This window comes from Mustelus asterias, chromosome 16, assembly GCF_964213995.1.
Source record: "Mustelus asterias chromosome 16, sMusAst1.hap1.1, whole genome shotgun sequence".
Classification (NCBI taxonomy): domain Eukaryota; kingdom Metazoa; phylum Chordata; class Chondrichthyes; order Carcharhiniformes; family Triakidae; genus Mustelus; species Mustelus asterias.
Window position 1 is genome coordinate 49,532,188 of NC_135816.1, and position 288,358 is coordinate 49,820,545.

At 42.6% G+C, this 288,358-nt stretch overlaps 3 protein-coding genes across 12 annotated transcripts; 1 reads left to right on the plus strand and 2 right to left on the minus strand.

Moving 5' to 3' along the window:
• Nucleotides 1-18,351: 18,351 nt before the first annotated feature.
• Nucleotides 18,352-69,110, minus strand: csnk1a1 (casein kinase 1, alpha 1). Of its 3 annotated transcripts, XM_078231076.1 has the most exons (11): nt 68,668-69,098; nt 68,326-68,432; nt 61,567-61,693; nt 55,314-55,412; nt 50,057-50,140; nt 40,338-40,477; nt 32,994-33,072; nt 30,718-30,792; nt 29,423-29,529; nt 26,840-26,988; nt 19,839-21,311 (listed from the first exon to the last, which is right to left on the minus strand). In XM_078231076.1, the coding sequence occupies exons 1-11, from the start codon at nt 68,788-68,790 to the stop codon at nt 21,304-21,306; spliced, it is 1,098 nt and encodes a 365-aa protein (XP_078087202.1). In that variant the 5' UTR covers nt 68,791-69,098; the 3' UTR covers nt 19,839-21,303. The 3 variants fall into 3 exon arrangements, with proteins under 3 accessions (XP_078087204.1, XP_078087202.1, XP_078087203.1); XM_078231078.1 differs by lacking the exon at nt 50,057-50,140 and having other exon boundaries at nt 18,352-21,311; nt 68,668-69,110; XM_078231077.1 differs by lacking the exon at nt 19,839-21,311 and having other exon boundaries at nt 26,835-26,988.
• Nucleotides 69,111-69,400: 290 nt separating this feature from the next.
• On the plus strand, nt 69,401-233,391 carry arhgef37 (Rho guanine nucleotide exchange factor (GEF) 37). Of its 8 annotated transcripts, none has more exons than XM_078231085.1 (14): nt 69,401-69,500; nt 100,540-100,617; nt 140,518-140,696; nt 154,009-154,132; nt 172,523-172,670; nt 186,273-186,472; nt 190,368-190,498; nt 195,093-195,197; nt 199,990-200,103; nt 200,195-200,524; nt 208,665-208,787; nt 210,038-210,224; nt 223,910-224,088; nt 226,188-233,391. In XM_078231085.1, exons 3-14 carry the CDS (start codon nt 140,529-140,531, stop codon nt 226,392-226,394), a joined length of 2,016 nt encoding a protein of 671 aa, XP_078087211.1. In that variant the 5' UTR covers nt 69,401-69,500; nt 100,540-100,617; nt 140,518-140,528; the 3' UTR covers nt 226,395-233,391. The 8 variants fall into 8 exon arrangements, with proteins under 8 accessions (XP_078087211.1, XP_078087208.1, XP_078087213.1 ...); XM_078231081.1 differs by lacking the exons at nt 69,401-69,500; nt 100,540-100,617 and adding exons at nt 129,251-129,400; nt 135,574-135,761; XM_078231082.1 differs by lacking the exons at nt 69,401-69,500; nt 100,540-100,617 and adding an exon at nt 129,120-129,400.
• On the minus strand, nt 104,558-110,576 carry tlr22 (toll-like receptor 22). Its single transcript, XM_078231079.1, has one exon. It carries the CDS (start codon nt 110,361-110,363, stop codon nt 107,478-107,480), a length of 2,886 nt encoding a protein of 961 aa, XP_078087205.1. The 5' UTR covers nt 110,364-110,576; the 3' UTR covers nt 104,558-107,477.
• Nucleotides 233,392-288,358: the final 54,967 nt, after the last annotated feature.

A 288,358-nucleotide genomic window follows, 5' to 3' on the forward strand; every position in this document is an offset into this window, starting at 1 on the left:
CCCTAGTCGCCATGGTCCCGTGCCAGTTCGAGTCAATGCACCTAACCACGTCTTTTAGACTGTGGGAGGAAACCGGATGATACACCATTGATTCACGCAAAGACTAGATGTTGTGAAACAACAGGCTTTTATTAACAAGAACAGAAGCACTCCCAAACCGATGGCTAACCCGAACTGAGGCAAAAGGGGCAGAGAGCAGCCACCTTTAGACCCCGAGGAGGGCGGAGCCCCAGATTGAGGCAGCAGGGGCGTGCCCAGGCATATCCCATATACAGACAGTATTACAGTGGTTCACCACATTCACGCCCTGTTTCAATAAAAAGAGTTCGGCGGGGGAGAGGTGGTGGAACGACAGTCACAAGTTATTGATTCAAGTTACAAGTTCAGTCTCTCCGGGGACTTGATCTGCCGCTGCAACTGCTGCAATGTCAGCCGTGGCGCTGGTTCAGGAGGCCGCGGTGATGGGTCAGACGCCAGTCCATAACCGGTGAAGCCGTCTGTAGCGCCTTCTGACTGCCGGGTGTGTGGAGGCTGCTCCTGGGGCTCAGGCGTGCCGTACACGGGGGCTAAATGAGTGTGCTGCGACTCTGATGCATCATGGACGACGTTGGGAGCTGGGGGTGAGGGGCCGTGGGACGTAGTACCTGCGGGGGCCAGATCGCGAATGGAGACCGTGTCCTCCCGCCTGTCGTGATACGCCACATAGGCATATTGGGAGTTGGCGTGGAGGAATTTTTGGAGGTTGGCATTGTCGTCCTGCTGATCGTGGCCGCAGATGGTGACATTATCCAGGTACGGGAAGGTGGCCCGCAACCCGTTCTGGTCCACCATTCGGTCCATCTCACACTGGACAACTGACGCCGAAGGAAGTGATAGAGACGGCCATCCGCCTCGAAGATGGTGTATTGGCGGGTCTTCCGGGCGGATAGGGAGCTGGTGGTATGCAGACTTCAAATCAATGGTGGAGAACACCCGATATTGTGCAATCTGATTGACCATGTCAGATATGTGGGGAAGGGGATACACGTCCAGCTGTGTATCGGTTGATGGTCTGACTGTAGTCAATGACCATGCAAAGTTTCTCCCCAGTCTTGACAACCACCACTTGGGCCCTCCAGGGACTGGTACTGGCCTCAAATGATCCCTCCCCCAGGAGGCGTCGCACCTCGGACTTGATGAACGCTCTATCTCCAGCGCTGTACCATCTGCTTTGGGTGGCAATGGGCTTGCAGTCGGGGGTGAGGTGCTCAAAGAGCGAGGGAGGGGCGACTTTGAGGGTCGAGAGACCACAGGTGGTGCGCGGTGGCTGGTCTGTTAGCTGTGGATTTTGGACGGCGATTGGGGGAAAAGGCCCATTATACACCATAGTGACACATGAAATCTAGCCCCAATAGTACAGCAGCGCAGAGCAGTGGCAGCACGAGGAGCCTGCACTTGTCGTACACCGTGCCCCGTACAGTCAGAGTTGCTACACAGTACCCGAGGACATTCACTGACCGGGACGTCGAAGCCATAGAGATTGATTGCTGCATTGGCAGTACTGGCAGTGCGTAGCACCTCACCGTGTTAGGGTGGATGAAACTCTCCGCACTCCCACTGTCAAATAAGCAGTTAGTAGTGTGGCCGTTTACCTTGATGTCCATCATCGACCAGGCGAGCTGGTGAGGCCTGGACTGGTCCAACGCGATCAGGTTAGGCGATGCGGTGGACGGTTCCCAAAATGGCAGCCCCTGTGACTCGGCTGACGTTACCCAAGATGGCGGCTCCCGTGGGTCACGCATGGCTGATGGCAGCCTCCGTGGGTCACACGCGGCCGCTGGCATCCAAAATGGCGGCACTCACGGATCGCACCCGGTCGATGGCGTCGAAGGCAGTCCCTCCCACGGATCGCACGCGGCGCTGCTGGGCCTGGGGGCCGATTTTGCTCTGCAATCTTTCAGGTAATGACCCATCTTACCACAGCCGGAGCAGATTGTGTCTTTCGCCGGGCAGCATCGTCGTGGGTGCTTCTCCAGGCCGCAGAAGTAGCACCTCAGGCCTCCGGAGACTGCCGCAGTGGTCAGTTCAGCTTTGGGAGGGGGCGTGGTGTAGGTTTGCGGCTCTCCCGAGAACAGCGATGGCTGCGGTCACGGTGTCCACCGTGCACCCTCGTGGTCGGGGGTGTCGGCCTCAAGGTTCTGAAACACTCCCTCCAGTGAGCCAGCAAGTTCCACAGTTTTCTGCAGGTCCAGCCCACCTTGTTCCAGCAGGCGCTGCCGGATATAGGTCGACCTGATGCCCGTGACAAAGGCATCTCTGATCAGGTCATCGGCGTTTTGGGCGGCTGAAACGGCCTTGCAGTTGCAGGCTCTGCCGAGTGCACGCAGTTCGCGCAGGAATTGCTCAGTCGATTCCCCGGGCTGCTGTCTGAGAGTGGCCAGCAGGTGTCTGGCGTAGACCTTGTTCGGCTGCCGGTTGTACTGGCTCTTGAGGAGATAGATTGCCTCCTGGTAAGTCACTGTGTCTCGGATCAGCGCGAAGACGTGAGCGCTGACGTGGGCGTGGAGCACGTGCAGTTTGTCGATGTCGGTTACGACGACAGAGGAGGCGGAGGCGATGAAGGTCTCAAAACAGCGCAGCCAGTGATCAAAAGAGTTTGAGGCGCCAACTGCCTGCGGATCCAAATCCAATTTGTCAGGTTTCAGGAGTTGCTCCATTTCAAAAATTGTGCTAATAAAATTGATGCACCATTGATTCACACAAAGACTAGAGGTTGCGAAACAACAGGCTTTTATTAACAAGAACAGAAGCACTCCCAAACTGATGGCTAACCCAAACTGAGGCAAAAGGGGGGGGGGGAGAGCAGCCACCTTTATACCCCGAGGAGGGCGGAGCCCCAGACTGAGGCAGCAGGGGCGTGCCCAGGCATATCCCATATACAGACAGTATTACAGGTGGCTCACCACACCGGAGCACCTGGAGGAAAGCCACGCAGACATGGGGAGAATATGCAGACTCCACACAGACAATGAGCCAAGCCAAGAATTGAAGCCGGGTCCCTGGCGCTGAGGCGCAGCAGTACTAACCGCTATGCCACCGTCCCCATCATCTCTCGCCTAGTTCTTAACAGTGGGTCTTGCACGTCCACTGCAAGCGTGCTAGATTTGTTCATTGTCCAAGACTACTCAGGTAAAAACAGTCCGGGCTCTGTTGCTATTTTGACAGCTTTAGGCAACAACCTCGGTAAGGGAGACAGATTGGAAACCATTTGTTTCTGAAAAACACAACGGTCATTGATTCCTTATACAAGAAAACTTACCTATTCTGCCACATTCAACATGGCAGCAGAATGCCACTCCACCCTGAAAGGTTTATTAAGATGGTAGGTTATGATAAATACTGCATTACAACTGCTGAGAACACTAAGCACTTGCATCAAAATGAATCATGTGACAAAGATGTGATGCAGTTCTTCTCTCTCCATGTCAAAATACAGGCCCTTTAAACAATACACTCTGCAGTCAGAATTTCTTCTCTTGCATACAGAAATAATTCATTACAAAATATGCTATGTTTGCCCCTGAACCATATTATCATTAACAGCAGCCTAAAATCACTCACCCACCTCTTCTGTTGGAAGTTTCCTTTCACTTTATTGGTCACCAAATAATAAAATATAAATATAACATTTTCTACACTATCATATTTTATGGAAAAAATTAAGCGGCCATAAAATAAAAACTTGATTGCTAAATGTGCTAGCTACAGCTCGAAAATTCTGCTCACTGACTAACCAGAGGCATGTTATACCTTTAACTGCAAATGGAACCTGAACTAACATTTGGTTCCTGTTGTAATAAACATTGAAAAATCAGAGTTTCCAAAGAGGTAGAGAGTTCAGTTGAAGTGTTCTGTAAAAACTCGCAGCAAAATTGATGAGAAGGATTGACAAAGCCCCAGCTGTCATGTCCAAGCTAAGAATTTGTGGAACAGCAACCTGACTAAACACCAACATGTGAAATCAACCAAGCCTGCGTCCTCCGTGTACTTCTGTACCGTGATGAGACCTGGACAACATGTGCTGGGGCAGGAGAAAACGCCGGACAGTTTCTACCGTCACTGTCTCAGACATATCCTCAGCATCTCTTGGCAGGACAAGGTTATGAACACAGAGGTCCTGGAGCATGCTAATCCCATTAGCATACGTTCATTGCTAACGGAATGGTGTGTACACTTGCTTGGCCACATTCATCAGATGGACAATGGTCGTATACCCAAAGACCTTCCAAATGGTGAATTGGCCACTGAGTCACAATTTCCTGGGTGAAACATATCTCTGTAACAAGGACACCCACTAGTGGGATATGAAAATGATGGACATTGATAACAGAGACCGTCACCGACAGTGGTGAGTTCTGGAGGCTGACTGTTCAGAAGGTCATTGGAGCCACGAGTAGAAATGAAAAGCTCAGCTGACAAAGAAGGCCCACAAAAAAAAAAAGAGGCCAGTGAATCATACACCTTCTCAACCCCAGTCTTCGTCTGCAACAAATGTAGCAGAGACTGCCACGGCCAGGTGGGGCTCAAATCTTACCAGGCGCAGCTTTGATCAACACAGCACATACAAACCTATGAATTAGGAGTAGGCTGTTCAGCCGCTTGAGCCTGCTCTACCATTCAATAAGATCATGACTGATCCGGCTGCAACCTCGATGCCACAAAACCATTGTCTTATGAGATGGAAAGGGAACAAGCCTGAAGGCACAGTAAGAAAAGCCTTCATTGCTGTAATTATAGTCAGGAACAGGGCAAAAAAGTCCTCCAGCTATGATTGAAGCAGATTTCTGTATGGCCTAATACTAATTGATAATCATGTGCGAGTTTAATTTTGTTAGTCTATCTACACAACACAAAAAGTATGAAAATAGCATAATCAACTTGACTGTTAAAAAATGTACTTTGGATTGTGAAGCAAATCTGTGTAGTGATGCATATTGATTTGGAGAAAGGATCAGACAGTTCACTTTCCATAATACCATATAGCTTCCATACATGACACTAATTCTTGCTCTTCAAACATTTGATATGCAAGCCAAACATTCAAATAAATAAAGTTAAACACTAACTACTCTCATCAAAACTGAAAATTCTGAAAAGACTCAAGTCTGGCAGCATCTGTGGAGAGAGAAACAGAGCTAACGTCTTGAGTCTGTGTGACTATTCTTCAAAGACCAACTACTTGAACTATTTTTAAAGAATTGTATAGCACAGAGGGCCATTCAGTCCATTGTGCTTATACTAGCTCTTTGAAAAAAATAACCAATTAATTTCACTTGCATTTACCCTGCAAACCTTTGCTTTACAAATAAAGATGCAATTTTCTTTTCTTACGACTGAATCAACTTCCCTCATCCTTTCAGGTAGTGCTTTCCAGTTCATAATCCCTCTACAAGAAAGAGGAAAAGAAAAATCCATTCATCTCCCCTTTGATTCTTTGGTCACTTGCATTAAATTGGTGATCTGGTTTCCAAACCACCCACGTTTCTCCAAATTTACTCTATAATAATCATTTAATTTGGACCTCTAGTAGGATCCAAATAGTTCTTTAAAACCAGTTTTCTCCTTTAAAAACTGAGTCTTTCCCCATAGAAGAGAGTTAGGTTGGAAGCAAAAGAAGTGGGGGGGGAGGAAGGTAGGTCTTTTACAAGTATACAATTTTTGAACGGCATGTTTAAGTAGACAAGCAACCAATTTGGGCTTGGCAAGGTCCAAACAGCAAGAGCCAAACAATCATCAGTTTTTTATAATAATGGTCGAAGAAAGAACACCATTCAAGACATTCAAAACATCTTGCTTTGTGATGCGCGATTAATTCACTCGGGAGGCTAGGACGTACCCGGGAATAAAGGCTTTTATTCACAACAAGAATAGAGCATACTGCTTAACAATACTATCCCAGACTAAGGGCCGCTAGGAAGTAGCAGTGACCTTCATACTCCTGTAAGAAGGCAGAGCCAAACGGAGTGTACCACAGAACAATGCTAACAGGTGGAACACCCCAACCCTAACCCCAACAGTAACAAGAGTAACATATGTACAAGTACCCATAGTGGTAACCATCTATGGTTCACCACATTCACCCCTCCTTTAAAAACAAAGGCCGGTGGGGTAAGGAGACAATACGAACTGTCCATATGTTCACAAGTTCAGCCGTATCGGAGGGCCGCACCGTCTCTGTGATCTCCACAGCACTGGCTCCAGTGCCGGTTCTGGTGACCGTGGTGACGACCCTCTCTCCGAGGTGGTGTCCAGTGACTCCTCCAGTTCCTCATACACCTGTGGACCTCGAGGTGGCGACAATCTCCTGGACTCAGGCAAGCTGTACACGGGAGTAAGAGGATTAAGTTGAGGTCCCGATGCTGCCCGCGCTGTGTCAGGAGGGGAGAGAATGGGCAAAGGAATCCTAACCAGGGGTGTGGGAGTGACGGGGGTTTCCAGGTCCCCTGCAGGCGCCAGATCTCTGATAGAGACCGTGTCCTCTCGCCCGTCAGGATATGCCACATAGGCATATTGAGGGTTGGCGTGGAGGAGATGGACCTGTTCAACCAAAGGGTCGGACTTGCAGGCCGCCGCAGGAGGACAGGTCCCGAGTACGTCAACCAAGACGGTAGTGAGGTCCCAGAGGAAGACTTCCTAGGAAAGGTAAACATCCGCTCATGTGGGGTAGCGTTGGTTGCCGTACACAGGAGGGACCGGATTGAATGGAGCGCATCAGAAAGTACCTCTTGCCAACGGGAGACTGGAAGACCCCTAGACCTTAACGCCAGTAAAACAGCCTTCCAGACTGTAGCGTTTTCTCTCGACCTGTCCGTTACCCCTGGGGTTGTAACGCGTAGTCCTACTTGAGGCAATTCGCTTAGACAGAGGTATTGCCTCAAGGCGTCGCTCATAAACGACGAACCCCTATCACTGTGGATATAACTGGGGTAGCCAAACAGGGTAAAAAGACTCCGCAGGGCTTTGATGACCGTGGCAGAGGACATGTCAGAACAGGGGATGGCAAAGGGGAATCGGGAGTATTCGTCAACCACGTTGAGGAAATACACATTCCGATCTGTCGAAGGAAGGGGGCCCTTGAAGTCGACACTCAGTCATTCAAAAGGGCGAGTGGCCTTAATGAGGTGTCGAGCATGAATTTTGTTCGGCTGTTTATGGTACAGCTTCTTGAGTAATTCGATGGCCCCTTTGTAATTTTGGGAATCACGGATTGTTGCATACACAGTGTCGATCACCCATGGGTGGAGGACCCGCAATCTGTCGGCATCGGACTGGACTGCTGTCGAGGCATCGATGTAATCCTCGAAACACTTCAACCAATGGTCGAAAATATTCGACGCTCCAGCGGCACGTGGATCCAAGGTTAGCCGATCGGGTTTCAGCATCTGCTCCATTTTTCTTCGAACAAAATTTTCGGTATTTTGTTGTGAATAAAATTGATGCGCGATTAATTCACTCGGGAGGCTAGGACGTACCCGAGAATAAAGGCTTTTATTCACAACAAGAGTAGAGCACACTGCTTAACAATACTATCCCAGACTAAGGGCTACTAGGAAGTAGCAGTGACCTTTATACTCCTGTAAGGCGGCGGAGCCAAACGGAGTGTACCACAGAACAATGCTAACAGGTGGAACACCCCAACCCTAACCCCAACAGTAACAAGAGTAACATATGTACAAGTACCCATAGAGGTAACCATCTATGGTTCACCACACTTTGCAAATGAAGAGAGGGAGGTGAAGTTGACATTTGAAAATATCAATTATGTTCTTTCAAATTGGAATCAACCCACACCAAAGGTCGGTCTTTATTGCTATTGCACTAAGAGGTTATCCACATTATCAAAAGCAAGCATGGAGTGTGAAAAGAAAGCAGGACGCATGCAAATAAAGAAATTTCCTAACAACCATTAGCCACCCAGAATTTTACTCATTAGGAAATCAAGAACAAACTGCTGGAAATAAGCAAAACAATACCTCTGGGGACAAGTTTTAACATTTGTTGTGAATCCTTCAAGACTAAAAAGAGTAAGAGATAGGCAAGATGGGCTGTGCAAAAGTGTAACAGATAATTAATTTGCAGATATGTACACAGTTCATCTGCCTGTAATGAGAACAGAGTCCAGGAATAGTGGTGACACCTGAACTTCTCCTTGCTCCCATGAACAGGCGGAAGGGTTTTCCCATCTCTGATTGGAGTCAGAGGATTATGGGCTTAACTTCGCTGCAGGCATCAGTACATAATCTAGGCTGATAATTTAGTGCCATATTAAGGAACTGCTGTATTTTCAAAAGTGCTGCATTTCAGAAGACATTAAACGGAGACTCCTTTGTGTTTTGTCACCAGGAAAGATTAGATGACCTTTTAGAAAACCTCTCTTTTTCCACTCCAATCTCTCCACTATGATGCAAGCAGTTAACACCTCAAAGCATTTTGGTACATGTGTTTCAAGGGATAATGTGGGAAGAACATCTGTTGGCTCAAGGGTGTCCTACCAGTAGTGATTGTCACAGTGATCTAAATTTGTCAAAAACTTCCTCTCAAATCTTGCTGTGTTCAACTCCGATCCCATGTTTTTGGCCTCAGCAAGAAAGAGCTGCCCCTTGGACATATTACCTCCCTCCACTTAAAATAATACTTCAAGCTAGCCACAAAATAGGCAGGAGGAGCCGCCCGCAAAGACTGAAGGAAACTAGAGACTAATCCCTATTCATAGAACAAGAGATTCAGCTCAAAATTCTCCAATGCAAATAACTCATACTCTCTTCCACTTTCTTCCCTCGGGAAAAGGATACAAAAGTCACGTAACTGACTCAAGAATAACTTCTTCCCTGCTGCCAGCTTTTTGAATGGACCTACCTCGCATTAAGTTGATCTTTCTCTACACCCTAACTATGACTGTAACACTACATTCTGCACACACTCGTTTCCTTCTCTATGAATGGTATGCTTTGTCTGTATGGCACGCAAGGAACAATACTTTTCACTGTACACTAATACATGTGACAGTAATAAATTAAATAATAAATAATAGATCCTCTTACCTTCTCCTGGAGCAGGGGCCAGGAATTCAAAGTCCTGACAGTCATGGGAATTTTGTGCATGTACAAGCCAGAAGCAAGTTGTGGACATGCAATCCAACATTTGTACTTCTTTGGGCTGAGGACCGGCCCAGGATGCCTGTGTATAGAGAAAAAAAAATGTGTAAAGCCCAGTTGTGTAACCGGGAGCAGAACACCGTAGTCGAAAGATCCCAGGCTGGAGAAGGGGGAGGTTCCAAAGGAAATCCAAACAGGGACGGCGACACAGATTGGGAGGGGTCCCAGTTAAGGAGGGGGAAAGAACAGAGAAAAAGAGGCTCTAAGTAGAAAAAGGACTACACTTGTGGTGAGGGTTCAAGAGAAACCCTGGTGATCTGAGATAGCAGAAAGCTGGTGACTCATGCTGTGGGCCGTTGAGCTGAAGATACCCCATCCCCTTTGGATCAGTAACGTTCTGCAAGACATGGCTAAAGAGCTAAACATTTGCTTAAGTACATACTCAAAACCTGGGGAACAAGATTAAAATCCTGTGAGATGGACCATTATTGAGGTCTTCCAAGTTGGAGCGACAGAGAATTTCAAGGTGAGATCTTTGAAGGTGAAGATTGGAATACTTGAGACAATTTCAGTGAAATTGATTGACTTGGGGCTTACTGACAACTGGGTGGACTGCTGAGAAATCCGTGTAATCTATCTTGGTCGCTTTTGCTATTTAGTGTGTAGTGTGTTCAACTAGTTCACATGTACCTCTTATTCACCCTGAATGTTTGGATATTGTAAATTGTTTTATCTTGGAGTTTGTAAAGTTTTTGATCAAAGCCTATAAAGTATGTGCCAGCCTTTGGAACAAATAGGCACGGTGGAACAGTGGTTGCCTCACAGTGCCAGGGACTTGGGATAGATTGCCAGCTTGTGTCACTGTCTGTGCATTCTCCCCACGTCCGCGTGGGTTTCTTCCGGGTGCTGCGGTTTCCTCCCACAGTCTGAAAGACGGTCTGGTTAGGTGTATTGACTATGCTAAATTCTCCCTCTGTACCCAGACATGCGCCATTGCGACTAGGGGATTTTCACAGTAACTTCATTGAAGTTTACTTGTGATTAATAACTAAACAAAGCCTATGAAATATCCGCCAGTCTTTGGGATGAACAGACCTACATACCTAGCATCACACTGACACTGAAATTCACACCCTGCATTACTCATTTGTGTGATAGGCAGAACGCCTTTTTTGGCTTGACAGCAGCATCCTGTTAGTGGTGAATACCACTTGTGTTCCTATTGCTTAACCAGCATGAAATTCTTGTTTTCCTCTTGTATCGGTATTCCTCAGGTGTTCTGATGCATGCAAGATGAAAAGCTTCGACATCTTTCTTCAGCAACAGAAAAGTAGAAATCCACCTTATTCAACATTATAAAGTCAACAAATAAACATTCCACTAAGCTGCGATAAATCGTAAAATCCATTGCTCTAGTAGTACAAATTCAATATTGAGATAAATGTTGAATGTGAACAAAGTATAATTATTATTCTCAAAACATGGACACGGAGAGAATTTATCTCTGATTGAGAGCAAGCCATTTTGGATATGTTTTGACTATTATGATTCCCATGCAGTTAGATCACAGTCTCAGGCAAGTTTCAACTGCCATGCCTTTGACAATATCTTTATTAGATTGGAAAAAAATGATGCCCTAAAGAAAAAATATTTTCCTTTAATTCTTCAAACCACTGGAATTATCCAACATCTTCATAGGACCTCGTCATCATTTTCAATCAGTGAAGCATCATATTTGACTTCATGTGACTTGTTCTGGCACGGCATATTAAATTTAAACATTAACATTCAAGAAACAAAATATTTAAAAGCAAGAATACCTTTACATAGTTAAAAGTATTTCCAACAAATGTTTCCCAAATGATTTTGGCTTAAATAAACTCAAAACTAAAACCCCTTGTGATGGCAGCAGTCCTCAGATTTTTAATCTATAAAAAGAATTCCAGTATTACTGTACAATACCCTGCTGCTTTAAGGGAAATCATACACAGGCTTCTCTTGAGGGTGACAGCAGCTGGTGTTCACAGGTCTGGCTTCAGCACACACTGTCAAGATCTCACATTCACCCCAAAACAGTTTTCAGTTCCTCTTGAAATATGGTTTTTCCTTTAGACCTTCCGCTCTATTGTTTCCACAGTCACTTATAGAATATAGAACAGTACAGCACAGAACAGGCCCTTCGGCCCACGATGTTGTGCCGAGCTTTATCTGAAACCAGAAGTTCCTCTTCCCAGAATTTATCAACCTTTTACTTTATGGCTACAGTATTTATGAAAATAAACTTACTACTTTGCCTCACCCATTTACAATCTCCCAATCGTATACGTTCCCTTTCAAATACAAGTTGATTTTAAATCACTTCCCTTATCTACCTAAAATAATGCGTATTCAGAGTGCCCCTAGGAATCTGCTCATTTCCACTTGCATTCACACCGACTCCCTCTTGATATTTTGGCCCTTGTAGTCTGTCTTCAATTTAACTGGATCAGTCATATCCAAACTTACATACAAGCCCGTTTACAGTTCATGTCAACAATTTTAAAGAGAGAGAAGTCTCATTTTTCCTCACTTGGAATTAAATGAATTGCGAATTTGGTTTACAAGTTAACAAGTGAATACATTTTCTATGGTAAAAATCTTCTTAAAAGTAGTTTAAATGTAAATGCTATGAGAGTGGCGTGTAACAACAGTGCTCCATCTCCTGTATTTCATATTCCAAACAAGTTGTAGTGCTCTGGGCTAATTTAAATTGAATGGTTTCCCAAATATACCCCCAAAACACTTAATAAAATGTTCTGAATTTGATTAACTTGAACAGATTCAAAAATAACCAATCTTTCTGCTCACCTGGTTCATTACTGTATTTTAGTGAAGCAAATGTGCCATCTTTACCTGGTCCAAACACTATTCCAGACCCAAAGCAAGGTGGTTAAGTTTAAAGTGTTCTGAAATGGCCTAGCAAGCCACTCAGTTGTATCAAACTCACTACAGAAAAGTTCAATAAAATAACGTAGATCGCCTGACAGTGACTTATGTACTGATCACAAAGACATAGCTTTCCCAGTTGGCCCTGCAAAGATCGCCTCACTAATATCGAGGGACTTGCACCAGATTTGGGAAAGCTGTTCCACAGGCTTCAGCCAATGTCCCAGCTCTTCCACCACCATCCCCAATTACATCCTGTCCCACCTATTGGACACATCTACCAGTGGTATACAATCAGGGCGGCGTATGCCAGAGTTCTCAACATTGTCAGATCTCAAAGCTTGTGGTATTAGGGTAAGCAAACCTCCAACTCTCTTGCAACTGATGAATTCGTACTGCTCAAATGTGGAGTATCACTTGTTTAAAAAAAGCACCAAGGTAGTAAGGACACAGGTTATACTCTGGGTAGGGGATTTCAACGTCCATCACCAAGATTGGTGAGCACCAGTTAGCATCATTATTGACCAAGCTGATCAAGTCCTGAAGGACACATCTGCCAGACACGAGGCAAGATTGATCACGGCACAGTTCTTCTGGAGTTGCCTCTTCACATTGAGACCACCACCCAGTGTGCTGTGTGGCACTACCATTGTGCTAGAACAGATCCAAATTGAAATCACATGAGGTACTATGGACCATCAGTAGTAACACTATATTCCACCATTATCTGTAACCTTACAGCATATTCCTCAATCCATTATCAGTGTATAGGCCAGGTTCAACACTGGGTATAATTAAAAGATGAAATGGCAAACCTGTGAATCCACAAAGGACTGCTTCAACATTAGCAGCTGGAGCAACATTTTTCACAGGATGAGTCATTGGCTAGAGCAGCATTTATTGCTTTGAGATGATGGTGAGCCACCTTCTTGAACTGCTGCAGTCCATGTGATGTAGGTACACTGTTAGGAAGGGAATTCCAGGATTGTAGTCCAGCAGTGAAGGAATGGTGATACAGTTCTAAGTCAGACTGGGGTGTGGCATTCAGGGTAGCTTGCAGGTAGTGAGGTCATCGTGCATCTTGTTGCCCTTGACTTTCCTGGTGGTAGGTCACAGGTTTAGAAGGTGCTGTTGAAGGAGCCTGGGAAAGTTGTTGCAGTGCATCTTGTAGATTGCACACACATTGCTGCTACTGTGCATCAAAGGCAAAAGGACTGAATGTTGAAAGTGGTGAATGGGGTGTTAATCAAATGGGCTGCTTTGTCCTGGATGGTATCAAGATTCTTGGGTGTTGTTGGAGCTGCACTCATCCAGGCAGGGGAGAGTATTTCATCACACTTCTGACTTTTGCCTTGAAGATGGTGGACAGGTTTGGGAAGTGAGTTACTCACCACAGAATTCTGCATGGGCCTTCTCTTGTAGCCATAGTATTTGCATGTCTGCTTCTGTTTATGGCCAATTGTAACCCCCAGGATGTTGATAGTGATGATTTAATGATGCCATTGAACGTCATGGCGAGATGGTTCGATTTTCTCTTGTTGGAGATGGTCGTTGCCTGGCACTTGTGGCACAAATGTTGCTTGCCACTATCAGTCCAAGCCTGAATAGTGTCCAGGAATTGCAGCATATGGACATGGACTGCTTCAGTACTGGAGGAGTTGTCATGGTTAAACACCATGCAATCATTCGCAAACTTCCCTACTTCTCACCTGATGGAGGGAAGGTCATCCACAAAGTAGCTGTAGACAGTTTGGCCCAAGTTATTACCCCGAGGAACTGCTGCAATGATATGCTGGGATTGAAATGATCAACTAATTGCCATTACCATCTTCCTTTGTGCTCGGCATGACTCCAGCCAGTGTAGTCTCAGTGTAGAAAAACAAGGATGCAGTTACACGGGAATGCCACCTGCAAGCTCTCTGCAAACCACACACAACCTTCACTGTTCCTTCAGTCATTGGGTCAAAATGCTGAAACTTACCCAATATTGGGGGGTATACCTATGAGAGACTGCAGCAGTTCAACAATGCAACTCATCACATCCCTCTTGATAGTAATTTAAGGATGAGTAAAAAATGTTGGCCATGTCAGTGATATCTGCATGCCATGAAAAAAATAATGAAAATACAAGTCACACTTTGAAACAGGTTTATTTCTTCCCTTAACTGTGCAGATGAACAATTTGCATCATTTCAGTCAAGCTTGAATCAAGACCCTGAAAGCGTCTAGTCTCTCTTTAATCATTTTTGTTTCAGATAGAAGAGAACAAGGTTTTCCAACAGTAATTTTGAAATTCAAAACAACTCCTGGAAGGTATAATTGATTCCTGAAAATTAGAAATGTCCTAATTTAGCCATTTAACACCACGTAATTGACTCAAGTACAGCTCTGCAGTTGCACAGAAACTGTGGCTCTATGCACATTTTAAATGCAATTATAAGATTAGAGATCAAAAAGCAAAAATCCAATAAAGTTAAATGGAATTCCAAAGCACTCTGAACGTCACAAGTTAGTACTTACACAACCCATTCAATACAAATATGGTCTACTTGCAACACAAGGCTACTCTGACAGTTGCGGCAGAAGACTTTTGGCTCCAAGATATCCGATATGGTTAACAAAATGTTTAGATCTTTGCAGTTAGTTATTTCTAATACAATTATAGCAAAAAGCTACTGATTACATACTGAATAAAGAGCTATTTAACACTTGTGTCCTTTCACTCCTCCCTTCCTTCTCAATTGTCCTTAATTTTTGTTGCATACATTATTGTGCATCAATTGTGAATCAGTTGGTAGCCACTTGCCTCTGAATCACAAAGTTCTGGGATCAAGTTGGAAGTCCAGGTTTGAGCATAAAAATCAAGGCTGACACTCGGGTGCAGGTGGAATTGCACCATCAGAGGTATTGTTTTTCAGACGAGACACTAGACCAGGGTCCCATCAGCCTGTCTGCGTGGCACTGTTTTGAACAGCAGCAGGGGAGTTCTCCCTGGGGTCCTGGCCAATATGTATTCCTCGATAAATATCACAAAAATTGTTACCTTGTCATTCATTACATTGTGGTTTGAGTTTGCTGAGCACAAATTAGTTGTTGTCCTTCCTACATTATAACAGTGACCCAATTCAAAAAGTATTTCATTTCTGTTAAGTGCTTCGAGACATCCAGTGGTCATAAAAGGCACTATATAAATGCAAAAGTTTTTTTAAAAAACTACATGAATTATGCTTACACATTTTCAGTTAGCAAACATGTGACATCCAATGTTTAAAGTTGCATAAGAACTTGAAAGACACTTTGGATAAGGTATATATTAATATGCACAAACACATGCAGCTCTTATGACTAAGTAATCGTCAAAAAACTTCACAAAAGCAGTTAAATAAAAATGTTTTCTCTGCTGCAGAACCATATTGTAATAAACGTTACAAAAATGTCTTCATTTAAATGTCTTGCATTTAATTTTGCTCAAGTCGCTGTGGAGAGAAGTGCGCCAGTTAAGCATTACATTTCTGCCATTTGTTAGCTTTGTAATTCCAACGTCGGCATCTCCACATCATTTGTTAGCTACCCATTGTTTTTCCCTGTTTTGCAAAGATACACAAATTTATCCAGTTTATCCAAATTGACAATATCAACTGAATCCCACAAGGAGATGTGCATACCAAGGTTCTGCAACTGACATCAAATTGTAAACTGAACATTCTGTTCTGCATCACGAATATACTTTAAAAATCAAAATCTGGCTGCAAGAATGAAATATGTCAGTAAGTAATTTTAGGTCATAATTTGTCAAGGATGCACACTTTGCTCTCTCCATTTTTGGGAGGACCATTTGGAATGTAGCAAAGCACTAGAACCACCTTAAATCTACCCTTTTTTCTGGAAAAAGAACGAATCAGAACCCCTCAGCTTTCTTGCCTGCTTTTCCAGTGGGAAATTTTGTGCAGGAGAAACCTTAAAAGTGCTGGATCAGATACATTGTTAAATGACTGCCAGATGGATATCTAGGCTGAAAAGCAGTTATGTTTTGCCACTTTTCCATTGGTTTTATATTCCAGATCATGGAAGAAATTGAGTCTTCCATCCTACCACCCCCTCAACCCAATTAAATAGAGGTGTCAAGTCTAGATTTCTTGGTCCATTTACATCATTAATTCTTTATTAGAGAACCGATGAGTTGCATTCAGAATTTAAAAATCCCAGAACTGTGTAACAGAAAATTAATCTATATCAACAAGAACTGGTCATTGTAATGTGCTCCCTTGTGTATTTTTAAACTTGTGGTCTTCCTCCTCTGCCCTTCCAAGGGCTGCCTCCAAGTATCACTGCTCTAATTTATCTTGCCCATTAAGGCAGATGCCTCTGATTGCCTGAACATGTAATCAATTCCTGTCACTTTCGGCATGATTGATGGGGAAATTACAAACCACCTCCACTCTGACTACGAAAAGGGGCTTCATTACATAGACCCATATGTGTAGACCACTAAACCCAGGGAAGCAACTCACTACAATTTGGATCAGGACAACAGTTTTGGTCTGTCTCACTTTAGTAATGGAAGACTCCCAGAATTGTGGTCCTCAGTGAAAAAAGTAAACAAGAGTTCAACAAAATCATTAGATACAGTGGCTATTTTCCTCAATGTAGGATTTCAGATGCGCAATTTCTCACTTTGGATAGCAGTTTAACACTACTGGTACTTTGGTGCCAAAAGTTAAGGGCAAAAGGTTTGGTCAATTAATGTTTCACACATCAGCGGTTTGCTTGCTCCAAAGCCTACTCCCAGTAGTTACTGAGAGCCATAAGTCATGAATTCTCGGTGTTCAGATTGCTTTTCCCTTAACCTACAAAACAGATTCCAACCTGTATCTTACATAATTCAAGTCACAAAAGCATTTAACAGATTCAAACTGGTCTCTTTGATGTGAAAAAAATCCAGACAGCTTCCAAAGAATTTGCATTAAAAGGTAATAGTTGAAGACAAATTCAGTCTTGCCAGCTGCAAAATGAAAAATAATTTAGCTCTCAATATCAAAATGGTTTAATAAATTGTGGGTTAATTTTTAAAATGAGTCACTTGGCATTTCAAGATGTGTTAACTCCACAAATAAAAAACCCACGAGGAAAAATGGCCTGCAGTTGTATCAAAGCCATTATATGATAAAAATTTGAAAGGAAACTGAACGAGCATACTTCAACAATGGGGCACCTGATGCAGTAAATATTGACACTCATGAAATACCTTTTAATTTTGGGAAACAATGTCAACTACTAACAATTGAATAAAGCATCAGTATACAGATAAGAATAACATTCAAGTCAATGACTAGAGAAAAGTATGCAGAAATGCAACATACAATTTGAGAGACCATGCAAGGTATGCTTGATGCGAGGTGGAAAGTAGTCTGATGACCTTAAAGGCGCTATGGAATTATGATGTAGATCCTTAAGATGTCAAGCCAATTAGAGAACCTTTGCCCTTCATAAACTTCTACTTATAATTTAAAGAATATCTATCCAAATATATATTACACCTCACCTGAAAGATCAGATGCATTCTTAAACATTTCTTTCAATTATATCAATTTTTTTGTTTTTACACAAAATTATCAGGTAAATATTTATCATGCAGAAAACCTAAGAAAGCACAATCCAAGAATTTACATTTTACAATGTAATGCCTTCAGCAACAATAATTTTAATTATCACAAGCAACTCAGCAATTACGTAGTTAATACCGCAAAACTGTTGGAATGACAGATAAAGGCTTCCGTTACTACAAATTCCTTGAATTACAGGACTGAATATAACCAAATATTCTGCTTCTTTAACAAACCCAACAGGCATCTTGAAGATAGTTTTGTGTAACTTCTGGATTACTAAAACTTGTGAACAATGTTTCTAATTTGCTGGACAGCTACTTCCTATAGTCCAATTTCATTTCAGTATGGATCAGTATTTCTCATCCTGGGACCATTTCCAGTCAATTACAGATGTATTCATAAAAATATTGCAACCTGTCAGCATAATTTCCAAACAAAAGTGGTCACCAAGTGGTCATTTTTCACAGCAGTAATAAACCAGATACTTCAATAACACCAGCACAAGATCAACAAGCACACTTAGGAAAACAATGCAAATGTCATCTTGAATCAGACTTTTGTGTAGTCAGGTGATCCTTCAAACATTCACCCGGTGCACGTTGCCAGCAACAAGCAACTGGATTTTGCCCTTGGCTTCAAGTTAATACTCACTGGCCCACCAACAATTTGCACAGGTTTGCATCTGATTAATTCAAAATGTGTATTTTATTTCAGACTTTCAAATAGATGCAACAGAAGTAATACAGCTGTACACTTCAAAAATTGAAAGCTGATTGGCAAACACATTACTCTCACTTAGATGTCACAATATCCCAGTATATACAGATATTTGATATACAAAACCCATAATTGCACACTCATTCTGAAAAACAAATGATAAAAATTAACTAGAGTAGATGAAAAAGAAATGATTAAACAGCAGCTCAGTCTCAACAGGGACAAGATAAATTGCTATTTGGCAGTATTACTATTTGATATTCAGTATCTTTGACAATTCAGTGCATTGTCAAAGAAGAAATCACCACCTCTATTTAGCTATCACTGTGCACATGACTCAAGGTTATTTTTAAAAATTCTTCAATTAGCAATTGCCAGTTTTCCCTCAATGCTTACGCATTGCGCCTTCGAATTTTTGTTGCAGAAATGAAGGTGTAAGAGAAGAAAAGAGATGCAAGGAGCAACACACCTACATTAAAATGTACCTTAGCAAACACAAGATTACCTTAGCAAACATAAGATTTACCATTATTTCCATACTTTACAATGACAAACTAATGGATCCAACAGTTTGCATCAGTATTCAGTATGTCAAATACCTCCTGATCTCAAGAGCCAACCTGCAATCAAACTCAAGATATACATTTCATTGTAGCCAAATCTCAAAAGTTAAGAGGTATGTTTTAAATAAGTCACTAGACTCCAGCTTGAACTGAATTTGAAAATTTGTCAGGATCGAAAATAAACAGAACTCCAGAATGTGAATGCGCATCCAGAACAATTTGAATATACAAATTAAAATAGTCCAGTTCAAAAGGCCAATAAGTTGCAAATTGCTTAATGAAGGAAAGGCTCAGGGTAGTACTTTCCCATTAACAGTACCCTTCCTATTTAAGTAGGAAACATCCATCAAGTTTCTTTAACATTTCAATAGATGCACAAATTTGGTCAGCAGAGACCATTGAGAAAGACAACCCTACCCTGATAAGCCATGCTAGTCATGTCATCAAGCAGTAACATGCTGGGGTTACAACCTACAAAACATAGGAGATGCTGTTTCAAACTAGATGGAACTACATTGTGCTGATTCTGGAGGCTGTTATGAAGTCAAATTATCAAGCAGTTACATTTAGGGTTAATAACATAAGACTGCACTGAAGCAGGGCAGCAGGAATAAAGTATACTCAAAGATCTCCATGCTACCAATAACTAAATTCAGAAAGAATATTTTTTACTTGTGCTTTCAAAGGACAGAGCAAATAAACATACTCCATCTTTCCTTCCAAAATCTGTTCCAAAGATTTAATGAGCGAGAGGAGGGGAGGTATACCACGTAATAAATCAAAAAAAATTCAAATTAATTTGATCATATGCATAAAATTTTGTTAGAAATATGAATATTACATCTGACAGTACTTGCATGATGAATTGGCAAAAACTAAGACTGGTCAGGTGGTTCCGACAAGTAATTTTTAATTTATTCTTACATGCTAAAAAGAAATAAATTACACTGTTAAAGTACTTCCAGCAATAAAAGGTTTCAGCTGGGCCAGAATCACAGCCAGCAACAGTTGCCATTTCTGCACTGTACATCTTGACTGCAAAACATCAGTTAATTTTCATTCATTTTACAAGATCAAAAGAAAAGTAAAAAAAACCTCCAACACGCTTTTAAATTTCAAAGAAACTCCAAAGTTCAGCCATTGAATATACAATGGTATTTGCTTAGTAGCTGCAGAGGCTCCATCTTGGATACATATTCTTTCTATAACCAATCAATTCACTGCAGCAACAAAGCTAACGCTGCCCCCAAAAAATTACAAAATAACCACCGTATTAAAAAAGGAGAAAGGTACATCCGTCTACAAATCTAAAGCTATCTGTGAAGAAATGCAACATTTTTAAATGAACTGGCATTTGAAAGTTTGATTTTTTTCTTAAAAAAGTGAAAGTTGAGGGGAGTTGCATTGCAAACAGGGAAATTCAGCACAGCAATATAAAATAACCCTATTCTTTTACAAGAACTGTGTTTTCTTATTCAATTAACATGTAAACAAAAAGCTGACGTCCAAAAACACCGTAAATCTCAGGTCAGAGTAGATGTATACAGTGATTACAATGCTATCTAAGCAATTTACATACAAGGTCAGTCTTAAGTTGTTAGCTAAGCTTGCGATGACTAAGCTTTTCTTTTAACCAAGTACAATATACTTAATGCAGAGTTCTAGATTTATCTAGTAGTCACTACTTTTGTCATTTCTTCACATTAGATGCCACTCTAGCAAAAGACAGCAGGCAGAGTCCTTCCAACAGAAAACATGGATTCTTTGGTTGCTATCAGTTTACTACTGGTTGCAGGTGCTTTAATAGAGAAATCCCAGCCTTAAGATATTTACCATTTTCCATCAGACAACAGGAAATTTGGAACACAATACAAGGGAAAGATAAGTAATGCAGTGCACTTTTCAAGTACAAGTTTGGGCCGAAATTCAGAGACTGCTTTCGAAACAGCTTCCATGTGCAACTTAAGAAACATCCTTTAACTTCCAAGCAGTGTGGAAACAAGAAAAAAATTGGCAAATGCACAATGTTAATTTTCTCTCCATGTGTCAACCACTTTCTTACATCCCATTTATTGAATAAAGAAAACTGAACACCAGCAAGTCTGCTTCAGTTGCTCTATTTCGAAAGATGAAAATGCGCTTTTCCAGGAATTAGTTTGATTAAAGGCTGCTACAGTTGCAGGTACAGTTTTTATATGCTCTTCCCAGAGTCTGCTGTATCCAGTAGATTCAGTTAATTCATCAGTTAAATGGTTGTCCACTGAACGCCATGTACATGTGAAACAAAAATCAGAAGGGGAGTGACAAAAGGCAACCTGCTCTCACATGCTGCTTTGCTCCTTCGTTTCAACCTCGAGATCAGAAACCTGTAGAAAATAGAGGATGAAGTTATTTAATGAGATGCATATTTCATTTGCTGCACCCTTTAACTGCAGGTACATTTCAGCAAAAATATTTCTATACATTAACTATAGTTCAGTATATATGAGAAAATTCAGCGACATTACTTCCCACCACATTCATACAAAGTATACCAGTTCTCATTCATTAAGACCATAAGACATAGGAGCAGAAGTAGGCCACTTGGCCCATCGAGACTGCTCCGCGATTCAATCATGGCGGCACGGTAGCACAGTGGTTAGCACTGCTGCTTCACAGCTCCAGGGACCTGGGTTCGATTCCCGGCTTGGGTCACTGTCTGTGTGGAGTTTGCACATTCTCCTCGTGTCTGCGTGGGTTTCCTCCGGGTGCTCCGGTTTCCTCCCACAGTCCAAAGATGTGCGGGTTAGGTTGATTGGCCATGCTAAAATTGCCCCTTAGTGTCCTGGGATGCGTAGGTTAGAGGGATTAGTGGGTAAATATCTAGGGATAGGGCTTGGGTGGGATTGTGGTCAGTGCAGACTCGATGGGCCGAATGGCCTCTTTCTGCACTGTAGGGTTTCTAAGATTTCTTCTAAGAATAGCTGATATTTTTCTCATTCCCCATTCTCCTGCCATTGTTCCCATTAGGGAACAAACAAGTAAAGACTAATGGTCAAGGGAGTGCAAGCGTTAGAAAGAGGAACAAACACCTAAAATGATGTCAGAGGGAGGGCACAAGAATTTGAGTAGCCAGAGAATATTTTTCTGCTAGATAAGAGACAAGAAAGTTTACTTCTGGTAAGATTACATGTGACAGCATTATTTATTAGCATCTTTAATGTAACAAAACATTTCAAGGGGCTTCACAGGTACATTTAAAAAGAAAAAATGACAATAAGTCACACAAGGGGACATTAGGTAACCAAAAGCTTGATCAAAGTGGTAGGCTTTAAAAGTGCCTTAATAGGAAGAAAGTGAGGTAGAGGGACAAAAGTGTAGAAAGGATATTTCAGAGTTTGAGGCCAAGGCAACTGAAGGTGAGGCCACCAGTTTTGGGTCAAAAAGAGTGTTTTCAGTCAAACACATATGGCAAGCTACCTCAGTTGTGACAAATGCACATCTGGTAACTCCAGAACAGTGTCCTAGACATCCAAATACAGCTACAAGAATTGTCCTCTTTTTTTTTAGGTCAAACCAAACCAAGTAAACAAACTCAGATTAAATCAGGACAAAGTAAAAGGGGCAGCTCCCCAAAAAGGAGGGGTGCAAGCTAGAGAGGCCTGAACTGCAGTTTTCAGGGATTTAACAGCTGCAATATTGCAGCGCATCCACAAGGTTATGAACACGTGAATGATATGTTTCAGGAGATGGTCACCTGCAGCTTAGGAGAGAGCAGGCAGAGAGGAAATGGGCGTTTCAACAAAGGAGAATAGGGAGGCATTTCTACAGTTGCAGGAATAACTCTAGAATGCAATGTTACATCCTTAGGGTGTCAGGGTCATGATGTTACTAAGTGGCTGCAGAACATTCTAGTGAGTGGGGAAGCGGGTGTGGAGAGGGTGAATGGACAGAAGTCAAGGCTCCAACCAGCACCAATGACACGGGAATAAAGGGCAAGGACTTTCAGATAGATTTTGGGGAGCAAAGTAGCCAAGATTACCTCCACTGATGTACACATTATGGCATGGAGCCCAGTGAATAAGGCAGATGAGTTGAGAGCACAGATAGATACGAAGTAAATGATACTGAAACATGCTTAAAGGGCAGGACTGGTAGCTCAACAATCTTGTTTACAGGATTTGTAGACAAGGTAGAGCAGAGGATGATTGCAATGTTTTTTTTAAAGGAGAAATCATAGCTGTGAGGTAAATCAAATAAGAGACCAATCACTGCTGTGTGTTCTACAGGCCCCTAATCAAGGGGAGAAAGAACAAATATGTTGGCAAGTTCTGGAGAAATACAAAAACAACGTGGCAATAATTAATTGGGATAGAATTAATGTAAAATGAATGGTGGCCACAGAAGTCTTGAAATGCATTCAGCTGTTTTTTTTTTAAACTGGAGTATGTACAATAGAAGGGACAAATATGGAATTAGATTTAAGAAATTAAGCTGAGCAGATGGTAAGGGTATCAGTGGGAGAGCAGTTTGATGGTAGTGATCATACTTCAAGTTAAATTTAGCTTGGCATGGAAGAGGACAAAGATAGACCAGGAATTAAAGTCTTACATTGGGGAAAAGGCCAAATTTACAATGCTGAGGTGTGATTTAGGAACGGTAAAGGGAAACAAGAGTTCAAAGATAATTCAGTTAAAGGAAGAGATGGAGAATTCAGAATAAATATGTCCTCAAAGAAAAAGAGCAAATCCAAAAGGGCCAAAAAATGAGTTTTTACATCAGGCACTGAAAGCCTAGAAAGCCTGAAGGAGTAAAGATAGTGTAGGGTTGAAATAAAAATAAAAATTAGGAGAGCAAAGAAAGAGAGGGAATGAAAATACATTGGCAAGTTAAGTCAAGGAAAACCAAAAAATGTTTTATAAATGCATAAGAGGATAACCAAAGGAAAAGTAGGGACTATTAGAGGCCAAGAGTGAACTTTGTGGAGGCAGAGGACGTGGGCATAATTCTCAAGATACATTTTGTGTTTGTTTTCACAAGAAGGATGATGCAGAATTAAAGTGGTAGAAATACTTGATAAAATAAACATAGTGAAAGAGGAATATTCAAAGACATCTTACAATAAGTAAATTGCCAGGCCCAGATGGAATATATCCCAGCTATTATGGGAAGGAAGGAAATCATAGAATCTCAGAATCTACAGTGCAGGAGGCAGCCATTTGGCCCATCGAGCCTGCATGGACAACAATCCCACCCAGGTCCTATCTCCGTAATCCCACATACTTACCCTCCCAATCCCCCGACACTAAGGGGCAATTTAACATGGCCAATCAATCTAACCAGCACATCTTTGGACTGTGGGAGGAAACTGGAGCACCTGGTGGAAACCCACACAGACACGGGGAGAACCCACACAGAGTCACCTGAGGCCAGAATTGAACCTGGGTCTCTCGCGCTGTGAAGCAGGAGTACTAACCACTGCCACCAAATGGGAGGTGTTCTATCATTTTCCAATCATCTCAGAGTTGCGCAGTGTCAGAGGCTTGGAAAATACCCAACATTGGGAGAAAGAGACAGACCAAATAATTACAGGCAGCCAGCCATATTTCAGTGGCAGGCAATGTTTTGGAAAAATTGAGGGACAGCATTAATCATAAACGCATGATTAATCAATGTCCATCAGCATGGACTTGTTACAGGAAGGCTGTGTTATGAGGAGTTAACGAGGGTCACTGAGTCACACACGATGTGGACTACATAGATTTTAGCAACCGTTTTGACAAGGCCTCACAGGTACTGGTAAGAAAAGTAGAAACTCAAGGTATCTAAGGAAAAGTGGCAAGTAGGATCCAAATGTGACTTAAATGGGGAGAGTGAAGAATCCATGGGTGTTCATGACTGGAAGGCCAATGACAGTGAGATTGTGCAGGGTGCAGTATTATGTCTGTTTCTTTGCACGTTGCATACCAATCATTTATCCAATAGAAAACTATGCACTATCCACAATTATCCATAGTCTTACCTGAGCAAACTGGTAACCCTGCACTTGATTGTTGCCCCCTTTGACTTTAGCTCCCAACCCACACTACCCAAATTTTCCAAATGTTGTGGTGAACTGGGGATATCTATAATTTGCAGAAGGGAAATCCACTGTGTCTTTATAGTGAAGTGGTTTCTTAGCTATCCTTGTGGCTATAAAGAATTTGTAAAATGAGGAAAAAACAATCTTCAAATCTTTTATCATGCAAATAAAAATAGCCTTGAAGCAATGTTTCCTTGAAAATTTTGTGATATCTGGGTTTAGATATTTACGGTCCAGTTCTAGATTTGTGTCATGATGTGAAGATGTCAGCCTTGAACTAAGGTGGGCACAGTATGAAGTCTCACAACACCAGGTTAAAAGTCCAACAGGTTTATTTGGTAGCATGAGCTTTTCGGAGCACTGCCCCTTCATCAGGAGAGTGTCCTGTGATTCGTGTCCTGTGTAGCCACCTGAAGCTGGAATATTCCTGGCTCATCTGCTTGGGGGAGGGGGGGGTGCATTTCTGCACAAAGGCACTCCTTCATGCCAATACTAAATTAAGTGTTGAGAGTATATTGCCAAAAAGAGTGCAGGTCACCAGGTACACTGGCTTGCACAACCACAACAACATCGTTGGGGTCTTATATAGCCAATCCTTCAAGGCTAAGTGAGCTAAAAATCCAGTCTTCAAGTTTATTAAATGCACTGAGTTCACTGGTTCTTGGTTGATTTTTATTTCCTATCAGTCTTAAAGACTTGATCCAAGTAACAACAACACTTGGTAGGAAATGATTTGCAACATACAAGCGTGCATCTCATTGGAGAAAAGTAGGATTTTTTTCAAGCCCAGTCGTAATTTCTCAGTTTCAGGTGGGTTTCTTATCTTTGATTTTACTAAGTGCCTGGCTTACTGCCACAGAAGCCAGTTCACATTTTGGAGTTAAAACACTGCAGGAAAGCTAAGAAAACTACCAATTCACCTTTTTTACATTGGTTTGAAATGATTGTTGATATACTTGATCAATAAAAGACAAAATTAAATTTTCTTATGCAAATTATGTATATCCCTAGTTAACTACAAGGCTGTTACTTACAAAGAACAACGTCTTAGCATCATTCTTTCAACAACTCAACAACATCCACTGCCAGTCATTATGTTCCATTAGGATGTCAACATCCATTAACCTGGAATTTTTGAACACACTCCTGTCCTCTTGGGTATAAATCCAGTTAATAAGCAAAGCACTCAAAATGCACTCAGCATTGCAACTTATGGACCACTATGATACTGAATACTGCAGTAACCAAGTTCTAGACAGGAAACCATTTCCAAATATAAAAACAGCATTCCATTCTAAAGTAGATTCAAATGCAATTGTCTCGCTCCAAACAGTTAATATCACCCATTAAAGCAGTGGGCCAATTGGTGTGTTCTTTAGTTTAACAGTGCAACAATGGAAAACACTGTTCAACTGTTGGATTATGGTTAATTCTGTGGTAAAGCTGGAGTAAAGGTTTCCTGCACTCAGTTCATTCACTTTTTTCTGTCTGTTCCATCTTTTTAAAGATGCTATTACTACCTAAATCATTTGTTTGCTATTGCTTCATTACCATCAAGTTGACATGGAAATGTGCGCTTTTCCCACTGAAGAAACGTTTAGATACATCAGGGCAGATACCAAGTCTAAAGTAACAATTTGGAGAGGGGATTTCATACCAGGTGGTGAAGTTTAATTAGCCATTATCCCTCTTCAAACAATAGTGTACGGAATAGTTTAGCTGAATAGATTCGGATTTATTTGCCTGATTTAATACTAAAATTGGCATGTCACCAACTATCTACATTGAAAAATGAAATTGTAAATTTTGAAGCAAAGTCATGTAGCTACTAACCTTTCATGTTGCTCTTGGATTTCTCAGTTTGCTTGCCTGTAGGGGTTTGGGCTTGCTGCCCTTGCCCACTTGAAGAAGCTGCCTGTTGTGCTGCCTTTTGCTTCAACATTGTCCAGTCAAAGGTATAGTCATACTGATGATTTAAGGTTCTAAACAAAAAAGTACATATTAAATACTTTATGATCAAATCTAAAAATATTGAGAATCTTGCCAGCAATTTTCTGGGCCACTGTTTTACTTTTAAATCATGCACAGTTTTTTTTAAAGAGCTAGTCAAAACCCCAGGAACACCGATAGAAAAATATTCAAAATAGTCTGACTTCATGGAAAAGGATGTCACAGTAAAAGGATGGGATATTGGAGATAGAGTTATTTTAAAAAAAGACACACTTAAAAGGCTGGCAAGCACTCCAAGTCGAAAAGCCATCTTGGATGGAATGCATCCTAGGTTACTTAGAGAAGGAATGAGAAAACTGAAGTAGTTCAGGTCACAATCTTCCAACCCTCATTAAATATCAAGAGGTGCCAGAGGACTGCAAATTTTACGCCATGTTCAAAGGGGAGGAGATGAACCCGACAACTAGAGGGAAGTCAGCCTCATGAATGTGGCATGGGAACATTGAGACAAGAACTTGGGATAAAGTTATCACTTGGAAAGGTACAAGTTAATAAACAAACGGTCAGCATAGATTCAAATGTAAATCATAGTGCAAATTACTTTGAATTCTCTGATGAAATAATGGAGGGGGTTTATTTAGATAATGCAGTTGATATTGTGTATATGATAGTCAAAAGATATCTGATGGAGTGCCACATAATAAATTTATTAGAAAGATTGAAGCCCATGGAATTAAAGGGAGAATGGCAAGGTGCACACAAAATTGGCCTGGGTGGGATTGTTGTTGGTGCAGGCTCGATGGGCTGATTGTTCTTTACTAAAGAGGCCAATCATCAACTATTATTTTTACAGACTGGAGCAGAACCACTGTTCTTTTGATGCATTAGCAGCTTGGACATAATTTCCAAATGTGAATGAAATAAAAGTCAAAACTAGTAAGCAGAGGATAGTATTAGACTTTGAGAGGATAAAGAGGCGGAAATACGGCAGTGAAATTAATGCAGAGAATTGTGGTGTGATACAGTTTGGTAGGAATATACTAAATGGTGTAACTGTAAATGGTGTGCAAGAACACAAATCTTTAAAAAAGGTGGGAACACAAGTTGTGGAGGCTGTTTAAAAAAAGAAGGAACTTTAGTTTTATAAACCAAAGTTAGATAGTAATGCTAAACCCAGAAAGCACTGGTTAGGCTCCAGCTGGAGTATTCCAGCTGATTTGTTTAGAAAGGACAAAAAGACCTGAAGGGGTACAGTAAATTTCATGAGATAGTACCAAGGATGAGGAACTTCAGTTATATTGAGATGGAAAAGCTGGGGTTGTTCTTCTTTGAGTCGAGGTTATGAGGCGATTTGACTGATGTTCAGAATAATAATGTAAATAAGGAGAAATGGTTTCCAAGTGACAGAAGAGTTGGTAACCAGAGGGTGCAGATTTAAAATAAATGGCGGAGCCAGAGGCAATGAGGGAAAAAACACAGCCGAGTTATGATCTGAAATGTACTGCTTGAAAAAGTGTGATAAACAGATCAGATAGCCTTCAAATGGAATTGAATAAATAGAATCCCTAGTGTAGAAAGACGCCAATCAGCCCATCGAGCCTGCACCAACAACCCCACCCAGAACCTATCCCTGCAAACACATATTTACAATGCCCCCTGACATTAAGGGTGAATTTAGCATAGCCAATCAACCTAATCCATACCTAGAACCACAGAATCCCTACAGTGCAGAAGGAAGCCATTCGGCAAATCGAGGCTGCACAGACAATTCCACCAAACCTTATCCCTGCCAGCCCACATATTTACCCCACTAATACCTCTAATCTACACATCTTGGGACACTAAGGGGCAATTTAGCATGGCCAATACACCTAACCTGCACATCTTTGGACTGTGGGAGGAAACCAGAGCACCCGGAGGAAACCCATGCAGACACGGTGAGAATGTGTGAATTCCATACGGACAGTGATCCAAGCCAGGAATCGAACCCAGGTCCCTGGAGCTGAGAGGCCGCAATGCTAACCACTGTGCCACACTCTTTGGACTGTGGGAGGAAACCAGAGCCCCCAGAGGAAACCCACACAGACAAGCGGAGGACGTGCAAACTCCATACAGTCACCAAAGGCCCGAGTTGAACAAGGGCCCTTGGTGCTGAAGCGGCAGTGCTAACCACGGTACCGCCTGTGAATATAGTTGAAGGGAACAGATTTTCAGGGCAAAGGTCAAAATGCAGTGGTGTGGAACTAATTGGGACACAAGCCAAATGGCTTCTTTTCCTGCATCATTCTACGATTCTAAGTCCTTTCCAATATGTGGAAGATGAGGTGATATCAATTTACCCAGTTATACATCAAGACAAATTGTAGAGCACATTAGTAGCAAGATACGAAAGCAATCTTTTGGTCAATTCCCAAATCCTCCATTTTATGATATATCCAAAAAGTGCATCGAGGCTTCACAAGTCACCTGAAAAGAATGCGGAAAAGCTGTCGAAGATACATGTAATCTGGTGCTTCTTCAAAACGTAGTCCACGACAGTAGTTCAGGTACATTGCAAACTCAGCAGGGAACCCCTAATATGGAGAGGTGAAAGAGTTAACTTTCTATTCACATGGCACTTTTCTACTTAACAGGAAAGGATCACAATCCGCTTGCTAAAACGTTCGACAAATTTCAATTTTCAACATTATCTTCCTATGCCAGCTCCATCCTATAGTCATTTAACACTGCAAGTTACTTAATGTTGCGATGCAAAGGTTAATCCCCTTTACCTCACTTCGTAATCTGGTAAAGGTGTTTGGGAAAGTGTCAACTGTTCTACATTAACATTTAGAGGTTCATTAATATAAAGACCTGACACTCGCTTTAAGTGAATAATTATCAAGTTATTTTATTTAACCAAACAGGAACTTTAACTAAACTATTAACATATCAATTAAAGGAAGATTTGACAATAATGTTGTTCAAATAAATACAAGGAACTTTCATTTACCAAATCAGGAATAGCAGAATTTTAGTCACTCAAAGACAATATACAACCAGGCTTGATGACTTTCGGAAAAGATTTGGAGTTCTTCTATAGTTGCCCGCTGTCTGATTTGGTACTTTTCACTGGTTAAATGGTGAGTTCTCTTAAGACATATCTGAAGCTGGCAGAGAGTTAACTAACTGTTTCAGTTGATCTAACTGCCCTCAACTGCCTTTAACTGCTTCAGTTGATCTGGCCCTGGCTCGAGAGATGCTCTTCTGAGATGGATGTTGCTCTGGCCTTTAGACTTGCGATGACCTCGCAAGTTTCTTACACGACGATTGGTCTGAGGTTGTCAACAACAGCAAATTCAAATATGATAGGCTATTAAAATGCAAAAGCCTGTTACCAAGGCAACCCTGATGCTTGGTCCTCGAAACAAATGTTGCAACTTTGAGTGTGTGCGCACTCTGCACCCTGGCACTGAACGCCAAACCAGCTTTTAAAGGCACCATGCAATGTTTTCTTTCCCTCTAGCATTTTTACAATTCTTTACAAACATTCTTTACAAACTCAATTTCACAGCACTTAGAAAGTACAAGCTTGGAAGATCTGTTAACATATGCAATATAAGACTTCAATCCCTCATTTCCAGGATCACCACTGTCCAAAATGCCAGTTGATCTCAATTCAAACATTCAGTTGGAAGATTTAAAAAGGCAGTCAAGTATAATCAACATTTTAAAAGGACAATATTAATACCAGATTCAACAAACTTAGAAACAAAACATACCTTACACAAAACCTCAACTGGTGTAGACATCTTCTTCTCACTAATCTTCTCATATTTTTGCTTCTTTGTGGCTGCCTGTGGAATAAACATTTTAGAATGGCTCGAAGTGTACAAAGGAGTTGAACAAAGTTAAGAAATCAAGCATTAAACATTTTATAAACCAAGTAGAGAAGTACCTGTTGATTAGTTCTGAAGGTCAATCAATCATGCAACACTAATATCAAGTGCAATATTTACTTTGTTAAAAAAATCCAAATTTATATGCCGAACAAGTCAGGGTCTGCCCATTAATATTAATCATTTGGGCTTAGTCAGTTTGCATATATTTAAGCTTTTGTTGCATTCTTATTGTTTAACCATCTAGGAAAGACCCGAAAGACAGCGCAAGTAAAAAAAAACTACAGTCAAAGTTGATGATAGAAATATAAATACTTCTAACCCCCACGTGAAAATGGATGAGCTGCATTTTCAGAACATTTTAGTGAAGGAAGACTGGGGCAAAGCAAATATTTCAAGATGGCAACTGGCTCACCTAGGACCCTGTGGGTGCCAAGTCGCAAATCTACACAGAAGTCAAAGGAAAATAAACAAGGGCAGAAAGTGGTTGTCTGGATGGTGTCAATTACTTCGTTAGATGAGCAATGACGACTTCAAAATATATGAACGGTGTAGTGGCAGTGGCACATAAAACCATTATTACCTGGTTCAAATTATGTCCAGAATATTACTGCATGCAGTTACAATAGTTGTAATATGTGATAAAAAAAGCTTACACCAAAGATTCATAATTATGATAATATAAAAAAGTAAGCACCATTTGCAGAAATTTTATGCCATATACTTGAAAGCAACGCTTCCAATTTCTCTCATGGAATATATCAGCTATTGCAACTACTTAGACCGGTATCTTCAATTAAATACTTTAAAAAGTAGATGTGTTTTTGCAAAATGTTAGTATCTTTAATTTATTTAGCAGTAACATTGCCTTTTTTTAAAGGAAGAACTGCATGATTTGATTGGTTTAGTCAAAACCTTCCGAACCAAATGTTTACATAGGCTTTCTTTAAATAAATGCTGGAAATATGCTTATACAAATGTAGTCTATATTGAAATACTTGCAAACCACAACTTTACCTTCCCTTAAACCTATTGATATCGGAAAAACCAAGCAACTTCTTTTGCATTTAAATTGTAAACAGCAATTTGTCCTAGAGCAAGATGTATTTACCTGTGCTTAAACAAGACGAGATGCTTTTGGTATTCACCAAATGCACATGGTATTCCAATCCCATATTATATGGAAGTGCATAGAAAGGCAGGGCAACTGAACTGGAAATTGTTTGAGGGGTGTGGGGGAGGGGAAATGATGTGAAAGTAGGATAATGTGGCTTAGTGGATCATGGTTGAGGTTGAAAGAAATGAAATCTAGTGAGGGACAAATTGTAGGCCTAGTGGTCACACCTGCACCTGGTCCATATTCCATTATGATTCCAAAGATGCTGGTGACTTGTTCATTACTCGATGATCAGTAAATACTAAATACGCGACAATTGATAAGCACCTTCTTACAGACTTGATCTGCTGCAAGTGTCAAGGACCTCTTGTCTTAGAGGCAGTAAGCCAAATGCAACGGATTCTGAAAGAAATGTTTCCACCTTTGACTGCACAAGAACAAACAAACCGTACTACAATTGTACAGATTTTGATGAGGCTATACCTAGAGCACTGTGCATGGGTTTGGTTCCATATTCCAAGAAAGTTATACTTGCCTTAGAGGCTTCCTAGCAAAGGATCACTAGATTGGTTCCTGGGATTGTCCTATGGTGAGAAGTTGAACAGACTGTGCTATGTTCTCTGGCAGCATGAAAAATGAGAGCAGATCTCATCAAAACATTGAAGATACCAGGGAGCTTGGAATGGCAGGCACTAAGGGGGCTGCTCCAGTCATTGGTGTTCCTGAGCATGGGGCCATAGCAGTACATCATTTAGGGAGAGATATTTATTCATTCAAAGCACCGTAAATCTTTGCAATTCTCTGTCCAGAGGTTTGTGGGTTCTCCATTATTGAGTATAGCTAAGGCCAAGAGATATTTTTGGTCTCAGGGAATCAAGGGGGATAGAAAGGAGACAGGAATATTGAGTGAAGATCAGCCATAAACCTACTGAATAGCAGCAGGCTCACAGGGACATGGTCCACTCCTGTTACTAATTCTTATGTTAATTTCTTCAGCGGACTGATTTGAAAATGCTGCAATGCAAGTCTCTTCTGGATTTACCTTTAGTCCTTGCCAAGGAAGACTCGTTCTGTTGAAGTACATCAGTACATATCCTAGAGATTCCATATCATCACGACGACTGGTGGAAAAAAGTTAAACGCCTTAGGAAGTTGCAAAACAAGAGGCTAGTAATTAACTGTTTCACTTTGAAAATACTTGATTTTGCTCTCAATAACATCCACATTAAATGCAGTACCATATAGCAAGCTCCATTCTTTTGCACTCAAGAGCTGCCTTAATGATTCAGAGGCATGCAATCCATCTTGGATTCTGACCCAGATACCCAAGCCAAGGAGAAGTTATCAGCTGGCATTTCACAACCCACATCGCAGGAGCAACGTCCGGGCCAAAGAGGAAACACAAAAGTCGTAAATGAACAGTATCTTTGAACTTTGGAAGGGTTTACAGACATTTAGTCGACCCGATTACAAAAAAGAGCATCTGTGCTCCTTTCCATTCTAATTAAGCAACAGCTAGCTTGTGCCAATCTACTGACAAGTCTCACTTGATTATCCCATTGCTTTTTCAACTCCTAATAAGGTCTAATATCAGTTCATTTTTTTGACCCTTTATTTTTGTGACTTGTTAGCTTTTCCAACATCAATTTCATCTTTACCTCAAGTAATACCCACTTTGGCATTATAAAATCACACTATTTTCAAGTTGAAAAATAACTGCTATAGTCAATTATTGCTCAAGTCAGCAGACACATTGACCACACTCTGATCCTGCGGTAATCTTAAAGATAAATCTCCACTGTTTTCAATGAACCATGAAACACCACCCTCATGCAACCCACCATCTCTCAGTTTTGGCTAGGAAAGCAATGAAACCAAGAACAATAATTGTGTCCTATATACCAATTTTATCTGTTCCCTGCATTTTAACCAAAGGACAAAATGAAAAGAATTGTCAAATAAAAATGATACAAATTTAAAGATGTCATTCACTAATTCCAATCATTTTAAAACTAGATTTAAAAAAGTGACCCCCAATACTAACATGGACTATAACATCTGTACCAACCCAGTGCACGCAATGCACTTTTCAGATGATATGCAGAACATCCTGTGCTGCCTCGACTACTTGAGACAGTTTAGATGCAGTGCAATTGGGTATTTTATTCTTAAAATTAAATCAATTCGGCATAAACAAATACAGCTAAAAATCAAACATCTCCATAGAATACTTTATTACATTCTTCAACTGACAAGCCTACATACAGCCTGAAGTTAGTAAGCCATTTACAAAAAGAATTTCTGAGGTTTATGCAACCAAGGAATCTTTGTTGATATGTTGGGTATAGTTAAAATATAAAAAAGAGCCTGCATCTCTACCTTCAGTCAAAAAAACAACCTTCACATCTCTCAATGAATCTTAAATGTCTTTACCAGATTGTTGGGATAAATTGACTATAATCTATTCCATCGGCAAACCCCAATAAGAGGAAGAATGCAATTAAAAAGTAGTTTGCTTTTTTCCCAAACCCCATACCCAAACAAAATGAAAATTAAATGCCAATGCTAATCAGTAACTGGTTATGCCTCCACATACTATTACACTCTTTGGTTTAAAAGGAATGAAATAACATCCACTAAACTGTGATTTTAATCTGCAAAGGAATAAGTTCTGCCAAAATTGTTCAAGGGATTTTTAAAAAAATGTTTGAGCACACAAAGAAACGTTGCAATTAGTCAATATACCAAAAATCAGATGCCAGACTGATGTAGCTACAACATGTGTATGCTAAATGGTGGAAGCAACATGTAATGGTTAGAGCTAAACAATCCCATAACCAATGGATCAGATCACGTCTCTGCAGTCCTGTCACAATCAAGAATGGTGGCTGACACTAAAGCAGACTGTGTTTACATGAATATCCCATCCACAATGATGGTGGAGCCAAGCACAGCAGTACAAAAGACAAGGTGGTAACATTTGGAATGATTTTCGGCTGAAACTGCTGAGTGTATGACCCATTTTAGTTCACAGCACTCAATTCACTCCACAGGATAAAGAAATAGCTGACTGCATTAGACACAGGAAGGCTATGGAAGCTAGCAACATGTCAGCTGCAATGAAGATTAATGCTCCAGGATTAGCTCTTCCCTTAAACATGACATTCCAGGTCAGCTGCAGCATTGGGATCTACTTGATCAAGTGGAAAAGTACACGTTGCTCAAAAAAAAGACAAATCCTATCCCACCAATTACTGCTTCAATCTACTCTCATTCAGCAACTGATGGAAGATATTTCTGACAGTGCTATCAAATGGCGCTTAACATTGTACCAGTTCAGCAGCATTTAGGTTCTGCCAAATACACTACTTCAGGCCTCATTACATTGCTGGCTCAAACATGGGAAAACATTGTGAAGGGAGATTGAGTGTCTTAGTCATCAAGATAGCAGTTGGCTGTGTAAAACTAAAATTAATAGAAATCTGGAGGATTCTCTTCAACTGGCTGCAGTCATATCAACAGAGAGCAGGCCAACCATCTCAGGCCTACTGCAGGAGCTCACAGGTGGTGTCCCAGAGTCAACCACCTTCAGTTGCTTCCACAATGATCTTCTCCCCATCATAAAGATTAGTGGGCATCTTTGCTAATAACTGCAGTGTTCAGTTCCACTCAGACTCTTGAGATACTGAAGCTGTGTGCAAATCTGTAGCAAGATCTGGACAACATTCAAGCTTAGGCTGTGCCACACGAGTGCCAGGCAAAGACCATCTCTCCAAAAAAGAATCTAACAATCTCCCCATGGCATCCTAGGATGACCGGGGCAAGAAACTGAACAGGACCAGCCATACAAATACTGTGGCTACAAAAGGTCAAAGACTGAGAATTCTGTGGAGGCTGATTCACTACTTGACTTGCTAAAGCCTTTCCATAATCCACAAGGGACATTCAGAAATGTAATGGAAATTTTTCCACTTGCCTGGATGAATGCAACTCCAACAACACAATGCATACTAAACAGCATACAACAGACAGAGCTAATCAATCCCACAGTGAATGGATCAGACTGAAGCTCTGAAGTCCTGCCATATCCAGTCCTAAATGGTGAACAATTAACAAAATGGAAGAGACAACACACCAAATAGCCTTACTGATGGGAGAGACCAGCAAATCAGTACAAAACACTGAAGCATTTGCAATAAACTGCAGCCAGAAGTGTCAAGTGGATGATCCATCTTGTTTGCCTCCTGAGATCTTGAGCATCACAGCTGCCAGTTTTTAGCCAATTCCATTCTCTCCAAATTATATCAAGGAATGGCTGAAGGCACTGGATATGCCCAGGTATACTTTGTCCACAAAGGCAGGACAAATCCAACTCCACCAGTCTCTGCCCAAATGCAGCAATCCTGAACACCATTTAGACATGAGCCGATAAGTGGCAAGTAACTTGTGGCCACACAAGTCACAGGCAATGACCATCTCCAACAAGAGAGAATCCAACCATCTCCCCATGACGATCCATGGTAATACCATTAAATCTCAACAATTAAGATCCAGGGGTTCCTGTGGACCAGAAAATAAACTGAACTAACAATATACATAACATGGCCATAAAAGCAGAGGCTGGGAATTTATCAAGTAACTCACTGACTCATTAAAGCCTGTTCACCATCTGCAAAACAAGGGTGGCACAGTGGTCAGCACTGCTGCCTCAGCGCCGGGGACCCAGGTTCAATTCTGATCTTGGGGTTACTGTATGGTGTTTGCACATTATCCATGTCTGTGTGGGTTTCCTCCCACAGTCCAAAGATGGGTAGGTTAGGTGGATTAGCCATGTAAATACACAGGATTATGGAATAGGGTGTGAAGTGGACCTGGGTAAGATGCTCTTCGGAGAGTCGGTGCAGACTTGATGGGCCAAATGGCCTCTCTCTGCACTGTAGGGATTCTATGATTCTATGTCAGGAGCATGATTGACTTTTCACTTGCCTTTGAGTGCAGCTCCTAACAATTCAAGCACCTTGATGCCATGAAGAACAAAGCAGGCAGCTTGAATGGCACTCCCTCTGCCACCATCAAAATCTACTTCTTCCACCATTGACGCACTGTGGCAGCTTTGCTTACTATCTATAAGATACACTGCAGGAACTCACCAAGGCTTATTTGACAGCTTCTTCCAAACTCGCAACCTCTACTACCTAGAAGGAGAAGAGCAGCAGATGCATGGGAACATCAATCACCACCAAGTTCTCCTCCAAGCCTCACACCATCCAGACTAAGAACTATATTGCCATTCCTTCACTATTGCTGGGTCAAAATCCTGAAACTTCCTCCCCAACAGTACAGTGGGAATAATTTACCACTACCATCTAGAGGGCAATTGGAAGGGGGCAATAAATGCTGGCCTAGTCACCCCTTAAAAGAATGAAGTAACAATGCAGAACAAATTATCCTGTGTGATTTGCACTCTATCCATTCAGTCCCTCCATCATCAATGCAGCATGGGTACCGTGTACTGCAACAGTCTTTCCAATTGGAACCTCCATCTTAGAAGTAAAAAGAGCAGGTGGCATGGAAACTCAGCACCACCAAATTCACTCCCAAGTATCAAAGAACAAAGAAAAGTACGTTTGGCCCTCCTGTGCCATTCATGATGCCCAAACTAAAAAAACCTTCTGCCCTTACTCGGTCCGTATCCCTCTATTCCCTCCCTATTCACGTACCCATCCGAATGCTTCTTAAATGTTGCTATTGTGCCTGCTTCCACCATGTCCTCTAGCAGCGCGTTAGAGGCATCCACCACACTCTGCGTGAAAAACTTCCCCCTCTCACCTTGAACCTGTGCCCCTTTGTAATTGACACTTCCAACCTGGAAAAAGGCCTCTGACTATCCACCCTATCTATGCCTCAATTTTGTAGACCTCTATTGGGTCTCTCCCCTCAACCTCCGTCTTTCCAGTGAAAATAATCCTAGTTTATTCAACCTCTCCTCATAGCCAACACCCTTGAGACAAGGCAACATCCTGGTGAACCTTCTTTGCACTCTCTCTCCAAAGCATTCACGTCCTTTTGGTAGTGTGACCAGAAACGCACGCAATACTCCAAATGTGGCCGAACCAAGGTTTTATAGCTACAAACGATTTCCCAACTCTTGTACTCAATGTCCTGGCAGATGAAGACGAGCATGCCATATGCCTTAATTACCTTGGCCACCTATATTGCCACTTCTAGCAAACTGTGGACCTGCACATCCAGATCCTTCTGTATGTTAATGTTCCTAATGGTTCTGCCATTTACAATTTAATGCACACCTAAGTTCGATCCTCCAAAATGCATCACCTCGCATTTGCCCTGATTAAATGCCATCTGCCATTTCTGTGCCTATGTCTCCAATCTATCCATATATCCTATTGTATCCTCTGACAAACCCCAACATTATCAAAAACTCCACCAAACTGTGTCATCCACAAACTTATTAATCAGACTCGCCACATTTTCCTCCAGATCATTTATATATACTACAAACCGAGGCCCAGCACTGATTTCTGCGGAACACCACTAGATACTTATCCCCATTCTGAAAAACATCCTATAACCAAGCCAGTTCTGTATCCATCTGGCCAGCCCACCCCAAATCCTATGCGATTTTAGTTTTTGTACCATGTGGGGCCTTGTCAAACACCTTAAAAGTCCATATAAACTACATCCATAGCCCTTCCCTCAATATCTGTCACCTCTTCAAAAAACTCAACCAAGTTGGATATATGACCTTCCCTGTACAAAACCATGCTGTCCGTCACTAACTAGTCCATTTTCTTCCAAATGTGCTTATATCCTGTCCCTCAGTATCTTCTCCAATAGCTTTCCCACCACTGACATCAGGTTCACTGGCCTATAATTTCCTGGATTATCCCTGCTTCCTTTGTTAAGGAAGGGAATGACATTGGCTATTCTGCAATCCTCTGGAACCTTGCCTGTGGTCAAAGATGATATGACTATATCTGTTAAGGCTCCAGCTACTTTTTCCCTTGCCTCCCACAGTAACCTGGGATAGATCCCATCCGGCTCTGGGGACTTGTCTACCTTAATGCAATTTAGGATAATCAACACTTCCTCCTTCGATATATTGACATTCTCTAGAGCATTCACGTACATATCCGTGACCTCAACATCCTTCATGTCCTCCTTCTTGGTGAATATTGATACAAAGTACTAAGGATCTCACCCACTTCCTATGGCTCCACACTTGACTTCCTCCATTGTCCTCGAATGGGTCTACTTTCTCTTGTTACTAATATATGCATAACAAGCCTTGGGATTCTCCTTGACCTTGTTTGCTAAAGGCACATCATGGCCCCTTTAGGTCTCCTAATTCCACATTTAAATTCCTTCCTACTTTCATTGTATTCCTCAAGGGCTTTGTCAGTTTTTAGATGCCTAGACCATTGTATGCTTCTTCTTTCCTTTTGACTAAGCTTACAATTTCCCTGGTCATCCATGGTTCCCGAATCCTGCCATTTCTATCTTTCATTTTTGCGGAGATATGCCTGTCCTGCATTTCAACCAACTGGCCATCTTGATTTGGTATTATATTACCATTCCTTCACTGACACCAAACTCCCTCCCAGTTGAAGTATTTAAACCACTGACAACAGTGGTTTGAGAAGACAGCTCACCACCAGCTTTTCTGAAGGGATGGGTAATAAATGCTGGCTGTGCCACAACATATCCAATGAATGAGAAAAAGTTGGGGACAGTTTCTCTACCAGCTACAACAAATATCTAACACTTACAGCCACTTTGAACTCAATATTGCTGTCATTACTTCATTATCTTATAATGCCTTCCATCTCCTCAATCACTGCAAGATCCTTCTGCATCCAATCCCATAAAAACTCCAAGATTACATTTACATTTCAAATTTCCCACTTCCTAGCTTTTGCTCTGTATTTATTATAATACCACTGCAGTTGCTGATTTGCTCAGTCATTTATTCTCTCGTCCTCAAAACATTCACTTCCCCCATCTAAGTCACTAAGGCGTATATCTTCATTTCCTCAAGTTGGAGGAGTAAACTTGAGTATTTCCAGCACACGACTGGTTCAGCCATCTGTCACTGGTAAAAGCTAAACTCCACAAGCCCCACTGCCTTGACAAAACTGCTCCAAGAATGTCTTGATGAAAAATCAAACTGAATTTTCTCAGAACTGTACCCTTATATCTCTCACCTAGTCTCTACCGCATTCCAACAAAAGCAAGGAATTAACAGATTAATTTGTCACCAGGATAGGGACCATCCATTCAACTGCTGCTCCCATTGCCCTGAACATCCATCCCTTACAACCAAAAATAATAGTTTTAATATTAAAGATATCATTGAATATCTTACCTCTGTTCAATACCTAGATGTGCATTGATGCTGGCGTAACGTGCTGTTCCTGTAAGATTTTTGTCTTCCCTGTATGGTATGTGTTGTCTTGTCCTGTTGTCACGATATTTTTTGGCCAAACCAAAGTCAATCAGAAACAGCTGTAATATGAAGTACGGGACAATATAAAGTGAAAGCCAATATTAGCTTCAATTTTGCAATTGATGATTAATTTGCCCAATTAAATTGCAAAATTACAATACTGCAAAACTAGGCTACAGTGGAGTTTGTCAACAGACAGAGGAGTGCAAAATAGGAAATTCTAATTAGACTTAGCTTTATTTAAAATATGACTATTCTCACTCATGCAAGTAACCATTCCCACTGTTGGCACTCAATTGGTGTCCTAAACCATCACCCCCACTCCCCCCAAAAAAACTTCACCTCAAAATATTATTTTCTTTGGGAAAGACATTATGCATACATTATGACAAATCTAAAAAATACTGAAGTCGAGAGAGATGGGCCTAATTTAGTGATCAAGGTGTTTCAATTTTCAGGAACAAATATTTTCCTCCAAACCTTTTAAGTCCTTTGTCTATATGATTTCCAATTTGAATAAAAACATATTTACTAATAGAGAGGTTGTAAACTAAAGCTGCATAGTAGTTGAAAGTAGCCATGTGCTCTAAAATTGAAAAATTGGCACATAAGAATTTTGTCTTCAAAAAGTGTTTTGAAAAATTAACACCAATAAAACAAAACTTGCATTGAATACTCCTCCTCTTTAAGGGGTGTTGACTCATGCTGGTCACTTGACAAAGAGGAGGGATGGGGTCATCTGGACTGTGAGAAGGCCAAAGGCTGCCTTCAGTGGCCTAGGGGCTACATCAAAAATTCTCCCGTTAGGAGATAATCTCTTTCCCTGCCTCAATATCCAAAATACTCAGCAGTAACAAAAAAAAAATCAATCAGATAATGGCGAAAGCTTAACTGTTTCATTTTTGCTTGTGCAGTTTGCTTACATATTCAGAAATTATAAAAAAAGAGAACCATAAAATTACATGGAGGTCATTCGCATTTTATATGATTAATGCGTATTGACTCTTAACATTAATCAAACCAAGGAATTACATCAAGTGGATTACAATGGTCTTTCCCTCGCATTCATCCAGGTAATATCTCCACGTCAAGCTCAACTGGCCTATAGTTTCAATATGCATTCATGCCACCTAGATTTAGTATTTCTGTCCACGGTTAGCCACTGAAGCCCCAAGGTCACTTTCCTAATTCTGTGATGGCCAAACAGATGAAACATGTCACCCATTCAGCACAAAGCTGTACACACCAGGGAACTGGAGATTGGAATTTGAGATTAAAATGATCTGTTGTTGGCATCCAGGAAAACAGCTAAGGTTTCTAACCACTGAGCAGTGATTCCTGTTGTCCTCTTTTTAGGTCAAACCAAAGAAACAAACTCAGATTAAGTCAGGACAAAGTAAAAGGGGCAGCTCCACAAAAAGGAGGGGGAACAGCCCGAACAGAAATCAAAGTGCAAAGGAAACTTAAAAACATCAAATTAAAATGTGATTGTCAGGGTCGATAATGTATGAGCAGGTTTCTAACCACTGAGCAGTGACTCCTATTGCATGTATGAGAACTAAGGAATAGAACTAGGCTCAGTTCCAATTCCATGTTCAAATAATCTACCAATTATCACGGTTTAGATTTGCACCAAGATCAGATACTTGGCTAAACAAAGTGAATGACAACACTAGAATTGATTTTATGCCAACAGGTACAATCTGCACAATATTCAGCTCTAACAATTTTGTTACAAAACTATCATTCTTCAGCTCAATTACTTTTTTCTCAAAAATGCAACACTAGTCTTGATCAATTGCGTATACACAAGGATTTAGTTAAGATCAATAATATTTAATTGGGCAACCAATATTTTAACCCAATATTTCTGTTAATATCCTAGGACACATATTATACCACTCAAGTTGTAGATTCACATCCTGGCAATTGGGCAGCAACATTAATGTACATAAACAAGTCCAAAACTGAGGCTGCAGACTCTTCCATTCCAACATGCACTACTGCAATAGTAAAACCAATCTTTATTTTGAATGATACGAGTACTGCTTGTTGATACGCTAGAAAGTTCCAATGGCCTCATTAATCTTCACTATCCATATCTATTGAAAACAATCTACCGCTCATTTGTTCTATGGATCTGAAGTAGAATTTCTCCATGGGTGGAAAGGATAGGAATCCAATATGGTCATTAATCCTCAACTCGTAAGAATGGATATAAAGAGTTCAGGAATATGGTTTGTTTCATCAAGGCATAAACATCTCCCAAGAACCACAGTTGCTTCAACTGTGACTGAGACTGCACTGCATCAGATAGTCTGAATGTTGCTCGAGACCATTGATACACAAACTTCAGTTTGTCATGGGTGTATTAAATCCAAATGACAAATTTTGCACAATGTACAGATTGTTATTAACCGACCCAAATTATGAAAGATCGGTCCAGACTCACCAACGCCCAAGAAAAAACTGTTGCATATGTATCTTTAATAATTAATAAGCTGAAACCAATTCCAGTCTAAAAGTTCATTTAGCTATTTTAAAAAGCTCTTTTACTGTGTGAAAGACTTGTCTGGTGCTGTACTGAGTGATTGTGTTCGCTAGACTTTCAGCAATAGCACATTCATCTGAGTCCAAAGAATCATATAAATCATAGAAACCCTACAGTGCAGAAAGAGGCCATTTGGCCCATCGAGTCTGCACCGACCACAATCCCACCCAGGCCCTACCCCCACATCCCTACATATTTACCCACTAATCCCTCTAACCTATGCATCTCAGGACACTAAGGGGCAATTTTAGCATGGCCAATCAATCTAACTAGCGCATCTTTGGACTGTGTGAGGAAACTGGAGCACCTGGAGGAAACCCACGCAGACACGAGGAGAATGTGCAAACTCCACACAGACAGTGACCCAAGCCGGTTGTGGGTTGAAGTGCCAGTTCAAAGACTTGAGTACCAAACCTAGTGAACCAAAATAATGACACTCGAATGGATGGTGCCATTTTTCAAGGTGAGATTTTAAACGGAAGTCCCATCTGCCCTTTCAGATAAATGTCAAAGATCCTATAGCATATTTCAGAGCTAGCAATTAAAATCATAGAATACCTACAGAGCAGAAGGCCATCTGGCCCATTGTCTCTTCACTGACTCTCCAACAGAGCATCTTACCCAGGCCCACCTGCCTGCCCTATCCCTGTAACACCACACATTTACCCCTCTAATCTCCCCAAGCTACACATCTTGGCACACTATAGGACAATTCAGCATGGCCAATCCACCTAACCTGCACATCGTTGGACTATGGGAGAAAACCCACACACACAGTTACCCAAGGCTGAAATCAAATCCAAGTCCGTGGCACTGAGGCAGCAGTTCTAACCTCTGTGCCACCAGGCCACCCCACAATGATTTCATGGTCATTTGACTTAATTCTAGATTTGAACCTGGGGCCCCAGAGCATTACTCTGGGTCTCTGGATTATTAGTCCAGTGACAATATCACTATGCCATCACCTCTGGTCAATACTCATCCTATAATCTAATTCAGTAAAAAAAATCTAGTCATTAACATTGTTTGTTTTGTGCAAGTCAGCTGCCAGGTTTCCTATATTACAATAGTAATCACACTTCAAAGTATTTAATTGGCTGCAAGAGGCTTTGGGATGTCCTAAGATTGCGATAGGAGCTATATCAGTGCAAGTGTTTTTTTCTTAAGGATGGAAGTTATTATTTTATGTTGCTAATATTACCGTACCAAGAATGATTGACCAATTCTGGACATAACACTCTCCACATAAATTATGCAGACATGTCTAAATGCCACTCTTCCCTATTTTTACATTAATATAATGACAATGTTACAATTTTTCATGCAAAGTATTCAGTAATGCTAATTTTACTAGGGAGCTACAATGTATCCTAATTTTTTAAAAGGGTACAACATTAGCTAAAATGATTTCCTGCAATTTGCCGTTCTAATTAAATTAATTCAAATGAAAGTTTACATGCACACAACTTATTTTTTCAAGCGTCATCTTTGGTTCAGTGGTAACATTTTTGCCAGAGCTAGACAGTTATGGGGTCAAGCCTCTTTCCAGGGTGAATGATTCAAGAGCACAGAGGTAGTGTCATCATTTGGATGAGATGTTAAATTGAGGTTCTCTCAACGAAGGCAAATGATCCCATTTGCACTGTTCCAACTGAATTTGACTGGCCTTCAGGTCAACATTTATCTCTTAATCAAATATCACTAAAAAAGATGTTGTGTCATTCAATAGTTGATCTGTGACTTAATGCGACTTACCAACCATTAACACATACCTTTGGCTAATAGAGCAAAGTCAGTTTTTAAATTAATAATTGATCTTCCATCAATTGCTATTTTCAGAAGACAGCTCAAGAAGTGTTTCCTAATTTCACTCCAAATAGATCCGGCTCTAAATTTGAGTACACCCCTAAATTCTAGTCTTCCCGAATAGTGGAAATAAGTTCTTATGTACCCTGCTTCCTATAATAACTTGAAAACTTCGATCAAATCATTTTGAAGACTTAAATTCCAGGGAATGCAACCTTAGTTTAATTTCTTCCCAATTTAACCCTTCGAGTTCAGGTATCACACTGCAATCCCTCCAAGGTCAATATATCCTTCCTACGGTGCAGTGCCCAGAACTGTTCACAGTTCTCCAGGTGTGGCCTCTACCCTCTTGTCTTCAATTCCTCTAGATATTCACTTGATCAGTATTGTGATTTTATGCTTCCATCTAAATTGCTTGCAATGCCTATCTTTATATAATCGGTCAATAAGTTATTTTTATCTTGATACTTGACAATTGAGAAATTTAAAAAGGCAATAAACAGGCCCATTTCTACTTAATCATCCCTTTCACATTTACCTTGTTATTAACACAAGGTGACAAGCAAGGAGAATTAAAAAGTTGGAACAGAGAACAAATTGTTAACTACTTTGCAGGTCTCTGCAAAGGCCACAACTTTCCAAAGTACTTGGGGTATATTAAAAACTTCTGAAAATTCAACTGGTTTGTGATCTGATAACATGGAGTGTGATAAGTCAGGCTAGTCTTTTACCTTCCTGTTGACTAAATAATCTCAGTTCTATTATTCCCTTATAAAGGTTACTCAAGTAAACTCACACTGTGCTTAGTCACCCTAAAAACAAACACTTACACATTTTGGCTTCAGCAAGCATACATTTCAAAGTTTTACCTTGGAATTTGTATCTCAAGATAGCTTTATATAGTTATTTAAAATAAAACCATTCACCCATGGAGTGCCAGTTCAGTTCGAAAGCAAAATCATAGTTTGTCAGTTAAATTTATTTCTAAAACCACAATTTCAGAAAATGTGCAGGTTAAGGTTAATATGAGTAGTCAAATTAGTCGCTCAACTGGGATCACTGACAAAACACTTGGCATCAAAAGATATGCAATTATTGAGAAGGCTTTCTTTCAAAAATCATGTAGCTAAAAGCTTACATACAGTAATGTCGAAGGATCCAATATTGCAAGTAAAGAGCAAAAGTTGCAAATTTAAGCATGCAAAAAACTAATTATAATTTTGTTCATTTACCCACAATCTACAGCAGTCGTTCCCAATCTTTTCAGTAACAGCACACGAGACAAAATTCCATGATACACCCACATTTTTCTAGCTGAATCAATTGCTCAGAAGCCTCACATTTACTATGATTCCATCTTCCTAGAGGTTTGCAAACTAAGTAAGGATCAAATGTGTTGTTTCAAATCCACCACAGAATACACCATCTTTGACAGTGAGCACAGCCACATTTTCAAAATCTGATCAACTCAGCTATTCATAGCCAGAATTGGTTCCACACACATCACTCTGTTCAGGCCTCTGAATTTCACCTTGTGAACCAAGTGCAAGAATCAAATTTATCCATTTCTTCCTAGGTCACGGAATATAAAATAAATCCAGCAAAGAAATGTGGATACAGTAAATTTTCTGCACCTGCTAGCTTATTTTACTATCAGTAAAAGAGCACGTGAATACAGTTGCTAGGTTTCTAGTGAAAACTATCGCATCATCTCAATTTCACCTATTCAGCCACCTGCAATTAGAACGTTCATGTTTTGGAATCGAAAGACCGATAACTCACTTGCATGGTATTTGATGATTAATTTTATGAGTTGCAAGTTTAGTTGGATTGAATATTTTAAGATGAGACTATGTTTGTTTTACATTGATTTTCATTACTGTTGTACAATTTTTTACGGCACACTTGAACAGTTCTCATGGCACACGGATCTACAGAAACCCCTTAATTGCAAATCTGCAGTCAAAAATGAACAGTGATTTAACTAATGTTTCACAAGTTAGGAATACAATGCTAGAATTCCATTAGCTGCATCAATCATACATATTTTTAATTTGCAAGAGCATAAATTAATTATTTCAGAAACCAATCAGAAATGGAACTATTGGTAGGGTGAAATATGATAAAGACAAACTAATTTAAATAAAGTCGACTTCAAATCAAGATTGCACCACTGCAAACCTGTGTTCGTCTTGCTAACAAGTATTGAAATGAGGGGCTGGAAGGAGAGGACTAAACCTAGATCCTTCCAGATAATATAGTTGCAGCAAAACACATTAATTCCGATGGCTTTGGCAAAATGAAGACAATACACCAAAGCTGCACATTAAATTGATAGCGCCATTAGGAAATCGAAAATAAATTAATCCTAGTTAAACACAAACAATCGTGAGGTAATGGCTAGTTTGAAAGGTGCATTAGTTAGGTAACCAAGCCGTCAAAGTACACCAAATTTAAACAAACAAATCTGTAATTTATTTCAAATAATAGGAACAGCAATTCAGATGGTCAAAGCTGCTAGCTCACTACATTATAGGTCTTAATGTCTGCATTTGCTTTAAAATTTGCTCAATTTATTGCATACTCATTTATCCAATAAATACTAGAGCTAATAACAAAGGAACTACATATTGCTATTTGATAAAGCTTCAATAGGATTAACGATAGAAGTACTAAAAAGGTGGATATTCAACATTCAAGATCATCAACTGGGTATCATTTTAATGAAAACAGTTGAGAGTCTGTTTTGGGAAAGTCAGGATTTAATGTGATAGAAGTTGATAAGCTGAAATTAAATTGGTTACTGGACTTTACCTTGTGAAGGGCCTTGTAAAGTCCCTTTACCAAGGGACTTTAAGAGCAGTTGTGACTATTAATCATTTCACAGGTGAGGGCATCGTTGGCAAGGCCAGCATTTGTTGTCCACCCCCAATTCCTTGTGAATGGAATAGCTTGCTGGGCCATTTCAATGTGCAGTCAAGAGTCAACCACATTATGGAAGGATGGAATCATATGCAAGCCAGACTGGATAAGGATGGCACATTTTCTACCCTCAAGGACATTGTGAATCAGATGGGTTTTTATAACAATCGATGATAGCTTCATTGTCACCATTACCGAGACTAGCTTTCATTTCCTAATTTTAGTAATGGAATTTAAATTTCACCAGCTGTCATACTGGCATTTGAACCCATGTCCCCAGAGCATTAGCCAGAACCTCTGCATTACTAGTCCAGTGACATCACGCCATCATCTACTCTCCATGATTAATCATGAATAAATTACTCATCAACAAGGAATTATATACCCAAGCTACGCAATTCACCAGTTAATTTTCTTATCCCCTCACATCCCTGTACTTACAAGCTCAAACACCACTGAAATTAAATAGCTTACTTCTGCAAGTACCACAAGGCCCCATTTGCACAGACAAAATACCTGCTACAAATTGTTTGAGAATGCTACAAATAATTTCTAAGAATGGCTTTGAGATCAAATGCTGGACAACTGCAATTCAAGCCTTAGTTGAACTTGTCACTGAGTCAAAATCTTGGAATTCTCCAGCAATAATGTAGGTGTACTTACACTACATGGACTGCAGCATTTCAAGGCAGCAGCTCACCACCACCTTTGAGGGTAATTAAGGATGGGCAATAAATGGACTTAGTCAGAGAAACTCACATTCCATGAATAAATAAAAGAACGAGCAAGTTCAGATAGCCTCTGTGTGGTACGTAAACTTCATTGCTATTGAAACAGCTCACTTATCAGTGGCAAACCTATAGCACAAATACACTATTAAACAATGTGATTTCCTTTCCAAGATTCCTCCATTATCAGTACGTCCCTATGATTTTGCCACAGGCAGTGGGAAAAAGTGTAGCAGCAAACTTTGCTCACATCCCAATTTGTCTTTTTGTAGGAATCCCCAGGGGAGATAAAATAGATGGTGTAAACAAGGTCAATAGAAGTATTTGACCAGACAAATTAAAGTAAATGTCTAATATTTAAGGACAGAATTAAGTTCTTGAAGTTATTTATTGTCACAGGTGGGCTTACATTAACACTGCAATTAAGTTACTGTGGAATTCCCTTTTGTGCTACATACTGCATTTTATTGTAATGTTTTTATCCACAGTTCAAATGTAGGACACACCCAAACATCACAAATTAGAAAACTATTATTTCATCAGTCACCAAATAAATGGGCTCAATTAAGCACAAATGGAGAAAAAAGCAGCAATACTTCAAACTTGGAAGTTTACAAACATGCTGACTCCAGTACGCAGTTAGCTTAATATTCAGCACATGAACACTGCTTGACCCTGACTGCTTTCTTCCTAGCATTAGGTAAAGCTCACCTGTTCTTTCCAATTTTGCATATTCTTTAGAACTTCCCTGACAGAACATCCACTTACTTAATATGAAATACTTCATATGCTTTAAAGAGATCATACACCCTAAATTTTCCAAACACAATGAAGCAAGATTTAAAACTTCCACACCCATTTGGTAAATGGCTAAAATAATGCTAGATGACATTGCTACAATTCATCCAAACATCCACACAAATCCCTCAGATTCTGACAGGAAAATAAGATACCAAAGACTAATCATTCGATAAGCTATTTCATTGGTCTAGGGGAGAAAACATTCAATTCTAAACGTTTCTCTTCAACTGTTTTTGTTGAACACCCTTTCACACTGCAAAATATAACCCCAATTTATATGCCAGTTTTACTCGCAATTCAAGTATTACCAGAGGTACAAAGGAATGTAAAGTCACTATAGTCAACATGGTGACTAAGTAGCACTCACCCAACACCTCCATGGTGGCTGGTCTGAGTCCCAGTGAAGGCCAACACTCCAACCTGCCCCCATTGCCAGTTCTCACTGTGGGAAGCTAACAAATCCAGACTTCAAAGGTGGACACACCTCCTACCTAGCTGGTTCACAAAGCACCAGTGCCAAAGGGGGTCGAACAAACGTGTTTGTTTTCTCCCAGCCAGAATTCAGTCAAAGGGAGGAAGGCTAAAATAAAATGAGTGCAGATACAAAGAAATATAAAAGGTTATACATAAATGGTCAAACTTTAGCCCAATTCTAATAGCACACCATAGCCAGAAAAGAATCAAGTGAACAGAACTAGAAATTTATTTCCAAGCAAGAAAACAAACACGTTTACCATGTATGTCTGAATAATGCCAACACAGATAGTGGCCTTAAATCTGATTGGAAAAAATGAATTTTGGGTTGGCTCGAGTAGGAGACAGTTTCAGACCTGATTTAATCCTGAGAAAGCTGGATCGTGAGAAGGACTAACAGTCATGCTTCTTTTCCTCTTCCCCACTGGAGATTCTAAACACTGAACAAATGAAGATTGTGGCAGTGCATGAACATTATTGCTGACATAGAAAGGCCAGCGCAGACAGGCAACACGGAGGCTTTTAAGAAGGGGCAGCCAAATGCCATCCATCTTCCCAACATCAGCTCTATCAATTTTGTGTTCTAAATTAAACAATAAAAGTAAAACCACCACAGTGCTTTCGAAATGAATGAAAAAAACCATTAAAAGTTTGGAAAAACAATTATGCCCAGGATTGGAATAAAATATCACCAATTCAATCTACAGCTAAAGTGCAGGGGAACACAATTACATAAGTGCATCTGCAAAGTTGCATGGAGGTACAGCACAAGTGGCAGTTCAGGAAAAATACAGAGCACTTTGCCTGTATTAGTACATTAGCTGACATTTGGCAAGCTTAGACAAGTACATCCCGTGGCCTTAAAATTAAGTTATGTACAAAGGACCCAGGCAATGTCAGAAGATAGATGATCAATATCATGCACCTATCAACCCTGCAGGTACGTCTGACAATTCTGAATGATCTTAAAATTGTGCTATCCTGCTGTTCTGGTTTTAACTATTTTGTTGCATCTCCAAATTCAGAAAGGAAGATTACGAAAAGGAGAAATAGATTACTGTTAATGCAACATCATATTGATATTGTTAATGACATTGCAAACACAGTAAACAGCTACCACACATGTGTTTCAATCTTATGGAATTTACAATTTCCAAGGGTTACAATGGTATAAGTTCAAGGTCACAATAGCATTACAAATGTTATTGAAATGAAAATTTTTCATGTATCATGTAATGAATGTCAAGACCTTCAGTAAGGAAGAGGTAGAAGGCATTTCGGCAAAATATTTGGATCAAATATTCAGAATGGTTAATATTAGGCAATAGGCATGCTAAATTAGTTTCTTTAAAAATGAGCATTTCACTGGATCACAGGCACAATTACCCCTCAATTAGATACAGATTTGATGGCATTATTTACAAAGTTACACCTACAGAACGGTGTCTGCTTTTCCCTAAATACAATTATTTCAATACATTTCAAGTTATTGATTAGCAGTAACAATATGTTACACAATACTTAGACTACAGTGCTTTCTGCTTATTGTAGTAAGATTTCCAATTTTTTTGCTATAATTTTGTCACCCAAATCCTCCTTTTTAAATGCAAAAAACCTGTTGACAATGAAGGCTTTTGTTACCTCTGCATTTCTCCTGAAATAAGCTGTTCAAAATAAGAGACAAACATGTCTCGTTACAATACTGTCTCATTGTCAGAAATGATCAAAAGCATTCAGCGCAAACTATGACCAACATATGGCCTTGTCTTAAATTCAAAGTCAATATTGGACATGTATCATTTACTGTTTATATATATTGAAAAGAATGCAAGCAGCTTTCTTCCAGAGTTTGAAAATGCATACCCCCCCTCCCCCGTCCCTTCAAAGAGTTTGATTTCAGTTGCAGTACTGCTCCAAAGGCAGTCACTCTGCAATAACACTTGAACACTGAAAGGGAAGATGAGACAATTAAGCCTCAACCAAGCCCGCAGATGCAGATTTCACTGAGGGGTCAAGGTGGGAATCATGGTTGATAACCACCTTTCAAATCACGACTGTTGAGACCAACTGTAGCTTCTTAGATGCTGCCTAGCTCATATTAGCTAATGTAGTACCAAGTTAACCTGGAACCCAGCTTCTGTATGGTTAAACTACCTGTAGGTCAAGGTAGAGAAGTCATTTTGAACATGCTGAATAGTAAGAAATAATTACTTAACATTATGGCTGCCCAAATAATTAGATTTTACAAGAAAGTCCAAGTTAGGCCAAGGCCACACCGAGACAAAAATAGTTACCAAGAAAGAAAGCTCTCAGAAACCAAAACTGGTCTAAAAATACCAAAGGATACCTCAAATTTGAATAGCAGCAGTATATGAAATATACAAAATGAGGGAACCGAAGACAGGATTTGAATACAGAATCAGTTTGCGTTATATTGTAAAGGTTTTTAGGTTGACAGTAATAAGGAATGCACTGTAATCTATGTAGTCCATACTGTATTATGCCAGTTTACTGGTACTTATTAATAAAAGCGTGGTCTTTATTAAAGGAAGTGTGTCTGCTGAAGCATATGAACTTGAGCACTTTCCTGAGCTGCTGCTTAAGATGTATTGCAATTTTACTCGTATTGTTGTTAATAGGGCGAATTTCAACACTATGCGCAGTTGTACTACAAAAACAAACTGAACTAAAATGTTGCTCAAATGCCAGCTCTGGTTAAGCAAACAATTGGGATCAATACTTTGTCAAGCCTAGCAACTGTTCACACCACAAATGACATTTAATCTTTGACATAATTTTGAGATACAAAATATAAATTGCTGACAAAAAACTTACAATACACAGACATGAGTAAAGCTTCAATTAAACAATCCAAAAAGAGCTCATCTTGCCTCCCTCATCCAAGTTCAATTCTTCTAGAACAGGTGGCGCAGCCACCCAGTCCCACAGTGGCGAATTAGCCCCTGCAGTTTCCAGGCAGAACTAGCTTCACCTGCACTTCCCAAAAGCAGGAAGAAAACAAAAAAAGTCAATGCATCTTTCTCTCAGCCCTTCCTATCCACAAGAAACTGTGCAGAAACATGCTTGGATCTTTGAGCAGCAAGATGAATAATCACAGAAATTAATGGCAGCCATTAAGCTGACAATTGCATTTCTGTCAAGTAGGGTACCAAGACAAAAAAAGCTATGAAAATTCCAGGTTCACTCACAGGTCGTAGTTAATTTGACCAAAAAAGGACAACCAAACTAATCCAAGGGCCTTATGGAAGGTAAAATGCCTGTTCCTGCTTATTATCCAGCAATTTCTTCTGATAAATGCAGGAGAATATTGGAAGATGATAAAGTTGGGGTTATGACGATAAATTCCACAAGTAAATGCAAGCCTGTTGACATTCTGCTGAGGCTCACACAAAAATCGTAATTCCATGTGCTAGCAACTTCTACAGAACTGTACCCTTGACAAGTTACCCCTTTGTTGAAAGAGTGTCTTGGGGGAAAAGACAATGAAATACTTCCATAAATTAAAAACCTAAAATATTTTTAATGTCACCTGTACATACAGGAAAAAAGTCCCAAAAGCAGCTTGTGTAACAAAATAGCATATAGTCACTCTGGCATGACTAAAATTTAAAAAAATTGCCTAGAGGGGAAAATGATTTCTTTGCAGACAATCTTCCTTTAAGATTAAAATTAAATAGGCCCTAAGTTGGCATTCGTACAGGCAGACTCTGGTAAACACTTTATGGGGAATGCAGCACCTAAATGGGAAAAACATGCTTTGCTAATGTACATCAATGTGACTAGTAAAAACAACTTGATTTTTTAAAATATAAAGTTGATTGGTGCTCCAAAAGTTTTCTGTCACTATAAACAGATCAAATATACCATCAAATGCAGCATGCGTAATGTTGCCAATGCTGCCTGTCTGCTCAAGCTCAAAAATGACAAACTTCAATCAAGCACACAAACATACAAAGCTCAACTTCATTCCTTATGAAATGAAAGTGGGATTAACATCTCTAATTCCAGTATATTATACAAATTTTTCAAGAATGACAAGAATTTACACATTAACCCCTTGAATTTTACATAATATAATTTTAGGCACATATCCTCTATCTAGAGGAAAGCCAGCACAATCATGTGAAATAAATGAACAGTTTTGTTTGCTTAACTATTCAGATTTTGTATGGTCTCAATCTGTAGGATAGAAGGGAATGCACTAAAGTGAGTTGACAGGTGGTTGGGAACAGTCACAAGTTTCAATGACAGGCCGCGATTTATAGTTTTTAATAAAGGATTTCAGGGAGGAAGTAATGAACACCACTGCTCACAAACAAAGAGGATCTCCACTGCGGATGAGAATTAATTCAGGAAATGCAAGGTCATGAGAATTGGCAAATGGAAGGTTAATGCAGATCACGTGCTAATTGGAAACAGTGAGGCATTGGGGCAAGTGTGTTCTGGGACTTCAACAAATAGGTCACAACAGTCGATGTTTCCACACTGCTAAATACAAATGGAATATTGGGTATACAAGAGTATAATAAATTCAGACAAGCCATATTATGTGACCCTGCCCAATGTACTGGATACAGTTTTGATTGTTACTTAATCATGGATATGGAATGCGAGAGGGATGCAAGAATGGCCACATTGTTGATTCTACATCTTGAGAAATTATAGATTATTCTGGGTTTTCCTCCAAAGAGAAGAGAAACTAGAGAATATAACAAACATTTAAAATTAGGAAATGTTTTGGTAAATTCGATTGAAGTAAATTTCTCTGATTTGTACTGATCAGCAGCACAAGCAGTCATATTTACAAAGTTTACTTGCAAGATGAGGGACTATCTTTGCTATTAAAAGGATGGCTCTAGTATGAAGAACTGGATGGGTTTCTGTTAGCAAATGGAATTCCAAAAGACCTTTGAGATTTTTTAATGCAACAACTCCACTACAGATACTCAAGTTCAGCCACAGCTCCATGTGTCACATGAGCCATCCAACGGGTAGACTTTAACTCTCCAAGGTGGCCCAATGCTATTATGTGAATATCTTTAGACCAGTACTATTTATTGGGGAGAGGAAAGCAGTGAAAGATCTGTTCATTTATTTTACATGCTGTATTTTATGTTGATAATGTAAAATTAAAATCAGTAAACAGACCTCATTTTAAGGACATTCAAGTAACTGCCTAATGCTTTATGTCTCCATTTAATTGGTTAACAATTTAATTAACCTGGTGTTGTTAAGACTCCTTACTCCATTTAATTGGTCAGGACAGGAATAATATGATACATTGTGTCTTATTTTTGAAGTGCACACCTCCATCTATTGCAATTTTCATGATTAGGATTTAAATTAGAATATACAAAATTAAATGGAGTCATAATAAAATGAACAGGCTAATTTACCATCCCCAAAATAAGTATCCAAGGTATTATTGAAAACAAATTCATTCTAAACAGTGAAGGCATTTATAATAAAAGGCTTGAAGTATTTACTTTGCTGGAGGAAAATGTCAACTGTTCAAACTTGGCTGTCTTTTCCATTAAATTAGATTTCTACCAAACTCCCTGATATATTAAATACATTAGTGTGAATACCAACCTTATTACAATGACGTCCAATACCCATTAGAAAGTTGTCCGGTTTGATATCTCTGTGAATAAAATTCTTTGTATGCACATACTCAATTCTGCTGATCATCTGAAAAACAGAAAACAAAATGTAAGAAAACGCAGTTATAAACAAAAAGGTACATTTACATTCATAACTTTCAGACAAACTATTCCATACTTAAAAATATCACAAAATAATGAACTAAAAATTGTACATAGACAAATCAATGCAGAAAGCTGAAAAATGCTTTCACATCTATTGTCAAAAAGAATTTAATACTGCAATCCAATTTAGAGAATGAATTTCCATTTTGTACTTTGCCAATCTAAATCACATGCATTTATTTAGCAGCAAGCCATGTTAATCATAGAATCCCTGCAGTGCAGGAAGCAGCCATTCGGCCCATCAAGTCTGAACCGACAACAATCCCACCCAAGCCCTAAGCCCCACGTATTTATCAAAAACATCCCGTGACACTAAGGAGCAATTTAGCATGGCCAGTCAACCTAACCTGCACATCTTTGGACTGTGGGAGGAAACCGGGGGGAAACCCACGCAGACATAGGGAGAATGTGCAAACCCCACATAGACGGTGACCCGAGCCGGGAATCGAACCCAGGTCCCTGCAGCTGAGGTAGCAGTGCTAACCACTGTGCCACCGTGCCAATATATTTAATGCTTAACTGTTTAACATTAAAACTTCAAATGTAGTAATTATGATTTGCATAGTGATATTGTCGTTTATGCAAAAAAGTGGGCCAATCAAATGGATCAATTCTTCATTGCTATACTATACAGTGCAGAACACCTCGACTGCAATGTCTATTAACATGTTTCAAAATAACCTACATGAAAAAGCACAGACTTTCATTTTTCCAATGCAGTTTAACAACATGCAAACATACACCCAAATCATAATATTGTTTATTTCCACAAAGAAGGTGCAAACAAGCCATAATCTCGGCCAAAATAGTTTGTGCATGCATCTTTTCTGCAATCTGATAATACTATCAAATAAGGACATAACATTTGAAAGTCTACAGTTTTAACATTGGTTATTCCCGAAAGGAAATGATGATTAAGAATTTATCTGAAAGCATACAATTTGACTCTCAACAAACACTGCACAATCCTACTGAGTTCAACAGTACCAACTACAGTAAAGTTAATTTAGAAGTAAAGAGAAAACATCTAGCAGAACAATGGCCAATACAAATGTATAAATAAAGAGGGCACTACACATTTCAAATCCCTCCAACCTCATAACTCTGCACTCCTATAATTATGGCCTCTGCATTTTCCCGCACTAAAACACTTCAAAACCTGCCTTATTGACATCAGCTTTTGGTTATCTGATCTTGTATCTCCTTTTGTGGCTCGATGTCATGCTTTGTTATATAATAACCGTTAAAATATCTTGGGACTTTCCATTAGATTAAAGGCACATAAATATTTTACACCTTAGCAAATTTTGAAATGGCGTGAGGAAACAGAAGTCTCATACACTTAAGTTGGATGAGAAAATGTAAACTTACATCTGTTTTGTTTATTTAAAAATATACAAAATACAGAAAAGACAGACGAAAAAGCTTTGAATGTTGGCTACTATGGCTGTCAAAGAGTGGGGGCATATGCATATGGGATTCCTTTGCATTAACCCACAAGTGACAAAATAGTCATTCCAACTGATAGTATGCCTACTGTTGATCATATACTTTGGGAAACTATAGCAAATAAAGTCATCCATAAATCTAATGACCAATTGACTTCTAAAGCAAAATCCGTCAACTCTCGAACAGGGTGCAGAAGCTTGAATGACATAAATGATAGCTTTTGACATTTGAAGAATCTTAGATTTTTTAACATTTCCTTTGCTGAACCAATCAATTCAAAAGCAGCCAATTTTCAATTAGGAAAGTACGTTAGCCTCCATTGCAAGGGGCTTGGAATTTTAACTAACGCTTGCTACAATTATATAAAACTATGGTGAGGCTACACCCAAAGCCAACTATCATTTTGCCCTCCTTAACTGAGGATGAATATATTTGCCAAGAGGGCAAACAACAGAGGTTCATTAGATTGATTTTTGGAAAGAGAATTGTCTTGAGGAGAGTCAGTAGAATGGGCCTCTCAGTGGAGTCAAAAGAGTTGATCGGTTTGATACAAACTAGGTTTGAAAGGGTAAATGCTGAGTCCTCCCTCTTGGTTGGACAGCCTGGAACTAAAGATCAGTGTCTCAGGTTATGGAGTCAATCATTCAGATCTCTGGAGGAGAAATTTGTTTACAAGGCTGTGATCCTTTGGAATTCTGTATCCCAGAAGGCCATTGATAGTCAGCCTTCAAGTACATTCAGAACAGATTTATAGATTCTTGGGCACAGCAAAATCAAAGAATATGGGGATGGAGTTATGTACAAGTTCAGCAACGATCATTTTGAAGAGTGAAGCAGGCTCAAGGCGATGTACAATCAACTACTGATCATTTTACCAGTTATTAAATTAGCTGTCTTACATATGGTTCATTATCCCACCCAAATTCTTTCCCCACTTTCAAGAGCTCACCCCATCTTCAATGAAGTGAAGCACACAATTATTACAAAACAGAAGACAGCCATTTGGCTCATTTTGTCTGCACCAGCTCTCAGTGAGCCCCATTCTCCATCCTCACAGCCCTGAAAATGTTTTGACTAATTAGCCAATTCCTATTTAAAAGCCATGATTGAATCTGCCACCACTACACAGTCAGTGTAGGGTGCAGGGTGACGGAGGTTAACACTGCTACTTCACAACGGATTTGATTCTGGCTTTGGGTGACTGTGTGGAATTTGCACATTCTTCCCGTGTCTGCGTGGGTTTCCTCTGGATGTTCCAGTTTCCTCCCACAGTCCAAAGATGTGCAGGTTAAGTGGATTGCCATGGTAAATGCATGGGGTTACAGGGATGAGGAAGGCCTGGTAAGATGCTCTTTTGGAGAGTTAGTGCCTACCTAATGTGTGGAATAGCCTCCTTCTGCACTGTAGGGATTCTACTCCAGATTTCAATGTCATGAAAAAATTCCTTTTATCAATCACTTTAAGTCAACGTCCTCTGTTTTTCCACCTTGCCTCCAACAAGAAAAATCCTAGGATCGAAGTATTTCATCCCTGGAAACATTCTCAAATCTTCTCTCCCCCTCCTGTCACATCAATCCTAAAGTGCAGTCTCCAAAATTGGACACATTACTCCAGTTCAAGCAGAAGCGGTGTTTTACAGAAGTTCACCATAACTTTCTTGCTTCCAAACCCTATGCTTTTTATAAACCACAAGATCCTGTATGGCTCATTTCTCAACCTGCCCTGCTACCTTCAAAATTTCTGTACGTAGTAGGTCCCACTGTTCCTTTATTTTATATTGTCTATCCTCATTCTTACTACCCAAATGTGTCACTCTGTGCTTCTTGGTATTAAATTTAATCCACCAAGCATCCATCCATTCAACCAGTCTTTTTAATTTCTTATAAAAATCTATCACTATCCTCCTCAGTTCACAATAATTCCAAGTACTGTCATCAGAAAAAGTCAAAATTGCACTCTGCGTCCCCAAGTCTAGGTTAACATTTATCATGAAAAGCTATGATCTGATACTGAGGAACCCTATTTATGTCCTCCAGTCTGAAAATATTCACCATTACTGTTCACTCAACCCGTTCTGCACCAATGTTATCATTGTTAACCATTTTACTTCTTTGGACTTTAACTTTAAAGAACCTGTTACATGGCACTTGATTCAAAAACATCTTTTGGAGTTTCAAAAGCAACACATCAACTGCATTTTTCTATTTGTAACCTCACTGAAAAACTTAAATTAGTTAAATGATTTGCCCACAATAAATCAGTGCTGGTTTTCCTCTACCTGCATCCCTCCAAGTTTTGACCCTCATTAGTGACACAGCCCATAACAGAGCATCCAAGTTATCACCAGAAGGATAAACATTAACAAAACCACTCCAAGCAGTATAGAGAAAAACTCCCAACCATAACTAGTCAATAAATCAAAACATATAATCAAACTTCTACACTTCTCTACACAGTTAGAAGTCTCACTTCTAACTGAACCAGAGCCGAAATCATTTCCCATCTACATTGGAATGGACAAGTATAGACAGCCTGATCAACCTAAAATCTACACAGGAACTTTGCTCTTTTCTCATGATTGTATTGGAATTCTAGATGATGATGTAACTGGTCTCCACTTGTTACATAGTAATAGGCCACTAGGGCAACACAAATCTTACATGCCCATTAGTAATGCAGTGTAAAGTTCTTTGCACACCAATTAGCACCGCCAGATATCGGATCAATGGTGACCCGCCAAAGACGTTGATGGTGGTGGGACTGTCAACGATTGTAATGTCACTAAATGGCATTGGAAGAAGCTACATTCTCAGAGATGGTCATTGCCTAACACCACATAGCACAATGTACTTATCATCAGCCCAAGCCTGAATATTGGCCAGATCTGCTGCATTCAGGCACAGGTTGATTTAATATGAGAATTCACAAATAGTACTGAAGCAGCTGAACATGACTGAGTCTAGAACACAACCCTGAGGAATGTCTGCAGTGATACCTGGGCCTGAGATGATTGGCCAACAATTGCAACCATCTTCCTTTGCATAGGTAACAATAGAGAATATTCCTTCCGATTCCCATTGACCAAATTTTTCTAGCTTCTTTGATGCCATACTATCAAATACAGCTTTGACGTTAAAGTCGGTCACCATTTCCTCATCTCTGGAGTTCAGGTCTTATGCCCATATTTGGACCATGGTCATAATGAAATTAGGAACAGTGGCTCTTGCGGAATTCAAACTGAGTCAACGAGCAGGCCATTGCTGAGTCAGTGCCACATGATAGCAATGTTGATGATACCTTCCATCACCCTAACGACAAGGGTAATGAATCGAACTGCCTGAAGACTGACATATGGGGGCCTCAGGAGAAGGCCAAGATAGACCTTTCACTCAGCACTCGTGCATCAGCTTTATCTTTTTCACTGATTTGCTGGCTCTGTCATCATTGAGGATGATATTTTTGAAGCCACCTTCTCCAGTTAGTTGCTTAATTGACCTCCACCATTCATGGCTTGACATGGCAGGATTGCAGAGCTTTGATCTGTTGCTTTGATTGAGGGAGCACTATCGTATGCTTCTAATGTTTAGCGTGTGTGGGGTCCTATTTTGTAGTTTCACCAGTTATGCAACACATTATTAGGTATGCCAGGTGCTGCTCTCCCGGCATGCACTCCCACAATGATTGATTCACCATTGATCCCTTGGCTTCTTGGTAATAGTAAAGGGGGGAAAATGTCAGGTCACAAGGTTACAGGTAGTTTTGAGCTACAAGATCTGTCGAGTATATCCTTTAGAACTGTGGTTGTGCTACACATCACAATGGAGAGTGCTCTCAATGCAAAGTCGAGACATTGACTTTACAAGGACTGCAGAGTCCCACCAACACCATGTGTTGATCTCATCTTCGCCTATCTACACGTTACAAATGCATCAGACATGGGTGTTGGTAGGGCTGCACAGTCCTTACAGAAACAAAGTCCTGTCTTTGCATTGACAGTACACTCCATTACGATGTGTGGTACAACCACTGTGCTAAAGGAATAGACTCAACAGCTGTCATAGCTCAAAACAATCTGTAATCTCATGGCCTGGCACTATCATTTCCTCTATTACCATGAAGCTATGGGACCAACCCTGATTCAGTGATCAGTGCAGCAGAGCATGTCAGGAGCAGACCCAAGATATGTTTCACATCCGCTTTATCCCCATGCATTAGTTCACTCACTGGCCTGTAAGATATGCTCTTTATAACTCAGGTAGTCGAGATGCGACTGAGCCTATCCTCATGATGGACACTGAACTACAGTGAACTTTAGTTTCTGCCAGCTGAATGAAAATATACCAACTGCCTTCATGTTTCTTTCAGGTGGTGTCCAGGTCTCAAAATGACCATTCATTAGAGATATGAGAAACTATTCATTCCAAGCATAATATTATATATACACCTTAATATTAAATGGTTCAGGTACTTTCTCCAAAACTGCGATACAGCAATCACAATACTACTTTGGCTCGCAGGTGCCAGTTGAAAGGCTCAGCCTCCCAAATGCCACATTCTTTTGTTAAATAGCAGCTTTACATAAGACATGAACTAATCCAATTGTGATTTGTTGTAAATTTATTACATACCTGGTCAGCTAACATCAGAACAGTTTTCATCGTGAACCTGCGAGAACAGAAGTTAAAAAGATCTTCGAGACTTGGTCCGAGCAAGTCCATAACTAGGACATTGTAATCCTTTTCTTGTCCATACCACCTGTAAGTAAACAATTCGCAAATCCTTAGCTTGTATATTTTGCTACATTTGGAGACAGAACATTTACGCACATCAATTTAAAATGCTTGAATCAAAAATAAAGCCTGCTGAAATTACAGATGGTCAAGAAAAATGTTACTCGAGAATATGCATCCAATGAAGTTAACCAAACAATCTTGAATTATAAGAAATGGCAGAACACCCAAAACTAATTGGGCATTAGGATTTTCAAAATACCTAGAATCCAAAAATAACCAATGAAAAATAGTACTTTCAATGAAACTTATATTTTATGAAACTAAAATTCCACATAGCATTCGTCAGTGTGCTGAATAGAAATTTGCTTCTTGCAAGACTAAGCTAGTCAGTCTTTATTCCACTCTGCTGAAAAGCAATTTGAGGTATAAATCAAAATTAGCAACTCAGTACAATTGGTATCATTATGCCAAAATAAATTGACCCACTTTAAAATGGAAATGAAAATAAATCAAAACAGAGCAGCTACTACAGATAGTTCTCACTCAAAGATCAACACATTTGAAACTAGACAACAGCATCAAGTAATTTCATGTACCAATCCTTAAAGAACAGCAATATTGACAAGGTATTGTATTGTGTGGTGCAACATGCTTTTACCTATGTGATTGGAGCAGAATTCCAGCTCAGACTGAGAAATAAAGTCCCTTCAATTAAAAACAAGGGACCAATGTGAACTATGGCTGGCATGAAAATTCAGTTTTCAATGGGCACTTGCACTCAGGACAACTATCATCTCTAACTTTAATGCTGACATTAGATATGCATGTAGTAACAAGCAAATGGTTTAAATGGGGGATTTTAACTTCCACATAGACTTTGGTAGGCTGCTAACTGCATTCAGATACTCAAACCAAGATGGCAGCCATATTAGATTGAATAATAAGCAATCAGCCAGATTTAGTAAACAGCTTTAAAGCATAAGCATATATCTAACACTGACCACAATATGAACAATGTTGTGAAATGGGGAGGTGCAAAACAGCAAAGATTCCAGTTTGAGGTAAGCCTGGTCTTGAACAGGGTGAGACATACTTTTCACAGTAAACTGGGCATACATGTCAATAGGTAAAAATAAAAAAGGTGGTGCAGACATAATACCTGGACTTCAAGGGTTAGAGAGAGTGTGCATGAGAAATACAAACCTGGCATTTCCTGGAATTTAAAAAATTAAAGGATAATAAGCCAGGCCTTTTTAGAAATAACGTGTTTGATAATACTTCAACAAAAAGTCTTTAGAAGTCTCTTGGGCAGATTTATAAGATTCTCATTACCCAAGGGTGACTAGAGATATGGGGTAATGATAGGCAAATCAAGTTAGGCCATGGATCATGGAATGGCTACTATACAAGATGTGGCCATTTGGCCTGTCAAGCCTGTGCCAGCTCTCTGCAAGAATAGCCCCACTCATCTATCCTTTGTGTAGCCTTGCAACATTTTCCTCCAAGTGCTTAACCAATTCTTTTGAAAGCCAATATCATCCTTTCACTGTGTATTTTGGATCACAACTCACTGCGCAGTTCCCTCGTGTCACTTTTGACACTTTTAAAATCAGTGCCCTCTGCTCTCGACCCTTTTGCCAGTGCAGTTTCTCTCCATTTATACCTCTTAACATTGCTATCCAATTTCCTCTCAGGTGAACAACCCTAACATCTTCAATCTATCCATGTAACTGATTAACCAAAGTCTCAGGTAATCCCTCTCAATCTTCTTGGCAACTCCTCTCAACGCTTCAACGTCTTTCCCAGAAGGTGGTGCCCAGAATGGGCATGAGTTGAGACCAAGCTAGTGTTTATTAAAAGGTTTATCAAAACTTCAACCATTACCTCACTCAATGGCAAAACTGGCTTAAGGGGATAAATGACCATCTCAAATTCTTATCTTCCTTATTTGGAGATTATATGCAAAACAGCAATAACCACATTGGTGTTCAAGGGGTTTAAGGTTGAAGCAGGTTTGGCTCTATACTTAACCCATCCGATATCTGACTAGAGTCCTTCATCGCCCATGACAAAATATACGCTTCCCTACTATCGTCTCCGATCTTACACGTCCCTTGCCTCCCCCCACCCCCCATAGAAAGCCAAATTTTGACCGTAGTATGAAAATGCCAATTTAAAGTTGAGATAACATTTGCAAATTAACTGCTCACAAAAACAATGCAACAGGACAATTGTGGGATTACAAAAACAATTTAAGCTCCAGGCTTCTAATATTTCTTAAACAATTTCCTCTGGAAGAAATTTTAAGGCATTGAAGCAATTCAGGGCAATGAATAATACAGACAAGATAGAATTCAAAGAAAATGTGTTTCCAAAGTCCCAACAGTACAGTAACATGATTTTGTTCCAAAGCAATATGGGCTTTACCAACATAACCTTGCGTAAAGTCAATCTAGAATCAAGATATGTATAAACACAAAATTGGAGCAAGAATTCTTCAAGCACTCTCACCCACATCAATCTGATAACAACTCAAGTCCAGGGACTGGATTCAGATTATTGCTCCAGTAATTGTCTTACTGTGAATCAAATAACACTTTGCTTTGGCTTTTTGGCTGCAGCTGGACATCCATTCATTTGTATATAATCCTATCAAAAGACATCGCTTTCCGCATTAAAATCACACGTCATACAGCTCCAATCTTTATATGATGTACTCTTACATTATATCTAATTTGATCATTTGTTTGCGTGCAAGCACCACATTACAGTCACTACCCTACCTACAAAGAAGTGCATTCAAATGTTTAGCACCAACATTTAGCAGCGTTGTGCAAGTTATCTGGGTGGGGCTCAAATTCTGAACAGACTTGTTGTCTAGCACTCATGATATCTAATCAGCAACTCAAAATGCTACACAAGTAATACAGTAGTTCCATGCATTTTTACAGAAAAAGATCTGCAAGTAAGTAATAAAGCCAAGCCAATGTTTTAGAAACTGAGCTCTGGATATGGTTAAATAATGATACTGGTCTACTCAAATTAATTTTTAAACCTAGGTTAAATTCAGATTTTGCTGTACAGTACAATTCCACAAATTGAAAATGTGTTCAGTGAGAGTACTTCTGACCAGAGATATCCCTTAACTACATTCCCTTGGTCCACCAAGTAACAAGGTTGCACAACAGGATTAGAATAGTACCAAAGTGCAAGAGCTCCACATACTGCATTATACAATCGTAACCCACAATATGATCTTATTTCAGTTAGTTGTGCAAAGTACGCCCTCTCGAACAATATGAAGACAATTTGTGCTTAAATTTACAGAAAGAATTTTATTGGCCATAGAGATGTGGTTTGGGTTCACTAAGTAATATGCCAGAAAAAGTTGATTTGCCAACCCATCTCCTTTTATGGTTTTGACCTCTGAAGACTGTTAATCCATACTGCAAGGTCTCTAAGCAACACCAGGCCATAAACCTAAAAGGCAAAATATCAAATTCCATCAGAACAATTAAAAAGCACAGATTAATCCAAAACCAGGCCCTTAACACATCAAATGTCATTAACATTTTCCTTCAATTTCCCAAAATCACTGCATAAAAATGCTTTGGCCATTTCTTGCAAATATTAACAGTTCCGCAAAGGTTATGGAACATCATGTTTTCTATCAAATACAGATTTTAAAAAATCATTGGCATTACACTGTAGCATTTAGGCCAACATAAATAAAACAAAACTAGCAGACTAAATTGTAAAACTTGAGCTCTTGCGTAACATGATGTCCAACATACACAGGCTACAAATGTGACACCCAGCAGTTTAGATACAATTCAAGCTGTTTCAACAAGGGACAGCACTTGTTATGCAGTTTACACAAAAATAACTGGTTGGCTCAAGGGAGCAATGGCAACTAAAGGCTTGGTTAAGAAATGCATGTTAAGGAGGTACGAAAACAAGCTAAATGTTTAGAACAGCCGAAGATTCTGTTGTCAATCTACTGGGGGGAGGTGGGGCAGAGGAGAGCTTTAGGAGTGCAACGTTCTTTAAGAACAGACATCCTGATTCATTTATCCCCTTTCCCTACTCAAATGACAAATTGTTCCAAAACTGCAATTCGTACCAATTAATAAATTTCTATTTTCTGTCTTAGATATGGCAAATTTATTTTAAAATTATAGCAGGTATGTGTGAATGAATGCTGTGCCAATCATAGATAGGTCCACACAGTATCTTCTGTATGTGGCCTGGTCCCAGACTGAAAAGCAGCATGCTATACAACCTGCACCCAAGTCTCTTCCCCCCCCCTTCCCATCAAGGCAGGATTTTGACAAAAATGTATACCCCAAATATGGTAGACAACAGCCTCCAGGGAAGCTCGTTAGGTCTAATAATGGCATTACTAATAAAGACAGAATGACTACACGAGTCTGTACCCCCTATTCAATTAGATGATGGTCAATCTCTGCCTCAGCTTCCTCCCCTTGATATTCCTATTCATCAATCTGTCTGGAAAATCTTTAACTCAGCTGAGATCCAGTGACCTTTTTGGCCACAGAAGGGAATTTTAGTTTTCTGCTATCTGTGAGCAAATGTGCGCCCTGGCTTCACTGGAACTGTCTACCTCCACTTTTAAAATTTTATTCTCTTTTCCACCGGGGTAAGATTTTATACAGTCCAGAAAACTTAAAACCAAGCTCCAGTGATTTTTTTGTACTGCACCTCTGTAGCGTCTAATACAAGACTCCAGAAGGGGTCTGACCAACTGAAACATCGCATCCTTACTTTTCTTCCAACACCCTTGAAACAAAAGCTAAAATTTGGTTCAAACTTGTCATCACATTCTGCATGTATGCAAACTTAATTGCCTCCAGAAACCTTAAATCTCTTTGCTTCTCCATAACCTTTAATCAAGAAAATGTTCCAATTTGATCTCACATTGTAACCAAATTACCGTATACTATCTTATATTGAATACGTACATATCTGCCATAGTTTTAACCACATATCAATTTGTACCTGTGCAGCCTAAATTTGTGTATTCTGACAATCTGAATGACCAACTCCATTCCTTCGAAGATACAAATCGCTGGACATCACCACTTTAAATCCAATCACAAAATGTTCCCGTTAAAATTGTCAACTGCTTCTTGCCCCACAGGTGCTGTCTGACCTGCTGTGTATTTTCATTACTGCCAGTTCTGTGCATTGTTTGTAGATCAACAAATCTTCTAAAAGCCCCAATAGATAATCACCATCAACCTCAATTTATCCATCGCAAATCCATATCCATTCTGTGCTGTTCATATTTCTCCAATTGCTGAGTCATTATTTCAAAGACTCAAGTAACTATCCAACTGATGTTAAACGGACAGGCCTTGTTACACGGCTTTTGTACACGATGGAGTAAATTTCCCAACACTTGAACAGAACTCCTAAATCCAATGTTTTGGAACCTTTTTTATTCCTTACTAAAGGGTAGAAACCATCTTAATGCAAATATATTTCCATTTTTAAATAAAATTGTATTAGAAAAAAGATCCCCCTGGTGAATTTTAGAATTTACTGCACTTTTGATCCTCTTCCTCAACTGCGAAGTACAAAGTACTTATTTAATAAGTGTTCCATTTCCTTATTACCTAACTTGGAATTCTTGCATGTAATGGGTCTATTATTTATTAAATATCTATGAAAACCTTTGTTTTGATAGCAAAGTACTTTTATTTATGCTTCTTTTCAAAACAAACTCTGCTTTTATTCTTACAACTATTCCAATCTGCAGGATTTCCACTTTTCCCTGCAATCTTGATTTTTTTTTTCCCTTCTGCTCGTTTCAGTCTTTCGTCACTTATTGCCCAAACATTGCACAGCAAATTCAGGGTCCTGAGTGAAGAGAGACATCAAACTGCCTTTAAACTTGGTCAAAAAGTTGCAGAGCACAAAAACTCCGCCGTTGCGAATCGACCTCCTGTCTTTTTTTTGAAGCCTCGAGCTGATACGGATTATAAAGCAAAAGGACCCCAACTGTCGGAAATAACACGGAATAACCGGGACGATTATGTCGAAATATATAAATCCTGTAGGATGAAACTTGCTCCTAATCACGTCGATCCGCCATTTTATGACATGTCCGTACAAAACACAACAAAAGAGCAGCCATTCCACGCAGCCATCCGCACTGTACATGTCAGAACATAATTCACCAAATATAAAGAGCACCAAGAAATACAATTTTTCAAAGGCTGCTGTGCAATGGACTGATTTTCAAAAGGCGAAGGAGGGTGCTGGCTGGAAGGGGGGGGGGGGGGGTGAGGAATGGTCAGATGAGAAAAAAGGGAGACCACAAGGTAGGCCACAAAAGTGATCGCTTCAACTATTATTTGGAAATAATCTCACTTGAACCACCCCCAATTGCGGGGTCCCGTTTAATGAAAAGCGAGATTAAAACACAATTATGTAACACAATTATGTTGGCCTCACGTTTTCTCACCAGCCTTTTGACTGAGTTGGGGGAGGGGAGGGGAGGACGACGCCTACCGCACAAACACTTGGGGGGGAAAAAAGAGGCAATTGTTACATAAAAAACATAGACGCACACACATAAAAGACCAAACAAAACCCCAACATAAGAAAAAGTTTATCAATCGAACATACCGGATGTGAGGGATGCCGACTCCTCCCTGTAAGATCTTGTACAGTTTGCTCTCATAGAGAAGCTGAGGATGCCTAGCTTTCTGTGATTCCAATTTCACTGCCACCTCCTAAGAAAGGTTAGGGAGTTTGGGGGGGGGGGTGGAGAAGGGTAGAAGAGAATTAATAATAAATTAAAATAAACTCTGGTCTGTCAGTGGGTGATAGAAACAAACACCAGCAGTTACATTGGGGGTGGGATTGTTGGGGGGTGGGAGGCAAGGAGGAGGAGGAGGAGGAGGAGGGGGGGGCAATCACTCTCCCTTCCCACCCACCCTCCCTCACAAGCGGCCCACACTCACTCACCTCCCCGTTGGTGATGTTAATCGCCAAGTAGATATCGCCAAACGAGCCGCTGCCGATTTTCCGGACCAGTTTGTATTTTCCACCGACGATAAATTCCGCTTTCGAACCACTGGCGCTGGCCATCCTCGTCGTTATTAATTTTTTTCTCTCTCCCCCCCGCCACCACACTCACTCTCACTCACTCTCTCTTCAGCACGACGACGAATACGGGCGGGACGCGGACATATAGAAAGCCACTCTGGTTACGTCGCTTTCCCCCCCACCACCCCCTCCTCCCACGCCGCCGCCTCCTCTCTTCAATTATTCGGATCCGTTTCCTGCTGCTTGTCCTAATCCTTTGCCTTCTTTCCCCCCCCCCGATCGATCGATCGACCGCCGCCGCCGACTATCCCTAATGCTCCATCTTCTCAGCGTCAAGTTCTTTCTTCTTTGCAAAGGCTTGTGGGGGCTGAGAGGGGGGTGGGGGGGAAGGGGAGGGGTGACTGACGTCATCGGTTTTTTTACAATCAACCTCCCGTTCTCGCGCTCATCGCCATGGTGATGCGGCCCCGCCTCTCCTTCCCCTCCCTGCCACCGCCGGGGGCCATGGTGACGCATCTTCACTGCGAGGGAGGGGGAGGGAGTAAGGGTGGGGCTGGGGAGAGATCGCATTGCATTCTGGGATTTGTAGTCCAATACAGGAGGAGGCGCTGGCGACTACAACTTCCATCATGCCGCGGGGTTATCTGTCGTTTTTGGTGCTTCAAAGCTGGCAGGATGGGGGCCCTGGTGTTGGGGTGGGAATGCTGACTGATGCTTCCTGTTCCCCTGAACAAGATATGTGTTTCTTCTGAGTAAGTGTTATCCAGGCTCGAAATGTTGGCTCTATTCTCTTTGTAAGAGTTTTAACAACACCAGGTTAAAGTCCAACAGGTTTATTTGGTAGCAAATGCCATTAGCTTTCGGAGCGCTGCTCCTTCGTCAGATGGAGTGGATATCTGCTCGCAAACAAGGCACACAGAGACACAAAATCAAGTTACAGAATACTGATTAGAATGCGAATCCTTACAACCAACCATTCGCATTCTAATCAGTATTCTGTAACTTGATTTTGTGTCTCTGTGTGCCCTGTTTGAGAACAGATATCCACTCCATCTGACGAAGGGGCAGCGCTCCGAAAGCTAATGGCATTTGCTACCAAATAAACCTGTTGGACTTTAACCTGGTGTTGTTAAAACTCGTACTGTGTTTACCCCAGTCCAACGCCGGCATCTCCACATCTATTCTCTCTTCACAGATGCTGTCAGGCTTGCTGAGATTTTCCAGCATTTTATGTTTTTGCTTCAGATGCCAGCATCCGCGGTATTTTGCTTTCATATTTTTGTTTCCCCCTCTGTCTAATGTCTCTGGAGGAATTAAGTCAGTGAGATTTAATTTAGTCAGAAAAAAGTTGCTGCAGTAAAATGCTGGAAGTACCCAGCTGCAGGTTAGGGGGAGAGAAACCTTTTGCATCTCATCAGAACAAGGAAAAGCCAGCGATACAATATGTTTTAAGTAAGTCACGGTGGGTGGGTGGGTGGGGTGGGAGGGAGGGGGGGGGGGGAGGAGAACAAAAGGAAATAGGGGTTGGCAGGTTGGCACAGTGGTTAGCACTGCTGCTGCTGCTGAACAGCGCCAGGGACCTGGGTTTGATTCCCAACTTGGGTCACTGTGTGGAGTCTGCACGTTCTCCCTGTGTCTGCATGGGGTTTCCTCCGGGTGTTCTGGTTTCATCCCACAGTCCAAAAGGCGTGCTGGTTAGGTGCATTGGCCATGCCAAATTCTCATTCAGTATACCTGAACAGGTGCTGGAGTGTGGTGACTAGGGGATTTTCACAGTAACTTCATTTTGTTAATGTGAGCCTACTTGTGACACTAATAAATAAACTAAACTAAGGGTCGACCGGTGGTTAATGCTGCTAACTCACAGCGCCAGGGAACCGCGTTCAATTCTGACCTCAGGTGACTGCCAATGTGGTACAGTGGAGCCCCGTTGTAACGCGATGGTTGGGGTCCATAAAATGTTATCGCGAATGTTATCGGGGTCGCGCTAAATCACTAAACCAGAAATAGTAAAAAAAAGCATCCAATGATTCATCGCGTCATATCCAATTTCGCGCTACAACGGGTCTCCACTGTATTTGCATGTTCTCCCTGTGTCTGCGTGGGTTTCCTCCGGGTGCTCTGGTTTCCTCCCACAGTCCAAAGATGTCTGAGTTAGGTTGATTGGCCATGACAAATTGTCCCTTAGTGTCAGGGGGATTAACAGGGTAAATATGGGGGTCATGGGGATGTGACTGTTGTTAGTGTAGGCTCATTGGGCCAAATGATGTCCTTCTGCATAGAAGGGATTCTATGAAAAGTATTTGATCAGGTGGCAGACTGATTGGGTGGTGCAAGACCAAGGGACATGTGAAGAAACAAAGGATGCGTGAGAGGTAGTGTGAATTGCGGAATGAAATATCAGCAAAGAAAAAAGGAAACAAAATGGAAGCTGAGGTTAAAGTCTGATGTTATTGAATGCAATTTTGGGTCGAGAAAGCTGTAAAATGCCTAATCAAAAAATAAAGTGCTGTTCCTCAAGCTTGCATTGAACTTCATTGGAGAACTGTAGGAGGCAAAGGTCAATGTGAGAGCAAAGCGAAGAATTAAAATGGTGGGTGATTGGAAGCCCAGAGTCCACAGAGGTGTTCTTAAAATTGGTCGTCCAATCTGCATTTGGTCTCCTCAATGTAGAGCAGACTGCATTTGTGGGAAGCATATACAGTATACTGAAATGCAAGGGGTACGCATTAATTGTTGCTTCACCTGGAAGGAATATTGGAGGCCTTGGAAAGTGAGGAGAGAGGAAATATAAGGGCAGGTGTTGCATTTCCTGCACTTTCATGAAAAGGTGCCATGTGAAGGTGAGTGGATGTTATGGATGATTGAGGAGTACACTAACATCTCTGGAATGCTGAAAGGGGAAAGGAAGAGAAGATGTGTTTGGTGATGATGTCTGCTGGAGGTGGCAGAAATGGCAAAGGATGATTTTTTTGAATACAGAAGCTGGTGGGCTGGAAGGTGAGATCTAGGGGAATTCTATCATGGTTTGGGCAGGGAGGGGAAGGAGTGGGAGCAAAAGTGCAGGAAATAGGACAAACACAGTTGACCACCTTGTCAACCACAGTGGTTGGGGTGTGGGGGAAAAGTGGGAGGCGGTGAGTGGAGTGGTAGAATCCTTGGTTGAGGAAAAAGAAAGATGTATCAAAAGTGCTGATACAAAACATAACAATCAAAACAGATGTCAAAGAGAAATTAGGGGACCTGAATGAAATCCTTGCAGGAAGCAGGGAATGAGGCAGTGTAGTAGAGGTAAGTTTAAGTGTTCAGGGGGAACTGTAGAAAAAGGACTAATCAGCCATGGATATCTAAGGAAATCATAGAAACCCTACAGTGCAGGAAGAGGCCATTCGGCCCATGGAGTCTGCACCGACCACAATCCCACCCAGGCCTTACCCTCCTATCCCTACATATTTTACCCGCTAATCCCTCTAACCTACACATCTCAGGACACTAAGGGGCAATTTTAGCATGGCCAATCAACCTAACCCGCACATCTTTGGACTGTGGGAGGAAACTGGAGCACCCGGAGGAAACCCACGCAGACACGAGGAGAATGTGCAAACTCCACACAGACAGTGACCCGAGCCGGGAATCGAACCCAGGTCCCTGGAGCTGTGAAGCAGCAGTGCTAACCACTGTGCTACTGTGCCGCCTTAATAAAGGAGGGTATCAAATGAAGGAGGGTATCAAATTGAAAGAAAATGCATACAAAGTGGCAATGATTAATGGGAAGCTAGAGGATTGGGAAATCTTTAAAGGTCAACAGAAAGCCACGAAAAAAGCTATAAAGAAACATAAGATGGATTATGCGAGCAAATTAGCTGAGAATATAAAAACAGATAGCAAAAGTTTCTCCAAATATATAAAAAGAAATAGAGTGGCTAAGGTAAACATTGGTCCTTTAGAGGATGAGAAGGGAGATTTAATAATGGGAAATGAGGAAATGGCTGAGGCATTGAACAGGTATTTTGCATCGATCTTCACAGGGAAGACACGAATAACATGTCAAAAATTGATGACAAGAAGGCTATGCTAGGTGAGGACCTAAAAACGATCATTATCAATAAAGAGGTAGTGTTGGGCAAGCTAATAGGGCTAAAGGTAGACAAGTCTCCTGGCCCTGATGGAATACATTTCAGGGTACTAAAAGAGATGGCGGGGGAAATAGCAAATGCACTAGTGGTAATTTACCAAAATTCGCTGGACTCTGGGGCGGTTCCAGCAGATTGGAAAACAGCAAATGTGAGGCCACTGTTTAAAAAAGGAAGTAGACAAAAGGCAGGTAACTATAGGCCAGTTAGCTTAACTTTTGTAGTAGGGAAAATACTTGAATCTATCACCAAGGAAGAAATAGTGAGACATCGGGATAGAAATTGTCCCATTGGGAAGACACAGCATGGGTTCATGAAAGGCAGGTCATGTGTAACTAATTTAGTGGAATTCTTTGAGGACATTACGAGCGCGATGGACAACGGGGAACCAGTGGATGTGGTGTATCTGGATTTCCAGAAGGCATTCGACAAGTTGCGCACAAAAGACAGCTGCATAAAATAAAGGTGCACGGCATTACGGGTAATGTATTAGCATGGGTAGAGGATTGGTTAACTAACAGAAAGCAAAGAAGGGGGATAAATGGGTATTTTTCCATTAGTGATTAGTGGCTAGCGGTATGCCTCAGGGATCAGTGTTGGGCCTGCAGTTGTTTACAATTTACATAGATGATTTGGAGTTGGGGATCAAGTGTAGTGTGTCAAAGTTCACAGAGGACACTAAGTTGAATGGCAAAGCAAAGTGTGCAGAGGACACTGAACGTGTGCAAAGGACTATAGATAGTTTAAATGAGTGGGCAAGGGTCTGGCAGATGGAGTACAATGTTGGTAAATGTGAGGTCATCCATTTTGGTAGGAATAACAGCAAAATGGACTATTATTTAAATGATAAAAAATTGCAGCATGTTGCTGTGTAGAGGGACCTGGGTGTCCTTGTGTATGAATCACAAAAAGTTGGTTGGCAGGTGCAGCAGGTAATTAAGAAGGCAAATGGAATTTTGCCCTTCATTGCTAGAGGGATGGAGCTTAAAAACAGTGAGGTTATGTTGTAGTTGCATAAGATGCTGGTGAGACCACACCTAGAGTACTGTGTACAGTTTTGGTCTCCTTACTTGAGAAAGGATATACTGGCACTGGAGGGGGTGCAGAGGAGATTCACTAGGTTGATTCCAGAGTTGAAAAGGTTGGCTTATGAGGAGAGACTGAGTAGACTGGGACTATACTCATTGGAACTTAGAAGAATGACAGGGGATCTTATAGAAACATATAAAATTATGAAGGGATTAGAAAAAATAGGGAGGTTGTTTGCACTGGCGGGTGAAATCAGAACTAGGGGGGCATAGCTTCAAAATAAGTGGGAGCAGATTTAGGATTGAGTTGAGGAGGAACTTCTTCACCCAAAGGGTTGTGAATCTGTGGAATTCCCTGCCCAATGAAGCAGTTGAGGCTACCTCATTGAATGTTTTTAAGGCAAAGATAGGTAGATTTTTGAACAGTAAAGGAATTAAGGATTATGGTGAGTGGGCGGTTAAGTGGAGTTGAGTCCATGACAAGGCTAGCCACGATCTTATTGTATGGCGGAGCAGGCTCGAGGGACCAAATGGCCTACTCCTGCTCCTAATTCTTATATTCTAAGTTTATTTATTAGTGTCATAACTAGGCTTACGTTAACACTGCAGTGAAGATACTGTGAAAATCCCCCAGTCGCCGCACTCCCAACACCTGTTCGGGTACACTGAGGGAGAATTTAGCATGGCCAATGCACTTTACCAGCACATCTTACGGACTGTGGGAGGAACCCAAATCCGTGTGCTGTAAGGCAGCAGTACTAACCACTGTGCCACAGTGCTGCTCATAGGATAGCTGTGGGAATCAGTAACATATAGATAATGTTAGATTAAATTAATTAAGATAGCTGATATCAAGAAGGCAGAGACAGGTTTCCAGGCAGAGGGAGAACATTGGAGATGGGTAAGGGAGTGTGCTGTGTGGGAAGAAGATTCCTCATCAGACCCAGGGTCTGAAATTATAAGGTTGGGGGATATTGTGAATATACATTAAGGGTTAAGATGAGAAGATGGAATGGGGTCAGAATTTTGTGTTTCTCAGACAGCACAATGGCACAGTGCTTAGCATTGTTGCCTCACAGTGCCAGGGACCCGGGTTCAATTCCTGGCTTGGGTCACTGTCTGTGTGGAGTTTGCACATTCTCCCCATGTCTGCGTGGGTTTCCTCCGGGTGCTCTGGTTGCCTCCCACAGTCCAAAAATGTGTAGGTTAGGTGAATTGGCCATGTTATATTCTCGCCTGTTCAGGTACACTGTTCAGTGTACCTGAACAGGCGCTGGAGTGTGACAACTAGAGGATTTTCACAGTAACTTCATTGCAGTGTTAATATAAGCCTGCATGTGACTAATAAATAAACTTTAAACTTTTTACTGGACTCAAGTGCATCTCCTTCTGCCATCTAATTTCTAAGCACTGGAATTATTTCCATCACTCCACCTCCCATTTAAAACCCTCCTTAAAACTTTCTTCTGAACAAAATTTTGGTAACCAATCATAATATTTTTCTCATTGAAATGTTCATTTTTATCCCATTGGCAACACCTCTGATTCTAATTCTGGCTTCTTGAGCATCTCTGCTTTTAATTGCTGCACAGTAAGAAGTCTCAATGCCAGGTTAAAGTCCTGATGTGGAGATGCCGGCGTTGGACTGGGGTAAACACAGTAAGAAGTTTAACAACACCAGGTTAAAGTCCAACAGGTTTATTTGGTAGCAAAAGCCACACAAGCTTTCGGAGCTCTTAGCCCCTTCTTCAGGTGAGTGGGAATTCTGTTCACAAACAGAGCTTATAAAGACACAGACTCAATTTACATGAATAATGGTTGGAATGCAAATACTTACAACTAATCAAGTCTTTAAGAGACGAAACAATGTGAGTGGAGAGAGCATCAAGACAGGCTAAAAAGATGTGTATTGTCTCCAGACAAGACAGCCAGTGAAACTCTGCAGGTCCACGCAACTGTGGGAGTTACAAATAGTGTGACATGAACCCAATATCCCGGTTGAGGCCGTCCTCGTGTGTGCGGAACTTGGCTATCAGTTTCTGCTCAGCGACTCTGCGCTGTCGTGTGTCGCGAAGGCCGCCTTGGAGAACGCTTACCCGAATATCAGAGGCCGAATGCCCGTGACCGCTGAAGTGCTCCCCAACAGGAAGAGAACAGTCTTGCCTGGTGATTGTCGAGCGGTGTTCATTCATCCGTTGTCGCAGCGTCTGCATAGTTTCCCCAATGTACCATTGTTTCGTCTCTTAAAGACTTGATTAGTTGTAAGTATTTGCATTCCAACCATTATTCATGTAAATTGAGTCTGTGTCTTTATAAGCTCTGTTTGTGAACAGAATTCCCACTCACCTGAAGAAGAGGCTAAGAGCTCCGAAAGCTTGTGTGGCTTTTGCTACCAAATAAACCTGTTGGACTTTAACCTGGTGTTGTTAAACTTCTTACTGAGGTTAAAGTCCAACAGGTTTATTTGAAATCATGAGCTTTCGGAGTGCTGGTCCTTCATCAGGTGAGTTAATTGCTGCACCATTGGTGACTATAACTTTGGCTGCCTTGCCCTATCTTCATTGCCTCTCAACCTCTACCTCGCTTTCTTTCTTTGACCAAACTTTAGGTAATTTGACCTAAGATTTCCTTATGTAGCTCGCAGTCACATATCGTTTTATAATGCTCCTGTGATGTGTCCTTCGTTATGTGAAAGGTGCTATATAAATATAAGTTGTTGTTGATTCTCATCTTTCCTGTTAAACTGTGACCAGAACATGTATACAGTATTCTAGCTGTGGTCTGTATAAAACTAGTGTGTTTTATACAATTCCAGCATAATTGCCCTAGACCTCAGACTGGAAAGGAAAATATCGCATGTGCCTTCTGGACATCTTATCTACCTGTCCTACTTTCAGGGACTTATAGACATGCATTCTAAGGCCCCCTTGTTCCTCCACACTTCTCAGAACCCCACTATTTATTGTGTATTCCTTTGCCTTATTTGCCTTCCCTGAACACATTATCTACCCATTCTCCAGATTGAACATCATTTGTTGCTTGTTTGCCCACTTGATATCAATTGAATTCCAGGCTGATTCCTGGGATGGCAGGTCTATCATATAAGGAGAGACTAAGTTGCTTAGGTTTATATTCACTGGAGTTTGGAAGAGTGAGAGGAGATCTCATAGAAACTTATAAAACTCTAACAGGGTTAGACTGGGTAGATTCAGTAAGAATGTTCCCAATGGTGGGGGAGTCTAGAGCTAGGGGTCATAGTTTGAGGATAAGGGGTAAACCTTTTAGAACTGAGGTGAGGAGAAATTTCTTCACCCAGAGTGTGGTGAATGTGTGGGACTCACTACCAAAGAATGAAGTTGAGACCAAAACTTTGTCTTATTTCAAGAAGAAATTAGATATAGCTCTTTGGCCAAAAGGGATCAAGGGATATGGTTGGAAAGGGGGAACAGAATATTGAATTCGCTGATCAGCTATGATCAAGGTGAATGGTGGAGCAGGCTCGAAGGGCCGAATGGCCTATTCCTGGCTCTAGTTTCTATGTTTGATATCAGTTGATGTCTTCCTGCAGTTTACAATTTCTTCCTCACTATCAACCACACAGCCAATTTTTGTTTTCTTTTGTGGCCAAGGGAGAATAGCACTGGCATCCACCAACTCAGGAGAGGCTATTACAATGAGATTTACTGAATTCTGTTGCATTTTTAACAAAGGGTTAAAAATATTCCATGAAGACAGTATTCCTTTAACAAGTACCCTCCTATTCCTACCTCATGGTTGGAACAATGATTGTTTTATGTTGTGTTATTTATTTAGTTAATGGACTTTTTCCCTTTTTCCTATTTTGGGTTCCCTGCACTGTATCATTAGAAAGAATGCCTGAACATCTGTCTGTGACCGTAGGTGAATCTGGAGCATAGTACGTGGGCCTGTGTTTTATTATTAGAACATAGAACAGTACAGCACAGTACAGGCCCTTCAGCCCACGATGTTGTGCCGAACCTTTTCCGAAACCAAGATCAAGCTATCCCACTCCCTATCATTCTAGTGTGCTCCATGTGCCTATCCAATAACCGCTTGAAAGTTCCTAAAGTGTCCGACTCCACTATCACAGCAGGCAGTCCATTCCACACCCCAACCACTCTCTGAGTAAAGAACCTACCTCGTACATCCCTCCTATATCTTCCACCACGAACCTTATAGTTATGCCCCCCTAGTAACAGCTACATCCACCCGAGGAAATGGTCTCTGAACGCCCATTCTATCTATCCCCCTCATCATCTTATAAACCTCTATTAAGTCGCCTCTCAACCTCCTCCACTCTAAAGAGAAAAGCCCTAGCTCCCTCAACCTTTCCTCATAAGACCTACCCTCCAAACCAGGCAGCATCCTGGTAAATCTCCTTTGCACTCTTTTCAGTGCTTTCACATCCTTCTTATAGTGAGGTGGCCAGAACTGCACACAATATTCCAAAAGTGGTCTCACCAAGGTCTTGTACAGTTGCAGCATAACCCCACGGCTCTTAAGCTCAAACCCCCTGTTAATAAACGCTAACACACTATAGGCCTTCTTCACGGCTCTATCCACTTGAGTGGCAACCTTCAGAGTTGTGTGGATATGAACCCCAAGATCTCTCTGTTCCTCCACATTCTTCAGAACCCTACCTTTGACCCTATAATCCGCATTCAAATTTGTTCTACCAAAATGAATCACCTCGCACTTATCAGGGTTAAACTCCATCTACCATTTTTTGGCCCAGCTCTGCATCCTATCAATGTCTCTTTGCACTACAACAGCCCTCCACCTCATCCACTACTCCACCAATCTTGGTGTCATCCGCAAATTTACTGATCCACCCTTCAGCCTCCTCCTCCAAGTCATTTATAAAAATCACAAATAGCAGAGGACCCAGCACTGATCCTTGTGGTACACCGCTGGTAACTGGTCTCCAGTCTGAAAATTTTCCATCCGTCTTCTATGAGATAGCCAGTTACTTATCGAATCAGCCAAATTTCTCTCTATCCCACACCTCCTTACTTTCTTCATGAGCCGACCATGGGGGACCTTATCAAATGCCTTACTAAAATCCATGTATATGACATCAACTGCTCTACCTTCATCGACACACTTAGTTACCTCCTCAAAAAATTCAATCAAATTTGTGACGCAAGACTTACCCTTCACGAATCCGTGTTGACTATCCCGGATTAAGCTGCATCTTTCTAAATGGTTGTAAATCCTATCCCTCAGGACCTTTTCCATTAACTTACCAACCACCGAAGTAAGACTATTCAAAGCCAGTGCTTCAGATTTCCTAAATATTGCATCACTACAGCGCCTTAAAGTTGAGAGATATTAATATAATTGAATGAAATGGACAAACAACGCTACTCAGTGGTCCATAATAATGAAGAAGTAGTTCATACCATCAATTCTGAATTTGCTCATGAATCTTTTATGGATGTAAAGAGTAGCCATTCGGCATATATAAAAATAGAGACATGCACTTATACGATGTTCTCAGGAAGTTCCAAACTTTTCAAAGTAAATTAATTCTTTTTTTGAAATATTAATCATCGTTACATAAGTAAGGTTCCACAAAACACTGTGATGAATGACTACTTAGTCTGTTCTTGGTTGTGTTGTTTAAGGGATAACTGTTGACCAGGGCACCAGGAGTACTCCTTTTCCTTTAAAAAATTGCCATGCGATATTTTAAATTCACTGATTATGCAGAAGACTTGTTTTAACTTTTCTTTCAAAAGACAGCAGGATGTTTAGAACGAATGTGAGGAAAATCTTTTTCATCCAAAGGGTGGTGGAAGTCTAGAACTCACTGCCTGAGGCCATCCAAAACTCTAAAGATTTTCAAGTTTGCTGACGACACCACCGTAGTGGGTCAGATCTCAAACAATGATGAGACAGAGTACAGGATTGAGATAGAAAATCTGGTGAACTGGTGCGGCAACAATAATCTCTGCCTCAATGTCAACAAAACGAAGGAGATTGTCATCGACTTCAGGAAACGTAAAGGAGAACATGCCCCTGTCTACATCAATGGGGATGAAGTAGAAAGGGTCGAGAGCTTCAGGTTTTTAGGTGTCCAGATCACCAACAACCTGTCTTGGTCCCCCCATGTCAACAATATAATTAAGAAAGCCCACCAACGCCTCTACTTTTTCAGAAGACTAAGGAAATTTGGCATGTCAGCTACGACTCTCACCAACTTTTACAATTGCACCATAGAAAGCATTCTTTCTGGTTGTATCACAGCTTGGTATGGCTCCTGCTCTGCCCAAGACCGCAAGGAACTACAAAAGGTTGTGAATGTAGCCCAATCCGTCACGCAAACCAGCCTTCCATCCATTGACTCTGTCTATACTTCCCGCTGCCTCAGCAAAGCAGCCAGCATAATTAAGGACCCCACCCACACCAGAAATTCTCTCTTCCACGTTTTTCCTTCGGGAAAATGAGACAAAAGTCTGAGGTCATGTACCAACCGACTCAGGAACAACTTCTTCCCTGCTGCTGTCAGACTTTTGAATGGACTTACCTTGCATTAAGTTGATTTTTCTCTACACCCTAGCTATGTCTGCAACACTACATTCTGCTCTCTCTCATTTCCTTCTCTATGAACAGTATATTTTGTCACTGTATGTTAATACATGTGACACTAATACATCAAATCAAATCAAAATAAAGCTGCTGGCACCTTTCCTCCGATCAAGTCTCATTGATCAACCATTTATTTACTGAGCAATGCCTCCATTTTAAAATAGAATCATAGTATTCCTACAGTGCAGAAGGAGGCCATTCAGCCCAACTCCTCTGACTCAGCATCTGATCCAGGCCCAGCCTCCTGCCATATCTCCATTACCCCGTGCTTTTATTATGGCTAATCCACCTAACCTACACATCCTGAGACACCAAGGGACAATTTAGCATGGCCAATCCATCTAACCTGCATATCTTTGGATTGTGGGAGGAAACTGGAGCACCTGAAGGAAACCCACGCAGACACAGGGAGAATATGCAAACTCCACACAGTCACCCAAGGTCGGAAATGAATCCGGGTTGCTGGCGCTGTGAGGCAGCAGTGTTAACCACTATGCTGCCCATGATCATGAAAATGATCTTCCTTGCTTTCCAGTCTCTCAGTAGCTCCCCCTCTCTATCTCTGTAATCTTCTTCAATCTCACAATCTTCTGAAAGATCTGCAGTTCTCTAATTCTGCCTTCTTGGACATTCCCAATTTTAATCATCCCATCTCTCTCTCTTCTCTAAAATGGTCAGTAAACCTTGCCTCCTTGATCCAGCTTTTGTTCATCTGCCCTAATATCTGTCAATGGCTCGGTGTCGTATCTTGTTTTATAATGCACCTTTAAAGTGCTTTGGGATATTTTAATGGCTTATAACTCCGACCTCAAAGACATATGACCCCCACTCCCCAGAAGTCCTTGTGTAAGGATTGTATGCCAATTGTACGGAAAGTTCAAACTTCCATTGGGCAATTACCCTGCACTGGGAACCATCTGCTATTCCAACTTAAATTGGAGTGTTTGGATTGTTCAACTACCTCACAGAATTTGTTACCCAGGAAAAGTTCTAATTCCTGGGTAACTAAGGTGCTGAGCAACACCCAACCAAACAACCCCCAACCACCCCCCCGCCTCGCCGAACAAAGAACAAAGAACAGTACAGCACAGGAAACAGGCCCTTCGGCCCTCCAAGCCTGTGCCGCTCCTTGGTCCAACGACCAATCGTTTGTATCCCTCCATTCCCAGGCTGCTCATGTGACTATCCAGGTAAGTCTTAAACGATGTCAGCGTGCCTGCCTCCACCACCCTACTTGGCAGCGCATTCCCGGCCCCCACCACCCTCTGTGTAAAAAACGTCCCTCTGATATCTGAGTTATACTTCGCCCCTCTCACCTTGAGCCCGTGACCCCTCGTGATCGTCACCTCCGACCTGGGAAAAAGCTTCCCACTGTTCACCCTATCTATACCCTTCATAATCTTGTACACCTCTATTAGATCTCCCCTCATTCTCCGTCTTTCCAAGGAGAACAACCCCAGTCTACCCAATCTCTCCTCATAGCTAAGACCCTCCATACCAGGCAACATCCTGGTAAACCTTCTCTGCACTCTCTCTAACGCCTCCACGTCCCTCTGGTAGTGCGGCGACCAGAACTGGACGCAGTACTCCAAATGTGGCCTAACCAGTGTTCTATACAGCTGCGTCATCAGACTCCAGCTTCTATACTCTATACCCCGTCCTATAAAGGCAAGCATACCATATGCCTTCTTCACCACCTTCTCCACCTGTGTTGCCACCTTCAAGGATTTGTGGACTTGCACACCTAGGTCCCTCTGTGTTTCTATACTCCTGATGACTCTGCCATTTATTGTATAACTCCTCCCTCCATTATTTCTTCCAAAATGCATCACTTCGCATTTATCCGGATTAAACTCCACCTGCCACCTCTCCGCCCAATTTTCCAGCCTATTTATATCCTGCTGTATTGCCCGACAATGCTCTTCGCTATCCGCAAGTCCAGCCATCTTCGTGTCATCCGCAAACTTGCTGATTACACCAGTTACACCTTCTTCCAAATCATTTATATATATCACAAATAGCAGAGGTCCCAGTACAGAGCCCTGCGGAACACCACTGGTCACAGACCTCCAGCCGGAAAAAGACCCTTCGACCACTACCCTCTGTCTCCTATGGCCAAGCCAGTTCTCCACCCATCTAGCCACTTCTCCTTGTATCCCATGAACCTTAACCTTCTTAACCAACCTGCCATGTGGGACTTTGTCAAATGCCTTACTGAAATCCATATAGACGACATCCACGGCCCTTCCTTCATCAACCGTTTTTGTCACTTCCTCAAAAAACTCCACCAAATTTGTAAGGCACGACCTCCCTCTTACAAAACCATGCTGTCTGTCACTAATGAGATTGTTCCGTTCTAAATGCACATACATCCTGTCTCTAAGAATCCTCTCCAACAACTTCCCTACCACGGATGTCAAGCTCACCGGCCTATAATTTCCTGGGTTATCCCTGCTACCCTTCTTAAACAACGGGACCACATTCGCTATCCTCCAATCCTCAGGGACCTCACCCGTGTCCAAAGAAGCGACAAAGATTTCCGTCAGAGGCCCCAGCAATTTCATCTCTCGTCTCCCTGAGCAGTCGAGGATAGATGCCATCAGGCCCTGGGGCTTTGTCAGTTTTAATGTTCCCTAAAAAACCTAACACTTCCTCTCTTGTAATGGAGATTTTCTCTAACGGGTCAACACCTCCCTCCGAGACACTCCCGGTTAACATGCCCCTCTCCTTCGTGAATACCGATGCAAAGTATTCATTTAGGATCTCCCCTATTCCCTTGGGTTCTAAGCATAATTCCCCTCCTTTGTCCCTGAGAGGTCCGATTTTCTCCCTGACAACTCTTTTGTTCCTAACGTATGAATAGAATGCCTTAGGATTCTCCTTAATCCTGCCTGCCAAGAACATCTCGTGACCTCTTTTTGCCCTTCTAACTCCCCGTTTGAGTTCTTTCCTACTCTCTCTGTATTCCTCCAGGAGGACAGGAAAGGTGAATGGCAGAACAATTCCAATGCCACACTCTGACCTTCCCTACAGTCTTTTGTACAGCACTCCTCAGACCAACACATCCTTGAGCTGCATTCATTCCTCTCTGTCGAGGCAGACACTTCCTCATATTCCAATCTGAACAGCCAACATTCACATTTTCCCTCATCTTTGTGCCATGTACAACCATGTATCAGTCACCCTCTATAAATCTTATTGTTCCATCCTCTTCACACAATACATTTCTCTCCCTTTGCATTGGAAGACAGTGCATAACTCCAGAGAGTGGCAGACAACCAGGGATGGGAGAGCAGGATGATTGGTGGGCTCTCTGATAAGAGCCACTTTGGCCATTGACAATGTCTGCCTAACAAGGCAGCAGGTCTTGTTCCAGGAGGCTGCAGATGTAGGCAATGACCTACTGTGAAACCCTGAGCCTCATGAAGCACTAGTGCTCACACATATTGATAGTGATGATCTTTTGCTTGTTGGCCTTGTGTTGGGGGTTTTGTCTCCTCGAGTTGGATTTTTATTTCTATCCCCTCTGTCCTATGTTGTGGGAGGTGGCTAAGGAAAACATAGCTGGTGTTACCACTTTGCCACCCTAGTGTTGCTGGTGTAGGTCTTAGCTGCTGCCATGCTGCAGTGAAGGTTTATATGATGTGGAGATGCCGGTTCTGTGAGAACTCCCACTCACCTGGTGAAGGAGCAGTGCTCTGAAAGCTTGTGGCTTGTGCTACCAAATAAACCTGTTGGACTTTTTGTGAGACTTTGTTCTGTGAAGGTTTACAGCAGGGAAGTGGGGAGGCAATGGCCTCCTGGTATTATCACTAGACTATTAATTCAGAAACTCAGCTAATGTTCTGGGAACCCAATCACCTGTCTAGCAATGAGGTGAAGTGCTCACACCAACCTCTCATCTAGGCATGGCTACAATTATTCAGTTTCACTCTTAAGGCTTTGCAGCCTGCCAGTTTCACTGAAGAATCTCTCTGCTGTACTCTTGTCTGATTGACCCTCCTGTGTCACTCACAATCTGGGAAACCTGAGGCTGGCTGTTAAATCCAGGATATTTTGTTAATCCTCTATTAACTGGGGATTTGAATATCAAAACTACTTTATTCACACCTCTTTGTTCACCTGCAAATCTGCCTGGGTTAAATCCAGAAGTGAACACGACACATTGCGTCCCCAACTCAATGCCACCTTTCAGGTCTTAACCCCCAACCCCCCATGTGTAATTGAACCTGCCTTCCAGTGGCAATTAAAATTCGGCCCTATACATCAAATCTTTGAGTCCACTCCCATTTCCCATCAGTACAATACTGCTTATTATCGATTTTCTGTTTTATAACCATCTTTCAATCCATTCTGCTACCTGACTCCTGACTCCTAACTCCACATTCACTAAGTTTTGTCACATATCTCTTATGTGTGACATTTTATTGAATGCCTTCTACAAGTCCACGTACACAACATCAACTGCATTGCCTTGTCTAATCATGGTTATTTCTTCAAAAAACCAGCAAGTTTAAACTTTGGAGAGCTTTACACAGTGATGAGAATGTTGAATTTATAAGCTGCATACTTTATTGAATGCCTTCTATTGTCCATGTATACAACATTAACTGCGTTGCCTTGTCTAATCGTGGTTATTTCTTCAAAGAATCCAGTAAGTTTAATCTTTAGAGAGCTTTACACAGTGATGTGAATGTCAAATTTACAAGTTGCAATGATTGAAGCAGTCATGTGGAAGTTTTTTGCTTACAAATGGGAGAAGGAAGTAAAGAAATGGGGTAAAATATCAGCTGTGTAAGGGGATTTGAAGTCAAGCGGAGGAACTTAGTGAATTTAATATGTTAGAAAAAGTGTTAATGGAGAAAATTAATGCGATTTAGAATAATTAAATCTCTAAAATCTGATGGTTTCCACCCTGGGATTGTTGAAAGAAACAGGATATTCGAATTTAAGAACATTTAACAAGCAAAGATGGTGTTGCTAGTGTAGGTTTGCAGCGGGGAAGAAGAAACGATGTGCAGGTTCGGTGGATTGGCCATGCTAAATTGTACCTTAGTGTCCCAAGATGTGTAGGTTAGGTGGACTGGCCACGTGAGTGCACAGGGTTGCAGGGATAGGGCGGAGGGGAGGGTCTAAGTGGGATGCTCTTATGGATGGTAGGTACAGACTCGATGGGCCTGGTGGCCTCTTTGTGCATTGTAGGGATTCTATGATACTGTGATTTAGATGAGTACTTGATATGCTATAGCATACAAGGCTACGGACCAAGTGCTGGAAAATGGGATTAGAATAGATAGGTGCTTGATGGCCAGTGCAGACGCAATGGGCTGAAGGATCTCTTTCTGTGCTGTAAAGCTCTCTTGCTCTGTCAATGATTCTATGTTTATCATTATCTTCCTGATAGTTATGAATAGAGACGTTGAAAAATTGCAGATACTTTGGAGTGAAATCAGGAAGCTCTTTTTTCTCACACTAAGACAATTGGAAATCTGGAATTTGCTCCACAAAAGGTTGAGGGTGCTTGGCCAACTGAAATTTTGGAGGCCAAAGTCGATAGGCTTTTAAAGAAGGAATATAATGGTTATGGATAAAAACTGAATAAGTGGCGTTAATGTATAAATTAATCATGATCCAATAAAATAGTGGAACACACTTGAAGGGCTGAATGGCCTACTTCAGTTCCCATCATATGGGGGAAGGGTGATAAGTAATTACGAATAGGTGGAAACCCGATGGAGTATAAACATTGTCAAGATCAGGTAGCCTGAATAGCCTTTTCGTTTGTCGATTCTAAATAATTAAGACATTTGATTTACCAGTGCTTAGCCAAATTTGCAGTTGCTCACAGAGTGAAGCTACTTTCAGAGCAGCTCATTTCAGTTACAGGTTAAAAATCGATCAGTGCTGCTTGCTTTTTACGTTTATGAACTGTGAAACAGCTCTATAGATTAAACAATGAACCAATGTGAGGTCTGGATGGACGCCAGCAGGATGAATCAGGTACAACTCACAGCACCCATTTGGCAGCTGTAGCCAGGCAACTTCTGTGTCTGTCATCAGAATTACTGGCTACAGATTAAGGGAGTATTTATGCAACTACTCCTTTGAAATCTTGTGGTATGAAGGCCAACCCTGAAAAGATGAGTCTTAGTACTAGCATAGCTCTGTTCTGAGGTCAATTTATTTGTATGCAAATTATTGTTCATATGATTGAACACACAATTGTACAAAATGCCCAGCCTAAACAGGATAACATTACATTTTGTTTAATGTGCCAACCAACAGCCCCTTAGGCAACAGGATTTGGTGCTTGGTGCATCAAATATTTTGTGTTACAAGTATGATTCATTTATAAGATCACAATTTCTCACCCACACATGAAGTTCCATTTTTTTATAGGATGTACTGAAATGTGGCTTATTATTTTCCAAACAGCGTTGTGCAACATCTGAGTTCATTCTGATTAAAAAGGGAACAAATTGTACTTGTCGGCTCTTGTATTCATACACTTGTCATTTTAGCATCCCAATGAATATATTTTGTTCCTTTGGATAATAAGATAGCAGGTAACCTGTAACTTAAACTGGAATTCATGTTATTAACATTTAATCGTAGGTAAAGCAAGAACGTTTTTGTACTTTGCATTTGAACTTTAACTTCGGTTTGATTACTTTATAGACTTGTACAAGTCTGCCCTCATGTGGCATTTACCCTTGTTGCAGATACACTTATCTATACTGTCCTTTAACTCACAGAGTATGTGTGCATGTGTTAGATATGCTGTTACAGCATATTGACATTGCACTGGTTTACCAAATTGTTTATGAAAACTCATAACAAATTTCTGGACAGCATTTACTGTAGTTATGGTTATTAGCTGACTGTAGGATAGAAGTTTCTAGCCATGATTCCTCATGGACTCGATCAGTTTATTATCTCGACCTACTTGCGGAGGTGATAAGTAGAGATCTGTTGCCATGGAGGAAGTGAGGGACAGTGGGAAGGCTAAGTTCCATCTTCCGTCACCCATTTTGCTGTGGCTGTTTACAAAATGGCATTGAGAGACCCGGGAATGGGTTTGTTGTCCGACTATTCTGGACTTCTCAAAAAATATTTTAAGCACTAGACACACGCTATGAAGTACCAGTCATAACCATTGATGGTACATGGTTGTAGAAAAATTCTGATACCTTGGCAGTGTCTGATTCCATGATCATGTATGGAAGCAGCATAGAATCATAGAATAGAATTACTACAGTGCAGAAGGAGGCCATTTGGCCCATCAAGCCTGCACCAACAACAATCCCACACAGGCCCTATATATCCCCGTAACCCAACGTATTTACCCTGCTAATCCCACCAACACGAAGGGGCAATTTAGTATGGCCAATCAACCTGATCCATGCATCTTTGGAGTGTGGGAGGAAACCGGAGGACCCGGAGCACCCATGCAGACAAGGGGAGAACATGGAAATTTCACACAGTCATCCAAGGTTGGAATTGAACCCGGATCTCTGGCACAGTGAGGTCATAATGCCAACCATTATGTCACTGTGCCATCCTTAATAGCATTAAGCTGAAATCTAAAATCAAGTTTTACCAGGCCATGTGCTTAACTACCCTGCTGTATGGTGAGGAATCCTGGGTCAGCTATGAAATCATAGAAACCCTACAGTATTGAAAGAGACCATTCGGCCCATCGAGTCTGCTACCGATCACAATCCCACCCAGGCCCTACCCCCATATCCCTACATATTTTACCCACTAATCCCTCTAACCTACGCATCTCAGGACACTAAGGGGCAATTTTAGCATGGCCAATCAACCTAACCTGCACATCTTTGGACTGTGGGAGGAAACCGGAGTACCCGGAGGAAACCCACGCAGACACGAGGAGAATGTGCAAACTCCACACAGTGACCCAAGCTGGGAATCGAACCCAGGTCCCTGGAGCTATGAAGCAACAGTGCTAACCACTGTGCTACTGTGCCGCCCGAGGAGCTACATCAAAGTTCTGGAATCAACAGACTGAAAGAGAGCCAAAGCCAATGATGCACCAACATTTTTAAAAAGGAGAAGAAGAATGCGGTTTTGTAAAATCAGAAGTAACTTGAAGTGGAATCTTCTAAAAACAAATTTACACGAAGGCAAGGAAACAACTGCCAACATTTAAGAAGAAGCATTTTATTACTGTATACATAGCAATTCCATTTACTTTGAGGCCTTATGAGAAAACAAGATTTTCTTAATTTCCATTTGTTATGAACCAACACATTTTTTGCATCAATAGATACAATTCTGAACTTATCACTTAAATTATGGGTGGCACAGTGACACAGTGGTTAGCACTGCTGCCTCACAACGCCAGGGACCTGGGTTCAATTTCTGACTTGGGTCACTGTCTGCGTGGAGTCTGCACATTCTCCCCATGTCTGTATGGGTTTCCTCCAAGTGCTCCGGTTGCCTCCCACAGTCCGAAAGACGTGCTGGTTAGGTGCACTGGCCGTGCTGAATTCTGCCTCAGTGTACCTGAACCGGCCCCAGAGTGTGGCGACTAGGGGACTTTCAAGGGAACTTCATTGCTGTGTTAATGTAAGCCTACTTGTGACACCAATAAATAAATTTTAAGTTAGTAAAGTGACTCATTATCTGCCTAAAGATTGGTGAAACAATATTACAGGTGCACGCTCTCTCTTTTGACAGCATGTCATAATTAAAGATTTCACAAGTGTTAATATCTATTTTTGAACAACTTAAGTTTATTTATTAGACACAAATAGGCTTACATTAACACTGCAATGAAGTTACTAGTCGCCACACTCTGGCACCTGTTCGGGAACATTGAGGGAGAATTTAGCATGGCCAATACACCTAATCAGCACGTGTTTCGGACTGTGGGAGGAAACCAGAGCACCTGGAGGAAACACATGCAGACATGGGGAGAAGGTGTAGATCCGCACAGACAGTGACCCAAGCTGGGAATCGAACCTGGGTCCCTGGCAATGTGAGGCAACAGAGTTAACCACTGTGCCACCCATGCTGCCCAACAAAGAGGAAAATACAATCCAATATTTCACATATAGCCTTATAGGATTGAAATAATTAAATGTAATAGTGAAAGCTTGAAGAATTTGCAATTATAAAGCATAAATTACTACTCTTCATAGTGGGGAGACTGCTGAATCAAGTTTAAGGATTGCTGAACATTTTATTATCCTCTGGGGCAGAATGTGTGCTCAGCTGATTTAAAGTAACATTTAATGAACATTGAATAAAACCATTCAATGCTTATCAACAACAGTCGCTCCGGGCTATTGCTAATATTGCCTGGTTGATCGCCACAGAATACAGGCTGTTTTACCAAGACTTTCAAATATACAGTTAGCTGCTGTTTGCGTGGAAGACTGAAGTCTCCTGGCCAGCTATTAACCTATGTCTGGATGACATCCCCATAATCTCGAAAGCAATTCAGAAGCGATAAAAATAGTAAATCCTGCAGATTTTTGAATTCAATTGATTTCCCATCCAGCACTTTAAAAAATGTCAAGTTTTTAGTTATTAGTCACGAGTAGGCTTACATTAACACTGCAATTAAGTTACTATGAAAATCCCTTAATTGCCACAATCTGGTGCCTGTTCGGATACACTGAGGGAGAATTTAGCATGGCCAGTGCACCTAACCAGCACATCTTTCAGATTGTGGGAGGAAACCAGAGCACTGGAAGGACACCCACGCAGACATGGGGAGAACGCGCCAACTCTGCACAGACAGTCACCCAAGCTTTGAATCAAACCCAGGTCCCTGGCGCTGAGAGGTAGCAGTGCTAACCATTGTGCTACTGTGCAGCATAAATGTGTTTATGCGATCTGAGCTTTGCCGTCTAAGCTAACATTTATTGCCCATACCTAACTGCCATTTTGATGGTGGCGAGCTGCCTTCTTGAACGCTGCAGACCATGTGGTGCAGGCACACCCACAGCGCTGTTAGGGAGGGAGTTCCAGGATTTTGACCGTGTGATAGTGAAGGAACGGTGATATATTTCCAAGTCAGGATGGCGAGTGGCTTGAAGCAGAACTTCCAGACTTTGTGATCTTGTGGCCTTCTTCATATACTGACACATTATGGGAGGTCACCCATATTATTTATAATATATATATCATTTGAAGAGCAAATTTAAGATTTTGGCTGATTGAACTCCATTTTTCATCAATATAACTCCAGACAATTTATGCAAAATTTATAAAGAACACTTATCAAGTGACAATGGGAGATAATTTTGAACGTACGACATCAATTTTACAATATGAATATAAATAGTTTGGACTACTTTTCCCGAATGTGGAAAGAACATTTAATCAGATAGAACAGAGATTTCTCATTGAATATCATTATGGAAAGTTGGAGGAATTCTATTAAGGCACTTGCTTTGCATTTCTTAGCAATGACTATGATAATTTATTTCTACTTTGATCTCTACTGTGGAAACATAAGATAATTTCCATTTCTTCCACTGTGAAAGGGCTGCTGCCCTGCATTAGCGTGCAGTAGTTGTGGGTCGCAAAAGAAGGAAATTTAATTTCATTACAACTTGGAAATTTTATTAGCAAATGTATACTTAACATATTTGTATGGCATTGTTCTGTCTTCTACTTTAATACAGGATTTAATGAATTTGCCTTAAATGGATTAATGCCTCCTTGCAAGTAGCAGAAATAATGTCATACATGTTAAGCGTTCAACCATTATTATTTTTAACAGCAATTTCTGAGCTTTTATGTTGATTTATTATCTGTAAATGTTATTCTGGGTAGATTGCAGTAACTGCTTCCATTGCTTGAAAAAGCTAATTTTCAAAGTATTAATGGCTACCTTTTTTATTGCCATGACTCACCAACAACACCCCACTTCACCCCCCAAAATTTGGGATCCTCTGTAAACTTTGACACATTACTTCCAATTCCAAGTCTTGATCATTCAGATACCCAGCTTCCCCCCCTCTCCCAGGAGAATACACAGCTGTGGAGGAGTGGGTGGTGGGAAGTACAAAATGTCAAGTCCTGACGCTCCAGCCATAATGAGTGTGGGACAGGCTTGACGAATTTACTGGTCTTGACCTGCTTGTCATTTCCAAATGTTTGTAATAGTGACTCCACTTAAAGTACTTAATCAGTGGTAAAGTGCTTTGGAACATCCTCAAGTTATGAGAGATGTTACATAAACGCTAATCCTTTATTTTACCTTTATAAGGATGTTTGCTTTTCTCCAGGAAATTAACCGCCATGGTGATGAATATTAGGCACTGCAGTTAGAATTATCATAAAGGGCTTGAGTTCAATTCATGACACTCAAGGCCATAAACATATAATCATGGCATCATTTACAGATGCAATACTATTACTTGTTGAGCTTTCTCACCATTTTTAATATATAATAGATATACAGTAATCAGCATCTTAAGCTTGAACTAGTTTTGAAAAATAACTTCACCGAATGAAACTCTGCCATTTACCCTTAAAGAAATATCCTGAATAATTTATAACTCTACAAAATTTGTGTATTATATTCGTGAAAATGTGATTTTTTTTAATGACATCAACTTCTTTAACAAACAAGGTTTAAAAATTATTCCTCTTGCGGGCTGTTAAAACCCAGTTTGGGTATATTTTAATCTCTATTTCTTGAATTTAAAAAGAAATTACTCTTCAGTCGGTATCCTGCATTATGGGTCTAGGCCCTTCATCTGAACTCTATAATTTAAAAAACGACAAACACATCAGGGAAAGTAAATCGTGTACAGATCTTGTATCACTATAATTAAACTCTTAGGTTTCACTGAACTTTATCAGGTGAGATGCTTTTCATTTCATGATGACATATTCCCACAGAAATGAGAAAGAAACAGATTCCCTGAAGCCCTTGAAAATCCAAAGGGACTTATCAGATAGAATTAGAAATAGCAAGAAAAAGTGCAAGTATAGCAGCACTGAAGGGAGGCAGCAGGTCTTTAACCACTTTATCCTGGTCCATTTGTGATATGCGTACATGAAGCAGAATCTTCCCAGCCCCATGGAGGTTCGAAGGTGGGAATGAAAGGAAACTTAGGAATCAGTGTGGTGTGTTGTCTTCTGTATGTTTTCCCACCTCTGAGCAGTCTTGCCACATGCAAGGTGATACTGACATCAGCTACTGGGTGGCAACGACAGGTAGCTATTTATTGAATTGTTGACGGCATTGGGTTCTTACCAGCCAAGGAAAGGCCTCCCACTGAGGTCAAAGCCCGCCAACGGGCTAGAAGCTGGCGGTTGGGGTGGTGGGTGACCCAAAGTGGTGTTTTTTAAATTCCATGCCCCATTCAGGGAAGCGGATGCCAGAGGGACTACAGTCGCAGTCACAGGCCATCCTGTGGAAGGGCTCCCCATCTACACTGATGGTCTGACAGCTGTGACCAGCCTAATATTTAAAAATTCATAATTCTCCAGAGGGTGCCTTCTTATTGAGGTACCCTTGTGGTTTTCTCTCCCATTGGGACTCTCGGTTGGACTTTGTTGTGGGCCCTCCTATTGGGTCTGGCAGTTCACTGGTTGCCTCGCATTCTTAATTGGTCATGCTCCTGAAGGTGGCTTATTTGGCTGCATCCAGGAAGTTCTCAATACCATTCAGGCAGCTGCCACCATCAGGCTGGGATCTGCATTTGTCCCTGATAGCAAATCCTGTCCATAGAGTGGCTAACATTTCTGTTGAATGAATAAAAAATGGATTTTTTTCAAATGCTGGAAATAATCTATTCCTCTGATGTTTGAAGACGAGAAACGCAGGCTGTACCTGTCGTAGATTATACAGTTAATAAGTAAAATTTATTGTTTGCACATATGTCCTATTAGATTAATTGTCCATAATTACCCTGTGATACAAACTATTGGGAGAAATGATTGGATCTTATTCAGTAAACCTACAGTAAACAATAGGTAAAGTGTGTATTGAAATAACTAACTCTGGCTGAAAGTTGGGTATATTTCAATATTGGGACTACATCTGGCTACATTCCTGATGTTCCTCACCCAATTGAATAGCTTTTCAGGTTGAGACAAAGAGTGGCTTCAAGCATAGTGCTAGCTTCAACAGTTTGAACTTCAGGAAAAAGATCTGGGAGGAAAGCAAGAACTAATTTATTTTCTAAATCAATACAAGTTTTACTGTAGTAGCATAAAATGAAAGCATTTCTGTACTTTATCTTAATTTTTCTGTAGAGGAAGAGGAAGTAAAGAAATTAAAAAGTATTCACTGTTTAGATTCTATCTATCTACATAGTTTATCTAATTTGTGGGAGATTGCCACAAGTACAGACCATAAAAAGGGAAAATGAATTGCAGGGACAATGTACATGGTGCTTAGTGTACCACAGTTCTGTAATGTGTGTCGTTATTCTTTGGACCAAATGATGCATTTATTTGCTCAATTGCTTTTGAGCTGGATTAATAATTAATATGTAATATCTTATGGGCAGTATCAATGTACCTGCAGGTGGCATCTGTGGAGAGAAACCGAATTAACAATAAGAATTTAAGATTTTGGGTAAGAGATGCAGGGGGAATGTGAGGAAGACTTTTTTTGTATGCAGCAAGTCTCAATGACCTGGAACTTGCTGCCTAAAACGAGGGTGGCAGAAGTGGAAATTAGCAGTGATTTTAAAAAGAAGTTTGATGGTCACTTGAAGGAAATAAACTTGGGGGACTATGGGAATCAAGTGAAAGATTGGGACTGACTGGATTGCTCAGCAGCAGCCTGGCATGGACTCGATGGGCTCAATAGTCACCTCCTGTGCCATAAATAACTCTGACTCAATGTGTGCAATGAAGGTCCATTGAATTATTTGAACCAGTGGGAATCCCAGATCGCTTCTCTCCGGGAGGTCTGTCACAGTTATCATGCAATCATATACTTACTTGAACAGCATTGGACATCCCACAAAAGGGGGAGGCAATGGCCTAGTGGTATTATCACTGGACTATCAATCCAGAAACTCAGCTAATGTTCTCGGAGATCTGGATTCAATTCCCACCATGACAGATGGTGGAATTTGAATTCAATAAAAAAATCTGGAATTAAGAATCTACCGATGACCATGAAATCATTGTCGATTATCAGAAAAACATATCTGGTTCACTAATGTCCCTTTAGGGAAGGAAATCTGCCATCCTTGCCCGGTCTGGCCTACACGTGACTCCAGAGCCACAGAAATGTGGTTGACTCTCAACTACCCTCTGAAATGGCCAAGCGAGCCACTCAGTTCAAGGGCAATTAGGGATGGACAACAAATGCTAGCCCAGCCAGCGACGCCTGTGTCCCATGAACGAATAAAAAGAAAATCTAGCCCTCAGTCGGTTTGAGCCCCAAGAACTGCCACTCCAAGAGCTGCCAGCCACTCTAATGCCTACAGTTCTCCAGTTCTGCCTTTGAGAGCAGTGGCCACTGCCAGTATAACACTTCGGCCTACCTTGAGGATCGCCGATGAAGTTCCAGATAGAAGTAGGTGGGATAGGGGTCACAGGGAGTGGGGATCACTGTGTCAGGCTGCAGGTGGGGGGGTAAGATGGGGTTTGGAAGCATGGATAGGGGTGCCTTACATTGGACGCATCCCTCTCCCCAATGCAGTATTCCTCAGTCAAACATAGAGTGCTTGTGAACGAGAGGACCTTGCCTGCTCACCCTCCCGACCCACTAGCCTGCAGGCAAACCCAACATACGAGTTTGCTATGCGGTCTCTCCACATAGCAACTCCCTCACATGCCGCTGGTTGAATACCAGTTATGATGGAATGAGCCTTTTGTGGCTACAAAAGAGTCTAAGTTGTCCTCCAAGTGAGAAGGCTCTCATCCAGACCTTGATCAGGGTGAGGCAGGAAGTGGGGGATGGGTAGGGTCTCCACCCGACAACTTTCTGCCTGATCAAATGGAAACCTATGCCATACCTCCAGAAGGGATGAGGTGGAAATGTTAAATCCTGCCCAACATTGCAGACCAATGACCCACCAATTAAGATGTTCAGTGTGAATAATAGCATGTAGATAATGGCCTGGTTGTACCACATATTTTATGCTTTTGGCTTTGTATTGATGTGAACAATGTGGTGCAATTTGGGCGTGAAACCAGCTGAATCACACTTAGATAAGTAAAGCAAGATAACCTTCAATAGGTAATCCAAAAATGCTTCAGGTTTACATTGACTGTGGTTTAACTACAGCTGGTGCAAAGCCAACTTGAAACAGTCCAGAAACAATCAGTGATTCATGTACTGACAGTAAATTTAACTAGTTTTGTACGCCAGTGAATAGAGTTTTGTACAGGTTTATAAATTTGCATCTGGTTTTCTATTGTCAAAGAGCAGCTTGAAACGGTCAAGATAATTTGAACCTACCTGCAGGTCACACTCTGCAGGTACCGTCTCACATATGTACCTGTAATATTATATAAAACACATTCAAATTGCAGGCAAAAATATTGAGTTGCCAGTGTTATAACCTGGAATAGGTGAAATTCCTGTTCACTAATTTCAGGAAATTGGTTGGTATGAATTTTTAGTTGGGACCACAACTTTATATTCATATGGACTTTTTTGGTAATGTTAGCGAAGGCAGGATAATCACTCCCTTAGCAAATGGCGGGGGTATAATTTGTTCAGTGCTTTCAAACATAAGTTTAAGTTTATTCATTAATGTCACACGTAGGCTTACATTAACACTGCAACAAAGTTGTAAAAATAACCTGGTCACCACACTCCGGCGCCTGCTCGAGTACACTGAGGGAGAACTTAGCACAGCCAATACACCTAACCAGCATGTCTTTCGGACTGTGGGTGGAAACTGGAGCACCCGGAGGAAACCCACACAAATACGGGGAGAACATACAGACTCCACACAGACAGCAACCAAGCCGGAAACTGAATCCGGGTCCCTGGTGCTGTGAGACAACAGTGCTAAACACTGTGCTACCATGCCACCATTTGTTTGATTTTGGTAATCATATAATGCCATTCTATAATAGAATATGGAAACAAGTGTATAATATTGTAATAAGTGTATTAATAAATTAAGATCCTTTGAATAAGTAGAGAAATGTGCAAAAGCAAGATTGCGCAAAAATGCCTTAGCTGATGCATTCAATCTTGTAAAGGTAATTAAATTCCAATTATTTACATACTTTTAGAAAAGACAAACTTTACATTTATAACAATGTCTCTGTTCACCTTTGTTTCATCGTAGGTTTTTGTACATACAAAATTAGAAGCAACAAGTTTCATAGGTTTGTAAGATTACAGAGAACACAAAGATTTGGAGAAATTGTGCTGGATTCTGGTGTTAAAAGGTCAAGATACAGATTATCTTTCCATGGCTTAATGCAAAATTGTAAATTTGGTTCAGCAAGTCAAATTTGAATCTATTTTTGAACTTCTGTCTTCCAAGCGGTGGATGATTTGGCCTTTGCCATTAAGCCTTTGTATACCAAGAATGACAGAAGTTACATGATGATGATAAGCCACATTGCACACAGGCACTTCTCCGAACATCCTCCTTTTCATAAAAAGAAAAAAGCCCTGCGTACACTATCATTTGTAGTTGTAAATCAAGCACATACATGATCTATAATGAAAATCGTGATCTATGTACAGAAAACTATTTGGTCTGACACATGTTTGTCTGTCCCTACAAACTCATTGTACACATAATCTTAATGTTCGGATCTCCTAATCGTACACGCTTGGGTTTTTATTGGCTGTTCATCTGGTGTCTGCTTGTTCCTGGAATGATGTTTCATCTGCGGAGAATTTCACACTATTGGCAAGTGTTGCTGCTGTGGTAATTGTTGCTGCTGATCCATTGCCTTTTGTTGGTTGAGCTCTAGGATTAATGGTCATTCAGTTCCTTGTGTGATTGGTGACCTCATTCTTCTCATCAGCTGTCTGCTGTAAAGGAGCAACTTTTTCATTTTTACGTACATGTCTGTGGTTACGACAATGCACCTGGTTATTCATTTTCACCGTGTACAATTGAGGTGACAACTTCTCTGCACACGTCCCGACTTGCAAACTGGGCTGAACGTTTGTTGAGAACGTTAAATGTCTGACTAGCTCTCAAATTCTCAACTCTAGCAATGATTTGGCTGCTTTGTCAAAGTGAACTTTGGCTGTTGTTTCTCTTTGATATTGTTATTCACTCCTGTTACTATTTCTGGCTTCGGTAGTTTCTTAGCTTTTGGAAGAGTAGTGTGGGTGCAGCATGACTTTGATTAATGAACTGGACCACTTTCCATGCCTTCAGTAGCTGTGTTTCTCCATTCTGGGGTTGCCTTGTACACATCTGTGCTGAATCTACTTGATTTTTGACTTTCCCTTTGGCAATTTTCACTGCTGCTTCAACCTTTCCATTTGACTGGCGATAGTATGGAGATATGTGGTGCTGAATTTTTCAATCATTTATGAAGCATCTGAATTCTTCACTCATGAACTGAAGGCCATTGTCACTCATCACAATGTCTATAATGCAAAGTGACTAAAGTGTGGTCTTAGGCATTCTGTGAACTTGCTGGTTGTTGTTGATGTCACCTTGTGTAACTCTCAGTATTCTGAATAATTTCATGGTGATAAGATAGTCAGTTACAAAGAGAATGAAGCAGTCTACTCGAAACTTTAGCCATGGTCTGTCTGGGATGTCATGAGCAGCTCTTTAGCTTGATGTTCATTATGAGTTCTGCACTGACTACTATGGTCCTTGATCTCATTGCTCACATTTGGCCAGTAGAGTACCTCTTGTCTTTCTCAGACTAGACGTGATTCCTTGATGGCTTCAATGAATTCACTATAGCAACTCTTTCCTCATTCCCTTAGGATTGATGACTCTAGTTTCTTTGTACAAGGTGCCATCTTGGGCAATCACTTCCTCCCTGTATGCCCAGTACACTCTTTCATAGGAGTGTCTTTGATGGTTTTTGTATTTTCATCATTACTTCACGCAGCATCAGGAGAGTTGTTACTTGTCACTTGCTTTGATTGAATTGAGCAAGACACTTGTCTATCAGGTTTAGTGTCTGCTGGGTTGATGGCTTTCAGAGCATGGTATGCTGTTGCTTCCCATTGAATCTGGAAGATTTCACATTCTGTATCAGCATCATCAACTTTCTTCAAAGGGAGTGTAGCTCTTGAAAATATGTCAGCAATGTTAATCCACTTGCTCTTTTTGTACTTACTTTGTTTGAAGAGATATAATTTGGAAGCTAACATCCTTTGCAGATGCTTTGGAGCAGATAGAAGTGGTTTGAGAAAGATGCCATGAAATAGTTTGTCATCAGATTCCGTCACTTTGACCCTCTCAAACAGATCCTGATTAAAATGCTCACAAGCAAAGACGACCTGGGCATAGCATTATTCAGTTACAAAATACAAAAGATACAAAAGTCTGAAAACACGTGCGAACAGATTCAAGAATAGCTTCTTTCCTGCAGTCATCAGACTTTTGAATGGTCTTATATATTAAGATGATCTTTCTCTTTGCCCCATCTGTAACTGCAACACTATATTCTGCATCATTTCCTTTTCCCCTATGTACTTTATGAACGGTATGTTTTGCCTGTATAGTACACAAGAAATAATACCTTTCACTGTATTTCAGTACATGTGACAATAATAAATCAAATCAGTTTAATGCTTTGGTTACAAGTGCAACTGGTTGTCCTTGTTGCAAGATGGTTTCTCTGAGTCTTGTATTGCTGGCAACACATTGCAGGGTGATCTAATCATTATCATTGTAGTATCTCAGCAATGGCAATATTGTCACTTAGTGTTTGATGTAAGTGAAAGCTGCTTCATGCTCTGGGTGAAGTTCATGATGTTGCTCAAAGCACACAGGTTTGTACTTCTGCCATCATGCCTATGGATGTCAGCGTTCAAAGGAGATTTCAGGGACTGACAGCAGTTCAGCAGTGTGTCCTGCAGGAGATAACCAGGAATGCTGAGGTATCACTCTGGTGGCAATGACTCCATGGTGCATGAACCAGTTGTTCTCTCTCAGGAGCACAGCATTCATGTGGAATGTTTTGTTTGCAGTGTGTTTTATTTCAAGATTTTGAACAAGTGGACACTGAAATAGTTGGCCATAGAGGGATAGAAAGATGTGGAACAAAGATGGTGATTGATTCTGACTGCAAAAGAAGTCATCAGATGTGAACCCTGTTAAGATACCAGATCAGAAACCCCAAGGTACATTATGAAGTCAGACTAGACTTCAACAATTTGCTATTTTGGCATTAATGTGAGGATATGATGTTTCAATCCAGGCATGATTCTGCTGACACACTGAGAAGCTTTTAACAAAGCAAATTTTATTTAACAACACAGTTTAACTATAACAAATGAATTAGTTTAACATTTAACAATTGAACAATACTTAAACATGAAAAGATACAATTCTTATTTGCTAACATGTCACTGAGTTCCAATTCAAGCACTATTTCTCTTATAGGTTTAAACCTCCCTTTATGATTAGTTAGCAAAACATAGGCTTCCTTGCTTTTCTCAGGTTAACAGTCCTAGAACTTTCAGAACACCTCTGGAGAGATAGAGGGAGATACCTGTTTCTTCTGACAGTCCAAATAGCAACTGCTTGTATTTTTAAAAATGAAACTAAAACAATGTTTTTTCGCTACAAGTTAGCTCCTCCAATTGAACACATGACTCTGTCCATGTCAATCAATTTAATCAAAAATCTACACTGAAACCACACTGAAACCCCCAAAGGAGACCCTGGTAAACACAAATGTATTAGCTTAGCTTAAAAGAAACACACCATACCTAATATGAGTACTTGTCCTGTGCTCCCAGCCATCAATTTAAATATTTTGCAAGACAAATAGGCATCTTGCAAAACAGATCTGAATTCTAAACATACCCCTTACAAGAAACAGGATGTACATATATTTCTTAAAGGCACAATATCATCAAAACTCAACACCACTTTCTTTCTTTCCAGGCTCCGGTACCTTTGAAACCAGCAGCACTACAGAGCTGGATTTTGCAGCTATGTCTTTAAACTGATCTTGGCCCAAAGGTAAGAGATGGATTTTTGCTGAATTTTGAAATTACAATAATATTTTCTTGTGAGGAATACCTAATAGAATTTTTTTTCAATAGGCCTTTTGGATTCCTAAGTTCTGGACTAAATAGCCACAGAAGTAAAACATAAAACTGAGTTGTTACAGGATGACTAGAAATTCCAGATTTCCCCTTGCTTTTCAGGGGAAGCAAGAATATTTGAAAAATAGGAACTAGTGGAACCAGCGGAACCAGCTTCACTAACATTTCAATAGCGAGTTGTTCTTGCGGATATAATTACCACAGACAAAATAGTTTTCATACTTCACTCATGTATAACCAAAGGGCAAAGAAAAGTTTGAGAAATATGTTACCTAGTAGGCACCACTAGATAAAGTTGTACTGGCAGACTACATTTCTGGAAATTCATCTATCTTGTTACCTTGCTTCGCGGCCTTCCCTTCTTTTAATCTTTGAGGCTCTTTCTTTCCAGGTGCAGTTTCTAACTGCAGTCTGAATTATAATGGAAGCAATTGTTAGAACATATGTCACTGTGACAGAAATAGAAGCTATGGATCCTAATCACATTTGCATTTGTCACCTATCAAGTGTATTCCTCAGAGTGTTTATCATCATGTGAATTGTCAATAATGAAAAGATGGGTAAACACTGGCCCCATTGGTAGAATTGCATTAGGATGTAATATTTATTGTGAGAGATTTTTACTGGACTATTTTTGCAGACAGCTGCTGTTGGAAGTTCCAGAAATTGAGATGAACATCATTTCCTACCACTTCTTGGCCAATACCTTTTCCTCAGGCATTAAAATTGTGACGGTTTACGAAGAAGTGAAAATCATAACAGCAGAAGTTTAATTTTCAGCATGTTATTCAGGCACCAGTCTTACCTCAGTCATAGCACTCTTACAATAGAGTCAAAAGTTTGTCTCCAAGCCCCGCTTTGAAATAAAAGTGAAAAATTCCAAATGCATTCTTTATCTCACCATATCTCATGTTATTTAGGAATTACACATTACACAAATGAAAGACTTTTACAGACAACCTTTTCTTTCCAAGTATGTTTTGAATTCATTCACAGGGTGTTGGTGTCACTGGCAAGCACAGCACTTATTGTCTCTAATTACCCTTGAAATGGTGGTGAGCTGCCATCTTGAACTACTGCAGCCTGTATGGTGAAGGTACTCCCACATTGCTGTTAGGTTAGGAGTTCCAGGATTTTGAGCAAATGGTAATGAAGGAACAATGAGAATTTTCCAAATCAGAATGGTGTGTGACTTGAAGGGGAGCTTGCAGGCACTATGTTCCCAAACCTCCGCAGCCTTTATCCTCGGTGGTTACTACAAAACATGAAAGATTTTTAAAAACTGTGCAGGAAACAAATGGAAGGTGAGAGAAAATTTACATAAAGGTAAAGTGAACAATATCAGAGAATCAGGAAACAGAAATCGTGAAGAAAGCATAAAGAAAGACAAAATAATATTTTTTTGTTTTCTTCATTGATCTGCACAATTTATGCAGTTTATGCCTAGAACTATCAAAGATATTTTTGATAAACCTGGCTTATTGCACTTCGATTTTTTATTTGAATTTTGATATTGTACAATATAGATTTATTTTATTTGAATTGATATTGTACAATATAGTGCCAAAATATCAGAGGATAATTATGATGACAAAGGTGATTCTGTCCACTTTAGGTTATTCATCCTGAAAGCCTCCAAGTCTTTCCACTCCAGCATAATTTAAAAATGTTTCACCTCCATTACTCTACCTGAAATACCAAATCAGGGCCCCCCCACCAATTGCCCCCCGCCTCCCCTTCATTCTGGTGGGGTCTCCTGCTAGTTACCCGAATGTGGGGAGCTAGACTGAACCCTGCCGGAATGAAGTACTCCTGGCGGGGTGGGAGATTCAATCAGGACCTGAAAGTTCCCGATAATGACCTGCTAAACATATTTAAAATACATTTTGAAAAGATTCAGATTACTTACCTGCCTTCCCGCTGGTTTCCTGTGGTCTGACCGGCGACTGTTCACCGGCTCTGGGTGATGCACATGTATTTCCGGTGCATGCGCAATTCCCGGTACAAGGCTGGCGACGCGCATCTCCCACCTCGACCCGCCAGAAAAGTTGCGGGCCGCGATTCTCCCGAAAGTGCCGAATTGGCGGAAAAACTGTTCGAAATCCCAACTGTTTTGTCAGTTCAGCTTCTCACCTGAATCTCCGCACTCGGTTCACTGCAGAGGTCCCAGTCCGGAATCTCATTAAAAACCCGAGGGGGGGGTGAGGCCTATTCGTGCCGGAGTTTGACAGTTCTGGAACTCTGCGCATGCACTGTGGTCCTGATCTGTCAGACCCCCGTTTGCTGGCCAGCCCGATTGCTGGTCAGCCCGGGACTCCCACAGTGCTGCCCCTCCAGCACCCCCCTACGGCCCGATCGCGCCACCCACAGCAATTCCCAGGCCAGCCCTGAACACCCCCCTTCCCCCCCCCCCCAGCAGTGGCAATTCCCCCCACCCCCCTCACACCGGCAGACCCCCGCCTGCTGACCACCCCCAGGGTCAGAGTCCCTCCCGGAGGCAGCCCCGCCTCACCTCCCGGCAGACCACCCCCCACTACCCCCCCCTCCCCCCCCCCCCCCCCAAGCCCGCCCTCCCATCCCAGACCGATCCTGTCTGCAGAGTGTCAGCTGGAACCCCCACCCCCACCGATTGTCCCAGGCCCCGCCCACAATAGGCCCCAACCCCTTGGTACTGCCCTATGCTTCTTGAGCAGTGCCAGGGGGCACAGGCTGGCACTGCCAGGGTGCCTATGCCCCGGGGCCACAACCCCCCCGCCGCCCGACCTCCTGGGGGGACCCCGATTGCCTCCCCTTCATTCCGGCGGGTTCTCCCGCTAGTTCCCCGAACGTGGGGAGCTACTCTAAACCCCGCCGGAATGAAGTACTCCTGGCAGCATGGGAGATTCAAATCGGGACCTCAAAGTTCCCAATAATGACTTACTAAACAAATTTAAAATACATTTTTAAAAAATTCACATTACTTACCTGCCTTCCCACTGGTTTCCAGCGTGGTCTGACCGGCGACTGTTCACTAGCTCTGGGAGATGCACATGCGTTCCCGGCGCATGCACAAATCCCGGTATAAGGCCGGCAATGAGCACCTCCCACCTCGACCTGAAAAAAAAGTTGTGGGCCACGATTCTCCCAAAAGTGCTGAATTGACGGGAAAACTGTTCTAAATCCTGACTGTTTTGTCAGTTCAGCTTCTCACCTGAATCTCCCGACTCTGTGCACTGCAGAGGTCCCAGTCGTGAATATCATTAAAAACCCAGGGCGGTGGGGCCTATTTGCGCCGGAGTTTGACATTTGCTGGCCAGCCTGGGACCCCCGCAGTGCTGCCCCTCCAGCACCCCCCCCAAACGGCCTGATCGCGGCCCCCAAAACAATTCCCAGGCCAGACCTGACCACCTCTCCCCCCTGTCCCGGAGCACCCCGATGCACAGTCCATCCCCGCAGCAGTGGTGATCCACCCACCCCCCCAAGCCTGCCCCAATCGCTGACCTCCCTCCATCCCAGACTGATCCTGTCTGCAGAGTGACAGCGGGATCCCCCACTCCCACTGATTGCCCCGAGGCCCTGCCCACAATAGGCCCCGTCCCCTTGGCACTGCCCGATGGGCAGTGCCAAGGTGCTCCCTGGGCATGGGTACTTTGCCCCTTGGGCTGTGCCAGGGAGCATAAGCTGGCACTGCCAGAGTGCCCATGCCCAGAGGGAACCATCCCTGCTGTCCGACCCCCTAGGGGGCCCTGATTGCCCCCCCTTCATTCTGGCGGGTTCTCCCGCTAGTTCCCCAAACGTCTGAGCCCTGTCGGAATGAAGTACTGGCGGGGTGGGAGATTCAGTCGGGATCTGAAAGTTCCCGATAATGACCTGCTAAACGTATTTCAAATACATTTTTTAAAGATTCAAATTACTTACCTGCCTTCCCGCTGGTTTCCAGCATGGTCTGACCGGCGACTGTTCGCCGGCTCTGGGAGATGGGCATGCATTCCCGGTGCATGCACAAATCCCGGTACAAGGCCGGTGACACGTATCTCGCACCTCGACCCGCCAGAAAAGTTGCGGATCGCGATGGGAGAATCGTGGCTCTTATTTCCAATTTTTGAAACAGTAGTATTCTGTTGGGGACTGTTGGTCGGGTTTCCAAGGTGGGCTGTATTGCCTAAACTCCAAATAATGCAAGACTCACAAAGCCAGTGTCTTAGTTTAAAGACGTAACTTTTATTTAGACGAGTGGCTGCGGGAGACCACCAAAGGGTCAGGGCAGCTCTGAAATAGAGCAGCTAGACCTCGCCGATGAAAATCTGACATATACAATTCAAAACAAATCAATTATACATTTTTCTTATCAATTAGTCCTGCCTTTCATTAACTTTAAATCCACAATAATACCTGTCATACATCTTAGCCAATCGAATCTTACCCTCTGGCATAATGGCATTTTATTAGTCCGTCGAATCCGGAAGCTAACTCCGGTCTTGGCTGACTACACTTCCCATGTTGCCTAGTAACCTTAGATCCTAGCTCAAAGTTCAAATAAATGTTCCCATGAGTTCCTCTGTAGGTCAGTGCCAAACCAGATTAACATATGACTCCACGTCTGGACATGCATCCATCTTATCTGGACAGTGAATAAACCCTATTCATGAAATATGTTCTAAATGTGTACTCCATCCAAAACTTTACTGATAAATCTTGCATATTGTTAAGGTCTAAACATTCTCTTAGAATATAACTTGCCCCATGATGCTTCACAGCAAATTGCACTTGGCTAAAATGAACAATATACCTTAAAAAATATCTTAATACATTTAAAATATCAGCATGTGTTTTAAAATCATAATCACTTGTTTAAATCACTTACGGCATCTCATATGTATAAACTGCTTTCTTGTTAGCTCATAAGCCTGTATCATAGAATCATAGAACCCTACAGTGCAGAAAGAGGCCATTCGGCCCATCGAGTCTGCACCGACCACAATCCTACCCAGGCCCTACCCCCCATATCCCTACATATTTTACACACGAATCCCTCTAACCTATGCATCTCAGGACACTAAGGGGCAATTTTAGCATGGCCAATCAACCTAACCCGCACATCTTTGGACTGGAGGAGGAAACCGGAGCACCTGGAGGAAACCCACGCAGACACGAGGAGAATGTGCAAACTCCACACAGACAGTGACCTGAGGCCAGGAATCGAACCCAGATCCCTGGAGCTGTGAAGCAGCAGTGCTAACCACTGTGCTACCATGCCGCCCATTATTAAAAGTCATTTAACCTAATGCTGGTAGTTCTATCAGTGCCTTAATGTCTAATGGTTTAAAAATCTTACTAACCTATTGGGGTTCTCCCACTTACAGGGACTGAGTACCTGTGCTTCATGTAGAAATTTGGACACGCATGTCAATTCATGATAAAGGAATACTGAGAAGAGAGTTGGAAAACCTGGAGCTGAATCCTTGCTAAAATAGTTGAAAGAAAGCCTTTTTCGAAAGGATAATTGGAAAACATGGAGGTGGATCCTTGCTAAACAGCTGAGGGAAAACATTGTATGAAAGAAGGTTGTAAAATTTGTTTTTTGGAGTGGAGTTTGAAATCACCCATGTAACAATCATAGAATCATACAATAGAATAGACGGGGAATTAGAGGAGAAATCCATAGAAGATCAACTGAGTGGCATCTGCCACTGGATTTCAGAGTGGGATGTTGTCTGACAACAATTAGTCCTTTGGGTTACAGGGACTATGACCGGAATTCTACTGGCCCGCTCACCACGGGAATTGGGGCGGAGCATGGGAAGGTCCGTTGACCTCGAGCGGGATTTTATGGTTTCAGAATGAGCGAGGCCGTAAAATCCTACCCTGTTTATTGAGAACATTATAGCACAAGATGTATTTTGTAATGTGTTATCCTTTAAACCTACATTTGTGAAGATAAGTGGGAGTGAAGGAGTATTGTGGCCAAATTTTTAATGTTTAATAAATGTTTTTTGTTGTCAAAAGCTAACTGGTAGCCCTGTGACTCTATTCATCCACGTTTTCTAAAAAAGCTTATGGTGTTTTAAGCCAGTGTTCCATTCTGGGATCTTCCCGTTCAGTTATGACATCAACTGGGATTGTAACACCTATTACAATTGAATTAATGAATACATGCCACCTATTTTTCCTTTATGTGCAACTGGTCTGAATTAAATTTAATCTGCCATTATTTGTCTGTCAATTTAGATATTGCATCCAAATTATTTGTAATTTCCGAGCAGCCTACTTTGATTAATTTGAGTTTCACAGTCCAAACCATTGATATAAATTAAAGAAAAAAGAACCAGATTTGTTTGCAACTGAAATCGGGATAGCCAGAATGGAAATTATTTGAAAAAGAGAAATTGGCATTTTGCAAATATTTACTTTTATGTTCTGTGTTGGCTTTGGGTACATCAAAAACTAATTGTAAATACATCCAACATTAAGATTAACAAACATTCCCTAGTAGTACACAAATCTTCAGATATCTCAATAGCAATGTTAAATTTTTCTACCTTCTATTAGTTGTTTTTTTAAAAAAAAACATTCTCAGGATATGGCTGGTGCTGGTGAGGCCAAAATTCATTGCCTACCTCTGATGACAACAGTCCTTTTTGAACTACTGCAGCCCACATGGTGAGGCAGGCATTTTGGCCAAAGTTAACAACAACTTTAGCTAATAAAGTTTGATAGAACTTGCATCTGATTCTATACCATTTTCTTTGCTGTGTTAAACAACTGCAGAGGTTAAATGTTTCAGACTGACTAACACTATGAATCAATCCCCGGAAGGAGCGGGCTTTCTTCATTATACTCGGCTGTTTTCAATGCAGTACGAAGTTTGTGCCAGAACAAGGCTGTCTTCTCTTGATGTTGAGGCCACTGCAAATACGTTGTCTTTTTCACCAGTTTCCTCATCCTGTGATATGGGGAAAGTTGGTCTGGTGGTATGTCCTCCAAAAAAACCAAAATCAGTACATCTAGCCTTTCATCAAAAAGCCGAAAGCTTGCCACCTGGATTTCTCTGGAACACCATTCACTCTCCAAATAGTGGCGACTGATTACACAGATCGTTTTCCTACTCTGATAAATGTTGTCCACAATATTATCGATGATCGGTCTCCCGGGTTCGAAATCTCGATGGTGGAGACATAAGGTCCATTCATTGTTGCATTCTAGATTTGGCAACAGTTGGCTCAATACCCAATGTTCATCTTGCGTGTTATAGGAAATAAAAGCGTCGTATTTGTAGCGTTCCTTTCGGCCTCTCTTACGATTATCATAAATTAATGCCAATAAGAGGTAATATGCATATATAATATGCCACCTCCAAAAATGATAGGTAAAGCTTACTAATATTGTCATTATTATGACCGTGGATGATGAAATGTAGAGCAAAAACTCAAAATGGATAACGCAAGAGTTCGAATTAAAATCAACCAGTTTCATCCCTTTAAGATTGGGTGGGTAAGAACAGGTGAACCGATCGAAGTAGATAACTTGAGTTTTATTGCCAGATAGAGACCAGTTTTGGAACCAAGAATTATCACACGCACACATGAAAGGGTTATCTCGGAGGTCCAAAAATGTGAGTGATGGCATTGCTTCGATATGCGTTAAATTTACAAGACCAATTTGATTACCCGTAGCCCTGAGGAGTTTCAAATTGACCAACCTCGCATGCTTCAGAAAGTCCAGATTCTGCAATCCGACTTTATTGAAATGAAGTTCGATTAAGGCAGGTAAATGCAGAAACAAACTGAAATTAATGGACTTGAAAGCGTTGCTGCTCAAGTCCAGGAAAGAAATATTTGGCGCATAGTAAAAAGTATCAGAATCAATGTAACTAATGACAACATTTCCTGCGTGCAACTCTTCCAAAGCATTTAACCCTTCCAGGAGGTTTAGAGGGAAATGCTGGAGGCCATTGTGAGCCTGGCTATTTAAGGAAAGGTAGCGCAGGAACTTGAGCGAAGTAAACGGTGCCCTGTCTAGCTTCTTTGAAGACGGATATGTGAGATGGTTGTCAAACAGTTGAAGTTCTTCCAAGGACTCAACTGGTGAAAATAGATGGCCTTTCAGAATATCAGCCGTCAGTCTGTTGGATCCCAAGAGCAAGTGTTTTAGATTTGAAAGGCCATCAAAACTCCCTTCATGCAGATAGGATATCTGATTGTCAATCAAATTAAGGTAGCACAGGTTCTGCAGATGGAGGAACGTGTGCTTCTCAATAAAATTCAGCTTGTTGCATCTAAGACTGAGAACTCTGAGCCTCTTCAGGCTGGACGAGAAGCTGGCTATTTCCAGCAGGTAATTCTCACCCAGCTGCAACTCTGTCAATTGAAAAAGCCCGGAAAATGAAGTCGATTCGATTCGAGTGATTTTATTTCCGACTAGAAGCAGCTTTTTGAGTTTACCGAGGGTGGCGAAATCGTGAGAATGGATATGGCCGATTTGATTGAAACTGAGGTCCAGCCTTTCCAAATTGCTGGCACGCGAAATGGCATTAGGGACCACCGTTAGTTCATTGCTAGCAAGGAACAACCGTCTGAGAGCAAGCGAATGGCTGAATGAAGAACTCGAGATATTGCTCAACTTATTCACTGATAAGTCTAAGGTTTCTAAATGCACACATGATCTAAATATGCCATCGCTATTTAAAGGTTCGAGGCTATTTTTGCTCAGGTTTAAAACTCTTAAGTTTTGGTGCAAAATGCAGATTTCCAACAGGAGGGGATTTGTCGCCTTCAATTGCAGATTGTTTAGTTGAATGTTCTCCAGTGACACATTCCTTATGCTTGCAAGGAGCGCCCGTATCTCAGATGGAGGCATGTGGATTCCTCCTAAAGCTAATTTCTTCATGTCTTTTAAATATGATCCGTCTGCAACGTGCAGCACGACCGACTGATTGCCCCCCACAGACGAGAGATCCAGAGAGAGGAGACCGCCCAGCACATCAGTTGTGACATTGCAGAGAACCAAAGGATTCTTTGACACATCCAATTCTATGAGGGTTTTCGGCACAGAAGAAATGTCCTGGGTCGAGAAGTTAACTAACCCATTGTCTCCTAAGTGCAATTTCTCTGCAGCAACGGCGTTAAACGCGCCCCTCGCTTTCTCCAAACGATTTAACTTGTTAGAGTTTAAATTGATGGTTTGCACATTCACCAATCCGGCGAAGGCATCGGGGTCAATCCTGTGAATGGTGTTGTTGTTCAGTATCAATGTAGTGAGATTCCCCAGGCCGTTCAGCGTGTTTTTTGTTAATGCGGTCAATCTATTGTCACTCAGATCCAGGTAAGATAGACTCTTGAGCGGGCCGAAAGTCTCCTCCGCAATATCACCAATTCTGTTCTTGGAGATGTTCAACACTCGCAGTTGCAGCAAGTGATCGAAGGTAGACTTCTGGAGCCTCGCGATTCTGTTTTCAGACAAGTCCAGGTTTTTTGTGGTGGCCGGAATGTAGCGTGGAACCCTGTCCAATTTCATCCTGTAACATAACACTTTCAGGTTTGTGCCAACAAGTAAGGAGCCATGCACTTGGCAATCGTGCAACGAGAAACCCAAAACCTGTAGCCCTAGATCCCGATTAAAGGAAACCAACACCAGTATAAGTTTAGTGATATACATGGTTAGCTCGGCGATCTGTGAGTACATTCGGTTGAATTTACTTACTGCGTAAGGAACTTCCGCAATGAAACGGAACCACTCCCCAAATCCCTGCACTCATTGTTCAAGATCCTTACGGCCATTTCTTCCGCATTTGAGGAGTGAGACAGATCTGATTGTTTTAATGGCGCGCCTTCACCATTCCAACAGTTCTTCTGAAGACTCATGATTACCCCAATAGGATATTCCTTTTGAAGAAACGGAATCCCACTGTGTATACCATGTCATTTAGAAAATAATAGAATCCCTACAGTGCAGAAGGAGGCCATTCAGCCCATCAAGCCTGCATGGACAACAATCCCCACCCAGGCCCTATCCCCCTAACCCCAAGTATTGACCCTATAGATTTACCCTGAAACTAAGTGGCAATTTAGCATAGCCGGTCAACCTAACCCGCAAATCTTTGGCCTATGGGAGGAAACCGGAGCATCCGACAGAAACCCACACAGACACGGGGAAAGTGTGCAAATTCCACACAGTGACACGAGGCTGGAATTGAACCCGGGCCTTGGTGCTGTGAGGCAGCAGTGCTTGCCACTGTGGTGCTGTGATTTATGTATAGTGTGATGGGGGAGGGGGGGAACTCAATTATGACTTGGGCCAAAGTTATTCATAAAGTTGAATGTGAGGGGAACAAAGCTAATACATTTCAGGGCATCTGCAGCATCCTGAGCAATACTGCTGTTTTTGCACTGATCGCACTGAAAACCAATGGGAATATTTGTTCTCGGAATGTGGATAACATTAATTTATTTACCATCTCTAACAACACTGAGTATGAACCACGAAGAGAGCGATTGGAATTCTATTTAGATTAAACTGGATGTGGGCAGTGGGCGGGGGGGCGGGGGGTGGGGGGGGGGGTCATTACACACCTATTAATAACCTAATTCCTTTCATGGACATTTGTCTGACTGCTAGCCCACAAATTACAAGTATGAATAACCAAGCAGTGGGGACAATACGGGTACAACTAAGGAACAGTGAAGGATTCCGCATTCTTGGGAGCTTTCCACAGACCAACTAACAGTATTGATGTTGTGGGATGTATAAAAAAGATCTGGAATGCATGTAATAGAAACAATGCAATTACAACGGGTAACTTTAATTTTCAGAGGCTTAATTTCCAAATAGTAAAGACAATGAATTTGTGGCATCTGTTATGGACAGGAGGGGAAGTAATTTTAACTGTCCTGATTTCTTCTCTTGCTATCCATCGAGAAACACAAAGGTGCTTTGATTTTGATTTTCCTCTTTATATGTCGTGGCATATTGTCCCCGAACCTTAAATTTAAAATGTTCCAGTCCTCTATGAATAATTGCACATCAAACTCTAGGTAAGATAAAACAAAATGAGTTAGTTTCTTCCACACACACAAAAAGGGAGAGATTTCACAACAACTGTCCCTTCTTGCACTCACACAATATAAAAAAGGATAAGGGAAAGGAAGGAGGTTCAGGTCCCAAGCACAATAAAATAGAAGTTTGGAATTTATGGCCAGGATTCTCCCAAAAAAATTCAAAGTGCCAAATTTGTGTAAAAACTGAAGTAAATCCTGCTGGCTTTTTTAGCAGGATTTTCAAAATGTATCTGCTACACTCTGTGCATCACAGAGCGTGAATCATGATGTAAATCAGTGGGCAGAGACTGTTCCCGCTGGAGAGGCCGGCAACATAACACTGAGCGGACCACTGTGCACGCACCGATCTGTCAGAGCGGAGATCTGCACATGCGCTGTAGCCCCCGCACAGTTGGCCTCCCGATCGCTGGCCAGCCCTGTGACCCCGCATCTCTGGCCCTCTGAACCCCCCATGCCCCACTTGCTGACCTCCCAGATGGCACCGGGCCAGTCCCAACTCCCCTACCCATCTCGATCTCCCACTACCCCCAGGCAGTCCCGACCCCCTCTTCCCCCCCACCCCCCCCCCCCCCCCCCCCTACCCCAGATGGCCAGCCCTGATCATTCCTTCCCTCCCTCTGTCACCGATCCCGACTGCAGAGTGGCAGCGGGACTCCCACCCCCCCACCCCCACTGATCTCCCCCCCCCACAGGCCCTGCCCCCTCCAGCCCCACTCCCTGGCATTGTCCCTTGGGCAGTGCCAGGGAGCAAGGCTAGCGCTGCCAAGTTGGCAAAGCCCAGGGGGCACCCTCCCCAAACGCCCAACCTCCGGGGGGTGCCTCCATGGCCCATTAGCGGGAAGCTGTTGCAAACCCTGCTGAAGTGAAACATTCCTGGGGGGGGAAGGGAGCGGTGGGGGGAGAGGCTAGCTGGCCTGGAGACTTCAGTCTTGGGTCCACTAATGACATTTAGATTTGAATTTAAATATTTTAATCAGCTCCATACCAATTTCCGGTGCGGAGCTGATGATGCTGGAATTCTGGCGACCGGAGATGCACGGTGGTGCCCAGCGGGGAGCCCACTACACGGCCTTCGTTTTTGTCTCCTGGCCGTAGCACAGCGCAGTGGGCCAGGAGAATTGCCCGCTCTGTGTGTCCAGAGTTTAGAATCAAAAGCCCAATGGAATGTTTCTTCAGAGGGGAGGTTGACTGTTGCAGGATGATCTGTCTTTCCAGAAATGAGACTTCCACCTGCTAAGACACGTTGAGTTGGTCTTGAAGTTACAAGTTCAAATGTTCCAGTAGTTTGCAATTTTGATGAGGGCCAGAGTTCTTTCTGCTGCCACCTGCTTGATGGTAAGATGATAGACAATGCAGTCTGCTTGCCTGGAGCTACTGTTTCTCTTACAAGGTCAAGCAGTGACTGCCTATAACTTCCAACAGCTTGAAATTCAGACAGCTCAAGTCTCAGCCATGTGACACTAGTTTCAGGTTGTTAAACAAGGCCCTTGGTTGACAACCATTGTGTTGGAACAGGTAATGCTTAGGTTATTAGCACAAGATTGGATATTAGGAGTTGCAAACAGCTGCCTTTGTTCATAGTTAGCTGGAGCAGACATCTCAAATATGAAACCATTATGTTGGCTTGACTGGAATATTTATAGATGCAATGAGTGTTATATTTCAGGTCATTTGAGGTGTTAGTCTTTGCTTTCAAACTGCTCAGAAACGTCCAGAAGCCAGCATGTGATGAGCTGGAGCCATTTTATCGGCCCATCGTAGCTGCACCAACTCTCCGAAAGAGCATGTTACCCAGGCCGTCTCCCCACCCTACACATTTACCGTGGCCAATCCACCTAACCTGCACAAGATTGGACTGTGGATGGGAACCAGAGCACCTGGAGAAAACCAACGCAGACACAGGGAGAATGTGCAAACTCCACAGTCACCCAAGGCTGGAATTGAACCCAGCTCCCTGGCGCTGTGAGGCAGCGGTGCTAACAACTGTGCCACCGCTTCAATTGTCCATCTTGAAGAACAAAGAATTTTTAAAATATAAAGTAGTCAAGCTGACAGAGACATGCATTTATTTTCCGTCCCATTTCAACCTGGACACACATTCTGACCAATTTTCAGCCATTAATGGATCAAGCCATACATAATATAGTGATTATTCAAGTTAACAATCTGACATTAAGGTGCTTGATAGGTTAAATGCTGGGAGGATGTTTACCCCTCATGGGGGAGCCGAGGACCAGAGGGCATAGTCTCAGAGGGGCACTAATTTAAGACAGGGATGAGGAGGAGTTTCTTCTCACGGAGGGTTGTGAGTCTTTGGAACTCCTTGCCACAAAGAGCTGTGTCCTTGTATATATGTTAAAGGCTGAGATAAATAGAATTTTGATCAGTATGGAAATTAAGGGTTACAAGGGAAAGGGCAGGAAAGGGGACATGAGAAATGTTGGATCAGCCATGAATGGCAGAGCAGGCTCGAGGGGCCGAACAGCCTACTGCTCCTATTTCTTAAGGTCTTACGAAGGATTTTTCTGTAGTTAGTGTCCATAATGTTCGAAATAAGAGAAGAAGTCAACATTTGACCCCTCAAGCCTGCCGCTAGTCAAGAAGATCAAGGCTGATCTTCTGTTGAGTTTCACATTCCCCATCTATGCTTGATAACTTTTGGTTCCCTTGCCGAACAAGAATCTATCTACCCCGCCTGAAAGATATTCAGTGACCCTGCTCCCACTGCCTTCTGAGGCAGAGAGTTCCATAGGCACTCAATCCTCTGAGAGAAGAGATTTTTCCTCATCTCTGTCTTATGATGGCAACCGTCTAATTTTAAAACAGTGTCCCGAGTTCTGGACCTACCCACAAGAGGAAACATCCTTTTAACATCCACCTTGTCAATACCGTTCAGGGTCTTACAAGCTTCAATCACTCTTCTATACTCTAGTGGAAACAAGCCCAGCCTTTCTAACCTATCCTCAAAAGACAACCCATTCATTCTACGTATCAATGTAGTAAACCTCCTTTGATCTACCTCCAATAAATTTACATCCTTCATTAAATAAGGAGGCCAAAACTGCACACACTGTTCGAGATGTGGTCTTACCAATGCTTTGTATAACTGAAATATAACATCCTCACTTTTATGTTCAATTTCTCTCATAAACAACGATGGCATTCCATTAGTCTTCTTGATTATGTGCTGTACCTGCATGCTAACTTTTTCTGACTCATGCAGGGGAAGACCTAAATTCCTCTCAAGAATCTATTCTGCAGTTGTTGTCCATTTAAATAATGTTCAGCTTCTTTATTCTTCCTTCCAAAGTGACTAACTTACACTTTCCCACATTATATTTCATTTTCCAGATGTTTGCCCATTCGGTCAATCTATCTATTACCCGTCTGCAAAATCTGTATTTCTTCCTTACAACAGACTTTCCTAACTATCTTTGTGTCATCTATAAATTTAGCCACCATGCCTTCACTCCTCTCATCTAAATCTTTGATGTACATTATAAATGTTGAGTCCCCAGCACAGGCTCCAATGAGACTCCACTCATCACACCCTGCCAGTCAGACAGACACATTTATGCACATTCTCTGTTTTCTGCCAGCCAGTTGATCTTCTTTCCAGGCTAGTATGTTACCCCCTACACCATGAGCTTTTATTTTTTGTAATAACCTTCTATATGGCACCTTATCAAATGCTTTCTGGAAACCCGAGTACGGTAGATGGGATTTTCTATGCCTCCCCCACCCCTCAAGTAATCATTAAAAAGTACTGGTACAAAAGATGGACAAACAATCTGAATGATCAATGGATTCACTATTGTTTGGATGATAACACCAAAGCCATGGAGCAATTAGAGAGATAATTGAAGATCCTAGACATGGAAGGCAAAAGTTTACAACAGAAAAAATGATCCAGCCTTCAAGTAAAAGGCAAAGGCAGTCATGGAATTATGTGAAGAATCCTCAGGCAATTGCAAAGTCTCTAGAAGTGCTCTGGAGAGCTTTTAGAGGGAAGGAGGTGATGCATGGAGTTGGTAGAGAGTGTTGCTGCATCTTCACAAGGAGGGCAGAGGATTTAACGACCTTTTCACACAAGAGGCTGAAACGGGCATCAGACCAGAACCAGCAATGAAATGTGTCTAGGTTATCAGCGCACAGAGAGAATCAGCAGTTGCTGCAAAGAGGGTAAATTCTATGTGATACCCTCTGCCAAGCTGGAATCAGAATCCATCATAATCCTTGACAATGATGGAAGGCTGCCTGGTAGGCCAGCCAATGCACCTAGTCTGCATACTCATCAGTGGGCTCCTGCATGAGACATTGAGGTCCTCCTCTGATTCCATTGCAGGAGAACTCATCTCTGATCACACCCTCCCCCAGTGAGCTGTAAACCGTCATTTCACTAATGGTTTGGCTGCATCCCACTCATGCCTGGGGACTTGACATGGACTGCCAGTATCTGAGCTGGTAGCTGCAAATTTCATATCAAGTGATGGTAGTTTCTTTATTAGTGCTGTGTTGTTGTCCCTTCTCCTCTGCCTGAGGCTATTCAGGCTGAGTAGTGTTTAAGTGGATGAAATCAGAAGTGAGTTGCGATGAAGAAAGAGACAATGGTTGTTAAGCATGAGGTCAATAGTCACACCATTTGAATCTTGCTCACCATTCCAGGTAACAGACTGAGGGCAATCTGGGAGTTTAGAAATGGGCACAAGATAGGAACAAAACCACCATCCTCAAAGCTCTCAGCAGTGTTGATACCATGAGCTCTGTCCCCTGATGCAGGGAATTATCTCCTCTGAAGGGGTCAGGGGACACGGATGTCCTCTGGTCCATTCTGTGATTTGCCGCTTGGTCTTGCAGCAGAGAGGCAGAATGTCAGTGATTGTGTTGCATATTGAGCATTATGAGAGGTTGGCGTTGTGGTGGATGGGAGATGTCATGTGAAGATGCCTTCACTGCCCTTGAGCACGTGCATGAGGTAATTAGGCTTTGTGGAACTGTTGCTGGGTCCTCGGGTCCAGTTTCAGGGAAATTACCAACTTGATCACCTGCTGCAATCCTTTCTGTGGGTAGTTCTTGAGGCCCTCTTGAAATCAGTGTGTTAAAAACGTGATGGAGAAGATAGAATGTTAGGGTTAGAAATTGTTCTGCGTTGCTATGGATGCAGGAATCATGACTTGTGACCTGTATGCATCCTTTGAGGTACAGGTGAGCAGCACACAAATTTGTTGTTCCTTGCTCAATACGCGACACAATCACTGACATTCTGCCTCTCTCCTGGAAGACAAGGCGGCAAATAACATAATGGACCAGAGGACATCCATGCCCCCTGACCCCTTCAGAGGAGATAGTTCCCTGCACCGGGTTCAGAGCTCTTGGTATCCAACACTGCCGAGAGCTTTGAGGATGATGGTTTTCTTCCTGTCTTGTGCCCATTTCTCAGCTCCCAGATCGTTCTCATTCTGTTGACTGGAATGGTGAGCAAGATTCAAATGGTGTGACCACTAACCTCTTGATTAACAACCATTGTCTCTTTCTTCACCCCAACTCACTTCTGATTTTCTGATTTCAGCCACTTAAACACTACTCAGCCTAAATAGCCTCAGGCAGAGGTGAAGGAACAACAACACAACACTAATGAAGAGGCTACCATCACTTGATATGAAATTTGCAGCCACCAGCTCAGGTACTGGCAGTACATGTCAAGTCCCCAGGCATGAGTGGGATGCAGCCAAACCATGGTGAAATGATGGTTCACAGCTCACTGGGGGAGGGTATGATCACAGATAAGTTCTCCTTTAATGGAATCAGAGGAGGACCTCAATGGTCTCATGCAGGAACCTCCTCCTGGGCTCCATAGACCTGGGCGTTTCTCCTGTCTATTTCCACCACTAAGGTCTCCAGCATCCTTAATGGGACCCTCTCTCTTACCTTATGCTCCATTTTCCTTGTTTAGCATTCATCAACAACAAACTCCTGTATTTGAAGTTATTTCCCTTTTAGACACACAGACTTCCTTTAAGAACTTGCTCTTAGCGTACACACCGTTCAGCCATCTGCAGGCTTCACTCAGCCCAACACTACAATCATTTCAATCAGGAGGCAGCAGCAATTTTTCATCCTAAAATTTTATCTGCTCCACCAAGATCCTGACACACAGCTTTTCAGATAAACAACAATAGTGTTGATTTAGTCAACCAACCAATGATTTATATTTGTATTAATACATTTACATTTACTGAGGATGCAAGTTCTTCATTTTTGGAATCATTCTACTGTGTTAATTTAACAATGTGCTTGTGATGCTGTTGCCTGCAGGTAGCAAGATTAGATTTTAGATAAACTTCTGTGCCCTCATGAATAGAGTTTGGAAATTGTCCATAAATTGACGATTAAAAATGAGTTGGAGATCTATTTAAACTGAAATTTATTTGATAGAAATCATATGCACTTGATTGCATAAATCATACCTCTGTCTTCAAAGATCATGCAAAATTAAACTTTGTTTGTCCAGACGACTCAGTAATTAAATGGCTCGTTGTTCCCTGAATCCCCCATAAAGTTTGCTTTCATTACCCTTTTGTTTAGCTGCACTGTGCCTGGTATTTATTTCCATTGCAGTCAATAAAAAATGGCAGCAATGAAAGACATTCTGATCTGTGAATTTAGGTTATTTGATAAACTTCATTATGAAAGGATATCACTGAAAATGAAACTAAAATTGCCGATTCATTGGAAAATGAGGATGTGGTTAAGAAATTGGTTGAAGGAAAGGAAGCAGCAGGGCTTGATGTCAGGATGTGAGGTAAGTGAGTGCTGACCGAAATATCCCAGGGATTAGTGTTGGGTTCCCTACTGTAAATGAACAAGTTGATTGGGAAACCCAATGCAAATTGGTCAAAGTTATAGGCAAGATTAAAAAGTGGGAAAGTAGGGTATTGAAGTGGTGTCTGATGCAGTAACATAGAAACTGGAAGCCCTTCGAGCCTGCTCCACCATTCATTTTGGTCATGGCTGATCATCAAATTCAATATCCTGATGCCCCTTCCGCCCATTTCTCTTGATCCCTTTAGACCCAAGAGCCATATCTAATTTCTTCTTGAAATCACACAACGTTTTGGCCTCAACTACATTCTGTGGTAGTGAATTCCAGACATTCATCACCCTTGGGTGAAGAAATTTCTCCTCACCTCAGTTCTAAAAGGTTTGCACCTTATCCTCAAACTATGACCCCAAGTTCTGGACACCCCCACCATTGGAAACATTCTTTCTGAATCTCCCCTGTCTAACCCTGTTAGAATTTTATAAGTTTCTATGAGATCCCCTCTCACTCTTCTAAACTCCAGTGAACATAATCCTAACCGACTTAGTTTCTTCTCATATGACAGACGTGCCATCCCAGGAATCGTCCTAGTCAACCTTTGCTGTACTCCCTCTATAGCAAGGACATCCTTCCTCAGATAAGTACACCAAAACTGCACACAACACTCCCGGTGTGGCCTCACCAGTGCCCTATACAATTGCAGTAAAAGTTGGTCCACATAGACCGACAAAAGAAATTGTATAAAATCTGTAAAGGGTCAGAACAGTGGAAGGGACAGAAAACTGGAGTATGAATAGGTGTCAGGCGTATATTAAGGATGGTGTAGAAATAGCTAAGGGTAAAATCAAAAGAGATCTGGGGGTGATAGTTTTACTACATTCCAAATAGATTTTCCCGTTGATATTATTCTAACGTGGGGTAAATCACTATTGAGCAGCAATTTTTAAAAAGGAACATGTTTAATTATATTGTTGTGTCAGTAAAAAATAAGTCCAGAAAATATTTTGCTACAACTGTCGAGGGTACCAGTCATACAGAACCTGGAGAACTGACTTCAGCTTTGTGTATCAAGTGATATGTTGTGGAACTAATGTACAAAAGAACCGTGAGGGTGACCTGGTGAAAAAGAATAAATCATAAAAATGTGAGGTAAACTTTGGCTCCATAGCTTTGGAAGGGGAACTTATATAAGTATGCAAGATATCAAATGGTACTGACAAGGTAAACTGGAACGAGGTAAATCAAGATAAAGACCAAAGGGGCAAAATTCAAACTAATGCAAGGACAATTTATGGCCCATATCAGAACTTCATAAAGCAAGGAGTGATTAACACTTGGAATGGGCAGTGGAATGGAGTGGAAACTGGATCCCCAGATTAATTCAAAGCACAGGTTTATTTCTGATTAATGAATTATGGTGAGACAAATGGTCCCACTCATTTTAACTTCCTTTGTGATTTTGTGAAAGCAGTAAGCACAAAGGACGGGAAATTGAATCATGCACCACCTGTTTCTGAAGTGCAAAATGGAAGCTGAAGGGTTGAATATGGAATGTGGTGTGCTTAATATGGAATGTGGTGTATTTAATATGGAACGTAGTGTTGTATGCACTCACTCCACACCTGCCAGCAACATGCATTAAGCAAAATAATTTTATAAGTTTCTATGAGATCCCCTCTCACTCTTCTAAACTCCAGTGAATATAATCCTAACTGACTTAGTCTCTCCTCATATGACAGCCCTGCCATCCCAGGAATCAGCCTGGTAAACCTTCGCTGCACCCCCTCTATAGCAAGGACATCCTTCCTCAGATAAGAACACCAAAACTGGACACAATAATCCAGGTGTGGCCTCACCAATGTCTATTTCAGGTGCCTTCCTGAAACTAGCTGGTGCCTGAGGGCCACTCAGATTGTGCATGTTGTTGTTAGCTTTCTCAAGCAAATAACTGCAAAATCAACAGTCTTTAAAGGTTGCCACCAACATTTTAATTTTTTTTTAACTTGTCCTGACGTGAAGCCAGAAAGAGCATTGGTGCTCTTTGAGATCCAGATTAATATTATGGGCTGCTGCCACCTCAAACCTCCACTTCCTCTACCTTCTCTGCCCTTGACTTCTCCTCCCTCCGCATTTATGTGCATAAATGCAATGAATTTCATACACGTCACTAAATACTTGCAAAGGTGTTCACTTACGAGAGCAACAGATGCCATTGAACTCAAGTAGATATCAACAACGGATCTAAATTTGTACCAGTTCCATTCTACAAAGGGGTGGGTAGCCAATTTTATGAAAACAACACTAAACCGCAACATCAAGACATGCTTTATTTAGATATTACACACAGTAGATCAGAATACATTCCTAAGAATGTTTATGATAATTACTTCTGGTGTATCTTGTGCAATACAGGAATGCCAAAGTTCAATAATGGAAGTAGTAGGCAAATTAAGACATGGGCCCAGATTTTGTAGTAAAGGTGTTGGTGAGTTGATCTGTACTCATTCTTATTAAAGTGTAAATTGAACAGCAACTTCCAGTGACTGCACATGTGCAGTTAACTGCAAAAATTAGGAAGCTGCTGTCCAAGATGCCCTACTCCACCAAAAGATTTGCTATGCTGATATCTTGCCCCAAGGATTGGCATTCAAATACACAGTATGGCATGAAGGTCTGGTTGCAAAGGCTGTGGGCCCGGACAATATTCTGGCAATAAAACTGTGGACTTGTGCTCCGGAACGTGCTGTGCCCATAGCCAAGCTGTTCCAGTACAGCTACAAACACTGACATCTATCCAGCAATGTGGAAAATTGCCCAAGAGTCCAACCTGGCCAATTACTGCCTCATCAGTCAACTCTCAATCATCAGTAAAGTGATGGAAGAGGTTATCAACAGTGCTGTCAAGTAGCACTTACTCAGGAACAACCTGCTCAAGGACGCTCAGTTTGGGTTCCACCAGGGCCACTCAGCTTCTGACCTCATGACAGACTTGATTCAAACATGGACAAACAAACAGAACTCCAGAGGTGAGGTGAGAGCAACTGCTCTTGGCATTAAGGCAGTATTTGACTGAGTATGGCATCAAAAATCCCCAGCAAAACTGGAGTCAATGGGAATTGGTGGAAGACCCTCCACTGGTTGGAGCCATACCCGGTACAAAGGGGGATGATCATGGTGGTTGGAGGTCAATCATCTCAGCATCACTGCAGAAGTTCTTGGAGTAATGTCCTAGGCCAATCACCTTCAGCGGCTTTATCAATAATTTTCCTTCCATTGTAAGGTCAGAAGGGGGGCTGTTCTGGGATGACTACATGACGTTTAGCATCATTCATAATTCCTCAAAGACTGAAACATTCCATGTCCAAATGCAGCAAGACCTGGACAATATCCAGGCTTGGGCTGACAAGTGGCAAGTAACATTTGTACCATTTAAGTGAGTGGGCAAGGGTCTGGCAGATGGTGTACAATGTTGCCAATTGTGAGGTCATCCAGTTTGATAGGAATAATGGACTATTATGGACTATTACTTAATGGACTATTACTTAAATGGTAAAAAATTGCAGCATGCTGCTGTGCAGAGGGACCTGGGTGTCCTTGTACATGAATCACAAAAAGTTGGTTTGCAGGTACAGCAGGTAATTAAGAAGGCAAATGGAATTTTGTCCTTCATTGCTAGAGGGGTGGAGTTTAAAAACAGGGAGGTTATGTTGCAGCTGTATAAGATGCTGGTGAGGCCACACCTGGAGTACTGTGTACAGTTTTTGTCTCCTTACTTGAGAAAGGATCTACTGGCACTGGAGGGGTGCGGAGGAGATTCACTAGGTTGATTCCGGAGTTGAGAGGGCTGGTTCATGAGGAGAGACTGAGTAGACTGGGACTATACTCATTGGAATTTCAAACACTGAGGGGGGATCTTATAGAAACATATAAAATTATGAAGGGAATAGATAAGATAGAAGCCGAGAGGTTGTTTCCACTGGTGGGTGAAACCAGAACTAGGAGGCATAGCCTCAAAATAAGGGGAAGCAGATTTAGGACTCAGTTGAGGAGGAACTTCTTCACCCAAAGGTTGTGAATCTATGGAATTCCCTGCCCATTGAAACATTTGAGGCTACCTCATTGAATGTTTTTAAGGCAAAGGTAGATTTTTGAACAGTAAAGGAATAAAGAGTTATGGTGAGCAGGCAGGTAAGTGGAGCTGAGTCCACAAAGAAAATCAGCCGTGATCTCATTGAATGCGGAGCAGGCTCGAGGGGCCAATTGGCCTACTTCTGCTCCTAGTTCCTCTGTTCTTATGTTCACACAATTACCAGGCAATGATCATCTCCAACATGAGAGGATCTAACCATCATCCCTTGACATTTAATAGCATTTTCATTGCTGAAACCCCCACTATCAACATCCTGGGGGTTACCGCTGACTAGAAACTGAACTGGACTAGCCATATGTAAACACTGTGGTGAGAACAGCAGGTTAAAGGCTGGGGATCCTGCGGTGAGCGACTCACCCCCTGACTCTCCGAAGCCTGTCCACCATAAAATTAAAAATGTGATGGAATCCTCTCCAATTGTCTGGTTGAGTGCAGCTCCAAAAATATTTAAGAAGCTCAACACCATCCAGGACAAATTGGTATTCCTTCCACAAACATTCAATCCCTCCACCACCGACGAACATTGACAGCTGTGTGTACCATCTACAAGATACACTGCAGGGACTCACCAAGGTTCCTTAGGCAGCATCTTTAAAACCCACAACCACTATTATCTAGAAGGGCAGGAGCAGCAGATACCTGGGACCACCGTCACCTGGAAGTTATCCTCAAAGTCATTCACCATCCTGACTTGGAAATATATTGTCATTTCTTCTCTGTCGCTGGGTTAAAATCCTGGAAATCCCTCCCTAACAGCACTTTGGGTGTACCAACACCTCCGAGACTGCAGTTGTTCAAGGAGGCAGTTCCCCATCACCTCAAGAACAACAAGGGATTGGCAATAATTGCTGGCCTAGCCAGCGATGCCCACATCCTGTAAATAATTAAAAAGAACTTACCTGATGGAAGTGCAATAAAAATGACAGGACAAGTGAGGGCATATCCATTCGAGTGAATGATTAATGGTGTGATAAGCCTTCTTTGCTGCTAACCAATTTCTCTGGCACTGAAAAATTAACTTTTATATGTGAGGAGTCTCATTCTTTCAGATTACTTTATTTTTGTTTCTCACCTTTGTTTCAGTTCAATCTTTCTGCCCCTTTCTCTATTTTGATTTCTGGATGTGATTTGGTATGAAGTTAGCTAATCTAACTTGTACTCTCAGGTTCAGACTCTGCAAGTTTCAAGAAGGATTTCACAACGGCTGCATTTGCTGCTAAAGACACAAATGTTCAATGTTGAGCATGTTACTTGTGACGTCATTGCAAGTGACAAGAGCAGCAGTGGCCAGGACCAAAATTGGCACCACTGAAATCATCTGTTGTAGCCGTCGGCATGCTTTTATCCATCCGCAAGATGTTCTTGATGCACCATAAAGTAAGCACAGCAGTTCCAAATCCTCCAGGCAGTGAAAATGCCTCAATTTAATTTTATGAATATGTTTTCAACCATTTAAAATTACGGTATCACAAAGGCTCCCCACCCCCTTTGCTGACCATTCCTGTTGCCAACCAACCAAGTCGTTGCTAACCCTCCCCCTCCCCTCCCCCCTCCCCCCCTCACTCTCCCCACCTTTCCAGTTTGCAACTTAACTCTCCAACACAGTCAGACAAAGCTCCTCTTGGCGCTCAACTCCTGATTCATAGTGCAGACTCAGGAGGGGGAAGTGGTGAGTGAGGGAGGCAATAAGCAGGTCGTGGTTCACTGAGCTGCTGAGAGGAATGTTGGTTTGTGGCGAGCGGAAGATTTGACGAGCTGGATTGTCAGTGAGCTGAATGGGGGAAACAGGGAGCTGGAGCTTCATGAAAGGCATTGGTGGGATCTTACCGGAATTTGGCAGAGTCGCAGAAACGCAGAGTAATTCTCGCCAATGCCGCCGACATGATTTCTGACCAAATCTTATGCTAATTAGTAAAACGTTTTATGCTCACGAGAATAATACCGTGCACACAGCATGCTCCTTCTGATTCGCCCACTCTGACACAATGTAATCGCTGCAATCACTGGGGAGCTCCATATAAACAGCTCCCCAGCGCTTGTTCCACACATATATCCCAGGGGATGGCGGACAATAAGTTTGCACCTTAATTTTTGGAGGGAGTTCTCACCAGGATGCTGGATTGTGTGCTACGGTAACGGGATGCACTCTACCCTGCCCCCCCACCCCCTTTCAGAAGAAGGCCTTCCAGCAAGGTCACCACCCCTGCCTGTGATGCAATGGCAGCCCTTGTGAGTGCCAGCGCACTCCAGAAGAGGACAGGGTAGCAGTATCTGAAGAAGATGAACGAACTTCCTTGTTCAGCCGGGGTAAATGAACCACCTCCAGTCTCTCTCTGGATCCCCTCGTACACCCCTTCCACCTCAACTCCACTCAGCCATCTCAGGGGTTGCCAACAACAGGCACAAGGCTCCCCTCCCGCCTCCCACAATCACCATGTTTCCTCCAGTAGCTGCCATGCTCCAGCTCCCACTCAAGTTCCATGCCTGCCATCCTCATTACCATCTTCATGGTCACGACTCCTGCCTGCACTCTCCCCAACTATGTCATTGCAAGACAAACTCAACCACAACAAGTGTGAGTGGGTACAGCCAGCTGGAGTCATGCCAGAGCTCAGAATCCTTGTGACCTTCAAGGAGAGAGCACTTGAGCTGGCTGGCGAGGAGGAGGACCGTCCCTACGCTGATGCTGAAATGGAGGCAGCAGACAAACATGAGAATCCTCAAGACACGCTTTCATTTCTCAAGTCTCAAGTGACTAATCAGTGTTCCCTCCTTTATCCCCTGCAATGCACTCATGCCATCTCTCTTCTCCTGCAGGCAAAGCAGCTGAGCAGCCCAGGCTATCCCCACGCCCCTTAGACCCTCTGGTACAAGCAGCTCTGAGGAAGTTTCTCAGACACCACCGCTAACAATGCATCACAGTTGTCACCCGCGCCCAGCACTGGCACAGATACTCACACTTCAGTGGATCCAATAAGTAAGCAGGCTTCTGGGTTACTCACTGGTGAGCACCTCACAGCTCAATATCCACAGCAGGTAGAGGAAGGGACGTCCTTGGAAAACAGAACTTGAAGGGATGCTGGAGGCCAAGACTCTGCTAGACCCCTGGCCAATGATGTGTCCCAGGGTCTGGTCATTCTAGAGCTGATAGAACTGCAAAGGAAGGGATCACAGTATCTCTCCTTGGATTACAAGGCTGACTGGAGGAGTGCCATCGGCTTCTGTCTGAGGAGGTGCTGCCATCACTCCTATGCAATGAGGCCAGCACTACAAGGGTGGCATCTGCAATGCAGACCTTGGTGCAGGATGTGCACTCCATGGCAGAAGATGTCTATACCATGGTTCAGCTCATGACCTTCATGTCTGAGGGCATGAGCTCCAGGGCGCAGGGCTTTAACTGCATAGTGAAAGCACCAGTGGGAATTCACGTGCCAGTACCAGAGGATGGTAGGGCTTCTGGATCTCACTCCAGCTGCCTCTCTATCCCATAGAAGAGCACGGGAGGCATTGGAACCAAAGGGATGAGAATCGTCGTGGGGCACAGCCCAGGTCCTCCCACCCCAAGGGTGTCCAGCCTATCTGACCCCCTTCTCTCTGTGAGTGCCACACTTCCAGCCTCAATGCAACACCAGTGCTGCCTGAAAGAAGGCCAGTGCCTGTAAGGTCGAAGTCCACCAGGAGCTGTCCATCAAGGTCATCTCAGGCAACAGGGCGTGGAAGTGAGCAGGCCTCTCCAACCTCAGCTGTGGATCCTGGGGAAGCACCTAGATGTAGTGCAAGGGTAAGGAAGGGTAGGAGGTTATAAGCACTTAGATGGCATGGGTGTAGGTAGGCACATGTATATAGTTCTCGAATAAATATTCACTTTGTTCACCCACAGAGCCTCCAACATGTCATTTGGTGCCCAAAGCTCAGAACCCCCTGCTTCATCCCTGTGAGTGTGAGAATGGCTGTGCATGGTGGCACAGTGGTTAGCACTGCTGCCTCACAGTGCCAGGAACCCAGGTTCAATTCCGGCCTCTGGTCACTGTCTGTGTGGAGTTTGCACATTCTCCCCATGTCTGTGTGGGTTTCCCCTGGGTGCTCTGGTTTCCTCCCACATTCCAAAGATGTGCAGGTTAGGTTGATTGGCCATGCTAAATTGCCACTTAGTATCAGAGGGATAAGGAGGGTAAATATGTGGGATTACGGGGATAAGGTCTGGGTGGGATTGTTGTCTATGCAAGCTCAATGGGCCAAATGGCCTCCTTCTGCACTGTAGATTCTATGATTCAACCATACTGAAGAAACTATAGACGCTCAGCTGCAGGCAACTCCTCCCCAACCCATCCCTTCCCACATCCCATTCATTGAAGCGACGTCCCTCCTCCCCCCATCAAAGTTAGAGCATTTGAAGAGTGCAGCATTGCACCTGTGCACCAGATGCCGAGGGGCTGTCAAAATGCCCACCTTTGGCGAAAGCTGAAACTAAAAAGCTGAGTATTTACACTAAAGGGGCCTGCAGTACCTGATACTCATCTTAAACCATTTACGAAGCCCACCCATGTGCCTGTACATTGGTAGGGAACATTCAGTTCTCTGTTAGGCAGGAGTCAGACATATCGCGCTCTGTCCTCACAGCAAGCCATCATCACTTTCCTGCAGAGTCTGGACAATGGCTTTGGCCCCGTGCAACATTGGTTGGACGATGCTGGTGCCACATTTTTGGTTTTACCTGACACACATGGCTACTCGCTCATATCCCCAAAATGAGATGCTATAAGTGCCTCCCTTGCTTGGCAGCCCATTCTGGCCCTGTCCATAACCTTGCCTTCCTCCTCTGCAGCATCATCATGTCCACCTCCCTCCTCAACATCCTTCTCATCCGATGAGATATGGTTCTTGTCCATCTCCTCCTGTTCCAGCTGATGTCCCTCCTGCAGCAGTGAGTTATGGAGTGTGCAGCACACCACAACAATGCGGGAGAACCTCTGGGGATTTTCTTGCAGGGCACCCGCCCCTCCCGGTCCAGGCAACTTCAGCATTCCAATGGCCTGTTCAATCAGCACACGTATTGAAGCATGAGCTTCATTGTACTGAGTCTCCGCTGGTGTTTGTGGTCTCCGCAATGGTGTCATCGGCTACCCTCTGAATGGATACCCCTTGTCCCTGAGGGGCCATCCCTCCAGCAGTGGTTCTCCCCCAGAAATGGCTGATATTTGTGAGTGACCCAAGATGTAACTGTCATGGGTTCTCCCCGGGAAATGGACACCCACCTGCATGATGCACATTGTGCGGTCACAGATGAGTTGCACATTGAAGGAGTGAAACCCGTTGTGGTTCATGAATGGTGCCACCTGTTGTGATGGTGACCTAAGAGACACATGGGTGTAGCTAATGACACCTTGACTTGGGGCAGCCCTGCTGTGAGGCCGAAGTCCTCAGCCCTGGTGTCCTGGCTCACCTGATTCCAGTCCAAGTTTATCAACATCACTGACTTTGCCTGCACGGCATCTATAACCTCCCTGAGACCTAAGATAAACTGGGAATGCCGCAGATATCCCCAGGGAATATCTGTGCTGCCCTGGAAGATGTCGTTGGCGAAAAAGTTTGCGTGTCACAGAGCGGGAGTGTCGGCGGGGGCGGGAGTGTCGGCGAGGGCGGGAGTGTCGGCGGGGGCGGGAGTGCCGGCGGGGGGGCGGGAGTGCCGGCGGGGGGGCGGGAGTGCCGGCGGGGGCAGACGGGGAGCTCAGGAGGGACGGGGAGCGCAGGAGGGACGGGGAGCGCAGGAGGGACGGGGAGCGCGGGTGGGTCGGCGAGCGGGTGGGTCGGCGAGCCGGAGGGCGGGAGGGTCGGAGGGCGGGAGGGTCGGAGAGCGGGAAGGCCGGCGACCACCTTCTGACCTTATAAATAACTGTCGATGGTAGTCATGATGTGGAGATGCCGGCGTTGGACTGGGGTAAGCACAGTAAGAAGTCTCACAACACCAGGTTAAAGTCCAACAGGTTTATTTGGTAGCAAATACCATAAACTTTCGGAGGAGCTGTGAATGAAGGAGCTGTGCTCCGCAAGCATATGGTATTTGCTACCAAATAAACCTGTTGAACTTTAACCTGGTGTTGTGAGACTTCTTACTGTGCTTATAAATAACTCCCACATTGGATGAGCTGGAAAGAATTTTTGGAGTCAATCCCAGAATAATCACTATGATCTTAAAGATTTTTTTGGGAAATAATGTACCTTATCTAAATGCACATCGTATTTTGATTCGGACACAAAATGTACCTTTTTATTTTCTTTCTTTATTGTTGTCTCAGATGTTCTTGAATTACAAAATAAAGCACTTTGATTAATATTGGACAAACATTATCTGAACAGTTCTCTGGTAGTTTCGTTTTGACAGTCACCTCAGTGAAAAAAATCCTACTTATGATGATCAGGCATAAATTGAAAGCTGCACCTTCAGACATGGATCTGCAACCCAGAGAAAATCTGTGCTGCGTTGTTTCAACCCGACAATAGTGACATTCAAATTAAGTTTCAGGTAACTACCGAGACAAACCAGTTAGTCAAGATCATTTGTCGGAAGAATCTGGCGTGGAAAGCTGTAGTCAAGCTATACGCTGCTTCAGTTTGCTATTATTATACTTGACTCACTGGAGTCCAAGGTTCATTTTCATTTGAATGCACTGACCCAACCTAAGGTTTAAAGCCGGTAAGCCTGTTTGATTTTCATGCTTTGGATTGACCTGAATTTTATACACAGTCATTCTCTGGTCTAAATCTCTTCACATCTGTTCTGCTAGCGGAATGGTTTTTGAACAAATAAATAGTTTAGATTTGTATTGTATGTTTTAAAATAATTAAATACATGGAAGATTGTTTACACATTCACATGATCCTCTGTTTAATGATCGTGGTTACATAGTAACCAGAACAATTCTGACAGACTGCCCTCTTTTCTGTACATGGCTCCAATCAAAAGAAATCATACTTTGTTATTTGAACATCTTATTAATTTACATTTAAAACTTACATTGCTTCATTTTTTTCACCATTGGTTTAGAATACTCAAGTCAAGCATCTCACTATCTGGGAAGTAGCCACTCTTAACATTATTTTCTCTGTACTTGTAGAAGTACCTAAGTGATATACGTGATGGCTTACGCTCCCTCTCGAATGATAGCTACCATAAGGAACTCACTGTAGAATAAGTTGTTCACCTGTGACTAGTGTTATTCCGCAGGGCTCTGTATTGGGACCTCTGCTGTTTGTGATTTATATAAACGATCTGGAAGAAGGTACAACTGGGGTGATCAGTAAGTTTGCGGACGACACAAAATTGGCAGGACTTGCAGATAGTGAGGAGCATTGTCAGAGGCTACAAAAGGATATAGATAGGCTGGAAATTTGGGCAAAAGAAATGGCAGATGGAGTTCAATCCTGATCAATGCGAAGTGATGCATTTTGGTAGAAATAATGTAGGGAGGAGCTATACGATAAATGGCAGAACCATAAAAGGTGTAGATACGCAGAGGGACCTGGGTATGCAAGTCCACAGATCCTTGAAGGTGATGTCACAGGTGGAGAAGGTGGTGAAGAAGGCATATGGCATGCTTGCCTTTATAGGATGGAGCATAGAGTATAAAAGTTGGGGTCTGATGTTGCAGATGTATAGAACGTTGGTTCGGCCACATTTGGAATACTGCGTCCAGTTCTGGTCACCACACTACCAGAAGGACGTGGAGAGAGTACAGAGGAGATTTACCAGGATGTTGCCTGGTATGGAGGGGCTTAGTTATGAGGAGAGATTGGGTAAACTAAGGTCGTTCTCCCTGGAAAGACGGAGGATGAGGGAAGACTTAATAGAGGTGTATAAAATTATGAAAGGCGTAGATAGGGTGAACGGTGGGAAGCTTTTCCCCAGGTCGGTGGTGACGTTCACGAGGGGTCATAGGTTCAAGGTGAGGGGGGCAAGGTTTAACACGGATATCAGAAGGACATATTTTACACAGAGGGTGGTGGGGGCCTGGAATGCGCTGCCAGGCAAGGTGGTGGATGCGGACACACTGGGAACATTTAAGACTTATCTAGATAGCCACATGAACGGAGTGGGAATGGAGGGATACAAAAGAATGGTCTAGTTTGGACCAGGGAGCGGCACGGGCTTGGAGGGCCGAAGGGCCTGTTCCTGTGCTGTATTGTTCTTTGTTCTAATCTGAGTTCTATCTCATGCTGCACTGACTGACTTGGTGTATCAACAATCCACTGCTGTATAAAATTCAGAGCTTGTTTCAAATTACCTTGTCTTTTTAATTGCTTCAAGATAAATTTACATCTTCATAATTTACGAACTTCCTTTATTTTGAAATCTTACATGAGCCTTGTTTTTGGTGTGTTACGTGTAAAGTGCATATTTTGGTCGCCCACCTGGTTTTGCCAGGCAGATGAGTTATGGAGAGCTTTTACCTCACTTGAGCTAGGCGGCCAAAGATTTTAAAGTTTTCTCTCCGATGTACATTCCATAGAAACCCTACAGTGCAGAAGGAGACCATTCGGCCCACCGCGTCTGCACCGACAACAATCCCACCCAGGCCCCATCTCTGTAACCCACATATTTACCCCACTAATCCCTCTAACCTACACATCCTGGGACACAAAGGGGCAATTTAGCATGGCCAATGCACCTAATCCGCACATTCTTGGACTGTGGGAGGAAATCGGAGCACCCGGAGGAAAACCATGCAGACGGAGGGAGAATTGCAAACTCCACACAGACTGTGACCCAAGCCGGGAATCGAACCCAGCTCTCTGGAGCTGTGAGGCAGCAGTGCTAACCACTGTGCCACCGTGCCGCCCACATCCTTTCTCTTTTGTTACAAATTCTTCTGTCACAAGAAGTAAGGGTTTGCAATTGAATGGAACAAATACTGAAAGATAAAGAATGAAAGATGTATTGTGATATCCAAGGGTCATCATGGAACTGCCATTAATGATGACAGAATGTACAGCCATTATGTTGCTACATTAGAGGGAACAATTGCTTTGGGCCAAATGCATGCATGGCAAGTTGCAAGTTCAGGAGCACTTCTAGGGTCAGGCTACAAAAGCACCCAGTACCTGATCATGACTGTAATTCAAGACATTGGGCCATAATTTGCTCTGTTAAGCCAATTAATGGTATCTGCAGCCAGTTAGACTTACCCTTGCATGTTTCAATTTTTAATTTTTCTGTGCGGCAAGTTGTTGAATGTTTACGGTGAGAACAAGGGAGGCAAACCAGACATTTGGGATCCAAGTGAACATAGGAATTAGGAGCAGGGGCTGCATGGTAGCACAACAGTTAGCACTGCTGACTCATAGCGCCAGAGACCCAAATTTGATTGCCGCCTTGGATCACTGTCTGTGCGGAGTCTGCATGTTCACCACGTGTCTGCATAGGTTTCCTCCGGGTGCTCCGATTTCCTCCCACAGTCTGAAAGATTTGCTGGTTAGGTGCATTGGCCATGCTAAGTTCTCCCTCAGTGCACCCGGACAGGCGCTGGAGGGTGATTTTCACAGTGACTTCATTGCAGTGTTAATGAAAGCCTACTTGTGACACTAATAAACTTTGAAACTTTAAAAACTTTAAACTTTAAGTAGGCAATTCAGCCCTTCGAGCCGGCTCCGCCATTCAATCAGTTCAAAGCTGATTTCTTCCTGGTCTCAAATCCACCTCCCTATCTGTCCCCATATCCCTTTAACCCATTTTTTGTCAGAAATATATTTATCTCCTTCTTGAAACTATTTAATCATAGAATCACTACAGTGCAGAAGAAGGCCATTCAGCCCATTGAGTCTGCACTGACCACAATCCCAACCACGCCCTATCACCATGGCCCCATACTTTTACCCTAGCTAATCCCCCTGACACTAAGGGGCAATTTGGCATGGCCAATCCACGTAACCCGCACAGGGTCACTGTCTGTGTGGAGTTTGCACATTCTCCTCGTGTCTGCGTGGGTTTCCTCCGGGTGCTCCGGTTTCCTCCCACAGTCCAAAGATGTGCGGGTTAGGTTGATTGGACAGGTTAAAAAAAAAAAATTGCCCCTTAGAGTCCTGGGATGCGTAGGTTAGAGGGATTAGTGGGTAAAAATATGTGGGGATAGGGCCTGGGGTGGGATTGTGGTCGGTGCAGACTCGATGGGCCGAATGGCCTCCTTCTGCACTGTAGGGTTTCTATGATTCTATGATCTTTGGACTGTGGAAGGACACCGGAGCCCCCGGAGGAAACCCTTGCAGACACAGGGAGAATATACAGTCTCCACATAGACAGCACAGAAAATGAGCATTATTAACCAAGGATTAGCAGTGTACTAGAACGCCAGGAATCGAATCCAGGTCTCTGGCACTGTGAGGCAGCTGTGCTAACCGCTGTGCCACCGTGCCAAATGATTCAGACTGCACCATGCTATGGGGCAGTGAGTTCCACAAATTCACCACCGTCTGCGAGAAGTAGTCCCTCCTCATCTCAGTTTTAAATCTACCGCCTCTCAATCTGTACCTGTGACCTCTTGTTCTAGATTGCGCCACTAGGGGAGACAGGGAAACCTAAACAAATCAGACTGAAGGATTGTGAAGTAAACAATGCAAAGATAGAGAAGCAAGTGTAAATTAGGGTGAATGAAATCAATGTCAAATCAGGAATAAAGGGAGAGAAAGAAAGATTTGATTCAGAGAGTGTAAAAACAGACAGAAAAGAAAATTTTATTTGATTAAAAAGGTATTTAAAATTTGACATTTTAAATCTTCAACAAAAATGAAAGCTTGAATGATATTCTGCACTTGTATTAATTAATTTTCAGTGCCAGAGAGGCTGACAGTTACTAATACCACAGCATTAAAATGATGTCGACTGGAATAGACAAAACCTAACTTTATGTAAGTTTTGTTACTATCTATTGAGTAAATAGAACTTCTCAATACATTTCTATGGTAAGGCAGTTAGCAAGATGCAAAGCTAATGTCAGAGTGCTACATTTTGGACAGTACTTTCTCAGCTAAAGTTGCAAATGCTGTTTATCTCATTGTTACATTGACAACATATTATGGACGAATGTGGTCAATGTATTTACAGCTGATATAGATAGGTGTTTGGAAATGCGTTCTAATACACTGATAATCCTTGGTTAATGATGCTCATTTTCTGTGGCGGATTTACTTGGTGGGGGTGGGGACAGGTTTCACAACTCCCATCACTCACACTACCTCCCCCCCGCAATCATTCTGAGACTGGCTAATGTGTCTTTGGAGGACTGGCTCCATTCTGCTCCAGGAAACCACCATTATCCTCTTTGTCTTCTGGGTTCAGCCTGTGATTGACAGATGGGTTGTCAGATTAGGAAAGTCAGCAATTCACTGTTAGTTTGACAGCACATTATGGGCTAATGTGATCAATGTAATTGCAACTGACATTGTTAGATGTTCTGAATACATTCAATTACATTCATAGCTTCCAGCTCAGTTCCTTACTTGCCAAGTGAACCAAATCTGGAGTTCAGCTGCCCCATCGCCAACAGTTCTTGTGATGGCGATGCTCCCATAAAGTCGTTACGTAGGGAATTTCAGGATATTGACCCAGCAACAATGAAGGAATGACAATATATGTCTGAGTTACAATAGTGTGGTGAAGATGGTGTTCATATTACGTTGAGAATTGTACACTCCCCCTCCCAGCTCCTTTCCGAGTGGGTTCTGACATGGGGGGAGCAAAAAATAGCATAGATGGGATTCCCTCTGGGACCCCTCTTTCCACAACGCGGATGCAATTTTACAGTGGGGCAGGCAGAGCCTCAGATATGAAGCCTTCTTATGTCCTAGTCAAGGCCCTTAAGTGGCATCAATTTTTAGGTAGGCAGGTGCTCATTGACCGAGTGTGCGAAACAGCGAAAGTTCTCACCTTCAATTGCAGGTAGGAAATGTGGGGGGATGAAGACATCTTCATCAGAAGGGCCCTTCAGACTGGGGGGTGCCCTCCCCTCATAGAAACATAGAAATATCTAACATCAGGGTAACTAAAGTACTGGCCCACCCTGACTTCATTGCAGTGTTAATGTAAGCCTACTTGTGACACTAGTAAACTTTAAAAACTTTAAACTTTAAGAAGTAGACAATGCAACCCTTCGAGCCTGCTCTGCCATTCAATCAGTTCATAGCTGGTCTCTTCCTGGTCTCAAATCCACCTCCCTACCTGTTCCCCATATCCCTTTAGCCCATTTTTTGTCAGAAATATATTTATTTCCTTCTTGAAACTATTTAATCATAGAATCGCTACAGTGCAGAAAGAGGCCATTCGGCCCATCGAGTCTGCGCCGACCACAATTCCAACCAAGTTCCTGCCCACTGGAATCACACCCCCCCCCCCCAATTCTTGACTGCTCTCCGCAACCCCTGACTACACCCGTACCCGTCTGATTACCTCCCGACTGCTCTCCTTACCATGGCTCCCTCCAGTGACATCAATGATTTCTGAAGTTCTTGGGTTTCGATTCAGCCACCATTTTGTTTATTTGAGTGCACAAATTTCCTTTGCAGCCAGTTCCATAGAAATAGCAATTTCCATGGCCTTTTTCAGAGTAAGGTTACTCTCCATTATCAAACGTTGCTATATTGCTTGCTGCGCAGACCACAGATGAATCTGTCCCGAATTGTGTCATTCAGCACATCTTCAAACTCCCAGTATTCTGCAGCTCTTTTATGCACAAGCCACAAATTGTGCAATTGACTCCCCCTCTCCTGGTTCTTTTGTAGAATTTAAAGCGTTCTGTAATCACCAAGGGTTTTGGTGAAAAATGTGTTTGCAGAATGTCCACAATCATTTTGTACATTTTAGTTCCTCTTACTTCTTAGGTTGCATTAAACTACAGAGGAGATTAAACATTCAGATGATACTAAGATTAGCGGAGTTGCGGATAGTGATGAAGATTGTCAGAGAATACAGCAGGATATAGATAGACTGGAAAATTGGGCGACGAAATGGCAGATGGAATATAATCCAGACAAATGCAAGGTGATGCATTTTGGTAGATCCAATTCAGGTGGGTGCTTTAAATAAATGGCAGAACAATCAGGAGCATAGACATACACAGAGATCTGGGAGTACAGGTCCACAGATCCTTAAAAAAAATGATAGAAATGATAGAAACCCTACAGTGCAGAAGGAGGCCATTCAGCCCATCGAGTCTGTACCGACCACAATCCCACCCAGGCCCTATCCCTATATCCCTACACATTTACCCGCTAATCCCTCTAACCTACACATCTCAGGACACTCAGGGGCAATTTTAGCATGGCCAATCAACCTAACCCGTACATCTTTGGACTGTGGCAGCACAAATTTCTCGAGGAATTAAGGGCTATGGGGAGAGAGCGGGTAAATGGAGTTGAAATCAACCATGATTGAATGGTGGAGTGGACTCGATGGGCCGAATGGCCTTACTTCCGCTCCTATGTCTTATGGTCTTATGGTCTTATAAATTACAGTCATAGCTAGGGTGCAGAGAAAGGTTGTCGGCACCTTAATATCTTCAGCTATTTTGTTTGTCTGCACAAAATATTCAAAATGCTCAGTATAAGAGCTCATCGCTCCATATTTTCATCAAAGGGTCCCATGACGCAGAAAACTCCAGCCATTTTCTACTAATGGAGGTTTCCTGCATGCACACTTTGCAATGTGTTTCCAGCAGCTACCCTGATTTTACTTTCACACAAGGCAACAACTCAAACTTCAGCCTCTTATTTAACACGCCCAACTCTATGACTGCTGCACAGTTTAGTTACTCATGCCCACCTAGCCCGTCAGGTCCTGAACACATGCGAAAAGCTTATTTTCTAACTTTTCTGTTTCCGATTTTTTTCCTCGGTAAATTCATCTCCCATGTTGTCTCCCATCATCGACCTTGTCATTAGGTTTTATGTTGTATATCGGAGAATTATGCTAGGGAGCATGGAGGGTTTTAAAAAAAACAGACCTTTATTTACAGGTGTATGTTTTCTTACATGGCTGCTTCTTCTCTGCCTGTTTCTTGCGCGAGGGACTTAGGACATAATTTTTGGTGAATACATTAATACTGCAGAGCTAAGTAAACCAATAAGAATTAATGCTCTTTCTCTGCACCCTAGCTATGACTGTAATACTACATTCTGCCCTCTTTCCTTTCCTTCTCTATGTACGGCATGCATTGTCTGTAGAGCACGCAAGAAACAATACTTTTCACTGTTTCCCAATACATGTGACAATAATAAATCAAATCAAGTTAAATGCATATCACCCACATCCCACTTTCTGCCCTCTGAATAACTGCTTTTTACCTCCACTCTTTGCTTTCCATCTTGCAGCCAGCTAGCTACTTACTCCATTTTATTCGTTGTGTCGCCCTGAAACCACATGCTATCACCGTATTGAATAGTTTAACACATGGTACCTTTTTGAAGGTCTTTTTGAAAATCCAGATGACATTAGAACCATGATGTTACCCTTGTCTGCTCTCTCTGTGACATGCCAAGTGGTTGATCAAATTAAACTTTTCCTTTAGAAATTCATGTTGACTATTCCTCCCTGTATTTTCGGTTTCTAGATACTGGGAGTGATCTTACCAAAAAAATTCTAAGTCCAGGACGGGCATGAAAACGGGGAGACTTTTGGATCCATTTTTTGCACTAGTTCAAATCTGCGATCTTGTGCACTCAGTGCATGAAAAAAATCAGCAGAAATGGTTTCTCACGTGTAGAGGGAGGGGGGCGGAGCTTAAGCCACCCGATTGCTGGCTGAGAGCAGCAGAGGACCCCATTGCGCATGTGCCGGTCTCTCACAGCAGAGACATGTCACTCAGCCTCTGCTGCTCTCAGCTTGCCTCCATGGCCTCAACAAAGCAATCCCCCCTCAGGTACTGCCCAGAATGGGCATAAAGCCTATTAACGAAAAAATGATGAAAGTTTCGGCACGGCTTCTTCCACACTCCCGGATGCTTCCACACTCCCGGACGCTTCGGCCCTCGGCGGCGTGACATCACACTGGCGAGAATCACTACTGCTCTGCAGTAATGGAGAACAGGAGCCATGGCCACGCTGGGGGGAACCAGAAGCCATTGAAGCCTCTGGGTGGTTGGGTGCATGGCCGGGCAGTGCAAGCCTGACAATGCCCACCTGGCACCCTGACAATGCCCGATTGGCACCATGTGTGCCAGTGCCAAGGTGGTGAAGGCTGAATGGGGGTGGGGCTATGACAGGGGTTATGCACAGTGATGGGTATCTTACGCAGGGGGAGCTCTGCAAGGGGAGTGGTCGGCAAGGGGGAAGCTCTACACAAGGGGTAATCAGCAGGGGGGGTTCTGCAGGATGGGGCTTGTGGGGGGTGTGCAGTGGGGGGGGGGGGGTGGGTTGCAGAGGGTGATGTAGCACAATGGCACCCAAGTGCTCTGAAGCTGGCTTCCCTGGCCTCCTTAGGCTCTGCCCCCCCTTCCCCTGCCCCCCCACCCCACCCCCACAAAAAAAAGGAGTTCCCAGCTGTCAACAAAACAGACACAGAGCTGGAAGATTGCAGGGCTGTTTTCACACTGTTAAGACACTGAGGATGGAATTTTGTGAAAAAATTCTAAGTGCCGAACGGACGAGAATTTGGGCGAGTTTGAAAATGCATTCTTATGGCAATTAGTGCAGTAAAAGTACCAGGATGTGATTCTCACCAAAGGTGTGTGTGTGTGACTGTGGAGACTGAGCTCTAGGGGTGCCATTGCATAGGCACACCAATCTCCCAATACATAGGGACATCTCCTGTCACCCCCACCCTCCCACATCCCCTACCCCCCTCTCCCCCCATGAACATCAGGACCCTGTGAGCTACCCCCTTGTCTCCCCCTGTCATAGCTCTATCCCGCTAGTTTTGCCCCCACTCTGGCTCCTCCTCCTGTGCACTCTGGCACAGTTATGGTGCTCAGTGGGCAGTGCCAGGGTGCCAGGCAGGCATTTCCAGGTTGGCACTGCCCCATGGGCTCTGCCTGGCCCTACCCCCAACCCCCAGTGGCTTCATTGGCCTCTGACTCCCCCCGGCGAGGTTATCGTGTCTGGTCCCCATTGGTGGAAACCATACATGAGTTTCACCGGGGAGAACCTCGGCTGGCCTGGTGGTAAAGGTGGTAAAGGCAAGTGAGCCTGGATGATAGCGTCTGGGACTCAATGACATACAAAATTTCTAATTAAATTTGCTTTGCGCCCTTTTTGGTGCAAAGCCGACTTCACCGGCAAAACAGTGCTGGCACGACCGCGGGGTGGGTGGGGGTGGGGGTGGGGGGGGGGGGGGGGGCGAAAAACAGGGTGCGAACCTGATTTTTTGCCTCCCGCCCGATCTTAGCACCTCACCTCGCTGAAAGTTGGGCGGAACAAGGTCATAAGATCACATCTTTAGAATTTGTTTGGGAAAATTCTGCCCTTTGGGTTTTCTTACTTATTTCAAATCAGTTGACAAGATTCATGTACAATTTATAAATTTTAAAGAAAGCAACACAATTTAGTTTTTCTTAAAAGGATTTGCTAAATTTAGTTTTGACAAAGTAGATGGAGCAAATAGGAGAAACCCTTGTGATGGTTTGCAGACTGAAAAAGCTCAAAGAGAATATAAAACTGTGATGCTGATTATGGACTGGGGTCACATTTTGCATTATATTCTTTTCCTTACATACACAATTGCAGAATTGAGTACAATAGCTTTTCTGTGAAGAAGCCCATGTATTTTGAGATGCTGCAGCATTACATTCCAGGCACATTTTCTTTTGCAATTATGCAACAAACAAACAATGCAACTATTCTATTTTCAATTTCACTCCAACTTCTATTCGTTATGATACATACAGCAATTCTAGGGAGTGGTAGAAATAGCAGCAGTATGCACTAACATTTTGAATTATATGAACACAGGAAGTTCCCTTATTGTTTATATTATGCTCAGACTCACATCCTGCTTAGGAATTATGTTACACACATTTATTTAGCAGTCAAAAACACGTTGAGAGCTATGGTACAAAAAGTAGACAGTGTATCAGAACACCCACACTCGCACACACACACACACACACACACACACACAAGCTGCAGATTTGCGGGATTGTAAAAATTAAATGTGATATTTTGTTCCAGCTTTAAAACAATTCTGAAGTTTGTTTTTGGATTCTTTTGATCCTGAACTGTGGAGTTAAAATTAGCCAATGAAAGCGCAACTGCAGATATTGCTTTGGCAGCAAAATCCCCCTGCTCGCCTGTCGTTCTTGTCAGTGATCCAGTAGCAGTGAGCAATTGCACTGTGTGAAGCATTTATTTTAATTAGAAGAACAATTTACATGAAGGAAACTGAAAAATACTGAAAAGGTATGTACCCGGCTGAGAAATTGTTAGTGGTTAAAATACTGACTCAGTTGAACCACTGATCAGGAGGATGGCTCATGCAGCAATATTAGACTGGAACATTCCACGGTTGCCTGCAGCAAACAAACACAGACTGTTTATGTTGTTATGTATTAGCTAGGCAAATGTGACTGGAGTGTTACATTCTGTTCAATGTGGATCACTTCAGGATTCATTTCATAAAGGAGCAGAGTTAGGGCCTGGATTAGATTTCTAGAATTAGTTCTCAGATTTACAGGAAATTTGTGATTTACAAAGCAGGATCAGGTGACACAAGAACTGTATTTAAATTCAACCACAAGACCACAGTTTCAATTCTTTATGGCTAGATTAGCAAAAGGACCACAGAGAGACATCTACTCAACATAACTGCAGTAATTCTAATTGTGTCTCCTACAGGCCTAGTTACCATGGATGATTCATTTTATGTGGAACTTAATAGCAATATCACATCAGCCAGTAAAATGGAAGGGAAACAAATGAAAGCGATGGAAGAACTGGTTGAAACAGAAAAACGCTACTTCACTTTACTACGGCAATGTACAACAGATATCCGGAACCATTTACAATGCAAACAGGTAATAATTTTCAGCATGTATGTACGATCCAAGAAAAGAATTGTGACAGGCTATATAACACTGTTCCAAAGGTTGGTCTTAAATTTACAATTGAGAGGCAGAATTTTCTGAGGTCACTTCAGTTAGGGTCAAGTAGTTTGGGAGGTCATGGGAGGGCAAACTGTAGGTGACAAGAATGAACAAGCAGGGAAGATAAAATAAAAGTTAAATATAACAAACCATAATGAATTTAGCAAAAACGATAAGATGAAGAAGTTACATAGAGGAAAAAGAGTGAAATAAAGGAACAGGGCATTGGACGAAAAATAATCAAAGGAAAAGGAATACTTCAAATACTAATTGAATCTCAAGGGCATTGAGATTGTCTGTTTTAATTATTAGTGTCACAAGTAGGCTTACATTAACACTACAGTGAAGTTATTGTGAAAATACCCAAGTTGCCACATTCTGGTGCCTGTTAGGGTTAAAGTTAAAATTAAAATTTATTTATTAGTCACAAGTGAGGCTTACATTAACACTGCAATGAAGTTACTGTGAAATTCCCCTCGTCGCCACACTCCGGCGCCTGGTTGGGTCAATGCACCTAACCACGTCTTTCAGACTGTGGGGGGGAAACCGGAGCACCCGGAGGAAACCCACGCAGACATGGGAAGAACGTGCAAACTCCACACAGACAGTGACCCAAGCTGTGAATCGAACCCGGGTCCCTGGCACTGTGAGGTAGCAGTGCTAACCACGGTGCACTGTACTGCCCATACACTGCGAACTTAGCATGTCCAATGCACCTAACCAGCATGTCTTTCCGACTGTGGGAGGAAACTGGAGCACCTGGAGGAATCCCACGCAGACACGGGGAGAACGTGCAGACTCTGCACAGACAGCGACTCAAGCCTGGGTCCCTGGAACTATGAGGCAGCAGTGCGAAACACTGTGCCGCCGTGTCTGTAAAACTGATATTGCTTGTTTTACATCCCCCAAAGTTGTGAGTTCCCTTAATTTTCAACCACTCTGAGCAGTAAGTGGACCAACCACCATTTATATAAAACCAATCTAACTTTATTTTTGAGAGGATAAGCACCATAATAGTATAGGCCTGAATTTTACAACCCCACCCTCCCCCTCAACCCCAATGGATTTTGAGACGCATGGAGAGTGGGGGCTATAAAGTAGCATGGACAGGATTCCCTCAAGGCAGGGTCTTGGACGCAAAGCCCGCTCTTGCCCCTATTAACCTTTTCCTGCCCAACCTAAACTTTCAGGCTGGTGGGCACCAGGTAGCAGAAAACAGGAAATAGAATAAGTCACTGGTCTGAATATCAGGCAGAAAGTGTGAGGGAGCCATGCCCCCGCCATCTAAAACATTCAGGAAATAGGGATTTATGCTCCCCAGTGGTAGATTTGAAGGCAGGGGTGGCTCATAAAATGCAGTGTGTGGCCTACCCAGCACACCTGCCAATTTATCTCCCATTTTATGGGGTAACGGTGCAGGTGCAGCCCACCCTTGGGCCTATGGTGGCCCTTAAATGGTCAAGTAATGGCCATTTAAGTGCCTCATCCCATCTGCTTACTAATTTACCCCTGCAGGGGGAAGGAAGTCCATGTCAAGCTGGTAGCCTGGCAGCTATAGATACGTGAGCTGGTATTGGACACGGGGGAAGTTCCCTCCTTTGAGAGTCCCCTGTGTTTGTTGGAGGTTATGATAACTCCACGGAGGCGAAAGTCCTGTCACCAAGTTACTTTATTTACACCTTACATCTGTACCAGTCAGCTCTCCAGTTGCTCCCTACCGAATGCAGGCTGGGAGGCTGACACACCTGCTTGAAATAGGGAGCATGAGGCTCACTGATTTAACCATCAATTAAGACTCATCAGATAGTTCATACTCTAGCAAGCCAACCTCATTAGCCTGGCTGAAGTCCCCCTTGAACCTTGCAACCCAACCTTTCAAATGTGGCCCCTCCTCTACCCTCTCACTCCCCTGATTGAGGCCTGCTATTCAATACTCTGGACTTACCTTCAGTCTGGCTTCCATTAGCTTCTCCTCATTGAGGACTGGCTGCAGTCCCAGCTGTGGTCACTCTTCGAACCTGGCACTGTTAGGACTACAGAGCTGCCAGTCAATCAGATTAGCCGGCAATTCTCTGAGGCAGAACTACCTCTCCAGGCTTGTCCTTAGACAATTAGTATTGTATTAAACTGCTGTGGGTCAGGCTCTATCAATGGGATGCTCTTCCGCTGGCCCTCTGGGCAGGAAATGCCGCCATCCAAAAAAATCCTGCCCATAGAAAAACATGAGCCACAGAAGGAAGCCATTAACAAACATATGAACATATGAATTAGGTGCAGAAGTAGGCCATTGGCCTGTTCCACCATTGAATAAGATCATGGCTGATCTGTTTGTGTTTTGAATTCTACATTCGATCTATCCTCGATAACCTTTGATTCCCTTGCCTAAAAAGAATCTATCTATCTCCACCTTAAAAGTTTTTAATGACCCTGTCTCTATCGCCTTCTGAGGCAGAGAGTTCTAAAGTTGTACAACCCTCCAAGAGAAAAACATTCTCCCCATCTCTGTCCTGAAAAGGTACCCTTAATTCCAAAACAGTGTCCCTAGTTCTGGACTCGCCACAAGAGGAAAAATCCTTTCCATGTTCACCTTGTCAAAATTATTCAGGATCTTATATATTTCAGTTAAGTCATCCCTCACTCTTTGAAACTGCAGTGGAAATAAGCCCAGTCTGTCCAACCTTTTGCTCAAAAAACAACCCACTCATTTGAGATATCAATCTAGTAATCCTTCTGTGAACCACCTCCAACACATGTACACCATTCCTTAAATAAGGAGACCAGAACTGCACACATTATTCAAGATGTGGTCTCACCAGCATCCTCTATAACTGAAACATAAGATTCCCTCATAATAAAGGCCAGTATTCCATTAGCTTTCTTAATTATTTGCTGTACCTGCATGTTAACTTTTTGTGACATTACAAAACACCTCGATCCCTCTGCACCTCGGAATTCTGCAGGCATTCTATGTTTTAAGTAATACTCTGCTTTTTAATTTCTTCCTGCCAAAGTCAACAAATTTACATTTTTCCACATTGTACCTAAATTTTTACCCATTTACTCAACCTATTTATATCCTCCTTATGTATTCTCATATTTTCTAACCTATTCTTTGACTCATTTGGTCCATCATTGTCAGCTGATTAAGAATTATCTCGCCTAATCCACCTCCCAGGTTTTGTTCTGTAGCCCTATAAGTTTCAGCACTTGGAGTACATATTCAAATGTTTTTTAATGTGATGAGGGTTTCTGATTCTATCAGCTTTCAAGCAGTGAGTTTCAGATCCCAACCACACCAGGGTGAAAAATGTTTCTCTTCAACCTCCCTCTAATTCCTTCTACTAATTATTTTAACTCCATTTCCCCAGTTAATGATCTTACTGCTTACGGAAATAGATCCTTTCTATCTACTCTAATTAGGCCCTTTATAATTTCATACACCTCAATTAAATCTCCCCCAGTTCCTTCTGTTCCAGCTTATCCAATTTTTCCTCGGAGCTAATTTTTTCCATTCCTTGCAGCATCCTTGTAAATTCCCTTTATACCCTCCCCAGTGTTATCATATCCTTGCTCTTATGCTGTGACCAGAACTCTAGGAAGCATTCTAGTTACATTCTAACTTGAGTTCTATATATTTCTAACATAAGCTCTCTCTCACGATCTGCCACCATGAATTACATGACTTAGATTTAGTTCCTTCGGTCCCATGTAGGATGATGGGCAGCAAGTGTCTGTCACCATGCCTGGTGCATCACAGTCCCTTTCGCTCCAGCCCAGGTGGTATCCCACTCTTAGAGGTCCTCCTTAAATGTACTTCACCAAGTTTTCTTTTCTATGGCCTGCTCAGTCTTCTCCCTCCATCTGGTGGTGTCCATTCTCCTGCCACCCTGGTGGGACATATGTCTGGGAGCCTGCCTCAGTCACCTCACTAACATGAATTTCTAAAGGCAACTCAGACCAATCCTCTGTAGCACTCCTTTGCTTCGGGCCAAATGCTCTATTTCCATGCTAGAACTTTCATATCATTCTATATAATGAGCTCCCATTGATATGTTTGAACACTTCTGCCTCTTCTCAACACCCATATCAAATCAGTGCTGTACTGAATTTTTCTATGGCCGGTTTCTCCCAAGTAACCATGGGAAATCTTTTACATCACCCATTTTCAGTGCACATTTGTATCTTGCAGGTCACTGACACATCGTTCATTGTGGTCATTAATTTTATGGAAGGTCTCTATTCTTAAATGGACAGCTATTTTGTGCCATTGTTTGAAATCTACCGCTTCTGTATTATACAGGATACTGTTTCTGTGGGAGAAAGGAAAGTAATGAAACCTCCTGAATCATTAATGGATCGTTTTTTGAATACATACTCCTGTTATGGAATTTCAGAAACCGGGAGTGCAAATGAGCATTTTCACCTCAAGGCTCCATTAGGATCCTATCATATGCTGTCACCTGTCTGTAGAGGGCCAGGCTATTGTACCAGCACATGTTCCAAGACATGCAAAAACTGTAATTTGCAGAATGATGTAACCTTCTGCAGCCAAGAGTTGGAATCATTTCTGGGGCAGGTGTCAATGGCTGTGACATCTCTGTCCAATGGCTGTGAAGAAATCAGTAAGAAGTTTAACAACACCAGGTTAAAGTCCAACAGGTTTATTTGGTAGCAAAAGCCACACAAGCTTTCGGAGCTCTTAGCCCCTTCTTCAGGTGAGTGGGAATTCTGTTCACAAACAGAGCTTATAAAGACACAGACTCAATTTACATGAATAATGGTTGGAATGCGAATACTTACAACTAATCAAGTCTTTAAGAAACGAAACAATGTGAGTGGAGAGAGCATCAAGACAGGCTAAAAAGATGTGTATTGTCTCCAGACAAGACAGCCAGTGAAACTCTGCAGGTCCACGCAACTGTGGGAGTTACAAATAGTGTGACATGAACCCAGTATCCCGGTTGAGGCCTTCCTCGTGTGTGCGGAACTTGGCTATCAGTTTCTGCTCAGCGACTCTGCGCCGTCGTGTGTCGCGAAGGCCGCCTTGGAGAACGCTTACCCGAATATCAGAGGCCGAATGCCCGTGACCGCTGAAGTGCTCCCCAACAGGAAGAGAACAGTCTTGCCTGATGATTGTCGAGCGGTGTTCATTCATCCGTTGTCGCAGCGTCTGCATAGTTTCCCCAATGTACCATGCCTCGGGGCATCCTTTCTTGCAGCGTATCAGGTAGACAACGTTGGCCGAATTGCAAGAGTATGTACCGTGTACCTGGTGGATGGTGTTCTGACGTGAGATGATGGCATCTGTGTCGATGATCCGGCACGTCTTGCAGAGGTTGCTGTGGCAGGGTTGTGTGGTGTCATGGTCACTGTTCTCCTGAAGGCTGGGTAGTTTGCTGCGGACAATGGTCTGTTTGAGGTTGTGCGGTTGTTTGAAGGCAAGAAGTGGGGGTGTGGGGATGGCCTTGGCGAGATGTTCGTCTTCATCAATGACATGTTGAAGGCTCCGGAGGAGATGCCGTCCTCTGGCTGTCTTGTCTGGAGACAATACACATCTTTTTAGCCTGTCTTGATGCTCTCTCCACTCACATTGTTTCGTTTCTTAAAGACTTGATTAGTTGTAAGTATTCGCATTCCAACCATTATTCATGTAAATTGAGTCTGTGCCTTTATAAGCTCTGTTTGTGAACAGAATTCCCACTCACCTGAAGAAGGGGCTAAGAGCTCCGAAAGCTTGTGTGGCTTTTGCTACCAAATAAACCTGTTGGACTTTAACCTGGTGTTGTTAAACTTCTTACTGTGTTTACCCCAGTCCAACGCCGGCATCTCCACATTGTGAAGAAATCAGCAGCATTGAACTTTTATGCAGCAGATTTATTCCAAATTACCTTGGGAAATCTAGGTCACATTTTCCATTTTCAGCGCATCTTACAGCGTCCGTAACTTCATTAATTTTCTTTGACAAAATGCAGCAAGCAACATTTTACTGAACTCCCCAGAGTGCCAGGCATTCGTGATTACATCCATGTAGCCAATTTAACCCTAACTCCAGTACCATTTAATTCCTGAACATACCGTGCAGCTAGTCTGCAGTTCTAGGAACTGACTAATCTCTGTAAACCTCCAAGAAACTGAAAGTTTCAAACATTCTTTTACCCCATAACATTCCACCATGCACTTGACAACAAGAATGGTTGCTGGAGGCTGTGGAGGGGACCTGGGGTATAGTGGTGTCACGACAGAAATATTTTATTAAACCCAAGGATATGATCTGAGGTAAGGAGTAAAATGACACTTGCTTCCACTAGGATCTTAGTTGAGCAAAGAATGTGCTGCAGTACAATGGACCTCGGTGTCTATATATTTTGTAGCTTGCTTTGTTCCTCCACAATATTGCCCTATAATGTTGCATGGCAATAGCTCAGTCAGGAGAGGGAAGGTAACAGCAGCTAAAGTCAGAAGCTGACCTAACCATGTGCCAAAGGAATTCACTGGACAGCTATTAACTCAATCAACAGGAGGCAAATATTTACATCACGGAGACATTAAATGCACAACAGTCATCTTGAAATATCCTCAATTCCATTGCCATATCTAGTCTTACCAACCTTTACCATCAGACATGTCTTCAAATTCAAGAGGCAGGATTTTTAGACCCCACTGGGGGTGAGTATGCAGCCAGGCAGATGTAAACATTTATGCCGCGGAAAGTTGTCTTTGTCGTTGCCAATCTGACCGCCGGTGATTTTGATCAAAAGGTTTAAAGGTGGAACTCAATAATCTGCTCGATTTGGATTATTGGCCAATTGAATTTGTTAATCTGCTGGGGAATCTGGAGCATGGGACACAGCCTTAGGATAAGGGGCCATTCATTTAGCACTGAGGTAAGGAGAAATTTCTTCACTCAAACGGTTGTGAACCTTTGAAATTCTCTATCTCAGAGGATTTTGGATACTCCACCATTGACTATATTTAAGGCTTAGACAGACAGAGTTTTGGTCTCTCAGGGAATCGAGGAACATGGGGAGGGGATAGGATAATTAAATTGAACATTTTGAATGGTGGGCCTGGCTCAAGGGACCTCAGGGTCCACTTTTGTTCCTATTTCATACGTTGTTATTTTCTGTTGTTTGCAGCTTGTCAAGGGTCAGTTTGAAATTCCGTGGGTTACACAATGGAGCTGTAACAGTCCAGATCCAAGAAGGTGGTAATACATTGGAGAACCAGTCGTGACTGCCATGCAATTAAGTGAGCCTATAGAAAGGTCAATGGCTGAGAGGAGCATCCATCCATTGGCATACAGGGTCCATTGGGTGGGCAGATTTGGGGTGTGGACCTGCACGTTTGGGTAGGAGTCATGACTCTTCTGGCATTGTGAGACTATAAGAGGGGTCTGGTCCATTAGGTATTTTGAGTGCAACTGACTACAAAAAAAGCAATAGCTAGATGTTGGGCTAAGATACTCAGAGATAGGGGCGAGCAGAGATGAGGATCAACATCCTCAGGAATGGATGCAGAGCCCTAGACATGAGGAGTGCAAAAGAGAGGCCCGAGGAGCTGAGAGAAGGCAACAGAGGCCATACCCTCAATGTCGAGTATACTGCTGAGAAGCTAAATGAACATGCCAGATAATGAGTGCTGCAGGGGCCTATATTTATCGAGGGAAACGGTGACTGAGATCTGTGCACTTATTGAGGAAGACCTCAGAATTCATTATACTGCTCGCCACGCCCTGCTAGTAGATGTTAAAGTCACCATGGCACTTAACTTCATCTGTGGCTCCTTCCAAATATCAGTAGCGGATCTTAGTGACGTCTTTTAAGTAGCAAAAAAACCATTTCTGCTCAGGTCACTGATGTTCAATCTGTGAAAGCTGGGCAGTACATATAGGTCCAAACAGATAGAGCCTTGCAGGTGCAAAGGGCAGTAGGGTTTTCCTCTATGACAGTATTCCTACAGATGCAGTACATCATCAATTTCACCTATGTGGCCATCAAGGCACCCAATGAGCAGCCAGCAAGATTCAGCAAGAAGAAGGGCTTCCACTCCTTCAGCGTTCAGCTGATCTGCAACCAAAATGAGAGCTTTGTGTACTCGCTATCCTGGCAGCTGCCATGACTCCTTCGTTCTTTGGCAGTCCAGATGCTGTAGCGTTTAATGTCACGACCCAACCTCCATGGATAGATTCTCCTTTGGACATTGCACTCATCTATTTACATGATACTGAGGTTGTGCCTGGACTAGTTGGGTGGCACCCTGCAGTACACTCCTGTAAGGGTCCCATGCTTTGTGGTGGTCTGCTGTGCTTTCCATAACATGGCCCTCCAGAGAGATGTGAACCTTGAAGAAGGTGAAATAGCAGATTGACAGTTCATTGATGGAGGAAGAAGAAAACGTAAAGCTGAGAAGTGCCAAGGTTGTGCAGCTGGTTAGCTGGAATCAGCCCATGGGTTAAATTTCTCATCAGGATGTCATGAATGCTAAGGATCATCTGATCCTGGCTTATTTTATCAGAGTGGTTTACACCCAGCAGAACTGCATGTACTGAAACTTACTTTGACCTGCCTTTGAGAACTTATCTATTGAAGACATAACTTTAATTAAATCAACTTTTAGTGCCAATGCATTGCATACATCTGTCTAGCAGCCTCATCATCTCCTTTCAAAGACTACAGCTTCCCTCCTCCACCTCATTCCTCTTTTCCAGTTTTACATGAAAGAATGGAACCTGGTATATCTGGGTCATGTGTCAACATTTACAGTGTTAAAGAAAGTTATAAAGTGCACTCTTACAGTGAAATGGACCCCAATCAACCATTCATTGCACCGAATGACTCAATGGTCACTCCTATGCGGTGCTCCCCTTATGGCCTGGGCTGTGGAGACAGTCAGCTCACTTTCTACTTGTGGTTGAGATGTTATATAGTGGTTGGCCTCATTGCAGAATTGTCAGTGGCAGCATCTCCAGAAGCTGCGGTACCCGGACTATTGCAGAGACTGCCTCCATCACTGGGCCTTGCTTCACAGATAGTTCTCCAGTTAGTGGGGCAAAGCAGACCAAATGATAATGCCCTGTGCGAGGATACACCTTTATTTTGTACGGTGACTGCCTCAGGCCCTTGGCTACTGCTCTGGATCATTGGAGGGGACTTCTAGCTGGGCACAACTGACATGCAGTCCATGCTTCTTTGCACCATCAGTTTCACTGACAAGTCAATGTTACAGAGGATGGCGTGCAATCTACATACATGCCAAGTGCTGCTGTATTTGGCTGTCCCTAAGATTAGCCACTCTCTCCAGTAGAAGATGTCTTTGTTCAAAGACCTGAGCCACGGTCATGCAGATGAGCTGAATGGACTCATCCATTCTCAGCCCATAACCCCACACTGCCTCGGGGGGAGCCCCTGACATGCAGATAAATATTTCTTTCTGTTAGTCAAAGTAATGCTGCTTTGCTTAACTCCTGTGGCCCTGCATTTGTGTCTAGCTAGACATGGCTGTGTCAGTCCTCCATCCTCTGAAGAGCACTACTCATGGTTTTCTCTGTCTCTGAACTCCTCCTGCACATTGGTGCCATGCTTTTCACCCAGTGCCACCCTAACCGTGTGCAAGGACCCAATGATAGTGTATCTATGCTGGTGCAGGATGAACTTGTATGAGGTGATGGTACTAGCTCTGCTGTATTGGATGCTTGTGAGGTCCCAGTCATTGCAGCTGCACTTTTGCCCCTGCACACAGCCTCCACAACTGACCCTGTGAGAAACTTAAGAGGGGTATTATGTCAACTTACTCGTGACAGCAGAAGCCTCTTCAGAGCTGAGTCTTTGATGGGGAGGAATGTATTTCATCCCCTTCATCTACAAATCACAATATCTTTTCACCCAATTCTCCAGGTGTCTGGGTGTTCCCATCTCTCCATCACCCACTTGGTCCAGTAAGATATTGAGGGATGGTTGACATAGGAGTGGGAGTTTGGACTTTGGAGTAGGGTAGGGTAAGGTCATACATTGGGGAGGTGGGGGAATTGGATATTGGTGGGGTGGAGGGGTCAGACATTTTGGATGGTTGGGCATGAGGGAGGGTCGGACATTGTAGGAGGGGTCAGATGTTGGAAAGGTCAGGCATTGGTGGGGTCGGGGGGGTCAGGCATTGAGTGGTTTGGGGAGTTGGACATAAGAGGGGGTCAGACATTTCAGGGTGAGGGAATCAGAACATTGGGGAGTTGGGGGGGCTCAGGATTTTGGACGATGGAGGGATGGAGTGGGTCAGAGATGGGGGGGTTTGGACATCTGGGAAGGTTAGGTTGGGGATGTGAGGTTGGGTCAGTTTGTGGGGGTGGTGTAGGTGGGGGTTTGCGTCTGGGTGGAGCGGGGTTGGTGGAGGAGTCAGATTGGGTCAGTGCGGGGTGCGGAATTCCAGTCGGTTTGGATTGAGTCAGGTCAAGTCAAGTGGGGGGGAATGGATCTAGCCAGGTTGGTGTGGAATGTGGTGCGGGTGAGGGTCAGGGGCTTGGGAGGGAGATTGCTGGGGAATCCTTTGTGGGTGTGGGAACAGGGATGGAGTAAACTGTAGGGTGGGCTACTTAGTGATGGCACGGAAGTAGTTCCCTGTAGGTCAAGAGTGTGAGGGGAATCTTGTGCAGGATTTGATCTGAGTATTTAAACTAGTTACGCTGAAGTTAGATGTGGTTTTATTCTAACTTTTTCAGAGTAAATATTAGTGTCATCTGTCAGAACCATTCACAGTTAGTGATTTAAATCTCTTTGTTGGATGGTTCCAGCACAGTGCCATTGCCCAGGGAAGGCAGCACTTCCCTTCTAAACCCTTCCTTGAAAACTCGTAAGAGGGATTCCCCAGCGTATCTTTGGGTTCCCCTTCTCCAAGTCAAGGCTGGGGAAGGTATGGGCCAAGAAGTTCCATGCATCAATGCTGCCTGGTCCTCAATAGCACTTGGGCTCTGGGCTTTTCTCAGAGGTTAATAATTATCCTGGAAACACATCTCTCTCATGATCGGGGCATCATAAATCCTCAGTTTGCTCAGCTGATGTGTCTGCTGGAGGCTGCAGAGCTAGAGGCCTGTCATCCTTGTTTCACATTACACTCTCTTTGTCAGATCGCGCAATGAGGGTCATTAAAACTCATTGTGGTTCTGCACCCAGTTCCTCTGAGCTTATGCTGCTCACAATTTCTCCAGCCAGGCCTGTTTCGTTTGGCTGTGTGGCCGTCTTCTGCCACCTTCTGGAAACAGTACCTCACGTCTCTCTCACGCATCTGTGAAGCATGGGGAAGATCTGCCCTGAATACCAGGCCACTACCTCTCCTGTTGAGCTGAAGATTATTTACTGAATCAAAACAGCCATGGCAGCCATCATGTTTTTAAATTGGAACCCACACTTTACAAATCTCACCTCCATTCCATTGCCATTAATTGAACCCACCCATCAGTCAATGAGAACTAACCTCCAGGAAAACACTGGACTAGTTCCCCACCGTGTGGGGTCAGGATGTTGGATTCCTGTTTCTGGAGGAAAAAACCTTCCCTAAAATGCTACATAAGTTCTATTCAAATTCTATAATTTGCTTCATGTAAAATACTCTTTTGGCTCTGAGAGTAGATGACTATTGGGTTTGATGTGTTGGTTCCTGAGTGGATAATGTTTTATGTAAATCATTGAATATATGATTCCTGTTGTGTGTGCCAACAATCCTGATTACCCCTCTGCATGCTCAAGAACTGACACTTTCTCCTCCCCGATGTAACTAACTTATTGTTGTAAACAATGTTTTTGATCATGGCTTCATGGCACAAGTTACTTATGTTTTTTCACAAGTAAATATTAACAGGGTGGATTATAAGAGGTGACTGTCTATGAAAATTCCTTTGGCAGTTCTCCAATCTCATAAGAGAGGCCAAGATCCAAGGTTTCTAAGCCCAGTTAACAGAGGCATGTACCTGATGAAATCTTGCTCACAGCAATCATACATTCAAATTTTCTGTATTACCATATAACAGTGTGGCCTTCACCAGCAGAAGGCTGTGGTGTGCAAGAGGGTTGGGCAGTGGAACTGGTCTATGGACCTCTCCAGTGCAGTGAAAGATGTCTTTGACAAGCTGAGGCACAGTGCCAGAAACCATGAGGAGCAGGCTAAAGAAGAAGCAGGAGCCCATGAATGGTAAGCTGGAGTGTGATAGGAGTCAGAGCCATGAATGCAGCAGCCCAAAGCCTCTGCTGGTTCCTGGAGAACCAGTGAAGGGAATTGGAAGAGACATACAGCTGCTTGAGACTGAGATGGACTTTCTGGATCATGCAGAATCCCCCCGTTTAAGTCTGAGAAGCCCCAAGGTAAGGAAGATATCCTTCATCATCCAGATGGCAAGGTGATTTGGCTCACACAGTTGGGAGGGATGGCATGGTGGCACATGGCAATACAGCAGTATCACTGCTGCTTCACAGTGCTAGGGACCTGGCTTCAATTCCCGGCTTGGGTCACTGTCTGTGTCAATTCTTCCCCCCACCCCCAACCCGGATACTGGGTCACTTGATCAGACACAAAGTACCTGTGGATTAAGGACACACTCCTCCACCCAAGCCCCACCCCTTTCTGGCCCACGCTCCCATAAAGCGGAATCTGCACGTTCTCCCTGTCTCTACGTGGGTTTCCTCTGGGTGCTCTGGTTTTCTCCCACAGTTTGAAAGATGCGCTGGTTTGGTGCATTGGCCATGCTAAATTCTCCCTCAGTGTACCCGAACAGGCACTGAAGTGTGGCGGCTAGGGGATTTTCACAGTAACTTCATTGCAGTGTTAATGCAATTTCTGTGTGCATGAATCATGCGTTATAATATCTTTTGTTAACAATTCATGACTATCAACAAAGACTCAGTACTAATAAGAATTTCAATCCAATTCATAAAAAATAAACAGAAGACGTGCAAAATGTACAGTAGATCCACAACGATCTGAAAGAGGGAAACAGTTTAACACTTTGGGTGGGATAACATTGAGGGAATTCGTGAATTCCGACGAAGCATTCCCATGAGAAAGCATTCAGTTTTGAAGAGGTCTTAAGAGTGCAGATGCACATTTCCAGTATTGTTATTTCAGATTTCCACAGGCACCAATTATCTTGCCCCCTCGTTTATCCATTATAATAAAAAAGCTACATATATAACATTGACCATGATTGTGATGCAGCTTGTAACACAAAGCATTTTACAGCGGTCATGTTTCCCTTCCCTATTAGGTGCCGGACCTGGATCTGGAAGGTTTATTCGGAAATATTGACGAAGTTGTACATGTATCGTCCAATCTATCCAAAAGTCTGGAAGAAGCAGCTACTGGGAAATCAGATCAAGTCCTCTTGATAAGTAATTATTCAGATAGTACCTTGCATTAGATTTGGTGTGATAAATTATTCTGTTTGCTTGAAATCCACAGGCTGGATTTTGTTCCAGTGACATGGGCTTCCTCTGACACTTGCACAGCCGTGTGTCACATCTGAGGGAATGGCCCTACACAATTATGTGCCTGACTGGTACTTAACTCCAAGTGTTGGGCCTCCTGTGTGATTAAGGATCCTGGAGAATGGAAATCCTGCCTCGAGAGCTGCCAACCAATCAGAGTCTGCAGCTTTCCATTGCAGGCAGCGCCACCAGGTACAGTGGCTGCTGCTGGTAATGCAATGAAACCCATCCCCAGAACCAATGCTGGATCCCAGGCGAGTGGGTGATTAGTGAAGAGGTGGGGAAGGGAATGCCAGAGGAAAGGACAGGGGGGGGGGCTGTCAATTCTTCCCCCCACCCTGGATACTGGGTTACTTGATCAGATACAAAGTACCTGTGAGTTAAGGACCCACTCCTCCACCCACGCCCCCCCCCGCCTTTTCTGGTCCACGCCCCCATAAAGCCATAAGCAAACCTGACCAGATTTGCTGGGAGGCCTTTGGGAGACATGGGAAAGCTGTGCGGGTTTTGAATCATTAAATTCCACCAGGCTCAGAGATAATTGGTTTTAAGTAATAAAAGGAATAAGAGGAATAAAAGGAATAAGAGGAATAAAAGAATGACCAGGGTGAGGTTAGGGCCGGTCAAGGACAGTAGTGGGAACTTGTATATGGAGTCAGTAGAGATAGGCGAGGTGATGAATGAATACTTTTCTTCAGTGTTCACCAAGGAGAGGGGCCATGTTTTTGAGGAAGAGAAGGTGTTACAGGCTAATAGGCTGGAGGAAATAGATGTTCGGAGGGAGGATGTCCTGGCAGTTTTGAATAAACTGAAGGTCGATAAGTCCCCTGGGCCTGATGAAATGTATCCTAGGATTCTTTGGAAGGCAAGGGATGAGATTGCAGAGCCTTTGGCTTTGATCTTTGGGTCCTCGCTGTCCACGGGGATGGTGCCAGAGGACTGGAGAATGGCGAATGTTGTTCCTCTGTTTAAGAAAGGGCATAGAAATGACCCTGGTAATTATAGACCGGTTAGTCTTACTTCGGTGGTTGGTAAATTGATGGAAAAGGTCCTTAGGGATGGGATTTACGACCATTTAGAAAGATGCGAATTAATCCGGGATAGTCAGCACGGATTCGTGAAGGGCAAGTCGTGCCTCACAAATTTGATTGAATTTTTTGAGGAGGTAACTAAGTGTGTTGATGAAGGTAGGGCAGTTGATGTCATATACATGGATTTTAGTAAGGCGTTTGATAAGGTCCCCCATGGTCGGCTTATGATGAAAGTAAGGAGGTGTGGGATAGAGGGAAAGTTGGCCGATTGGATAGGTAACTGGCTGTCTGATCAAAGACAGAGGGTGGTGGTGGATGGAAAATTTTCGGATTGGAGGCAGGTTGCTAGCGGAGTGCCGCAGGGATCAGTGCTTGGTCCTCTGCTCTTTGTGATTTTTATTAATGACTTAGAGGAGGGGGCTGAAGGGTGGATCAGTAAATTTGCTGATGACACCAAGATTGGTGGAGTAGTGGATGCGGTGGAGGGCTGTTGTAGGCTGCAAAGAGACATAGATAGGATGCAAAGCTGGGCTGAAAAATGGCAAATGGAGTTTAACCCTGATAAATGTGAGGTGATTCATTTTGGTAGGACTAATTTAAATGTGGATTACAGGGTCAAAGGTAGGGTTCTGAAGACTGTGGAGAAAGAGAGAGATCTTGGGGTCCATATCCACAGATCTCTAAAGGTTGCCACTCAAGTGGATAGAGCTGTGAAGAAGGCCTATAGTGTGTTAGCTTTTATTAACAGGGGGTTGGAGTTTAAGAGCCGTGGGGTTATGCTGCAACTGTACAGGACCTTGGTGAGACCACATTTGGAATATTGTGTGCAGTTCTGGTCACCTCACTATAAGAAGGATGTGGAAGCGCTGGAAAGAGTGCAGAGGAGATTTACCAGGATGCTGCCTGGTTTGGAGGGTAGGTCTTATGAGGAAAGGTTGAGGGAGCTAGGGCTGTTCTCTCTGGAGCGGAGGAGGCTGAGGGGAGACTTAATAGAGGTTTATAAAATGATGAAGGGGATAGATAGAGTGAACGTTCAAAGACTATTTCCTTGGGTGGATGGAGCTATTACAAGGGGGCATAATTGTAGGGTTCGTGGTGGGAGATATAGGAAGGATATCAGAGGTAGGTTCTTTACGCAGAGAGTGGTTGGGGTGTGGAATGGACTGCCTGCAGTGATAGTGGAGTCAGACACTTTAGGAACATTTAAGCGGTTATTGGATAGGCACATGGAGCATACCAGGATGATAGGGAGTGGGATAGCTTGATCTTGGTTTCAGATAAAGCTTGGCAGAACATCGTGGGCCGAAGGGCCTGTTCTGTGCTGTACTGTTCTATGTTCTATGTTCTAAGTAGCTCATCAATGAGCTTAATGGCCTTCCTGCAGCCGGTGGGCCGGATTCCTGGATCAGGCCATTCCTACTTTCAACTTACTTGTGAATACTTTGTCTGGGAATCCAATGTGGATACTCCTGCCCCATTGTCCCAGTCCCCATATCCATTCTCTCAGGTTCCATTAAATCCAACCCCACATTTGTATTGAATGAGCCATGATGAACTTCTACTCCTGTCTGCTGTTAGCTGCAATGTTCCTTACTGTGCAAATGAAGCCTCGGAATTCAAATGGTTCAGGCCACAAATTTAGGCACTGTCGCCAACCACAAAACCCATCGGGCTTAACACTAAATCCTATCATTCTGTACAAGACAATGCTATATATCTTTTGTTAGATTTGCTAAAAATGTGGAATATTCTGATCCCTCTTCTTAATAATTTAGTTGATAAATCATGCACCGAGGCAAAGCTAAGTGCAAATGCCAAAAAAGTTTTTGTTGGAAGTGTGGCATTCCTTATGTTGTAACTGTGGGACTGCTTTTATTAGATTTTGTGTTACGCAATAGGAATCCAGGCTATTAAAAGTCACATGCTGTAGTTTTGGCATTGTGAAATGAAAACTTGCAGTTCACGTCACTGATCTCGTGATGTAGTTTGTAATATAAATACACTTGACAGCAGTTACGTTTCTTTTCCCTGTAGGAGCTGGATCTAAATCTGAAAGGCTTATTTGGAATTACTGATGCACTGTGTGTGTGATATTTTAAAGTTCGCTATTTTATAGTGCAAAATAAATAACTTATCAATGGTTACTCAGCAAATTTAAAGGTATTTGCCAAGATTTATAAACTGTTGCCTTTCTGAACATTTTGGCCTAGAACTTTGTTCACGCAGCACCTGTTTCTCAGGTGGGGAAACGGATGCTAAAGAGGCCAATAGCACTCAACCATTCTTTATGGTAAATCAAATGAACTAAATCAAACAAACTCAAGGACACAGCAAGAAGGGCAGCCCCCAAAAGGAAGGGAACCGCCCAAAACAAAGCAGAAAGGAAATTAAAACATTAAATCAAAATGTGGTTAAAGAAATCAATAATACACCCTAGTCCCTGCCGTCCCCAATGAGCAAGGAAGGCCTCGGTGGTGCCCTCGAACACTGCATGCTCCCTCTCCAGGGACTGCCAGCTGTGAATATAGTTGTGGCAGAGGGGCGGACAGTTGGCTCAAATGACAGCCTCGGTCACCCGCTGCCTGGACCTGTTAATAGCATGTTTGGCTAGGAATAGAACTCAATCCGTGCCAAATGTTACACACATCAGGACACTTGCCTGAAACTGGGATTAGGCTCATTACTTATGTAAATCAGAGTTGGGGTTAATGCATTTCTCAGGTTGCCCCCAATTCCAACTTGGCTTGTGACTGACCATAGAATGCATTGTACATGTTGCGGTCCTATCCAGGGAGCCAGAAAGGTGTATCCCTTTAATTTTTTTAGACAACAGTCTCCAACAGAGTAAAATCAGCTTCACCATATCATAGCAGTTAATGAGCATAATTTATTTTGAAAATGTTTATCACATCATCTTCATGAATATTGTAAAGGAACAAATTACACACATCCAGCCAAGGTCATTTATTTTTGTAATTTGAATTCCAATTTTGTAGTGTATTTCAAAAGTGTTATGATTGCAGTGTTAAAATCATAACATATTTACAGATAAATCATTTTCTAAATTGCAGAATGCACAAAGGTCATTATTTTTTATTCTTAGCACAGTAATTTGAAAATGAACACGATCCCAAATTAAATGCAATCTTCACCTCCACTTTCTCTTTCGCTAAATCACACTTTATGCCCAGCATACGAATGTATTGTTACAAATACAAGCAATATAAATACTGCAGCTATAAGAACAGGTCAGGGGCTTGGGATTTTGTGGTGAGTAACTCATTTAGTGACTCCCCAAATTCTCTCTGCCATCAACAAAGCACAAGTCTGGAGTGTCATGGAATATTCTCAACTTGCCTAGGTGAGTACTGCTCCAACAACAGTCATGGTCCAAACATGGACAAAAGATCTGAACTCAGGAGGTGATGTGAGAGCAACATCCTTGACATCAATTTGACTGAGTGTAGTATCAAGGACCCTAGCAAACTAAAGTCGAGGGGAATCGAGGAGGTTGCATTTGACTGGATGGAGTTGTACCTGACACAAAGGAAGAAGGTTGTAGTTGTTAGAGGCCAATCATCTCAGTCCCAGGACATCACGGCAGGAGTTCCTCAGGGTTGTGTCCTAAGCCCGACCATCTTCAGCTGCTTCATCAATCACCTTCCTTCAATCATAAAGTCAAGAGTGGGGATGTTCACTGAGTGTTCACACAATATTTAGTACCATTTACAACTCCTCAGATACTGAAGCAGTCCCTGTCCTTATGCAACAAAACATCTCACTTCCTACAAATAAAAGGTGTGGCCATTGGGTACCCATTTGGGCCCCAGTTATGCCTGTCATTTTTGTGGGCTATGTCTTACTCAGGCCCTAGGTCTTAGTGATATTGTCACTGAATTAATAATCCAGAGACACTGAATGATGATTTGGGGACCAGGGTTCCAATCCCACCATGGTAGATCGTGAAATTTGGATTTAAATTTTTAAAAATCTGAAATTAAACATCTAATGATGACCATTAAACCACTGTCGATTGTCATAACAATGCATCTGGGTCCTTTCGGGAAGGAAATCTGTCTTCCTTACCTGGTGTGGCATACATATGACTCCAGACCCACAGCAATGTGGTTGATTTTTAAATGCCCTCTGAAATGGCATAAGCAAGCCATTCAGTTCAAGGATAATTAGGGATAGGCATCAAATGCTGGCCCAGCCAGCGAGGCCCACATTCCATGTATGACTAAAGAAAGAATGTGGCAGTTAAAGAACGCCTCTTTAACTGCCACATGCCCTTAAAAAATCTTTGGGTGGAATTTAGTGCCAAGGTAAATTCGGAGACATTTGATCGGGTAGGAGGATAACAACTGAGGACCTGGCCACTTCCCTGCCTTTGCTCAGATTATGACTGGGCAGGAAGGCTCGTGAAGGCCTTCCCATCTTGCAATTAAGGCCTTTAAGTGGGAAAATGGTGCCTCTGACAGGCTGACAGCATTCCAAGGGCAGGATTTCAGCCCCTTGATCCTGGGGGTGGCCAGTAAAGTGCTTGATTGGCACTTAATATGGTTAGTCTTCCCAAAAAGAGCCAACGCAGGATTCCTGCCAGCTCTCCAGCTGACAGGTGAGAGGGCTGGCCTGTCACCTGGATTAAATACTGCCCTTACGCTTCCTGTTTAATTTTCCCCTTCTCGTGGAAGAGTGCTCTAAAAATGCAATTTGCTGTTATTGTTGCTAGATTTCATACCCAGATCAATGGGTAATATCACAACCAATGGTTCCAAATCCATGCCTTCAAATAAAGCTATCTTCAAAATATCTTCTCATCTTCAAAAGGCTGATTTCCAATGGATTAAAACACTTGAGCATCATTCTAGTCATTTTGATTTTATTCTTCAGCTGAATAGAAATCATTGGGCATTATAAGGCATGTATAAGGAATGTATAATATATATATTGGCTGGAATTCTCCAGTCTCACACGCCTGGCGACTGTTGTCAGCGAGGACGGAGGATTTGGCGCTCAGCCAAAATCTCCATTTGCTGCAGTGGGACAGGAGAATCCCAACGGCCGGCAAGGTTGGAGAATTTCAGCCATTATGTTTATGTTGTTATGCAAGGTATTTGTAATACTTTTAAATGTTATTTTTCAGAATAAGTTCCCAAAATATCTTACACCGAGTTTATATTCCCCTAGTCATGGCATTCACGATGACATTATTAGTTGGAAAGAAACAACTATTATGGCTTACTTCATAATTTCACGGCATAAATTGAACAGAATCACAGGATTGTTATGGTGCAGAAGGAGGCCATTTGGCCCATTGTGTCTCCAAATGAGTATCATGATTTAGTGAGAAACAGATCTTGCATTTCTCTAACAATCTACCCTGTCTTAAGGATGTCAAAGCAAATAATGGATTGGTTTTTAAGTGCAGTAATATTATTATTGTGCCAAACTCCATTGATCCAGCTTGCTGATCTACTTAGCCTCCCAGTTTACGGCTTACAGAATTTAAATTGTTGAAAAGTTACATTGGGACTCAAACTTCATGAGATTTGTCTAATCATTACAGGGAAGTAAACTGAAATGAATCTCAATAAGATGGTAGAAGGATTTTTTAAAAACGTTTTATCCGTTTCTCAGAGTTATAAAGCCAATGTTCAGCATGGACAGGGCAAGCCCTCAATCCAACTCCTGGCTTGCTCCAATGATCTAATTTAATTCAAATTAAATCCAATTCATGGTTGCCACAAAAGGGACACATTAGATCCAAGCTGACTAGAACAGGCATTTCATCTGATACCAGGCTTGGTCCTGCCTTTGATCTTAGCCAAAGGTGGAAGGAAATAATGGTTCTAAAATTCTTAGGAGGGTTGAGGGTGGAAAATAGAGCCTGAGGTTTTTAGCAGAACCTGGTTACGCCAGGGGCCCACTTTTAACTCAATGTAGGTGAGCAGATTTCGAGTGAGTTAAAATCGGGGCCAAGGAACATGCCCCATTTGCCATGATATTTTGAATTTGAGATGGAATTACTCCTTCCCTTATGTCATATTCACTTTTTAAAATTCATTCATGGGACGTGGGCGTCGCTTGCTGGCCAGCATTTATTGCCTATCCCTTGTTGCACGAGGGCAGTTGACAGTCAACCACATTGCTGTGCCTCTGGAGTCACATGTAACCTCACGATGCTCCACTTCTCCAGCTTCCACCCTAAACACGTTAAAGAAGCCATCCCCTACGGACAAGCCCTCCGTATACACAGGATCTGCTCGGATGAGGAGGATCGCAACAGACACCTCCAGACGCTGAAAGATGCCCTCATAACAACAGGATATGGCGCTCGACTCATTGATCAACAGTTCCAACGCGCCACAGCGAGAAACCGCACCGACCTCCTCAGAAGACAAACACGGGACACAGTGGACAGAGTACCCTTTGTTGTCCAGTACTTCCCCGGAGCGGAGAAGCTACGGCATCTCCTCTGGAGCCTTCAACATGTCATTGATGAAGACGAACATCTCGCCAAGGCCATCCCCACACCCCCACTTCTTGCCTTCAAACAACCGCACAACCTCAAACAGACCATTGTCCGCAGCAAACTACCCAGCCTTCAGGAGAACAGTGACCATGACATCGCACAACCCTGCCACAGCAACCTCTGCAAGACGTGCCGGATCATCGACACAGATGCCATCATCTCACGTGAGAACACCATCCACCAGGTACACGGTACATACTCTTGCAACTCGGCCAACGTTGTCTACCTGATTCGCTGCAAGAAAGGATGTCCCGAGGCATGGTACATTGGGGAAACTATGCAGACGCTGCGACAACGGATGAATGAACACCGCTCGACAATCACCAGGCAAGACTGTTCTCTTCCTGTTGGGGAGCACTTCAGCGGTCACGGGCATTCGGCCTCTGATATTTGGGTAAGCGTTCTCCAAGGCGGCCTTCGCGACACACGACGGCGCAGAGTCGCTGAGCAGAAACTGATAGCCAAGTTCCGCACACACGAGGAAGGCCTCAACCGGGATATTGGGTTCATGTCACACTATCTGTAACCCCCACAGAGTTTCACTGGCTGTCTTGTCTGGAGACAATACACATCTTTTTAGCCTGTCTTGATGCTCTCTCCACTCACATTGTTTTGTTTCTTAAAGACTTGATTAGTTGTAAGTATTCGCATTCCAACCATTATTCATGTAAATTGAGTCTGTGTCTTTATATGCTCTGTTTGTGAACAGAATTCCCACTCACCTGAAGAAGGGGTTTAGAGCTCCGAAAGCTTGTATGGCTTTTGCTACCAAATAAACCTGTTGGACTTTAACCTGGTGTTGTTAAACTTCTTACTGTGTTTACCCCAGTCCAACGCCGGCATCTCCACATCGTCACATGTAGGCCAGACCTGGTAAGGACGGCAGATTTTCTTCCCTAAATGACATTAGAGAACCAGATAGGTTTTTCCGACAATCGACAATGGCTTCATGGTCATCTATAAATACTTAACCCAGATTTTTTTTATTGAATTCAAATTCCATCATCTGCCATGGTGGAATTTGAACCTGGGTTCCCAGAACATTAGTTGAGTTTCCGGATTAATAGTCTACTGATAATACCACTAGGCCATCGCCTCCTCTTAAAATAGTCACTTTCTCGGCCCAAAACTTAATCTAGAAGTGAATCCCAGAAGGTTTCTACTTCATCCAAAGGCAGATTGGCTTTTTTTGGAGACTGAAAAGAAAATTTTTCTTCAGCTCTGTTGGGGTTTAGTGGACAGATTGAGATGGGCAATGCTAAGTCCTCCACTGCACTGCGACCCAGGGATTTGGATTATGATCTTGGAGCATGGTGGAGAGTTTGTTTGCTGGGGTTACACCAGTGGAACACTATCTCATGGAGTTCTGGGTCAAATGAAATTTTTTCCATATTAATGCAATTCAAATGTGGGTACCCATCACTATTCAAGATAACAAACATTGATACATATTCCTAAAGTTAAATTCAATCCTTTTGTCATAAAATCTGAGGTTCATTTTCACCATGGAAACAACATTAGCGACTCCCTGAACAGTTCCCTGACTCATCACCTCATCCCACAGTTAAGCAGCTGTTCTGCAGGTAGGCCCTCAGTTGGAACCTTGGCAGAGCCTCAGTGCAAACAAGGTGACCTGATTTCAGGGTTTTGAAAATGTTGCTTTGCGCTCACTTGTTAAAAGGCACATCAGAATTGCAAGGTCAGTTTGCTTTCCCATTTCCTTCATTCATTTGAATAAGCCTCTCGCCTTAATAGCCTGGTTGAAATTGGTTACTCATTGTGAAGCAATGTGACTGCAAACATACATCAAATGCCATAGTATAAGCATATTAGTATGCTAACACAGTGCAATAACCCTAGCCATCACTGCTGCTTTAAAACAAGTATTAACCCTTCACAGCCAACAGGGTTGGAATCTGGAAATGGCACACTGCTAAGTGATCCACAGCTACATCTATGTTTTTTGAATGTTTCATTAGTTTCCTAGCTTCAATACATTTTTGTTTTTAAAACAACAATTTTGTTAAGTGTCATGATTATTTGCAAAAAAAAAATTACAAGTTCCCCTGGTCTTGCATAATCACAATAGTATAATTTGCAAGTTCTTGCAAAATACTCTCCCAATCTTGCAATCATTACATTAAATTAAATGTTCCTTCTTCCTTGAACTATTAATCGTAAGCAAATTTTTTTTGTGTACTGCTGACACTGACTCCTCCATTTTGACTTTTCAGTTCTGATTCTGTGTGACTGGTGGAGTGCACCATGCTGCAGAACAGGAATCATTGACATGAACCTTCCAAACTAGTTCAACTGAAATTGCCCTGTGCTAAGTACTGTGTCTTTAGAATAAATGGCGCTGAGAATACATCATTCAAGTTGGTGGAGTTTTCTTGGCTGACTACCTCTGGAAAGGTTATCATTTTATGGCCATTATGGAGTTCTTATGATTAAATAACTAGGTTTAAATTATAGAGGGATGATTTTGCCATCCTCTATGCCAGGCACTAAAATTGCTCACAGGAACATGAATTGGCAATTCAACCTCAGGTTTGCTCTAACATTCAATTAGACAATCTGAAACGCTGATCTGTACCTCCAATCTACTTGTCCCCCTTTGTTCCATATCCCTTGAGATCCAGACATAACAAAAGATATCCAGCAGTCTCAGTCTTGAAACTTTTAATTGGCTAATCGCTCTTTGCCTTTTGGTGGAGTATGTTCCAGATTTCCGCTTTTGTGTTTTTTTTTAAAAATGCTTCCTGTTCACTCCTAAATGACCCAGCTCTAAGTTTGAGATTAGACTGTCCTGTTTTGAATTCCATTACCAAAAGGAAATTGCTTCTCTGTATCCACCCTTTCAAGTCCCTGCATTATTTTGAACATATAAATTAGATGATCCCTCAACCTTCGAAACAGGAAAAGATTCAGGTTTACTCAGGTAAACTCAGGTTTATGCAAGCTGTCTTCATAATTCAACCCTCTAACCCTGGTATAATTCTGGTGAATCTGCACTGTATATTTCCCAAGGCTTTTGAACTTTTTCAGATAGCTTTTTCCTGAGGTTCAGTGCCAAAAAGTTAACACACTAGGAGGAATGTTCCCACCCAGGTACTTGTGGCCTTGAAGGTGAGGGGGTTGAGGGGGAGGGGGGTTCAAAGAAATAGTTGGGGGGTGGAGCTAAGGGGCGGGAGCCACTTTGGGATGGCTACCTGACAAATTCCTATTAAGAGTGTCTTTCCCAGAGCATAGTAAGTATAGTAAGTCCAACAGGTTTATTTGGTAGCACGAGCTTTCGGAGCGCTGCCCCTTCATCAGGTGAGTGCAGCGCTCCGAAGGGGCAGCGCTCCAAAAGCTCGTGCTACCAAATAAACCTGTTGGACTTTTAACCTGGTGTTGTGAAACTACTTACTGTGCCTACCCCAGTCCAACGCCGGCAACTCCACATCATGTTTCCCAGGGCAGACAGGAGCAGTTGCCCACTCCACAGGCAGTTAGCCAGTTCTGAGTTAAGACCCAACAGAGCAGCTGCACACTATGTGTAGAGGCCACCATCTCAATGGAGTCAGAGGTTTCATGCCCCAGTGATGTGGCCCAAATGATTCCTCCAAAAGGGCTTCTTCTCCACTCCGAGGGCCCTCATAACTTTTCATTTGGATCCACATCACCAAGGTCATTTTTTTGTTGAGGTGCCCTCACTATCCCTGACTGCATCAGCAACACCAAGCACTCCCAGTGCGACTGCCAAAGCTTCAGAGATGCTAGACACTCGATTGGGCTAGCAGTATCAGGAGCCAACCACCATTCTTAATAGGATGGCAAACTTAAGAGGCGACTCATTAAGAGGCCGCCTTGTGGAAGATTGTGCACAGGAAAATTGTGGTCTTGCGGCTGGTATTTGCAGGCTCAGAACTTCCATTTCATCCTCTTATAGCAGTGGTGGACAACATGCAGCCTGCGGTCACATGGTGGCACATTTGAATTCTGAGTGTGGCCCACGAGACACTTTGTTGATAGTTGCCCATTGCACTGGGTTGCCACATTCCTTTGATTTTCATCCGCATAGTTTTTTTCCTACCGATATTACTGAAGTGATACGCACGTAAAGCAGGGGCAAATAAAGTGAGGTGCATGCTGGTTGCACTCAACATCGACTACAAGACCCGTGCACTCCCTTTGTGTCCAAAGTGTTAATATTTATTACGGTGGAAAAGAAGAAGGAGGCATACATAAATTTCAGGAAATTGAAAACACATAAGACTCTTGAGGAATGCAAATATAGCAGGAAGGAACTTAAATGGGGACTTAGGAGGGCAAAAAGGGACCATGAAATGTCCTTGGCAAGCAGGATTAAGGAGAATCCCAAGGCTTTTTATGCATATATAAGGAGGAAGAGGGTAGCTATGGAAAGGGTAGGGGTCCATTCAAGAACAGTGGAGGGAATTTGTGTGTGGAGCCAGATGAGGTAGGTGAGGTCCTTAACAAGTACTTTGCATCAGTATTCACAAAGGAGAAGGATGTGGTGGATGATGACTGTAGAAAGGAGGATATTCTAGGACATGTTGAGATAAAAAGAGAGGAGGTATTGGAGGTTTAGAAAAACATGAAGGTGGATAGGTCCCTGGGCAAGATAGGGTCTATCCCAGAATACTGAGAGAGGTGAAGGAAGAAATTGCTGAAGCCTTGGCCAAAATCTTTGTATCCTCTTAAGTCACAGGCGAGATACCAGAGGAGTAAAGAGTAACTAACATTGTTCCTCTGTTTAAGAAGGGCAGAAGAGACAATTCGGGTAATTACAGGTCTGTGAGCTTTACATCAGTGGTGGAGAAATGATTGGAGCAGATTCTTGGGGACAGGATGCACCCAAATCTGAAAGAGAATAGGCTTATTAGTGCTAGGTGGCATGGTTTTGTGAAGGGGAGGTCGTGTCTCCCAAACTTGATTGAGTTCTTTGAGGAAGTGACAAGAAAACTTGACCAGGGCAAAGCAATGGATGTTGTATACATGGACTTTAGTAAAGCCATCGATAAAGTTCCTCATGGCAGGCTGATACAGAAGGTCAAGTCATATGGGGTCCGAGATGAGCTGGTACAAAACTGACTTGGGCATAGAAAGCAGACAGTAGCAGTGAAAGGGTACTTTTCTAACTGGAGGTCTGTGACAAACGGTGTTCCACAAGGATCATTACTTGTGCCTCTGTTGTTTCTAATATATATAAATGATTTGGAGGAAAATATATGTAGTCTGATTAGGAAATTTACAAATGATACAAAAATTGGGGGAGTAGTGGATAGTGAAGAGGATTGTCAGTGGATACAGCAGGATATAAATTGTCTGGAGATGTAGGCTGAAAAATGGCAGATGGAATTTAACCCGGATAAATGTGACGTAATTTGGAAGGTCTACTGCAGAAGGAAAGTATACAGAAAATGGTAGAAATATTAGCACACAGAGGGAACTAGGATGCAGATCCACAGTTCCCTGAAGGTGACAACTCAGGTGGACAAGGTGGTCAAGAAGGCATATGGCATGCTGGCCTTCATCGTCCGGGGTGTTGAATATAGGAATTGGAAAATCACGTTGCAGTTGTATAAGACTTTAGTTAGGCTGCATTTGGGATATTGTATACAATTTGGTCGCCACTGTACCGGAAGGATGTTGATGCATTGGAAAGGGTGAAGAAGAAATTTACCAGGATGTTGCCTGGTTTGCAGGATATGGACCATGAAGAAGGGTTGAACAAACTTGGGTTGTTTTCATTGGAGCATCAGAGGATGAGGGGGGACCTGATAGAGGCTTAAAAGATTATGACATGCTTGGAAAGAGTGGATAATCAGAGTCTTTTTCCCAGGGTTGAAGGATCAATTGGTAAATTGGTAAATGGGGGCATAGGCTGAAAGTGAGAGGGGGAAAGTTTAAAAGAGATGTTTTTTCACACAGAGGGTGGTGAATGCCAGGAACTCGCTGCCAGACGAGGTGGTGGAAGCAGATTCTATGACAACGTTCAAGAGAATTTGGGTAGATACATGAATAGGCAGGGAATAGAGGGATATGGACCACGTAGAGGCAAGAAAACATTAGATTAGAGAGGCATCTTTGTCAGCACAGACTTGGTGGGCCAAAGGGCTTATTCCTGTGCTGTACTGTTCTTTGTTCTTTTGTTTTTACCATTTGAAGTTGGTGGTAGTTCTATTAATATACAAGTGATTTTGCATTTTTTATACTCGTGAAATATTCAGCGTGTATTAAATGTATTTAATCTTATTCCTGGGGTCATGTTAGGAAGGCAGTTAGGAAGGCAAATGCAATGTTAGCATTCATGTTGAGAGGGCTGGAATACAAGAGCAGGGATGTACTTCTGAGGCTGTATAAGGCTCTGGTCAGACCCCATTTGGAGTATTGTGAGCAATTTTGGGCCCTATTTTGGGCATATCTAAGGAAGGATGTGCTGGCCTTGGAAAGGGTCCAGAGGAGGTTCACAGGAGTGATCCCTGGAATAAAGAGCTTGTCGTATGAGGAACGGTTGAGGACTCTGGGTCTGTACTCGTTGAAGTTTAGAAGGATGAGGGGGATCTTATTGAAACTTACAGGATACTGCGAGGCCTGGATAGAGTGGACGTGGAGAGGATGTTTCCATTAGTAGAAAAAATTAGAACCAGAGGGCACAACCTGAAGGGACGATCCTTTAAAACAGAGATGAGGAGGAATTTCTTCAGCCAGCGAGTGGTGAATCTGTGGAGCTCTTTGCCGCAGAAGGCTATGGAGGCCAGGTCATTGAGTGTCTTTAAGACAGAGATAGATAGGTTCTTGATCAATAAGTGGATCCGGGGTTATGGGGAAAAGGCAGGAGAATGGGGATGAGAAAAACATCAGCCATAATTGAATGGAGGAGCAGACTCAGTGGGCTGAATGGCCTAATTCTGCTCCTATGTCTTCTGGTCTTATGTTACTGAACAAGCCTGATATCAATCTTGTGGCCCACTGAGGTGGAGGAGGGCCACTCATGCAGTCGCTCACAACCTAAGCTGCCCATCAGTACCTTACAGCATCTCAGAACCCCAAGAAATTCCAGCTCAGTGCTCAAGATGGGGGCCTGAACATGTCTTATAAATGACACAACACCATCAATATCCAGTGGATTAGCATTGACCAGAAACCATATAAATACTGTGCTACAAAAGCAGGTCACAGGCTGAAATTCTGTGGAGTAACTCATCTCCTGACTCCCCAAAGCCTATGCTACAAGGCACAAATCAGGATTGTGATCGAATACTCTCCACTTGCCTGGATGAGTGTGGCTCCAATAACACTCAGGAAGTTTGACACCATCCAGGACAAGGCAGTCTGTTTGATTGGCACCCCTTCCGTCACCTTAAACATTCATTCCTTCCATCACTGATGCAGATTGGCAGCATTGTGTACCATCTACAAGATGCAACTCACCAAGGCTCCTTCAACAGCACCTTTTAAATCTGCAAACTCTACTATCTAGAAGGACAAGAGCATCAGGTGCTTGGCAACACCACCGGCTGCAAAGTCCTCTTCAAGCCACACACCATCCTGACTTGGAACTTTATTGTTGTTCCTTCACTGTTGCAGGGTGCAAATCCAGGAACTTTCTGCCTAACAACATGTGGGTGTACCTACAAATGGACTGCAGCATTTCAAAACGGGGCTCACCACCACCTTCTCGAGAGAATTAGGGATGGGTATCATAATGCCCTCTTCACCTGAAAGAATAAAATAAAGGCACATGGGAACACCATCACCTGCAACTTCTTCTCCAAACCACGCACCAACATGGCTTGGAACTATATCACTGTTCCTTCAATGTCACTGGGTCAAAATCCTGGAACTACCTTCCTAGGAGCACTGTGGGTGTACTTACATCACATGAACTACAACAATTCAAGAAGCCAATCCACTTCAACCTGTTTTGCAAAAATGCCCAAATGAATTTCTACTGCGAGTAACTCCAGATTTTTCACTTTGGCCTTTATTATATGTAGCGCTGATTCCAAATAGATGGTGTAGACATCTATTCATGGTAGTTTGAAACATTAAATAGCAAGTCCTGCTTGAGACTTTTTTAAATTAAGACTTCTACTGGTGATCAGCACTGATGGCTTTATATTATTTTAACTTAGTTCGATATCAGACCTATGGCACCAATGTTCAAATATGATTGTTCAGAATTTCTTGTAATACATTAAGGTATTTGGGAAGATAAGCATATAACTTTGACTCTGTAAAAAATATACTATGTATATTATTAGGGTATCAGATCAGAAACCTCAAGATATTTTATGAAGTCAGACCAGACCCCAACAATTTTCTATTTTGGCATTTGTGTGAGGATAAGATGATTCATTCCAGGCACGATTCCGCTGATACACTTGGAAGCTTTTATCAAAACAAACTTCATTTAATAACAGTTTAATTATAATGAATGAATCAGCTTAACCTTTAACAATTGAACAATACTTAAACATGACAAGATACAAGTTTTAACTGCTAACCTATCACTATGAGTTCCAATCAAGCAAAATTTCCCTTGTAGATTTCAACCCCTCTTTATAATTAGTTAGCAAAATATAGGTATACTTCCTCTTGCCTTAGGTTAACAGTCCTGGAGCTTTCAGAGCACCTCAGGAGAGAGAGAGAGAGAGACTCTTATTTCTTCTGGCAGTCCATGCAGCAACTGCTTGTATTTTAAAATGTAACTGAAACTCTTTATTTTCTGCAAGGTTAGCTCCTCCCATTACCACGTGACTCTGACTCTGTCAATCAACCTAATCAAAACACTACTCCCAAATCCCAGGGGAACCGAAACATAAATGTGTTAGCCCTGTTTAAACAGGGCCCGATTTTACCATCACATTGCACCCGTTTTCGGGCACAAAAACCTGGTAAAGTCGGGTGTGAGGCGAGTAGCGCGATCCACGCCCATCTCCGTGCTGGTTCTCCCTTCACCAAGACCCCAAAATGGCCGTGATCGGAACTGCGCCCGAAATGGGCGCAACGGCCATTTAAATGTATTTGCATGTATTTAAATTGACTTAATGGACTGCATGCCCAACTTTACTGGCATTTCTCCCTTTACCACCACGTTCACCCATCCAGAATCGGCATGAAACAGACATGCTCCATAGAAGACCAATCCAGGCACTCCAGTTAGTGAGGCAGTAAGTGCCTAGCGTCCGACGACTCTCTGCTTGAGATCGGTGGGGGGTGGGGGGGGGGGGGGGGTAAAGGGGATCCACTACCACTCTGCCTGAGATTGGTGGGGTGGGGGGGGAAGGGGGGTCCACTGCCACTCTGCCTGAGATCAATGGGGGTTAAGGGGGGTTAAGGGGGATCTGCTGCCACTCTGCCTGAGATCAGTGGAGGGGAAGGGGGGTCTGCTGCCGCTCTACCTGAGATCAATGGGGTGTAAGGGGTCCGCTGCCACTCTGCCTGAGATCAGTGGAGGGGAAGGGGGGTCTGCTGCCACTCTGCCTGAGATCACTGGGGGGGAAAGGGGAATCTACTGCCACATTGCCTGAGATCAGTGGAGGGGAAGAGGGGGTTTGCTGCCACTCTGCTGGAGATCAGTGAGGGGAAGGGGAGGTCCGCTGCCACTTTGCCTGAGATCAGTGGAGGGGAGGGGGGGTCCGCTGCCACTTTGCCTGAGATCAGTGGAGGGAAAGAGGGGACTGCTGCCACTCTGCCTGAGATCATTGGGAGGAGGAAGGGGGGATCTGCTGCCACTCTGCCTGAGATCATTGGGGAGGAGGAAGGTGGGGTCTGCTGTCACTCTGCCGGAGATCAGTGGAGGGGAAGGGGATTCCACTGCCACTCTGCCTGTGATCAGTGAGGGGAAAGGGGGGTCCGTGGCCACTCTGCCTGAGAGTGGTGGAGGGGGAAGGGGGGGTCCGCTGCCGCTCTGCCTGAGATTGGTGGGGGGAAGGGGGGTCCACTGCCACTCGGCCTGAGATTGGTGGGAGGGAAGGGGGTCAGGAATGAGGGGCCTGCGATCAGTCTGGGAGGTGGGGGGTGGGGGGATAAGGGGATCAGTAATCTTGAGGGGGTGGGGCAATGTCTGTGGGGCTAGGGGGAGGCATTATCCGACCGAGAGGGATGTGGCAGGGGAGCAGCATTCTATCATTTTTTTCTGCACATGCGCAGTTGGGGACACCGATCGGAGCTGCAGGATTTTGGGTACATTAAGCCCCGTCCACAGGCTTGTGCAGCACGATTCAGACTCACTGCTATTTTTTCAGGCAGTGTGCGTATGGGGGCGCCTGAGAACAGGTCTAAAAGTCGGATCTGGAACACTCCCAGTTTCAAGTCCGCCCAGCACTTAGAATCAAAATGATAAAATAGGGTCCTCCATGTCCAAAATAGCTCTTTATCTTGTTCTCCCAGTTATTAATTTAAGTGTTTTCCGAGACAAACCATCACCCTACAAACCAGAGCTGAATTTTAAACATACTCCTTCCAAGAAACTTGGTATCAATATATTTCTTAAAGACATCGTAACCTCACAATGCATAATTCTTCAAAGTAAAACTATCTTCCAGGAAATGAAAAGGTCATTAGACCCATTGTATTTGTGTCATCTCGTCAATCCCACCAACCATTCTTCTCCCAATCCCTGGACTTTCTACACTTCAAACCTTCATCTACACTTGCTCTTACATAATGCAGTGTTCTTTTGGTGATTCATAGATGTTTTTCTTCTGAAAGGTAACGTGTTCCTGGCCTTCAAACAAGTGCTGGAAGATACTTATAAAGAGTACTGTGCCAACTATGAAAGCACCCTGCTACTTGAAACTAATTACAAGAAGAATGAACACATTTGGAAAGAAGTTATGGAAACTCTAAGAGTAGTGGGGTAGGAACCTTGCATAAGTATATTTATTTCATGTTCATGAGGCTCTAATTTGTTAAATGTACATTTTAAATATTAAAACAAGTCTTTTTTTGTTGTAACAAATTATATCTGTTCGAACAATATCAAAAGCGTTTCAGAGGCGTTGGAACCTTGAGATGACCTCCAGAGTAAAGCAACTGTTCACCATTACTTTTGCTTCTGTTATTCAGCCAATTTCATATGTTGCTATTGTCACTTTTATTCTGTGAACTCTCATTTTGCTCACAAACCTGTTGTGTGGCATTTTACCAAATGCCTTTGGAAGTCCATGTGCAACCCTTTTAACAGCATTAACTGCATCAACCCTTTCTGTTATGGCAATAAAAATTTAAACAAGTTAGTTGAACAGAATTTGCCCTTGACAAGCCCATGCTGGCTTTTCTTAATTAACTTGCATTTGCCCAAGGGGCAATTAATTTTGTCCCAAATTATTGTTTCCAAAACCTTTCCCACCAACTAGATTAAGTTGACCAGTCTGTAGTTGCTGGCTGATCTTTACACCTTTTTTGAACAGTTCTCCCGTCCTCTGTCACCACCCCTAAGTCTAAGGAAGATTTAAAAATTATGTTCAGTGCCTCCACAACTTCCACTCTCACATCCTTTAGTATCTTTGGATGCATGACACCAGCCCTATTACCTTATCAACTTTAAGAAGAGCCAAGCTAATAAATCCTCCTTATCAATTTTAAACCCTTCGCATTATCTAAATTACCTCAGTGGCATGGTGGCACAGTGGTTAGCACTGCTGCCCCGCAGTGCCAGGAACCCGGGTTCAATTCCTGGCTTGGGTTACTGTCTGTATGGAGTCTGCATGTTCTCCCCGTGTCTGCGTGGGTTTCCTCTGGGTGCTCCAGTTTCCTCCTAGAGTCCATAAGACATACCGGTTAGGTGCATTGGCCATGCTAACTTCTCCCTTAGTGGACCTGAACAGGCACCAGAATGTAGCGACTAGGGGACTTTCACAGTAACTGCATTGCAGTGTTAATGTAAGCCTACTTGTGACTAATAAATAAACGTTAAAACATTACCTCCTGCTTCACCATGACCTGGGCAGCATCTTTATCCTTCACATAGACAGATACAGTGCATTAATTTCACACCTCAGCCCATGCCCCCTGCCCTTATACTTAAATCCTCTTTTTGGTCCCTATGGCCCCACTCCTCTTCTTACCACCCTTTTATTGTCTATATGCCTATTGAAGATTTATGAATTCCTTTTATGTCAACTGCCAGTCTCTTCTCATATTCTCTCTTTACTTCTCTTGCTTCTCTACTGTGCTTTTTCAACTTCCCTGTAAAGTTTATATGTCCAGCCTGGTCCCCAGATGTGTTATCCACCTAACATCTGTCATAAGCACGCCTTTTCTGCTTCATCTGAATTTCTATCAGTCTCATCATCCATAGAACCATTAAATGGATGGTTACAGAAAAGCTACAGCTCAGAATGAGGCAATTTGGTCCATCTTGTCCATGCCAGCCCAAGGACCCCCAGGTGCTCTTTCTAATCCCATCTTCCCACCAAACATCTCTGGAGCTTTGGTACCCAGCCCTTAGCCCTGTAGCTCCAGATATTTTTTAAAAGAGTATAGGGTCTCTGCCTTCACCACCAACTCAGGCAGCGAATTCCAGATACCCACCACCCTTTGCGTAAAAAAGTTCTTCCTCATGTACCCTCTACACCTACTGCCACTTATCTTGAATCTGTGTCCCCTGGTTCTAGAATTCTCCACCAAAGAAAACAATTTTATCCTGTCTGTCTCTTCCCCTCATAATTCTGTACACGTCTATCAAGTCACCCCTCAGGTTTCTTTGTTCCAAGGAAAACAACCCCATCCTATCCAATCTCTCCTCATACTACACCTTTCTCGCCCTCACAACATCCTTGTAAACCTCCTCTGCATTCTCTCAAGAAAAATGACACCCTTCCTGTAATATGGTGACCAGAACTACATATTCCAATTGTGGCCTCACCAGTGTTTTATACAAATTCAACATTATGAGACAAGTTTTCCCATTCCGCCCGCTACTGGAATCGAGGGGCAGACCATAGAAAGGTCCGTTGACCTTGGGCGGGATTTTCCAATTTTGGGGCAAATGGGGACAGAAAATCTCATCCAATATCCTTATTTTTATATTCTCTACCTCTGCCAATGAAGGAGAGCATTCCATATGCCTTCTTTACGACCTTGTCCATTTGAACTGCTGCCTTTAGGGACCTGTGTACTTGTACATCAAGATTTCTCACTTCATCTGTCCTTCTTAGTCTAGAGCTCTGGATTTGTCTAGCCTACCCTACCCATTTTTGTACTTGACCTATCTCTTTTTAAAATGTGGTCCATTGTTCACTTGTAGTTGAGCCTGCTAACCTTTGATTCAAATTTATCTGGGCCAGATCCATTCTTACCCCAGTGAAGTTGGCTTTCACCCAGGTAATTGTTGATTGCTCCTTGACCTTTTCCATAGTCCACCTAAACCTTATGATGCAATGATCATTGTCCCTTAAATGCCCCCCTGCTGACACTTCATCTATCTGGCCCATCTCATTCCCAAGAACCAGGCCCAGCAATGCCTCGTTTCTCATCGGCCTGGAAACACATTGCTGTAGAAATCTTTCCTGAACACATTTTAGGAACTCTTGCCCTCCTCTGCCCTTTACACTACGATGATCTCAGTCTATGTTCAGGTAGCTAACATCCCCCATTATAACCTCCCTGTCTGCTTCACACTCTTCCCTGTCTGCTTCACACTCTTCCCTGTCTGCTGCACACTCCTCCCTGTCTGCTGCACACTCCTCCCGGTCTGCTTCACACTCCTCCCTGTCTGCTTCACACTCCTGCTGGCCTGCTTCAGATCCCTGCTGGTCTGCACCAAGGTGATCCTAACCTGGTTCACACTGCTTCTGGCCTGTTTCACAGTGATTCTGACCTGCTGCACATTCCTCCCAGTCACATCACCGTGATTCGAACCTGCTGCACACACTTCCCGGTAGCGTCATTTTGATCCCAACCTGCTGTACACTTCTCCCGGTCTTGAGTGGTGAATTGGGATGGAGGGGCTAAATGGCCAGTGCATGTTGTCATTCTTGGCTCAAAGACCTGTCTGTGCGGCAGATGCGATTTAGTTTTGTGTAATATGGTACATTTGCACATGGTGGCCATTGGGTGGTGCTTTGGAGCAAATGTTTGAGCTCATTCTCTTCCACCTTCGTTTTGTGTTTATACTCACCATACCTGACTGACTCCCTTCTCATTCCCGATATTGTTTTGTTTTTTGCTGATGTTCCCGGACTGCCATTTTCTTCATGCCTTCTGGGCCTCCGAGCACCTTTTCCTTTTCTGTCTATAGTTACTTTAATGCAGATGAAAAAATTTAACATTATCCTGTTAATTAAACTTATTTTCTGTATGGTGAGCATAACAGATACTGTGCCTTAAGGATAATTGAATATTTAGGGAAAATCATTATTCCACAGGATATGGACATCATACAGCACAGAAACAGACCCCTCAGCCTATCTATGCTGACCATCAAATACCAATATATACGAATCCTCTGCCATGGGGAAATTATTTCTACAATCTACCTTATCTGTGCCTCCCATAATTTTGTATTTCTCAGATCCTCCATCAGCCTCCTCTGCTTTAGAATAAACAAACCCAGCCCATCCAATCTCTCCTCATAGCTGAAACTTTCTATCCCAGGCAGCATCCTAGTGAATCTCCTCTGCACCCTCTCCAGTGCAATCACATCCTTCCGATAGTGTGGTGACCAGAAATGCACACAATATTCCATCTGTGGCCTAACCAATGGTTTTTAAAGTTTACCAAGACCTCCCTGCTCCTATTCTATGCCCTGACTAATGAAAGCAAGCATCCGTATGCCTTGTTCATTACCCCATGTAACTGTGCTGCCACCTTCAGGGATCTATGGATGTATGCACCAAGGTCCCTTTGTTCCTCAATACTCCCTAGGGACCTGCTGTTTATTGTGTTTCCCGCCCTTATTAGACCTCCCAAAATGCATCACCTCACACAGGATTGAATTCCATCTGCCCATTGCTCTGCCCATTTTATCAGCTGATCAGTATCAGCCTGTGGCCTAAGACTATCCTCCTCACTATCAACAACACCACCAATTTTTATGTCATCTGCAAACTTACTAATTATGCATTCAACATTCGCATCCAAGCCATTAATGTATATAACAAACAGCAAGGATCCCAGCACTGATCCCTGTGGTACACCTCTGGTCACAGGCTTCCAATCACAAAAGCAGCCCTCGACATTTTGCCTCCTATTAAAAGCCCATTTTGAAACCAGTTTGCCAGCTTGCCTTGGATCCCATGGGCTCGAACTTTTTGGATCAGCCTTCCATGTAGGAACTTGTAAAAGGCCTTACTGAAGTCCATGTACACCACATCAACTGTGCTGTCCTCATAAATGTATTTAATGATTTTTTAAAAAAACAAATCAATTAACTTTTCATTTATCAATCATCATTTATAAAGTATTTTTAGTCGCGACATAATGGGGGCAATTTTCCTGTTCCGCCCGCCACTGGAATCGTAGTGGCCGAGGGGGGGTGGACCATGCAAAGGTCCATTGACCTCGAGTGGTATTTTCCGGTTTTGGAGCGAGCACAGCCGGAAAAACCCACCCAATGTGTTTGAATGGAATTGTAAATCACACGTGTTTCTGTCTTTCCCTGCAATAAAGTCAGGGAATTACTTCTTCCAAGACCGGCACAGAGAGTGAAAGTTTTGCTGCTTCCTTATTTTTTTTGCTCCTTTTATTTATAATTGTTTGTTATCCATTTACTATCAATAACTTCACATCTTAATTATCATTAACTATACATGTTGTAGGCATCCAGTAGTTCCCAGACCACAAAGACTGCCTCGATTACCACTAAATAACTCTATTAGAGACCTTCACTTCCAAGAGTCTTTGATGCAGACTGTGAGCTGTGTTGAAAAGGATCACAGACCTGAAGTGCAAACTATGTTTTTTTCTTTCAGTAGATACTGTCTGATCTGCAAAGTGGTTCCAGAATTTTCTGTTTCCTTTCTGGATTCCCAACACCTGCAGTGTATTTTGAGTCATTGTAGACTAAGTAGAGCCTGTTTATAGAAGAATTTATTTCCTCCTAAAAAATGGACTTTGTGGCTAAAATTGTTAATTGCAGTCTGCTCAAAAGATATAGTAAAACGTCTCACAACACCAGGTTAAAGTCCAACAGGTTATTTGGAATCACGAGCTTTCAGAGCGTTGCTCCTTCATGTGGAGAGGTAGGTTTCACAAACACGGCGTATATAAACAAAGACACCCTTATTACACCCTTCAGCCAGACGAAATCGAGGTTTTCAGCTGGGGGCTCAATTTCTGCCCCACCAGCAAAATGGACCCCATTGGTTTTGCGGCAGACACAGAGGAATTCATCAGGTGAATGAAGCACCGGGAGTTCTTCCACAAATCCCAAGAGGCCAACCCAATAAGACAACCAAAATCTTCAGGTAAGCGTTCTCCAAGGCAGCCTTCAAGACACACGACAACGCAGAATCGTTGAGCAGAAACTGATAGCCAAGTTCCTCACGGATGAGAACAGTCTCTACCAGGATCTTGGGTTCATGTCACATTATATGTAACCCCACACCATTTGGCCTGGACTTGCAAAATTCTATTAACTGTCCTGGCTTGAGACAATTCACACCTCTTTAACCTGTGATTATCCCTCTCTCCACTCGCAGTGTCTGTACCTGTAAAGACTTGATTACCTGAAAAGACTCTCATTCTAACCATTATCTTGCAATTGTGTCTTTGTCTATATATGCCGTCTTTGTGAACTAACCTCCACTCACCTGATGAGGGAGCAGCGCTCCGAAAGCTCGTGATTCCAAATAAACCTGTTGGACTTTAACCTGGTGTTGTGAGACTTTTTACTGTGCGCATCCCAGTCCAACGCCGGCAAAAGATATACAGCTTTAGTGCTCCAGCTAATTTAAGTAAAAAGTACTTTATCCATAACGTTCCTAATGAACATGCATTAAAAAAATAATTAGCAAAAATTGTCATGTTAATTAACAGTGATGAATTGACAAGCTTAAATATTTACTATTAAGACCTAAAAAAAGAATGGTATAATATAAATAATGGATCAGTATTTTAATATTTTATTTAGAAAGTTAAAACCTGACACTGCCAATTTAAATAGCAATCTAAGGACAACATGCCACATGAATATAAATAAAAACAACTAAACAACTGGTGAAGTAGCAAATGTTCAATATTTAAATGTGCCATTGCCACAGTGAAATCTGTGTGCATTCTATTTATATAATAACTAGACCTTGTAGTAATTTTTGCTAAAATCTAATGCCACTTTGTTGTAAATGTAAAAAAAAACGTAATATTGGAAGCCTGTTACATTTACATCCCATGTTATGGAGGGCTCTAAGACAAAGGTAAGATGACTGGTTTGTATACTGACAGGTTTGTTGAGGTGCTTGTGGTATAAACATTTTCAAATCTTTTGCTACTTTTAAGGTAGTTGTCAATGTGCCCAACATTACTTAGATGTTGGCAAAATACTCCAGATGTTGGAATCTGAAGCAAAAACAGAAAACACTGGAAAAGCTCAGCAGGTCTGACAGCATCTGTGGAGAGAGAATAGAACCAATGTTTCGAGTCCAGATGACCCTTGGTCAGCGCAGTTCAAAACGTTTCCTCTATTCTCTCTCCACAGATGCTGCCAGACTTACTGAGCCTTTCCAGCGTTTTCTGTTTTTGTTTATTTAGATGTTTACTTTTTTGGCTATGTGTGTGTTTTAGTTCAATTAATTCTGTCCCTTTTTGAATGAGGTAGAAATGATGTCTGGCCACATGCAGCTTTGGTGTGTCAGATGCCAACAAGAGAGTTCCACTAGCATCATCACACTGTTGTGGTCACAGTCATTACATTATTTTGCAAATTTTCTATTCTTTGGGACTGTATTCCTGTCCATGGCTGACACCTCTAGAGCTTCTCTGTTTGGCTCTAATGCCAACTGCATAGCAAAATCCTCACTAATTTGAGGTGTGAAAATAAGGGAAGAGGTGGGAGTGCAGGTGAAGCTTTCAAAGGCTATGACTGTCATTTGGAAGGAAGATGTTTGCTGAATGGAACCACATAAAAACAATAGCAGTCTTTGAGTCAAAACAGTATTTCAGAAGCAGCATTTAAAGCTTAATTATAAATTAGTCAGCAAATAGAGAGGCAGTCATGGAATTTTCAGGCCATGTTTCATCATCTATCATTTAACTGTTATCTTATGCCTTATTTCAGGTTTTTACAATTCATATTTTCTTGGGCTCATTGCCTTTGTCATTCTTGCAATTAAAATTTAACCTGTATTTTACTGTTGGAGGTGGGAATCAGGAGGTGGGTTCAATTCCAGGTCAAGACTCCACCACCATCTCCAGTATGCTGTGAGATGCAATTTTCACGGGACTGGGAGCTTAATGACTCTAGAAGTGGTTTGTTACTCAATTAGTAGCTGGCAGGAGTGTGGGGTTGGTGAGGGACTGGGAATGGGGGGGCGGACATGGGGGCAGAATTGGACTTGGGACGCCAGCGAAATTGGCTATGTTCTGGCCCAATCTGGCAGTCATGGCTGCTATCTCTGCATGGCCTTTAAACAAAGATTGTTGAAGAGTCTTCAGCTTCAAAATGACAAGAGCTGGTGGAAAGCTGGGACTCAGGATGCACTCGGGAAAGATTGGTTTGTAAAACTTTATTACTGCTCAGTACTTTTTTATCCTAACTTTCACCTTCTCAAAATAAATAAATGGATTTAGTGCTGCCACCCCAGTTCCCGCCAGGTTGCAGCTGCTCAGATTTGGGAAGCTCCCAACAGCTGTCCACTCTCTTGAAAAGCTTGGGAAGTCAGAAGGAAAATGCTTCAAGAGCTCCTTAATGACCTTAATCTACCTAATTACTAGGATAGGCAAGCCACCCTGCTCCCTATCCTTGAGAAAGTAATCAGAGTTGGAACAGAAACAACAGATCAGCATGTAGGCTGCCACACTATGTTTTTTGTCATCGTGTCTCTGTTCCATCCCTTTTTTTTGGATGGGAAAATGTGGCCTTTGTGTCCAATATCTAGCTAAATAGTAGTAACTTAATCAATGTGACAGCTATTGGAAAGGAGTTTATAATCCTTGCAGAATAGATTATTTATGGTTTCAAAATATTGGAAAATGCACAAAACCGTGTAAAATAACATTGAAATTTTCTGGTAAGGATGACCCACGTAACAAATAGGGTGAAGACACAAAAAGACAAGAAGGGGAGAGAAGAGAATGCGAAAGAGCTGAATTTGAATGGAGATGACAGGAGGAAAAAATGAGAGACAGCCAGAAGGAGAGGAGAAAAGGAAGACAAATGGAAAGAATAACAACTGTTGCTGCCCCACCCCCTCCCCTCAGGACTCTCCTTGGAAATTAATTTACTTAAAATGGTTGATCTGCCAGCAGAGGTGCGACAGGTGCTCCAGTTTCCTCCCACAGTCCACAGATGTGCAGATTAGAATGATTGACCATGCTAAATTGACTCTAGTGCCAAGGGATTAGCAGGGTAAATATTATGTGGGGTTATGGGAATCGGGCCTGGGTGGGAGTGTGGTCGATGCAGACTCAATGGGCCGAATGATTTCCTTCTGCACTGTAGGGATTCTATGATTCTAAACCCACCCAGTCAAATAACTGAGACCCAGGGTCTAATCTTGAGCTGACTTCAGCCCATCTGGTTCAGGAGCATGGAGACGACAGGTCAGTGTATACCCGCCTGTGACCAATATCTACCCTAAATAGATGAGCCCTCCACCCACATGGTCCTGTTTCATTTGGGTTTCAGCATGTGATGCAGCTGAGAAACAGTTGGAGAATTGATGACGTTAGTGTTGTAGTTCATTGAAGATCAATTGGGTGCTCAGTTGGTGATTATCACACCTTCCTCGGAGAAACGTTACACATATGGAGAGCAGTAGGAAAACAGCAGGAGTGACAGCTAGGAATCACGGGGAGATTGATCAAGTGATAACATGATTTATGGAGCAAATGAAAAAGCCAGTGGAAAGACAGACAGGAAGCAAGTAAAGAGTAGACACAAAGTAGTCACGTACAGAATGTTTGCATTTTTATATATGGGATCTGCAAAACGCCAGTGTGAAATATTGAGGTAAACCCTCAATAGTGATGAGAAAGATAAATAGTTTAAAAATTAGCAGGGCTAATTAAAAATTAGTTACAATGAAGGATGATTAACATGATTTTAGTTTGTTCTGTCATTTCTCTTTTAGATAGCTTTATTTAAACATGCTGCAGACACATCACTGATTTTACAGACAGTAAACAATTCTTCACATGGCTGTCATTGATTTTGCTTTCACTGCATCATGTCTTTGAGTGGTGGAGAAGTGAAGCCAATGCTGCTGTTTTTACTGAAGGCTTGTCAAAAGCCACAAAATAAATCACACAACCTGCTTTTTTTTATATCTTTTTAAGTTACTCTTTCATTGTGTTTTTGTTTCCTATCTTGAAGGTGCTGACCCACGCTGAGATCTAGCTGCGTCGGTGGTGTCAGCCCTTCAAAGCTTAAGAACATTAAAAACTATGAGCCACAGTGGGCCATCCGGCCCTGCGAGCCTCTTTTTGCCATTCAAAAAGATCATGCGTGATCTACCTCAACTCTACATTCTGGCACTATTCCCATTCCCTGCCTTCCTTTGGTATCCAACAATCTTATCAACCTCCGTTTTGAATATACCATCGCCAACCCTCTTGGGCAGGAGGATTCCAAAGACATCAACCTCTTGAGTGAAGACATTTCTCATCCCTATTTTGAATGGCTGACCCCTTATTCTGAAACTGTGACCTGCACCTGCCTCCACCATTTCCGCCCCCTTCGCACCCCCCCCCACCCCATTTCTAGATCTCTTAGCCAAGGGAGGTCAATGCTCGACCTGGCTCCCCCTGGCAATCGCCACCCTCTTCAGAATCATATTAGAAATTATCCTAGTATGCAACCATCGAATCATAGAATCTACAGTGCAGAAGGAGGCCATTTGGCACATCTAGCCTGCACTGACAACAATTTCACCCAAGTCCTATCCCCGTAACCCCACATATTTACCCTCCTAATCCCCTGATACTAAGGGTCAATTTAGCATGGTCAATCAACCTAACCCGCACATCTTTGGAGTGTGGGAAGAAATCGGAGCACCCGGAGGAAATCCACGCAGACACGGGGAGAATGTGCAAACCTCCACACAGACAGTGACCCAAGGCTGGAATCGAACCCGGGTCCCTGGCGCTGTGAGGCAGCAGTGCTAACCACTGTGCCACCGCACCACCCATTTGCCACCACCAGGTGGTTGCCTCATCCTACTTATGCTGGTTGGTCCAGCCTCCTCATTTGCCATGGATGTTGCTCCCTCCCCTCCAGCTTGTTCCTCAGCTGGTGTGAAGAACCTAAGGTCAGGCACACCTCCTCCTGTTTACCTCCTCTTCTGTGTGTCTGCTTGTCTTGCATGACAAAATGTAGAAACAGTGACATGTCACACCTAACTCCCTTGTCTGCAGGCACCCACATTACACAAATGATCCTGTTATTCAAACGTGGCACCTAAGCACCCGCAAAAGTTACATTTCCAGTCACTTTGTCCTCAATTGCCATGTGGCACTCAGGCTGGATATGCATGCACCCTTCTGACATAGCTGCCCACTCACACTTACACATTTTTATGACCCTATGAGGGACTCCTGTTCAAGATGTGACACAAGCGTTCACCTTTGCAGATCGGAGCAGGTTGTTCACCATTTCTTGCATTGGATCCAGGATTTCCTATCACCTGAGGGTTGCACATCTCCTCGGTCAGCTCTGTCCGGATCACTTTGGTCTTACCACCTTCAGGGAAGAGCACCTCCAGTCTTTCCTTGACAGCCTGGAGGACAACTTGCAGGGAGACATCCTTGAAGCATGGGGCCAATTGGCTTTGGTGGTCAGGTATTTCTACGAAGTTTATGCTATTATCAACCTGTGTGGAGTATCCTGCATTAATACGGCCTCCCACTCTGAACAGCGACCCTTTAATAGACCAGATGTAGTTGCAGCATTGCCTGGTGACAGTGGGTTGAAAAGCTTCCCCTGGTGCTAAGTCACATGTGTTTGCGTGCATGGCACTGGCATTGCGAATTTTCATTATAATCATGTGGGAAAAGACAAAAACAGAGAAAGCGCAAGTGGTGCTCAGGTCTGATTACGACATTGTAAGTGACATGCTGTTGACAAGTTCCTGGCTCTTTGTGGTACTTTGCTCAGCTGGCCATATAGAAATGTAATCCTTGAGCATTGACAGACTATATAAACATATGGAGAATTAAAATTATCATGATCCTATCCTCACCAAGTCCCCGCAACTTTCTTTCCAGCAGGGACAGCCACCAGGAGCACTGGTTGATTCATGCTTCCTTAACCCATGCTGAGACAAATTTTAGCAGTCAAATTGTTAGATTGGATGTTAGCAGCAATGAAGTCTAACTTTGGGGGCAGTGCAAAATAGTCACTAGCAAGTTAGCAACCTGGTTTTACACCATGTTGATTTTCTTTTGGGTAGGGTGTAAGGTGGTCTGCGATTCACTTTAGAATACTGTCAATATAGTTTTTAGAATGCTAGAATTTTTCTTGGCTCAGACTCAACAATCAAACTTTCTGATCAGCATAACATCACAGACAGCTAAGCTGTCAGGGAGGTCTGATTCTCCACATTTATAGTAATGCATCTGAATCATGCACCATTCTCAATGAGGTAATATTACAGGTAGATCTATATGACCCTGTTCTATAGTTGCTGCTGTGAATTGGTAGGGTTTCTAAACTTGCGAAACCATCTGGCTGAGTTCCAAATGTAAGTGAATGAGTTTGTTCTCTTTTAACATCATCAATGTGTGCAACAATCATCTTCGCTAAAGTTGCAATTACCAACAGCATCATCTATTGCCAATGGAGTCTCATCGCCAATTGAGGAGTTCACAGGAGCAGTGAGGTGAAGCACACTAAATATTCTTTCTTACTAAGGGTTGCATTCTGTCCTGCCTGTCTGCTGCTGCTGCATGGCCCATTAGGTCAGGACACCAATTTAATTTCAGCATCTACATCACATTTAAGGGAGTATCATTAGTGATATGACATTAAAAATTCAAATGACTAAATGTAACAATATTCTTTTACCATCTAGATCACAAGATTATTGTAAAAAAAACACATTAAAATTAAATGAACCTTTAAATTATGATTTTCTAATCTTTCTTAAAAGTATGATAATCCTTCATTTGAATATGACTCATGATCTGAATAATTGTCTGGCATCTTCTGTACCTGGCTTCTGTCCTGACTCACTCTCCAATTAAGGTAGCAGTGGGATGGAAGAGAATGCACAGAGGTTTTGCTTCCACACTACCACTGCGATCTGCCAACCATAATTTCAGCCACCATTGCTGCTTCTATTCCCAAGATGTTTCAAAGCGAACATTATAAAAGTAGAACATGATATCTCAAGGATGAAATGAAACATCCAATGACTGAAGTGCCTCAAAACTCAGTCTTGCCTCACTAAAGTGCCTTCTGGCATTGTGGCCGAGGGATGTTCAAAGATGCCAGGGCACACGCTGTAATGTTCAATATATTATTCTTATGCTAAAGGTTCTGAGATTGTTTCAGTTGCCCTAATAGCTGAATCAATATGCTTTGTTTACCGACTGTAATGGTTTTGGGATATCCTGAGGTCTCAAATCGTGCTACAGAAAACCAAGGCCTTTTCTTTCATTGGTCAGGACACCAATGTAAACTTTGAAAGTACCATTAGGAAGTACTGTGTTAACTCAGCTTCTGTGCTAACATTTATATTTGAGGTATTGGCATTTATTTTGCATCTTTACATACATTTTTAAGTTTAAACAAGTGTAGAGGTCTGGTTCTCATCCATAATAATAATAACTGCAGGGAGCAGGGGATTAGAGTTCTTGACAATGGTAGAGATTCAGTTACTTTTCTCTGGAGCTGGAGCTCCATCAGCACAATGTCTAAACAAAAAAGCAAAATACGTCAGATATCAGTTTTCAAATTTGTTATTGGTCCGACTCATTTGCATTCTATTGGATGGTTACAGTCTAAGCTGTGTGAGGTAAATATTGGGGTCGGATTCTCCGATATCGCCCGCAGCTGGGATTTTCCCATTCCAGTGAACGGAGATTTAGCTGGGTGCCAAATCTTCCGACTTCGCTGCAGCAGGAGCATGACGTGAATGGCCGGTAAGATCGCACCCATTATAACCATGCTTCACACTCCCTCAAAATGTGGATTAGGTTTTTCAATGCGATGTCACATTTGATATCATTCAAGAGGTTAACTTTCATAATTTAACAAGTGATAACAATAGGATCATAGCAATAGACACCACTGTGTCTTTTGGAAGACATAGTGTCTAAAGGAAGACATTATTCAACAATGCTGTTTTAATTTTTTCAACAGAGCTCACACAGGTGCCACTACATTGACTTTCTTCTTAGTGACTCCGGTCCAGAGGATTGGTAAATATCCACTACTTTTAAAAACTATACTGGAAAATACACCGCAATCTGATGAAGGCTACACTGCACTAGAAAAAGCTACTGTGGCAATGCTAGAAGTAAATCATAATATCAATGAATACAAGAGACTAAAGGAAGTAGGTAAGAATGATCTTTCATTTTTCCAATATGTTTATTTCCCCTCTGAAACTGGTCACATCTCCATTCACTCTTACTATGGGTAGATCAAAGGTATGAATGGAACATTTCATTTCGACTGTTGTCAGAGTTGTTTACCATCTTATGGTCTAGGGGCAGACAGCTTTACATAATAATTCCTTATGTTTACATAGTTCCTTTAGCCTGGTCAAATACCTGAAAGAGCTTCACAAGGAATGATTTGTATACCAAACAGGAATTGGGAGAGAGTTAGGAGAGATGTCGAAAAGGTTAACTTTGAGGAGGCTTTTGGAATTGGGGACATTATAGTGAAGCTGACAGGTTTAGAAACAGAATTCTGAGTGCAGCATCCATAAATGTTTAAAGGCCTTGTCATTGATACTGAGTCACCATTGACCAGAAACTTAATTGGACAAATTACATAAATACTGTGGCTATAAGAGCAAATCAGAGCCTAGGAATTCCATGGCAAGTAACTCATTCTTGACTCCCCAAAAGCCTGCCCATCATCTACAAGGCGCAAGTCAGGAGTGTGATGGAATACTCCCAACTTGCCTGGCTGAGTGCAGCTTTAGCAATGCCGAAAAGGCTTGACACAACAGACAAAGCAGTTCATTTAATCGGCATCCGATTCACTATGTTAAACATTCACATTTTCCACATCATGACAGCAATTTGCACCATCTGCAAGATGCACTGCAACAACTCACAAAAGCCCCTTCAACAGCACCTTCCAAACATACAACTTCTAACACTTAGAAAAACAAGGGAAGCAGGTGGATGTGAATACCTTCTCTTCCACCAGGTACCATGCACTAAGAGTGCTTTGGCGACCATGTACCTCCATGGGATTGGTCCATGATTATGCTTGGCAAAATGCTGCAATGGTTTGATATTGCCTCCTGCAGTATGGCTGACCAGGAAACTGTCCCACTCTTACTCTGCCGTTAGGTGAAGAGAACACCATCACTTGCAAATTCCCTTCTAAGTCACACATCATCCTGACTTGTAACTACATCGCTGTTCCTTTACTATTACTGAGTCAAAAACCAGCACGTCTTTCGGACTGTGGGAGGAAACCAGAGCACCCAGAGGAAACCCATGCAGACATGGGGAGAACAAACAGACTCTGCATAGACTGTGACCCAAACCAGCAATTGAACCCGGGTCCCTGGCGCTGTGAGGCAGCAGTGCTTGCCACTGTGCCATCCCCAACAATCTGGCGAATCTGTGGTGCACTCCTTCCAAGTGTTACGGACAGGAGGGGGGGTTAACTTCAACAGTACTAGTTTTGTCTCTCACCACTGGTCCGTAAACAGGTGTTTTGATTTGTTTCCCTCTTTAGAAATGGCGGTGTATTTCCCAACCCCTCAGTTTCTATTAATAACCCCACAACAAACCTGAGGTAGGATGAACTCAAAGGATTTGTTTATTTGCACACAATCAAAACATGGAAAAGAGTGTCACAACACCACCCCTCACATTCATACAGTACAAAGAGGAATAGGGAGAAGAAGGTTTCACAGTACAGAGACCACAGAGAAACCAAATAATGCTTCAAGTGCATTTCAGAGTCCAGAATAAAGTTCAATGAGGTATTCTTTCATGGAGGTCGGTGGGCTGAAAAAGCAACATTGTATATTTCACTTGTCCAATGATGTTGACTTCACATGATGAGATAGACTCACAGAGATGAATCATCTTGTAGGCAATGGTACTTAATTTCCAGCAGAAACAGTTTAGATGGGGCCGGGTGTGCACCCTCGGCAGAGTTCCTTGTCTGTGAGGCTGTTGGTCTGCTGATAAAGAACAGACTGAGCTTTTCAGCTTAGCAAAGCAATTTTTATTTGTTCAACAAACCAGAGGCCTATGTCACATGACTCCTATCTCTCCACCTGATCTCCAACAATGGATGTGTATCCATCATTTGGAATGTGGCTGGATTTCAAAGTTTGCTAAATGTCTCAGCCACTATGGATTGAGTAAGAATTCTCACAACACCAGATTAAAGTCCAACAGGTTTATTAGGAATCATGAGCTTTCGGAGCGCTGCCACTCACCTGAGGAAGGAGCAGCGCTCTGAAAGCTCGTGATTCCAAATAAACCTGTTGGACTTTAACCTGGTATTGTGATACTTACTGTGCCCACCCCAGTCCAACGCTGGCATCTCCACATCATGACTATGAATTGAAAGAAAGATTGCAGGGCCTTGTGTCTCAGCAGACCATTAGTCTCCTTCTATCCAGCCTCAGTTATTAAATACAGATGGCCTTTGTAGAGCTATCTGTGAAGTTGGGATGTGCAGTCCACAGGTAGTCCAATGGTGTCTCCGCAGAGATAACAATATGTGTTTCCCTGAAACGGCAAAGTGGCTTCTTTAGTTCAGAAGTCACAGACAGATGACATAGGTTCAGCCATTTCAAGGTTCTTGTTCAGTTTTAAAATTTCTGAAATAAGCTCCTCCCCCACACCATTTATATTTTAGCCCTCTATATATTGGCCAACATTACATAATCTTTTTCTGTTTGTTGTACCTACCAATGCATTTTAGTTTTCTGTGCCCATGGACCTATAAATTTCATTGTTCCAATCTTCTCACCATTTAAAAATTATTTGGATCTATTCTTTTATGATCTGAGATGAATGATCTCTCACTTGGCTGCATTGTTAACAATCTTAACAGATTTTGTCCATTGTTAATGGCTCTTAGCAATTTTATGGTTCTGTCTGCACTATTTACTTTGTGGTCAATCTTTGTGTTGAAAAACTTGGATATACAGCTCTCTACTGTATTTCTTAAAAAAGAATCATTAATAAATATAGTGAATAGTTAAAGATCCAGGACAATTCCTTGAGGAACACCACTAGTCACTTCCTTCAAGTACAGTACATACCCATTATTCCTACTCTCTGTAATCAATCTCCAGGTCAATAATTTGCTTTCAATTTCATGAGCTTTAATTTTAGCTAACAGCCTCTTGTGTGGAACCTTATCAGATGCCTATTCAAAGGGTAGAACAGGACCATTGAGAGACCTGAAAATAAGGATGGCAATTTTAAAATCACTAAGGCAAAGGAGTAAGGATCAGGAAGAAGAAAGGCAATATGCAATGGTTACAGTAATGTTGAGGCCATGGGTCGTACAGAAGCCAGTTTGAACAAATTTGAAAGAAAGTGATGGAGAAGTAGATGAAGAAATGCACAATAATGACGCATGCATGGTATGCATACCTTAAACACAGTAAGAAGTCTCACAACACCAGGTTAAAGTCCAACAGGTTTATTTGGTAGCAAACGCCACTAGCTTTCGGAGCGCTGCTCCTTCGTCAGGTGAGTGGACCTTAAACAGGCAGGGAAGGTTAGAACTCGGACAAAAGCTAGAGGAGAGAACGAAAGGGACAAAGGTGGGCCCTTTAAGGTCAGAGTAGCAAGAACATTTCTGTAGATAGCGGGAAAAATGTTTGAGAAGAGTAAATAGTTGCTCTTTTTTACAAACATAGGATTAAGGGGTATTAATTAGCTGGCTAGGTTCAGGATTGGGAGGAGATGGAGGGAACAAGTAGGGGAGTAGCTGCTCATGAAGTTTGTAGATGTGTAAGAAAGTCACATTCGAACTTTGAAAAACCTGTGCAATTCTCATTTGCTATCAAACCCTCCTCTGTATGGATGGGGCAGATTTGGTACAGTGGAAACTGGTACAGAATGTAATAGAGTGCCAAAGGCAAAGACTTGGTTCTAACAATTACACATCACATTCTGACAGCAGATGAATTGTATTAAGCAAACATGCATCATCTACCAGATATTAGCCCAGTCAGAAATAAATACCAGACATGGCTTTGATACTAATGTTTTATATTACTTACAATTCCAACAGCAATGAAATACAGCAGACAAGAAAATCTTTCAATAAGGGATACAATCAGCAGAATAAACAAGCATTCTATTGCAAAGAAGGCATCTAGACTCAGCCAAGTTATTAAACATGAAACTGGAATCCTTCCAAAAGTAAGTTCTTTGTCCAGAAGTTTATTGCCTACATAAAAAAATTCGCAAGTTTACATTGCATTCTACGAGTAAAACCATAGTGTTGTCTATTAGCAATATTGCATCTGCTGTGGACAAGCAACAAATCCAGACTCAATCTCAATTGAAGTGCAATAGACTTATTCAGATGGTTCATAATATGATGAATCTGACCCAGTTTGTCATCTATAGATTTCAGATTTCTTAGTCCAGCTAAGAAAAAAACAGTGGGATGAACACTAGACTCAGCAGATGATAGTACAGTTCAATCAATCTGAACATCTAAAACTAACTCAGTGGAGACCATAAAAGAAGCAAGAAACACAAACAGAAAATACTGGAAAATCTCAGCAGGTCTGACGGTGTCTGTGGAGAGAGAATAGCCATGATGTGGAGATGCTGGCGTTGGACTGGGGTAAACACAGTAAGAAGTCTAACAACACCAGGTTAAAGTCCAACAGGTTTATTTGGTAGCAAAAGCTTTTGCTACCAAATAGACCTGTTGGACTTTAACCTGGTGTTGTTAGACCTCTTACTGAGAGAGAATAGCGCCAATGTTTCGAGTCTGGATGACCCTTCGTCAGAGCTAAGAGCAAAGAAAAATCAAGAAAAGATTTATACTATGAGGTTGGCAGGGTGGTGGGTGCTTAATAGGACAAAGGGAATGTAAATGAGGATGAAGAAGGCTGAGAGAGGTGCAAAAAGTGTCCATCAAGTGATCAGGTGTGTGAATGGCAGGACAGAGATATAAATGGTTAAGGCAGTTGCCCTGAAGGTGGGGGTGGGGGAGTGGTGCAGGGCGGTGATGGAGGCTAGAAAGAGAGTGGGAATGGAGAAGCAGAAAAATGGAAGTGAGAAAGAAGGATGATAAAAATGGTTGAATGAGATGAAAAGACAAAACAACAGAATGAAATGAAATAAATGGAAATGGGATGAAGATGGAGGAGGGAGTTCATGCTCTGAAGCTGTTGAACTCCGTGTTCAGTCCGGAAGGCTGTAAAGTGCCCAATTGGAAGATAAAGTGCTTTTCCTCCAGTTTGTGTTGGGGTTCACTAGGACATTGCAAAAGGCCAAGGACGGATGTATGGACAGGAGAGCAGGGTGGTGTGTTAAAGTGGCAAGCAACAGGAAGGTCTGGGTCCTGCTTGCGGTTGGACCGAAGGTGTTCAGCAAAGCGGTCACCCAGTCTGTGTTTGGTCTCTCCGAGGTAGAGTAGATCGCATTGGCAGCATCAAATGCAAAAGACCAGTTTGAAGGAAGTGCATGTGAAGCACTGCTTCACCTGAAAGGGATGTTTAGGACCTGGGATAGTGAGCAGGGTGGAGGTAAAGGAGCAGGTATTGCACCTTCTACGATTGCATGGGAAGGTGCCATGGGCAGGGGATGAGGTGTTGGGTGTGATGGAGGAGTGGACCAGGGTGTCTCGGAGAGAACGGGCCCTGCGGAAACAAGATTTGTTTTCTAAAAATGCTAGTATCGTGTTCAGTATTAGCTTAATGGTATGCTGGTCTAGTAGTGGTGGTAGGAATGGGAATATATACCTTATTCTTTACTGGTGATGTGCATGAATATGAATATGTACTTGTTAAATTTGTGGAGGACCATCCCTGTTTGGCAAATAATATATAAAATTCTATCCCCTTGAATCTGAAGCCTGAGTGCTCAACTTTACTATCTGTCATTTTAAATTAGAATAGCAACAGGAACAAATAGCATTCTGAAATAAATTCTGAACACAGAATGGTTCAATGATAAGCATGCAGGTGCAGCAAATAGTGAGGAAGGTATGTTGGACCTCATAGTGAGAAGATTTGACTACAGGAGCAGGGATGCCTTGCTGCAGTTATACAGGGCCTTGGTGAGACCACACCTGGAATATTGTGTGCAGTTTTGGTCTCCTTATCTGAGGAAGGATGTTCTTGCTATGGAGGGAGGGCAGCAAAAGTTTGCCAGAATTATTCTGGGATGGTGGGACTGACATATGAGGAGAGATTGAGTCAGTTAGGATTATATTCGCTGGAGTTTAGAATAAGGAGGATGGATCTCATTGAAACCTATAAAATTCTAATAGAACTAGACAGAGTAGATGCTGGAAAGATGTTCCCTATGGAGGGGAGTCCAGAACCAGGGTTCACAGTCTGACGATACAGGGTAGACCGTTTAGGACTGAGATGAGGAGAAACATTTTCACCCAGAAAGTGGTGAGCCTCTGGATTTCTCTAATACAGAAAGTAGTCGAGGCTAAAACATTGTATGTTTTCAAGGAGTTAGATAAAGCTCTTGGGGCTAAAGGATTCGAAGCTTCTGGGGGAAATTGGGAACAGGTTACTGAATGGATGATCAGCTATGATCATAATGAATGGTGAAGTAGGCTCAATGGGCAGAATGGCCTACTCCTGTTCCTATTTTCTATGTTCCGTCAATGTTTCTATCATGTCATAACCCAAAAGTATGAAAATGGCAGCTTTGCAAAACAAAGCACAATTAAGACAAATATTCGCATTCCCTGAGATCAATTGGCTCAATGAAGCCCTCCTCTGTCAATTTACTGTTGAGTTGACCCATTAAGATTTTGTGTTGTCTTCTTATATGTATTGCAATCATGATTCTCAACTGTACAAAATCATATTTAAAAGTGTTTCTTGAATTTTTGTTAATAGAAATGAATAGAATGATATTTGACTATTAGCAGCAGGCTTCTTGGTGAACTCTGCTGCATGTGATAATTGATTCATGCTAAACATGCTTTACATAACATCATGAACTGGCTATGCACCAAACACAAGTTTATCTTCATGAATCTTGAAAGCATTCAAGTTATCCAATTGAAAGTGAACTGGCAATGTTCTGTGTTACACCAGCTTCGTTTGACGTGGAAAAGAAGCAATGAAATGCACGAGTCAATATCTTTGACTGACAAGGAAGGTCACTTTCAAGATCATTGTGATAAAGCGCTCATGCTTAACACTGAGTGCTAACTTGGACCAATTTCAATAAAGTTGGCATCTGAATTCCTCTCCTGTGAATCTTATCACCATTTAATGACTGGATGCTCTTATGGAGTGTAGCTTGGACTGATTTGGGCTATTACCATCCTTCCACAGATCTGCCTTTGTGATGACAACAATGTATATTTTACAGTCCTCGTTCTAAAATATTGGGTCCAGAGCAGCAAGCTTAATATTCAGTAGTTTTCTATTAGACCAGGTTGACACAGTTTCATTGTTGATGCAAGCTACTAGTTCATGTCTGGTCTGGGTCTGAAAGCTGCCTCCTCTCTCCCCTCTTTCTCAAACCCTATCAGCATAACCTTCTGTTATTTTTGCCATCATGTCCTTACCTAGATTTTCCTTAAATTCACCTATGTTGAACTACACTTTGCGACTTCCATATAGTTAACGCTCTCTGGATAAATAATTCTCTCCTGAATTTTCTTTTGGATTTATTAGTGACAATCTAATGTTTAGCACTCATAGCTTTAATCTCCCCTCACAAGTCCAAACATCTTCTCTATCATAGAACCATAGAAACCCTACAGTGCAGAAGGAAACCATTTGGCCCATTGAGCCTGCACCAACAACAATCCCACCCAGGCCTTATCCCCGTAACCCCACATATTTGCCCCGCTAACCTACTCATCCCAGGATACTAAGGGGCAATTTAGCATAGCCAATCAACCTAACCCGCACATCTTTAGACTGTAGGAGGAAACTGGAGCACCCAGAGGAAACCCATGCAGACACGGGGAGAATGTGCAAACTCCACACAGACAGTAACGCAAGCTGGGAATCGAACCCAGGTCCCTGGAGCTGTGAGGCAGCAGTGCTAACCACTGTGCCACTATGCCGCCCTTCACCTATCCTATCAAGCCCTTCTATATAAGGTCTCCACTAGGGGTCAAACACAGCCTTCTATTTTCTATAAAAAAGAGCTCTTTTCCTCCTTCTTCTGGCATCACTTTTCCAAATCTTTTTTGCACCTTCTTTAACGCCTCTATCTCCTTTCTGTAATGTGTAAAGTAGAATATGAAAGAGCCAAAAGAAATATGTAAACAAAGATGACAAGAAGGGAGAATGAGGATAATGTTGCCAAAGTTAAAATCTACCTCAATATGAGATACTGCTGGGGTGCAGAAGCAAATAGAGATTGAGAGAGAGGAATACAAATAGTAAAGAAAAAACAGAAAGGAGACTAAACTAGATCCTGTTGGAAGCCATTAAAGTGGAGGCGACGGCAGGCAGGAAACTATTCAGCATGCTGCAAAGTGAAGCTAGTGAGCTTTTTAACTCCCAGGTTTCAGCCTCTTAAGCCCTGCCAGTCATCCACTTCAACCCAATGAGAAACGTTAGTTGTACAATGGCTTGGGTGGGATTTTGGATCGAAACCCACTTCTGCTGGGAACCAGAAGGAACCTCCTTGGCAAACAGACAAGTAGCTGGTACGGGTTATAGCAGGAATGGCAGTCAATGCTGTTGAGATCAATCAATTAATTAATCAATCTGAAGTTGTTTGACAATACTTAAAAACAACCAATAACTATTACATTTTAACAAAAACTCTTTCCATCTATTACTAGGTAAAAGACAAGGATTATGACGATTCAGTAAAACTTTTCTGTATAATCGAAAAAAATGTTACAGCACTGAAGAAAAACACGGAAAATTATATCACAAATATGGAGGTAACTTAGTGCACTTTGTTATAGTTTTGTCATTTTAATTTTCTTTTCTTTATGACACTTTGTAAGTGTCGCATTCCAAGAGTGCTTCCATTCCTTTTTACTGTATAGATTACATTTTGCTTTTTATTTATTCTTTCTTTCTTCCCCTTTGTTTCTTTGGTGCATCAGTATCTATTTTATGGGTACTTTCCTATTTCAGTTATTTTTATAAAATGCATCTTTTGTTCTCTTTTACCTTATCATTGTTGCTTTTTCATTATGTCTGATAATTTTCAGCTAATAATTTCAGATAACTAATTCCTCCCCTCCACCACCAGTTGGTACACGGTGTTTTATTATTCTTTTTTTTTTAATATACTTTTCCAATTCAATCAAATCAAATCCAATTCAGAGTCTCAACAGGTTGAGACATTTCAGATCCAGGCTGACAAGACAGGGCGAGCGACCAAGCCACCCTGTCCTGGGCCTGATCTACATGAGCCAAGCTGATTGGAGAAGGGGGAGGTTCCTCCTCCAAGACTTGAGCTCATTTGCATCTTAGCCAAAAGGCCGAGATGCTGCTTTTAAAAATTGCTTCATATGAAACATATGAAGTCCCAGCGTAACCTAATGACCTCGACCAAGTGCGGCCGACCATGGGCTGCCGACCATACTACACTTGATCTTAGCCAAAAGGCCTTTATTATTCTTTAATGGTGGTGAATAAGAACAAATGTGTTGGGCTGGCTGTCTCCAGTAGGTCGATGTGATGCGTCTAGTCTGTGGCGGAGAGAGTAAGCATGTTTTTTTATTTCTACACGCTAGTCTGCTTCTCATTTTCAACCTGCACCTCTGGCTAGCAGCAATGTGGAAAGGAGAGGCAAATGCGTCCTGTCAGTACGCAGCCTCTCCATCGGCAAGTCCTCAGCTGTGCCTCCTCATAGCGACACGCAGAAACTAGGATTCTCGTGGGCCCCAGGCTAACACTGTAGAGGAACCCAGAGGAGGTTTGCCCCCACCGCCTCCACCAGACATGCATTGTGCAGACCAATTTGCATGTAAACACACACTGACATTCATGAACCAAACTCTGAGCTGTGGGCAAATAGCTCCACTTGCGGGCGTTTCAGGAGAATTGAAGGTGAAGGGTGTAAACTCTGACAAAAAGTCTGGATTGGAACCCGAAGGTGGACTGATGCCAAAATATGGCATCTTTCCAGAAGCCCCTGTGATCAAGCTGGTACCAAAGGTGGACCTTTGTATTCTTTTGGCTCAGCCAGAGAGGTTGAGAGGACAGCCATTGGTCTCCAAACATTCTGCCCAAGATTGCATCCTGGAGAGGATACTACAGGGTCACTGCAGAGTGTAACACATCACAGGAGACAGCAGTTACGAGTGATAACCCCAATTCAATCAGCAGAGAGAACGAGTGGTATGGACTGTGTCTGATAGTGGAACGGTCATTGTGTTGCACTGGTCAGCCAACACCCACCTCAAGATAGGCAGTCCCTGACCAGTGAAGTGCTGACTTGCCACAGTCCATCTACTTCAATGAGTGTTTGCAGCTTAGAGTCTCCATTCAACAAATGGAAGGAATTCATCACATCACACGAACAAACAAGAAAGAAGATGGCAACTCTTCCACTAGCAAGCTGGAACAATTAGGGACTGACAGACAACTTGCAGTTGGTCTATAGACTGCTGTGATTGACATGGAACCTGACTGGCTGAACATTGACTTAGCTTCCCTACGAGAGACTAGGCTCACCAAGAGTGGATCACTGAAAGGAAAGCACTACAAGTTCATCTGCCTGGGGAATAGTTCAGAGGAAACGTGTGAGCAAGGTGTAGATTTCACTGTGAGGAACTCACTGTTCTCAATGATAAACCCCCAGATATGGTTCAGAATGTTTTCTTTCCAATCACCTCTCAACTCAAAGCAAGTTCACTTAACCTCAAGAGTATCTATGCTCCAATACTGTGCTCCAGTGAAGAGGTGAGAGACCTGTCCTCTGAGGAGCTTGGCACTGTAATCAGCAGAATCCCTAAGTCAGAACATCTTTCCTTATGGGGAAATTCACTGCAGCAGTGGGTGTGGATCGTGAGGTATGGCCCTGATATCATGACCCGGGAAATATAAATGAGAACAGACAGAGGCTGCTTGAGCTTTGTGTAACTAATGCCTTCTTTCAGAAAAAAACGTTTACATGGTGTCTTGAAGACACCCAAGATCAGGGCATTGGCACCAGCTGGATCCGATTATCACCAGACGTGACTCTCTGAACGCTACAGCTACCACAGTGCTGACTGTGATACAGATCACACCCTGCTTTATACTCGGGTGAGGATGCAACCCTTGAAGCTTTTTCTTTCAAAGCAGAAACACTGTCCTGTATTCAGTCAGCAATGCTGCCCAACCAGATAAAAACCAATGATTCCTTGACTGGATTGAACAGGTGTTCCACAGCATTCCCACACAGAGTGTCGAAGCGAAATGGAAAAATACTACAAGGCACCATTTACAGTACCACACTCTCAACATATGGGAAACAAGAATGCAAAGATGCTAACTGGTTCAAGGCTAACATGGCTGTGATGTAACCTGTCATTGAAGTCTAGCAGTCTATTCTCATTAACTACAAGAGAGATCAGAGCGAGAAAACTTTGAATGCTTTATTAACCACTCAAAGTAAAGCCCAACAGATTGTCAGGCAGGATGCTAATGACTACTTATTATAACTCAGACAGAATTTTGAGATATCCTCCATCATAAGGAATATCAGGCATGCATGGAAGGATCAAAAAGCTAGCAGGTCCATCAGCAAAGGAAACAGCTCAATTGAAGGCAAAGGCAGGGGAGGTCATCACTGATTATAATAAATAGTCAGAGAAATGGGTGGAGCACTGCACTTTATGGAGCACAATGTCACCAAGGAAGCTCTTGTCACAATGGAAATCATGGCCTGTCATGACAGATCTGGATATCAAACACACAGTGGAGGAGTTTAGCAATTTCACATTTTCTCACATTATACTCCATCTGCCAATTTTTTGCCCACTCATTTGACCCATCCATATCCCTCTGCAGAGTCTCTGCCTAGTCTTGACAACTTACTTTCCTCCCTATCTTGGTGTCATTGGCAAATTTAGCAACTGTATATTTGGTTTCTTCATCCAAATCATTGGTGTAGATTTTAAATAGTTGAGGCGCCAGCACTGATCCCTGTGGCACTCTGCTTGCCAGCCTGAAAAAGACTCATTTATCCCTACTCTCTACTCCTGTTAGCTAACCAGTCCTTTATCCATGCTTATATATTATCCCCACAATGTACACTATCTTGTATTGTAACATTTGTTGTGGCACTTTATCAAAAGCCTTTTGGAAATCCAAGTACGCCATACCTACCAGTTCCTCTTTATCCACTTTGACTGTTACTTCATCAAAAGGCTAATGGATTAGTCAAACACAATTTCCTTTTCACAAAGCCATGTTGGCTTTTCCTGATCACATTGTGATTTTCTAAGTATCCTGCTGTAATCTTCTTAATAATGGATTCTAGCATTTTCCCTTTGACCATTCTTAGGCATAGCTTTCAAAGGAGTGCTAGCTTTGTCTGATTAACATCTCTTATACCTTGTAATAAATTGACCTTTCCTTTAAGAGTTTCTTCAATGCCGATATGTTTATTTAAATAGGATTAAGAGGTGTGCAATGGATTAATTTTGTAATTGATACTGTGAACGGCTGTGTGTGCTCAACAGCCTTGTGAACAAATAAGGTGGGCAATTGTTCTCAAACGGAGTGCTGAGCGGCTGTTTTTATTTTGGCTCCTGACGCAAGACAGGAGGGATCCCTCTGCTTTACAACTCCTCGGAGGTACCATGAACCACAAACAGGCCTGACTCCGTCAAAATTACAGGGAAGAGGTTTGAAATGCCCATACCCGCCAGCCAATGGAGCCAGCCATCCCAGAGTGGGATGCATATGCACTCACTAACTGCACCCTTATCCCATGCTGGAAACAATTCCAGAAAGAGGGATGAGTTTGGGAATCCAGGAATTAGGTCTCATTCAACATTTTAAAGGTGTCTCGATTGGCCCAACTACGAAAATCCAGGCTTAGGTTAGTACCTTTCTCTATCAGTATATTCTAAGGTAAATTCATTCATGTTCATATGTGTGGTAATTATAATTCACGCTTAGCAATTTAACCAGTTAAATGACATTGTATTGTGTTTAAGATGATATCCAAAGACTGATAAAGTATCATTTGAGTATAATATTTACATTCATAAAGTTTAAATTCATCATTTAATTTCATTTAGAGTAGAAGTGAAAGCTGTGACAACACAGGAACCTTCAAATTTAATCATGATAATGGCAAATGTGTGCAATCGGGTGATGTACCGACTCAGAAAGCATTGATTTTAACAGCAGGTTATTGAGTTCAGCACTGAAGGATTGATTATTTTTTTAACTCATTGCACTGGTTTTAACTTTCAGCTTTGGTATCTCTCCGTCAGACATACCTTCACTTCATGTTAGAACATGGATGTTAAAGCAAGAAATCTATTTGGTGCCCATATCCCTTTTCTGGAAGCCCAATGTTAAATTTAAGGTGTCAAGGTGAAGAAATGGTTACTGCACAAATAATGGCTGCCCTTAGATATATTTAGCTTGCTTTGTAAAGCTGATATGATATATTTACAAAGTAATACTAATGTCTAAGAATCATGCGTCCATTATACACTGACGTGGTTGCATCTGGCACTGCTCCATCTTTTAATTGTCTTCTCTCTAATTTTGGCTTAGCATTTTCAAAGCCTAAGGTCCTACCATTATGTGTCTGATTTGGCGGATGAACATGCTACGGTCTGCTATCAGGAGTTCAATGAGGTACTCCATCAGCAGATAATTCCTGAATTTGTAAGTAAAGGCAATGTAAAGACATACAATTTATGGGTATTATGGTGTTTTAAGTTACACTGTTGTATTGAAATATTTTTGTTTCAAATAGAGAAGAAGACTGGAATCCATCATTTATGAACCACTATGTGCCCTCACAAATTTGTTCAGTGGCCCACAGCAGCTGGTTAGAAAGCATAATGATAAATTCTTAGATTATGAAAAAATCCAAGAGAAGGTAAAGCAAGAAGGTAATGCATCTTATGATGAGAAGGATGCTATGCAGACTTACAAAGCATTGCATTCTTTATTGCTCACCGAGCTCCCGAGATTTAACGGAATCGTACTACAGTTACACGCACAGATTCTTCAAGCAATTATCACTGTTCATCGCGACTTAGCCTACAATGTGCTTCAACTGACCAGCAAGCATCTGCATGCGGTAATACTTCATTTTGCATTATTAATTGTATTAGAGAGATTGAATGGTGAATTGGATGATAATATTGTATATTTCCTCTCTGGGATCTGGATTCAAATGCAACCCAGATTTGTGGGAAATCTGAACTCCCTGCTACCTGTTCGAAGGTGCTTTTGTCTGACAGGGTTGCAGATGAGTGAACATGCACCAGTCTTACTCCTTCAAACCCATTACACTCTAAAAATGTCTCTATACTCAGAGAAGCGACAGCACCATAGTCCCACGAAGGTCGATACATGTGCCATTGCATTACATTAACAGAGATGTTCTCAGAAGGGCAAACAGGGAGGGCCAACCTCTTATGTTACATAGCAGAGCCCATGTCACCGGCACCTGACTTAAAAGGGAATCTCTGAAGTACTCCGAAGTGATTTCTTTCTTAGACAAAAAAATATAGATAACGGGAAAGTGTCTTTACAAGTCTGAGGTCTCGAAGGGGTTCTGAACAATTTTGATGCAGGTCACAGTTGTCTTGAGCATATGGTATGAATGGCTGATGCAAACTATGGAGTGAATAGTTTGGTTCAGAAAATACATAAGGATACATAGTGTGAAAAAGATCAAAGTCATACTGAGGCAAAGGTATCAGTGCAAAGAAGAGGAAAGTGTTTCATTGCACCCAGCCATTACCATATTTAGCTGTGTACTTCACCAGAACAATGAACTATTTTTCAAAAATCAGAACATTGGTGCAAAGGGAAGGCTGTTGCGGCCTGTAAAGATTTATTTCTCACTTATGATTTCTGTTGAAAGTGATGCCTTTCCTGGAGTATAATTTTACTGGCGTGCTAGGCCCTCTAATGGCTCAACCAAATATCCATGTGAATACTGGCAGGCATTTAAAGTTAGAGCACATCAGACTGCGACCTTTCTGATCCGTATGACTCTGCTACTCAATAACAAATTTGCTGAGCTGTCATGAGAAAAATTGGATTTATATATCTGTTAAAATTATCTAGTCTGTCAAGATTATCTAGTCTGCCAGCCACTACATCCCACAAAATGGTTCACAAACTTAATTTTCAGCGAAATAATATTTTAACATGATAAAACCAAGCCTCAAAAATATCACATAAGCCATTAAAATCTAAATATTAAGACTGATAGAATAAGATAAATATTTAAAGGGGAAGATAGGGTTGAATTTTTTGTGGTCAGACTTGCTCGGGTTTCCTCCGGGTGTTCCGGTTTCCTCCTACGGTCCGAAAGATGTGCTGGTTAGATGCACTGGCCATGCTAAATTTTCCCTCAGTGTATCCAAACAGGCACCAAAGCGTGGCAACGAGGGGATTTTCACAGTAACTTCATTGAAGTGTCAATGTAAGTCTACCTGTGACACTAATAACTAAACTTAAACTTAAAAGCTCATTGGTTTTGGGATTTGAACTCAATACTAAACTACGGAGTAAGAAAACTTTTGTTCAAGAAATAACCTTATTGGCAAAAAGGATAGGTCACTAATTTAGAATGTAAATAACAGAGTTATTGGAAGCAAAGGTGAAAATGTAACATTGCACTAGTCAGGGTATGGTATGAGACACTGGCCCGTAACTTCCTGGTTCCCCATCATCTGATTTGGGGGGGGATACCCCAAAGATGCACTGGGAAATCCCTCTCAGAACTTCCCAGGTAAGCATTTGCATGGAAATTGTCCATAAGCATTAACTTGCCCTGGACAATTGTGCTGCACTGAGAACCATCCAATAAAACAATCTAAATCACTAACTTCTGCCTGGGTTATGTTAATAGTTACTCAAGAAAAGTTAGAAGAAATAAACCACTTCTAACTTCTGTGTAACCATTTTAAATACCCAGACCGATCCCCGCACGGGACTTCCCCACCCACCCGACTAATCACCCCTCCACCATATTCACACCCCATCCCCCCCATGGAAATCCATCCAACTCCGACCCCCATCTACACAGGAATCCCACCACCCCCACCAATCGCCCAACTCCAAATTGCTGGCCCAACTCTTATCTCTGACCCGAATTAGATCCAGTTAGAGCACCTGTGACCTGTCCCCTCCCAACCTGATCCACACATCACCCCACCCCCGCCGATGTCCAATTCCCCCCAACCCCCAACTTTCCATCCTGCCAACCCCTCACTTCCGACCCCTCAGCCTGACCTCTGATCCTTGAACACCCCACCTTCTGATTCCCCCGTCCACTCCAACCTCCTCACTGCCCCTGACCTCTCCAACTCCCATTCCATACCTCAGTTCTGTAGGAGGGTCAATGGACTCAAAATGTTAACTTTGTTTCTCTTTTCACAGATGCCAATTGACCTGCTGTGTTTATTTCAAATTTCCAGCGTCCGCAGTATTTTGCTTTTATTTAAACCTTTTAATTAATACTGTTTCCAGGTTGCAACTCTAAAAATCAAATACCTTTCCAGGTTGCAGCAGGTCATTGAATCTCCTCCTGTACTACCATAGAACCCCTACAGTACAGAAAGAGGCCATTCGGCCCATGGAGTCTGCACCGACCACAATCCCACCCAGACTCTACCCCGATAACCCTACACATTTACCCGCTAATCCCTCTAACCTACGCATCTCAGGACACTAAGGGGCAATTTTAGCATGGCCAATCAACCCAACCCGCACATCTTTGGTCTGTGGGAGGAAACTGGAGCACCCTCGCAGACACGAGGAGAATGTACAAACTCCACACAGACAGTGACCCGAGCCGGGAATCGAACGCAGGTCCCTGGAGCTGTGAAGCAGCAGTGCTAACCACTGTGCTACCGTGCTGCCTGTCCAAAGATGTGCGGGTCAGGTTGATTGGCTATGCTAAAGATTGCCTCTTAGAGTCCTGAATTGCGTAGGTTAGAGGGATTAGCGGGTGAATATGTAGGGATATGGGGGTAGGGCCTGGTTGGGATTGTGGTCGGTGCAGACTCGATGGGCCAAATGGCCTCCTTCTGCACTGTAGGGTTTCTATGATTCTATGATTCCTGCACTGGACCTAGGTTCCTACAATCGCCCTCGGCTGTTAATGACCTTTGCCTGCTCCAGCCATGTGTCCATGGTGAGACTTGCTGGCCTCCTCCTTCTGCCCACTGGAATCAGGACCTGTCTCCTTTCTCTGACTATCTGCAAAAGTGCCTCCAGGGAATCATTATGGAGCAATGTTTCCTAATTCTGATGCCATCCCTGTACTTCTTTCTCTATTGTTGATCTCCACCCACCCTTCCTTCTTGCCCCTGTTTCGAGCCTGCTTGACTAGTGCATAACTGCCAATAAAAATGGCAGTCATGCATGAGCTGCAAGCATTAAGGATCTGTCTGCAAAGATTAATTGGCCAGCTTTCCATCGACAAGCTCAGATTGGCTCTTGCTGATAAAGTCCTGTACGAATTCCTGCCAGATTCCCATGCATGTTGCTGATCCGCATTCCCACTCAATGTCAAACCATCCACCTGGCCTTTATTCTAATGTTCTGTTGTCCATTGTTGCCTGTCCCCTGTCCCGGTGACCATCAGCATTGAGGGAAATGTAACGACCAGAATACAAGATGAGAAAAGGGTGTCAGTGGGAAGGACGAGCTGTTGACTGTGGGACTGCTTTGAGCTGGGATCTGACGGTGGGCACAAATGAGTTCAGCGTTGGTGTGCCAGATGAAGCTTGAAGTGTACCTGAATGAGTCAGTCCTGGGCACCTGAATCTCATCTTCGGCATCCCACTGGCCTGCTTAATGAACATTCTTGTGCTCATGGTGTTCATTTTGTAGTTATTCTGGGCTTCATTAGCAGGGCTCCTCATGGGTGTTATCATCCACATCCTTGGAGGCTAGCCCTTTGTCTACAAGGAGACAGCCACTGACTCTGCTTGGAACTTGGAATATCTGAGAGAGATTTGACTGGTGCAGGATGAAGGCATCATGTCAGCTTCTTGGGTTATCTTCCATATACAAAAATGACAATATTTCAGTGGCTACATGCCAGATGGACATTAATGGAGTAAAATCCCTTTTGAGTGTGAATGTGGCTGGTTGTCTGAGGGTGTCTTGCTTGACACAAGTGGAATGCATGACTCTCAGTACCTGTAAGTATCCAGCCAGAGCAACAAATCTGAAGCCCTCTCTTTATGATTAGCCTCAGCAGTAACAAAGTGCCTTCCAAACTCATGATCTCTACTGCCTAGAAGGACAAGGGTAGCAGACACATAGGAACACCTTCACCCGCAGGTCCCCCTCAAAGACTTACACAAGCCATCCAGACATGGAACTATATCATCATTTCTTCGCTGTAGCTTAGTCACTGGAACTTCCTTCCTAATGGCACTATGGGTGTACCTACACCAAATAGACTGCAGCGATTCAAGAAGGTGGCTCACCAGTCTCTTCCCAAGGGCAATTATGGATTGGCAACAAACACTGGCCTCATCTCATGAATGAAGAAAAGGAAAACTCACTGATGTTTCCCGGTTTGCTGCAATGATTATGCTCCAGTTAAATGCAGAGGTTACCAGGTGCCTGTTGGCATCATAAAAATGTTGTATTTTATGATGTTTTTTATGATGCACATGCACCAACACTTGTCCATGCTGGCAAGTTTAAACCTGCTCAAAGTCTGCATAGCAGCTCAATGTGTAAGGCTACTGAACTAGCTTAATCCAGTCTAAACACAAGATGGTGCTCCAAATACATCTACCAGAAGTGTCCTTTTTTTCCCTAATCACATAAAGTTCGCACTCTGCTGTCGTTAGGGCAGATCTGCAGAAAAGGGTGGAAGGAAGCTAAGAAAGTAAAGTAAAAGTAAAGTTTATTTATTCGTCACAAGTAGGCTTACATTAACACTGCGATGAAGTTACTGTGAAAATCCCCTAGTCGCCACATTCCGGTGCCTGTTCGGGTACACTGAGGGAGAATTTAGCATGACCAATGCACCTAACCAGCACATTTTTCGGACTGTGGGAGGAAACCGGAGCACCCGGAGGAAATCCACGCAGACAGTGGGAGAACATGCAAACTCCACACTGATAGTGACCCAAACCAGGAATCGAATCCGGGTCCCTGGTGCTGTGAGGGAGCAGTGCTAACCACTGTACTTTACTTTTTCTTTTTTACTTTACTTAAACATGAATGCCCCCTCTATATCCCATTCATCATGGGCACTGTGTGCCAGTTTATCTTGGCATGAATAAAGTGAGAAATGTTTCCCAAGTACCACAGACAGCTGGAGAAAAAAATGCAGTAACATTGCTCTGTTCAAGTGAAAGATGGGGATTTAGGATTGGAAATGCAAATGTTTGGTGAATGCTGCCTTGTGAAAGGTTACGTAGGCTGGAATTATCCAGCCATTACGCCAACGGGATTCTCTGGTCCCATCGGTGGCATATCTCCTGTGGAAGATTTCCCGGTGGTGTAGGGTGGCTTCATTGGGAATTCTCATTGACAATGGCGGGATCAGAGGATCCCACTGCCAGCAAATGGCGCACAGCCCCCTGCTGCTAGGAAAACGGCTGAAGGAAGGCCAGAGAATCTCACCCATAATTTTTAATTCTAGCGAGCAAAGATTAACTTAGGTCCCAAGGGAAAAAGGAAGAATGATCACTGTGATACCTTCCCAACTTAATTTGTTCTGCAGATATGGTGGTAGCATTGACATTCAGAACAAAGAACATAAGAACAAAGAACAATACAGCACAGGAACAGGCCCTTCAGCCCTCCAAGCCCGCGTCGCTTCCTGGTCCAAACTAGACCATTCTTTTGTATCCCTCCATTCCCACTCCGTTCATGTGGCTATCTAGATAAGTCTTAAACGTTCCCAGTGTGCCCGCCTCCACCACCTTGCCCGGCAGCGCATTCCAGGCCCCCACCACCCTCTGTGTAAAATACGTCCTTCTGATATCTGTGTTAAACCTCCCCCCCCTCACCTTGAACCTATGACCCCTCATGAACGTCACCACTGACCTGGGAAAAAGCTTCCCACCGTTCACCCTATCTATGCCTTTCATAATTTTATACACCTCTATTAGGTCACCCCTCATCCCCTGTCTTTCCAGTGAGAACAACCCCAGTTTACCCAATCTCTCCTCATAACCATGCCCTTCCATAACAGACAACATCCTGGTAAACCTCCTCTGCACTCTCTCTAAAGCCTCCACGTCCTTCCAGAAGGCGGGAAGGTTCATGTGTCATTTGAAAATCTGAAGGGTTGGATGAGTTTTGGACCAAAAAAGGTTTTGGCTACTTTATTGAAAATAGCATGAAATTTCGCAACAAAAAAAAGCTAAGTTAATGGGGGAGAGATTCCATTTGCTTGCACTGGCTCCAATGCAATTTGCTTGAAATTGGCCAAACCACTGCATAAGATTGTGGTATGCTAAGTGCAGGTTGTGTTCAGCATGAAGTACGTTGCTACGGCACGGTGGCACAGTGGTTAGCACTGCTGCCTCTCAGTGCCAGGGATCCAGATTCTGATTCCCAGCTTGGGTCACAGTCTGTGTGGAGTCTGCACATTCTCCCTGTGTTTGTGTCGGTTTTCTCTGGGTGCTCCGGTTTCTTCCCACAGTCCGAAAGACGTGCTGGTTAAGTGCATTGGCCATGCTAAATTCTCCCTCAGTGTACCTGAACAGGTGCCGGAGTGTGGTGACTTGGGGATTTTCAGAGTAACTTCATTACAGTGTTAATGTAAGCCTACTTGTGACACTAATAAATAAACTTTAAACTTTAACTTAGCTTGGTTAAAACACATCACGCTGGAATTCAGCCTTACCCACAAAACATGCCATGCCTCAGGTCAAATTAATCACCCTGTCAGGGTTGCTAATCACACTCGCTCACAGGCCTTTGTGGAGGCTTTAAAAAACAACTGATTCTTTTAGGTGCAAAGACATATTTTAAATATCAAATAATATTTAATTTACCAATAAAATGACTACTATACACAAATGAAACTAATGAAAGGTTCAGCATTGTTTTTATAAACATTTTTAGGCTATTTAAAATTGGGTTACTTGCAAGTGGTGAACTAGACACACTTACTACAATTGCTTATTTTTTGTGATAAATCTATTTTCAGCTGGATTAATAAAACTACACCAGGTTCCCATTCTTAAATATATTTAGAAGAAATACAGTTTAATGCAAGAGAAAAGTTTTACTGGTTAGCACTGCTGCCTCACAGCGCCAGGGACCTGGGTTCGATTCCCGGCTTGGGTCACTGTCGGTGTGGAGTTTGCACATTCTCCTCGTGTCTGTGTGGGTTTCCTCCGGGTGCTCCAGTTTCCTTCCGCGCTGGTTAGGACCACTGACCCGCACAGGTGCCGGAGTGTGGCGACTAGTAACTTCATTGCAGTAATGTAAGCCTTACTTGTGACTAATAAAATAAACTTTTAAAACTTTAAACTTTAAATACTCTTAAACACTGCCTGAATGAACGGTCTCATGGATGATTTTACAGTCATGTTTGTGAAAATGAGTTTGAAAGAAACTTGAATGGTAAATTCACTTTGGAAAACTAATGTAATTTTGAGCACAGTTTGCACCTGGATTGCTGATTGTGCCAAAAGTAGAATCTCTCAAACTTAAATGTTCCTGAAAAGGTTTTACTGAAAACGGTCCCTATCCAGATCATTTGTTGCTTTATGTAGCTAAACTTTGTATGCTGGTACTTAGAGCATTTAAGCCTGGGAGGACATGTAGGTTAGAGATGTGATTGTGTTACTGGGGCCTCAGATCTTCTTATGGAGGCAATTGAAATATTCATTGCTCCCATAGCAATGCAAAACATTTTGATAAAAGCAAACCTTTGCTGCATAATAAATGTTTTGTTGCTGATTATACTTTAAGTCAATGGTCACTTGCTTGTTTATTCAAATAAATTGTCTTTATACTTACAATGTAGTGAACTAACACATTTGTCCAGCATTCACTATTGAGAACCTCACACTCCATGGCTCATTGTATTCAATGAGGAACCAATAGCACTGAAAGTACCAGTGATACTCAACTATAAGATGGTGGCTTGCTGATTATCACTTAGGTGAACGATCATTTTCAGTTTTCAACAGTGTTGCTATTTCATCTTTACATGATGAATGTTGCATTATTATATACAATAATAAGTCGTTTAAACTTTCTTTTCTCAGTTTCTACTTAGTCGTGAAGACAACTTTTGGCAACAAACTGAAGAAATATTGCTGCAATCAAACGTAAAACTAGAAAACTTCTGTCAAATATTTGAATCAATTATGGAACAAACTGTAGAACAGGTATGTTATATGTAGAGCAGTTTGAAAGTAAACAAGAGTTCTCTTTTAGAGAATTCCTTGGGTGGCACAGTGGTTAGCACAGCTGCCTCACAGCATCAGGGACCCAGGTTCGATTCCTGGCTTGGGTCACTGTCTGTGTGAAGTCTGCATGTTCTCCCCATTTCTGCGTGGATTTCCTCCGGGTGCACAGTCCAAAAGATGCGCTGGTTAGGTGCATCGGCCATGCTAAATTCTCCCTCAGTGTACCTGAACAGGTGCTGGAGTGTGGCGACTAGTGGATTTTCACAGTAACTTCATTGCAGTGTTAATGCAAACCTACTTGTGACACTAATAAATAAACTTTTTATAAAAGTTACCCATACCCATTAGAAACTCCATTGTACAGATAGACAAATAATAAAAATTATGAACAAAATGTTAATTTGTAAAAGGAAGATTCATCCCTATGTAAAACTTTACAATTGGTTTTAAACAACATCGTGTGCATTGTAGAAGCATTGTTCATGTTGGCGTCACTGTTGCATTATGGTATTACATTGAGATGATGGAGTGAAATGATACCCATTTTGGCATTAAATGGTTGAAAGTCACTCCATCAATTTGAAATGAATCCCACTAACGATGTTTGATTGCAGGCATTATGGCTTTTCCGCTTGATATTTTGTTAATCACCCGAAGATAATGGCAGTGTTTGTTTCAAATAGCTGCAAAAAAACCACCAACTAGAAATTACTGGAGCCTAAAATTTAGGAGGGGAGGGAATAATAATTTACCATCATTTTTTTTTAATGATGGTTGCTACAACAAGATAAGTTAAAAAATATAAGGGTCAATTTTAACTCGCCTCACCTGGTGGAAATTGAGCAGTGGAGTCAAACTCATAGCAGTGGACTTAGCTCCTCACACAGACAATCCACATACTAACACTTGGAGCATCAGTGGACGGAAAAGTGAAGTGTTGAAATGACTTTTGATGAGCCCAGCAGAGCAGGAGGGCTCCTATGAGCAGAACGCGAATAATGAGGGCAATGTCCCAGAGCTGGTGAACTGCATCATGATATCCTCTGGAAGCATACACCTAGCCTCAGGTATGTTAATGAGATTCAGCACACAAAATGGGTCAAGCTTCCTGCTGCGGCTCTCAGACAGCCAGCCGAATGTTCCATCAACTTGCTACTCTGCAGTTAAAGATCCACACAATGAACAAGGCATATCCAGCTGCATTTACTTTTCAGTATGTTCCTTTTCAGCCTTACGATGAAGACAAACTGGAAATTCTGCTGAAGAAACACAGCCCAGACAAAATTTATCAAGTTACCAATAATATTTCTGGAAACAAAGAACTCGACTTGACTCTTCAAAGAGGTGACCTTGTGGCACTTCTTCAGGCTGCAGATACAAAAGGAAATACAAGTAGATGGCTTGTGGATTCAGGAGGTAACAATTTTTTAGTCATGTGTATGTTAGAGATTATAGTGTGTGGACGTATTTTCTAGTTTTGACTGTCTTTCCTCTGCCACCCAATTTTCTCCTCCATTTCCTGAGTAATCATTCTTGGTACTTGAGCTAAGACAATTAATGACAGAGTAGATTCACATGGTGGAGCATACCTACATGATGATTTTCCAATATTGCAATCAGTCAGTGGGAATCAGGAGGAAAACCTTCCGTTGGTTGGAGTCAAACCTGGCACAAAGGAAGATGGTTGTGTGGTTGGAGGTTAATCATCTCAGTTCCAGGACATCATTGCAGGAGTTCATAGAATCCCTACACTGCAGAAAGAGGCTATTTGGCCCATCAAGCCTGCACCGACAGCAATCCCACCCAGGCCCTATCCCCGTAACCCCATGTATTTACCCTACTAATCTCCCTGACACTAATGGGCAATTGAGCATGGCCAATCAATCTAACCCACACATCTTTGGACTGTGGGAGGAAGCCGGAGCACCCGGAGGAAACCCGCACAGACACGGGGTGAATGTGCAAACTCCACTCAGACAATGACCCGAGGCCAAAATTGAACCCGGGTCCCTGGCGCTGTGAAGCATCAGTGCTAACCACTGTGCCACCGTGCACGCCCTGTTTCTCAGGGTAGTGTCTTAGGCCCAGCCATCTCCAGATGTTTCATCATTGGCCTTCCTTCCCTCATAGGGTCAGAAGTGGGGATGTTCGCTGATGACTGCACAATGTCCAGTACTGTACATGGCTCTTCAGACACTGAAGCAGTCCATTCTCAAATGCAGCAAGATCTGGACCGTAATCAGGCTTGGGCAGACAAGTGGCAAGTAACATTCATGCTACACAAGTGCTAGGCAATGACCATCTCCAACAAGAGGCAATGACATTCAATAGCAGTGCCATTGCTGAGTCTCTCACTATCAACATCTTGAGGGTTACCATTGACCATAAACTGAACTGGACTAGCCATATAAGCACTGTGGCTGCAAGAGCAGGTCAGTGGCTAGGAATTCTGTGGAGAGTAACTCACCTCTTAATTCCCCAGAATCTGTCCTCAAGGCACAAGTAATGGAATACTCTCCATTTACTTGGATGAGTGCAGCTCCAACAACACTCAAGAAGCTTGACACCATGTAGGACAAAGCAGCCCACTTGATTTGTACCACTTCCACGAACATTCACTCCCTTCACCACCAACAAACAGTGGCAGCAGTGTGCACCAACTACTAGATGCACTTCAGTAACTCACCAAGGCTCTTTAGGCAGCACCTTCCAAATCCACGAACACTACCATCTAGAAGAACAAGGGCAGCAGAAACCTGGTAACACCATTATCTCGAATTTCCCCACCAAGTCACTCACCATCCAGACTTGGAAATTTATCGCCGTTCCTTCCTTGCTGCTGAGTGCAAACAGTGCAGATAAAGTATTGAAACCAAAACTCTGCTGGTCTTTTCATTATTTTTCACTCCCAACCTCACCTCATTCCTTCAGCCACTCCATGTACCCTTTAATGTACCTTGGGACATTTGGTCACTCGGTAAATGGAACACTGTTATTTCTTAATCAGATACCTCCCTGTGTTTGACTGATGCATATTTCTGATAACATTACTTTCAATTTTAACTGAAAAGTTTTTCCCGTGAAGATTAGAGAGAGATAAAGTATATATTTTACTAAATGTGTCTAGGTAACGAAACCTTGAATCCATGACCTTAGAACTGTTGCTTAAGAGAAACTTAAATTGCAATTTATAAATAAACACTAATCCATCCTTATTTTAAAACACTTACTTATAAACATTTGCAGTATAACATACCTTAGTTTTAATAGTACAAAAGTCCATTACCATGGAGTCTAAACCACTAATTCATTCAACCTTGCTTTGTTGTTGGAATTAGAGACATTCAAGAAAGAGTGGAAAATATGTGGAATAGACAGCAGCATTGTGGTCCATGAGGGAGTCATCAAGAGGGGAAAGATCATGCTGGAAGAACAAGTTTAGAATACAAATTTTAGGAGGATTTATTGGTGATATTTCAGAAAGAAATTCAAGGCAATATTCAAGCACACATTACGCCATTAAAAATGGACTTTTAGGTTTTGAACTTTAATTATTAGTTTATACAAAACTTTAGACTAAATTGGAGTGACATGTTGTGCAATGGATGTTGAGAGCGGACAGCGTAGATTTACAATAGGCTGCTGCCTGATATGTAAAAACATCAATATTAAAAAAGACTTTGAAAAGGGGTGATGGAGTTTAAAATTATGAAGAAGACGGGAAAAATAGATAGTTAAGGTTAAATGTAAAGCTACAATAGAGAGCAGGAGAAATTTATTTGCACTGATGGTTGTGAGGCTGTGAAATACACTGCTGAATTTAATGATTGATTCAGAGGGCAGTCAACTTTTAAAGATAGGTTAAATAGATGGTTAAATGAAAACAGAATGAAGCAATATCAGCTAACTGCATTGCATTCCCTGTTGTCAGTCAAAAGCAGGCAGGGTGAACAACTGACTTTGCTAGGATTGCAGGCTTCCCCATGGTGCAAGGTGCCAATGACTGCAAGCGCATCACTTTGTGGGAGACACATGACAACTCTGTCATGTACCTGAACTGGGAGAGATTTCTGACCCTCAACATCCTGGCCTGTGATCAAATACAGAGAATCATGAAGGTTAATGCCTGGTACCCTGGTCACTGACATGCTGCCTTTACCCTGTGTCATAGAATCCCTACAGTGCAGAAGGAGGCCATTCGGCCCATCGAGTCTGCACCAACAACAAACCCACCCAGACCCTATCTCCGTAACCCCACATATTTACCCTGCTAGTCCTCCTGACACTAAGGGACAATTTACCGTGACCAATCAACCTAACCTGCACATCTTTGGTTGTGGGATGAAACTGGAGCACCAGGAGGAAAGCCACTCAGACACAGGGAGAAGGGGCAGACTCTGCACAGACAGTCACTCAAGGCCAGAATTGAACCCAGTTTCCTGTCACTGTGAGACAGTAGTGCTAACCACTGTACCATAGTGTCAGTTCATAGTGCCAGCTGTATATGAGCCTCGGTGACACAAAATCAAGCTGTTTTACCTTTTGTATGAAATCATGACCTTCCACCTGGGCGATACCGTGAATAGGTATAATGGAGAGTAAGGAGCAATTCATGCTTGGCCAGGAAGGCTGAAAATACAGACATCTATGTTAATACGTGGTCTTTAAGCAATCACTCATTCCCTAATTCTGAGTAGCTCTAATATTGCTAAAGCTAGAACAAATTGAATATCTCGCTGTCTCTGTACATTTCTCTAATGTTATAATGACAACATAAAGCTCAGACAATGTTATTGCTTTGTTCTGTGATTTATGTGATGTTAGTCTGGCTCATCTCCTCCTGACATTTCTTTCTATAACTTTGTGCAAATTGCTTTCATGATATTGTTGAATTGGAGGGAAGGAAGGAGGGAAAGTTTCTTTCTTGATATGATGTCCTTTTCATTCCTGTGTCGTGACTTCTCTCTTCTGGTGTAGCCTGAATTCTTCCAGTTTATTTTGCTGCCTTCTCCCAGTTTTTTTTTCACCTGACTGAAGCTTAGTATGGGATTAATTTTCAGTATTTCCACCACCATCCTGCAACTCTCAGGCAGTCACCTGGCCCCGTGCAATTAGTGACTGATACCATTGTGCAAAGAGTAAACATTCTCAAGAAACAATACTTTTCATTGTATACTCATACATGTGACAATAATAAATCAAAAACAAAATTTCATCAGTTTCACTGTGAATGTCTGGAAGCAACAGGATAGGACTTTGGGGTTCGCAGTGTTTTCCCAGAGTCTCTCTGGCTGAACCCACATCATCCCTACTGGCTGCTTCAGATGGTTCTTTTGCCCCATGAATTACAAAGACTTACACTCTTGATTTGTAACTGGTTTCTGATTACCAGCTTTGAACCGTAGAGCTCTGTTCTCACCTTCTTGTCAATTACCATCATGCTTTCATTCTGCGACAGTCTCCCATTCCCTATTTCTTTTCTCCCACATAGCATGCAATAAGCCTGGCTGATTGTTGATTAGAGCCATTCCTGCACACTTTGCTTCTGATCTTTACAGAACCCCATGATCAATGACTAACTTATGCTGCAATTAAATCCATGCATTAACGAAAGCACTCATGGAGCAGGCCATTGGAGTCCAGAGGCAACAGTATTGATGCCAGTATTGTGGCTACCGGCAATGCAGCCTATAAAGAGTATCTTGTATGAAGGGTTTACTATGTGTTGCATTATTTTGCTACAATCTCATTAACTTGTAAAAAGATATGTGTATTTCCAGTGACTGACAGGAAAGATAATACAGCAAGATTTCAAGTTCTAAGACTAAAAGCAAAAGTGTTGAAACACTATTCACTAGGCAACTTATACCCCAAACTACAGAACCATTACCTCTATTTAACTTTTAAACTGACCAAAAATCCCACACCGTGGTTATGCATTAATCTGTCCCTTAAATGGTCACTTGATTCCAATGGGGGGGGGGGTGCGGGGGAGGGCGGGGGGGGGGGGGGGAAGCCCGATCGCTCACTGGTGTGGGGTGGGGGTGGGGGCAGATGGATCTCTGGTGGGGGGGAGCAGGGGGACCGCTGCCACTCTGTGGGCGATCGGTGGGGAGAGGGGGCAGAGGTGGCGATCGGTCTGGATCGTAGGGGTGGTGGATAAGGGGGACAGTGATGTGTGGGGGGGTGGGATAAGGGGGACAGTGATGTGTGTGGGTAGTGGGGGGTGGGATAAGGGGGACAGTGATGCGTGGGGGGGTGGGATAAGGGGGACAGTGATATGTGTGGGTAGTGGGGGGTGGTGGATAAGGGGGACAGTGATGTGTGTGGGTAGTGGGGGGTGGTGGATAAGGGGGACAGTGATGTGTGTGGGTAGTGGGGGATGGTGGATAAGGGGGACAGTGATGTGTGTGGGTAGTGGGGGGTGGTGGATAAGGGGGACAGTGATGTGTGTGGGTAGTGGGGGGTGGTAGATAAGGGGGACAGTGATGTGTGTGGATGGTGGGGGGTGGTGGATAAGGGGGACAGTGATGTGTGTGGGTAGTGGGGGGTGGTGGATAAGGGGGACAGTGATGTGTGTGGGTAGTGGGGGGTGGGATAAGGGGGACAGTGATGTGTGTGTGTGAAAGCAAATTGGAAAGGTGAGTGATGGCCCCGAGCCTGGCCCTCTATTTATTCTCCTCAGTACAGTGTGTCTCTCTCTCAGGTCCGACTGTGTCCGCTCCTGGAAGGTGAGTGAAGGCCCTGAGCCTGGCCCTCTGTTTAGTCTCCTCAGTACTGTGAGTCCCTCTCAGGTCTGGCTGTCTCCGCTCCCAGACAATGAGTGAAGACCCCAAGCCTGTATCCTTTGTATCTGACCATACAAAAGAGACACGCTGAATGGGAAATACTTCATGTCTCCAACAACTGCATCCCTCATTCTAAAGAGTACAACAGGCTTATCTGACAAGACCAGAAAAGTTGTAAATCTATATTTGTTTCTGCAGCTCCAAAAATTACAGGGATGGCTAAGGCTTCAGGGATTGATATGTAAATAGCAACATAACGAAAAATCTGACCATTTTGTTGGACAAGATTGAGCAACATTAAAACAAAGTTTCTTTAACAGTCTGCTCTGAACTTTAAGACTTTCTTCACTCCCAATAAGTGGGTTTCACTTTTTCCATTAAAGAAAATCAAATGGACTGTGTTCTATACAAAACAAAATCCTCAAGCCCTGATGGAATACATCACAAAAATATAGCCAGCAATGGGTATTGATTCCTAACAATGTACTCTTGCAAATTATTTCTGGTGCTGAAGTAAACTATTAAAGAATAGTCGATCCATCAGAACAGAATGTTCTAAACTTTCATCACAGTGCAATCAATGTTTGATACCACTTTGTAAGTAAACAGAACCTATTTTGTAATGTTCCAGGATATTTGGTACAAACTACTTAACGCGTTAAAAAAATGTTATGGCAATAATTCCACTTAGGGCCTGGCCTAACATCTCAAATCTTTCAAGTGACGGTATCATCAGTGACATTATTTATTACATCACCTCCATGTACTGATAGCACTGGATATTTAGTTGTATAATTAGATTTTGTATCTATACAATGGCTTGACTGGTAAGGGAAATGTTTCATTCTCCATCACCAAGAGGAAATCTTTGGGGCAGCAGTTATATTCCCGATAATGTTCGACATTAGTGGGCCTGATTTTACCATTTTCATTCTGAGTGCTGAATCTGGGCATAATGCTGATCCGACTTAGAAATCTGCTTTCAGGCGCCCCCATACGCTCTCAGCCATCTCCAGTCCCACTCACGCTGTGGGCGGGGCTTAGTGCGGCCGAAACGATCGGAGCTCTGAACTGCGCATGCGCAGTTGGAAAAAAAATTTGAAAAAGCGCGCCCATGTCAGAGCGAAAAGCGGGAGCGATGGCCCCCACACACATCACTGTCCCCCTTATCCACCATCCCCCCCCACTACCCACACACATCACTATCCCCCTTACCCACCACCCCCCCCCACTACTCACACACATCACTATCCCCCTTATCCACCCCCCCAACTACTCACACACATCACTGTCCCCCTTGTCCACCCCCCCACTACCCACACACATCACTATCCCCCTTATCCACCCCCCCCCCCCCCACTACTCACACACATCACAAATTAAAAAGCTAAAAGCCAGTTGAAACTTTAAAAAAAAACAAATTAAAAACTAATGAAATGAAATAGAGATGCAGGGCCAGGCAGTGCGTTGTACCTTCATGATGTGGGAGCTGGTGGTCCCCATTGCTCGAGGAACTGCGGCTCAGAATTGATGAGCTGGAGTCTGAGCTTCGGATGCTATGACACATCAGAGAGGGGGAGAGGTACCTGGATGCTGTGTTTCAGGAGGCAATCACACCCCTTGAATTAGCTACCTTGAATTTGGTCAGTGGTTAGAGACATGGGGGTGTAACTGTGAGAGAGGCAGGTAGAGGAATCCAAGGAATAGCACTGCAGGAGACTCAGCCCTTGTCCCTGTCCAACAGGTATAAGATTCTTTCTCCTTGTATGGATGAGAGAGAGAGGAGTTGTCTAAGGTAAACTGGGTAAACAAGCTAAGATACAGGTCAGTAGATGAGCAGTGGCAGGTATTCAAACAGCTGGTCCAAAATGCTCAGCAGGAGTTTATCCCAATCAAAAAGAAGGATTCCGTGAGAAAGAGGCAAAGTCCATGGTTAACAAAGGAGGTGAAGGATAATGTTAAATTGAAAGGCAGGATGTACAAAGTAGCAAGGGATAGTGGTAGAGCAGAGGACTGGGAAGATTTATGACCTAGCAACAAGACCAAACAGCTCATAAGAAGAGAGAAAATGAATTTTGAGTGAAAACTTGTATTCAGCATAAAAACAAACAGTAAGAGTTTCTATGAATATCTAAATAGGAAGTGGGTGGCTGAGGTAAATGTAAGACCTCTACTGAATGGAGCTGGTGAATTGATAATAGCAAACAAAGAAATGGCAGATATGCTAAATAAATATTTTGCATCAGGTTTCACTTTGGAAGTCATCGCAAATATCCCTAAGATATCAGATGGGCTGATTTCAAATAACATGGTAGAACTTACAAAGATCCCAATCGCAAGGGATAGAGTATTAGAGAAACTCAAGGGGCTAAAGGTGGACAAGGCACCAGGATGCGATGAACTGCACGCTAGGATTTCATTGGAAGTGGTTGCAGAGATAGTGGACCCATTGGTTGAAAATTTTCATAACTCGCTAAATTCCAGGATGGTACAAGATGATTAGAAAACAGCCAATGTGACTCCCTTGTTCAAAAAGGGAGAAAGGCAGAAGGGAGGAAATATAGGCTAGTTAGTTTAACAGCTATTATTGGCAAGATGCTGGAGTCAATGATCAAAGAGGAAATAGCTAATTATTTATGAAAGTTGAATATAATTAAACCTAGTGAACATGGTTTTACGAAAAGTAAATCATGTTTTGACAAATGTGCTTGAATTCTTTGAGGATGTAACAGGGAGAGTAGATAGAGGGGAACATGTAGATGTAGTGTATTTAAATTTCCAAAAGACATTTGACAAGGTGCCACATAAGAGACTGGTGCAGAAAGTAAAGGCCCAGGGAATTGGAGGAAATGTGTTAGCATGGATTGAAAGCTGGCTGTCACTTAGAAAACAGAGTCAAAATAAATGGGTCCTTTTCAGAGCGGAAAAATGTAACTAGTGGTGTATAGCAGCGATCAGTTCTTGGCCTGCAATTATTCACTGTTTCATTAATGATCTAGAGGAAGGAACAGAATGTAAGGTTTCCAGATTTGCCGATGATATGAAGATTGGTGAAAGGGCATGTTGTGATGAAGATATTATAATTCTGCAATGGGATATAGATAGATTGTGTGATTGGGTGAAAACCTGGCAAATGGAGTTTAATGTGGGGAAGTGTGAGGTCATGCACTTTGGTAGGAGGAACCAAAAGGCAGATTATTATACAAGTGGAGAGAGATTGCAGGTGAGTGAAATACACAGGAATCTAGGTGTTCTAGTGTATGAATCACAAAAAGCTAGCAGGCAGGTCCAACAAGTAGTTAAGAAGGCAAATTGCATTTTGGGCTTTATTGCAAAGGAATTGAAGTTTTAAACTGGGGAGATTTTGTTGCAATTATACAGGGTGTTGCTGATGCCTCATCTGAAATACTGCGTGTTGGACCTCTTACTTAAAAAAGAATATAGTAAAAATGGAAGCAGTCTAATTCCTGGCATGAGAGGGTTGTCCTACCAAGAGAGACTAAATAATCTGGGCCTGTATTCCTTGGAGTTTAGAAGAGTGAGAGGTGCATTATTAATACAGATAAGATCCTGAGGGGGCATGACAGGGTAGATGGTGAGATGTTTTCACTAGTGAGAGAGTCTCGAACAAGGGGACATAGCTACAAGATAAAAGGCCAGTCGTTTAAAACTGAGATGTGTAGAAATTTCTTCTCGCAGAGGATGGTGAATCTCTGGAATTCTCTACCCCAAACCGTAGTGGAGGCTGGATCATTAGAAGTATTTAAAGTGGAGGTGGATAAATATTTGATAGATCAAGGAATAGAGGGCTATGGGGAAATGACCCAGAAAAGGAGTCGAGGCCGACATGGATCAGCCATGATCATATTAAATGGCGGGGCAGGCTTGAAGGCCTGGTGGCCTACCCCTGCTTCTATTTCTTGTGTTCTTGTGTTCACTTTAATATAATTTTATCTTAATCATGAAAAGCCATGGTAATGCGGTTTTTAAGAGTATATAATTTCCCTTCGCGAAAATCTCAACATTTTCAATGGTTTTACCAGGAGTTAAAATAATTAAATTGATGGGGAAGCCAAATTTACTTTTCACTAAAAGTAAATGCTAGCATTGGGGATAGAACATAGAACAGTAAAGCACAGAACAGGCCCTTCGGCCCACGATGTTGTGCCGAGCTTTATCTGAAACCAAGATCAAGCTATCCCACTCCCTATCATCCTGGTGTGCTCCATGTGCCTATCCAATAACCGCTTAAATGTTCCTAAAGTGTCTGACTCCACTATCACTGCAGGCAGTTGATTCCACACCCCAACCACTCTCTGCGTAAAGAACCTACCTCTGATATCCTTCCTATATCTCCCACCACGAACCCTACAATTATGCCCCCTTGTAATAGCTCCATCCACCCGAGGAAATAGTCTTTGAACATTCACTCTATCTATCCCCTTCATCATTTTATAAACCTCTATTAAGTCTCCCCTCAGCCTCCTCCGCTCCAGAGAGAACAGCCCTAGCTCCCTCAACCTTTCCTCATAAGACCTACCCTCCAAACCAGGCAGCATCCTGGTAAATCTCCTCTGCACTCTTTCCAGCGCTTCCACATCCTTCTTATAGTGAGGTGACCAGAACTGCACACAATATTCCAAATGTGGTCTCACCAAGGTCCTGTACAGTTGCAGCATAATCCCACGGCTCTTAAACTCCAACCCCCTGTTAATAAAAGCTAACACACTATAGGCCTTCTTCACAGCTCTATCCACTTGAGTGGCAACCTTTAGAGATCTGTGGATATGGACCCCAAGATCTCTCTCTTCCTCCACAGTCTTCAGAACCCTACCTTTGACCCTGTAATCCACATTGAAATTAGTCCTACCAAAATGAATCACCTCACATTTATCAGGGTTAAACTCCATTTGCCATTTTTCAGCCCAGCTTTGCATCCTATCTATGTCTCTTTGCAGCCTACAACAGCCCTCCACCTCATCCACTACTCCACCAATCTTGGTGTCATCAGCAAATTTACTCTTCCACCCTTCAGCCCCCTCCTCTAAGTCATTAATAAAAACCACAAAGAGCAGAGGACCAAGCACTGATCCCTGTGGCACTCCGCTAGCAACCTGCCTCCAATCCGAAAATTTTCCATCCACCACCACCCTCTGTCTTCGATCAGACAGCCAGTTACCTATCCAATCGGCCAACTTTCCCTCTATCCCACACCTCCTCACTTTCATCATAAGCCGACCATGGGGAACCTTATCAAACGCCTTACTAAAATCCATGTTCATTTAGGATCTCCCCTACTTCTTTGGGCTCTAAGCATAATTCCCCACTTTTGTCCCTGAGAGGTCCGATTTTTTCCCTGACAACCCTTTTGTTCCTAACGTATGAATAAAATGCTTTGGGATTCTCCTTAATTCTGTCTGCCAAGGACATTTTGTGACCCCTTTTTGCCCTTCTAATTCCTCGTTTGAGTTCTTTCTTACTTTCTTTGTACTCCTCCAGAGCTCCCTCCGTTTTTAGCTGCCTGGACCTAACATACGCCTCTCTTTTCTTTTTGACCAGTCCCTCAATTTCCCTGGTTATCCACGGTTCTTGAATCCTACCCTTCCTATCCTTTTTTACAGGCACATGCCTGTCCTGCAGCCCTGACAACTGTTCCTTAAAAGACTCCCACATGCCAGATGTGGATTTACCCTCAAACAGCCTCTCCCAATCAACAGCTGCCAAATTTTGCCTAATCCCACTAAAGTTAGCCTTCCCCCAATCCAACACCTTACCCTTGGGACACCACTCATCCTTTTCCATCGCTATCCTAAAGCCATCAGAATTGTGGTCACTATTGTCCACATGTTCCCCTACTGAAACTTTGAAGACCTGACCGGGCTCATTCCCTAGTACTAGGTCCAGTATAGCCCCCTCTCAAGTCGGGCTATCTACATATTGTTCCAAAGAACTTTCCTGTATGAGATATCTCAGCATTTTCATACAAGCTTTTATGACATAGCCCTCAAACAAAAGCAGATAGTACGCAAACAGTTTTGGCCGATCACTGTTCAGAGACTACAGGAAGTGCTTTAAAAATATCCTGAGTTGTTCAGAAGGGGGTGTGTTCCTTCATGATTGCGATACATGTATATTTAGCTAAATACTTGTTTTGAGAGTATATGGCAATTTTTTCTATTTTTCTCTCATTTTATCTGTAGAGAGTATAAAGTCATGTTCCTTATTTTATATTCATGCTTCCGCCTAAGTTAGGAGCATGACTAAAGCATTTTTTGAATTTCAGCTGTTTTTAGAAAATAAACACAGTTATCTCTCCTAATTATCTATAATTAAGTGAGCGTGTGTGGGAGCTGTTAGCATTTCACAACAGGAACAGGATGGAACGTGAGTTAGAATGCTATTCCTTCATTTTACATAATCAAATGTCATAACTGAGTAGCTTTTTATGAATGAAAGTTAATAAAAAAATTATAGCAAATGTAAAAAACATGAATTAAAAGACCAAAGTTATCATTAAAGTCACAAGGATGAGAACAAAGTTCTGTCTTGGCAGCAACTTTGGACTGGAACGAAATGCTGACGTGGATAGGCTGGTGCATAGAATATCAGACCGGCGAGGTCTTGGTACAAATGTACAAAACGTTGGTGAGGCCACAATGGAGTATTGTGTGCAATTCTGGTCACCACACTATCGGAAGGACATGACTGCACTGGAGAGGAGGCAGAGGAGATTCACCAGGATGTTGCCTGGGATGGAAAATTTCAGCTATGAGGAGAGATTGGATAGGCTGGGTTTGTTTTCCCTGGAGCAGAGGAGGCTGAGTGGGGGATCAAATAGAGGTATACAATATTATAAGAGGCAAAGATAGGGTAGAATGTAGGAATAATTTCCCCATGGCAGAGATGTAAAAAACCACAGGTTTAAGGGAAGGAATAGGTGGCTTAGAGGGGATCTGAGGAAAAAATATTTCACCCAGAGGGTGGTGGAAATATGGAACACTGCCTGAGAGGGTGGTGGAGGCAGGTACTCTCGCAACATTTATGAAGCATCTGGACGAGCACTTAAATTGCCAAGTAGGCTATGGTCCAAATGCCGATAAATGGATTAGTATAGACTGGTATTTGACATTTGGCATAGTCATGGAGGGCTATAGGGCCTGCTTCTGTGCTGTATGGCTCTGTGGCTATGTGCCTGAGAAAGCACACAATGCATAAAGCATTTTTTTCTAAAACTTGGCAATAATTTCAGGTGGCACAGGTCTTATCAAACAAAAATTAAAGATCTTTTCCTATGGACATGCATCAAGCAGTGGTTAGCACTGCTGCCTCACAACCTGAGACTCCGAAGGCTAGTGCCAAATAAACCTGTTGGACATTAACCTGGTGTTGTGAGGCTTCTTACTGTGCCTCACAACACCAGGGACTGCGTTCAATTCCGGCTTCGGGTCACTGTCTGTGTGGAGTTTGCACATTCTCCCCATCTCTGTGTGGGCTTCCTCCGGTGCTCCGGTTTCCTCCCACAGTCCAAATATGTGCGGGTTAGTTTGATTGGCCATGCTAAATTGACCCTCGTGTCAGGGGGATTAGCAGGGTAAATATGTGAGGTTGTGGAAACAGGACCTGGTGGGATTGTGGTCGGTGCAGACTCGATGGGCTGAATGGCCTCTTTTTGCACTGTAGGGGTTTTGTAGGGATTCTATGAAGCAGTTGCCAATCAGAATAACTTTCAACTACACAGTTTGTAATAGGTGACAGGATTTGGCATTTAGGCCAGACCGAGTTAGCTTTAAATGACACAACTATGCTCCACATCTTAGAAAACCCATGATCAATGCCAAGGGAAACTAGTTCTTCAAGTAAAATTATGACAAAACAAAATATTAAAGCAATCAAGCAGTAAAGGAAACCCCTTTAATTGAAATACTTTATGGGTGAGGGAAAAGAGTAAAAGAAAGCAGTGAAACAATTAAAAATCACTTTCCCATGTCTGTTCTTCCTGAAGGAAGGATTTAGCATTGTATGCAAGGCAAGATTGATGCACATTAGCTTACTGTTGTGAGTTATGTCAGTAGTTCCATCAAAGTTTCAAGGCAATGTTAAACTCGTTCCTGGTCACCAGTAGAAAACCACTATGACCCAGTTTACAATAATATCATTTTAGCATGTTTAGTAGCATTATTATGCCAATGAAACAGTAAACACAGTGGCTGACTTTTTAGCCTAAGCAATTCTGAATGGTTTCGGTTTTAGCAAACAAACTTGTGCTTGTAACCACTGCTCTTCAAATTATATAATTTTATTTTCTCTAAAAAGGTCACAGAGGATTTGTCCCTGCTGGAAAATTGAGTCCACATCAGCCTGCAAAACAACTAAATAACTTTCCGCTATCGCAGAGTTCATCTCTTGGTAATGTTGTAGATGGAGCAATTAGCAGAAGAAAATATTCTCTTTCACCTGAAAGACCCCTACCATCAATACCAATGCAGTATCAAGTAAGGGACATTTCAATTAGAAAGTTTAAATGTTGATTATAATGGCATTGTTCTAAAATTCAGTTTGTCATATTTCTTAATGTGCCAAAGGAAAGCAAAAATTGGAAGATTAATTTGACCAGTTTTGTGTGTGTCAGCCTTGACACAGTTGGTAGCACCCTCACTCTTGAGTCCCATTCTCGGGCTTGAACCTGGAAAACCTGAAGAAATATTGCACTGTCAGAGGTGCAGACTTTCAGTTGAAATGCGGAACCGATGACCCATCTGCCTCCTCGGGTAGAAATAAAAGGTCCCTTGGCATTATTTCAAAGAAGAGCAAGGGAGTTCTCCTTGGTGTCCTGACTCATATTTATCCCTTAACCAACATCACCAAACCAGATTATGTGATCATTATCACATTGCTGTTTGTGGGAGTTTGTTGTCTGCAACTTGACTGCTGTGTTTCCTACACCACCGCATTGTCTACACTTCAAAACTACTTAATTGGCTGCAAAGTGGTTTGAGACATCCAGTGGTCATGGAAAGCACTATATGAATACGAGTCTTTTTTTTCCTCCTTTTCTCCCAGAAATGTGACTAGATAAGTTGGCCAAAGAGCTCATACAATGCTATGGGACTATGAAACACACTGTAAAATTTATACAATAGTACAGTAACTTGATATCCAAAATATAACACAATCCAAACTAGTTAAGGTCCAATAGTTATTTGCAAATATATTTTGAAATTTTCTTCGAATTGGTTTTTGGATTTCTGCCTTTTTAAAAATATTGATATAGAATTAGTGAAGTTACAAAAAGAGACTTATAGTAATACATTCAATAATTCAGTGTTGGACAGCACGGTGGCACAGTGGTTAGCACTGCTGCCTCACAGCATCTGGGACCCAGGTTCAATTCCAGCCTCGGGTGTCTGTCTGTGTGGAGTTTGTACATTCTCCCTATGTCTGCATGTGTTTCCTCCAAATGCTCCAGTTTCCTCCCACAGTGCAAAGATGTGTGGGTTAGGTTAATTGGCCATGCTAAATTGACCATTATAGAATCATAGAATCATAGAAACCCTACAGTGCAGAAGGAGGCCATTCGGCCCATCGAGTCTGCACCGACCACAATCCCACCCAGGCCCTACCCCCACATATTTACCTGCTAATCCCTCTAACCTACGCATCTCAGGACTCTAAGGGGCAATTTTTAACCTGGCCAATCAACCTAACCCGCACATCTTTGGACTGTGGGAGGAAACCGGAGCACCCGGAGGAAACCCATCAGGGGGTTAGCAGGGTAAATATGTGAGGTTATGGGGATAGAGCTTGAGGGGAGGGGGGGGGGGAATTGTTGTCGAAGCAGGCTCGATGGGCTGAATGGTCTCCTTCTGCACTGTAGGGATTCTATGATTCTATGAGTGGTCTCTTCCTATCTTTTCATTGTAAACTTGACTGACAGCTTATATTACTGTGAATATCCTTTGTGTTTTGCAATTCCTAAAGAGCAGTTAGGGATGGACAATAAATGCAGGCCTTACCATGGAAGCTTACATCCCAGGAATGAATTTAAAAAACGCACTGAGAGGAGATGGCACACTCAGTCTCACGGAGGAATAGATAATCCATTGATCTCATTCTAACGTAACCAACTCTTTCTTATCCCTTCAGCTATGGGTCAGCAGTAGCATATACTACACCTCTCCCAATTGAAAGAAGAAAGAGGGCTCTGAAAGTGGAGGGGAATAAAATGCAGCTCCACATAAAATATAACGGAGCAATTGCTTCTGTGTGGATAACGTAAAGCTAAGCTACAACAGAGCCAAGTGCTGAGATAAGACCATCAGTGGAAATAGCACAAAGAAAGGTTTTCTCTCTGCATTCTTTAGAAATTGACTTTAGAAATGATTTTGTTAGCATGCAGAATCTTTTCCCTAATGTAATTTATTTTATTTATGATGAAGGCTTCTAACTGAATAAGTGAGAATTAATGCAATTCCTCATTATACTTAACTGACAATGAATTTAAGAATCTCTGAGCTCTAATTCTGTGATTACTGTAACGTGAAGCAAGCATCTAAGACCATGTTGTTTATGTGTCATTTTTTAATGTGCGCAGGTTGTCGCAGCATACCAATTTACAGCGAGAGGACCTCATGAAGCCAGTTTACAACCTGGACAAGCTGTAACTATACTGGAACCTCATGATAAGAAAGGAAGCAACGAGTGGTACCTTGTCGAAGTGAATGGGCAAAGGGGATATGTGCCTTCAAATTATTTGGCGAAAGTGCCTTGCACTGGAGGGAGGAAATCCTTTGGGCCATAATATTTACCAATAACATTCCCGTATTGAGAAAGACTTTAAAAGGTTGCACTAAACGTTGTTGCATATAAAATTTGCAATGGCAAAGTAATATGAAGAATTGTGAGACATTAATATTGCATACTAGAATCATCTGCATGTTTATCTTAAAGTATGAGCTTTGTTAGATTTTTTGAGTATAATGAAAACCAGCATTATCAGAATGGTTTTTTAATGAATTTTCTGTCAGTATTCGGATTTTAAGAGGTGCCCTAACATGGGAGTGCCAATTATAGTTCTCTCAGCTGTGAATCACTGAACTTCACTCATGCACTTTTGTAGCTTGTAAAGAGATATTATTGCAGAGAAAGAATTCGGAATTAGTAAAGAACAGGGACATTTTCGGTCTTTAAGTAAGCTATTCTCCATTATCCATCAAGTTATCCGGACATTTCGTTTCAACTTAGTCTAGGGACTGAAGTATTAACTTCACCTCAGGTTAGATTTTACATTTCCCGGCAGAGTAAGTGAGTTAGATCGAAAACCAAATGGTTTGCTCACTCCTGCCATCTTAACTCAGCAAACCAAGTTACAGATGGCCATTTACTGACTGTCTGGTGGGAAGAAGGCCAATTAGAGAAACAAAGGGGAACTCTGTGACCAGTAGGCCTTGTAGACCGGACAATCATGTTGCAGGGGAGTAGTGCTGCCGTTACAGACAGGAGGGGGGTTAATTTAAACAGCCCTGATTACGCCTCTCACTACCCATCTGTAAACAGACAGGTATTTCTGATTTCCCTCTTTATAAATGGTGGCATATTTTCGCCAACACTTAAATTTGGAGTGTTCCAATCCTTTATGAGTAACTTGCACAGTAAACTCAAGATAAGATAAAATTAAAGGGTTGATTTATTTCACACACACAAAATGCGAGAAAGGGGTTTTACAACATCAGTCTCTTTTTGCACTCATTCAGTAAAAGAGGGATTAAGGAAAGATGGGGGTATAGTGCCAGGACACAATAAAATACAAGTTATGGTTGTACGTGAGTCCAGAATCCAGAATCAAAAATCTAATAGAGGGTTTCTTCCAAGGGTATTTCGCAGGGTGATCTGTTTTTCCAGAAGTAAGACTTCCATTATGCCAGAAGGCACATAGAGTTGAGGTAGTTTTGAAGGCACCAGTTCCAATGTTCCTGTAGTTCACAGTGTAGATGAGTGCCAGGCAGGTTGTACCTGGATGGAGCTCTTGGTGCTGCTACCTGTTCAAGGGTAAGATGGAAGATAGCGCTGCCTGCTGCCTGGAGCCCCATTCTCTTTGGAGGTCAAACAGTAACTGAGGATAACTTCCAATAGCTCATTAATGAAAGGAAATCAGACAGCTCATTAAACAGTCATGTGACAGCATTGTTTTGGGTAACTTATGGGGTTAAAACCCATTGCTTGGGAACAGATATTGGATGGGCCATTAAGTCACAAATAGCTGCCTTTGTCCATAGTTGGCTGGGGCAGACATACCATCGCCGGAGCTGGAGCTCTGCCTTAGAAATTTTTTAAAAGAGTTGATTATTTTTTCTGGACTTCGATGGTCTGCAGTCACAGGAGGCATTAGCATCTCCTTGCAGACATTGAAGGCAGGATTTTCCGGCCATGCTCACCCCAAAACTGGAAAATCCCATCCGAAGTCAATGGACCTCTGCATGTTCCGTGTCCTGTCTGCTGCAATTCCCGTGGCGGGCAGGTCGGGAAGATTCCGCAGTGAGACTCTGATTATCTGAAATTCCTCTGCTGTGAGCCATGGCTAGTCATGAAAAGCCTTGTCCATTTAAAAAATAATAAAATAAATGATAACTTTTACAGAGCAGTCCAGGTGATAATAAACATGTATTTATTTTTCTGTCCTGTCTCAAACGAGACTCTGTGAACATCAAGTTGGTCACTGCTGGAAATGGAAAGGCCCCCTGCTTTCAGAATCAGTGTTTATTTTTTATTGAAGTCTCAAAAATGGTTTAAAAATTACTTTTTAAAAAAGTGCAGAAACCGCCACTTCCCCAGCAAATTCTGCTGGTGAGTTCAACCATGAACCTTGCATCACGCCTATTTCTCTGCCCTTGTGTCGCCTTGTCATAGCTGCGGTGAAACACTCCCAAATCATATCACGTCTGTATCCAAAAATGCAGCAAACAACAAAAAACTGCGGTCAGCTGGGGTGTTAATAAACATGATAGCTTGTTAATTATTGATTTCAAAATGGTTTGCGGATTGCTGATTTTCAAGACTGCTTGCCACCCATCATTTGTAATAATGGTGTCATAATGTCACATTGCTGACCTCAATGTCATTGAGCCAAATGTTTCATCAGTGTGGGGGAGCGGGTGGTAGTGTGCCCAATTTGGAAATGTAAAATCCAACCCTTCTTTCTGATGCTTAAATCTGCCACCTTATTCAGGTGATTTCAGTTTGGTCTTAAAGATAAATTTGCTGCATAGAGATGGGTAGAACCCAAAAGTCTCTTGGTATAATTTTTTTTGGATAGTTTACTCAAAGCCAATAGTATGCCATGTAGAGAAAAATAAGCCCTGCACTATAAAGGATACAGTAATAATAATAATTTATCATTTAAAATAATATAGTGTGAGTTTTCCATTTTATTTGGATGGCATGGTGGCACAGTGGTTAACACTGCTGCCTCACAGCGCCAGGGACTCGGGCTCAATTCCAGCCTTGGGTAACTGTGTGGAGTTTTCACACTCTCCCCATGTCTGTGTGGGTTTCCTCCCACACTCCAAATATGGACGGGTTAGGTTAATTGGCCGTGCTAAATTGATGCTTAGTGTCATGGGAATTAGCAGGGTGGTTACGTGGGGTTACAGGAATAGGGCCTGGGTGGGATTGTTGTCAATGCAGGCTCGATGAGCCGAATGGGCTCCTTTTGCATTGTAGAGGTTCTATGATTCTATTTAACTTGTTCACTAACTGACATTGGTGCGTTTTATACATTAACATTTGAAGTCAGATACTTCATTGTGAGCATGGATTAGAATTCAGACATGAAGTGAATCAGTAGGTTAAAATGCTCCATTTCTATGTACATGCCTCTCTGACTTCGCATATAATTATTTTTAAGTGTTAAAACCTAACTAGGGTTGGAACAAGCAGACATGATAAACTCAACAGCAATTTACTAACAATAATGAACTGTAACATTGTATTGTATGGTGAATTAGAAGTTTTTCTGTGTATCATATTATGCTGCTATGAAGGATGCATATTGTGAAGAATTAACTTTTACAAAGTATTAACATTTTTTAAAAATGGAGAAACCCATGTCTTATAATTAGCACTGCACAGATACAGCAGGTCAAATTAAATTCCACACACACTGGAGCGGGTGGGGATTAGTCGGGCGGGTCTGTAACATTGGGAGAGAAGGCAGGAAGTGGAGCACCTATAGTCTTTCTGCCTCCTCCTGATTGTGAGAAAAATTGAGGCCAATTAAGAGCCTAATCACATTGCTGGAGGGTGGGTTGGAGGGGTGGTGTGGTGGGAAGACTCTTAGGGAATCAGACAGTGAAAGCTGGCAATCTTCCTACAGGCTTTAGAGGTTGGTGTGAGGTGGAAGGGGGCTCCTATCAGACAATCCTGTGGCCAGTGGAGGGCCATCCCTACTGAAAGAACCCTCTGCTCTCACCTTCTTCTCTCACTTAACGACCCTCTTCTCACCAGGGCTTGCCTGAAAGGCCCAGGGGAGCTGACCCCCACTTGCTTTAATTCTGGGGCCTCCTCCATAGCTCTTGCCTCAGGCTTCCAGAAACCCAGCAGTGGCCATCACTCAGAGCAGCACTGCTGGGTCTGAAGAACTGACAACCCTCTCGTTGGTTGGGAGTTCATGGTGCCAGGCTCTTCGCCATGGAAGGCACGTAAGTCCTGACAGGAAGCAGTAGTTAACAGGCAGCAAGCAGGTACAGCAAGTAATTAGGCAGGTAAAAGGAGTGTTATTGCAAGGGGAGGGGAGGGGGTGGATCATAAAAATGGGACAGTCTTACTACAACAGTACAGTATGTTGGTAAGACCATACCTAAAATACTGTGAAAGGTTTTGGGAAGGAGTGATATACCGGCATTAAAGCAGTTTAGAGAATGTCCACTAAGCTGATTCCGGGGATGATGGCATTGTCTTCTGAGGAAAGCAGGTTAGGCCAATACTCATTGGAGTTTAGAAGAATGAAAGGTGATCTTATTGAAACATGTGATTCTGAGGAAGCTGACAAGGTGGATGCTGGGAGGATCTTTTTGCCTTGTGGGAGAGTCTAGAACTAGGGGACGCAATTTAAAAATAAAGGATCAAAAGAATGAGATGAGGTATTTCTCCTGTCAGAGGATCATTAGCCTTTGGAATTCTCTGCACGGAGAGCAGTGGAAGTTGGGTCATTGAATATATTCAAGGCTGAGTTAGGCAGGTTTGTGATATACAAGGGAGTCAAGCGTAATGGTGGGGGAGACAGGAAATGGAGTTAAGGCCACAGTCAGACCAGTCATGATCTGATTGAATGGCAGAGCTGGCTCAGGGAGCCAAATGGCTTAGTCCTGCTCATATTTCTTATGATCTCATAATCTTAATAGTCTGATGCCATGCAATCTTGTCAAGGCTTCTGAAAATGGCCACAGTGGAGATGTCCCAGCTTCACAGCCAGTGGTTGGGGCTGCAATGACATGGCAATTAAATTCAATACACCATTTTAACAATTTCCATCTAATTCGTTGGAACACAGTTATTGATTTGTAGTTTTCTTGGAAAGACCTTAACTCACTATGACTAATCAAATGCAAACAATCCAATGCATTTTGCATCGGTTCTGCGCGAATGGCATGTCGTGCTAAAATCATTAACCTGACCTGTGTGCTAATCCTACCTTTAAACCTATTGTGCAACATTCCTACAAACTTCTTTCTCAACTTACTTTTGTTCAAATCACCCCTACCTTCACTAAGCATTTCCTCTTGATCATTTTGGCTTTGCTTATTTTCTAAAAATACATTTATCATAAATGTGACTGTCATATTTATTACTATAATTATTAGGAATCTTCACTGGAAAATTACCTAGAGGTAAAAAATGTGATTTTTATTTTCTGGTTTCAAATAATAAGTTTTCTTGTATTGAATGTGTATTAACTTGTCCAAAATAATATGTAGTTTTATTAAATGTGTAGTGACTTGCCCAAAATAATATATTTTACAAATTATATTCATATACACAGTATCCTTGTTGTTTGAAGTGCACAACAGTAATATTTTGTGATTATTAATGAATCAGTAATCATGTTTTGCAATAAATTGATGTAACTATTTGTTGTAGATTAATTACAATGTGAATTGCAATTGCAATGCTGGTTGAGAAAACTCTTTAATATTGCTACAGTATTTCTCATTACAATTATCTTACTTTAGGAGCTGGTCAGATTCCTACATGATCACTTTAACAACAATTGGTTTCAGTACAATAAGAACTTAAAAGAACACGTTAGATGACAAAGGTATTTGACAGCATCTGTTGCATCAATACTATCCTGCAAATAATTTCACATCATTATTAAAATGTGACATAATTGACAACATCATCGATTATGAGTCGCACTTCACTTTGATATGCCTCATAACTGAAATCTCAAATGCGTTTTGAACAAAGCATAAAATTATCCACAAAGAATTCTGAATGTTGACAGGTCTATTTCCATTTGTTGTCATAGTCCAAATCAGGTTTCAAATAAAAGGTGTTAAATCATTCCACTATATCTCACTTTAAAAATTGAGAATATTTGAAAATTAAGAAATGCTCATGACAAATTTTTAGTTGGATTACTTTTTGCTGCCATTTTATGTAAAAATAGCTCTTGCATAATGAATATTGTATTAAAATGTCAAATTGTGTATTCTATTTGCCATTCCAAAAATATAACATAAGAGAATAGGAAACACAAGATGTTACATGGATTTATGGGGCTATTTTTATGTATAATTCCCCAGTTGTGAAAATGACTGCAAGGTCTCTGTTCATGTTAATATTAAAATATTCTAGAACACTGAAAAGTGTTGTCGATCATATGACATAATCCACCCATGTTGTTATGATCCCTGTAGAGACAGATAACTTAAAAATATCCAACTTCCAGAGGATAACTGAAATGATTTTCTGTCTTAAGGCTTTGACTGTAACAAACAGACTAAAAGCACGACTGACAAAACACTATTTTTGGAAGGCAATTTATACTTGAAAGTAAAGGGGAACATTCTCTTCTGTAGTTGAAACACAACAGAAGAAACACTTCACAGGTATATTTTACACTGTCCCTTAAAGTAGTCATTTGAATTTTCTGGACCCATTCCAAAGTTCTTCTTGGCTCCCAAAGGCTTATTTCCATGAAGCAGATATATGATGAATACAATGAGACAGATATACAATGAAAACCCTTACCAAATCATTTTCACTGCCACAAAAACTAAAGTGAGATGCATCAACGCACTTAACACTTGAGGAATATATTTTGACTTGTATGATGCAGGTTGGCTAGACTAGACATTTCGTATTGATGTGATTTTTTGCTTTCTACTGATAGTGTCAAGTGTAGCGTGGGAGTAAAATTGGCCAAACCAAATTCTGGCAAGAAAACAAAGAGAACTCTGTTTTGCCTGGATAGATATATTGAGCTGGTCATATAATTCATGTCTGCTAGCACAAGTCGAGTACCAGTTTTAATTTGGTACTTGAGTGTAACAGTGGCATCAGGTTTCTTGTTTCTTTAGGGAAGATCATAATGATGTTTTGCAACACATTTTATTGTAAGACCTAAAAATCTGAAGCACTAAACACATTGCTGGAGATGTATTTGCACTGTCTTAATCACTAACACAATAGTGAGTCTTGGTTCAGTGGTAGCCTCTGTATTGCCAGGTTATCTATTCAAGCCCTACAAGACATTGCCCCAGCAAGCAGAGATCAGGTGTAGAAATTAATGCCCCACCCCTAAGGCAAGTCTGAAGTGAGGATGTCATTTGATCAAGGGAGAGAGTAACCCCTCCTGAAACCCCCACCCCATCTTCTCTCCCTATGACCTTCAATTGCATCGGGATCTTGATCAATTGGGCCAGTGGGCTGACGAATGGCAATTGGAGTTTAATTTAGATAAATGTGAGATGATGCATTTTGGTAGATTGAACCAGGGCAGGACTTTCTCAGCTAATGGTAGGGCGTTGGGGAGAGTGACAGAACAAAGAGATCTAGGCGTACATGTTCATAGCTCCTTGAAAATGGAGTCACAGGTGGACAGAGTGGTGAAGAAGGCATTCGGCATGCTTGGTTTCATCGGTCAGAACATTGAATACAGGAGTTGGGACGTCTTGTTGAAGTTGTACAAGACATTGGTAAGTCCACACTTGGAATACTGTGTGCAATTCTGGTGACCCTATTACAGAAAGGATATTATTAAACTAGAAAGAGTGCAGAAAAGATTTACTAGGATGCTACCGGGACTTGGTGGATTGAGTTAGAAGGAGAGGCTGAATAGATTGGGACTTTTTTCTCTGGAGCGTAGGAGGCTGAGGGGTGACCTTATAGAGGTCTATAAAATAATGAGGGGCATAGACAAGGTAGATAGTCAATATCTTTTCCCAAAGGTAGGGGAGTCTAAAACTAGAGGGCATAGGTTTAAGTTGAGAGGGGAGAGATACAAAAGTGTCCAGAGGGGTAATTTTTTCACACAGAGGGTGGTGAGTGTCTGGAACAAGCTGCCAGAGGTAGTAGTAGAGGTGGGTACAATTTTATCTTTTAAAAAGCATTTAGCTAGTTACATGGGTACGATGGGTATAGAGGGATATGGGCCAAATGCGGGCAATTGGGATTAGCTTAGGGTTTTAAAAAAAAAGGGCGGCATGGACAAGTTGGGCCGAAGGGCCTGTTTCCATGCTGTAAACCTCTATGACTTGGTCCCTCAGCAATTCTAGGCCATTCTGTGGATGCCTTGCCAGCTGCTGCCATCACTCCCACTGACACCATCTGCAATGAATAGCTGCCAACCTTCAGTTGGCCAGCATTTCTTGTGGTGGTGGGATTTCCACACCTGGACCCTGGGGAAAGCCGACCACTGGCCTGAAAGGCACTTAATACTGGTGGGCCGTACCCAATGGAGGCTATGCAGGGGTCTTGCTGGATCTGCTTACCATATGAAAAAAAGTACTTTCCCCATGCAATGACTTCCTGAATACATTGGAAAAAAATTATGAGTTGCCGGAAGACACCCACGTAAATTTACTCTACTGAATGATAAGGTAAGCAATTCAAAGTATTGTCGTTGGCAACTATCCCTCGACCCGTGGATGATGTCTACTTAAGGTTGTGAGTTTCTGGCATGAGTCTTCATGTGATTGACAGACCAATTCTCAACCCGCAAATGGACACATGGTGCAGAACATTCCATGACAATGAGATCCGGAATGCAGGATTTGCTTCCTTTCCTTCTCTGTCACTACTCTCCAAATTATGGCATATGAAGTACATGTTGGTTGGCACACAGTTAATGATTGACATGGTTTCATTTATAAATGTATTCCTCAGCAAATGTTTGTACTAAATACCATTTGATTTCTATATCAAATAGGAATAATTATAGTTAGTATTAATCTTAGAAAGTGTGATTAGTTCTTTGTGGCTAAACCTAAACCAAGTGCAAAAATAAAGTGTTTTGCTTGTAGTGCATGTTGATTGAAGTAACATTATTTCAATGCTTTTTGTTTAGATTCGGAAACATCACACCTTGGCATATTGTAAGGAATAATGAATGTAATGGTCAGAGGTCTTTCCAGTAGTGTGTATGAGCACTGCTGAGGGTTGGTCTCTGGTTAGAATAACAATGAGGGTTATGCTCACTGTAGCGAACTGTGAATGCTTCATTCCTCTTACAGCATTTTGAATACTGAGCTGTCGTGTTATTAAAGTTTTCCCCTTTGTTATGCTCGATGGGCACAAACAGTTCTCTCTTAAGTAGAGTCATCTTAATTTCACAGCTGACCTTCAAAAGATATTTTGCAGCATTTTAGTTCCATCCACCAAAGGACAGATTGAATGTTCCAGCTCAGCAGTTTCAGGTTACTGCTGAAATAGATAGCCTCCTGAATGCAATTTTTCAATCTTCCTTTTTCCTTTTCGAGTCCCGCAAATTATTTTTGCATGCCAGTTTGTGCAACCTCACTCAGGGAGGCCAAAAGAGTCTCATCGTTGGAAGTGAGAAAATTTCATTGGCTTAAAATGGGGTGCTCTACTGAGGTTAGAGTTAAAAAGCTTCACCTTATGCTAGTTTATGATATAACTAAAGTGACATTGGATTAGCACAGCTAGCAAAATGTAGCATTGTCACCAAGCTAGTATCATTAGTTTCCTGAATAAGTGTAAGTGCATTTGCCGTAAAAGAAACAGCATGAGCTTGTGTTAGTAATGCCAGGAAGTTCATTAATTAGGAGCACAGTGTTGCCAATAGCATTGAATGAAGTACTTTAATTTTCTCCTTAACTTTTAATTGCTAATGTTGATAGAACAATGTCTAACATGTTCGGGCCACTTAAGGAAACAGTGCGCATTCAACTTTATTCTGAGGAAGTCCTCAGAGGACAATTTGATTGTGTATGAGGTAGTAACTGGCAGTTTCTTTTATGCCAGCTCCAATAATAAAGTAATACATTTGAATGTGGATTCCATGATTGACTTGAATACAAATTTGTATAATGGACTTAGAATTCACCTTACACTTACAAACTTCAAGAAAAAAAAAATTACCGTAGTGATAGGCACAAGACAAAACAATGTGTGCCCGAGTTTGTATGCTCAACATTTCCTAGTTTTGGCTGTTCTGAGATGGGGAGATGGAATTCTTTTGAGTCTTGCAACATTAGTCTTTTTTTTCATCTGGTGTTCACTGACCTGGAGAGCTTGCTGCATTCATTTTTTTACTCTGTGAGGACAGCTCTGGAACTGCTTCATAGCCAGTACATAGGTCATCTCTCTCTTCCGATTGTTATCTGAATATCTTCAGTCAAGGTTCGGCAAGCTGCATTAAGAACAAGGGATTAGTGAAGTAGTGTGTTCTGAATCTTTGAAAACATGTTGACATTTGAGTCGATCTAGGTTGCATGTTACCCTGCATAAAAAAACCATACCTAATCTGGAGGCAGAACACATATAACTTCAGTCGATGAAATATGGGAACAGTTCCAGAACATAGTTAACCAAATTTCAACATACATAGTTGTAAAAGTTTGACCAGGGTTTTGCTATAACATGCTAGAATGTATTTATGCAGTTTTTCCTCTCGTTATCATGCCATATCAGTTTACTCTGCACTGATAATAAATCATATTGCTCAAGTGGGGCAGCATGGTGGCACAGTGGTTAGCACTGCTGCCCACAGCGCGAGGGACCAGGGTTCAATTCTGGCCTCGGGTCACTGTCTGTGTGGAGTCTGCACGTTCTCCCTAGGTCTGCGTGGGTTTCCTCCGGGTGCTCCGGTTTCCTCCCACAGTCCAAAGATGTGTGGGTTAGGTTGATTGGCCATGTTAAATTGACCCGAATGTCAAGGGGATTAGCAGGGTAAATATGTGGGGATAGGGGAATAGGGCCTGGGTGAGATGTTGTCGGTACAGGCTTGATGGGCCGAATGTCTTCCTTCTGTACTGTAGGGTTTCTATGAATCTATATGTTAACTAGCTATCGCAATACACTGAGAAAAGGTAATTTCATAAACCAAGAAAAATGTATTACTTTTTTGTAAACAATGTGTTTCTGTTAGGCCCTCTAAACAGGAATATAAACTGTCTGAAAGTTTTCTTTCATTTTGATTAAACAATAGAGACTTTTTTTTAACTACCACGCAGTGATCACTCAGACCATAATGTAATACACCACAGGTGTCAATAAGCTTTTTGGTCTAGATGTAGCCTTTACGCATGTCTGCTTTGATTGTATTGAAAGATGACTCATGGAAGGTTTTTCACAATACCATGAAGGGGTCATGGTAAATAATTCAGCTTTCATAACTTGTTCTGCAGCTTACTTTTCCCAATTAAAAAGCATGCATCATACAGACGGCATCAATAATATATCTATAGTTCATGCTACCCCTCTTATAATGGGTTATAGAAAAATTATAACACATATTGCACAGTATCACAGAGTTTCATTCGCGGCCAATTATGCTGAATCCAATTTTTGCCTGTTGTCATATTTTTATAGTTGTGGATAATATTTACTACTTCTAAGCTACTATTACCTCAGTATTTACTCATGTAGTTATAAAAACAAATTCCAGTCAAAGCTGTCATTATCCTTCTGCGTTCTCAGTTTCTATCTATAGTCTACTGGTGCTTTGTAATCAACATATTTCCTCTGCTTCTAAAATTCTTGCAGTGATCCAAGACTCTATTTCTTCATTTTTAGCTTGTGTCTGTTATTTCCCATTAATATTCTTATTGTCTGTCTCTTTACTTCGGCGATTTGTTTTGTCTTCTCCTAGCGTCTATTTGTATGCCCAGAAGTCAATGAGTTTTGTTTAAATACAAAGTTTACATTCATTTAAATGACAGAGCCATCTCTAATCATTTCCTGATATCGCTCGCCAACCATATCCTCTTCCCCCTTCCCAACCCTGGGGAAAAAAAACCTTCCCAATTTAGTCAGAAATTCCCTTTAAAATCCCAACTGACTAGCCTTTGTAGCTTCAATTCATACAATATTTCTGCAAACAGTGATCTGCTCACATACAGCCTCACATGCACATTATGTGCATTGGTCCACCTTAAAAATATTATTCTGTAACCCAAGTCATTTCCTCTGCTTTCTCAAATCCAAGGGAAGCAGACTTGAACATGTGTGGTGGACAGATGAATTAGCAATTCATTACCAAAAGGAGTTGGACCACATTAAACATTGTCTGGCCCCGCTTTTATCTACTAAAACTGATTATACAGGAATGTACAAATAACCTCCTTCTTTTCATTGCTGCAAACTAACTTCTTAAATCCAGTTCCAGCTTTAGCTTCGTAGGTTAGGGGGCGGGGGGGAGGAGGGAGGTGCAGGGGGGGAGATGGAGGGGGAACCTCCTTTGTGGTTGCCCTGCGCTCACTGGGGCAACCCTTCTCAAGGTCATATTTTCTCCTTTACCCTCCTACCCAAGCCCCCAGATCTCTCACTGCCCTCACCAGGCCCCGTCAGCCTTTGTTGGCACAGACCAATTTCACCTCTTCTAATCTTTTATTCCTGTTGTATGCTAATTTAATCTTCAAAATTAAATATTGACATTTGATAGAAAATGCACTTATAGTTAGTGACCATAACTCAGTAAGACTTAAGGTAGTTATGGAAAAGAACAAAGATGGGTCGGAACTAAGATTTCTGAGTTGGGAGAAGGCCGATTTTAATAGGATAAGACAGGATCTGGCGAAAGTGGACTGGGAACAGCTATTTGTAGGAAGAGTCACATGAGAGGAGTGGTAGTTATTCAAAAAGGAAAATCCAACATCTTCTTGCAAAGGTAACAGGTGGAAACCAACAAATTCAGAAAACCCTGGATGTCAAGGATATACAGCATTGGATAAGGAAAACAAGAGAGGCTTATGTCAGATTCAGGGGGATCAAAACAGTGGATGCCCTAGAGGAGTATAGAAAGTGCCGGGGGGGGGGTGGGAGTTGGGGGAGGATACTGAAAAAGCAAATGAGGAGAGCAAAGAGAGAACATGAAAAAATATTGGCAGGCAAAACTTAATCAAAGATAGTCAACATGGCTTTGTCAGGGGGAATTCATGTTTAATAGATTTGATTGAAATTTTCAAGGAGGCGACGAAGTGTGTAGATTAGGTCAGTGCAATTGATGTAGTGTACATGGACTTCAGTAATACTTTTGACAAAGTTCCACATGGGAGACTGAACAAGGAGATAAGAGCTCATGGGATTCAGGGCAAATTGGATCCAAAATTGATTTAGTGGCAGGAGACATAGGGTAATGGTCAAATATTGTTTTTGTGCTTGGAAGACTATGGTGTACCGCAGGGATCAATGCTGGGAGCCTTGCTGTTTGTAGTGTACATCAATAATCTAAACGTGAATGATCAGTAAGTTCACAGATGACACAAAAATTGGTGGTGTGGTAAATAGGGAGGAGGAAAGCCTTAGATTACAGGGTGATATAGATGGGCTGATCAGATGGGCAGAACAGTGGAAAATGGAATTTAACCCTAAAAAGAGTGAGGTGACGCATTTTGGGAGAACTAACAAAGCAAGGGAATACACAATGACTGGTAGGATGCTAGGAAGTACAAGGTAGACGAGGACCCTTGGGGTGCATGCCCAATAATCACTGAAAGCAGCAGAACAGGTAGATAAAGTGGTTAAGAAGACATGTGGAATACTTGCCTTTATTAGCAAAGGTACAGAATGTAAGAGCAGTGATGTTATAATGTATCAAACGTTAGTTAGGCCACAGCCAGACTACTGTGTGCAGTTCTGATTGTCACACTATAGGAAGGATGTGATTGCACTACAGAAGGTACAATTGAGATTCACCAGGATATTGCCTGGGCTGGAGCGTTTCAACTATGAAGAGAGGCTGATTAGGTTGGGGTTTTCATTAGAGCTGAGAAGGCTGAGGGGGAGACATGATCGAGGTGTACAAAATTATGAGGGTCATAGATAGGATAGATAGGAAGAAACTTTTCCCCTTAGTAGATGGGTCAATAACCAGTAAGGGTTTGTGCAGGATGAGATGCAAGTGAATAGGATTTCAATGCTGATATCTGTCCCATTAATAATGTGTGAGATCCCTGAGCTGTGTGATGCTTTGAGCGCATGATGCCATGATGAGAGTGTGTGTTTGGAGTGAGCTAACCATTGACTTACCCTGGCTGAGTGAATTAAATCATTCATCCTCTTCCTGCACTGGATAGCATTTATCTGGTGGTTGCCTATAAAGCTGACCTCCTTCACAATCACATCCCAGGATGGCGAGGTGAGGTTGGCGGGCATCCTGGATGTGTCCCTAGGAAAAAGAATTTCCCGGTGCTGGTAGACACCTCTAATTAAAGCCTCCAGGGTACTGTGGCTAAACCTTCACACACTCTTCTTGTTCCTTGGGGCCATCTCTGAAACTTCCAACCACCCAGCTGCGCTGCAGTGAGTAATGTGTGTGTTTGGGTGGTGTTTAAATATGGCGGCAGGAAATTCAACTCAATGAGGTGATAGTGGGCAGGCGTCAGTTCTCAGCGCATTGCGTGATTGAGTGAGCAGCTCACCTATGTATAATGAATGAGGTTTCAGGCAGAGGATTGGGCTTGAGAACAACACTCATTGACCAATGGGAATGTCGCCATGCCACCCCACTTAGTCTCCGGGGCAAGAAATTCTGACCCTTATTTTATCTCACAATATGCTAACCGCACTTGGGCAGCTTTTTATTACCAGTGAGGTCATTGTTGACCAGCATTTTACTGCCACCATTAAAAAACATGGTAATTCATTTGCATTGTCACTTCAATTCAGTGTGGTGGTTCTCTCAACAGCGGAGTTGCCTTCTGATAATTTACTTAAACAGGTGTCCCTTTATCATACAGCATTAGATCCTCAATAATGTGTAACATGTCAACCAACAGTTAGCTATCGTGCAAGAGAATCAATAGAATGTTACCTATCTTAATCAGTGGAGCTATTATAATAATGGATTCCTGAAAGGCCCCATTTCATCACTGCATTGTTTTCATATCATTGCACCAGCCAATATTTTACCTTGTGTGTGCAATATAGTGACACATCGATGGAAAAAATGACTGTTAGAATGAAGATTGAGTGATAGGTCAGATTTAATATACAGTTGAAGTGCTTGCTGACTATAATACCTTCTTGGTGTGCAGCAACATGGGTTCAGAAACCCATTGAACTGACAGGTTTAAACAGAAGAATACAGTCATAATTTGCCAAGCCAAAGGCAACAATAGTAAAAACAGGCATTCTTTTGCCCTGAAGTTTATGATTTCATTATATATTGGTTTTTACTGAATTTTTAAAATGCGCTTCAGCAGTGTTCTCTTATCATCAAAGTACAGTGCAGCTGTTACTTTGCATCCCAAACTGAACTGTGGCTAGACTGGTCTGAAAGTCAGGACAAAAATCAAGATCAGTCCCCTGGCTGATCATCAACAATTATCCAAGGTTGACTCCCTGGGCAAGATTTTCCAGCCACACTCCCACGAAGCCGGAAAATCCTGCCCGAGGTCAACGGACTTTTCCATGATCCGCCCCTTGCCCACTACAATTTCCGTGGCGGGTGGAATGGGAAAATTCTCCCCCTATCTCTTTGTACTTTGGACCACATATACATTACCCTCTACACCAATAATTTAGAAAAGTCTATTAATAATAGAACACTGCCAAAGAAAAGATTTCCTCATGTTCAGGTTCTGCAAAACGGATGGAGAACTTGTTGATAATGACTACATTTTGTCACATCTTTAAGCAGTGTTTCCAAGAGTTTCAAAGAATGTGGCTTCAACTTAATGTTCTCCCCCTTTTGCCCAGGCTTGCACAGCCAGAAGAGTCCAAAATATCTCATCTCCAAGATGCGTTTGCAATTTTTTACCCACCATAAAGCATTCAGATTATAGATATTTTGGGACTCTCAGTTGGATGAGGTACAATCACATGATATATAGTAACTCTATTTTAAACTAGCTGTCATTGCACTATGCAAAAACAGCTATCAATCTCAGCTTAATGCCAGTCACAGCAGAACAATACCATTACAGTCCGTACCAGGTCAGAAGAATGTTAATTCGCCATGTAGATGGCAGCTAGCTGACTTGGATGGGTCTATAAAAGCAGAGAGATCCAAAAGTAGATATACCATTTACCATCTGCCAGGCTAGGTTCTAACACACAGAATTCACGTGTTTTTACTGAAGGGACAAAAATGTTTCAACAATTCTTTAAATAATGCTAACACATTGAGGCCGTGTACTCTTAAATGAGTACATTCAAATATTCCCTCCCTTTACCCTAGTGCATCTGGGTTTTATATATAGATTCAGTTAATATTTGATGCAGCAAATTAGCTGTTTCATGCACACAAAATATATTCTTAATCAGCTAATCTTACCCTCCACATTGGAAATTGTTCCTTCCTTTTTAACAACAATGTAAAATATCAAACCTACATCCTTGTATTGAAGAATGGTACTTAATGAAAAGGGACAAAACTATTTTTACAGACCAAGATAAAGGGAGGAATGTTCTCTAAAATATATGTTGTGGGTGGGATTTTACAGCCTCGCTCATCCCAAAACTGTAAAATCCCACCCAAGTTCAATGGATTGTCCCATTGTTCGCTCCTCACCAGCTCTGATTCCCATGGTGGGCAGGATGGTAAGATTCTGGCGATAGAGTGTCACAGCATGCAGGAGAAGCAATATTGAAGCTGCCAGCCCCACTTTGTTTTTTAAGGATCGGGTGCCATTTTCAAAGACTACCCCAATACAAAAATTAAAACTGGAAAACCCACCCCACCCCACACAACATTCCCCCACACAACATCCCCTCAGTAGTGCCCCCAGCATTGCCCCTGGCACTGCCCCAGCACTTCCCCTGGTACTGTCCCCTGGCACTGCCCTTTGCTCGCGTAGTACCGGTGGGCAATGCCAGGGGACAGTGCCTGGGCTTGACCCTCTCCTCCTGAGCACTCACCTGAGCTCCTCTGGTAGGTTCTAGTCACCAGGTACATGCTGTTATAATTCATGCCACCAGTGTTTTCACACCGACCTAAATGGTTAATATAATGCGGGGGGGGGGGGGATAATCAGGTGTAAAAGCCTCATAATTAAATGCAAATTTATTGTAATTGAGATCCCAACATCCCAGCAGCTCTGATGAAGGGTCATCAAGACTCCAAAGGTTAGCTCTGTTTTCTCTTCACAGATGCTGTCAGACCTGCTGAGATTTTCCAGCTTTTTTCTGTTTTTGTCTCAACAGTGAGCATCGGGATTCCTGTTACGTCACTGCAGGGTGGTGGGGTGGGTGGCACAGTGACAATCATGTCACGTCTCTATGTTCATGTGAAACATGATTTGGGTCTCTCATGGGATTTTCCGCTCCCATCACCTTGTCCGACGAAAACGGGAGAGTAAATCCCCCCGAAGATTTCTTACAGGCCAAGATAAAATTAAAGATAGACCTTATTAACTTGCCGCTGTAAAGTACTCAATGTTTCCCAGGCGATACATCAATGAAACTTTTTGAACTAGCTTCTCAAGTCATTTCTAACAACTATTCAAAAGGAGGCTTACCATCCACATAATTTTGATTTCTGGCTCCATGCACATATATGAATAAACAGTCTCAGCGGCAATCTGTCTGAGAACTGTCAATAATCTCTCTTGATAAATGACTAATTTACCAATATTTCTATACAAGATGGAACCATGCTCAACTTTTCTTGTCTCATTCAGTAAAATGTTTCTTGTTTCTGGCATCAGGATAATACATTATTTTAACTAAAGGGACAACTTCGTGTTCAAATGTCATTCGTTGGGGCTATATGTTTATCAGCTGCATGTCATTTTGTAGCAGTTATGGCTTGCGTATGGTGATGTAATGTGAAGATACAAGTGAGCATTCCAGTTGTCTGTGAGTTCAAATCGCACCACTGCAAGATGCAAAGTCAAATTGAATTTGAATGCTAATATGTAGACCGACATCAGAAAAAAAATAAGCATGGAATTTTGTTTAAAAATCATCACCTCGATACATATCGAAGGACCAACACAACTCTAGTCCCACACTATACATTGCCCTCTGAAGTGTTGTAAAAAGCCACTCAGTTGCAAAAGTCATTGTTTTTTTAAAAAGACTCACCTTTACATTCTCTGCATAATTAGGGGTTTACGATAAATGCAGCCTTGCCATTGTCGCCAACATACCAATAACAAAAAATTAAATGTAATAATAATGACTTTTTAAAGATTTTCTTACTGATAATTTTCTTCTCTCTTCTTTTCTGAAGAAATTACCTTCTTGTTGGGTTAGAATGGCATAGATGGCATGGTCTTCTGATATTTAGTAAGAAGTCTCACAACACCAGGTTAAAGTCCAACAGATTTATTTGGTAGCAAATACCATAAGCTTTCAGAGCGCTGCTCCTTCATCAGTTGGAGTGGAAATGTGCTCTCAAACAGTGCACAGAGACACAGAAATCAAGTTACAGAATACTAATTAGAATGCGAATCCCTACAGCCAACCAGGTCTTAAAGATACAGACAATGTGGGTGGAGGCCTAAACTGGGATGTTGGATTTATGTCACACTATCAGTAACCCCCACAGCTTGCCTCCTGGGCTTGCAGAATCTCACTAGCTGTTCTGTCTGGAGACAATACACATCTCTTTAACCTGTGTTTAATGCTCCCTCCACCCACATTGTCTGTACCTTTAAGACCTGGCTGGTTGTAGGGATTGGCATTCTAATCAGTATTCTGTAACTTGATTTTGTCTCTGTGCACTGTTTGAGAGCACATTTCCACTCCATCTGACGAAGGAGCAGCGCTCCGAAAGCTTATGGTATTTGCTACCAAATAAACCTGTTCGACTTTAACCTGGTGTTGTGAGACTTCTTACTGTGTTCACCCCAGTCCAACGCCGGCATTTCCACTGCTGATATTTAGCCATTGTTCGTGTATGAACACGAACAATAATGGCAAGATGTTCCCTGCTGGAGCAAAATAGTAATAGGGTCGGACTTGCACCAGCCTCTCTTTATTATACCCCAACCTCAACTCAGTTCTGGTGGATATGCATGATAGGTGCCCAGCAGGATTTCCACTATCAAGAAGGAGCCTGAGCAGTTACAAAGAGGGCGATTCTCACAAAAAAGTTCTAAGTGCTGAATCTGTGGGAAAACTAGTGTAAATCACGATTGTCTTTTCGGTGGGAGTTCAGACTCGAATCTCCCACACTCTGTGCAATGAAGAGGTCACAATCGTGAATATAATTAAAAGCTCAGGGGGCGAGATCTATTCACGCCAGTGTCTGACAGTTTTGGGACTTTGCGCATGCGCAGTGGCCCTGAACTGTCTGCCTGTAGTTTGCTGGCCAGCTCGGTCACCAGCCAACCTGGGACCCCCACTGTGCTGCCCCCCCCAAATCCCCCATGGCCCAATCACGTCGCCCATGAGCATTCATGGGCCACCCCCGTCCAGCAACGACCCGATCTCCAGCCCCACCCCCCAGCAGTGACGATCCCCCATCCCAGCAGATCCCTCCCCCATCCCGGCAACCCGCCGCCCCCCCCCCCCCCCCAGCAGGTACCCCCGCCAACTGAACCCCTCCATGAGAGGCAGACCCCCCCAGCAAACCACCCTCATAGCTCGCACGGATTGCTAGCCACCCTCCTGCCCCCATCGATCGCAATGCCAGAGTGGCAGTAGGACCCCCACTCTCACCAATTGTGCCCAAGCCCCGCCCCCTAAGCCCCACCCTGAGGCCCCACCCCTTGACACTGCCCCATGCCCAGTGCCAAGTTGCCCCCTGGGCATGGGCACTTTGCCCCTTGGGCAGTGTCAAGGGGCACAGGCTGGCACTGCCAGGGTGCCCATGCCCAGGGGGCACCATCCTACCACTACCCAACCCCCTGAGGGCCCCGATTGCACCCCCTTCACTCCAGCAGGGTCTCCTGCTAATTCCCCAAAAGTGGGGAGGTAGTCTGAACCCAGCCGGAGTCAAATTGCACTGATGGGGTGGGAGATGCTAGCGGGCCCAGGAGCTTCAGTCCCAGGCCCACTAATGACATTAAAATATGATTAAAAATAGATTAAAATCACCTACCTGCTGTTCCCGCCAGTTTCCAACGTGGTCCCAAATGCACACGATATCCAACGCTCGGAGATGCGCATGCATTGGGAACGCATGCACGAATCCCGTGAAATGGCCCATACACGATTCTCCTGGCTGGTTGCGCTAAAAAATTAGCACGTCGGGATGGAAGAATCGCCCCCCAAAATCTTGCCAATACTGTTGATAGGCAGTCAGGTGTTTACAAAGGCTAAAGAAACAAAAGAATCAATGGAACCTCAGCCTTGTAGGTTTTGTATGGAAAGGATTAATGGATTGACTACGAGTTCAGAGCAGTGTTTGTTATATGGAAATTGAATCGTTGCGATATATGCCAATTATATCAATACTTGCACTTATTAATTGCAGTGATACTGCTAAATTGAATCGGACAATTTACATTGAACACAACTGTTAATTGCAGCAAACTGATCAAAGCTAAATAGGTAATCACAGTGGGACAGGAAGGAGTCCCTATATAGCTAAGCCAATAGAAGGCAACTTGAGAATGGCCTAACCAATCAACAGCTGATCATACATCAAACTAACCAATCCACATTTCAGAAGAGGATTGTGCATGAACTCTTTCCAAAAATATATTCTGTATGTAAACCCCAGAAAAATTCCACAAAGGAGAACTCAAGAAAGAAGAGAGAAGATACCTCATAAAGGGAAGAGTCCCTGTGAACCAAACAGGAAAAACCCAATCAAAGAACACTCTGAAGCAATCTACAATCATCTGAGGTTGACCTTCTGAAGGGTAACTATGATTTAATTGAAACTGTTTTGTTTAAAATTCTCAATAACAGTTAATCCTAATTCTTTGTCTCAGATTTTAAGGGGTGAAAACAGCTACAGCTTTGACAGAGACCAGGACTTACACAAGTCAGTGAGTGGAATCAGAAATGAAGGGGTAGGATGTATCTATTAGACCTCCTCCCTCTGTTACCTGACCTCAGGGTTATTAATGTTGCTATCTGGGCCAAATGGTACTTCCCCATGTCAGCCCAGGAAGTAGTGGTAACTGGGGCAATGAAGAAGGAAATTGAGCAGGGAACTAGGCCTTGCCCTTTCACATGTGATGGGCAGAGAAGGGATGCACCTGGAAGTTGCATAGTTGCAAGGCCAGGGCAAAGAAATGGTAGAAGGCATTATCACCATATTTTGCATTACTCTCTTCTGCTACCTGTTTGAATCTGGGCAGCTCTATGAATCTTAGAATCATAGAATCCCTATAGTGCAGAAGAAGGCAATTCAGCCCATCACGTCTACACCAACAACAATCCCACCCAGGCCCTATCCTCCTAACTCCACGTATTTACCCTGCTAGTCCACCTGACTCTATGGGGCAATTGGCCAATCAGTCTACCCCACACATCTTTGAACTATGGGAGGAAACCGGAGCGCCTGGACGAAACCCATGCAGACATGAGGAGAATGTGAAAACTCCACACAGACGGTGATCCAAGGTCGGGTTTGAATCTGGGTCCCTGGCGCTGTGAGGCAGCAGTGTTAACCACTGTGCCACCATGCCGTCCACATGTGAGATTCTCCAGGGAAGGAGAATCTCACCTTTGGGGTCATCAAGGCTATGTCATTGGAATCATTATAACAACTGAATTAGATTTTGACATTTATACAAGCATCCGACAAACGTTGTTTACTTGATAATTATTGATCCAAGTCACTATTTACATTTTTAAAAAAGTTTCATGAATTGCTATTATAACCATTAAACAAAGTTACAGCAAAGAAAAACTTCCACATGTGGAAGAGGTAGGCAGGTATATCAGCATCAAGGTCAGCTAGAACACTTGTTAAAGAACAAACCTGCTCTAATGATTCCTGTCAGTGATTACATATCAGTAGAATTCCTTTGGAGGTTTTGCGGTGCAGTGGCAGTGTCCTTATTTCTGGGACAGAAGCTCTGAATTGATGTCCCACCTCAGTACTTGATGGCCATGGAAGGTGTGTTCACAATGTAGCCATCAGGTTGATTATCAGCCTGTATATCCTTCTAACATGCCTGATGTAGGTCGAATGAGTGGGAGAGCTCCCTGGTCAGCTGTACTGCAGAAGGCAATGGCAAACCCCTGCAATACTTTGCCAAGCATAATCATGGACCAATCCGATGAAAGTCCATGATTGTCAATGCCATCTAAGGGCATGGTACTTGAAGAAGGAGTATTGCTTCAACATTGCGGTTGAAAGTGAAAGAAGAAAAACTATGCACCAAATTAATTTAGTATTCTAAATATGAAAAGAAAAATATGTTGGACACAACTAGAATACAGGGAGAAACAAGAAAGCCAGAGAAATATAATAACAATAAAACTACTGTTGCATTGCTAAATTCTCTTTTAATTCTTGTCCTGGGATGGTGCGTGTGGGCGGGGGTGTGCGTGTGGGCAGGTGTGGGAGGGAGGATGGGGGATAGGATGTCAATATAATCATCAATTTGCATCCTTTGGTAATTACATTGTTAAGCCAATTGCATTGTTAAAGACAGGTGCTGAGTATTGGCTCACCCATAAGTAGACACAACTAGAAAAGTTGGGGAAGAGGGATCAGACTTTGGACATGGGCATATCATAAGGGAGTTGACATCTAAGTAAGGCAAGTACAATGATGACACATCATCCAAAAATAAGCTTGGAGGAAATAAAAACAGAAATGGTATGGCGATGTTGGAATCTATTATTAAGGAAACCTTAACAAAACAATGCATGTAGAGAAGTATAATATAATTTGAACAAGTCAACATGATTTTACAAAAAGGGAATCTGTTGATAAATTTATTAGAGTTTTGTGATGATGTAACGAACAGGGTAGATAAAGGGGAACCAGTAGATGGAATACACCTGCAAAAGGCATTGACATGGTGCTGCACAAAAGATTAATATGCAAGATAAGGACCTGTGGAATTGCAAGTAATACATTGACATGGATAGCGTATTGATTAACAGACAGAAAGCTGAGTCTGGCATTAGTGGGATATTTTCAAGTTAGCAGGATGTGAGGTAGAGAGCAGCAAAGATTAGTGCTGGGGCCTCAGCTATTTACAAACTGTATTAATCACCTGGATGAAGAAGCAGAAAGTAATATATCTAAGTTTGTTGATGATACAAAGTTAGGTGGAAAGACAAGCTGTGGGGTTGTCAGAGAGAAACTACAAAGAGATGTAGATAGATTAAGTGACTGGGAAAAATGGTGGCACATGGAGGTGTGGAGAATCATGAAATTATTCACTTCGGTCACAAGAAAAGCAAAATATTTTTTAAAAGGTGTGAAACTTATAAATGTTGAGAGTTGGCTATGCTCATGCAAGGAACGCAGAAAGTATGCCAGTACAACAAGCAATTAGGAAGGAAAAAGACATGCTGGCCTATATTGCAAGGGAATTGGAATAGAGGAATGAAGACCTCCTGCTATAAATGTATAGGGCTTTGGTGAGACCATAGGCTGAATAATACGCTGGGAAAATGGGTCCAGCCCATGTCCACAGTGATGTGTTATCAGGCATGATGATGTTGGGTCATGTTCCCAACACCATCACACCAGAAAACTGTAATATGCTTGGCAGGTGGCCCTCGGAATTGACAGCCTTCCCATCATATTGAAATCTTCAATTATTTGTTAGTTAAGCTATCAACAGTCCAATTGGCTGCAATAATGTGGGGAATTCTCCCGTCCTGACCCGCCATAAGAATCGTAGCGGGCAGGAGGGCAGACCATGCAAAGGTCCTTTGAGCTCGGGCGGGATTCTCCGGTTTTGGGATGAGTGCGGCCAGAGAATCCCACCCAATCTCTGCGGAATGCAATAATATGTCCAATGTGGGAAAAGCGCCAGGTGGTGAACTCTTTTTCTTTCATGGTTGGATGTCAGGGCAGGTTTTCAGGTGATAGTCGGATTCTTTGTTTGTTCTCAGCAGTCCAGCCTGCTTTGTAAACATGTATTGAGTGTAATCCATTGGTATTTTAAGGCTGAAAGTTGCCTGCAGATATGTACAATTTGTGCTTTGTCTGCACTTCAGCCTGTGTGGTTTGATCAATATGGGAATCTCCACAAGAGATAAATTTTCCAAAGGGAAAATTGAAAAGGAGAGGGGAAAGACCAGGCAGTCAGGGCTAGGATTCACTGGAGATGAATGAGAGTGGCAGACCTGCACAGGAGCAAGGGGCTACTGAGGGCAGGATACAGTAACCACGAAAGAGACTCAGGTTATCAGGAGCCGCAGTAACCTCTCTATGTCAGATGTTACATTACTTCCAACTGTGTGGCTGGTCATCCAACACCAGTCTTCATGAAGGTTATGGTGATGCTGATGCAACTGGATCCATCCGGGCTGCATGTGGAGAGCTCAATGGAGTAACGCAGCCCATTGCACAACACTGCATTAAGGTCTTCATAGATTCAGTGTTGTGTAGGGCAGGTCAGAACATCAGATTATTCATATGCAGTTGCCTTGTATTCTTGCCTGAGAAAAGATTGATGCAAGTGTTGATGGCTCTTCTAATGCTGTTCTGTTCATGATTTTATAAAAGAATGATAGTGGAACATATTTTTGTTGCACTTACATAACAAAGCCTGATATAGAACAGCGCAATATAATTTAGGCAATTAATCTTGTCCATGATACAATACTGAGTTTAGCCACAAGGTTCCTTTATAATTTCTCTGTAATAGGTATGCTAATTCATCACTTGGCAGGACACGAATGTTGCCAACTGTGTAAGGTGAAGTTGTCCAGGAAGAGATCAAGTTTGATTTTGCAGTATCTGCTTTTCAGGCAAAGGGTGCTGCAAGAACCAGCCTGTGTGCTCAGTCCCCGCCATCAGTCTGCTGAATGCTACATTGGTGGGGTTGCCTTGTGGTCTCACAAGACGGCCTTCTGAAACTGGTGGAAAAACCATTGCAAATTGGGGACCAAATGCTCGCTTCAGAACCCTTTTCTAAAATTTGTTAGCAACGGACAGCAGAATGAGCTGTGAACACTGTAGTCAGTTCTCTCAGTTGAACAGCAGCCAAAGCAACCATCCTGTTCAAGGTTGTCACACAAGTTTAATGTATTTCATTTACCTGACTAGGAAGCTGTCGGGGAGCCGAAGCTGCCTCTCGATGCCCTCTCGTCTGTGGACTTAGCTTGAGACTGAATATAGTCCCAATGCTTTCACTGCCCCCTCCACCTCTGGTTTGCTTGGTAAGCTGTGGGAAGCACTCCTCCTGACCCCAAGCCATACTGAAAAAGCACTTACCTGTTCCAGGCAGCAATTCTTGCCCCCATGCTGGTCAGATGAATCTTCGGTATGCAGTTTCACATAAATATTTAGATTAGCAACCCTCTCCCTGTGAGCAGGCTACAAGATGAAGGCATGTAAAATCACCGGCACCAATGCACCCCTCCCTAAAGAGCTCAATGCATTCTATGCCCGTTTTGAACAAGAGGTCAGCGAGAGCACGCTCTCCCCCCCCCGGAAGCTTAGGACAAACCTATATCCAAGGTCACCTTTGCAGACATCAGAACAGCCTTCTCGAAGGTCAACTCACAGAAAACGACTGGCCCGGATGGAGTACCCGATAAGTACTCAGATCCTGCTGGCCGGGGTATTCGCAGACATGTTCAACCTCTCTTTACAACAATCTGAGGTCCCTATCTCCTTCAAGAAGACGACCATCAGCCCGGTGCCAAAGAAAAGTCAGGCAGCGTGCCTTAATGACTATCGTCCGGTGACTCTTACATCCATCATTATGAAGTGCGTCAAAAGGCACATGGCACAAATCAATTCCAGCTTCCCAGATTGCCTGGATCCACTACAGTCCACCTAACTCCGCAACCTGACCCACAGCAGACACCATCGCCCTGGTCCTGCACTCAACCCTTGAACACCTCAATAACAAAGACACCTAAGTCAGACTCCTATTTATGGATTACAGCTCAGCCTTCAACACCATTATTCCTACGAAACCCATCTCCAAACTCCATGGCCTGGGCCTCAGCTCCTCCTTTCTCCCATCCTGAACTTCCTAACCCACAGACCACAATCAGTAAGGATAGGCAACAACACCTCCTCCATGATCATCCTTAACACCGGTGCTTCACAAGGTTGTGTCTTCAGCCCTTTACTGTACTCCTTATACACCCATGACTGTGTGGCCAAATTCCCCTCCAACTCGATTTTCAAGTTTTCTGATGACACTACCGTAGTGATCTCAAACAATGACGAGACAGAGTGCAGGAAAGAAATAGAGAAACTGGTGCAACAACAATAATCTCTGCCTCAATATCAACAAAATGAAGGAGATAGTCATCGGCTTCAGGAAGCGTAGAGGAGAACATGCCCCTGTCTATATTAATGGGAACAAAGTAGAAATGGTCAAGAGCTTCAAGTCTCTAGGTGTCCAGATCACCAATAACCTGTTCTGGTCCCTCCATGCCGCGCTATAGTTAAGAAAGCCCACCAACGCCTCTACTTTCTCAGAAGACTAAGGAAATTTGGCATGTCCACTACGACACTCAACAGCTTTTACAGATGCACCCCAGAAAGCACTATTTCTGGTTGAACCACAGCTTGGTATGGCTCCTGCTCTGCCCAAGACCGCAAGAAACTGCAAAGGGTCATGAACGAAATCCAGTCCATCCCTCAAACCAATCTCCCATCCATTGGCACTGCCTACACTTCCTGTTGCCTTGGCAAAGCAGCCAGCATAATTAAGGACCCCATGCACCCTGGACATTCTCTCTTCCACCTTCTTCCATTGGGAAAAGGATACAAGAGTCTGAGGACACGTACCAACCGACTCAAGAACATCCTCTTCCCAGCTGCCATCAGACTTTTGAATGGACCTAACTTGCATTAAGTCGATCTTTCTCTATACCCTAGCTATGACTGTAACACTACATTTTGTACTCTCTCCTTTCCTTCTCTATGAATGGTACGCTTTGTCTGTATAATGTGCAAAAAACAATACTTTTCACTGCATACTCATACATGTGATAACAATAAATCAAATAAAAAGGCTGATTGCCCATCCTCTACCTAACTGCTAATAAAACAAGACATGGGTATGTTCAAGGCAGATTGTGTTTGGGTTAAAGATTTCTTTACATTTTAACTTCCCACTTGATTCAAAATTAATGTCTTGCGGAGAAATAAGAAAGATAATTGAGATTTATAATTAAATATTTTATTCTCGTCTGGCAACCTGAAGACGTCTTGTGTGTAACGGAGTTAAAAAGAGTATTATTTCAACCTTAATTAAAATGAGAATAACTATACTATCTCGTTGAAAGCTCATATCGTTCTGATTTTAAGTACATTTGTTCATTTACTTGGGTGGATGCATGCTGGAGGTTTTATCTAGTTCAAGTTTTGAATTCAAGTTATCTAATTCACTCTTGAATTGTTCAGTAGTGAATTTATTTTGATGCATCATATATAAGGACAGTTAATTTATGTTAGTTCTTTAACTTGGCACAAATAAAATAGCACAAAGAATGGTCATGCACATATAATATTGTACGTAGTAGCAGTCAGCAATGACAAGGACTGCCATTAAGTCTTTAACAATGTATGACTGAATAATTCAGGAGCTCATACTATGATCTAGTAATTCTGAAATATGATGGCAAAAGTTTTATTAGACAACTGTCTCATTATCTCATACAGATGGTGAATGCAATGATTGCCAAGAATAAAATTGTTGCATAATTCTGTGTGCTGAGAGAATCAAGATTATTGAGATTAAAAGATTAGAATTAACTGTAAATGGGATGAAAGGATAAAATTGTTACGACTCAGGAGGCCGAGTAATATAAGTGCTACAGTCCTAGTTTCCTAACCCATGATTGCAGCTTTGAATCTCAGAGCTGGTTGTCACTATGAGCAAGCCACTTTCAGTGGGTGATATTCATCATTTTACAGTCAAGCCAGTAAATGAAAGTGACTCTGAGGAGGTCAATGTCTTGTCATGCTTGAGTTTAATCTTGTGGCATCTAATTTCAAGTCAGAATTGATGGTCACCATGAAAAATACTCCAGCCCAAAATATCTCCCATCGTACCTGAAAGAAGAATGTGAGACAGTGAGATGGCTAAAAGCAATTTTACTGTTATGACTTTAGTGTTCTCCAGATTTGGTTCATTGTGTGCGCACTTTTACAATAATGTTCAAGCCTTGTGAGTACCCCTGGAGTCTGAGGCAGCATTATGCACCAACGTCACTGCTTGTGACCCTGATGCCTCCGTGGAGGTGTCATTGTGCTCCTGGAGTTTGTGGGTGGAGGGGTGGTATTGGTCTGAGAATTGAGAAAGATGAACAGCACATTGGCTGTCAATCATTGTGCAGGCTATCCATTCTTCAAAGAGCTTGGACGCCTGTTGAATTTAAAGTATCTGAGATTAAACATCAGAGCAACGTCATACCTCATTGCAGTAAAAGAGAGCCCACAATGCCCCACAGGTGGTGTGCCCAATCTGGAGGAGGACGTTTGATTGTTGTGCTCCACAGAATGGAGCTACTCAATTGTCAGAAGTGAAATTGGAAACTGGTGAAATTGCAAGGGGCGTTAGCTGGATCTGGGATTCAGAGAAGGAGAGAGCTAGAGAAATGGAGGCTGAGTTCTGGCATGGTTACATGAATAGTTTCATGAGTGCTTTATGCATTTAAAGGCTGAGAAGCTTCTTGGTAGAAACCTTGTGAGTTTGTTATAAGTGGTTTAATGGTTGCAAGGTGTCATATCTCATAATCCATATAGTGCTAATGATGTTGAATCTTGTTCTCTTGCATATCGAATGAAGGCTGTGAAAGTCAACTAGCATCCTTTCTTCATGCACAGGAGAACCATCTTCTGCCGGCCCTGAGGGATTGACACTAGCCTCCGAGGAGTAAGTGGAGGCTTTGGAGGATGCACCAAGCATCAGTGCAGATACTGGCATCTTATACACTTACGACTGTGTGGGCAAATTCACTCCAACTCATTTTCAAGTTTGCTGATGACACCACCGTCGTGGGTCAGATCTCAAACAGTGACGAGACGGAATACAAGAATACAAGAAAGAATCCGGTGAACTGGTGCGACGACAATAATTTCTCCCTCAATGTCAGTAAAATGAAGGAGATTGTCATTGACTTCAGGAAACATAGTGGAGACACACCCCGATCTCCATTAACAGGGATGAAGTAGAAATGGTCAAGAGCTTCAAGTTTTTAGGTGTCCAGATCACCAACAACTTGTCCTTGTTCCTCCACAACAACGCTATAGTTAAGAAAGCCCACCAATGCCTCTACTTGCTCAGGAGGCTAAGGAAATTCGGCATGTCCACTACGACTCTCACCAATTTTAATGGATGCATCCTCGAAAGCATCCTTTCCAGATATATCAGAGCTTGGTATGGCTCCTGCTCTGACCAAGAACGCAAGAAACTACAAAGCGTTGTGAATGTAACCCAGTCCATCACTCAAACCAGCCTCCCATCCATTGACTCTGACTACACTTCCCGCTGCCTCAGAAAAGCAGCCAGCATAATTAAGGACCCCACGCACCCCGAACATACTCTTTTCCACCTGCTTCCATCAGGAAAAAGATACAAAAGTCTAAGAACAAGTACCAACTGACCCAAGAACATCTTCCCTGCTGTCATCAGATTTTTGAATGAACCTACCATATATTAAGCTGATCTTTCTCTTCACCCTATCTGTAACTGCAATACTATATTCTGCACCTGCTCCTTTCCTTCTCTTCTATGTACTCTATGAATAGCATATTTTGTCTGTATAGCGCACAAGAAACAATAATTTTCATTGTATCCCAATACATGTGACTAATAAATCAAATCAAACCTCAGCAAGGATTAGCACAATAAGCGCAATATGGTGATGGCACTTCACATTCGCATGTGAAGCTGCCGGAGAGTGTGATGGAGCAGGCCTTGGGCAGTTGGAGGAGTACCTAAAGTGATATAGTGACTGACTGAGTCAGATGCTGAGCCTCTGGAGTCATCTTTAAAGTAGCAGATGCTGGATGTTCAGTGTGATGTCCATGGAGATTTGACGGATTTATCAGAGGGATTGCATGCTCTAGCCTGGACTGTGGATGTGTTCATTCAGGCCAGGACTAGCTTGGGGCTCTGTGCAATTATATTCAATGCATGGCCGTAACATCACCCCGTTTCCCTGCCTGTTCAAGTGCACAGTTGTGCTGCTTTCTCCTTTCTCTCTGTCTCAAACTTGTGTTGATGCTCCTTATCCAGACTGTCATGTTGGCAGCATTTTTACTCCCTTTGCATTGTTCTTTGGCAGTCTACAGTTTGCTTTCTGTTATCACATTCCCAATCGTGGTGTTAGTTACTACCACTTACCTTCAAGCAGCTGTGTGTTTCACTGGCTTTGAAAGGAAATATTGGAATTGTCGGATACTGTGGGAACAACTTCTCACTATTCCCCTCAGGATCTTGAAAAGCTCTATCAAATCTCCTCTCAGTCTTCTTTTCTCCAAGGAAGACAAACCCAACCTCTCCAATCTATCCTCACAGCTACAGTTCTTCATCTCTTAAATCATTCCTGTGAATCTCTGTATTCTTTCCAATGCCTTCACCTCCTTCCTCAAGTGTGGCACCCAGAACTGGATGTAATGCTCCTGGGCTGCTGGGTTGCATAGTAGTCAGCACTGTTGCCTGACAGCGCCAGGGATCCGGGTTCGATTCCAGCTCAGGTGACTGTGTGGAGTTTTCACTTTCTCTCCATGTCTGCGTGGGTTTCTGGTGCTCTGGTTTCCTCCCACAGTCCAAAGATGTGCGGGTTCAGTTGATTGGCTATGCTCAATTGCCCATTAGTGTCAGTGGGTCTAGCAGGGTAAATATGTGGGGTTACGGGGATAGGGCCTGGGTGGGATTGTTGTCAGTGCAGTCTTGATGAGCCAAATGGCCTCCTTCTGCACTATAGGAATTCCATGATTCTACAGATGAGGCCTAACCAGTGTCTTATGCAAGTTCATCATGAACCCCTTACTCTTGTTCTCAATGCCTCTATTAATAAAACCTAGGATACCATCTGCTTTATTAACTGCTCTCTCAACATGCTCTTCCAGCTTCAATGACTTATGTACGTATGCACAGATGTCCATTTGTTCCTGCACCTCAAGAGTTTCACCCTCATTTTATACTGTCTCTTCACATTCTTCCGGCCAAAATGAATCACCTCACACTTCTCCACATTGAACTTCATCTGCCACTTGTCTGCCCAATCCACCAATATGTCCTTTGGAAGTTCAAGACTTTCCTCATCACAATTGACAACATTTCCAACTGAAAAACAATTATTTACCACTACTCCTGTCACTCAGCCAGTTTCTTATTCAAGTGCCTTTTATTCCATGAGCTAGAATTTTGCTGACAGATTTCCTTCCCTAAAATGTATTACTGAACCAGATGGGTTTTTATGACAATGTTCTATGATCATTATTTGACTTTTAATTCCAGATTTTTATTGAATTTACATTCAACCATCTGCTGCGGTGATATTTGAACCTTGGTTCACAGAGCATAATTCTGAGTGTCTGGATCATAAGCCCAGTGACAATACCACTTTGCCAAGCTTACTTTCCAGTGGCTCTGTGTGGTGCTGTCACTCTCTCCTTCACTTTGGTGTTTAAAGATTGTCCAGGCAGTATTCTGGCTGTTCCTACTGGCCTGCATGCAGGAATCTTTCAGCTGTATTGAACGATTTGTGATGATATCTATTGGGAGGCCACGGAAAAGAAACAGAAAATGAAAGAACAGGAGGGAGTCTCTGCCGGTAAGAAGGCCACAGTAGGCTCGGGGGAACCTACTTGTGCCAAGTCAGACCCGGTTGCCATCTGCATCCTCTGCACAAACTACTCCCAGGCAACTGAACTTCACCTCTAGTGATACTGAGTTAACCTGAGCAAGGTGAGTGCTGAGCCAGTGTTCGGGGAAGGAGAAGGGAGCCTAGGCAACAGTAAGTGAATCAGAACACCCCGTCCCTTCCTCCCCTCCCTCTCTCCCTCATTCCCTTCGACAATTAGAATCATAGTGCAGAAGGAGGCCATTCAGCCCATCAAGTCTGCACCAACCACAATCTCACCCAGGTCCTATCCCCGTAACCTCACATCTTTATCCTGCTAATCCCCCTGACACTAAGGGGAAATTTAGCATGACCAATCAACCCGCACATCTTTGGACGTTGGGAGGAAACCGGAGCACCCGGAGGAAACCCACGCAGACATGGGGAGAATGTGCAAACTCCACACAGACAGTGACCCGAGGCTGGAATTGAACCTGGGTCCCTGGCGCCGTGAGGCAGCAGTGCTAACCACTGTGCTGCTCTCCAGCAGTGAAAAACCATGAGCTGCAGCATGGAGATGGTCTTTCTTTTATGTATTGTGACTACCTGCTCTGTATAGAAAACAAAACCTGAAAGGCTTTCTTGCAATCTGGGATGCAATTATTAAATCTTTCCCCCAATATGAATCTACTGTCAGCGTGTACATATGTTACAATGTGCAGATCAGGTTAATGAGGCAGTCACTGAAATCAGTGTTGTTGTCTGCACATGCAGTGTTGTGACTAACTAATTTGATATTTTCCTGTCAAATGAACAATATTGCACGATGCTGCTAAAATAAAATTTGTACTCTTTGGTTTATTTAATAGTTGCCTGCAGGGCACACACAAACTACCAATGCATCATGTCATTGCTGCTCTTAATATTAATAACTCATTCTGCACATATATTAGACAATATTTGTAATCAGTTGCCAACAATGGGCTCATCATTTTACAAGGGTCTTTCTGGATTGTTTGCTGAATAAACTGGTGAATCTTGAAAGGGGAAAAATAAGACGCATGATTGAAGGGGAGAGCTAAGGGGAAGGGTTCGGCAGGGGTGCAATGGGATCTGTTTGGGGACTATCAAGCACGAGGAACTAAATTAAAGAACAGGTCCTCAAGGGTTATAATCTCTGGATTACTATCCACGGCGGCACGGTAGCACAGTGGTTAGCACTGCTGCTTCACAGCTCCAGGGACCTGGGTTCGATTCCTGGCTTGGGTCACTGTCTGTGTGGAGTTTGCACATTCTCCTCGTGTCTGCGTGGGTTTCCTCCGGGTGCTCCGGTTTCCTCCCACAGTCCAAAGATGTGCGGGTTAGGTTGATTGACCATGCTAAAAATTGCCCTTAGTGTCCTGAGATGCGTAGGTTAGAGGGATTAGTGGGTGGATATGGGGGTAGGGCCTGGGTGGGATTGTGGTCGGTGCTGACTCGATGGGTCGAATGGCCTCTTTCTGTGCTGTAGGGTTTCTATGATTTCTATGAAAACTATCCAAGCCACGTACAAATTGGCATAGGGTTGAGAGAATTAGGGAAGTTAACATGTGGCTAAATGAATGGTGCAGGAAAGAGGGGTTCCTTTTCATGGGCCATTGACATCAGTATCGGAACGGAGGGATCTGTACCATTGGGACGGTCTTCACCTGAACCGATCTGGGAACAGTGTTCTAGTGAAAAGGATAAATAGGGTGGTCACAAATTGGGGGGCAGGGAAAAGTAAAACTACTGGAAATATTAACCGTTAATAGAAAGCAAAGCAGCAGGTTAGCATGTGGGGAAAAGGTTCCAACTGCATCAAAAATCAGGAAAAAAGGTAAAAGGAAGAAGAACTCAGGAGGTGTTATTAATGGAGGTGTTAGAATTAAAAAAGAAGGTACAAAAACTAGAATAAGGGCACATTATCTGAATGCTCATAGCATTCGAAACAAGGTAAATGAGTTGACAGCACAAATCATCGTGAATGAATATGACTTGGTAGCCATTACAGAGGCATGGTTGCAGGATGGTCACAACTGGGAGTTAAATATCCAGGGATATCCGACTGTTCGGAGGGACCGACAGGAAGGTAAGGGAGGTGGTGTAGCTCTGATATTTAAGGATGACATCAGGGCGGTAGTGAGAGATGATATAGGTTCTATGGAAAAAAAAGGTTGAATCCATTTGGGTGGAAATCAGAAGAAGTCACTGGTTGGCGTAGTCTATAGGCCACCAAATAATAACATCACGGTGGGACGAGAAATAAACAAAGAAATAACTGATGCATGTAAAAATGGTACAGCAATTATCATGGGGGATTTTAATCTACATGTCGATTGGTCAAATCAGGTCAGTCAAGGCAGCCTTGAGGAGTTCATAGAATGTATCCGCTATAGCTTCCTTGAATAGTATGTAATGGAACCTATGAGAGAGCAAGCTATCCTAGATCTGGTCCTGTGTAATGAGACAGGAATAATTAATGATCATACAGTTAGGGATCCTCTTGGAAGAAGCGATCACAGTATGGTTGAATTTAAAATACAGATGGAGCATGAGAAGGTAAAATCCACTACCAGTGTCTTGTGCTTAAACAAAGGAGACTGCAATGGGGTGAGGGAGGAGTTGGCTAAGGTAGACTGGGAGCAAAAACTTTATGGTGGGACAATTGAGGAACAGTGGAGGACTTTCAAAGCGATCTTTCACAGTGCTCAGCAAAAGTATATACCAGTGATAAGGAAGGACTGTAGAAAAAGAGATAATCAGCCATGGATATCTGAGGAAATAAAGGAGGGTATCAAATTGAAAGAAAATGCATATTAAGTGGCAAAGATTAGTGGAAAACTAGAGGAATGGGAAATCGTTAAAGGTTAACAGAAAGCCACGACAAAAGCTATAAAGAAAAGATGGATTATGAGAGTAAACTAGCTCAGAATATAAAAACTGATAGCAAACGTTTCTACAAATATATAAAATGAAAAAAAGTGGCTAAAGTAAACATTGGTCCTTTAGACGATGAGATGGTGGATCTAATAATTGGAAATGAGAAAATGGCTGAGGCATTGAACAGGTATTTTGTGTTGGTCTTCACAGTGGAAGATACGAATAACATGCCAAAAATTGATGACAAGAAGACTATGGCATGTGAGGACCAAGAAATGATCATTATCACTAAAGAGGTAGTGTTGGGCAAGTTAATGGGGCTAAAGGTAGACAAGTCTCCTGGCCCTGATGGAATGCATCCCTGGATACTAAAAGAGATGGTGGGGGAAATAGCAAATGCACTAGTGGTAATTTACCAAAATTCGCTGGACTCTGGGGTGGTTCCCGCAGATTGGAAAACAGCAAATGTGACGCCAATGTTTAAAAAAGGAGGTAGACAAAAGGCAGGTAACTATAGGCCGGTTAGCTTAACTTCTGTAGTAGGGAAAATGCTTGAATCTATCATCAAGGAAGAAATAGTGAGACATCTGGATATAAATTGTCCCATTGGGAAGACTTAGCATGGGTTCATGAAGGGCAGGTCTTCTTTGACTAATTTGGTGGAATTCTTTGAGAACATTACGTGCGCAGTAGGCAATGGGGAACCTGTGGATGTGGTGTATCTGGATTTCCAGAAGGCTATGACAAGGTGCTGCACCAAAGGCTGCTGCAGAAGGTAAAGTTGCACGGTGTTACAGGTAATGTATTAGCATGGATAGAGGATTGGTTAACTGACAGAAAGCAAAGAGTGGGATAAATGGGTGTTTTTCTGGTTGGCAATCAGTGACTAGTGATGTGCCTCAGGGATCGGTGTTGGAACCGCAATTGTTTACAATTTACATCGATGATTTGGAGTTGGGGACCAAGTGTAATGTGTCAAAATTCGCAGATGACACTAAGATGAGTGGCAGAGCAAAGTGTGCAGAGGATGCTGAAAGTCTGCAAAGGGATACAGATAGCCTAAATGAGTGGGCAAGGGTCTGGCAAATGGAGTACAATGTTGGCAAATGTGAGGTCATCCATTTTGGTAGGGACAACAGCAAAATGAACTCTTATTTAAATGGTAAAAAATTGCAGCATGCTGTTGTGCAGAGGGACCTGGATGTCTTTGTGCATGAATCACAAAAAAGTTGGTTTGCAGGTGCAGCAGGTAATTAAAAAGGCAAATGGAATTTTGTCCTTCATTGCTAGAGGGATGGAGTTTAAAAACAGCAAGGCGTGCAGCTGTATAAGGTGCTGGTGAGGCCACATCTGGAATACTATGCACAGTTTTGGTTTCCTTACTTGAGAAAGGATATACAGGCACTGGAGGGGGTACAGAGGAGATTCACTAGGTTGATTCCGGAGTTGAGAGGGTTGACTTATGAGGAGAGACTGAGTAGACTGGGGCTATACTCATTGGAATTTAGAAGAATGAGGGGAGATCTTATAGAAAGATATAAGATTGTGAAGGGAATAGATAAGATAGAAGGAGGGAAGTTGTTTCCACTGGCGGGTGAAACTAGAACTAGGGGGCATGGCCTCAAAGTCAGGGGGAACAGATTTAGGACTGAGTTCAGGAGGAACTTCTGCACACAAAGGGTTATGAATCTGTCGAATTTCCTGCCCAGTGAAGCAGTTGAGGCTACCTCATTGAATGTTTTTAAGGCAAGGATAGGTAGATTTTTGAACAGTAAGGGAATTAAGGGCTATAGTGAACGGGCGGGTAAGTGGAGCTGAATCCACGAGAAGATCAGCTATGATCTTATTGAATGGTGGAGCAGGCTCAAGGAGCCAGATGGCCTACTCCTGCTCCTAGTTCTTATATTCTTATAATGGCAGGTTAGCCTTTTGCGCAAGGGGATTGGATTAGATTAGATTTATTATTGTCACATGTATTAGTATACAGTGAAAAGTATTGTCTCTTGTGTGCTATACAGATAAAATATGCCGTTTAAAGAGAAGGAAAGGAGAGAGTGCAGAATGTAGTGTTGCAGTCATAGCTAGGGTGTAGAGAAAGATCAACTTAATGTGAGGTAGGTCCATTTCAAAAGTCTGATGGCAGCAGGGAACAAGCTGTTCTTGAGTCGGTTGGTATGTGTCCTCAGACTTTTGTATCTTTTTCCCGACGGAAGAAGGTGGAAGAGAATATGTCCAGGGTGTGTGAGGTTCTTAATTATGCTGGCTGCTTTTCTAAGGCAGGGGGAAGTGTAGACAGTGTGAATGGGTGGGAGGCTGGTGTGAATGATGGACTGGGCTTCATTCATGACCGCATGTAGTTGCTTGTGGTCTTGGACAGAGCAAGAGCCATTCCAAGCTGTGATACAACCAGAAAGAATGCTTTCTATGGTGTATCTTGGTAAAAGTTGGTGAGAGTTGTAGCAGAATGCCAAATTTCCTTAGTCTTCTGAGAAAGTAGAGGTGTCTGTGGGTTTTCTTAATGATAGTGTCGGCATGGAGGGAGCAAGACAGGTTGCTGGTGATCTGGCACCTAAAAACTTGAAGCTCTTGATTATTTCCACTTCATCCCTGTTAACGTGGACAGGGGCATGTCCTCCACTATGCTTCCTGAAGTCGATGACGATCTCCTTCGTTTTGTTGACATTGAGGGAGAGATTATTCTTGTCGCACCAGTTCACCAGATTCTCCATATTCTCCATCTCTTTCCTGTACTCCGTCTCATCATTGTTTGAGATCCGACCCAGTACGGTGGAGTCATCAGCAAACTTGAAAAGGAGTACAATAACAAGGAAGTCTTGCTAGAATTGAAGAGGACTTTGGCGAGACCATACTTGGAGAAAGCAGTTTTGACCTCCATATCTCAGGGAGGATATATTATATTGGAGGCAAAAGTTCACTGGACTGGTTCGTGGGATGATAGAAAAAAATACAGCAGTGTCAGGAGAAGGGGTGAATCATTTAAAACCAAAATGAGGACACATATCATCACTCAAAGGGTCGTGAATCTTTGAAATTTTCTACCCGGGGGTTGTGGATACTCCATCATTGAATATAATTAAGGCTGTGGATGGACAGGGTTTTGGTCTCTCAGGGAATCAGGGGTTAAGGGGACTGGGCAGAAAAGGAGAGTTGAGGGAGAAGATCATCCATGATCATATTGAATGACGGAGCAGGGTCGAGGGGCAAAATAGTCTACTCCTGCTCCTAATTATGATCTCATAATTAGTTGAGATGATTGTTACTCACTGTTATAAATGTGAGTTTTTTATTTGACATTCTCTCAGATATACTGATGCAAGCCAAGGACGCTCGTGGCCTGAGTATCATACTTAGCGATGTGCCTGCTGTCCAATATCTAACTGTAGCATTTAATGACCCAAGAATGTATCCAATTACAAAATGACTTCATTGTCTATGAAGTGCTTTGGGATGTCATGGAAAAGTGAAAGCTATTTAGTTCAGTGGGAACAATTTGTTTTCATAATGTTATGAAATACTAAACAATTGTTAATTCCCATATCTCGCAGTGCGGTCACCCTTGTTAACTTAAACAAAATAGTTTCTCGCTGCTCTCCGGCATTCTAAACCTTACATCTGGGTGAAGGCCTTTCCTTGCACCTTCTGCTTTAAAGAAAACCTATTCGCCAATGAACATTTCTATCTCTTAACTCGCAAACAGACCTCCCCACTGCAGGAGTCAGGAGCCAGACACCTCCGGGATCAAATTCCCTCAACACATCTACATTTTACCAACCTGTCTTATGGCCAGTTTGGAGTACTCCCTGCCTGAATGGATGACCAAGCCTGGCAATTGGGCTGACGTCCCAGCAGGAAACCTGTCAAGGACTAAAAATACAAATTGTGGAAATTAAAATCCACACCAATGTAGAAAAGCCTGAACTTCTTGGCTACCAATTTGAATCTCCAACTCCCTCCAACAACTCAATGATAATTATTGGTATCTGTCTGCTTCAGGAGATGGTGGACTGCACCCTGGTTTGTGTATGATTTCTGCATTGTTCTGGCTGTACAGGCTGATTTGTGAGTGGTAGTCCCTTCCACCACTGGCACAGATGAACAGCATTGGCCTCACGCCAACTGATGATTTTTCCTTCTGACAGGCTTTTTCTGCCATCTGGTCATTTCTTCTGCTTTTCCCACATCCTTCCTGCCTGCTTGTCTCCAGGGACTCCAGTCAGCAGCAAGGACCAACACCGAACCTGGTCGATCTGAAGTCTCCCTTGTATAGACGTCCTTAATTCACAGATGTAGGCAACCTGTTGGCCTCATGCCAATAGCAAACTCACCATAGAGCAAATCTTTGGGCGTGCAGCCATCATCCATTCAGCTCATATGACTCAGCCAACAGAGTCGCTATTGACTCAAGAAGGTAAACATGCTGGGCCTCCCTGTACACTGCTGTACTTCCATATTTGGCACTCTGCCTTACCAGGGCATGTCTAACATTTGTCCGTAGAGGTAGAAGCTGTTCAGTCACTTTCCCTAGTTTGCATAAGTTGTCCCTGTCTCACTATTGTAAAGGAGAGTGCTGAGAACACAAACCTGGTAAAGAAGGAACTTTGTATTTTCAGTTAATCTGCTCTTGGTCCACACTCGACTTCTCAACTTTGACATAAGCTTGGCAATCCCGGTGCTGATTTCAACATCAAGAGAGCAGCTTCTGGTAATTGTCGATCCAAGATATATGAGGCTGTCGACAACTCCAGAGTGAGGTTGTTGGTATTGATCTACATCCTGGTCCATCTTCCTGACACTGAGGGGGGAGTCTTACCAAAACAATTTTAAGTCAGCATGGGCGGGAAAACAGGAAAGTTTCTCACCCATTTTTTGGGGCGAGTTCAAATCCAGAATCTTATGCACTCCATGCAGGAAAAAATGGGCTAAACCACTCCTTGCCTGTAGGGGAAAGAGGTGGGGCTTAAATCTCCAGCAACCCTGCTTTAGCAGGCTTGCTGGTGATTTAACATTCAAAGGGATTTGAATGATTTAACATTCAAAGGGACGGCAGATTGAAATGAAGTAGCCGTACACAAAAAAAAATGAAAGAGGGAACAATGTTTGCAGCCGTCAGTCTAAACTTCCGCTTGCTGGTAATATGGGCTGAAGTTGGCCAGAGACAGAATTAGCCTCGATGCCCTCTAGTGATGATTAGCCAGTCAATTCTCCACATCCACTGTGGCCCCCCTCACTGATCACCTGCAAAGTGACAGTGGGTCCCGCCTCCCTTCCCCATCGATCACTTGCAGAGTGGAAGCGGGGCCTTCCTCCCTCCCCATCGGGCCTAACTCCTCAGGCCCCACCCTTGGCATTGCCCGGTGCCTAGTGGACAGTGCCATGGTGTTGGGTGGGCAGTGTCAGGATGCCAAGCTGGCAGTGCCAGGCTGGCACTGCCCAAGTGGCACCCCCCCCTTGTCCCCGACCTCCCTAGGGGGCCTCAATGGCCTCTGGTTCGACCGGCGAGGCCATTACAGCTGGTCCACATTGCTGGGGACCAGATGTGATTCTCACCAGAGAGAACCTCTCCCGGCGAGGCCACTGAGGCAAGTGAGCCCAGATGATAGCATCCCTGGCTCGCTAATCACCATGATAAATATATGCAAATTAAATTTCAATTATTCATTCAGCCTCACGCTGGGAATGGGTGCAAGGGTGACCTCGCTGTATATCCAGTGCCGGTAAAATCACGAGAGGCAAGAAATTGGGCGAGAACGTGATTTCTCGCTCTCGTGCAACCTTACCAGCTCCCCCTGCCTATTGGCTGGTGGGGCACGATGGTGAGATCACCCCCTGATTGGCAATCCAAACTCTATGCAGGCCTGGGAGAACTGATCTACAAGCTGCTGCGAGTGAGATTCAGTCTGGGATACCAGAGCGACATCAGCAACAAACAATAGCTCAGGGATTTGGACATTACATACTTTGGTCTGAGTATGCAGCCTTGCCAAGTTGAACACCTTGCCATCGGCTCTGACATGCAGGTAAACACCCTCATTTCAGTCATTGAAAGCATACAATAGCAACATGGAGAAAAATATGCCAGAGAGGATTGGTGCTGGGACACAGCCCTGTTTTACCCCACTACTGATCTTGAAAGCCTCTAACGAAACTATACATGTTCTCATGGAACAAATAAATTATGTCCAGGAGACCAGACTCGCAGCCTATTTTCCACAGCAATTTAAAGACTCTGCCTCTTGACAGGTTTTGGTAAGGTCTATGAAGGCAATGTAGAGTGATCCACACAGATCGCTGCATTCCTGTTACTGCCAAATCATGACAACTGTTGATGTGCCAGCTCTGAAGCCACACTGAGGCTCAGGGTAGATGCGAGATGCCAAGGTTTGTAATCTGGCCAGAGCACCCAAGCAAAGACCTTTTCCCACAATACTTAAAAGGGAGATGCCTCAGTAATTGTTACATTCACTGTGAACCCCATTGTTTTGTACAAGGTGATTATTTTTGCATCACCCATGTCTTGAGGCAAAAATCTTATCTTTCCTTCCAGCAGAGAGACAAGTGTTCATGGAGATGTTGTAGCAGTGCTGGTTTCCACTTCTGATGATTTCAGGTTGAATGCCAGGCATTTCCTGAAACTGTTGGGATAGTCAATGGCCTTGTTGAGCTCCATTATGGTGGGCTCGCTATTCAGTTCCTTCAACACAGGAAACATCTCCATGGAATGGAGCTGACAGCTTCTTCCATGATAACTCCGCTGGAGGTAATGCTCCATCCACTTTCCATCTGCTTGCTAGGTTCAGCGATGATCATCCCAGTCTTTGTCTTCAAGGGGGCTGATTTGGTGGCTGCTGGATCTGTTGCTTTCTTGATTCCTTCATACACCTCTCCAGCATCCCTGGATTCAGCAGATTGTATGCTGCTGCAGAATTTCAACCAGTATTGAATGGTGCAATGCCAAGCAGTCTACTGAGGCTTGATTCTGTCAGCTCAGAGCATCTGTGTTTTGTTTGCTGGGGACTTGCTTGTAGTTCAGGAGGGCTCTCCTCCTGGCTGCAGCAACTGGCTCTATTTCAGTCTAATAAGCCTCAAAGCAGTCAGCATTCCTCTAATCCCTTTTCCCATATGGTGTGAGTGCAGTTATATATAGATGTAGTGCACATGATCCCACTTAGGCACCACACGTTGTGGCTTGGGAGTTGTTGTCGAAAAGATTGTGGATGTTGAGGAGCTTCTGGGTGAGTGGTGTGGGAAATGTCCTTTCTTCTTGGGAGAGATATGGTTTCCTTGATACACAGCAAGAAATCTCACAACATCAGGTTAAAGTCCAACAGGTTTATTTGGTAGCAAAAGCCACTAGCTTTTGGGGCGCTCGCTGCTCCGTCGTCAGGTGAGTGGGATTTCAGTTCACAAACAGGGCATATGAAGACACAAACTCAATTTACAAAATAATGGTTGGAATGCGAGTCTTTACAGGTAATCAAGTCTTAAAGGTACAAACAATGTGAGTGGAGAGAGGGTTAAGCACAGGTTAAAGAGATGTGTATTGTCTCCAACCAGGACAGTTAGTGAGATTTTGCAAGCCCAGGCAAGTCATGGGGGTTACAGATAGTGTGACATGAACCCAAGATCCCGGTTGAGGCAGCGGTCATGGGCATTCGGCCTCTGATCTTCGGGTAAGCGTTCTCCAAGGCGGCCTTCACGACACACGACAGCGCAGAGTCGCTGAGCAGAGACTGATAGCCAAGTTCCACACACATGAGGACGGCCTCAACCGAGATCTTGGGTTCATGTCACACTATCTGTAACCCCCATGACTTGCCTGGGCTTGCAAAATCTCACTAACTGTCCCGGCTGGAGACAATACACATCTCTTTAACCTGTGCTTAACCCTCTCTCCACTCACATTGTCTGTACCTTTTAAGGCTTGATTACCTGTAAAGACTCGCATTCCAACCATTATTTTGTAAATTGAGTTTGTGTGTTTATATGCCCTGTTTGTGAACTGAAATCCCACTCACCTGATGAAGGAGCAGTGAGCGCTCCAAAAGCTAGTGGCTTTTGCTACCAAATAAACCTGTTGGACTTTAACCTGGTGTTGTGAGACTTCTTACTGTGCTTACCCCAGTCCAACGCTGGCATCTCCACATCATTCCTTGATACACACCGGGGAATGGTCAGTGTCACGCTCAGCACTGTGATAGCTACAAGTGATGAGGCCTCTCTTCAATGTGGTATGTCTGGTGATGATGAGATCTGGCTGGTGCCAGTGGCATGATCTCAGATGTCTCCAGATCACCTTGTGTCATGGCTTAGCTTGGAAATAGCTGTTCGTCACACAGACTCCATGGTAACAACATAGCTCCAGCAGCCTCTGTCCAATATTGTTCGTCTTGCCAATTTCCTGATGCTCCTTTTGGCCAAGCTGTGTTGTCAGTAGCCAGCCTTCCTTTGAAGTTCCCTAGAAGGTACAATCCCTCAGTGCGGGGAATTCTGCCTATGGCATTGTCAGGAGCCTCACAGTGTCTCAAAGAACAAAGAAAATTACAGCACAGGAACCGGCCCTTCGGCCCTCCAAGCCTACACCGACCATGCTGCCCGACTTAACTAAAAACCCCTACCCTTCTGGGGACCATATCCCTCTATTCCCATCCTATTCATGTATTTGTCAAGATGCCCCTTAAAAGTCACTACCGTATCCGCTTCCACTACCTCCCCCGGCAATGAGATTCAGGCACCCACTACTTTCTGTGAAAAAATCTGCCTCGTATATCTCCTTTAAACCTTGCCGCTCGCACCTTAAACCTGTGCGCCCTAGTAATTGACTCTTCCACCCTGGGAAAAAGCTTCTGACTATCCACTCTGTCCATGCCTCTCATAATCTTGTCGACTTCTATCAGGTCATCCCTCAATCTCCATCGTTCCAGTGAGAACAAACCAAGTTTCTCCAACCTCTCTTCATAGCTAATGCCCTCCATACCAGGCAACATCCTGGTAAATCTTTTCTGTACCCTCTCCAAAGCCTCCACCTCCTTCTAGTAGTGTGGCAACCAGAATTGAACACTATATTCCAAGTGCGGTCTAACTAAGGTTCTATAAAGCTGCAACATGACTTGCCAATTTTACATTAACACTGCAATGAAATTACTGTGAAATTCCTCTAATCGCCACACTCCGGTGCCTGTTCGGGTCAATGCACCTAACCAGCACGCCTTTCAGACTGTGGGACAAAACCGGAACACCTGAAGGAAACCCACGCAGACACGGTGAGAACATGCAAACTCCACACAGTGACCCAAGCTGGGAATCAAACCCGGTTAGCACTGCTAACCACTGTGCCGCCCCAATATTCCTACAATATTCCTATAATATTCCTCAGACTCTCACAGATCTGTACTGTCTCAATCAGATCTATCCAGACTCGAGTGAGGTTTGCTGAAGTCTGCTCCATGACACTTCTGCAGTTATCTGGCCCTTCTGGTATCTGTTATTTCCCTCTGTCTGTGGAAGCCTTCCTGAAGCTATAGACTACACAATTACTGATCACTAATCACCCAACTGCATACATTTCTCCAAGTGCCAAGAACTGATGCAGTAGGTCATTGAGAGTACCAACATCAGCCTCGGTGCTCTTTGGATAGGAAAGGACAACAATAATTTAAAACTGGCCAAAGTTTCTGTTCCTGGTCATCATGCGATATCTCAGAAGTGTGCATGGTTCAATATCCAGTGAGAACAGAATAAGGCTGGATATGATTCACTCTGTAGTTGAGTAGCCTACTGACACTTTGAATCCAGGCTCATCCATGATGAGCAGCCACTTCTGAGTTACCTGAATCTTGTGAACTGCACTCCAGCCTTCACCAACAAAGAAAATGTCTCTTCAGTTCTTCAACATTAGTTCCAATAGCAGCAATTACTTTAGCAGGAATTGTCTCGATGATCTTTTGAAACTGTATGAATGAAAGCATCCATACAGCTAAGTAAGAAATACAAGTCCCACTTCTATTTCATGTTGCACATAGCTCTAACAAATTGACCAGTTGTGGAACTATAGTCCATAGTCCACTGCAATTGCATCACATTGCCGATCATTTTATATTCCATAGCCTTGCAATATATTCCCATTTCTTGCTCCACTGAGCATTCTGGCATGAAATTGGGGAATTATATTTAACTTAATGTTCTCCATTAGGTACTGTACTTTTTCAAAACATTTCCGCTGGTCTGTTGCTTTGAGAGTGTAATGGAATATATCCCGGATTCCAGGAAAATTGTGATGATATTGACTATTGATTTCTGTGCGTTCAGGTTATATATTAAACAGTTACATGTATATACAGCACAATGTATTAAAATAACCAATCTCCCGTTTTGATGATATTAGTATCATTTATTATAACATTTCTGAATGAAAAATTATCCACATGAATACTGTCATAATAACGAGGGGAAAACATCAAATTATGTCTGGAAATGCTGCACTTTAAATAAAACGAGAGTTAAAAATAATAGACACACCAGGCACTGGCTGGATTGCTGTAGGGTGATTCTTTAAGAAGCAATGGAAGCCCACCCTGTTACTAGACAAGGTACTTTGAAAAGCACCCAGAAACTAATTGCCATCTCCATTAGAGACAATAGAACATAATGGCCATCTCATCAAAAAATTCCCTGTGGGATGTTCAGGTGGATTTTTGTGGATTCGCCTTCCCACTTGGAATATACAAAGAATGGGTTGAAAGCCAGCTGAGAAGTTACCCTAGGTTGACTGTCGCTCTGTGAGAACAAGTGTTGGAAAGTTTGACACATAAGTAAAGGCCAGCAAGCATTTTGGTAGGACTAATTTAAATGTGGATTACAGGGTCAAAGGTAGGGTTCTGAAGACTGTGGAGGAACAGAGAGATCTTGGGGTCCATATCCACAGATCTCTAAAGGTTGCCACTCAAGTGGATAGAGCTGTGAAGAAGGCCTATAGTGTGTTCGCTTTTATTAACAGGGGATTGGAGTTTAAGAGCCGTGGGGTTATGCTGCAACTGTACAGGACCTTGGTGAGACCGCATTTGGAATATTGTGTGCAGTTCTGGTCACCTCACTATAAGAAGGATGTGGAACCGCTGGAAAGAGTGCAGAGGAGATTTACCAGGATGCTGCCTGGTTTGGAGGGTAGGTCTTATGAGGAAAGGTTGAGGGAGCTAGGGCTGTTCTCTCTGGAGCGGAGGAGGCTGAGGGGAGACTTAATAGAGGTTTATAAAATGATGAAGGGGATAGATAGAGTGAACGTTCAAAGACTATTTCCTCGGGTGGATGGAGCTATTACAAGGGGGCATAACTATAGGGTTCGTGGTGGGAGATACAGGAAGGATATCAGAGGTAGGTTCTTTACGCAGAGAGTGGTTGGGGTGTGGAATGGACTGCCTGCAGTGATAGTGGAGTCAGACACTTTAGGAACATTTAAGCGGTTATTGGATAGGCACATGGAGCACACCAGGATGATAGGGAGTGGGATAGCTTGATCTTGGTTTCAGATAAAGCTCGGCACAACATCGTGGGCCGAAGGGCCTGTTCTGTGCTGTAATGTTCTATGTTCTAAGCACACTCAAATAGCCATTTTGCAGGTCGATCTCAAACTCTCTCTCTGACTGTGGAAGCCAGCCCGGTCAGCAAAAGACCGCAGCTGAAAATAGAACTGGGAATCTTCTCTGCCAGACTACAGAACATTGGACTATTCTTCTGCTGAAGGCAACTCTTCTAGAACCTCAAAACTGACTATTTGCCTTCTGAAGTCAAATCTACAAGAATTTTAAATCACAATGCTCATTCATCTACCCCTCACGAGTCACAGAATGTTCCCTACGCCTTTTTTACATTTACTTACTTTGAACTTAATTCTTCCTTCTAATCTGTACGAATATTTATGCATGTGTCTTGTCAATTTCTTATCTATAGTAATTAATAAACTCACTCTATCTTTAACTCAAGAAAGCCTGGCTAAGTTGACTCCTATTAAAACAAAACTACTGGAAATTGGAAGACGGTATCAGGAAAAGAGATCCTTTTTGGACCTAATCTTGTGGTGACGAAGCAGGAAGGGTTGTATAAAGACAGGGAGCAAGTTCATCCCTCCTTACCCAGGATCGTAACAACATGGGGGCATCCCAGCTGGATAGTGGCAAATTGATGGGTGTTGCTCAGGTCAACTCCTTTGGGAACCTTACCTGGAGTGGGTCACAACACTACGTTCATCCAAAGTTTGAATACACTTTATCAGTACAAAATATAATGCCATCAATTGCAATAATGAAGATTTGAAACCAAAGTAAACAGTAAACCTCAATTTTAAATCAGGATGAGTTTGAAGTGAGCGGACTGTGAATGCTCCAAAGACAGTTGATTATGAAACAAGAGCCATTTAACTCCTGTCCTTCATTAGAATATGATGGGTGAGCTGCCCTCTGCAGGATTGGGCATCCGACTCATTGCTATAGACAATTTCCAGCACTACCCCTGACTGTACCTAAAGTGGAGATGCACCTGGCCTTGGAGAATGGCCCAGAGCCACTCTGGACCTAAGGAGAGCCCAGTCACAGATCGCAGCATCTTAACATCAGCTGCAGCAGTCTGGGCCAGCCAGTGTAGAGGAACCCGCAAACACAAGTGTGGAGTGTCTGATGGGGACGGTGTCATCTTGAGAGCGAACTGCAGAGTCAAGGTCCAATCAGGTTCACTCTCCTGAGGCAGTGCTTCAGTACCCTGAGGACTCGGCTGGACTACGGTGGTACAGTGGCACAATAGTTAGCACTGCTCCCTCACAGCACCAGGGACCCGGGTTCATTTCCTGGCTTGCTTCACTGGCTGGGCGGAGTTTGCATGTTCGCCCCATGTCTGCATGGGTTTCCTCCAGGTACACCGGTTTCCTCCCACAGTCTGAAAGACATGCTGGTTAGGTGAATTTGCCATGCTAAATTCTCCCTCACTGTACCCGAACAGACACCGGAGTGTGGTGGCTAGGGGATTTTCATGGTAACTTCATTGCGGTGTTAATGTAAGCCTACTTGTGACACTAATAAAAATTAACTTGAACTTAATGTCACGCCAAGAAAGCCACATTGTGGTTGATGTTCATATACCTTTAAGGAGATGTACCTTTAACTACTGTCAATCAATATCACTTCGACAGGATGTGATGTATTAGTCTCATGACTTGTAACAGTCTGAAAACATCAGGAGCAGAGATTAGATGTGTCTCACAGTCTCCCAGTAAACATCGCCTGTATATAGCCTTATCTTCAAATAAGGAAACAACATTGTTTCACCAATCCTTGTGTATGATTGGTATTTTTACATTGAAGAAAAAGAAGAATGTAACTGTAACTAGGAAAGCCACAGTGGTAGTTGTCTGAGCTTCCAGGTCAGCAGTGTGAGCTGCTACTGTAGCTCTATGTGCTTCCATGTTTATCCTGTTATGGAAGCTGTCATAAAAAGTTCCATCATGTTAGGTTCCACTGTGCAATCGATGGATCTTATAATATGACCCATGTTTCACAAAGACTTGAGACAAATATTATATTCTGTGATGTTATGTTCCATGTTCAGTGACATTGCACGTCAGCTCTCTGGCAGGCATCTCACTAGTAAAGCTTATTCAAGTCTGGACTTGAATCTTCCGCAGCAGACCTGGTGCACTGCCGCATCCTCTGGTGAGTTAGCAATTATAATATCACATCCACTCACACGAATGTGGCCAGAGAGTCACCATCTGCCTCACTATCACCTTCTCAAGGGCAATTATATTGGACATCAAATTCTGGGCTTGCTGGCATCATGCACATCCTGTCAATAAATACATTTTAAAAATGGATTAAAACATAGCAAAAACCTGTATGACATCAGAAATCAAACTTCACCTTGCGGTTTCGTAGTGGTTCTGGAGCTGAGAAAGAACATGAAATCCTTTCCCTTTCTATTCAAGTCAGTTGCAGTAGTGTAGAACCTTCACCTCCTGAAATTGAAAATTCCAGGGTCAGGTCATATTGTAAATTGACTAATTCTGCAAGAAGGCTTCGGCTCAAAAGTTGCGTGTGTATGTGTATGTGCGGGTGTATGTGTGCGGGTGTGTACAAAGGTGTGATGTTGGAGGGGACATGCAAATGAAGAAAGCATAAAAGATTGAAACCGCAAGACGGGTGGACTGTTCATTGCAAAGCATACATGCAGATATTGGAAGGTGTGGACCAAAAAGGAACCAGGAAAATGAGAACCTCAAATTTTTGAGAGTGATGCAAATATTCTCACAAATATTATTCATGGGATGGAATAGCCAGAGTAGGTAATGGGAAACCTGCTTATATAGTAACCGGGATGGGGAAGAAGTCAATAATGGGAACTCCACAACACCCATGCATAGATATCTCCTCTAAACTAAGCACCAAAATCTGTGTGCTGTCGGGCTGCATAGTTGTAAGCATATCTAGAATAAAGGAAGCTGATTGTGGTAGTGAGAATCCAATCATCTTGGCCCCCGCACTTCCTCAGGATAAACCTAACCACCTTCAGCTGCTTTTCAATGTCCTTCTGGCCATTGAAAGGTCAGAAGCGAAGATGTTCACCAATGATTGAAGGTTAGTTCCATTCACAACTCCTCAAATACTGAAGCAGTCCATACTCGCATACTGAGAGACCTGGGCAACATTCAGGCGTGGGCTGATAGATGCCAAGAATAATCACAACACACAAATGGAAGGCAAAGACCATCCCCCATTACAAAGAGTCTAACTGCCTCACTCTGGCATTCAATGGCATTGCCAACATCAAAACTCTTACCATTTAAGATCACCCTTGCCCGGAAATTTAACTGAACCAGTCACACAAACATTGTGGCTGCAAGCATGGGTCAAAGGCTAGGTATTCTGTGATGCGAAACTCACCTCCCAATCCTCCAAAGCCTTCCCAACATCTACAGAGCACAGGTCAAGACTATGATGGAATACTCTCCATTTACCTGGATGAGTGCAGTTCCAAAAACACTCAAGGAGCTCAACATTATCCTCGACAAGGCTGCCCACATGATTGGCACTCTATCTACCACTTAAACATTCACTCCACCACTGATACACCATAGCTACAATGTCGATATAGTATAACTTATAACTTAGAAACTTGCCAAAGTTTCTTCAACAGCAGCTCCTAAAGCCACAACCTCTACCACTGAGTACAGAGGCAGCAAGCGCATGGAATCACCACCACTTTCAAGTACCATTCCAAGTCACACAACATTCTGACTGGTAAATAGATTCCCATTCATTCATCATTGATGGACCTAAAACCCCCCATTGAATAGCATTATGGGTGTATCTTCATCATTTTGACTACAGCAATTCCGGAAGGCAGCTTCCCATTACCATCAAGGGCAATTAGGGATGGGTGAAAAATGCTGGCCTTGCCAGTGATGCCATATCCCACAAATGGAGAAGGAAAAAAAGGTACCTCAGCTGGAGCCTAGGAGAATTTGATCACGTGACATTGTAACTTCTGGAATTCAGCACTCCTGATCTTCCACTGGCAGTTAAGCATTGATATTTGTTATTGGGGTGCGTATACAATGCAAATTGGAAGATAAGCAGTCTCATTATTATAATAACTTTGATTAGACCAATACATTCCTTAATTGCTGGGTGCAATTTCTTCCCACTATCTGTGAAGAAGATGCCTGGTAGGCTTCCTCTTCCCTGTGAGGGGAGGGGAGTTGAGGGGGGGGGGGGGGGTGAGGAAGAGGAAGAAGTGAACATCCTTCACTTCTGCCACATTGACCTCCAGCACCACTTCTGAGAACTTGGGAACTCTCTCAACTCCTTTTTTCAGTCTTTGCTTCAGAGCCAGCTTCCTCCTTCTTTGGAGCTAGAATCCCTGCCTTTTAGAGATGTTGGCTGCCTTTCTGCGTGGCCATGATGTGGAGATGCCGGCGTTGGACTGGGGTAAACACAGTAGGAAGTTTAATAACACCAGGTTAAAGTCCAACAGGTTTATTTGGTAGCAAAAGCCACACAAGCTTGTGTGGCTTTTGCTACCAAATAAACCTGTTGGACTTTAACCTGGTGTTGTTAAACTTCTTACTTTATTTGTGGCAGCAGAGATACCAGAACTTCTGCCCTGCCCCCTGCCCTAAGCTACACGTGAGTAGTAGGGGGTAAGGCTAGCTTCATTCCTACATGAATATAATTAGCAGTAGCAGGAACATTTTACCAAACTATCAAGTGTGCATCTCCATTGTATAGGCTTTACTTGAAATTGCATATTAAGAAGCATTTTTATACAAGACCGTTAATGGATGAATGGGCTAATGGAAACTTAATACTACAAAACCATAGGACTCCTAACATACAGCCCAGTTGTGTCTCTGGTATCGCAACTCATGTAACTTAAGTATTTGTATAATGAACAGTAAAACACCTGCGTCTTCAGCGTATTAAAATGTGCTTGGCTGAATTGGCATCAAACGCTGCAACAACAAAGCTCGAGTAGTTGATTAATATCATGAGCTGCCCGAGTCACTACTGATAGCCAAAAAAGGCGTGATCAGATTTCTAGGCCTGTGCCAATATTCAAGATTAGATTGGATAGGTGAATGATGAATAAAACAATGGAGGGAAATGGGAATAGGATGGGTAACTATGATTAGGTGTATTTGCTTACATGGAGGGTAAGTGCTGACAGAGCAACTGGTCTGCTTCTGTGTTGGAATGGCTATGTGTTTCTAAGCACATATGATTAAAGAAATTACAAGCACTAGTCCTTTCACCTCAAATCAGTTTCACTTCATGTAAACTTGACACAGACAAAAGAGTAACTGGAGTAATATTTTAATCTATAATTACACTTCTCCTGCTGAGCCAGCTAATCAATACACCGTAATAATGAAATCCATGACATCCAAAGGTTATGATGATCCTCCATCAGTTAGTAATGTAAATTTCAGTTATTGCTGTTTTTCAAATCACATTATCCAATGGTACTTCTTGTCAAATTAAAGTGGCTAATCGCGAAACTTTGGCTGTAAAGAGTTTCAAGAAAGAGTCACATTGGGGAATCTCACACGATTAATAAACTATTCAAGCTTTGATTGGTTTGATACCAACTTAGCTATAAATATACAAGTGCATTTTAATAAGTGGCAGACCTAGGTGTTTTGTTTAAGTTACATGCATGGTTTGTAGCTGCCATAAGAGACACAACTGAACTGCATGTTAGGAGTCCTATGGTTTTGTAGTATTAAGTTTCATTAGCCCATTCATCCAGTAACGGTCTCATAAAAAATTATTTAGTGTGCAATTTCAAGTAAAACCCATACACACAATGGAGATTCACATCTGATAGTTTGGTATAATGTTCCAAATTTATGCTTTGCACATCAGTTTCCGCGAAACCCCATAGCTGCCTATTGCCAAGATGTAGAAAGATACTCCAATTTTGTTCAGCTGAATGAGAAATTAACCCAACTGCTGACTATAGAATTGGTGATCAGAGCTGATAGCCTTCTCATGTTCCGGATTACTCATTTAAGAACATAGAAGTGAACAGTATCAGGAGAAGCCTTTGCAGTCCATCTGGCTGGATTCAAAAGGACAATCAGCGAGAAAGTGTTTACGCTTGATGTTCGTTTTTGTGTTACTTCTTTCGCTCAAATCCCGTTCCATCACATTTCCATTGAAGATGAAATTATCGTCCCAATTATTTTAACAAAATGTCTGCCCAGTTGTACTACTTTTACTAGCGTACCATAAGAGTGAAAACAATGGTTGCTTTAATTGGTCTTCCTCCTCAAGGAATTAGTTGACACATTCATTCATTTGTTACAACTAAGCCCACTGGAAAGCAATAAATATTTTTTGTTTCCAATGTACAAACTGAAAACAAACCAAATCTCTGAAGTATATCGAAAGTATTCCCACTCTACTTGACCGCTGACATACATTACTAACAATTCATTTCACTTATTTATTTCGATCTGCAGCCAGATCTTTCCACCTCAGTGCAGCAGAATAAAAATTATGCAGATGCCATAATAGCAAGTTTGTTCCCAAATTAGCTTTCTGCTTGACTATTAATAGCGTGAGCAGCCTGCTTTCTGATCATCATGCGTTAAGTGGTATAGCGTTTCCAGAAAATACATCTTTCAGGATGGAGGAGTCGAAGCAAAATCTACATATATTTCTTAGAAAATTGTAATGTACTGACAATTATAATGAATTGCCAGCAATAACATTTTTTGTTGAAATACAAAGATTCAAAGTGATTTTGATGAAGTAGTATCAGCAGTGAAAAGCTCGGGAAATTTTCTGAAATGTTTAATTTGCTTTCATCTAAATCCAAATGGAAAGCAGGAGGCGGAAGGAGGTCTTGTGGCACATTGGGTAATGTCTCTACCTATGAGCCAGAATGTCCAGGGAGGCACAGTGGTTAGCGCTGCTGCCTCACAGCAGCAGGGACCTAGGTTTGATTCCCACCTTGGGTCACTGTCTGTGTGGAGTTTGCACGTTCTCCCCGTATCTGCGTGGGTTTCCTCCGGGTGCTCCGATTTCCTCCCACAGTCCGAAAGAAGTGCTGGTTAGGTGCATTGTCCATGCTAAATTCTCCCTCAATGTACCTGAACAGATGCTAGAGTGTGGTGACTCGGGTATTTTCACAGTAACTTCATTGCAGAGTTAATGTAAGCCTACTTGTAACACTAATAAAATAAAAATAAATTTAAAAAATGTGATGGTAAGAAATTGGAGCCCCTCCAGTCTAAAGCGTGCATGTAAAAATGCATGTTGCCACGACATCTCAGACTCCTTGAGGGGACGGCCGATATGGGCCAGATTTGTGCTAACAGCAAAGGATTGATCAACATTCTGGCTGGGGTGGATTTGGGACTTTGCCCCACTTATGGTGGAGGTGATAGCACTGTGGGTCAGATCTGCCTTCAGTCAGAGAACTCAAAAAGAAAGCCGGAAGTACGGAAGTAGCTAGAGAGAATTAGCAAGAGTAGAAATCTCAGAAGAAGGAGTAAAGATGATTTTTAGATGATGAAACATCAGCTTCTTTAGGCATTTATGAAGCCTATATGGTCCTGCTTTTCTGCAATGATGGTGGTGGATCATGGGTTTCACGACCTTTTTCTCTCTTAGAACCACTACTAAATCACAAAGCAAAGATTGATTGCTGAAATTTACACAAGGTTTTGATGTGTTTCCATTCTTTTGTAAAATTTATTCATTCTTGGGCTGAGGGCATCGCTGGCAAAACCAACGTTTTTGTTCATATTGCTGAAAGTACTTCCACAGTATCCATGAGTTTGGTGATGAAAGAATGGCTATGTATGTGTCAGGCAGGATGGTGTGTGACTTGGAGGGAAACTTGCAAGTGGTAGTGCTAGTTTCTGCTTTCTCTTTTAAGTGTTGGAGGCTGCAAGTTTGGGGTGTGCTGTCAAAGCATCATTAACAAGTTGCTGCATTGTTGTGACACCGGTTGAGAAAGTGAATGTTAGAAGTGGTGGATGGAATGCAAAGCAAATGGGATGCTTTGTTTTGGATGATGTTGAGTTTCTTCGAGCCTTTTTAGGGTTGCACCCATACAGGCAAGTGGAGAGTATTCCATCGTTCTCCTGGCTTGTACCTTGTAGTTGGTGGAACGTTTTGGTAAGTCAGGAGGCAAGCAGGAGGGCGACACGGTGGCACAGTGGTTAGCACTGCTGCCTCATAGTGCCAGAAACCCGGGTTCAATTCCGGCCTCAGGTCACTGTCTGCACATTCTCCCCATGTCTGCAATGGGCTTCCTCCAAATACTGCGGTTTCCTCCCACAGTCTAAAGATATGCGGGCTAGGTGGATTGGCCATGCGAAATTGCCCCTTAGTGTCAGGGGGATTAGCAGGGTAATGAAGTGGAGTAAGCGGGATTGTCGTCAGTGCAGACTCGATGAACCAAATGGCCACCTTCGGCACTGTAGGGATTCTATGATTCTATAACTCACTACGGAGTTGTTCTTATTGCCACTGTTGTGCTATTCAGGCTAAACTTTGGTCATTGGCAATACTCCAGAAGTTATGGTGGAGAATTTGATGATGGTAACGATACCAAGTTATATTTTCTCTTTTTGCAGATAGTAATTCCCTAGCACAAATGTTACTTGCCACTGGTTCGCAAAAGCCTATATGTTGCTGCATTCTTTCTGCATATAAGCGATAGACTACTTCAGTATCTGAGGAGTTGCAAATTGAACTAAAAACTGTGCAATCATTGGTGAACATCCTCATTTTTGCTAATATTGTAAAATCATGGGATGAGGGCATCGCTGGAAAAATCAATTTTTTTGTCTGTTCCTAATTGTCCTTAAGAAGGCCATCTTCTTGTACTGATCCATATTGCTGAATGTACTTCTACAGTATCGTTAGAGTGGGAGTTCCATTGATGAAGCAGCTGAAGATGGTTGAACCTGCTCCTGTGCTTAAGATGATTGCGCTCCAACCTTTCTAATCATTTTACTTTGTGCTAGGTATGACTAGCCAATGCAGAGTTTTACCTCCAACTCCTATTGACTTCAATTTGATGAGAATTCTCAAGTGCTTCACCGAGTCGAATAGTTCCAATCCTGCTGATGGTGAATCCCCACAACCATGTTCACAGCAGCCGGATCAAAAGATCCCACCACCGGTCAATGGCGGGCTGCATCTGCCACCATGAAACATGCTGTGGGGGCTCAGAAAATCCCACCAACTGCTTTGATATCAAGGTTATCACCTTGCCTTTGAATTCAGTTCTTTTTATTCAGATCTATGTTTGGACTCTGGTTGTAATGCGGTCAGGAGTCGAACGGTTCTGATGGAATCCAAACTGAGCATTGATGAGCAGGTTACTGGTTAAGTGCCACTTGATAGCACTGCCAACAAACCTTCTATCGCTTTGCTGTTGATGGGATGGTAATTAGCCAGATTACATTTGTCGTGCTTTTTGGGGACAGGACGTACTTGGCCAATTTTCCATTTTAAATCGGGTAGAAGTGCGTTGTAGCTGTACTGGGACAGCTTACACTGCTTGTACTGGAACGAGTGTTCAGCACTACAGCCAGATGTTGAGAGAGACCAGACCATTTTCTGCTCAGCTGTTTCTCAATATCATGTTGATTGAATCAAATTGACTGGAGACTGGCATCTGTGATGCTGGGAACCTCAGGATGAGGTCAGGATAGATCCTCCACTCGCCACTTCTGGTTGGGAATGGTTGGAAGTGTTTCAGCCTTGTCCCTTTCATTTATGTCAATTCATTCGGTAAATACGTAGGGATGCGGGGATAGGGCCTGGGTGGGATTGTTGTCAGGCTCGATGGGCCGAATGGCCTCCTTCTGCACTAGGGATCCTATGATTCTATGTGCTGGTCTCTGCCATTGCTGAAGATGGAAACTTTCATCAAATCTCCTCCATTAGTTGTCCACCACCATTCGCAACTGGATGTGGAAGGTTTGCAGACTGTTAGTTGTTCGGTAGCTGAAACAACTGAATCAAGCAGTTTAGCATGTATAAAGTCCTGTGATGTAGCATCACCAGGTTAAAATCTCCTTTTCTTATACAGCTGGTGATGCTTCTGTTCTTCTGAACTCCTCGCTACCTCTTGTGTTTCTAATGAAGTCTGTGAAAGTTCATGATTACACTATCTTTGATGATAATGACAGAGTGAGGGATATTTTGGGCCATACTTCAGATTAAGGTGGAATGCTATTTTGCAATTGCTGATGGTCCACAGAACCTCATGGGTACAAATTTTAGTTGCTAGATCTGTTCTGAATCTATCCCTTTTAGCCAGTGTCACACAACACAATCAATTATGAAGACAGGATTTTCTATCCAGTCCTATCAATTACTGTTATGGATGGATACATCAGTGACAAGTAGACTGTTGAGGAGCCAAGTAGATTTCCTTCTTGTGTTCGTTCTCTCACAAACTACCACAAGCCCAGTCTTGCAGTTATGTCCTTCAGGACCTGGCCAGCTTGACTCAAAAATATATATTTTCTCTTGAAGGCAGTTCAGAGGAGGTTCACCAGATTGATTCCGGGGATGAAGGGGTTGACGTATGAGGAGAAATTAAATAGTTTAGGCTTGAACTCGCTGAAGTTTAGAAGGATGAAAGGGTACACAACATTTTAAAAGGGATTGATAAAGTAAATGTAGATCAAATGTTTCCTCTCATGGGGGAATCTAGAACATGAGGTCACAAGCATAGGTTGCGAGGCAGTAGATTTAAAAATCAAATGGGGAGGAACTACTCGCAAAAGGTGGTGAATTTGTGGAACTCACTGCCCCATATTGTGGTGGAGTCTGAATCGTTGAATGATTTCAAGAGGAAGGTAGACATATTTCTAATTAAAAATAAGGGAAAGAGGGATATGGGGCACAGATGGAGAGGTGGATTTGAGACCAGGGAGAGATCAGCCATGATCTGATTGAATGGCAGAGCAGGCTTGAAGGGTTGAATTCTGCTCCTAATTCTTATGTTCCTCTTACACAAATTCATTTCCCAGGGAATGGAAAGGAGAGGAACCTAATATGAAAGTGTTAAGTTTCCATCCTTCATGGTACATTTTCCACAGTTTTGGAGTTAACACCCACATACATATAAAATAAGATAGATGTAAATCGAAATAGAAGTTCATACTGAAAAGAGAATGATTCATACACCAAGATTAGTACATCAATAATGGTGAATCATGTTCACTGTGATAAATATTATACTTGTTTTCTGCTACATTGTTTTGAGAGAAAGATGCAGCACTCTTCCTCACTATGGTAGATGCACATACAAGATCTCACTTCCATCAGACTGTCTTATGCACTGAGTTCCGCTTGGACTTCGATTCGAGCAGTGCTTGTACCAAAGAGCCATTACTTTGAAGGAACTGCCCAATGTGTTTGCCCCCACCAGGCCTGAGAGCTACAGAGTCTAGTCTCAAGTTATATTAGCTCTACAACACAAATCTAGAGGTCAAAGCAAGAATTTCTTTGGCAGCCATGCCATCAGCCCCCTGCTTCTTTCCACAAATTTCTCATTCATCTACAATGTGGTACTCAGATCAACCCAACCTTCCTCTGTCCTTGTTGTAAATTTCCGATCTTATGACATCCAGAAGTACAAACATCAACATCTGGTTCACTATTTAAAGTAAGAAGTTTAACAACACCAGGTTAAAGTCCAACAGGTTTTGCTACCAAATAAACCTGTTGGACTTTAACCTGGTGTTGTTAAACTTCTTACTGTGTTTACCCCAGTCCAACGCCGGCATCTCCACATCATCACTATTTAAACTCAGATTACCTGAAGCACAGAAATGACCAGATGAGCCCAAACAACTTGATCAGGCTTTTCCAGAAGATTCACCTACTTACTGTCACACAGCCAGAAAACTGTCTGCAGAATATGTGCATCTATATTTCTAAAATATCTGATAAAATTTCAAGCTGCTGTTTCACAATAAACTAAGGAAGGTAAAGTAGAGAGCGTTGTGACACTTTTTAGAGTGGTTATTTCCTCAAAGGTTAGCCGTTCAGATCTGTTTTAATAATCCAGCAAAAAGTGCATATTCATTGCAATGCTGTTTTGTGACTTCAGATAGGTACAAACTCACTGCACCCTGCTCAACTAGCACAGCATCCAAAACTTCTTAAATGATTCCGTGATTTTTTTTCCACCATTGCTGGATCTGAAAGTCCAATAATCTCACTTCCATGGCAAAAAAAATTAAAGATTTCAAGGCCAGAATTTTATGCCGTTTGAATGGGCGCGCACTCGATCCAGCAGTGCATGAAGTTGCGCAAGGAGATGTCAGGCGCGTGTTCCGATGTCTTCGTGCACTCGCACGATATTCCATTCAACAGACATGCACGGATGTCAGAAGCATATCTGCTGACAGTTAAGCAGGTAGTTGAGCCCTTTAAGGAGTCAATTGAAGATGAATTTACGTTTTCAGTTGGTGGACAGGCCAATCGGCCCAGCAACCCTCACATCTTCACCACAACCTCGAATCAGGGCAGAATGAAATATCCAGGGTGAAATATAGTAAAACACAGATGTGTGGAGCCTGAGGATTTTTGAGTTCTGCTGTCAGGTGCTTCACTGTGCTGCATAGACACAGTTTGCCTCACATTTTTCATCTCATTTAATTTGTACAGGTCGGCAACTCCCCGAGGCAGCTCCACAGCAGGATGTCTGCATTGAAGGAGTTTGTTACACGTGCCCGCCCACACCTTCATTTTTCACTGTGCCTGCCTCCTTCCTGCACACCAGCACCCTCCCTCCCCGGCAGCGCTAAGCTTTTCTCAGCACACGTTTCATGCTGACTGCCTTTAATTGGCCAACAGGCGTGAAATCGCCTTGGGGGGCGGGTGGAGCGATTGCAGCTGGAAGCACATTGTATCTGGGCCCACTGACCATGCACACCTGATGAGTGGAAAATTCAGGCCCGGGTCTTCCACCAAGATTTTAGCAAATATTCTGGACTGAAATTCTCATGCATTGAGGAGGGTGACATACATTGTTAAAGGTGCCATCACTCAGATAAGATATTTGTGCCTTTACCTCAGGTAATCATTAAAGATTTCATGATATTCACATTTGAAGATCAAAGAGTTCTCTGGTGTTCATAGAAATCATAGAAACCCTACAGTGCAGAAGGAGGCCATTCGGCCCATCGAGTCTGCACCGACCACAATCCCACCCAGGCCCTACCCCCACATATTTACCTGCTAATCCCTCTAACCTACGCATCTCAGGACTCTAAGGGACAATTTTTAACCTAGCCAATCAACCTAACCCGCACATCTTTGGACAGTGGGAGGAAACCAGAGCACCCGGAGGAAACCCACGCAGACACGAGTAGAATGTGCAAACTCCACACAGACAGTGACCCGAGCCGGGAATCGAACCCGGGACCCTAGAGCTGTGAAGCAGCAGTGCTAACCACTGTGCTACCGTGCCGCCCCGTGTTCTGACCAGTGTTCGCACCACCCCCTCAAGTGAACAGCATTAACAACAAATGAACTGGTTATTCATCCAGTTGCCATTTGTAGGACCTTACAGTAACATCAATATTTGCCAACAGGACAATTACAGATTTCAAGTAGTTTGTCATGTGTTTTAGGACATTTCTGATTGATGTTGTGATGTACTTTTTTTTTACAATTTTACCTGCCATTACTTGTTTACACCTGTGCTCTAATGTTCATCTTACATGGCTTGCCTTAAAGTAGGGATCTGAGATTAACATTTCTATACCAGTTTCTATCCTACAACTACTATAAAAGTGCCAAATCAGCCACCTTCTTCGAAGGCTGCCAAGTAAATTAATACAGAGGCTAAATTCAGAGTATTGAACGAAGGAATTTGGTGAGTGAAGGAATTCAGCACAATCTTGGAACTGTTGCTGCACAGAAGGAGACCATTTGGCCCATCATGTCTGCACCAGCTCTCCAAACGAGCATCATGACTTTGTGCCATTCCCCCCCAGCCTTTTCCCCATATTCCTGTATATTGTTTCTATTCAAGTCATGATTTCATGGCCTCTTGAATGCCTCAATTGAACCTGCCTCCACTACATTTCCAGGCAGTGCATTCCAGACCCAAAGCGCTCCTTGTGTGAAGGTTTTTTCTCACATCACAGTGCAAATCACTAAATCTGTGCCATTTCGGAATTGATTCTTTTATGAGCGGGAACAGTTTCTGCCTATATACTCTGTCCAGCCCCCTCATAATTCTGAACATCCCTGTAAAATCTCCTCTTAGCCTTCTTCTCTCCAAGAAGAACAGTACCAACCTCTCCAATTTATCCTCATCACTGAAGTTTCTCATTCCTGAAACTATTCTTTTAAATCTCTTCTGCACTCTCTCCAATCCTTTCTATAGCAAGTCGCCCAGAACTGTGCACAATATTCCTGCTGAGATTTAACTAGTGTCCTGTATAAGTTCAGCATAACCTCCTTGCTCTTGTACTCTATACCCCTATTAATAAAGCTCAGAATTCCACATGTGTTATTAACTGCTCTCTCAACCCGTCCTGCCAACTTTAATGATCTATGCAAGGGTCCCTCTGGTCCTGCATCCCTTTAAGAATTTTACTCTTTATTTTATATTGTCGCTCCACATTCTTCCTGCTGCACACTTTTCCTCACCTCACACTTCTCTGCATTAGCTTCATCTGCCATCCATCTGCCCACTCCACCAACTTGTCTATGTAAATTGAGAGAAGAAATGCTGTTCGTGTCTTTTACAAGACAAGTAGTGGTTCAAGAAAGAGAGACACTGAATCCTGAGAGCTGAAGTCTGGAGTCATTAATTAGGCAAGCTGGTAGGCAATTGGTGTGTTTTAAGCTTTTTTTTAAAAACCAGGACAATAATTTAACTTAAGTCCATAGCTCCCTGAAAATGGCCATACAAGAAAATAGGATGATAACGAAGGCATTTGGCATGTTTGCCTTTAGTGATCAGGGCATTGAATACAAGAGTCAGGATGTCAGGTTGCAGCTTTATAGAACTTTGGTTAGTCAGCACTTAGAGTATTGCGTTCAATTCTGGTCATCACATTACAGGAAGGATGTGGAGGCTTAGGAGAGGATGCTGAAGAGGTTTACCAGGATGCTGCCTGGATTAGAGAGTATGAGCTATAAGGAGAGGCTGGACAAACTAGAGTTGTTTTCTCTGGAGCGACAGAGACTAAGGGGAGATCTGATAGAAGTATATAAAATTGAGAGGCATAAATAGGGTTGACAGTCACAATCTTTTTCCCAGAGTTGAAAAGTCTAATATTAGGGAGCCTGCACTTAAGGTGAGAGGGGGAAAGTTCAAAGGAGATGTGAAGGGCAAGTTTTTTTACTCAGTGAGTGAGCGGCACGGTGGCATAGTGGTTAGCACTGCTGCCTCACAGCTCCAGAGACCTGAGTTCGATTCCCAGCTTGGGTCACGGTCTATGTGGAGTCTGCACATTCTCCTTGTGTCTGCGTGGGTTTCCTCCGCATGCTCATGTTTCCTCCCACAATCTGAAAGACATACTGGTTAGGTGCATTGACCTGACCAGGCGCTGGAGTATGGCGACATGGGGAATTTCACAGTAACTTCATTTGTGTTAATGTAAGCTTTACTTGTGACTAATAAATAAACTTTAGCTTTGGATGTCTGGAACATGCTGCTAGGGCTGGTGGTGCAGGCAGATATGATAGGGGTGTTTAAGGGACTTTTAGATAAGCACATGAATATGCAAGGAATAGAGGGATATGGACCGAGGGCAAGCAGAAGGGATTAGTTTAATTTGACATCATGTTTGGCACAACAAGTACTGGACTAAATTTATAG

Coding starts and splice junctions, on each gene's coding strand:
- csnk1a1 (XM_078231076.1), bottom strand. CDS start 68,790: ATGGCCAGCGCCAGTGGTTCGAAAGCGGAATTTATCGTCGGTGGAAAA. Junction 68,433..68,667: donor TTAACATCACCAACGGGGAG/GTGAGTGAGTGT, acceptor AACCTTTCTTAG/GAGGTGGCAGTGAAATTGGA. Junction 33,073..40,337: donor CATCTAGGTATTGAACAGAG/GTAAGATATTCA, acceptor TTTTTCCACCAG/TCGTCGTGATGATATGGAAT.
- tlr22 (XM_078231079.1), bottom strand. CDS start 110,363: ATGTACTCACAGATCGCCGAGCTAACCATGTATATCACTAAACTTATA.
- arhgef37 (XM_078231081.1), top strand. CDS start 135,707: ATGGAATATAATCCAGACAAATGCAAGGTGATGCATTTTGGTAGATCC. Junction 208,788..210,037: donor TGGAACAAACTGTAGAACAG/GTATGTTATATG, acceptor GTTCCTTTTCAG/CCTTACGATGAAGACAAACT. Junction 210,225..223,909: donor ATGGCTTGTGGATTCAGGAG/GTAACAATTTTT, acceptor TTCTCTAAAAAG/GTCACAGAGGATTTGTCCCT.